Below are 230,845 nucleotides of genomic sequence, written 5' to 3' on the forward strand. Positions count from 1 at the left end.
AACCTAACCCTAACCCTAACCCTAACCCTGACCCTAACCCTGACCCTGACCCTGACCCTAACCCTGACCCTAACCCTAACCCTAACCCTGACCCTGACCCTGACCCTGACCCTGACCCTGACCCTGACCCTGACCCTGACCCTGACCCTGACCCTGACCTCCCCATGACCTTTAACCCCTGACCCTTGACCTTTAACCCCTAACCCTTGACACTAACCCTGGCACTACCCCTAGCAATTCTACACTAACACCATAAACTTACTAACACTTTAACATATTCTAACATATTCTCAGAATTCTACAATATACCAATACCACATTTCTACCACATAACATTTATACAAACTATTTTTCAAATATCTAACATTTCTAATAAATTTCTACTAAAATTAATTTCAAAATATCTTTAAAAATCACTACTACAATTTCTTTAAAATTACCACTAAAATTCTATAAAATTCCCCTAAACCCTCTCTCAAACTCAAATAAAATTAAACCCTCTTTCAAATTCAAATAAACCCTCTCTGAAATTCAAAAAAACCTCTGAAATTCAAATAAAATTAAAATCTCACTTTACCCTAAAATTAGCATATTCGAGAATAGGTTCTGGCCCAGGGTCCTGCATTCCAAAAAAAAATTTTCAAACCCCCTGGGCTGCCTGCAACCCTCAAAAGCAAAAAAACTAAAATAACAAACCAAAATAAAAAAATTAGGAGTCAGGGATACAAGCAGCCCAGGGGGTTTGAAAAATTTTTTTGGAATGCAGAAAAAGTTTTTACAAAATTCAGGGCTCTTAGAAAAAACCCTGGAAAAAATTCAGGGCTCTTAGAAAAAAATTCTACAAAAAATTCAGGGGTTTTAGAAAAAATTCAGGGGTCTTAGAAAAAACCCTGGAAAAAATTCAGTGGTCTTAGAAAAAAATTCTACAAAAAATTCAGGGGTTTTAGAAAAAAATTCAGGGGTCTTAGAAAAAAATTCTACAAAAAATTCAGGGGTTTTAGAAAAAATTCAGGGGTCTTAGAAAAAAACCCTGGAAAAAATTCAGTGGTCTTAGAAAAAAAATTCTACAAAAAATTCAGGGGTCTTAGAAAAAATTCAGTGGTCTTAGAAAAACCCTGGAAAAAATTCAGGGGTCTTAGAAAAAAATTCAAGAGACAAGAAAATCTGGAAAAAATTCAGGAAACTTCAACAAAATCTGAAACTTGGAAAAAATAGATACAAATTGAGATAAAATGCAGACAAAACAGAAAATGCAGAGGAAACTTATAAAATTCAGAACAAACTTGAAGAGGAACACTTGGAGAAAATGCAGAGCAAATTGCAGAAGAAAACTTTGAGAAATAAAAAAACTAAGAAAAGAATGAGCAGAACTTTGAAAAATAGCTGATGAAAACTTGGAGAAAATGCAGAAGAAAACTAGAGATAAACATAGGAAAACAAAGAACAAAATACAATGCAAAACTCAAAGAAAATTGAGAAAAAAGCAGAATGCCAAGAAAATGCAGGAGCAGAGTCAAACTTGAGGAAACCTGAAAAAGAAAATTTGGATAAACTAGACAGCAGAGGAAAAGGAAAACTTGGGGGAAACCTGAAAGAACAGAGGAAAAAACGTGGAGAAACCTGAAAGGGCAGAGGAAAAAAACGTGGAGAAACCTGAAAGGGCAGAGGAAAAAAACGTGGAGAAACCTGAAAGGGCACAGGAAAAAAACATGGAGAAACCTGAAAGGGCACAGGAAAAGGAAAACGTGGAGAAACCTGAAAGGGCACAGGAAAAGGAAAACTTGGGGAAACCTGAAAGGGCACAGGAAAAGGAAAACTTGGGGAAACCTGAAAGGGCACAGGAAAAGGAAAACTTGGGGAAACCTGAAAGGGCACAGGAAAATGTGGAGAGACGAGAAACCTGAAAGAGCAGAGAAAAATGAAAACTTGGGGAAACCTGAAAGGGCACAGGAAAATGTGGATAAACTAGAGAGATGAGAAACTAGAGAACAGAGGAAAACCTGAAAGGGCAGAGGAAAAAACATGGAGAAACCTGAAAGGGAACAGGAAAAGTAAAACTTGGGGAAACCTGAAAGGGAACAGGAAAAGGAAAACTTGGGGAAACCTGAAAGGGCAGAGGAACATGTGGAGAAACCTGAAAGGGCACAGGAACATGTGGAGAAACCTGAAAGGGCACAGGAACATGTGGAGAAACCTGAAAGGGCACAGGAAAATGTGGAGAAACCTGAAAGGGCAGCGGAAAAGGAAAATGTGGAGAAACCTGAAAGAGCAGCGGAAAAGGAAAATGTGGAGAAACCTGAAAGGGCAGAGGAAAAGGAAAATGTGGAGAAACCTGAAAGGGCAGAGGAAAAGGAAAATGTGGAGAAACCTGAAAGGGCAGAGGAAAAACTTGGAGAAACCTGAAAGGGCAGAGGAAAAACTTGAGGGCAGAGGAAAAACTTGGAGAAACCTGAAAGGGCAGAGGAAAAACTTGAGGGCAGAGGAAAAACTTGAAGAAACCTGAAAGGGCAGAGGAAAAACTTGAGGGCAGAGGAAAAACTTGAAGAAACCTGAAAGGGCAGAGGAAAAGGAAAACGTGGAGAAACCTGAAAGGGCAGAGGAAAAACTTGGAGAAACCTGAAAGGGCAGAGGAAAAGGAAAATGTGGAGAAACCTGAAAGGGCAGAGGAAAAGGAAAATGTGGAGAAACCTGAAAGAGCAGAGGAAAAGGAAAATGTGGAGAAACCTGAAAGCGCAGAGGAAAAGGAAAATGTGGAGAAACCTGAAAGCGCAGAGGAAAAGGAAAATGTGGAGAAACCTGAAAGGGCAGAGGAAAAAAACATGGAGAAACCTGAAAGGGCAGAGGAAAAAACATGGAGAAACCTGAAAGGACAGAGGAAAAAACGGAGAAACCTGAAAGGACAGAGGAAAAAACGGAGAAACCTGAAAGGACAGAGGAAAAACGGAGAAACCTGAAAGGGCAGAGGAAAAAAAACTTGGAGAAACCTGAAAAAGAAAACTTGGAGAAACCTGAAAGGGCACAGGAAAAAGAAAACGTGGAGAAACCTGAAAGGGCAGAGGAAAAGGAAAACTTGGGGAAACCTGAAAGGGCAGAGGAAAACTGAGATACTGAGAGGAACATGGAGAAACCTGAAAGGGCACAGGAAAATGTGGAGAAACCTGAAAGGGCAGAGGAAAACGTGGAGAAACTAGAGACGAGAAACCTGAAAGGGCAGAAGAAAAAACGTGGAGAAACCTGAAAGGGCAGAAGAAAAGGAAAACTTGGGGAAACCTGAAAGGACAGAGGAAAACATGGAGAAACTAGAGAACAGAGGAAAACCTAAAAGGGCACAGGAAAAGGAAAATGTGGAGAAACCTGAAAGGGCAGACTAAAAACCTGAAAGGGCACAGGAAATCTTGGAGAAACCTGAAAAAGAAAACTTGGAGAAACTAGAGACGAGAAACTAGAGAACAGAGGAAAACCTAAAAAGGTCAGAGGAAAATGTGGAGAAACCTGAAAGGGCACAGGAAAAACTTGAGGGCAGAGGAAAAACTTTGGGAATCCCAAGGAAAAAATAGAAGAAATTCAAAGAAAATGCAGCAAAAAACACTAAGTAGCAGGAGAAGAAAAACTAGAGGAAAAAAGCAGAGAAAATAGAGAAAAAAAGCAAACTCAAAAAGTAGAGAAAAAAGCAAGTTGAAGGTTGAAGAAAACGGCAAAGCAAAAGTTAGAGAAAAATCCAATACAAAAGTTGAAGGGAGAGAAAATAGAATACAAAAAAGGCAAGTTGAAGATGAAAAAGGGCAAACTTTTAAAGGAAAAGATAAACTACACCTTAAGTTTGTAAACTGCATCATCTCCACAGAAGTAGAGCTCAACACAGTTTACAGGAATAGAAGGAACTCCAACGAAAGTAAAGGACTTAGTAAAGAGAAAGTTTAGAGGGACTTAGTATATTGAATAGGGAGAGGTCAATTATATTTTAGAGTAAAGCCAAGTTTTCAAATGTTTTTGGAAGAGTTGGGAGGCTAAACTCTAAAGCGGGGCAGTAAAGCTGTTCCACAGTTCGGTGATCCTGAAGACGATGGACATCCCTAATTTTCCTTAATGGGATATGCATTTTAAAGAAGGGAAGAATAGTTTGAATGTTTGTGTGGATCTGGTGGTGTTGGGATTTGAGGAGTTCCAGGATAGTGGAAAAAGGGGAGGAATGATGCCGTGTAGAGATTTTAAGGTTAGGCAGGTGCATTTGTAGTGGACCCTAAGAATTACTGGGAGCCAGTGAAGCTTAGACATAAGTGGGGAGACGTGGTCAAATGTGCTTTTTACAAAGGGATTAGTTTAACCGCAGCGTTCTGAATCCTTTGAAGTCTAGGAAGGCTTTTCTTTTGTTAGGCTTAAGTAGATGGAATTACAGTACATCCAGTCTGGAAAGAATGATGGATTGTACAAGGACAGCAAAGTGTTGTTGATAAAAGCAGGATCTCATCACTTTCCTTAACATGTGAAGATTGAAAAAGCATTTTCTTTACTAGGGAGTTAAGGTGGTCGTTGAACAACAGTGTAGAATCGATGATGCCCAGAACTTTGCTCGAGTGCTCAAGCTGCAATGTGGGTAGCTGATCTAATTTTGGGCCGAGCCAAAGTAGTTTTGTTTTGGTCTCATTTGTATAGTGAGCCTAGAATTGGAGGTTCCAAATACATGAAGAGATGTTCTCAGAGAGATTGGTGAGATTAGAGTCAGTCTCGAGGAGCATCATCGGCGTAAGTGTAAAGTGTTTCCAAGGGGGATAATTGGGAGGACATATAAATATTGAAAAGAATCAGGGATAGAGGTCAGAGTAGGAGAGGGAACATAAGAATTTTCAGAACCAATCTAAGACGGTTGAGTTTATGCCAATTTCAGAGAGTTGGATAATTAGTATATCATGATGGACAATGTTGAAACCTGCAGAAAGGTCAAATTGAAGAACAGCAAACTTATTGCAAGAGTGAAGTTGTTGGACCTTTGAGATTAATGAGGCCAGTAGGGATTTGGTGCTGAAGCCATGTTGGTAGGGTAGGAGAATGGAGAATCTCAAGATAGGATGAGAGTTGGGTAGAGATGGACTCCAGCATCTTGGTCAGGAGAGGGATGTTTGCTATTGGGCACTAGCTGGATGGTGTGGAGGGGTCTAGATCAGCTTTTCAGTAGTGGGGATAAGGCGATGTGTCCCATTTCAGCAGAAAATAGGCCTGAAAGTAGGGCAGAATTTATAAGTTTGGTGAGAGATGAGATGGCTTGTGTGGGAATTTTCTCATATAGGTAGGAGGTGAAAGGGTCCAAGGTACAGTTGCAGGATTTCAACTTGAGGCAGAGTTTAGCAACCTGGGAATTGGATATGAGCTCAAAGGCGGTCCAGGATCTGTCTACTATGATATGGTTGGCGATGGTTAGTGTACGGTTAGAGTTGGTGGGCACAGAGTTGTAGGAGGGTGTTGGTGGGAACGATAATCATAAGGTAGTGACTTTTGTTGAAAATTTTGCTAAATTGTCAGCAGGTGGAGGAGGGGACTATGGAGTCATTTTTGGAGGATATGGAGCACCAGATGTTAAAGTATTACTTTGGTTGTTGGATCTGGAGATTGTTACCGTAGTAGTTCTTCCTTGCTTTTTTTAGTTCAGAATTGTTGGACTTGATATTAATCCTCCAGGACTGTCTGTCTGTGGGGGGATTTAGATTTTAAAACTTGAAGGCAAAGAGACAAAATACAAAAGTTGAAGGGAAAGGAAAAATGCAATACAAAAGTTGAAGAGCAAAAGACAAAAAAGTTAAGGAGAGAAAGCTGCAAAAGGTGGAGAAGAAAAAAAAACAGACACGAGGCAAACTTTTATTGGTTATACACTAAAAAAAGGAAAACAGACTTTCTGCTGAGTCTGGTTCTGGTGTATTCTGCATGGATGCTTCCAGAGCTGTAGTCCAGCATCAACCGCTTCAAGACTTCCTCCTCTAATTCTAGCCACTGCACGAAAACCTACAAATGGAGAAGCTCCTTTAACTTTGTTTTCCTGTGTGCACACGATACATTTAATTTTATTCAAATGACATTTACCTGAGAATCTTCAGTAGGTTCCTGCACAGAAAACAATTAAAATTAACAAAGACAATACAAAAGAGTGAAGACAAAGGTCAAAGGAAACTGAAAATGCTTACCCGAAATACTCCCGCATGCTGCTTATCTGCAAGACAAAAAGACAGTGTCAGCGTTATAGAATTTAGAACTACGTTCAATTAAAGAAAGATATAAAAAGTTGAGCAGAGGTAACATGAAAGAGGGATGCTTACCCGCAATACTCCCGCATGCTTATCTGCAAGACAAAAAGATAGTGTCAGCGTTTTAGAATTACATTCAATAAAGTATAAAATGTTAAAATGACTACCTTATGTTATTTAAAAAGGCAATAGATAGAAACAAAGAAATAAGGCATACCTTTTTTATTGGACTCGCTTGCTCTAACTTGCTCAATAAAAAAGGTTCTGCATTATTTCATACATAAATTTATAACAGAATGCAAACCGTCCTCCAAAAAAACCCAACAAATCAGCATTGGGAAGCAAAGGAGACTATGGACTATGAACAATTGCCTTTTAAGTAGTTTCCTAATTTTGCCTCTCTTGTGTCCTAAACCCGCCCCAGCTTTAAATTTTATATTTTTGACTATCTGCAAAACTTCAAGACATAACAAAATATATAAATTATGCAAAGGCTCTATCGCAGACATATTGTATTAGAGAAGTGTGGTGAAAGGCAAACTTTGGAAAACATTTTGTAGTTGCCTTTGCTTCCTATTGCTGATTCTCCAAGGATTTCCCTTCTGTTTTATAAATTTATGTCAACCAGAGAAAACCCTCTTAAATTGTATAGCCAATAGAAACTTAGTCAAAGTACTGCTAGAATTGGCTAAACCCCATTTTAAACCTGAGATGAGTCTGAAAATATAATATTTGCTGAGAAGACACCGGGGTAGAGACCAAAGACATCAGTATGAGCCCGCCATAAATCGTGGAAACCTCTGGCTCGGGTCTAAATGAGAATTGCCTCCTACATCATATAGTCTGATTGTCTCCCGTGAACAAAATAGTTCTATTTCCAAGTGAGAAAATACAGGCTTAACACTCAGGAAGGAGGTAAAGACGTCAAATACCCCTTCAAAGACTAAACCAACACAACTACAATAAGTAATAATAAATAAGGAAACTATGTGAATGGCAATCAGTGATTTACACAAGCGAGATTCTAAATATTAAATTTTAACAATACATACATAGACATTGACATTAATAAATAAATATATATTATCCAATAAAATTAGTGCAAAATATCTAATAAATAATTCACTGAATAAATATGAAATCTTATATAAATATATAAAAGCAATGTATGAAAGAATTGTGTAAATATAAGAAAGGACCCTGAGAACTTAATTACTATAAAGAGATTATATACTCATGAAAAGTGCCTGTGCAAAAGTTCCTGTCTAAGATAGCAGCCAATTCTAATTAAAAACCTTAAACATCCACTAAAAGTAAAGTGCAACTGCTAAAGTGCAAATGCTGAAACACTAAAGTACAAGTAATACCACTCATAACAGGATTGCAACAGCTACTAAAGCACCAACACTGCAAAATATTACTGGGGTCCCAAACCATTACTAACCCCCAAACACATACACACACTACACCACTCAAACCATATACATATCGCCACTCGACAGAGCTCTGTTTCGCGTCTTCATCAGGAGCGGATACAAATAAATTGATGACCCAGTGGAAAGACAACAAATTTCTCAGGAAATCAGTCAAGTCATGAAAAAATGACAATGAACGGTATGTACGAATCAAACAACGCTAGCGTTGTTTGATTCGTACACGCCGTTCATTTTCATTTTTTCATGACTTTTGACTGATTTCCTAAGAAATTTGTTGTCGGTCTTTCCACTGGGTCATCAATTTATTTGTATCCCGCTCCTGATGAAGACATGAAACGGAGTTCTGTCGAGTGGCGATATGTATATGGTTTGAGTGGTGTAGTGTGTGTATGTATGTGTTTGGGGGTTAGTAATGGTTTGGGACCCCGGTAATATTTTGCAGTGTTGGTGCTTTAGTAGCTGTTGCAATCCTGTTATGAGTGGTATTACTTGTACTTTAGTGTTCTTTTTCAGCATTTGCACTTTACTTTTAGTGGATGTTTAAGGTTTTTAATTAGAATTGGCTGCTATCTTAGACAGGAACTTTTGCACAGGCACTTTTCATGAGTATATAATCTCTTTATAGTAATTAAGTTCAGGGTCCTTTCTTATATTTGCACAATTTTCATACATTGCTTTTATATATTTGTATACGATTTCATATTTATTCAGTGAGAATTATTTATTAGATATTTTGCACTAATTTTATTGGATAATATGTATTTATTTATTAATGTCAATGTCTATGTATGTATTGTTAAAATTTAATATTTAGAAACTTGCATGTGTAAATCACTGATTGCCATTCACATACTTTCCTTATTTATTATTACTTATTGTAGTTATTGTGTTGGTTTAGTCTTTGAAGGGGTATTTGACGTCTTTACCTCCTTCCTGAGTGTTAAGCCTGTATTTTCTCACTTGGAAATATTACTATTTTGTTCACGGGAGACGATCATAGACTATGATGTATGAGGCAATTCTCATTTAGACCCGAGCCAGAGGTTTCCATGATTTATGGCGGGCTCATACTGATGAGTTTGATCTCTACCCCGGTGTCTTCTCAGCAAATATTATATTTTCAGACTTTCATCTCAGGTTTAAAGGGGGTTTAGCCAATTCTAGTTATAAATTTATGTAACATTATGTAAACCGTTTAGGTTTTTATTGCTATAGAAATTTAATCTAACAGATAGTTAAACTCAGTCTTTAAATAAATAGATAAGAGGAACTAAGATAACACCTTTTTTACTGAGCGAGTTAGTAAGTTAGTGAACGAGCGAGCCCAATAAAAAAGGTTTTGCCTTATTTCCTTGTTTGTTTATCTACTGCCTATTTAAAGAAGACCGATTTTAAAAATGTCTACAGCGATTAAAACCTAAATAGTTTACATGTTACATACATAAGTTTATAAAACAGATGCAAACCATCTTCAGAAAAAAAGATAATAGCCAAAAGAGGCTTGTAAAAACTAGACGATTGCATTTAAAGTAGATTCCTACCACATTTCTGTAATACGATCGTATTTCAGAGAAAGCCTCGTGCAGATGCAGCCAAAATATATAAAGATTAGCTGCAGTGGATCTGCACAAGGATTCAATACATAAAAAATGTATGTGTTGGGCGAAGGCTCTCATATTATATTACAGAATTGTGGCGATAAAGGCAAAATTTACCCCCTATTTTACAAAATTACAACTGCAGTTTTGTAAAAAGAGTCCTTAGGAACGTACTTAAAATGCAATAAAATATGGCTAGAAGCTAACTTGGCTTCAAATCGAGTCAACGGGTATAATTCCATTAAAGTCAGTCTTCTTCAAACAGACCATATAGAAATAAAGGAAATAAGGCAACCCCTTTTTTACTGGACTCGCTCACTCACTTTACTCACTTACTTGCTCAATAAAAAAGGTCTTGCGTTATTGCATTCATTTCTATCTATTGCCTATTTAAGGAAGACTGACTTTCATGGAAATACCTGTTGACTTGATTTAAAGCCAAGCTAACTTCTAACCGTGTATTTTAGAAATTTCTATAGTGGTGAAAATCTAAACAGTTTAAATTAAACAGAACCAAACGATCCTCTGGAAAATCAGCACTACCCAAAAAAGGTTTGTACAAACAATGATGAACAAGTTCCCGAAACAGCAGAAAAAAAGAAACTAAACAATTGCGTTTAAGTGGACTCCTACCTCATTTCTATAATACGATAGGTAACTAAGAAAGCCTCTACCCGATTTATACATCTCTAATGTACTGAAGCCTCATGCGGATAGATCTCAAATTTTTAAAAAATACCGACTTAAAGCTAGGATGGATCTACATGAGGCTTTGGTACATAATGTATAAATTGGGCAGGGGCTCTTGCTCACGTATCTTATTACAGAAATGTGGTGAAAAGGCAAAATTTAAGCAAATTGAAGAAATGACTTAAAGGCAATTGTTAGCAGTTTTTCATCGCTATGGAAATTTAACACAAGTATATGGCTATAATCTAGCTTGGCTTTAAAATCAACTCAACAGGTATAGTTCCATTACAATCAATCTACTTTAAATAGGCAATAGATGGAAATAAAGGAAATAAGGCAACCCCTTTTTTACTGGACTCGCTCACTCACTTTACTCACTTACTCGCTCAATAAAAAAGGTCTTGCGTTATTTCCTTCATTTCTATCCATCGCCTATTTAAAGAAGACTGATTTTAATGGAACTATACCTCTATCCTATAGCCATATACTTTAATAAAATTTCCATAGTAATGAAAACCTCAACGATTTACATAATACATACATAAATTTATAAAAAACAAAAACAAGCAATAAGACAGTAGCCAAGAGGCTTGTACAAACAATAGTGAAAATCAGGAGTGTCCAACCTTTAAGCTTCCCTGGGCCGCATTGGACGAAAAAAGTTTCTGGGGCCGTGCAAATGCTGCAGCGAGATGGAAGAGTGATGGTAAACACCAGGGGGGGTGGGAGTGGAGGAAAACGCTGCGTTGGCGTCAACCGGGGCCGCAGGTTGGACACCCTGGTCAGTAGTATCATGAAGCGACAATATCTAGAAAAAGGCCAACTATGAACAATTGCGTTTTAAGTAGCTTCCTCAATTTGCCTTTCACCGCATTTCTAAGAGAGCCTCTGCCCGGTTAATACATTTATGTACTGAAGTCTTGTGCGGATCCACCCCAGCTTTAAGTTTATTTATATTTTTGGGCTCTATCTGCACGAGACTTCAGTACATAACAAAAATGTATAAATGAGACAGAGGTTCTCTTGCTGAAATATATTACAGAAATGTGGTGAAGGCGGCAAATTGCGATAACGGTTTCTAGCGTGGGGGAGCTGTGCCGAATGGCCTGCACTGCTCCCGACACTCATACAAACTCAATGAGCGTCGGGAGCGGCTCAGGCTGTTTGGTGCGGCTCCTTGAGCTAAAAACTGCTATCGTGGTTTTGTAACAGGAGACCTTTGGAAACTACTTAAAATGCAATAAAATATAAGACTAGAGGCTAGCTTGGCTCTAAATTGAGTCAACAGGTATATTTCCATTAAAATTAATCTTCTTTAAATAGGCGATAGAAATAAAGGAAATAAGACAACCCCTTTTTTACTGGACTCACTCACTCACTTTACTCACTTACTCACTCAATAAAAAAAGTTTTGCGTTATTTCCTTTATTTCCATCTATTGCCCATTTAAAGACTTTAATAGAAATATACATGTTGACTCGATTTAAAGCCAAGCTAGCTTCTAGCCATATATTTTTAAAATTTCTATACTCATTAAAATATAAACAATTTACATATTATACATCAATTTATAAAAAACAGAACCAAACAAACCTACAATTGATCCTAAAAAAACAAAACCAGCAGTAGGAAAATAAGGCTTGTACAAATTATAAAAAAAATTCCCAAAGGTCAATAGTCAAGAAGCATCAATATCTAGAAAAAGGCAACTATAAACAATTGCATCTTAAGTTGTTTCCTACCCCATTAGTGTAATATGATATGTGAGCAACACAGCTTCTGCCCGATTTTTACTTCTCTTGTATAGTGAAACCTCATGCAGATAGCTCAAAAAGAGCCAAAAAAAACCCAAAAACCTTAAAGCTGGGATGGATCTGCACAAGACATTGGTACATAAGAGACATATCACATATTACAGAAATGTGGGTGAAAAGAAATTGAGGAAACTACTTAAAGGCCTTTTTGACCTTTGAGAATTTTCATCATTCTTTGTACAAGCCGCTTTGGACTAGTGTCTTCCTATTGCTGATTTTCCTGATGATTGTCTATTTACTTCTATTCTGTAAATGTAAGTAACATTATTATGTAAACTGTCTAAATTCTCATCACTATAGAAAGTTTTAAAATATACAGCTAGAAATTAGCATCGCTTTAAATCGAGTCCATGGGTATAGTTCCATTGAAGTCGGTCTGCTTAAAATAAGCAATAGATAGAAAAAAAACCAATAAAGGAAATAAGATAATCACTTATTTTACTGAGCGAATTAGTGAGTAAGTGAGTGAGCAAGTCCAATAAAAAAAGGTATTAACTTTTCCTTTATTTTTTTAATTATATCTATTGCCTGTTTAAAGAACACCGACTTCAATGGAACTATACCTGTTGACGCGATTTAAAGCGAAGCAGACTTCTAGCTGTATATTTAAAATGTTTCTATAGCGATGAAAACCTAAACGGTTTACTTTAATAATGTTACTTACAATTATAAAACAGAAGCAAACAAACAATCCTCAGGAAAATAAGCAAGAGTGAGACAATAGCCTCGTACAAATGATTGTGTAATTCAGCCAAGAGCTGAAGCAAAAAATAAAGTTTCACTTAGCTTTTGGGTTGTCAACAGGAACCGACGTAAGCCGTGTAAGATTTTTCCAGGAATCCAGAAATAAAGGACATCTCATTTCTATACCGTTCAAGTGATAGAGGTGCGCTGTGAAAAAAAAAAAACAGAACCAGTGTCAAACAAATTGGAAAATTTAAATTACATAAATTATATACAGAAGCAAAAAAAAAAAAAAGTACATCCTTAAAGTATCAGTACTAGGAAGATAGCCATAAAATGCTTGTACAATTATGAAAAAATTCCCAAGGCTTAAAAGTAAAAAATCATCAATATCTAGAACAAACAATTGCTTTTAAGTTCTTTCCTACTGCATTTCTGTAATATCATGCGAGCGAGAGCACCTCTGTCCGATTTATAAATTTCTTATGTCCTAAACCCTCATACAAATAGAGCTCAAAAATTTAAAAAATAAAAACTTAAAGCTGGGATGGATCTGCACAAGGCTTTGGTACATAAGATATGTATAAATCACATATTACAGAAAATGTGGTTAAAGGGAAATTGAGGAAACTACTTAAAGGCCTTTGACCTTTGGGAACTTTATCATTCTTTATATAAGCCGCTTTGCGCTATTGTCTTCCTATTGCTGATTTTCTTTGTCTGCTTCCATTTTATAAATGTAACTAATGTTATTATGTATATGGTTTGAGTTTTCATCGCTATAAAAAGTTTTAAAATATACAGCTAGAAGTTAGCGTCGCTTTAAATCGAATCGACGGGTATAGTTCCATTGAAGTCGATCTGCTTAAAATAAGCAATAGATAGAAAAAACCAATAAAGGAAATAAGATAATCACTTATTTTATTGAGCAAATTAGTGAGAAGTGAGTGAGCAAGTCCAATAAAAAAAGGTATTAACTTTTCCTTTATTTTTTTAATTATATCTATTGCCTGTTTAAAGAACACCAACTTCAATGGAACTATACCTGTTGATGCGATTTAAAGTGACGCCGACTGCTAGCTGTATATTTTAGACGTTTCTATAGCGATGAAAACCTAAACGGTTTACTTAATGTTACTTACAATTATAAAACAGAAGCAAATAAACAATCCTCAGGAAAATGAGCGAGACAATAGCCCAAAGTGGCTCGTACAAACGATTGTGTAATTCGGCCAAGAGCCGAAAGAAAAAAAATAAAGTTTCACTTAACTTTTGGGTTGTCGACAGGAACCAATGTAAGCTGTGTTTTGAAGATCTTTTGCCAGGAATCCAGAAGTAAGGACAGCTCATTTCTATACCGTTCAAGTGATAAGAGCTGCGCTGTGAAAAAAAAAAAAACAGAACTGGTGTCAAACTCATTGGAAAATTTAAATTATATAAGTTACATACAGAAGCCAAAAAACTGAATTGATCCTTAAAAAAAATCAGTACTAGGAAGAAAGCCATGAAATGCTTGTACAATTATGAAAAAATTCCCAAGGCTTAGCAGTCAAAAAACATCAATATCTAGAAAAAACTATAACCAATTGCGTTTAAGTTCTTTCCTACTGCATTTCTGTAATATCATGTGAGCGAGAGCACCTCTGTCCGATTCATAAATTTCTTATGTCCTAAACCCTCATACAAATAGAGCTCAAAAATTTAAAAAACAAAAACTTAAAGCTGGGATGGATCTGCACAAGGCTTTGGTACATAAGATATGTATAAATCACATATTACAGAAAATGTGGTTAAAGGGAAATTGAGGAAACTACTTAAAGGCCTTTGACCTTTGGGAACTTTATCATTCTTTATATAAGCCGCTTTGCGCTATTGTCTTCCTATTGCTGATTTTCTTTGTCTGCTTCTATTTTATAAATGTAACTAATGTTATTATGTATACGGTTTGAGTTTTCATCGCTATAAAAAGTTTTAAAATATACAGCTAGAAGTTAGCGTCGCCTTAAATCGAATCGACGGGTATAGTTCCATTGAAGTTGATCTGCTTAAAATAAGCAATAGATAGGAAAAAACCAATAAAGGAAATAAGATAATCACTTATTTTACTGAGCGAATTAGTGAGTAAGTGAGTGAGCAAGTCCAATAAAAAAAGGTATTAACTTTTCCTTTATTTTTTGAATTATATCTATTGCCTGTTTAAAGAACACTGACTTCAATGGAACTATACCTGTTGACGCGATTTAAAGCGAAGCCGACTGCTAGCTGTATATTTTAAACGTTTCTATAGCGATGAAAACCTAAATGGTTTACATAATAATGTTACTTGCATTTAAAAGACAGAATCAAACAATTCTCATAAAAAAATAATAAGTTTCACTTAACTTTTGCATTGTCGACGGGTACGTCACTCAAGTTTCACAGATCTTTTTCCAGGAATCCAAAAAGTGAAGACAGGTCATTTGTATAATATTCAAGTGATAGGTGCACTGTGAAAAAAACCAAATTGGCGTCAAACTCATTGGAAAATTAAAATAAAGAAATTCATAGTAAAGATTCAAAATGAATTAAGGACAGGGGAATACCTATCATATGCAACCTTCACACAATGAAACAGTCATTCCTGCACTGCTCTTTCCTTTTTATAATGGACCAAAAAAGCAGACAGATTTAAAATGAAGAATCAGAAAAGGACTGACAGCCTTGGGAGGCGACACATCATCGAACCTCATATTCCCTTGCTCCATTTCACTACCTAGTGAATATTCCCACCCTAGAGGGCCTAGAATTTGCCACAAGCACAAAGTCATCCTCATCCTACTCTACAGAACCCCCCTGCTCCCGAGCAGAAGCCCTAGAATCCCTACTCAAATTCCATCAGCGAGCTATCCATCTCCCACAAACATGTGACCATCCTAGGACACTTCAACTAAAATTCCAACTGCAAATCAACCCCCATCGCCTCCCTTAAACTCCCCTTCCTTTCTGCACTAGCTTCTCCATTCTTAACCTTTACTTAAGTCACTGTAAAATCTTTTGACTGTCTAAATGTATCCCACTGTGAATGTTTGCTTCTAACTCATTCAGAGCTACTGGGAGGAGGGGATAAACAAATTCAATATTTGCCACTTCCCTCCTTACCTTTACATTTCTGCCAAAGCCAGACATGCATCCTCCTGTCAGAAATCCACAAGGTCAAACAGAAAACACCTCGTCTTCCTGCGTAAGACCTAGGCAGAATACATACATGAAGTTAAAAGAAACCATGGAATCCATACCCTAACAAAAAGAAGAAACACCATATTCCAATATGGCAGTGCAGCCAACCGCAAGTCTTAGACAGGATGTATGCCCAAATTATTTGCTCAAATGTCAACTCTTCTATAACCATTAATTCCAGGCATAATGAGATTACAAATTTAAGGCTACAATTTCATGATCTACAACTCAGGTTGATAAAGTACCGCCTCATTTTGAGAGGGGGAGAGATCAGAATAAGCGGATTGTGGCCTCTAGAACTCCCCTACCTCCTCTTCTACACAATCTGGACGCAGTCCAATTACATTAGTGGGAAGAAATTTTATGATCGCTTGCGACACAGCTGTTTAGGACTTTAGAGTAGACCACCACAATGGGAACACACCCCAAAGCAGTGTACACCAGGGCAGTGTACACCCCCCCCATAGCAGTGTACACCAAGGCGGTGATCAACCCCCCCCCCATAGCAGTGTACACCAAGGCGGTGATCAACCCCCCCCCCCCATAGCAGTGTACACCAAGGCGGTGATCAACCCCCCCCCCCCATAGCAGTGTACACCAGGGCGGTGATCAACCCCCCCATAGCGATGTACACCAGGGCGGTGATCAACCCCCCCATAGCGGTGTACACCAAAGCAGTGTACACCAAGGCAGTGATCAACCCCCCCCATAGCGGTGTACACCAAGGCAGTGTACACCAGGGCGGTGATCAACCCCCCCATAGCGGTGTACACCAAGGCAGTGTACACCAGGGCGGTGATCAACCCCCCCCATAGCGGTGTACACCAAGGCAGTGTACACCAGGGCGGTGATCAACCCCCCCATAGCGGTGTACACCAAGGCAGTGTACACCAGGGCAGTGATCAACCCCCCCATAGCGGTGTACACCAAGGCAGTGTACACTAAGGCGGTGATCAACCCCCCCATAGCGGTATACACTAAGGCAGTGATCAACCCCCCCATAGCGGTGTACACTAAGGCGGTGATCAACCCCCCCATAGCGATGTACACCAGGGCAGTGATCAACCCCCCCATAGCGATGTACACCAGGGCGGTGATCAACCCCCCCATAGCTGTGTACACCAAGGCAGTGTACACCAGGGCGGTGATCAACCCCCCCATAGCTGTGTACACCAAGGCAGTGTACACCAGGGCGGTGATCAACCCCCCCATAGCGGTGTACACCAAGGCAGTGTACACCAGGGCGGTGATCAACCCCCCCATAGCGGTGTACACCAAGGTGGTGATCAACCCCCCCATAGCGGTGTACACCAAGGCAGTGTACACCAGGGCGGTGATCAACCCCCCCATAGCGGTGATCACCAAGGCAGTGTACACCAGGGCGGTGATCAACCCCCCCATAGCGGTGATCACCAAGGCAGTGTACACCAGGGCGGTGATCAACCCCCCCATAGCGGTGATCACCAAGGCAGTGTACACCAGGGCGGTGATCAACCCCCCCATAGCGGTGATCACCAAGGCAGTGTACACCAAGGCGGTGATCAACCCCCCCATAGCGGTGATCACCAAGGCAGTGTACACCAGGGCGGTGATCAACCCCCCATAGCGGTCTACACCAGGGCAGTGTACACCAGGGCAGTGTACACCAGGGCAGTGTTCAACCCCCCCATAGCGGTGTACACCAAGGCAGTGTACACCAGGGTGGTGATCAACCCCCCCATAGCGGTGTACACTAAGGCGGTGATCAACCCCCCTATAGCAATGTACACCAGGGCGGTGATCAACCCCCCCCCCCCCCAAAGCGATGTACACCAGGGCGGTGATCAACCCCCCCCCCCAAAGCGATTTACACCAAGGCAGTGTACACCAAGGCAGTGGTGATCAAACCCCCCCCCAAGGCAGTGGTGATCACCCCCCCCAAAGCAGTATACACCAAGGCAGTGGTGAACACCAAGGTAGACCAACAAGTAGTTAACATCCTAAAGTTGACCACTGCTGTTCTTATGGAAAATCTGCTCAGCCAAAGCCTCCAAATATTCCTGTCTTCAGAAATAAATAATTTTTCAATAAACACTTTTCAAATATTTCAATTCATTTCTATCCATTTAAGAAATGCGTTTCCCCAAAAATAAGACTCATTCATTTTGAGCCCAAAAAAGACACTAGATTTTTCCCATACACAATGATCATCTCTTCCTTCTTCTCCACCCCAATTCTTCCTATTTCCTTTCTATCCCTCCCATCCCTTGTGCAGCAAAACCCTTCCAGCTTTTATCCCTCCCTACCTCATGTAGTATCTTTCTATCCCCCTGGTCCCAATGGCCTCATAATCTATTTAATGTAGCTTGGGCAATGGAGGGATTAAGTGATTTGCCCAGGGTCATCAGGATCAGCGTGGGTTTGATCCCAAAGCCTCTGGATGCTGAAGTTGTAGCTTTAATCACTGCACTACACTTCTAAAAATTTCCTATTTTAAAAATGCAGCATGGTCCCTTTTGAATTGCATGGCTTCCATCTTGTGTATAATTCGATTCTCAACTCCAAAGTTCTCCTTGACCAATCACTGCCAACCAATTTACCATTTGGAGTCAGGAAATTCTTACCCGACATCCTTCCTGTAAAATTTCAGTGATCAGGTAACTCGCATCCTAGGAATCCCTGCAGTACAAAACAAACTAAATATGTAAGTGAGGGAAGGAAGGACGTGTTAGGACTTGAGGGAGCACAAACAGGGTCATGAACTTGGAACACACAATGAAAGGAAAGAGTGAGGGGTGCACAAGCCATAATATGGAAGAATGGAGGGAGTGAGGAAAAGATGATGAAGACAGACAAAGAGAGAATTATTGGTCACGGGGGAGAGGAGTGAGGTAGAGATATGAGCGTGGAGAGAAGGGAGAACATACTGGGCCGAGGAAGCCTCCCGCACTTTAACTACAGAGGGGGAGGGTATTAATGAAGTGCTAGATTAGCTGTGAAGGGGGGGGGGGAGAGCTTATGGGGCCAGAAACAGAGAGAGATGGTGGGCAATAGTCTTAAGGGAAAGAAATTGGACCTGGGATGGTGTGGAGGAAGAGGGAAAGATACTTCAAGGAAAAACTGTTGGGAATAGAAAGGGAGATATGGTGGACCTGGGGAAGGGATGCAGGCAGAGGGAGAGATGGGATGGGGCATTTGGGAAGAGGAAGGAAGAAAAGTTGGATCCGGGGATAGAAGGGAAGGAAGGAGAAATGATGGGATAGGGCATTTGGGAAGAGGAAGAGAAGTTGGATCCGGGGATGGAAGGGAGGGAGGGAGAAATGTTAGGTCTGTGGATGGAAGGCAGAGATACAGCATCAAGGAGGGGGAAGGGAAGAAAAACAGAAGAGCAAAACATTGGACTGTGGGGATAGAGAAGCAGAGAAGAACCCATAGGAGGGCAGGAGGGAATAGCTGGGATAAGAAGATGCTAGGGGATGGAAAGAAAGAGATAGGCAGTTACAGCCTGAGGGGAGAGGGAGGGGGATTCTGAAAGTGGTGACCCATGTAGATAAGGTCAAAAGGGAGATGACAAGAAATGAGCAGCGAGTACAGTGGTATTAGGGTAATGGGGAGTAGAGATCAGGAAAAAGGAGGCTGGGAAAAGAGTGAGATGGGAAATGGAAGAGCTAGGGATGGAGAAAAGATGGAAAACTGAGGTAGCGGAACATTTAAAAAGGGTGAGAAAGGCAAGATTTGAGTGGAAAGAAGCAAAAAAATAAAGTTAAGAAAGCTGAAAGGGAAAAATACATTGGACATAGGCATAAGGAAAAACAATGGAATGAGAGGAGAAGAGAAAATAAATGGACAGCAGACACTAGAAACAGACTTAGTTAAAGATGGGCAAAATGCAAAAAGAAACTAGGACTGAGATGATGGAAAAACAAAACATCCAGACAAGGTAGAAAAAATTGTTTTAATTTGAATTTAACAACTGGAAATTCTTACCTGCCATCCTTCCTGTAAAATTTCAGTCGACTCCTTTCGGTGATCAGGTAACTCACATTCTAGGAATCCCTGCAGTACAAAAAACAAACAAAATATATAAGTAAGTGAGGGAAATAAGGAAGGAGGATGTGTTGAGACTTAAGGGAGGGAGCACATACAGGATGAAGGAAGGAGGGGCATGAACTTGGGACACAGAATGAAGGGAAAGAGGGAGGGGAGCATGAGCCTTAATATGGAAGAATGGAGGGAGTGAGGGAAAGAGATGCGGGAGAGAATAGAAAGGGAAAGATGGTGCACATGAGATGAAGAGAACTGTTAGGCAGAGAGAGAAGGGAGGGAGTAGGAGAGGAGTGAGGTAGAGATGCATGGGCACAGAGAGAAGGAGGGGAGAACATACTGGGCTTTCTTTTTTTTTTTTAAAGTACAGAGGGGGATGGTATTAAAGAAGTGCTAGATTGGGCTGGGGGGAGGTGGGAGAGCTTATGGGGCCAAAATATAGAGATGGTGGGTAATAGTCTGAAGGGAGAGAAGTTGGACCTGGGATAGTGTGGAGGAAGAGAGAAAGGAAGAAATGGTGGACCTGGGGAAGGGAGGCAGGCAGGGGGAGAGATGAGATGGAGCAGTTGGGAAGAGAAAGGGAGAAAAGTTGGATCTGGGGATGGAAGGCAGAGAGATGCTAGAAAGAAAGGAACAGGGAATTATAGCCTGAGGAGAGATGTGACCCATGTGGATGAGGTCAAAAGGGAGATGACAAGATAAGTGAAAGAGCAGCGAGTACAGTGGTATTAATGGGGTAATGGGGAGTAGAAAACAGTAACAAGGAGGCTGTGAAAAGAGTGAGATGGGAAATGGGAGAGCTAGGGACTGAGATAAGATGGAGAATTGTGAAGTAGCTGAACATTTAAAAAGAAGAAGGGTGAGAAAGAAGGCAAGATTTGAGTGGACACAGGCAAAAAATTAAGCTGAAAGGGGAAAAAAATACATTAGAGGCAGGCATAAGAGGGAAATGGAATGTTACAAGAGAAGGAGAAAAAAAATAGACTAAACGCAAAAAGAGAAACTGGGACCAAGATGATAGAAAAACAATACATCCAGACAAGCTAGAAAAAATTGTTTTATTTTGAATTTATTAACTGGAATATGTTAGCTTTGGGATATGCTAATCACAATTATTTTTGTATTCAGCTGATTGGGGGAAGAACTGGAGCCCAAAATTAGTGGATGGGCACCAAAGTTTCTCCCTGCCCTTGTGCAATTTATAAATACTTGAGCTAGTGTGGACTCCCAAGCCCTGCCGACTGAAGACATCTTCCTCCGGTCTAGCAACTCAAAATCTCAAAGCTTTGCAGCCAATGGCAATATCCACAAGCTGCTACTGCTTTCAAGAAAGCCAAGGTGGAGATTTCAGACATAATTTCAATTGTAATCATGTTATTGAAGCCTTAAAAAAATAGAAAAAAAAGAAGATCAATACCCTCATTATTTGCAACATAATATTTTATTGTTAACGCTTCAAACTTTAGTTACTGCAAGAATTCTAATACTGTATTATAATAAATTTCCAATTACATTTCTAAATATTCTTATTGCTTGTCAAGTATCTATTTAAATCACCACAATATAATCTATAGAATTATATTAACAAAATATATAAATTTTGATTTAAACTAATGTCTTTATTACTGATTCATAATCATCTTTGTAAATTGAATCCCCTATGTTATAGGGATCTTTATAATCAAAAGCTAGATCAATCTGGTGCTTCAATTGAAGCACTTAAAAGTATGCTTTTAATTTGTTCTCTTATTCCTTCACTAGTTAACCTCTTATTCACTAATTAGAATAAACAAATTATATTATAGCAATCTTTATAATCAAAAGCTAGATTAGTATGAGTTACGCTTCAACTTTTAATATACTATCAATTACCAGATCAACTATTTATCAATCAATTATAGTCAGCAATAAAAATCATTGTGTTCACAAAATACAAATTATTTGAAATCACATCTGTTTAAAAAGTCTCATTTTCTCTTTGAATTAAAACTGCTAATTTTTAATGTGCATATTACATTTTTTATAACTTTTAAAACCTATGACATTAAAAGTACCACATGGTACACAATACAATAATGAATCTATTGGCAACGTGATTTTAAGACCGTTTCTTAAATTGCTTTTTCATTTAATTGAAATTATTCTACCGCTTCTAAAGTTAAATCATTGTGGTTGTTTTAATTTAATTTAAGCTATACCTTCCGTGAAGCCTGAAAAAACTGTCGGCCTCGGCAGTTATTCAGCTACTTCCCCCGCGGCTCCCCTTCCGCGCTTTTCCGGGAGAATTGCGCCAGAGACAGACACGAAAAGCGCGGAAGGGGAGCCGCGGGGGAAGTAGCTGAATCACTGCCGAGGCCGACAGTTTCTCCGGGCTTCACGGAAGGTAAAAGACCATCGGACAGGAGAGAAGGCTGAAAACATGCTGGATCACGGCACCGGAACCGGGACCAAAGCCTTGGAACCGGGCCCTGAAAAGAGAAGTTCCTGGACCGTGACTCCAAACCCAATAACACCACCCCTCATAGCTTGCACCTGGAAAAACATTATTAAGTCTTTTTTTTACATGGGGGGGGGTGTGTGGGTGTAAAAACAAACAAACAGTGGGCCCCGGGTGTCGTAGACCCTAGGTACGCCACTGAGCGGATCCTAAGCGTGTTAACTCTTAAAATTACCCCTCCAAAAACAAGCATCGTACGGGAAACGCTAAAACAAAGCTTCGGTTTAGGAATACTGAAGGCAACGACTATAGTTAAATTTAAACACAAGTCTTAATCTCCAAGTTCAAAATTTAAACTTTCAAACTCATTCTAACCGCTTACATCTTAAAACAGCATCTAAAAACTTACCCGCTGTAGCGCGGAACCTCTTCCCTCCAAGGTTACAGCATCGCAAAGATTACCGAGCGCAGTCACATCTCCTCACTCCAACGTTGCATTCTCAAAAGTGGCGAATACCGTGAACTTTATATGCTCAGTCATTAGACTCCACGTCATCGCTCACCTGATTGCCATATGATCATTTACGCTAGCTTTGGTCATCACCCCTCATAGGGTGGTAGATGTTACGTAAACTTCGTGCGCTGGTGACGTCACCCGATTAATCGTCCGGTTATAATTCTATCCCGCACAAAGGGAGGACGATTTTATACCTCACAAACGATATTGAACCAAAACAAAATGCTTTAATAAGCGTTTATAAGTAGAATAAGCTTCTTAATGTATGTGGACTATGTTGCAAAATTTAATTCTGTACACCAAGTTAAATGATCTTGGTATCAATTATATATCCCATGATGAACTTTAAATAAATTATATTTTTCCATCAAATGTGAACTGTTTTGTTCTCATTGCCACAACCTCATTTTTAAAAAAAACAACTTAATTTTGCAGGAACTTGGCTGCTGCTTCTTGGGCCATGCACCAAGAGCATAACTTTCCCTTCTATGTCCCATGGCAACCATCCCCTTCTATAAAGCATCTGCCCCCCTCCCCTTTCATTTTCCCCTTCCATCATCTTCCACCTATCTCTTCTCCACACCATCTGCCTAGTCTAAGTTAAGGCACTGGTCTTTCACCTGGGGGCTGTTGCGGGAGCAGACTGCTGGGCAGTTTGGACCCCTGGTCTGACCCAGCAGTGCCAATTTCTATGTTCTTATGTTCTCTTCCATCTCTGCATCCCCTTATATAAAGCATCATCCTCTTCTCTCTTTCCATCCAGTATCTGCCCCCTCCCTCCCCATACCCTTCTATAAAGCATCTGCCCCCCTCGCTCCCTTTCCATCCAGTGTGTTCCTCTCTCTCACCTGACACCCTGCTGCTGAGGTTACAGGTCTGAGGTAGCCTGTTTTGCCAGCAGCAGCAGAAGTCGCCAGGGGTGCTGGGGAGATGCTGCTCTTGCTGATGGGGGTCTTCACAATAGTTGTTAATATTCTCTATCTCTCACTGTTAGTGTTCTCTCTCTCTCATAGTGTTAATGTTCTCTCTTCTAGTGTTAGTATTCTCTCTCTCAGCGTTAGTGTTCTCTCTGTCTCAGTTTCAATGTTCTCTCTCTCTCAGTGTTAGTGTTCTCTCTCTCTCAGTTTTCTTGTGTTCTCTCTCTTAGTGTTCAAGTGTTCTCTGTCTCTTAGTGTTAGTGTTCTGTCTCTCTCAGCATAAGTGTTCTGTTTCTCTCACTGTTAGTGTTCTCTTTCTCTCAATTTTAATGTTCTCTCTCTCTCTCAGTGTTAGTGTTCTGTCAATCTCAGTGTTAGTATTCCGTCTCTTTCAGTGTTAGTGTTGTCTCTCTCTCTCATTGTTAGTGTTCACTCTCTCTCACTGTTAATGTTCTCTCTGTCTCAGTTTCAATGTTCTCTCTCTCTCAGTGTTAGTGTTCTCTCTCTCTCAGCCTTAGTGTTCTGTCTCTCTCAGCGTTAGAGTTCTGTCTCTCTTAGTATTAGTGTTCAGTCTCTTTCAGTATTTATGTGTTGTCTTTCTCTTAGTGTTAGTGCTCTGTCTCTCTCACTGTTAGTGTTCTCTCTCTCTCAGCCTTAGTGTTCTGTCTCTCTCAGCGTTAGAGTTCTGTCTCTCTTAGTATTAGTGTTCAGTCTCTTTCAGTATTTATGTGTTGTCTTTCTCTTAGTGTTAGTGCTCTGTCTCTCTCACTGTTAGTGTTCTCTCTCTCTCAGTTTTCTTGTGTTCTCTCTCTTAGTGTTCAAGTGTTCTCTGTCTCTTAGTGTTAGTGTTCTGTCTCTCTCAGCATAAGTGTTCTGTTTCTCTCACTGTTAGTGTTCTCTTTCTCTCAATTTTAATGTTCTCTCTCTCTCTCAGTGTTAGTGTTCTGTCAATCTCAGTGTTAGTATTCCGTCTCTTTCAGTGTTAGTGTTGTGTCTCTCTCTCATTGTTAGTGTTCACTCTCTCTCACTGTTAATGTTCTCTCTGTCTCAGTTTCAATGTTCTCTCTCTCTCAGTGTTAGTGTTCTCTCTCTCAGCCTTAGTGTTCTGTCTCTCTCAGCGTTAGAGTTCTGTCTCTCTTAGTATTAGTGTTCAGTCTCTTTCAGTATTTATGTGTTGTCTTTCTCTTAGTGTTAGTGCTCTGTCTCTCTCACTGTTAGTGTTCTCTCTCTCTCAGTTTTCTTGTGTTCTCTCTCTTAGTGTTCAAGTGTTCTCTATCTCTTAGTGTTAGTGCTCTGTCTCTCTCACTGTTAGTGTTCTCTCTCAGTTTTCTTGTGTTCTCTCTCTTAGTGTTCAAGTGTTCTCTATCTCTTAGTGTTAGTGCTCTGTCTCTCTCACTGTTAGTGTTCTCTCTCTCTCAGTGTTAGTATTCTCTCTCTCAGTAATAGTGTTCTCTCTCTCAGTGTTAGTGTTCTCTCTCTCTCAGTTTTCTTGTGTTCTCTCTCTTAGTGTTCAAGTGTTCTCTATCTCTTAGTGTTAGTGCTCTGTCTCTCTCACTGTTAGTGTTCTCTCTCTCTCAGTGTTAGTATTCTCTCTCTCAGTAATAGTGTTCTCTCTCTCAGTGTTAGTGTTCTCTCTCTCTCAGTTTTCTTGTGTTCTCTCTCTTAGTGTTCAAGTGTTCTCTATCTCTTAGTGTTAGTGCTCTGTCTCTCTCACTGTTAGTGTTCTCTCTCTCTCAGTGTTAGTATTCTCTCTCTCAGTAATAGTGTTCTCTCTCTCATAGAAACATAGAAACATAGAAAGATGACGGCAGAAAAGGGCTATAGCCCATCAAGTCTGCCCACTCTACTGACCCACCCCATTAAGTCTGAGTACTAATGACCTAGTTCCTTAACTCGACCCTCGTAAGGATCCTACTAGGGCATCCCATTTATTCTTAAAGTCAATAACGCTGGTGGCCTTGATCACCTGCTCTGGAAGCTTGTTCCAGTGATCTACAACCCTTTCTGTGAAGAAATACTTCCTTATGTCACTATCGAATTTCCCTCCTCTGAGTTTGAATGGATGTCCCCTTGTGACCGAGGGTCCCCTGAGAAAGAAGATGTCTTCTTCCACCTCGACACGTCCCGTGATGTATTTAAATGTCTCAATCATGTCTCCCCTCTCCCTGCGCTCCTCTAGAGTGTAGAGCTGCAATTTGTTTAGTCTTTCTTCGTACGAGAGACCCTTGAGCCCCGAGATCATCCTAGTGGCCATCCGCTGAACCGACTCAACTCTAAGCACGTCTTTACGGTAATGTGGCCTCCAGAATTGCACACAGTATTCCAGATGAGGTCTCACCATGGTTCTGTACAGTGGCATTATGACTTCAGATTTGCGGCTAACGAAGCTTCTATTGATACATCCCATAAGTTGCCTTGCTTTGGATGAGGCCTTCTCTACTTGTTTGGCGGCCTTCATGTCTGTACTGATGATTATTCCCAAGTCTCTTTCTTCTGAAGTCCTAGCTAGTGTTTCTCCATTTAAGGTGTAAGGTTTGCATGGATTTCTGCTACCGAGATGCATAACCTTACATTTCTTAGCGTTGAAGCCCAGCTGCCATGTCGAGGACCAGTTTTCCAACGTAAGCAGATCCTGCGTCATACTATCCTGCAGATTGCTTTCACTTACTATATTACATAGTTTGGCGTCATCAGCGAATAGAGTTACTTTACCCTGAAGCCCTTGGGTCAAGTCTCTTATGAATATGTTAAAAAGGAGTGGACCCAGGACCGAGCCCTGTGGCACTCCGCTGGTCACCTCCGATGTCTCAGAGAGGGTGCCGTTGACCATCACCCTCTGACGTCTTCCACTCAGCCAATCTTTGACCCATGCAATTAGTGTCTCGCCTAACCCCATCGATTTCATCTTGTTTAATAGTCTACGGTGTGGGACGCTGTCGAAAGCTTTACTGAAGTCTAAGTACACTATGTCCAGAGACTCTCCCGAGTCCAGCTTTCCTGTTACCCAATCAAAGAAGCTGATAAGATTGGATTGGCATGATCTACCCTTAGTGAATCCATGTTGACTAGGATCCCTTAGATTCCCCTCATCCAAAATCGTGTCTAATTTACATTTAAGTAGTGTTTCCATGAGTTTACACACTATTGATGTGAGACTCACTGGTCTGTAATTTGCAGCCTCCGCTCTGCAACCCTTTTTGTGCAGAGGAACGACGTTAGCTGTTTTCCAGTCCAGGGGGACTCTCCCTGTACTTAGGGAGAGATTGAAGAGCATGGTTAATGGTTCCGCCAGGACATCGCACAGCTCCCTGAGAACTCGTGGGTGCAATTTGTCTGGTCCCATGGCTTTGCTTACCTTGAGTCTTGACAGTTCGCTGTAAACATCAGCTGGTGAGAACCCAAGATTCTGAAATGGGTCTTCCTTGCTTGGCTTTGCTTCCAGCTGTGGCCCGTGTCCAGGTGCCTCGCAGGTAAAGACTGAGCAGAAGTAATCGTTCAGTAGTTTGGCTTTTTCGGAATCTGTTTCCACATAAATCCCATCTGCTGTTCTAAGACGTACTATCCCATTTGTGTTCTTCTGCCTGTCACTAATATACCTGAAGAAGGATTTGTCCCCTTTCTTAATGTTCTTTGCTAGAGTTTCTTCCACTCGAAGTTTGGCCTCCCTGACTGCTGTTTTGACCGCTGCAGACCTTGTCTTGTATTCAATTTTAGCTTCTTTCTCCCCGGTGCATTTGTATGAAAGAAATGCTCTTTTCTTGTCCTTGACTAGGTGTGAGATCTCATCAGTGAACCAACGGGGTTTCTTCTTTCTTTGTTGTTTATTTACCGATTTTATGTAGCGGATAGTTGCTTCGTGTAGTGTCCTTTTCAGTGTTGACCACATAGCTTCCACATCATCCGTTGTTTCCAGAGCCTGTAGCGTCTGATGGACGAACTCGCCCATGCTTGCGAAGTCAGTGCCCCGGAAATTGAGTACCTTCGTTTTTGTTTGTGATCTAGGGAAGCCCTTTCTAAGGTTGAACCATACCATGTTATGGTCACTGGTTGCCAGCGTTTCTCCCACCAAGACTTCCGTGACGCTTTCCCCGTTCGTAAGTATCAGGTCCAGGATGGCCTGGGCCCTAGTGGGCTCTAGTACCATTTGTTTGAGCTGTACTCCCTTCATGGATGTTAATATCCTCTTGCTACTACAAGTTGTTGCTGAGAATGTGTTCCAGTCTACATCAGGCATGTTGAAGTCCCCTAACAGGACAACGTCCCCCCGTAAGGTGATATTCTCAATGTCTTCAATTAATTCATTGTCTTTGTCCTCCGATTGTCTTGGAGGTCTGTATACCACACCGAGGTATAGGCATTTCTCTCCGCCTCTGGCCAGGTTTACCCAGATGGATTCCCCAGTGTACTTGACATCTGTGATCCTAGTTGTCTTGATGTTCTCTTTGATGTAAAGTGCTACCCCACCTCCCAACTTACCCTCTCTATCTTGGCGAAGCAGGTTATATCCTGGTATAGTTATATCCCACCCATGAGAGTCAGTGAACCATGTTTCGGATATTGCTACCACGTCTAGGTCTGCATTTACTATTTCTGTTTCTAGTTCTAGAAATTTATTCCCTAGGCTGTGTGCATTTACATGCATAGCTCTCCACTCTTTGTGTCTAAACCCCTTTAGAGAGTTACCCATCTGAATTAGAGTGTCTCCTAGCGAATCTTTTGCAGCAAGGGTACTTACCTCTGACTTAGAAGTGGAGTTTTGGTTCACCTTATTAGGATTGTTACTTACTGCTCCGGTATATAAATGGGTACCCTCCCCCAACTTACCTAGTTTAAAGCCCTTCGAAGCAGTGTTCTCTCTCTCAGTGTTAGTGTTCTCTCTCTCTCTCTCAGTTTTCTTGTGTTCTCTCTCTTAGTGTTCAAGTGTTCTCTATCTCTTAGTGTTAGTGCTCTGTCTCTCTCACTGTTAGTGTTCTCTCTCTCTCAGTGTTAGTATTCTCTCTCTCAGTAATAGTGTTCTCTCTCTCAGTGTTAGTGTTCTCTCTCTCTCAGTTTTCTTGTGTTCTCTCTCTTAGTGTTCAAGTGTTCTCTATCTCTTAGTGTTAGTGCTCTGTCTCTCTCACTGTTAGTGTTCTCTCTCTCTCAGTGTTAGTATTCTCTCTCTCAGTAATAGTGTTCTCTCTCTCAGTGTTAGTGTTCTCTCTCTCTCAGTTTTCTTGTGTTCTCTCTCTTAGTGTTCAAGTGTTCTCTATCTCTTAGTGTTAGTGCTCTGTCTCTCTCACTGTTAGTGTTCTCTCTCTCTCAGTGTTAGTATTCCTCTCTCAGTAATAGTGTTCTCTCTCTCAGTGTTAGTGTTCTCTCTCTCTCAGTTTTCTTGTGTTCTCTCTCTTAGTGTTCAAGTGTTCTCTGTCTCTTAGTGTTAGTGTTCTGTCTCTCTCAGTTTTCTTGTGTTCTCTCTCTTAGTGTTCAAGTGTTCTCTGTCTCTTAGTGTTAGTGTTCTGTCTCTCTCAGCATAAGTGTTCTGTTTCTCTCACTGTTAGTGTTCTCTTTCTCTCAATTTTAATGTTCTCTCTCTCTCTCAGTGTTAGTGTTCTGTCAATCTCAGTGTTAGTATTCCGTCTCTTTCAGTGTTAGTGTTGTGTCTCTCTCTCATTGTTAGTGTTCACTCTCTCTCACTGTTAATGTTCTCTCTGTCTCAGTTTCAATGTTCTCTCTCTCTCAGTGTTAGAGTTCTGTCTCTCTTAGTATTAGTGTTCAGCAGTGGCGTACCTAGGGTATGTGGCACCCGGGGCCCATCATTTTTTGACACCCCCCACCCCCCATGTAAAAAAATTTTTTTTTTTTTTTTTTTTGCAATAACCATGAAATGGAATAAATGGTCAGAATAGAAACAGGCAGTGAAAATTTTCTTTTATTGAACCTCATATATATAACCATTATTTCAAACATAACATAACATAAATTATGTCTAAATTGTCATGACATTAGAAGTACATATGGAGTAGTTGCAGGTGATGCTTGGGACAGTTCTGATTGTGTTAGTTTGGTTTTATGTGTTTTTTGAATAGAAGGGTTTTTATTTCTTTTTGAAGGTTTTGCAGTCTGTGGTTGATATCAATTGGTTGTAGAGTTGGGGGTCGAGTGTTGCAGCTCGAATGGCTAGGAGGTTGTCGAACAGTTTTTTTCTTTTGACGTTTTTGGTTGGAGGGTGTGTGAATGGTGCACAAGTTCTCCTATGTCTGTTTGAAGTGGATTGAATTATTTAGCTGAAGAAATTAGTTACCCCCCATTCCACACACATTAATTCTCTTCCATTTTTGTTCCCATTATAAAAAACACTGATAAGTTCCCAGAAAAAAAATACATTAAAATAAGAAGTGAAAACAAAGGCCCCTACAGATGAGAACATAACATAAGAATAGCCTAACTGGGTCAGACCAATGGTCCATCATGCCCAGTAGCCCATTCTCATGGTAGCCAATCCAGGACACTAATACCTGGTCAAAACCCAAAGAGTAGCAACATTCCATGCTACCGATTCAGGGCAAGCAGACACTTCCCCCATGTCTTAATAACAGATTATGGACTTTTCCTCCAGGAATTTGTCCAAATCTTTCTTAAAACCAGCTACACTATCTGCTTTTACCATAACTTCTGGCCACTTCATTTTTAAGTTTAGATCTTTCCTTTCAAACAGAGACCTTGCTAGATGTCAAATACAGCACAAGGTAACTTCACATGGACTTAGCTGTGCAGGAAATGTGAATCTCCTCATACACCCACCATATAGTGCAAAAATGTACAAAGGTCTGTTTTTTTCTTTCAATCACTACATAGCCTAATGCCACACAAGCAGCGCTGTTACAAACATATTCTGTAGGTCAATGCTAAGGATAACAAAGTTTCCTTCCTTGGACCAGAAGGAGATAAACCACTGGAAGAGATCCCAAAACAACACCCAAAGACCCACTCAGTGTGTGAATCAGTTGAGTGAAGTGGACTAACTGGGGGGTGGAAATGGGCCCGGAGTTTGCTCAGCAGAATTTCCCAGAACCACCTCTTCCTCTCAACACATTGACACGCTGCCACCATCACCACTAGGAACACCTCACTGGGTAGGCCAGCTATGCTATAAACTTTATAAAACACATTATTATATTTTCTTATAAAGCACATATTTTAACTGACCTCTCTGACATCCTCAGCCTTTCCATTCACAAAAATAGAAGGAAGAAAAGTTCCCATTTCCTGCTGTCTCATGTCCCCGGCCTATACAATATTTTTTTTCTGCAGACCCTTCAAAAGTCTGACCAAATCCTCGTTTCACTTGCATTATAAAGTACTGAGGATGCCATCTCTCCCCAATCCCAGGTCCTAAAGTCTAAGACAGTAGCGCAAACTAATGCTGCCAGATACAGGAAAAAAAAATTTTGATTCGATTCAGCCCTATTGAATTGGTTTTTCAATTCGATTTTCCTGCCCAGTTGGGTGATTTTTTTCAAAACTCCTGGTGGGTTTTATAGCTTTTTCACCCCCTTTGGCTTCTCCTAACCACACTGGCGCTGTGGTGTAAATAAAATAAAGAAACAAAAAGGACTTTTCCTCTTTCTGTTAAATCCTAGCTCACGTTTGCAGTCCAACACCAGCTCTGGCAGGATACACATTTCAAATCTGACATGTTATAATCACAAAACAGAAAATAAAATTAATTTTTCTACCTTTTGTTGTCTGGTTATATTTCAAATCTTGTTGGTCCAAGGCTCTGGTTTTCTTCTGATAACTTGCTTGCCAGGGTCTCCTTCTTTCTGCATGCTAACCATCCATCTGCCAACTCTGTCCTCCCTTTCCATTTCCCTTCCCTGGAAGTCTGGTATCTTTCCTTTTTTTCATCTCCCTCCACAGATCCACCTTTTCTTAAATACCCTTTCATCCGGCATCTCTCCCTCCTTCCCCACCATCCCAGAGTCCACCATCTCTCCGTTTCTTTTCCTAATTACCCTCCTATCCAGTATCTCTATCCCTCCTCCACACCATCCCTTGTGTCCAATTTCTCTCCCTTTCTGTTCCTTCCCTCCCTAAATCCCATGGTCCATCATCTCTCTCCCTCTCCTCTATTTTCAGACCCATTATTTCTTCCCCCCCCAAAGTTTGGCATATGCATGTCTCTTTGAACACCCCCTTCCCTCCGTGTACTTCTAAATCATGGTCCCCCCCAAAGGCCTGTCCCCCCTTAAAGGTCTGCCTGTCCCACCTTGAAGGCCTGCACCCCCCTTGAAGGCCTGTCCCTTCCCCTTGTAGGCCTGTCCCTCCCTTGAAGGCCTGCCTGCCTGTCCCCCCCTTGAAGGTCTGCACCCCCCGAAGGCCTGCACCCCCCCGAAGGCCTGTCCCCCACTTGAAGGCCTGTCCCCCCCCCTTGTAGCTTCTCCCCCCCCCTTGTAGGCCTGTCCCCCCTTGAAGGCCTGCCTGCCTGCCTTTCCCCCCTTGAAGGCCTGTCCCCCCTTGAAGGCCTGTCCCCCACTTGAAGGCTTGTACCACCCCCTTGTAGCTTCTCCCCCCCTTGTAGGCCTGTCCCCCCCTTGAAGGCCTGCCTGCCTGCCTTTCCCCCCTTGAAGGCTTGCACCCCCTTGAAGGACTGCACCCCCCCCCCGAAGGCCTGCACTCCCTTGAAGGTCTGCACCCCCCCGAAGGCCTGTCCCCCCCTTGAAGGCCTGTCCCCCCCTTGTAGGCCTGTCCCCCCTTTAAGGCCTGCCTGCCTTTCCCCCCTTGAAGGCCTGTTCCCCCCCTTGAAGGCCTGCACCCCCTTGAAGGTCTGCACCCCCCCAAAGGCCTACACCCCCCCCGAAGGCCTGCACCCCCCTGAAGGCCTGCCTGCCCCCTTTGAAGGCCTGCACCCCTTGAAGGTCTGCACCCCCCCCCCGAAGGCCTGTCCCCCCTTGAAGGCCTGCCTGCCTGCCTGTCACCCCCTCCCCCTTGAAAGCCTGCTTGCCTGCCCGCCCGCCCCACCCTGAAGGCCTGATGCCCCGACCCACCCCGAAGGACCGCTCGCCCCCCTGGCCTCCCCGCACCACCTATGAACAGCTGCAGCAGGATTGCGAAGTCAGCGTCAGCGATCCCTGCGCTGCTTCCTGCGCCACGGTCCCGCCCCTCCTCTGACGTCAGAGGAGGGGCGGGATCGCGGCGCAGGAAGCAGCACAGGGATGCTGACGCTGACTTCGCGATCCTGCTGCGGGCTGCTTCACAGGTGGTGCAGGAAGGTCAGTGGGGCGAGCGGTCCTTCGGGGGTGGCGGGGGACTGAACGGCAAGGCCGGGAACACCCCCTTAGGGCTGGTACCCGGGGCGGCCCGCCCCCCCCGCCCCCCCCTAGGTACGCCACTGCTAGCAGGTCTGAGTGGGGGGTGGAGTGCTTGTCTAGGATTGTTATATTAAGGTTGTTTTTTACTAGGATGACCAGACCTCCCCCTTGCTTTTTTTCTCGGCAGACTATTTCAAGTTTGTATCCCTTAGGACAGAATTCTGTTATGCTTGGGTCTGAGTCGGAGGAGAGCCAGGTTTTGGCTAGGAATAGGCAGCCTAACTGTTCTTTTACTATCCAGTCTTTTATTAGGTCTGCCTTTGGGCCTATTGATCTTATGTTCATGTACGCACATGGGATAGAGATATGATTTTTGTGGGTGTTGGGAATAAGCTTTGGGTGAAGGAGGTTCCTGGGTGTAGGAGGGAATTTGTGAACTGACTTCTTTGTATTGGGAGGTGATTTTCATCCCCATGTGGGTGGGATGCTTCCATGGGTAGCTGTTGTGCAATCTATCAGATTTCTTATCTGGTGAAGTTTCTTGGGTGAGTGGGTCTGTCTGTATGTTGTGGTCACTATTGGAATAGGTGATAAGTGATAGCCTGCTGTTTTCCAGTTTGTTGAGAGTAGGGAGAGCAGTAAGAGGATGCATAGGAGTTTGGTAGTGAGGGGTGCCATGTTGATTATTGAATAAGGATGATCAGCCTGGGTCGGGGATCTGGAGTGGAAACTTGGTGGACTAAAAAGGCTCCTCTCCCGACTGGCAATGGGGAGGAGGTGGAGCGGGCTCGTCTGACCTGCAGGCAGATCTGATGGTCGCCCTCTCTCTCCGGCGGCGTGGGCTGGAATTCCTCTGAGTCTCACCGAAACTCGGTGATGGCTGCAAAAGTCTCCTCTCCCGACTGGCAATGGGGAGGAGGCAGAGCAGGCTCGCTTAACCTGCAGGCAGGTCCAATGGTCGCCCTCTCTCTCCAGCGGCGTGGGCTGGAATATGCTGTTTGAATGGAATTTTTGTTTAAATGGGTCGTTTTGTTATAAAGTGAAAAGTTAAGTTCTCCCCCAAAGAAGATTTCATGCATGATTGAAATGCTAGAGTGAGAGTATTGGGAGTGGTTAACTTTGTCAGCCCTGAAACTGATGTTAACCTTTCAAAGATAAGTGTTGCCATTTGATACAAACATTTTTTATACTTTTTGATCTTTGATTGTATCACTTTGTTTTAGAAGGTATTGCCACAGTAAAACAACAGAGATATTAGGAATTGAAGCACTTGGGCTAAGACTTAAAATAAGGGTGGTGTATACATGATTAGAACTGAGATCCCAGGATGGGGAGCTGAAATAACATAAAATTATAAGAGATCCCATGATCTGAGTACTATGTGCACCATGATATACTGTAGGGGTGTTTCCTTATTTGCACCTGAAGATTAGGCCTCTCTGACATCATCAAGCCTGAACCATTGTCTGCAAGAAATCTTTCCAGCATGAACCTAGCAAGAAGAGAGAGAAGAACACATCTTTACTGTTTCTGCCTGATGCATTCTGGGTATTCTAGTCAAGGACATCCATCTATGCCTTCATGCTTAGACTGTGTGAATCTTGGGGGAGTTATACTCCTATGCTGTGCTTATCTATGGAAAGGCACCTGTGTCTCCCAGCCTATATGAGACTTTACACAGAAAGGCTATTCATCTAAGTTCTGTTTCTGGATTGGTCCGAGGAAGTCATCTGACGTGAGCCATGTGAAAAGGTGCTAATGATAATTAGTCTGTGTCGGGATGCGAGTGAACTCGCATCTTACCACAGGTATTCTTGACACACTTCTTGTATAACAATAATGAAGACCTGAAGTTACTTCGTGTGACTCTCTGAACGAGAGAGAGTGAATCGGACTTTAAACAGATTTGAATTCTATCATATCAAGGAAACCTTGGCTGTCAACTTAAATTACGACTGTACCAGTGGCTGCAGAACTCTTGTTCCTGTAACAGAAGGATTTCTACATCTGCTAAGCTGAGAAGAATAATTCTGTCTCCCGGGGCTAAGGCCTAATTGTAAGGTGAGGATAAGGAACTTATTATCTTATCAGCTGGGGTTAGATAGAGAATCCTATTTTGGATATAGGATAAGGCTTGTAAAGCTACTCTTGGTGATAACTGTAATATATTGCTGCTAATCAGGAAATTATTATTATAAGGAACTAGCTGATGCCCCGGCGTTGCACGGGTATTTAATTATAGCAATAACACAGTAAATGGATTGAAATAAAGATACTTTATAGTGGTGAATGAAATTATTTTTTTACAGCTTTATAAAAAGTACAATATTCAAATTATAATGTGAAATATTAGACAAAATGAATACAATACAACTAACACAAAACTTGATTATAAACAACATTTTTAGTTTCACCTCCAGGAGCAAGAACATATAAATTCTTGGGTGAACCCACCCTTGATCAAGCAACATAGAGTTGTCCATGGGAAAAACAGGGGGATCTTAAATCCACTCCACAGTATGTAATAGTCTGTCCCTGTGATTTGTTGATTGTGATAGAGAATGCAAGTCTCACTGGAATTTGCAATCTCTTAAACTGAAAAGGAAGATCTGTTGGAATAAGTGGCATCCAAAAGTTTCAGTATTGATTTAAACAACTCAATATGTGGAAACACAGGTTGAAAAGAAACTCCATGCAGTTTTTTCCCGGTTCAGAATGGAACCTGTGTTCCTAGTTCAGCATATGTGAGTACTCATATAATGTAATAACATTATGAACTGGGGTGCATGAAGGAAACAGTTACAAACACAGTTAGAACATACAAACTCTATATGTATGGTGTCCATGGTAGAATAGAAACGATGTCCCTAGTGGTTATAGTGTCATAGAAAGTGTATTATAGTTGGAATTACTATGAGAATGGCAGCTTTTTACATTTTTTCCATTGACATGAATGGGTGAAATCTGATTTTCTGTTTGTAGCTCCGCCCACGTGTGCAGGTGGGCCGCGAGACCCCCAGAACATATCACCCCAGGTAGTGAGGGATCAGCATACCAAGTTTCGTTCAAATCGGTCAAGCCGTTTTTGAATTACTGTGAAAATGGCAGCTTTTTACATTTTTTCCATTGACATGAATGGGTGAAATCTGATTTTCTGTTTGTAGCTCCGCCCACGTGTGCAGGTGGGCCGCGAGACCCCAAGAACATATCACCCCAGGTAGTGAGGGATCAGCATACCAAGTTTCGTTCAAATCGGTCAAGCCGTTTTTGAATTACTGTGAAAATGGCAGCTTTTTACATTTTTTCCATTGACATGAATGGGTGAAATCTGATTTTATGTTTGTAGCTCCGCCCACGTGTGCAGGTGGGCCGCGAGACCCCAAGAACATATCACCCCAGGTAGTGAGGGATCAGCATACCAAGTTTCGTTCAAATCGGTCAAGCCGTTTTTGAATTACTGTGAAAATGGCAGCTTTTTACATTTTTTCCATTGACATGAATGGGTGAAATCTGATTTTATGTTTGTAGCTCCGCCCACGTGTGCAGATGGGCTGCGAGACCCCCAGAACATATCATCCCAGGTAGTGAGGGATCTGTATTCCAAGTTTCGTTCAAATCGGTCAAGCCGTTTTTGCGTGATCGCGGCACATACACACACACATACATACACACATACATACCTCCAATTTTATATATATATATAGATTATTTGGTGTGTGTAAGAATTAGTCCCTACTGAGAACAAGCCAGCATGGATTCTGTAAGGGAAGGTCATGCTTAACGAACCTTCTGTACTTCTTTGAGGGAATAAGCAGTCGGGTGGACAATGGGGAACCTATTGACATCATTTACCTTGATTTTCAAAAGGCTTTCGACAAGGTGCCACATGAAAGGCTGCTTAGGAAGCTGTGGAACCACGGTGTGGGAGGGGATGTGCACAGATGGATCGAGCACTGGTTGTCGGGTAGACTGCAGAGGGTTGGAGTAAAGGGACAATACTCTGACTGGCGGGGAGTCACGAGCGGTGTGCCACAGGGATCGGTGCTGGGGCCGTTACTCTTCAACATATTTATCAATGACCTGGAAAAGGAGGCAAAGTGCGAGGTTATAAAATTTGCAGACGATACCAAACTGTGCGGCAGAGTTAGGTCCAGGGAGGAGTGTGAGGACCTACAAAGGGACCTGGACAAGCTGGAAGACTGGGCAAACAAATGGCAAATGCGATTTAACGTGGAAAAAATGCAAGGTCATGCATATAGGGAAAAAGAACCCGTTGTTCGACTACAAATTGGGGGGGGCATCGTTGGGAGACAGCAGTCTTGAGAGAGACTTGGGTGTGCTGGTGGATGCATCACTGAAGCCATCTGCACAGTGTGCAGCAGCCTCGAAAAAAAGCCAACAGGATGCTGGGCATCATAAAGAGGGGCATAACAACCAGGACGCGGGAAGTCATCATGCCATTGTATCGAGCGATGGTGCGTCCGCATCTGGAATACTGCGTTCAATATTGGTCGCCGTACCTCAAGAAGGACATGGCGGTACTTGAGAGAGTCCAAAGGAGAGCAACGAAACTGGTAAGAGGGCTGGAACACTGCCCATACGCCGAGAGGTTGGATAGGCTGGGGCTCTTCTCTCTGGAAAAGAGGAGGCTCAGGGGAGATATGATAGAGACCTTCAAGATCATGAGGGGCATAGAGAGGGTGGATAGGGACAGATTCTTCAGGCTGAAGGGGTCAACAGGCACGAGGGGGCATTCGGAGAAACTGAAGGGAGATAGGTTCAGAACAAATGCAAGGAAGTTTTTTTTCACCCAAAGGGTCGTGGACACTTGGAATGCGCTACCGGAGGAAGTGATAAGGCAGAGTACGGTACAAGGGTTCAAACAGGGATTGGACGGATTCCTGAGGGATAGGGGGATCGTGGGATACTGAGAGAGGTTCTGGGATGTAACACAGGTATAGAAAGCTAAACAGGAAATAAGTATAGAAATCCAACCAGGTCGTGGATGTGCAAGACCGGAGGGTTAGGACTTCGATGGGAAGATAGGACTCAATGGGAAACCAAGGTGGCAAGGGGGCCCCTTCTGGTGACTCAGACAGGCCGTGACCTGTTCGGGCCGCCGCGGGAGCGGACTGCTGGGCGGGATGGACCTATGGTCTGACCCGGCGGAGGCACTGCTTATGTTCTTATGTTCTTAAGTGTTGTAATCATTATGTACTGAGTTTCATATTTGTAATCGGATAATTTGTGAACAATAATAGTTATTGCTGCTGGCCTGTGAATTATGTTTTTCTATTTTCATAATAAAAGTATTTCTCATTAGCCTGTGTCTGGTGTCGTATAAATAGATGAAGAAATTTGGACCTGGCAGAGTTTAAGTAAGAAGATATTGGTAGTTCTCACAAAATGACCAAAATTGATCTGGGGCACTAATATTTTACATTATTTTCAATTGTGCGTAGATGTTGGAATTTGTCTGTTATATTATGTATGTGAACTTGTAATCTGCCTAGTTGATAGGCGGAGTAGAAATTTTTAAAATAAATAAACCATAAATCTGACATTCTCTTCATGTCCTCTTATAGGGCTTTGATTTTCTATATCTCTGGTTTCCTTCATTTGTACATTTCAGTATAAAGCGATTGAGGACTTCCTTGCTTGTTTAGAAAATACTGCTCTTGTGTTTGCTTTGCTCAGCCACTCACTGCGAAGGATCATTCACAAGATATGGGCTTTCTTGTTTGTTCTAGGATGTCTCTTTTATGTCCTTTTGTGGATCTTGATAAAATCTAGTTCCTTGTTTCTGAAATTTTACTTAGGTGAGATGTGAAATATGCTAGCCTGGCTCTTTTCTCTCTCACACATTCTCTTTCATATTCAGAAAGCATTGTTGGAATGACAATTTGTATAATTTGTCTTTTTCTCTCTCTGTAGTGTGGCTTGGATGTCTTCTGTATTACTATTGTCAGCAAATTATTTTTTAAAAAGCTGTATGGCATGACAATTTGTCTGCGTTGCTTTAGTATTCTTACAGTAAGTCTTTGCATCTTCTCAGACTGTGTCATACAGGATTGAATATCCTTCCCTTATCTCTCTGAGCATCTCTTTTCAGCACTGGAATTGCAAGCAGTGATAGCACTGAACTAGCAGTAATGGTGCTGGTGTGTTGTGAGAGATAAGGGAATGGATTGCTCAGACAAAGGTCATTTTCTCCTAAGATTTCCATTGCCATATAATAGAAATGTCCTTGCCTAGGAGGGGTCAGTGATCCTTCTCTTTCATGCAATGCTGACACTGGTTGATTCTAATAGCCAAATATAGCTCTTATAATGTGGGTCAACAAAGAAATTAAAATAAAAGGTCAGAAATTTGAAAAAAATACAACGTTCACAAGTGGTTCCAGACTTTTGCACACCGTTGTAACTTGAGTGTCAAAACAGATAGTGGTATCTAATTAAAACCCAAGAACTTCAGAGGATGTATCAACATTTAATGTCAGACCATCCACTAATGTTAATTGTTCAAAAAGTATGATTGGGATATTCTGTAGGCATAACAATTTAGCTTTATCTTTATTAACATAGCAACATAGAAAAATGAAATATATCAAAATGAAAGCAGATAAAGACATGAGAACATAAGAATAGCCTTACTGGGTCAGACCAATGGTCCATCAAGCCTGTTCTCAAAGTGGCCAATCCAGGTCACTAGTACCTGGTCAAAACCCAAAGAGTAGCAACATTCCATACCACCGATCCAAGACAAGCAGTGGCTTCCCCTATGTCTGCCTCAATAGCAGACTATGAACTTTTCTTCCAGGAACTTGTCCAAACCTTTTTTTAAAACAGCTACATTAACTACTGTTAGCATGTCTTCTGGTAACATGTTCTAGAGCTTAACTATTCTTAACTTAAACTTAAATATTTCCTCCTGGATGTTGTGGATGGGCAGACTGGATGGGCCATCTGGCCATCATAGTTCCATGTTTCTATGTTTCCTATTGGTTTTAAAAGTATTTCCCCGTAACTTTATTGAGTGTAATTTTTGATGGAGTGAAAAATCAATGCACTTGTCCCCGTTCTACTCCACTTAGGATTTCAATCATATCTCCCCTCAACCGTCTCTTCTTCAAGCTGAAGAGCCCTAACCTTTATAGTCTTTCCTCATATAAGAGGAGCGCCATGCTCTTTATCATCTAGGTCGCTCTTCTTTGACAGCATTGCAGCGTAAGCTTGATGTTATGAGGGGAGGGTTTTCTCCTGTCAGGAAACAAGGCCCACAGTAAGAACCCAGTCAGCAAAAAAAATGGGCCACACAAGTAATCAGAGCAGACAAATGGGTGCCTGTTTTAAATGTGGGAAGGTAGGCCATTACCTGAATGATTGCTATACCAGGGAAAGTTCAGGTCTCTCCTGATTCATAGCACAGTGAGAGGCCATGGAGAAAGGAATGCCTCAAAGGCGTGTATGTGGGTAGTTAGATTGGAGGGTTGGTGGGGCCCAAGAAGACCGTTGTCCCTAACAATTTGGGAGGTGTGACCTCCCAAGCTCTGCTGGATAGTGGGTCTCAAGTCTCTCTGGTGTACCGAAGCTTCTATGATGCAAAAATGTCACACCTTCTCCTACAGCAGTCCATCACAAACTGTGTGCCTTTGCACACTTGTGTGCTTCCTGAGATTTCAGGTGTGATTGTGAGATACTGGGGAGGAGGAGAGGCACTGGCACCAGCTCACTGCCTACAGGATGTGCCTCTCGCATTGAAAGGCACATCCTGTAGGCAATCAGACTGTGCCAGCACTTCTCTTTCTCTCCAGACATCTTCCCTGCTGGCACCCCCCACTGGCGGCTCAGGACCTGTCATGAAGGCCTTTGCGTATGCCCGGACATCGATGATGCACATAACATCACGTCGATGTCTGCGCACTTCCAGATGCCTTAAGCAGTGGCCACTCAACAAAGTTTGCAAGACACTGCCGTACAGTCACTGCAGGGATTAGACTTAGGTATTAATAATCATGGGTGCCCTGAAAAGGGATATATAGTGGTGTCATAGTAACTTAGTAAATGACGGCAGATAAAGACCCAAACGGTCCATCCAGTCTGCCCTGTAACTGCATGCATTACAATTTTATGATTGAATTGTGTTGGGTTTTTTTGTTTTGTTTTTAATTTCTTCTGGGCCACAAACCTTAGAAGTCCACCCACTACTATCCTTAAGTTCCAACTACTGGAGTTGCCATTTAAGCTTACTCCAGCCTATCCTTGGTGGGATTCAGACCATGAAAGTTTGCCCATTCAGATTCTAGTTAGAGATCCTCTGTGTTCATCCCATGCTTGTTTGAATTCCATCACCGTTTTCCTCTCCACTACCTCCCTGTAACTTTGATCCCATTCAGTGGTATTGCGAGGGTGAGTGGCGCCTGGGACAGTAGTGCCCCTCCTCACCCCAACCCTGCTCCTTCTCAACCCCCCCTCTCTGTCATGCGCAGTTCCTGCAGTATTTCATGGGGGAAACTGAGAAATTGGAAGCGTCAATGTTGGTATGACCAGACTCACAGTTTACTTCTAAACTGGGCACAAACTCTCACATGTTTGGCAGGCTTTGGCAGGCCTATCAGAAAAACAGAAGGAATTAGCATTGGTATCCTTCCCTAGAGGCCATGCTGTTACAGGCATACTTTGCTGGGGAGAGGCCTAGGGGTGAGGGGTCAGACCAGGTGGGTGAAATAAGGCAAAGAAGCAAACATCTCCATTGAAATACCCCCTGGGGCATCAGAGATTTAAGTAGACAACTGATTGTTGATGCCACCCTTGCCTGCAAGATGGTAATTATTGATTAGAAGATTGGTTGCCTGCCGGATTATTAGTACAGCCTGGCATTTTCCCACTAGATGGGGAAAGGCCCAAAGGGTATTTGCCCAGGTGAGGAATGAGTCCTTTCATCCTGTTCAAATACTCCCCTGGGGCAAAGATAGCTACAGTGAGCAGAATAGAGGTTATACAGAGTGAAACTGAGACAGGGGCCAGTTCCTGTAGCATGATATATTAATTGTGCTGGAGTTTAAATATGTGTCAGGATATATTTAGTTTTGTTGGAGATAAATTATGTAACTTTGCTGGAATTATTGCCTGACCCAAGATAGGATGTGATTTTAAATTATGTATTTATAGTAAAGTGAATTTCTATTTGAATTTAAGTTAAATGAGTAATTTTGAAAGTGAATTTCTAACTTGGAAGAACTGAGCCATCTGCCTTCAGAAAGTGTTAAGTACATCTATTTAGATAAGACAAAGACATGGCCAGGGTGGATACCAGAGCTAAACAGAACTTTAACAGGATGTAGGCCATCATCTCTTCATACCAAATTCTCTCTGGACTACCCCAATCTGCAAGAACAATAGACTCTAAGCAGACCCTAACTTAAGCCGCTCAAGCACAGATAAGAAGATTCAATCAGATGACCTCATCTGCCTAGAAATAGAGGGAATTGAAAGACTGCTCTATGACTGGATGTGATGCCAGCCTTAGGGACTGCTCTCTAGCCTCAGAGATGGGACATGGGAGGGCTGAGAGGTGCTGGCTCTCCACCAAGATGGCAACCAATGCAGTCCGCTCCCCCCTTCCTATGCTACTGAATCTAGCCCAGTATTCTATTTCCACAATGCCTGGCAAAAACCCAAATAGTAGCAGCATTCCATGCCACCAATTGAGAGCAAACAGTGGCTTTTCCCATGTCTGTCTCAATAGAAGACTATGGACTTTTCCTCCAGGAACTTGTCCAAACCCTTCTTAAAACCAGCTATATTAACCACTCTTACCACATTCCATTCATCTGTGATGTACAACAGTGTTTCTCAATTTGGTCCTGTAGTATCCCCTTGCCAGTCAGGTTTTCAGGATATCCATAATGAATATGCATAAACTTCTTGATTTGCATACCCTGCCTCCATTAAGAGTGCAAGATTTAATTTTTTAATAAAAGGCATAATTTATTCCAAAAGTGCTGATATTTTTATTTATAGCATGCACATTGTGATTTAGTGTGGAACACAATATCTGACAATTTTCTTTATTTCTGTCTATCAAGGTTATCTTAATGGTTCACATTTTCCCTGGTGGGCTTACAATGTATCTAACGTACCTGAGGATTGAGTGACTTGCCCAAGGTCACAAGGAGCATTGTGGGGTTTGAACCCACAACCATAGCTCTAACCACTAGACCACTCCTTTCCCCATGACTCTGCTGGAACACTCTTTTGACTACATTTTCAATTGTAGTTTTGCATAATTGTGGTTCAGGTTCCAAAATGATGTGTCAAATCTCCTCCTTCAGCTGACGAATTGTTGGTTTGTTGGTGTAGACGGGAGACTTTGCAAAATCCCAAAGAAAGAAGTTGAACAGTGTCAGATTGCTGATCTCAGTGGCCAATTCTGGTTGCCATTGCATGAGATGATACAGCCAGGAAATTTCTCTTGCAACAACTCAATTGTCTCACACATAGTGTGACAAGTTGCATTGTTCTGCTGGAACCACATGTCTTCCAGATCCATATCGTCCAATAGAGGCCACAAAAATTCCATTATCATGTTGTGATAATGTATGCAATGCACTGTCAGTGCATTGCCAGATGCATTTTCGAAGAAGTACGGCCCAATCACTCCACCAGCCCAAACTCTGCACCAAACAGTGACTCATGGTGCTTGCGTAGGCTTTTCAAGAATCACTCGAGGATTCTCTGGAAAGATGAGTGAGGTGATTAAATTTGCAGATGACACTAAACCGTTCAAAGTTGGTAAAACGCATGCGGATTGTGAAAAATTGCAGGTGGACCTTAGGAAATTGGAAGACTGGACGTCCAAGTGGCAGATGAAATTTAATCTGAACAAATGCAAAGTGATGCACATTGGGAAGAATAACCTGAATCACAGTTACTGGATGCTAGGGTCCACCTTGGGGATTAGTGCCAAGGAAAATGATCTGGGTATCATCGTAGACAATACAATGAAACCTTCCGCCCAATGTGCGGCGATGGCCAGAAAAGCAAACAGGTTGCTAGGAATTATTTTAAAAGGGATGGTTAACAAGACTAAGAATGTCATAATGCCCCTGTATCGCTCCATGGTGCGACCTCATCTGGAGTATTGTGTTCAATTATGGTTTCCTTATCTCAAGAAAGATATAGTGGTGCTATTAATAGTTTCTTGGTATAATATCAGTCTAAATCAGCTCCACCCTCAAATATTGTGGACTAACATTACATAGAATTGTTTTATTGCCTTGTTAAATAGGGCAAGATATTGTTGCACTGGTGATGAATATATTCTCTTTTTCTTTAATTTGCCTGAACCCCCCTTCTGAAGCATGCCCCCACCCTGACTTCCCCAAGCCCACCATGGGGGGGCGGGGTAGCCTAAGGGATCTAACCAATCAGAATCAGGCCACTCACAGTACATCCGAGAATGCACTGAGAGGCCTAAGATTCCAGTTGGCCTAGGTGCCTAAGGACCCTCCTATGGGAGGGGCTTTAAGTGCCTGTGACAGTCATGGCCTTATGCCCCTCCCTAGTGCATCCTATGATTCATCAGAAAGAGGAAGGCCCACCATTCTTTGGAGGCGGGCCTCCTGGCCGGAGGAAGTAAGCATCCCTCCAGACAGCCAATGAAAAATAGGTACAGGTGGGGTTCGGGTAGGCTTGGGGTTCAGGGTGGGGGCATGCTTTGGGGGTTCCGGCAGGAGGGACTGGGAATCCCTCTTGCCAGTTTTCACAGGGGGGCTCCCAGCAGGTGGGACTAGCCATTCCTCCTGCTGGTGATCTTTGTGGGGATGGGTGGGTTTTCAGCAGGAGGGACTGGGCATCCCTCCTGCTGGGTGATGTCTTGGGGGGGGGTGACAGTAGGAGGAATTCAGCGTTCCTCCTGCCATGAACATTCGGGGGTGGGGGGCTTCAGGGGTTCTGGCAGGAGAGAGTGGGTATCCCTCCTGCTGGTTGACTTAGCAGGGGGGACAGATGGGTTCCCTGCTGCGGCTGCTAAACTGATCATAGCAGGAAGATTCCCTTGCTGCGATTAGTTCAACGGTCATGTCTATTTGAAATGTAAACCAGCATTTTGATGGTCTACAAGTCAGGTGCCTATCGAGGCCCTAGGGAGACGTCAGATGTTGATTGGGGTACCCCTATTGTGGGGTCTTCTACTTGGGAGATCCTGGATTCTGTACAAGGAGAGCTGTTCAAGCAATTGGTAATGGAACCCAAGAAGGATGGGGGGGGGGGGGTCATACTGCACTTAGAAACATAGAAACATAGAACATAGAAATAGACAGCAGATAAGGGCCACGGCCCATCTAGTCTGCCCACCTCAATGACCCTCCCCTACCTATCTCTGTGAATAGATCCCACTGTCTATCCCATTTGGCCTTAAAATCAGGCACGATGCTGGCCTCAATGACCTGAAGTGGAAGACTATTCCAGCTATCAACCACCCTTTCAGTGTAGGAGGTGGTAGGCATCCTACCACTGTATAACTAGTCAATCGGGATGCATGTTTAAAAAAAACACCCCGAGGCAGGCTGCCTACATTGTAGGCATCTTCACAAGCCTAGGAAGGCGCATAAGGCCGCCTAAGCTCGCCTAAGGCCACTTCTGCATGAAACCACACCCATGCCTAGCCTTGGGTGAGCTTAGTAGGCCCTATCTGCCTCCCTAGATTTGTGAAGATGCTTACAATGTAGGCTACCTGCCTCAGGGTATTTCTTTTTTAAACGTGCATTCCGATTGGCTGGCTATACAGTGATATAACCCTACTGCCTTCTACAATTGGGACACCGTTTATAGAATTTGCCCCTAAGTGCAGTATGACCGCCCCATCCCGCTTGGGTTCCATTACCAATTGCTGGAATAGTTCTCCTTGTAGAGAATCCAGGATCTCTCTACTTCTGGAAGACCTTGCAATAGGGGTACCCCAATCAACATTCGGCTTGTTAAAATCACCTATTAGTAAAATTTCTCCTTCTTTAGATATATTCTGAATTTCTACTATTAAATCTCTGTCCATTTCTTCTGTCTGTGAAGGAGGTCTGTATATCACATCAAATATAAATATATTCACCACCCCCTCTTTCCAAATTGATCCACAGTACCTCTTCCTTGCACTGCAGATCCTGTAATTATGTGGCTTTAATATGATCTTTGATTGTCTATTGTTGGTTCATTTTCCATAAAAAAAAAAGGCTCCCAGATGTCTAAATAGCACATTGTCGGCTATTCTCTGTTATTCAGTGGGGATAGCTAGCTGTCTCATGCTGAATATTTTGGTTTCCCCTTATTTAGCCTATCCTCCTAATAACACTTAGAATTAGTTACAAAACAACATACATAGCCAATCAGCATATAGAGTCACCTAAAAGGGTGGTATATCTTTGGACATTGATCCTTAGCTAGCTATCTGGTGAATATTAACTTAACTGGCTATGCCTTGGCTGGCTAAAAATAGACTGACTAACTCCTGCGGTCTGAATATCAATCCCATAGACCCAGTGGCGGGGCAGGGGGGGTAGGGGGAGATCTGCCCCGGGTGCAGCCTTAAGGGGGGTGCACAGCTGACCAGGTCCGGAAAATTCTACAGGGCCAATCAGCCTGCATCTCCCTGACGTCAATTCTGCCATCGGAAAGGAAGTTCGGGCCAGTCAATCACTGCCTAGCTGGACATAGTGTACTTGGATTTCAGTAAAGCTTTTGACAGTGTCCCACACCGTAGACTATTAAACAAGATGAAATCGATGGGGTTAGGTGAGAAACTAACTGCATGGGTCAATGATTGGCTGAGTGGAAGACTTCAGAGGGTGATGGTCAATGGCACCCTCTCTGAGGCATCGGAGGTGACTAGCGGAGTGCCGCAGGGCTCAGTCCTGGGACCATCCCTTTTCAACATATTCATAAGGGACTTGACCCGAGGGCTTCAGGGTAAAGTAGCACTGTTCGCCGACGACACCAAACTGTGAAATACAGTAAGCGAAAGCAATCTCAAGGATAGTATGACGCAGGATCTGATCACGTTGGAAAACTGGTCCTCGACATGGAAGCTGGGCTTCAAAGCTAAGAAGTGCAAGGTCATGCATCTCGGCAGCAGAAATCCATGCAGAACATACACCTTGAATGGAGAAACACTAGCTAGGACTTCAGAAGAACGGGACTTGGGAGTAATCATCAGTTCAGACATGAAGGCTGCCAAACAAGTAGAGAAGGCCTCATCCAAGGCAAGGCAAATGATGGGATGTATCAATAGAAGCTTCGTCAGCCGCAAACCTGAAGTCATAATGCCACTTTACAGAACCATGGTGAGACCTCATCTGGAATACTGTGTGCAATTCTGGAGGCTACATTACCGTAAAGATGTGCTTCGAGCTGAGTTGGTCCAGCGGATGGCCACTAGGATGGTCTCCGGACTCAAGGGTCTCTCATACGAAGAAAGACTGGGCAAATTGCAGCTCTATACTCTAGAGGAGCGCAGGGAAAGGGGTGACATGATTGAGACATTTAAGTACGTCACAGGTCGTGTCGAGGTGGAAAACGACATATTCTTTCCCAAGGGACCCTCGGTCACAAGGGGGCACCCGCTCAAACTCAGAGGAGGGAAATTTAGTGGTGACACCAGGAAGTATTTCTTCACAGAAAGGGTGGTGGATCACTGGAACAAACTTCCGGTGCAGGTGATCAAGGCCACTAGCGTGCTCGACTTTAAGAATAAATGGGACATCCAAGTGGGATCCCTACGAGGGTCGAGTTAAGGAACTAGGTCATTAGCACTCAGAATTAATGAGGTGGGTCAGTGTAGTGGGCAGACTTGATGGGCTGTAGCCCTTTTCTGCCATCATCTTTCTATGTTTCTATTTTTCTAGCTGGGCGGAACTTACTCTCCGACCACAGAATTGACATCGGGGAGAGGAATGCAGGTCGGCCCGACACAGGGAAGGAGAGCTTGGGGCGGCAGCGGCTTTGGGGCATGTTACCCAATGGCGGTGACTTGGGGGGCTGTTCCCCGATGGCAGCGGCAATGGCTTGGGGGAGGGCAGGGAGAAAAAAAGAAAGGGGGCAGGCAGGGAGACAGAAGGAAAGAAGGGAAACAGAGAAAAAGAAAGGGGGCATGAAGAGAGAAAAAAGAAAGGGAGGTAGGGAGAAAGAAAGGGCAGGGAGAGAGGAAGAAAAAGTTGGGGGAGGGAATGAGGTCTGGAGGAGAGGAAGCATACAGGCTGAAAGAAGGGAAGAAAGATTGGATGCACAGTCAGAAGAAGAAAGTGCAACCAAAGACTCATGAAATCACCAGACAACAAGGTAGAAAAAATGATTTTATTTTAAATTTAGTGATCAAAATGTGTCTGAATTTATATCTGCTGTCTATATTTTGCACTATGGCCCCCCTTTTACTAAATCACATTAGCGTTTTTTAGCACAGGGAGCCTATGATCATTGAGAGCAGCCCTGGACATTCAGTGTAGCTCCCTGCGCTAAAAACTGCTATTGTGGTTTAGTAAAAAGGGAGGGGGGTATTTGCCTATTTTTGTATGGTTGTTACTGAGGTGACAGTGCATAGAGTCATCTACCTTGACCTCTTTGAAAAAACCTCAGAATAGGAATGATAATTAATATTTTCTCAGCGTACAGTGTGCTTTGTGTTTTTTTTTATTTTATTGTTGATAGATCATTTTGACATGGTCATTTTAAAAGTAGCTCGCAAGCCCAAAAAGTGTGGACACCCTGAGCTAGAGCGTTGAAGCTGCGTGTTTCTGCCATCTCTGACGCAACCAGAGACGACCTTTGCCATAGGCAACTACAACGCTCCGGCGCTGTAAGATGGCAGTTTAGACATTGCCGGCCACAGGGCAGGGAGGTTTGTCGGACCGGGCCTATTGTCCGGGCCGGGGAGGAAGAAAGTGCCATGGAGGTAAGAGGCAGGGAAGGAGAAAGGGAGAAAAGGTGGGGTGGAGAGGAAAACAGGGTAAAACAGAGGGGGAGAAGGACGCTGAAAGCACATGGGGAAGACAGAGTAGGAAGAAGCTGCTGAATGGAAATGGGGAACAGAGAGTGGGGAGAAGATGCTGAAGGGAAATGAGGAACAGAGAGTGGGGAGAAGATGCTGAAGGGAAATGAGGAACAGAGAGTGGGGAGAAGACGGTGAAGGGAAATGGGGATGAGAGAGTTGGGAGAAGACGCAGGCAGGGAAGAAGACAGAGATGCCAGACTATAGGAGGAGCAGAGGGAAGAATCTGGGTGCCAGACCAATTTGGAAGGAGGGAGAAAGGGAGAGGCACAGTAACAGAGCAAATGGAAGATGCAGAGAGAAGAGAGACAGTGGATGGAAGGGAGTAACAAGAAGATGAGGAAAGCAGAAACCAGAGAAGACCAAGGTAGAACAAAAATTTTCTATTTATTTATTGCTTTAGGAGACATGTGTCACTGTTTCTGTGGTGTTGCATTGTATGCAGAGTCCAGCTTCTTGCTGGTTCAATTTAACCTTTGTCTATGTATTTCTATTTTATCTCCCCTTTTACAAAACTGTGGAGCATATTTTAGCGCCAGCCGTGGTGGTAGCAGCTCTGATGCTCAGAATTCTATGTGTTCGAAAGATATGGTTAGGATTGACTGCAGGATTGATCTGTACTAGTCTGGCTTGTTTAGTTTTACAATGGGTGTATTGATGTTGTACTGCTCACTGCAGTATGTAAGATGCTGCTTTTTCCTAGGTACTCATGTGTGACATGTGGCTTGTTACTAAAAATCATGTTTTTCGTACAGATGGGGGGGATGCCAAAAAATGATGTGCCCCGGGTGTCACATATGCTAGGTACGCCACTGCATAGGCCAAAGGCTGGGCTGTACCTGGCATAAGTTGAGAGAAATGAGTTCAGTTTTCAACTGTGATTCATGCTTTTTCAGCATGTCAGCTGTGTAGGCAGAGGTAAATATCTCGCTGGATGTGTGATATATGGTTTGCATGGTCAGTGAGAAGAAAGAGATACATATATATTTTTATCAATACTTTTAAAGTTTTTTACCCTCCGTTTGTATTTTCCTTGTATGTATACTTATTGTAGTTCTCCCTACTTCCCTTATGTATTGGTACGTCAGGTCCGTTTGTATTGGTTTTAGTTAATAATTAAGACCCTGTTTTAAATTGTAAATTACTTTGAATTAATGATATTGCAATACATCAAAATTTTAATAAAACTTGAAACTTTAGATAATGGTTTTTGATCCAGGCTTTGCCTCTACACCACAGTTCTTCAACCGCCGGTCCGCGGACCGGTGCCGGTCCGCTGAAAATTCCTGCCGGTCCGCGCAGGGCCGGCGAGATGGACGCTGTTAAATTTCCTGCCCTGGTGGTGTTCGGGGAAATCTTCTGTTCCTCCCAGCCTCGGGCAATCAAGACAGGCTGCTGACGTTGGGCCTTCCCTCTGAGTCTTGCCTATGCGGAAACAGGAAGTTGAAACAAAATAGGCGGGACTCAGAGAGGGAAGGTCCCGACGTCAGCAGACTGTCTTGATCGCGGCCCCTGCCGAGTCGCCGAAGAGGGCCGCGGGGAAGTGGCAAGTAGAAGGGAGATGGTCAGCGGGCGCGGTGGGGGGCAGCGTGTGGATTGGGGCCATCAGCAGCGTCTGTGCTGAGAGTCTGCCCACGTGCAGGATGCGGCGGATAGGGGCCTCCGGCTCGTCTTGGGCGGCAGGGCCTGCGATGCAAAGCTGTTTTTGCCGGCTTGGGAGGGGGGGTCGCGAATGTGCAGGGACCCTTCAACAGTGGCTGTCTCCTCTCCTAGCAGTTTTGTACTTACCAGGGCAGTGATTCACTTTGGCAACTTCCCCTTCCTCAGAGGCAGCAACGACCCAAGGCTGCCTAAGGAAATCACTGCTGCAGGCAAGTACTGAGAGCTGCTGGAAGGAGAGGAAGCCACTGTTGGAGGCTGGGAAGCTGATGGATAAAGGGAGAGCTACTACTGGACCTGGAGGGAGGTAGAAGGAGAGATGCTGCTGGGAGGTGAAGAGGGAAAGGGATGGGAAGAGAGCTACTGTTGGATAGGAGGGAAGGGAGAAGGTAAAAAGGAAGGAAACAGCTGGCAGGGAGATTAGAGGAGGGAAAGGGGAGAGACAAGAATGAGAAAGTAGAGAGAGATTGATGCTGGAAAGGGGGTCAGCAGAGAAATGAGAGAGGGATAAATATGCTAGATCTGGTGTAGGAGAGATAAAAATGAAGAAAGCAGTGAAGCTGGAATGAATGATGTAAAAAGGAGAGAGGAGGCACAGGCTGGATGGAAAGGAGAAAGGGGCATCGAAAGAAGTCAGATACATATGGAAGGAGGAGAGGCCAGACAGTGGATGGAACGGGCAGACGCTGGAAGGAAGAGTGGAAAGAAGATGAAAGCAGAGACCACAAAAGGTAGAAAAAAATAATTGTATTTCTATTTTGTCATTACAATATATCAGATTTGAAATATATATCCTGCTAGAGACATAACTGGGGACTGCAAAGCCTAACACTATTCCTATCATGTGTGACTGCAGTATTCTGTTATGATATTTCTGTGTAGCATTCTGTAATAATTGGCTTGTTCAGTTTTCTTGATAGTAGAGGGGATATATGTGAAGGGGAGGGGAGACAGGGGTTTTGTTGGTCCTTGCTCTGAATATTTATATTTATAAAATGACAATTGTACAGAATATTGTTTCTTTTTATACTTTAATAAAATACGTTCAATATAAAATCATAACTGAGGCTTGTGCAGATGGGATCAGATGGTTTGCGGGGACCGAGCTTGCGGAGACGGGGCGAAAATGTGTTTTTTATTTCGGTCTTAGTAGTTTGCCGGTCCACAAAATAATTATTTTATTTCTGCCGGTCCACGGGTGTAAAAAGGTTGAAGAACACTGCTCTACACCTTTTCCTGTTTGCAAGCCTGTAATGGCTGCAACTGGATTGACATTTTCTCAGGATTTCAATCTTGCAAGACAAAAATAATGGCTTCCTGTTTTGGTGTCACAAGAAAATAACAGCACTCTTCTACCAGAGAAGATGGATCATTGAGCATCATATTATATATTGCATGACCAGAGCAGCAAAAAGAGCACAGATCTGAAATGACTGCAGATCCCAGCCAAAAGACAGGCAGGAGGTAATGAGCTGTGAAATTAAGAAACCCTCAGGAACAGATACTAGGGCTGGAAGGGTGTGGAAGTTTAATAGGCCTCCTAGAGAAAGTAGCAAAAGAGGGAAAGGAATGACAGAGAGAATTTAGAAGAGCTCTAGTTCTCCCTTTCACAGATATAACAAGTTACCCAATTCCAGGCTGGAGATTTTAGTACACTCCTGAATTTCATACTCTATTTTAGGACTTGCATCACAAATTTCAATGGCTGAGATTTATTTGGTTTTATATCCCATTCTCCCAATGGTGTACCTAGCATATGTGACTCCCAGGGCCCATCATTTTTTGACCCCCCCCCCCCATCTGTATGAAAATATGATTGCCTAGGAAAACATGAGTACCTAGGAAAAGGCAGCATCTTACATATTGCAATGAGCAGTACAACATCAATACACCCATTGTAAAACTAAACAAGCCAGACTAGTACAGATCAATCCTGCAGTCAATCCTAACAAAAAACCATGTCTTTCGAACACACAGAACACAGAAAACACCTTCGCCTAGTATAGAATATGTAATCACAAACTAACCCCTCCGTCTTTTACAAAACTGTAGTGTGGATTTTAGCTACGGAGGTAACAGCTCTGACGCTCAAAAGTTCAATATCTTCATTCTCACAACAAGTTCGCCGTCCTTCTTCAATTCGACCTATCTGCAGTTTTTGATGTCGTCCATCATGATATTCTAATTTACCAACTCACCAAGATAGGCATAAACTCCACAGTCCTTGACTGGTTCTTGAAGCTCCTACATAGTCAACATGAAGGGCACTTCTTCCTCCCCCTGGAACCCGACCTGTGGAGTCCCGCAAGGTTCACCTCTCTCTCCTATCCAGGGCCGCCATCAGAAATTTTCTGGGCCCCTTACTGAGCAATCCTATTGGGCCCCCCACGCACCCCTTCCCCCCCCGACCCCCCCTTCTTCCATGGGCCGAATACACACATACTTTTCTCTGTCGCCGCACTCTTTGACCAAAAGATTTGTAAGCCTGCAACCACGTCAAGGTAGACTCTTTCAGCAGGGCCCTAACCTAACCTAAACTAAACTAATCTATACCTATCTATTCTAAACTAACATATGTCTAATACTGAACTAATAACAAACTAACAAACATCTGCATAATAAATAACTAATAAATAATAGTGCTAGTAGCTATAATTCACTTTTGAATGTAAAATCTCAGTTAAGGATTTATTTTGACCTTTGTAGGCCAGAAGTAGATCACAATTGCACTGGAGGTCTCTGTTGCAGGATCAGCTGCTCTAATCGGATACCATCGAACAGAAAAAGAATTCCGATCGATATTGATCAAACGGATTAATAAAAATATACAAAATTATTTACAATCGATTATTTAATTGATCAGAACTGATTGATCTGACAAAATAATTAATGTGTCTGCTAGCCCTTACATATCTGACCGAGCACATATCTGAACATACACATCTGAGCGCATATCTGAACATACACATCTGTATGATCCCATCCTCCTCAGCTTGCCTATAGCTGCATCATGCATGTTAAAAATGTACGATATGTTGATATGTGCACCTTCCTTCCTTCCCATCCATCCTCCTCAGCCTGTCCTTACACATCCACAGCTGCATGTTAATGATGATGTATATGTTATGATGATAAATAAGTGCATATGAGCACATCATTAACATGCAGCTATGGATGAATATATAATGATGTTATGAGTGTGCACCTCTTCATTCCCATCCTCCTCAGCATGTCACATACAGCATGTTACATTACACAGACTTTGTGTAATGTAACATGCTGTATGTGACATGCTAAGGAGGATGGGAAGGAAGAGGTGCACACTCATAACATTATTATATATTCATGAATCAATCTGATAATCATCACCACCAGGCTGTGTGTGTGATGAGATGGAGGAAGAAAGGTGCATGGGATGGTAGTATTGCCCTGATGGCGGCCCTGCTCCTATCCTTTTCAACATTTATATGTCCTCCCTTAAACTCCTCCATCTCTCCCCCCTTGAAACACTCTATACTTACGCAGACGACATCTTTGTCCTCCTCGAGAACGACCGGAACCTCACCAACCTCTCGGCGAACATATCCTCATGTATATCAAACCTTCAATCCTGGGCCCACACTGTGCAGATGAAACTGAACGAATCTAAAACAAAACTTCTCTGGCTCGGACCAAAATTGGACCAACTGCCCACCTCAATCTCACTGTCCTCTGGCCCACTCTGCATTTTGAATATTCTAGTAAAGTTCTGGGAGTCATCATTGACTCTAAACTTTTCTTCAACGATCACCTCAACTCCCTAGTAAAAAAATGTTTCTTCAGCCTTCACATGCTGAGAAAAGTGAGATCCTGTTTCCATCAAAAACACTTTGCCGTCCTTATCCAATCCACCATCCTTTCCAGACTGGACTATTGCAATTCTATCTACCTTAGCCTAACAAAGAAAAACCTTCAAAGACTCCAGCGGATTCAGAATACCGCTGCTAAGCTTATCTTCGCAAAAAGCAAATTCGACCACGTCTCACCGCTTTTGTCCAAGCTCCACTGGCTTCCGATAATCTCCAGAGTCCACTTCAAATGTGCCTGCCTCACTTTCAAGATCTTACATGGTATCCTCCCCCCCCCCTTCATTCCTCTTTCTTGGAACTCCTCTAACCCCAATTCCGCCAGATCCACCCAAAAACTGAAACTTTCCTTTCCCTCTCTAAAAGGCATTTCCCTTGTAGGAAAACTAGGTTCTTCCCTCCCTTTCAGAATCACTCAGCTCTGGAACAACATTACATTACATTACTTTACATTACTGGCTTATATTCCGTCTGTACCTTTCAGTTCTAAGCGGATTACATCAGAACGATAACTGGACATTTCCAGGAAGAGAAATACAAATTACATTAAGGCGTAAGGTCTAAAGCAATTTTGATGAGTGGGTTCTAAGAGGGGGAGAGAGGGGGAAAGGAAGGGATTAGGACGTTTGGGTGAATTTCTTGAATAGTAGGGTCTTGATTTCTTTGCGGAAAGCCTTGAGGTCAGTTGATGCTGTCAGTAGGTTGGTGATGGAGGGGTCCAATTTAGCTGCATGTGTTGCAAGTAAGTTGTCATACGTCTTTTTGCGTTTAGTTCCTTTAAAAGGGGGGAAGGAGAAAGGGGATTGGGTTCTCCTCTGTCTGGTTGAGAGGTTCCTGTTTAGATGGTTGTTTAGGTGGGTGGATGCCGTTCCATTTAAGAACATAACATAAGAACATAAGAAGTTGACTCCACTGGGTCAGACCAGAGGTCCATCTCGCCCAGCGGTCCGCTCCCGCGGCGGCCCATCAGGTCTGTGACCTGTGAAGTGGTTTCAGACCTCTTCTATAACCCACCTCAAGTTTTATCTGTACCCTCTATCCCCTTATCCTCCAGAAACCTATCCAAACCCTCCTTGAACCCCTGTACAGAGTTCTGGCCTATCACTTCCTCCGGAAGCGCGTTCCATGTGTCCACCACCCTCTGGGTAAAAAAGAACCTCCTAGCATTTGTTCTAAACCTGTCCCCCTTCAATTTCTCCGAGTGACCCCTAGTGTTTGTGGCTCCCCTCAGTTTGAAGAATCTGTCCTTATTTACTTTCTCTATGCCCTTTAGGATTTTGCAGGTTTCTATCATGTCCCCTCTAAGTCTCCTCTTCTCCAGGGAGAACAGCCCCAGCATTTTTAACCTGTCAGCGTATGAAAAATTTTCCATACCTTTTATTAGTTTAGTCGCCCTCCTCTGGACTCCCTCTAGTACCGCCATGTCCTTCTTGAGGTACGGCGACCAGTATTGGACACAGTACTCCAGGTGCAGGCGCACCATTGCGCGATACAGCGGCATGATGACTTCCTTCGTCCTGGTTGTAATACCTTTTTTGATGATGCCCAGCATTTTGTTTGCTTTCTTTGAGGCTGTTGCACACTGCGCTGATGGTTTCAGTGATGTGTCGACCATCACCCCCAGGTCCCTTTCAAGGCTACTTACCCCTAGCAGTGTTCCCCCCATTTTGTAGCTGAACATCGGGTTCTTTTTTCCTACATGCATGACCTTGCATTTCTCTACGTTAAAACTCATTTGCCACTTTTTTGCCCAGTCTTCCAGTTTCGTTAGGTCCCTTTGCAGGTCTTCACAGTCTTCCGTGTTTCTAACCCTGCTGCAGAGTTTGGTGTCATCAGCAAATTTGATAACCTCACATTTTGTCCCTGCCTCCAGATCGTTAATAAATATATTGAACAGTAGAGGTCCCAGCACTGACCCCTGCGGAACTCCGCTCGTGACCCATTGCCAGTCTGAGTATTGGCCTTTTACTCCAACCCTCTGCTTCCTGCCCGCCAACCAGTGTTTGATCCATCGGTAGATATCCCCTTGCACCCCGTGGTACCAGTGGCGTACCTAGGGTATGTGGCACCCGGGGCCCATCATTTTTTGACACCCCCCCCCCCCCCCTCATGTAAAATTTTTTTTTTTTTTTGCAATAACCATGAAATGGAATAAATGGTCAGAATAGAAACAGGCAGTGAAAATTTTCTTTTTTTTTTTTTTTTTTTTTTCCAAAGTATTTTTATTGAGAATGGCAAAAGGTCCAGACAAGCAACCATGGTCTGTACAGAAACTTATACATTATCAAAAAGAACACAGAATGAGAGTAACAGCAACAACAAGCATGAACAAGCCTCTCCCAAGAGAAAATTGCCAATGAGAGGCATAGCAATACACAACAAAAGGCCAAAACTTGGGGCAAGCAAACAAATCCCACCCCAGAACCCACAAGAATAATAAGCCGGACTAGACCCTCAGCCATATTTTATAATGAAAAAAACCCCCACAAGCAACAACACCCAGACCGCTCACCAGACACACCAATCCGCACAACAAGCACCCAAGAAACACCCAGCCACCACCCAGACAAAACTACCAGACACACCTACCCCACCAAGCCCAGACCCAACCCCCCCTCCCCAGAGAGTGCAAGCGCAAAGTGGACCGTGAAAAGGGCAGCTGCAGAAGTGGAAAGCCCCAGATAAGTAGGTTAGCTAAAGAAAGCCCACAGATAGAAGAAATCAGGATAACAGAAGTTCCAACAAATGCTCCCACAGAAAATTTTCTTTTATTGAACCTCATTTATGTAACCATTATTCCAAACATAACATAACATAAATTATGTCTGAATTGTCATGACATCAGAAGTACATATGGAGTAGTTGCAGGTGATGCTTGGGACAGTTCTGATTATGTTAGTTTGGTTTTATGTGTTTTTTTAATAGAAGGGTTTTTATTTCTTTTTTTAAGGTTTTGTAGTTTGTGGTCGAGGTCAATAGGTTGTAGAGTTGGGGGTCAAGTGTTGCAGCTCGAATGGCTAGGAGGTTGTCGAACAGTTTTTTTCTTTTGACGTTTTTGGTTGGAGGGTGTGTGAATGGTGCGTGAGTTCTCCTATGTCTGTTTGAAGTGGATTGAATTATTTAGCTGAAGAAATTAGTTACCCCCCCCCATTCCACACACATTAATTCTCTTCCATTTTTGTTCCCATTATAAAAAAACACTGATAAGTTCCCAGGAAAAAAATACATTAAAATAAGAAGTGAAAACAAAGGCCCCTACAGATGAGAACATAACATAAGAATAGCCTAACTGGGTCACACCAATGGTCCATCATGCCCAGTAGCCCATTCTCATGGTAGCCAATAGTGCTGCCCGATTCAGAGAAAAATATTTCATTCGATCCGATTCACCCTGTTGAATCGATTTTTCGATTAGATTCACTGTTAATGACACCGCTTTTTAAGTTTAAACAAAGTATAACAATAAATTTCACAACAACAATAAATTTCACAAAGTACTTAAAAAAAAAAAAAATCACATTTTTCCATTAAAGCAGTTCTGGAGACATTTGCTTGAACAGTCTTTTTTCCCAGTCCATAAGCAAGCAATATGAAAAAGATTTCCTTAATTATCTACTCAAACATTTTTGCTATTTACTTTCATTGTACCTATACTATTATTCAGTAGAAAAAATGGACTTAACTGTGCAGGAAATGAATCTCCTCATACACCCACCATATAGTGCAAAAATGTGCAAAGGTCTGTTTTTTTCTTTCGATCACTACATAGCCTAATGCCACACAAGCAGCGCTGTTACAAACATATTCTGAAGGTCAATGCTAAGGTTGACAAAGTTTCCTTCCTTGGACCAGAAGGAGATACTGACAAACCACTGGAAGAGATTCTAAAACAACTACCCAGAAATAACACCCAAAGACCCACTCAGTGTGTGAACCAGTTGAGTGGAGTGGACTAACTGGGGGTGGAAATGGGCCCAGAGTTTGCTCAGCAGAATTTCCCAGACTACCTCTTCCTCTCAACACACTGACATGCTACCACCACCACCAACACTAGGAACACCTCACCGAGTATGCCAGCAATGCTTATAAACTTTATAAAACACATTATTATATTTTCTTATAAAGCATATATTTTAACTGAACTCAGCCTTGCCATTCACAAAAATAGAAAAGTTCCCATTTCAAGCTGTCTCATGTACACTTTTCAAATCTAACATATTGTAATCACAAAACAGAAAATAAAATTATTTTTTCTACCTTTTGTTCTCTGATCAATATTCAAATCTTGTTGGTCCCAGGCTCTTGTTGTCTTGCTTGCCAGGGTCTCCTTTCTCCGTGCTAACCATCCGTCTGCCATCTCTGTTCTCCCCTTCCGTTTCCCTTCCCTCTCCCGGAGATCTGGCATCTTTCCTTTTTTTTGTCTCCATCCACAGATTCACCTTTTCTCAACTCCCCACCACCCCAGGATCCACCATCTCTCCCTTTCTGTTCCCAACTATCCTCCTATCCAGTATCTCTATCCCCCCTCCACACCATCCCCTGTTTCCACGTTCTCTCCCTTTCTGTTCCTTCCCTCCCTAAATCCCATTATGCACCATCTCTCTCCCACTCCTCTGTTTTTAGACCCATTATTTCTAACCCCCAAAGTCTGGCATATGCATGTATCTTTGAACCCCCCCTTCCCTCTCTCCCTCTGTGTACTTTTACACCAGGACCCCCCTCCCCCGAAGGTCTGTCCCCCCTCCGAAGGGCTACACCCCACCCCTGAAGACCTGCACCCCCCGAAGGACTTTACCTCCCACCCGAAGGTCTGTCCCCCTCTGAAGGCCTAAACCCCACCCCTGAAGGACTGCACCCCCCCCCCCGAAGGCCTGCACTCCCTTGAAGGTCTGCACCCCCCCGAAGGCCTGTCCCCCCCTTGAAGGCCTGTCCCACCCCCTTGTAGGCCTGTCCCCCCTTTAAGGCCTGCCTGCCTGCCTTTCCCCCCCTTGAAGGCCTGTCTCCCCCTTGAAGGCCTGCACCCCCCTTGAAGGCCTGCACCCCCCCTTGAAGGCCTGCACCCCCCCTTGAAGGCCTGTCCCCCCCCCTTGTAGGCCTGTCCCCCCCCTTGTAGGCCTGTCCCCCCCCCCCTTGTAGGCCTGTCCCCCCCCCTTGTAGGCCTGTCCCCCCCTTGAAGGCCTGCCTGCCTTTCCCCCCTTGAAGGCCTGCACCCCCCTTGAAGGCCTGCACCCCCCCTTGAAGGCCTGCACCCCCCCTTGAAGGCCTGCCTGCCTTTCCCCCCTTGAAGGCCTGCACCCCCTTGAAGGTCTGCACCCCCCCAAAGGCCTACACCCCCCCCCCGAAGGTCTGCACCCCCCTGAAGGCCTGCCTGCCCCCCTTGAAGGCCTGCACCCCTTGAATGTCTGCACCCCCCCCGAAGGCCTGTCCCCCCTTGAAGGCCTGCCTGCCTGCCTGTCACCCCCTCCCCCTTGAAAGCCTGCTTGCCTGCCCGCCCGCCCCACCCTGAAGGCCTGATGCCCCGACCCACCCCGAAGGACCGCTCGCCCCCCTGGCCTCCCCGCACCACCTATGAACAGCCGCAGCAGGATCGCGAAGTCAGCGTCGGGTACCAGCCCTAAGGGGGTGTTCCCGGCCTTGCCGTTCAGTCCCCCGCCACCCCCGAAGGACCGCTCGCCCCCCTGGCCTCCCCGCACCACCTATGAACAGCTGCAGCAATATCGCGAAGTCAGCGTCAGCGATCCCTGCTGCTTCCTGCGCCACGGTCCCGCCCCTCCTCTGACGTCAGAGGAGGGGCGGGATCGCGTCGTAGGAAGCAGCGCAGGGATGCTGACGCTGACTTCGCGATCCTGCTGCGGCTGTTCATAGGTGGTGCGGGGAGGCCAGGGGGGCGAGCGGTCCTTCGGGGGTGGGGGGGGACTGAACGGCAAGGCCGGGAACACCCCCTTAGGGCTGGTACCCGACGCTGACTTCGCGATCCTGCTGCGGCTGTTCATAGGTGGTGCGGGGAGGCCAGGGGGGCGAGCGGTCCTTCGGGGGTGGCGGGGGACTGAACGGCAAGGCCGGGAACACCCCCTTAGGGCTGGTACCCGGGGCGGCCCGCCCCCCACGCCCCCCCCTAGGTACGCCACTGCGTGGTACCACAGCTTTTTAAGTAGCCGTTCGTGAGGTACCTTGTCGAAGGCTTTTTGGAAGTCAAGGTAAATGATGTCTATGGATTCCCCCTTATCCATCTGGCTGTTTATTCCCTCAAAGAAGTACAGCAAGTTCGTGAGGCATGACCTTCCCTTGCAGAAGCCATGTTGGCTCGCCTTCAGTTGTCCATTGTTTTCTATGTATTCGCATATTGTGTCCTTTACCATTGCTTCCATCATCTTCCCTGGAACCGAGGTCAAGCTCACAGGCCTGTAGTTTCCCGGGTTACCCCTTGATCCCTTCTTAAAGATAGGCATGACATTCGCTATTTTCCAGTCCTCTGGGATCTCCCCTGTTTTTAGGGAGAGGTTACATATTTGGTGAAGTGTCTCTGCTATTTCATTTCTCAGTTCTTTTAGTACCCTTGGGTGGATGCCGTCCGGGCCTGGTGATTTGTCGCTCTTTAGTCTGTCTATCTGCCTGAGGACATCCTCTTTGCTCACCTCTAGTTTTACCAGCCTTTCATCTTGTTCTCCGTTTATAATCTCCTCGGGTTCCGGAATATTGGTTGTGTCCTCTCTGGTGAAGACTGACGAGAAGAATTTGTTTAACCTGTCAGCTATCTCTTTTTCCTCCTTTATCGCTCCTTTCCTATCTCCGTCATCCAGTGGTCCCACTTCCTCTCTGGCTGGTTGTTTCCCTTTCACATACCTGAAGAAGGGTTTGAAGTTTCTTGCTTCTCCTGCCAGTCTTTCCTCATATTCTCTCTTTGCTTTCCTGACCTCTCGATGACATTCTTTCTGGTGTCTTTTGTGCTCTTCCTGGTTTTCCTTTGTTGGTTCCTTTTTCCATTTCTTGAAGGATGATTTCTTGTCGCTTATCGCCTTTTTAACTGCAGATGTTATCCATGCTGGGTTTTTAGTTCGATTTTTTTTGCACCCTTTCCTAAACCTTGGGACGTACAGGTCTTGTGCCTCGAGCACTGTGCATTTAAGCAGTGTCCAGGCTTCCTTTACGGTCTTCACCTTTCCTGAGCTGCTGCTGAGCTTTTTTCCTATCATTGATTCCACATTGTCCTTCAATGACCACCTCCAATCCTTGGTAAAAAAATGCTTTTTCAGCCTTCACATGCTGAGGAAAGTTAGATCATGCTTCCATCAAAAACATTTTACCCTCCTTGTCCAATCCACCATCCTCTCCAGATTGGACTATTGCAACTCTATCTACTTAAGCCTAACTAAGAAAAACCTCCACAGACTCCAACGGATTCAGAATGCCGCAGCCAAGCTCATCTTCGCTAAAAGTAAATTTGACCATGTCTCCCCGCTCCTGGCCAAGCATCATTGGCTTCCGATAATCACCAGGGTCCACTATAAATGCGCCTGTTTAACTTTCAAAATCCTATATGGTATCCTCCCTCCCTTTATCCCTCTTTCTTGGAATTCCTCAAACCCTAATACCACCAGATCCTCCCACAAATTAAAACTATCCTTCCCCTCGCTAAAAGGCATTTCCCACACAGGAAAGCTAGGGACCTCCCTCCACTTCAAAATCACTGAGCTCTGGAACAACCTTACCTCCCCTCTTTGGAACTTGAGCTCTCCAAGTTTTCCGCAAACATCTGAAAACCTGGCTTTTCTCAAAAAATGTAAGTCTCCCTCCAACTTAGGAATCAAGGAAACTCTTATATCTTGGCATCCCAAGTCCTCTAAATTTTCTTCACACTTCTACCTCTAACCCTCTGTTGTAGTTCCTTCCTATTTCTCCTACTGTAAATTACTGTAAACCGCATCGAGCTCTACGAACGTGGAGATGATGCGGTATACAAACCTAAGGATTCGATTAGATTAGATGTCTTTACTCATGTGTGCTGTTATCATCTCAGCTCTCCAGCAAATCTAACAGTCAAAAGTAGGGTTCACCAGCTTTGTACCTTTGGATAAGCATTTAATGAGAAATGTAAATAAACTATGAAACTACGAGTGTGAAATGAAGCAATTGACAAACATTTCATCACAGATTTTCACTGACATCTTTGGGCTTTATTTTTACAAATCTTCACATTACACAAATGCACAGGTTGGAGCACTAACACTGACAGTGCAGGATGAGTTTCACATAGAAGAGACAGGTACACATAGCGACAGAGACATCACGGGACCACAGAACTTCCAAACACTAACACACAACTTAGGAGAAACGGAGAACCTGGAGCTCAGGTGCTACCAGCACATCTCATGATACAGGGCTTTGCACTCCCCTGCTTTTTCCTGGCAATCATTTTGTGACATTGTGTTAACTCAGATTCTTCACATTTTTTCTTATTTATTTATAAAAGCTGAATATACCTCATATCGTAGAATAATGCTGCAATGCAGTTTACAAAAATTAAACAGCATAAGAGGGAAGAAAGAAAAGGAGAAAAGAAAGGGAGAGATAGGAAGAGGAACAGCCTATTAGCCAGGAGTATTAGTGGTGTTAAATCTGCATTGGAAGAGCCTGTTCATCTAACATCACTTACAGGATTTCTTGCCGCCATGTAAACAGAATGTTACATGTTGATCCAATCCTAAGCGCAAAATGTCTAATAATGATGTGGGCTTTCCCGAAACCAAATTGGTTACAGTCCAAGCAGTTAGTTTCTTTTACAAAATCATCCAATTGTGGCAAGACAATCTTCTACAGGACTTTACCAATAAAAGGGTCTATCGAAATTGGTCTAAATTGTTTCCTGCTAAACTGGACTCATTTAGAGCACTGGTCTTTGACCTGGGGGCTGCCGCGTGAGTGGACTACTGGGCACGATGAACCACTGGTCTGACCCAGCTGCGGCAATTCTTATGTTCATATGTTCTACAGTTGATTGTTTACAGTCCTTTTGAAAAACTCCTCTCAGTGATTTATTAACTATTCTTGTTATCTCAGGAGCCACCTTCTCTGCCATCTGTCTCATGACAGACGATGAATATGGATCCTGGATAGCATGCATAGGTGTACAACTACAAATTGCATTACACACCTGCTTCTCAACTACATTATCAAATTCTATCCATCTTCCCGACTGCTTCTATGTAACATTCTGTTTGATATCCTTGGACATATCAGGAGCTTTTGATTCTGTAGATCTTCAGAAATTGTTGCAGAGATTGAAAGATCTTGGGGTGGGTGGTACTGTCTTTAAATAGTTAAATTCATACTTGATAGACCGTACTTTTCAAGTAAGAAATGGGACTAAGATTTCGAGTAATTTTCAGGTGAGGAGTGGAGTCCCGCAAGGTTCAGCGCTTTCAGCGCTATTATTTAATATCTATATGGCCACCATGCGTCAATTGTTTCAATCTTTAGGAGTTGAATACCGCATATGTGTGGATGATATCATTTCTTTCTTCCCAGTGTGTGTATGGGGAGATGGGTTAGAAAAGTTGCTGAGTAATTATATGAGTGAAATTACTGGATGGATGGAGAAGCAGGGTATAAGATTGAATGTAGACAAGACTGAGGTAATACTTGTGGGGAAACCAGACCACGTTAATTGGCTAAAAATATTAAAAGTAATGAATAAGGTACTATTGGTGAGAGAGTCCATGACAGTCCTGGGAGTAAAATTGGACCCAGGGCTTACTATGAATTGTCAAGATGTAAAAAACAGTGCAAATATGTTTTGCACAGATACACTTACTGTACCATGTGAAACCAAAGCTGTCATCATCTGACTTGCGTGCTGTTGTACAAGCAATGGTCTTCTCACGGCTGGATTATTGCAATGTCCTGTACCTGGGAATAACTAAGACCAGGTGTAGGGCATTGCAGGTGGTCCAGAATGCCATGGCCAGATTGATAACTGAAACATCAAGATATGAGCATATTACTCCATATCTTCGACAACTGCACTGGTTGCCAGTTGCGTTTCAAATTCAGTACAAAGCAATCATGTTATGTCCTCAATTTCTATATGGTACAATGCCTGAAATTTTTAAGAATATGATGTCTCGTTATCAACCACAAAGAACCCTGTGTTCTGCAGGTGCTGCATTGCTGAAAACAAAGGCCAGCCCTAAACATGTAGATATGAATGCCATGACTTTTACATGTGCAGGAATCAAGCTATGGAATGACCTTGTTGGCCAGATTCGAAAATGTGAAGATAGGAATTCTTTTAGAAAAATGTTGAAGACTCAACTATTTGTTGATGCATTTTTCTGGGCAATTGATTTTATGCTAGACTGATTATGTCTGTTTTATTTTCTTATTTTGTATAGACTTTTAACATTTTATATATGTAACCCTTTGTAACCGTTTTGGATAAAAACGGTATAGAAATTTTAAAAAATAAATAAATAAAATAAAGGCCTGTAAGTCTCACTTCAGTGGTTGGAAAGATAATGGAAGCTCTGCTGAAGGAAATAATAGTAAACTATCTGGAATCAAATGGATTACAAGATTAAAATGGCTGAGGGGAAATATGATTGAAGTCTACAAAATCCTGAGTGGAGTAGAACGGGTACAAGTGGATCGATTTTTCGCTCTGTCAAAAATGACAAAGACTAGGGGACACTCGATAAAGTTACACGGAAATACTTTTAAAACCAATAGGAGGAAAAAAATTTTCACTCAGAGAATAGTTAAGCTATGGAACACATTGCCAGAAGATGTGGTAAGAGCTTAGAGCTAGTTTTAAGAAAGGTTTGGACAAGTTCCTGGAGGAAAGGTCCATAGTCTGTTATTGAGAAAGACAAGGGGGAAGCCACTGCTTGCCCTGTATTGGTAGCATGGAATATTGCTACACCTTGGGTTTTGGCCAGGTACTAGTGACCTGGATTGGCCACTGTGAGAACGGGCTACTGGGCTTGATGGACCATTGGTCTGATCTAGTAAGGCTATTCTTATGTTCTTATGGTTTCACCAAGGGAAAATCATGCAAAACAAATCATGCCAAACAAATCTGATTTGACTGGGTGACCAGAGAATTAGATAGAGGCTATGTGCTAGATGTAGTCTACTTGGATTTCTGCAAAGCTTTTGACATGGTTCCTCATAGGAGGCTCATCAATAAACTTAATGGACAGAAGTTAGGACCCAAAGTGGTGAACTGGATTAGAAATTGTCTGACTGACAGATGACTTGAGAGTGACAGTAAATGGAATTTGCTCAGAAGAAAGAAAGGTGAGTAATGGCATACTTCAGGGATTGGTATTGGGGCCTGTTCTGTTCAGTATATTTGTGAGTGATATTTCTGAAGGACATGAAGATTTGCAGCAGTGTGGACACCCTATAGGGAACAGAAAACATGAGAAGAAATCTATGAATGTTAGTGAATGATCTAATGTCTGGCAGTTAAAAATTAATGCAAAGAAGAGCAGAGGGAGGCACTTGGGGAGTAACTATTGGGCAGACTGGATGGACTGTTCAGGCCACTTACTATGTTACTGTGTTAGGAGGTGGAGATCCCTTAATCTGGATAGCTGATAAGAGGAGGAAGTGGACAGCTGCTCAGGGCCATCTCCTCTCTCTTATCTCTGTGTTCAAAGAGAAATCAGTCTACACCAGTTGGTCATACCCACCTGTCAGGATTCTTATTTATTTAGATTTTTATCCCGTCCTCCCAGTAGCTCAGAACAGTTTACAAGTAAACATTCACAATGGAGTGAATTGGACATACAAGATTATACAGTAGATTTAAATACTTGGACATATGAGACTGTGTAGCAGTTTAGATATAGGGACTATACAGCAAATTAAGAACAGTAAGTTAATATAAGTAGTTTAGTTTAGATACAAGTTATTTGAGTATAGGCTGAGAGTGGACTATACAGAAATTTAGGCAGAAGAACAGAATGGAGAAAGAAGGATAGAGGTGGGGTTTAAGAGGGTTGGGTGTAGACTGAGGGTGACCTTTAGTTGAAGAAGAGGGTCTTTACCATTTTCCAGAATGTCATTAGTGAGTTCTGTAGTCTGAGTTGAGGGGGGAGTTGGTTCCAGAGTTGGGGAATGAAGTGGCTGTAGGAGCGTTTGCAGGCGGTTTCTGAGAGGAGGGACCTTCCGGGGGGAATGCATAGGCGTATCTCCGTTTCTGAGCGGAGAGTGCGGGTGGGGATGTAGATGGGTAGCTTGGATTTTATGTAGGAGGGGGTGGTGGCATAAATTCTTTTGTGTGCTATTGCCAGGGCCTTGAATGCACAGCGTTGGCTAATTGGGAGTCAGTGTTCAGCGTGGAGTGCTGGGGAGATGGGATCATGGTAGTTGAGGCTGTGTAGGAGGCGGATAGCTGCATTTTGGACCCGTTGGAGGCGCTTGAGATCTTTTTTGATTATTCCATTAAATAGGAAATAATACCCACAATGAAAATGCATTAGATCAATTTATCCTGTTTTATGCAAATGCATCTCATGCATATTCAGAGAGGATATCCAGACAACCACATGGTCTGGGTGTGTCCAAAGGACTAGTTTGAGAATGGTTGGTCTATTCCCTTGGAATATAATTCTTGACTTAGCTGTGAAAGAACTCTTGCTGTCTTGTTATATTGTGAAAGCTCTATTTGTACACAAACACCAAAGACATCTGCCTATATCCTAATTAGTGTTTTAGAACCCTTATTTTAAAACTAGACGAGTCTGCTGGCAGCATTCTAGAGCTCCTGATTCATAAACTGAACATCCATTCACCACATCAAGAGCTGTAAATCTGAAAATGTTTGACAGATACATGTCTATCCATCAATCTCACCCCACACTGACCCACGGCTGCCACTGTTTCCAGCAGAGAAGGGCTTGGCAGTTTTTTTGAGGATCATCTCAGAGCCCCTTTTATCCTGTGCTCCACTCCAACACCTTTCCTTTTGCCTTGAAGAGAAGCGTACTTCATTTTAACATATTTCACTTCCTACCTTTTAGTGGAATTGGGAGAAAATTCTATTTATACCCTCAACATCAATATTAATGGTAGAAATTAGTTCTCTCCCCAGGGACCAAGGGTTAAGACCCCATGCACTGGGAGATTTCTAAGTCCTATTTGGGTTAACAGTATAGACCAAAGCTTCCCAAATGAGCAGGAAGCTCTGCTGCCCGCTTAAATCACTTGACGCTGCCTAAGTAGGGCTAGTCAATGGCTCTCAACTGGAGAGTGCAGCTGAATATCCCCTCAGACTGCCCAAGTAAAAAGTGGGCAGGGCAGAGCAGGGAAGGCACTGGGGGCAGTACAGTCCCAGGTAATACAGGTGTTGGCATATTCGGTGCTTCCAGAGGGAGTGATAGGACAGGGTACGGTATTGGAGTTCAAGAAGGGATTGGACATTTTCTGAAGGAAAAGGGGATAGAAGGGTATAGATAGAGGGCTAGTATACAAGTCCTGGACCTGATGGGCCACTGCGTGAGCGAACTACTGGGCATGATGGACCTCAGGTCTGACCCAGCAGACATCAGGTCTGACGGCTTATGTTCTTATGTTCTTATAACCTGCATAGGGAAATGGCCAGATCTAGAACAGCTCAAAAGCAGTCCTAAATCTGTCTGCTTTGCTATGCATGTGCTGGTACTATCGGCCAGCACCCGCATAACTTTTTTAAAAATACAATTTTAAAAAACCCAAACCCCCTTGAACATGCTCCCTTCTTTCCCCCATGTTATAATCCTCCTGGAAATCCCCTAACCTTCCCATACCCACCCAAGATATGGGTAGGCCCTCCCAGGCCTACCTTTCTTCCTGGGGTCCAGTGGGGGTAGAACCACAGTCTTCCTACTCCTGCCTCTTGTGGTGGCTCTTCAAGATGGCTGCCACAACCTTTGTAGTACTGTATGCTGCTTTGAGAGGTTGTAGCAGTCAGCTTGAAGAGCCGCCACTAGGGGCAGGAGTGAGAGGACTGTGCTTCTGCCCCCAACAGCCCTTGCTGGATCAACAGGGACAAAGGTTTGCCTACCTATACATTGGGTGGGTTTGGGGGGACTTTCCAATGTGGGGTTATTACCTGGGGGGAAATTAGGGGGCATGATTGGTGGGGTTGGAAGGGGAGAGCAAAGGGGGGGGGAGGTCAGTGCTTCTTTTTTTATTTTATGTAAAAAAAAAAAAAAAGCCTGATATTCAGCCAGGGTTGCATAACTCTTATGTGGCCCTGGCTAAACATTGGCCAAGCTGCATAAGCTCCGGGCAGTCAGGCTGTCCAAAATTATACAGGAATATTGAGTGCCAGTGCCTGGACCATGGCCCAGCACTTCATATCATTGGATAATTTAGCTGGCAGCGATCAGCATGTAAAACCACACTGACTGCTACCGGCTGAATATCAGGGAGGGAATGAATATTGCATAAATGAAATTTGCTTACACAGGAGACCATTCCCCTGATAGTCCGATCGAGAGAGATCACCAGCAATCTCCCACGGTCCAGGGCAATACCAGTAGTTCAATGCTGGTGCTGTATCGGATGACCGGCTTTGAATTTCTGGTCTATTAATGGCCAAAGACAGACCTTCCCTTTTAGGCAGCTCTAGCTGGCTGCCAAACTTAGTTGTTGAGCTGCTCAATATTGGCGGTGACTGATTATGTCACTTAACATGAGGGGATATTCAGCTGCACTCTCAGGTAGCCATCTATGTCCTTCTGGATAGCCAACTTTGTGCTATTTAGCCGTCCTGGAGCCATTCCCAGCCGCTAAATAGCAGTATATCAGCCTCAGTGTGTATTCAAATCCATCTCATGAACATTTTCCTTTAATCCCAAATGCCTGACTGAATGGGAGTCCCCAGGACAGGATTGGGAACTACTGGTATAGAGTGCGGAACATTGGCACAGTGACATGGGGTTGCTGAAAACCCCTTGATCTCTGGGTACAATCGAAGTCACGGAAAGACAGCACAGGAAACGGAACCAATGGGACAGATGGAAATTATTTATTACAACAGTTAGGGCTCTTTTTACAAAGCCACGCTAGCGTTTTTAACGCACGCACTGGATTAGCGTGCGCGAGCCAGAAATCTACCGCCTGCTCCAAAGGAGGCGGTAGCGGCCAGTACGTGTGGCAATTTAGCGCACACTATTCCGTGCGTTAAGGCCCTAGCATAGCTTTGTAAAGAGCCCTTAGACTCGACAAAAGTCATGTTTCGGCGCAGGGCCTGCGGCAGGAGTCTACAAAACAAATATAAACAACAAACATATGAAAAGAAAAGATAAAAACAAATACTAAAAGCAAACTAAAATAAAAAATGTATATATTTATTTTTTATTCCAAAAATGGTGTGCATGAAATAAAAAGACAAAAAATTTGCAACCAACAGTATAGACAAATTATAAACTTGCAAATATAATCATACACATAAAAAAACATATATAAGAGAAATGCAGGTAGAATATATTTTAAAAACTATAAAACAGCAGCAATACGGATTTCACAAATGTAGTTAGACTTAAACATGATGGAGCATATATAAGACACAAGGACATAATAAACAATAAAACATATCAATGTCAAAAAATACACCCCTCTCTTTTACTAAGGCGTGCTAACCGATTTAGCGAGTACAAACTGATTTAGGGCACACTGTTAACACGTCAATGGGCACGTTAGCATTTAGTGTGCGCTAATTGTTAGTGCACACTAAATTGATTAGCGTGCCTTAGTAAAAGGACCCTATAGCTAAGAAAGAGCAATGTTACCCCAAAACTGTATGAATTCCCCAAAGTATTCCAAAGTCTTTTGGTTACGAATATCTGCTGGTGTTTTGTAAAAAAATTAAATTAAAAGAAATAAGTAAATACAAAAATAAATGAAAAATAATAATAATGAAGATATGTGTAAGCAACTGAATGCTATAAAGGCAGAGCTAGCTAAAATAAAGGTAGACAAAGCGATGGGGCTGGATCGTGTACATCCAAGAGTGCAGAAGGAACTTAGGGAAGTTCTGGTGGCTCCGCTGACTGACCTTTTCAATGAGTCTCTAGAGTTAGGGAGAAGGGCAGATGTGGTCCCTCTCCACAAAAGTGGAAGTAAGGAAGAAGTAGGGAATTACAGGCCGATAAGTCTGACTTCTGTGGTAAGCAAATTAATGGAAACACTTTTAAAACAGAGAATGGTTAAGTTTCTGGAATCCTGTGGATTACAGGATCAGAGGCAACATGGATTAACTAGAGGTAGGCCTTGTCAGACAAATCTGATCAATTTCTTTGACTGGGTGACTAGAGAACTGGATAAAGGTTGTGCGCTAGATGTGATGTATTTAGATTTTAGCAAAGCCTTTGACAGTGTTCCACATAGACATCTAATAAATAAACTGAGTTCCTTTGGGATGGGTCCCAAAGTGACGGACTGGGTCAAGGACTGGTTGGGTGAAAGGCGACAGAGGGTAGTGATCAGTGGAGATTGCTCTAAGGAAAGGGATGTTACCAGTGCTGTGCCTCAAGGTTCTGTTATTGGGCCAGTTCTTTTTAACTCATCAAAAGGGCCACCAGCTGGATCTGGTCACCTTTTCGACGAAAGAACTGGCTAGGCCTATAATTCAGTTTAAACAGAGTGGATGGAAAGAATGTATTTGGTCAGATCACTGCCTGTGTAATTTTGAATTATGCTGGCAAGAGAGACAGTTTCATTCAAGACCAGCCAAAAATAAGAACGTGAAGTTTATTATCAGCAGAGGAATTATAAATTCAGTAGAATTCTCGGCTCACTATGAGTTAAACCCTAAAGCTGAAGTAGATTCAAATTTTCCAATCAGGTAGAAAAATTTTAGTAACCAAGTCTTAGAACAAGTAGCACCTTTAAAGATACGCAAAAAGAGACAGACACTTTCTAACGAATGGTTTGATGCCGAATTGTTAGCTTTTAAAAAGGAATTAAGAAAAATGGAAAGGACTTGATTAAAATCAAGCAAAGAGGAGGATAAGGTAAATTGGAGACTTAAATTAAAGAATTATAAATATTTGATTAAAGAGAAATGATCAAAATGTTATGCGCAGAAAATTGGTACATCTAAGATTAATAGTAGAGATTTGTTCAAATTTGCTAATACTTTAACCAACACTGAATTGGTTTTGAGATCAAACACTGAATGTCCTCCGTCCTCTGAAACTCTTGTGGAGTTCTTTAACAAAAAACTTTACAGTCTCCTACTTGCAACTATGTTGTTCCACAATTTAGTCATCTGGAAGATGACTCAAGGGTAAAAATGTTCTGGAATCATTTCTAGACTCCGGACTGGCAACAGTTTATAAAACTGTTCAATAAATATGTTAAATCGAATTGCTTATTGTACAATTGTCCTCTGACTATTATGAAAAATGCTCCATTTATTTTTAAAGCCTTCGGGACAGTAAGGGAATTTTTCAAGTACCTTTCTTATTTCTAATCTTAATGTATATTTTCTGTAAACCGCTTAGAACCTAACGGATGTAGCGGTATATAAGAAATAAATTACATTACATTACATTACATTTATTTAAATGGACCACTTTTTCATTAGCTAATGGATTGTTTCCTGACGAATCTTGATTACCCCCATCCTTAAGGATCAGAAGGTATTATAGACCAATTGCAAGTATTCCTCTGTTCACCAAATTGTTGGAAGGATTGGTCAATTTAGAATTAGTAATCTATTTGGAAAAATTTAATATCCTTCATGAATATCAGTCAGGATTCAGAAGAGGCTTCAGTACTGAGACCGTTCTTGCCTCATTGATCGATCATCTCCACTGTGTATTTAGCAAAGGCACAAGCGCCCTAATTCTCCAGCTAGATCTTAGCAGTGCATGTGACCTAGTAGATCATGAGATCCTATTGGGATGTCTGGACACAATGGGGCTTTCAGGAAAGGTTTGAAGTTGGTTTCAAGGTTTTCTGAAAAAAAGATCTTACCAAGTGGTTAATGATGGCAATTATTCTCATTCTTGGAGCAACCCATGTGGTGTGCACCAAGGTTCTCCTCTGTTGCCCACTTTGTTTAACATCTATATCTCTTCACTTGGATATCTATTGCAGAGTTTAAACTTGATATTTTCTATTTATACTGACGATATCACTATTTTGATTCCACTTAATAATTTCGCTACCAAAGTTATAAATCAGATATCGTTCATTATGATTATAGAACAGTAGACTAACAATTAAACTAAACTAAAACTTAACTTTGAATACCGAGTCATCATTCTGAGAAGGCTCGACTTGATTTACAGCAATTAAATAAACAGGGAATGATTTACAAATGATAAATAGAACATAAGAACATAAGCAGTGCCTCTACTGGGTCAGACCCAAGGTCCATCGTGCCCAGCAGTCCGCTCACGCGGCGGCCCAACAGGTCCAGGACCTGTGCAGTAGCCCCCTATCTATACCCCTCTATCCCTTTTTCCAGCAGGAAATTGTCCAATCCTTTCTTGAACTCCAGTACCGTACTCTGTCCTATTACATGTTCTGGAAGCGCATTCCAGGTGTCCACCACACGCTGGGTAAAGAAAAACTTCCTAGTATTCGTTCTGAATCTGTCTCCTTCCAACTTTTCCGAATGCCCTCTTGTTCTTTTATGTTTTGAAAGTTTGAAGAATCTGTCCCTCTCTACTCTCTCTATGCCCTTCATGATCTTGTAGGTCTCTATCATGTCTCCTCTGAGTCTCCGCTTTTCCAGGGAGAAGAGCCCCAGTCTCTCCAATCTTTCAGTGTATGAAAGGTTTTCCATGCCCTTAATCATTCGTGTCGCTCTCCTCTGGACCCTCTCAAGTATTGCCATATCCTTCTTAAGGTACAGTGACCAATACTGAACACAGTACTCCAGATGCGGGCGCACCATTGCCCGATACAACGGCAGGATGACTTCTCTCGTTCTGGTCGTGATACCCTTCTTAATAATACCTAACATTCTGTTTGCCTTCTTCGCGGCTGCTGCGCATTGTGCTGTTGACTTCGTTGTTGTGTCCACCAGTACACCCAAATCTCTTTCAAGGCTACTTCTCTCTAACACTAATCCCCCCATTTGGTAGCTGAACATCAGGTTTTTCCTCCCTAAATGCATGACCTTGCATTTCCCCACATTGAAGTCCATCTGCCATTTATTCGCCCACTCCTCCAGTTTGCTTAGGTCCCTTTGTAGGTCCTCACACTCTTCCGCATTTCTAACCCTTCTACAGAGTTTAGTGTCATCCGCAAATTTGATAACTTCACACTTCGTCCCCGTTTCCAGGTCATTGATAAATACATTGAACAGCAGCGGTCCGAGTACAGACCCCTGCGGAACCCCGCTCGTGACCTTCCTCCAGCTCGAGTAATGACCCTTCACTCCAACCCTCTGCCTTCTGCCTGCCAACCAGTGTTTGACCCATCTGTGCACGTCCCCTTCCACCCCGTGGTTCCACAGCTTCCTAAGTAGCAGCTCATGGGGTACCTTGTCAAAGGCCTTTTTGAAGTCGAGGTAAATGATGTCTATGGGTTCCCCTTTGTCCAACTGACTGTTTACCCCCTCAAAGAAGTGCAGTAAGTTTGTTTGAAACATAGAAACATAGAAAAAAGCAGCAGAAAAGGGCTATAGCCCACCAAGTCTGCCCATTCCAAGTATCCCCTCCCCTGAATTTACTCCCTTAAAGATCCCACGTGAGTATCCCATTTTCTCTTAAAATCCATCACGCTGCTGGCCTTTATCACCTGGAGTGGGAGTCTGTTCCAATGATCCACTACTCTTTCGGTGAAGAAGTACTTCCTGGAGTCGCCATGAAACTTCCCTCCCCTGATTTTCAGCGGATGCCCTCTGGTGGTCGAGGGTCCCATGAGCCAGAAGATATCATCTTCTGACTCGATGTGTCCCGTGATGTACTTATATGTTTCAATCATATCTCCCCGTTCTCTTCTTTCCTCAAGTGAGTACAGCCGCAATTTTTTAAATCTTTCTTCATACGTGAGATCCTTGAGCCCCAAGACCATCCTGGTGGCCGTTCGCTGAACCGACTCGATCCTCAGCACGTCCTTTCGGTAGTGTGGTCTCCAAAACTGAACACAGTACTCCAAATGAGGCCTCACCATGGCTCTGTACAACGGCATCATAACTTCAGGTCTCCTGCTGACGAAACCTCTGCGGATACACCCCATCATTTGTCTTGCCCTGGAGGAAGCCTTCTCCACTTGATTGGCAACCTTCATGTCCTCACTAATGATCACCCCTAGGTCGCATTCCGCCGTGGTCCTAACCAAGGTCTCACCATTTAGTACATAAGTTCTACGCGGGTTTCTCTTACCCAGATGCATTATCTTGCATTTTTTAGCATTGAAGCCTAGCTGCCAAGTAGTTGACCATTGTTCCAGCAACAGTAGGTCGTGTGTCATATTATCAGGTAATAAGCTTTTGCCTACTATGTTGCAAAGTTTGGCATCGTCGGCGAACAGTGATACCCTTCCTCTAAGTCCTTGCGTCATATCTCTTATGAATAAGTTAAATAGAATAGGGCCCAGGACCGAGCCCTGCGGCACTCCACTGATCACGTCCGATGCTTCGGATGGGGTACCGTTCACCACCACCTTCTGAAGTCTACCGCTCAGCCAATCCCCAACCCATGTAGTTAGAGTGTCTCCTAATTCTATCGATTTCAGCTTGTTCAGTTTGGCACGATCTTCCCTTGCAGAAGCCATGTTGGCTTGCTTTCATCAGCCCATTTTTTTCGATGTGCTCACAGATGCTGTCCTTTATCAGTGCTTCTACCATCTTGCCTGCAACCGATGTCAAACTGACTGGCCTATAGTTTCCCGGGTCTCCTCTTGTCCCCTTTTTAAAGATAGGTGTAACATTTGCTATCTTCCAGTCCTCCGGGATCTCTCCAGTTTTTAAGGATAGGTTGCAAACTCGTTGGAGTATTCCCGCTATCTCATTTCTTAGTTCTTTTAGTACCCTAGGGTGGATACCGTCCGGACCTGGTGATTTGTCGCTTTTCAATCTATCTATCTGTTGGAGGACATCCTCATGGCTCACTTCTATTGTTGACAGTTTTTCTTCTTGGTCTCCATGGAAGATCGCGTCGGGTTCTGGTACACTGGATGTGTCCTCGCTTGTGAAGACCGACGAGAAAAATTTGTTTAACCTGTCGGCTACCTCTTTTTCCTCCTTTATCACTCCCTTTCTGTCTCTATCATCCAAAGGTCCTACTTCCTCTCTTGCCGGTTGCTTCCCTTTAACATATCTGAAGAATGATTTGAAGTTTTTTGCCTCCCTGGCCAGCCTCTCTTCGTATTCTCTTTTCGCTCTCCTAACCACTTGATGACACTCTTTTTTACTTTTCCTGTGTTCTTTCCAGTTCTCCCCAGTTTGGTCCTTTTTCCATTTCCGGAATTATTTTTTCTTGTCTCCTATCGCTTTCTTCACCTCATCGTTTATCCATGTGGGATCTTTTGCTCGGTTTTTTTTGCAACCTTTTCTAAATCTGGGGATGTACATATGTTGTGCTTCTTGCACTGTGCCCTTGAATAGAGACCAAGCTTGCTCTACGGTTTCTGTTTTTCTTGAGCTCTTTCTGAGTTTTTTCCTTACCATTGCTGTCATAGCATCATAGTTCCCTTTCTTGAAGTTGAACGTTGTCGCTGTGGTTCTCTTCCCTTTTGCTGTACCTACTTCTAATTTGTACTGGATCATGTTGTGATCGCTGTTTCCCAGTGGTCCTACTATTTCCACTTCCTTTGCTGGTCCCCCTAGTCCGTTGAGGATTAGGTCAAGAGTGGCATTCAAAATAATTAATTTTCAAAATGTTTGGCAAATAGAGTAGTTTTTAAAGATTTACGGAAAAATTGAAACAAACTGGAACTCCTTAAAAAAAGAATGGGAGATCATTCCAGAGTTGAGAGAATTTAAAGACCAAAAATTGACTGAAGGTCTTGACTCCTTTAATCCCTTTTTAGAAGGAAAGGAGAGTTTAAATTGTTGGATACCTGTTGCAAAGGAGAATCGTTAACGTTCCAAAATAAAGGAATAAGAGGATTAAAGATACCATGTGGAATTTTAAAATAAATACAAGCGCATTTGAATTGAATGCTAAAATAAACCAGGAGCCAATGAAGACTCTGAAGCAAAGGGATCACATGGTCAAATTTACATTTTCCAAAGATCAGCTTTGCAGCAGTATTCTGAATTAATTGTAATCTATGAAGACACATTTTTGTAATGCCGAGGTAGATAGCGTTACAGTAATCAAGACGAGAATTGATTGAACTAAGATAGAAAAATGATGGTGATGAAAAAGATGTCTAACCTTCCTCAGCATTTGCAAACTAAAGAAGCATTTCTTGACCAAGGAATTTATTTGGTCCTTAAAGGAAAGAGAGGAATCAAAAAAGACTCCCAATATCTTGGCAGAGAACTCAATTGGTAAGGAGGACCCAGATACCAGAGCTACAGTAGAAGGAAGACAATCCAATCTTGGACCTAACCACAAAAGCTTAGTTTTAGTTGTATTAAGCTTCATCTGGACAGATAAAGCACAGGCTTGAAGTTTGGAAATGCAAAGATTTACTTTGGAAACTAGATTGGTAATATCCGGATCAATCTCAATCACTATAAAGATATCATCCGCATAAGTGAATAACGTTTCCCAAGCTAACATTTAAAGGTGTTCAGTGTGGTCATATAGAGATTGAATAAAATTGGAGAGAGTGTGGAGCCTTGAGGAACCCCACAGAGAGGCTGCCAGGAACTGGAGATATCACCTTCAATATTTACTGAATAGGAACGGTACAGAAGAAATTTAGAAAACCAATCCAAAACAACCTAATGGAAACCTATATCTGAAAGTAGCTAAAGTAAAAATTCAATACTGAAAAGACTAAATTTTTTCTGGCCAGTCCTAATGATAAAATAACAGATATGTTACTTCATCTTAATGGACATGACTACCCGATAACTACTTCCATTAAAATTCTGGGAGTCATGCTGGACTGCCATCTAACTTTGGTCGAACTCACTAATTTAGTGATTTAAAAAATGCTTTTTCATATTGTGGAAATTACGGACCATAAAAATATATTTTGACCCAGTATCATTTAGACTATTGGTACAGTCATTAATTTTATCCATCTTGGATTACTGTAATATCATCTACTTGGGATCTTCTAATAAAATCCTAAGGAGACTGAGGATAATCTAGAATAAAGCTGTCCGATTGATCTTTGGTTTAAAAAAGAATGATCATTACATTACATTACATTACATTACATTACGGATTTCTATTCCGCCTATACCTTGCAGTTCAAGGCGGATTACAAAAGATTTGACTGGACATTTCCAGAGATGATCACATTACAGAGGATTTTACTGGACATTTTCCAGTGAGGATACAAATTATTTTTTTTTTTTTTTTTTTTTTTTTCTTGGGGATCTTATGGGTTGGATAGAAAACTGAACAGTGCCTAGCAGTGTGATATTAGCAAATGGAAATGGAACACAGTTAGAGTAGGCAAGATTACAATCTTTTTATGGTCTGTTTATATGAAGGGTGATTAGGTGTGATATTTGGGGGAGGATTGTCTGGTGGTAGATGAGTTCAGTCGAGGTAGGTGAATTTTCTGGAGGTAGGTGAACTTGGCTGGAGGTAGGTGAAGTGGTTTAAGGTTTTTGGATGAATTTTTTAAAAAGCAGGGTTTTGATTTCTTTACGGAATGTTTTGAAGTCGTCCGATGTTGTCAGCAGGTTGGAGATGGAATGGTTGAGTTTTGCTGCTTGTGTTGCCAGAAGGTTGTCAAACATTTTCTTGCGTTGTGTGCCTTTGAGTGGAGGGAAGGCAAAAGGATTTGGGGTTCTTCTTTGTCTTGTGGTGGAGATCTGGTTTAAGCGATTGTTTAGGTAGGATGGGGAAGAGCCTTGTATTGCTTTGAATAATAGGCAAAGGAATTTGAATTGAATTCGTGCTTGTATGGGTAGCCAGTGGGAGTCTAAGAAGGCGGTTGTTATGTGATCATATTTTCTAAGTGAGTAGATCAGTCTGAGGGCGGTGTTTTGTATGGTCTGGAGTTGCTTTATCATAATGGCTGGACAAGGAAGATATAGGGAGTTGCAATAGTCCAGCAGACCTAAGACTAGGGATTGTACGACTAGTCTGAATTGTGTTTGGTTGAAGAATTTTCTGATTTTGCGTAGGTTTCTCATGGTTAGGAAAGCTTTCTGGGTCGTCTTGTTGATTTGGGACTGCATTGTGCAACATCTGTCTATGGTGACTCCTAGTAGTTTTAGTTCGGGTTGTATTGGGTATTTGGTATTTTTGATTGTCAGTTCTGTGATGGTAGGAGATTTGGCTTTTTCGAGCAGCCCGTAATATCGTTTACTGCATTGGTTACCGTTAGAAGCAAGAGTACTATTCAGATTTGCTTGTATCTGTTTTAAGTTGATATTGGGATTGTCTCCAACTTACCTTTCCCCCCACTTTGAGTTATATAGACCATTGAGGGAAACTAGAGGATTTAATTTATTTGCCTATCCCAAGGCAAATGGTTGTTGATATAAGACTTTCTTAGACAGGATCTTAGCGTTTCAAGCAGGTAAACTGCAATCTTGGTTAGGTGAATGTATCCATCAAGCCACGTCATATTGTTCTTTTCGAAAATTAGTCAAGTCTACTCTGTTTGATAAATTCATTACATTACATTAGTGATTTCTATTCCGCTTGTGCCTTGCGGTTCTAACATTACCTAACTTAGGAGTTTTTAAGATTGTAACTTGTATTTTTATTGAGTGATTGTACTTCTCTGACTGCCCAGTTTCTCATAGTGTAAACAACCCTAGAACTACCAGGGCATTTGAAGACTTCAGGAGTGAGAAACACATCGAGAAGGAAGTCAGGGAACTCGAGGAACTCATTGAGGAAGCATACAGGAGGAGGGTGGAAGAGAATGAACTCCAGATGAGAGATGAAGCAACACCAACATGGAAGGGGGAGCAAGAAGCAGGTGACCTCAAAGAAGACACCCACAGAAGAATACCACACGAGGGGGAAGAATTGGCTAGTCGATGCCCAGAAGAAGAGAGAGCGAAGCACACCGAGGACATTGACCTGAGACCGATAAGAAAATTGAAGAAGGGAAAGTCAGCGATCCTGGTGGGAGACTCGATATTGAGGCATGTGGACAGCCACGTAGCAGGAGGAAGAGAGGATCGACTGGTGACCTGCCTCCCAGGAGCGAGAACCAAGGACATCGTGGACAAAATTGGGAAGGTCCTGGAAGGAGCGGAGACGGAAGAGACCGCAGTAATGATCCACATCGGGACGAATGATGTCAGCAGGAAAGACTGCAGAAGAGGCACGCTGATAGAACAGTTCAAGATTCTGGGAAGGAAACTGAAGATGAGGACCCAGAAGATAGCATTCTCAGAGATCCTACCGGTACCAAGGGCAGATGTGAAAAGGCAGGAAGAACTACAATCAATAAATGCGTGGATGAGGAGATGGTGTGAGGAAGAAGGGTTCCACTTTGTGAGGAACTGGACAACGTTCTGGGGCAAGAGCAAGCTCTACAGGAGAGATGGACTGCACCTGAGCGTGGCGGGAACAAGACTTCTAGCAAACAACGTCAAGAGAGGAATAGAACAGGCTTTAAACTAAGAGGAAGGGGAAAGCCGACAGTCGACCTAGCGTCGACGATTCGGAAGACGGTATCCCATGAAGATACTAAGGGGAAAAAAGGCTGGGAAGAAACAAGGGACAAATTACAGGAGTCAACTAACCCAGAAGTGGAGATTAGAAAGATTGTAGCAAAAGAGAAGACACCAAAGACCGAAGCACAGGGAAAGGAAATGAGGAGGACGAAATGCCAGGATCTAAATAGCATATATGCTAATGCAAGGAGCCTAAGAAACAAAATGGAGGAACTAGAAGCCATGGCCAATGCAGAGGACATAGACATCATTGGAATCTCTGAAACGTGGTGGAATGAGGAAAACAAATGGGATACAGCACTGCCGGGATACAAGCTCTATCGCCAGGACAGGTCAGGACAAAAAGGAGGAGGAATAGCCCTAAACGTAAAAGAAAGCATACAATCGACAAGAATAGACACAGCGGAGACGACCAACAAACTGGAATTGCTATGGGTTAAAATACCGGGTAGGAAAGGGCATGAAATAAAGATGGGCCTATACTATCGTCCACCCGGGCAAACCAGAGATATTGATAAAGAAATGGATGCCGAGATGAAACGAGAATGCAAAAGAGGTTACACGGTTGTTATGGGAGACTTCAACTACCCCGGGATAGACTGGAGTCTTGGAAGCTCAAGATGCGCCAGGGAGACAGAATTCCTGGAGGCTATACAAGATTGCTTCATGGAGCAGCTTGTTAGAGAACCGACGAGAGGAAATGCAACTTTGGATCTAATCCTAAATGGGCTAATGGGACCTGCAAAGGAAGTGGAAGTAGTGGGACCGTTGGGAAACAGCGATCATAATATGATCAAGTTCAAGGTTGAAGTAGGAATACCGAACGGAAAGAGAACCATAGCGACAACTTTCAACTTCAGGAAAGGAAACTATGAAGTAATGAGGGAAATGGTAAGGAAGAAAATTAGGAACACTTCCAAGAAATGGCAAACGGTAGAACATGCCTGGTCTTTTTTCAAGGACACGGTGAGCGAGGCGCAAAATCTGTACATCTACAGATTCAGAAAGGGGTGCAAAAAGAGTCAAACAAAAGACCCGGTATGGATGACTAAAATAGTGAAGGAAGCGATAGCCAATAAGAAAAATTCATTCAGGAAATGGAAGAAGGACAAAACTGAGGAGAACTGGAAAGAGCATAGGAAGTATCAAAAAGAATGTCACAGTGTGGTTCGAAAAGCCAAAAGAGAGTACGAAGAGAGGCTAGCCAGGGAGGCACAATATTTCAAACCGTTCTTCAGATATGTTAAAGGGAAACAGCCAGCTAGGGAGGAGGTGGGACCGCTGGACGAAGGAGACAGGAAGGGAGCGGTGAAGGAGGAGAAAGAAGTCGTGGAAAGACTTAACATGTTCTTTTCGTCTGTATTTACAAACGAAGACACAACCAATATACCGGAACCTGAGCAAATCTTCAATGGAAATCAAGCAGAAAAATTAACATCCATGGAAGTGAGCCTTGATGATGTACACAGGCAGATAGAAAAACTTAAAACTGACAAATCCCCTGGTCCGGATGGAATCCATCCAAGGGTTTTGAAAGAATTAAAGGAGGAGATAGCTGAACTACTGCAGCAAATTTGCAACCTATCCTTGAAAACAGGCATGATCCCGGAGGATTGGAAGATAGCCAACGTCACGCCCATCTTTAAAAAGGGATCAAGAGGTGACCCGGAAAACTACAGACCGGTGAGTATGACCTCGGTTCCGGGGAAAATGGCGGAAGCACTGATAAAAGAAAACATCGATGAACATTTGGATAGAAACGAACTTCTGAAAACAAGCCAACATGGTTTCTGCAGGGGGAGATCGTGCCTAACTAACTTATTGCACTTCTTCGAAGGAATTAACAAAAGGATGGACAGGGAAGACCCCATAGACATCATATACCTTGATTTCCAAAAAGCCTTTGACAAGGTGCCTCACGAATGTCTACTCCGGAAACTGAAGAATCATGGGGTGGATGGAGACGTACATAGATGGATCAGAAACTGGTTGGCAGGTAGGAAACAGAGCGTAGGAGTGAAGGGCCACTACTCGGACTGGATGAGGGTCATGAGTGGTGTTCCGCAGGGCTCGGTGCTCGGGCCACTGCTATTTAATATATTCATAAATGATCTAGAAACAGGGACGAAGTGTGAGATAATAAAATTTGCGGACGATACAAAAATATTTAGTGGAGCTGGAACTAAAGAGGAATGTGAAGAATTGCAAAGGGACTTGAACAAACTGGGGGAATGGGCGGCGAGATGGCAGATGAAGTTCAACGTTGAGAAATGTAAAGTATTGCATGTGGGAAGCAGAAACCCAAGGTACAACTATACGATGGGAGGGATGTTATTGAATGAGAGTACCCAAGAAAGGGACTTGGGGGTAATGGTGGACATAACAATGAAGCCGACGGCACAGTGCACGGCGGCCGCTAAGAAAGCAAATAGAATGCTAGGTATAATCAAGAAGGGTATTACAACCAGGACAAAAGAAGTTATCCTGCCGTTGTATCGGGCGATGGTGCGCCCGCATCTGGAATACTGCATCCAATTTTGGTCGCCGTACCTTAAGAAGGATATGGCGTTACTCGAGAGGGTTCAGAGGAGAGCTGATAAAAGGGATGGAAAACCTTTCATACGCTGAGAGATTGGAGAAACTGGGTCTCTTTTCCCTGGAGAAAAGGAGACTTAGAGGGGATATGATAGAGACTTATAAGATCATGAAGGGCATAGAGAGAGTAGAGAGGGACAGATTCTTCAAACTTTCTAAAAATAAAAGAACAAGAGGGCACTCAGAAAAGTTGAAAGGGGACAGATTCAAAATGAATGCTAGGAAGTTCTTCTTTACCCAACGAGTGATGGACAACTGGAATGCGCTTCCAGAGGGCGTAATAGGGCAGAATACAGTACTGGGGTTTAAGAAAGGATTGGACAATTTCCTGCTGGAAAAGGGGATAGAAGGGTATAAATAGAGGATTACTGCACAGGTCCTGGACCTGTTGGGCCGCCACGTGAGCGGACTTCTGGGCATGATGGACCTCAGGTCTGACCCAGGAGAGGCATTGCTTATGTTCTTATGTTCTTATGTTCTTAATGGCGGTATAAAAGAATAGTTATTATTAAACAATATTGCTGAAGGTTTGTCGAGTAAAATTTGTCTCATTACAGATGATACCAAAATCTGCAATAGAGTAGATACGCCGGATGATGTGAATAACATGAAGAAAGACCTGGCGAAGCTTGAATAATGGTCTAAAATTTGGGCAGCTAAAATTTAATGCTAAGAAATGCAAGGTCATGCATTTGGACTGCAAAAACCCAAGGGAACGGTACAGTTTAGGGGGTGAAGAATTTATGTGCATGACAGAAGAGCGGGACTTGGGTGTGATTGTATGTGATGATCTTAAGGTGGCCAAACACAAACAGGTTGAAAAGGTGACAGTGAAAGCTAGAAGGATGCTAGATTGCATAGAGAGGTATGGCTAGTAGGAAAAAGGAGGTATTGATGTCCCTGTATAAGACTTTGGTGAGACCTCATTTAGAATATTGTGTACAATTCTGGAGGCCACACCTTCAAAAAGATATAAAAATGTCGGTCCAGAGAAAGGCTACTAAAATGGTATGTGGTCTTCATCAAAAGGTGTATGGGGACAGACTTAAAGATCTGAATCTGTATACTTTGGAGGAAAGGTAGGAGAGGGGAGATATGATAGAGACGTTTAAATACCTACGTAATGTAAATGCGCTCGAGTTGAGTCTCTTTCATTTGAAAGGAAACTCTGGAATGAAAAGGCATAAGTTGAAGTTAAGAGGTGATAGGCTCCGGAGTAATCTAAGGAAATACTTTTTCACAGAAAGGGTCGTAGATGCATGGAACAGTCTCCCAGAAGAGGTGGTGGAGACAGAGACTGTGTCTGAATTCAAAAGGGCCTGGGATAGGCACGTGGTATCTCTGAGAGAGAGAAAGAGATAGTGGTTACTGCGGATGGGATGGCTAGATTGGCCATTTGGCCTTTATCTGCCATCATGTGTCTATGTTTTTAAAAAAGGGAAAAAGGAAAGAAGGCAGAAAGATATTTAAAAAAGAAGGAGGAAAAAAGGGGGGAAGGGAGCAGAAAAAACAAAAATAAAGGATAAAAACAAAAAACCCAAGCCAAAAAAATGAAAAGAAAAAAATAGAATGAAAAAGAGGGTGAAAGTGTGGGTAATAAGAAAAGAGAAAGAGAAAAAGGAGAAAAAAAAGAAAAAAGAAAAGAGGAAAAAAGGAATAAAAGGGAAAAAGCACTTAGGGATTAATGAGCAAGGTTTGATACATTTCGTTACTGCAGTAAACATACTGCTTCAAGTTTTTTCCTTTATTTTTATAGTTCAAATCATATAGTTCTGTCGGTAGTTCTTTTGTTACATCACTTGGGGGTCCTTTTACTAAGGCGCGCAAGCTAGCTAATATTCAGTGTGCATTAAAACGGCTAGTGCGCCTTAGTAAAAGGACCCCTTGGTGTCTGAGTACATTTATGATTTTATTGTGTTGGTTTGTTTATATTTAGTTATGTAACCTTTACTTTGGATTTATGCTATTCACACAATTATGTGCACATAATTGTATATATATATATATATATATATATATATATACCTTTTTCATCAAGTTCCATATCTATATACCTTTTTTATCCTCATTTTCCCTTTTTTTTCTATTTTTTTCTATTTATTCTTTTCTCTTTTTCTGTTCTTCTTTCTCTCTTTTTCTTTTTTCCTTCTTTTTTTTAATCTTTTCTTATTACCCACACTTTCACCCTCTTTTTCATTCTTCTTCATTTTTCTTTCATTTTCAAATTTTTGTTCTGCCCCTTTCCTCCTTCTTTTTTCTATTTCTTTCTGACTTCTTTCCTTTTTTCACTTCTTTCTGCCTTTATAGCATTCAGTTGCTTACACATATCTTTATTATTATTGTTTTAATTTTCCATTTTCTTATTTTTCCTTTCTTTTTGTATTTACTTATTTCTTTTTATTATAATTTAGGGTCCTTTTATTAAGGTGGGCTAACCGATTTAGCGCACGTTAAAGATTAGCATGCACTAAATGCTAAGATGCCCATAGGAACAGGGCCACCATCAGGGCAGTACTACCAGTCCTGCATTCAGGGGCCCGGAGCTGACAGTGGGCCCGGGCCAGTAGCGTACCTAGGGGGTGCGGTGCACCCCGGGTGCACGCCCCAAAGGGGTGCACAGGAGAGAGAGCTGATGGGGGACCCGTGGGGTTAAATATAACTCAAGCCGCGAGGCTCGTCTTCTACTCCGACTGCCCTGCCGCTCACACAGCCGATCGGAAGTCTTACCCGACGTCAGCGCTGACGTTGGAGGGAGGGCTTAAGCAAAGCCCGCCCTCCGACGTCAGCTCTGAAGTTGGGGAAGACTTCTGGTTGGCTATGTGTGCGCGGGGGGACAGGCAGGAAATAGAAGACAAGCCTACGCGGCTCGAGCTACATTTTGCTGAGAAAGTTGCTAAGATGGGCTGGGAGGCAAACGGGGAACACAAAAGGGGAAGGGAGTGTGTTTTGGACACAAGGCATGAACTTGGGAGAGAGGAAGGGAGGGAAAGAGATGCTGAGGTGGGGAGGGAATGGGTTTTTGGACACAGAAGGCATGGACTTGGGAGAGAGGAAGGGAGGGAAAGAGATGCTGAGGTGGGGGAGGGAATGGGTTTTTGGACACAGAAGGCATGGACTTGGGAGAGAGAAAGGGAGGGAAAGAGATGCTGAGGTGGGGGAGGGAATGGGTTTTTGGACACAGAAGGCATGGACTTGGGAGAGAGGAAGGGAGGGAAAGAGATGCTGAGGTGGGGGGAGGGAATGTGTTTTTGGACACAGAAGGCATGGACTTGGGAGAGAGGAAGGGAGGGAAAGAGATACTGAGGTGGGGGAGGGAATGGGTTTTTGGGCACAGAAGGCATGGACTTGGGAGAGAGGAAGGGAGGGAAAGAGATGCTGAGGTGGGGGAGGGAATGGGTTTTTGGACACAGAAGGCATGGACTTGGGAGAGAGGAAGGGAGGGAAAGAGATGCTGAGGTGGGGGAGGGAATGGGTTTTTGGACACAGAAGGCATGGACTTGGGAGAGAGGAAGGGAGGGAAAGAGATGCTGAGGTGGGGGAGGGAATGTGTTTTTGGACACAGAAGGCATGGACTTGGGAGAGAGGAAGGGAGGGAAAGAGATGCTGAGGTGGGGGAGGGAATTGGTTTTTGGACACAGAAGGCATGGACTTGGGAAAGAGGAAGGGAGGGAAAGAGATGCTGAGGTGGGGGAGGGAATGTGTTTTTGGACACATAAGGCATGGACTTGGGAGAGAGGAAGGGAGGGAAAGAGATGCTGAGGTGGGGGAGGGAATGTGTTTTTGGACACTAGAAGGCATGGACTTGGGAGAGAGGAAGGGAGGGAAAGAGATGCTGAGGTGGGGGAGGGAATGTGTTTTTGGACACAGAAGGCATGGACTTGGGAGAGAGGAAGGGAGGGAAAGAGATGCTGAGGTGGGGGAGGGAATGCGTTTTTGGACACAGAAGGGATGGACTTGGGAGTTAGGAAGGGAGGGAAAGAGATGCTGAGGTGGGGGAGGGAATGGGTTTTTGGACACAGAAGGCATGGACTTGGGAGAGAGGAAGGGAGGGAAAGAGATGCTGAGGTGGGGGAGGGAATTGGTTTTTGGACACAGAAGGCATGGACTTGGGAAAGAGGAAGGGAGGGAAAGAGATGCTGAGGTGGGGGAGGGAATGTGTTTTTGGACACATAAGGCATGGACTTGGGAGAGAGGAAGGGAGGGAAAGAGATGCTGAGGTGGGGGAGGGAATGGGTTTTTGGACACAGAAGGCATGGACTTGGGAGAGAGGAAGGGAGGGAAAGAGATGCTGAGGTGGGGGAGGGAATGGGTTTTTGGACACAGAAGGCATGGACTTGGGAGAGAGGAAGGGAGGGAAAGAGATGCTGAGGTGGGGGAGGGAATGCGTTTTTGGACACAGAAGGGATGGACTTGGGAGTTAGGAAGGGAGGGAAAGAGATGCTGAGGTGGGGGAGGGAATGGGTTTTTGGACACAGAAGGCATGGACTTGGGAGTTAGGAAGGGAGGGAAAGAGATGCTGAGGTGGGGGAAGGAATGCATTTTTGGACTCAGAAGGCATGGACTTGGGAGAGAGGAAGGGAGGGAAAGAGATGCTGAGGTGGGGGAGGGAATGTGTTTTTGGGAAAATGCTGCCACCGCCACTGAGGAATAGGCTGCCACTGCCGCCATTGGGAACAGGCCGGTGCCAAGTTCTCCCTGCTTTTCCCTGTGGGGCCGACCAACTCTCGCCACCCGTGTCAATTCTGACATCGGAGAGGATGTTCTGGGCCAGCCAATCGCTGCCTGGCTGGCCCAGAACGTCCTCTCCGACGTTAGAATTGACGCCGAGTGGCGAGAGTTGGTCGCCCCTGCAGGGAAGAGAAGCAGGGCGAACTCGGCGCCGGCCTGTTCCCAATAGCGGCAGTGGCAGCCTATTCCTCAGTGGCGGTGGCAGCATTTTCCCAATGGTGGTGGCATAGGGGAGGGCAAGGAGAAAGAAAGAAAGGGGGGGACAGGGAGCCAGAAAAAAAAAAGAAAGAAAGGAGGCTGGGTGAAACAAAGAAAAATGGGGCACGGAGAGAGAGAGAAAGACATACAGAATGAAAGGGGGTATGGAGAGAGAGAAAAAGAAAGGGGGCAGGGTGAAACAAAGAAAAAGTTTGGGGAGGGAATGAGGTCTGGAGGAGAGAAAGCATACAGGAGGCTGAAAAAAGGGAAGAAATATTAGATGCACAGTCAGAAGAATAAAGTACAACCAGAGACTGATGAAATTAGCAAAGGTAGGAAAATGATTTTATTTTCAATTTAGTGATCAAAATGTGTCCGTTTTGAGAATTTATATATGCTGTCTATATTTTGCACTATGACCCCCTTTTACTAAACCGCAATAGCTTTTTTTAGCGCAGGGAGCCTATGAGCTTCAAGAGCAGCGTGGGGCATTCAGCGCAGGTCCCTGCGCTAAAAAACGCTATTGCGGTTTAGTAAAAAGGGAGGGTGAATATTTGTCTATTTTTGTATAGTTGTTACTGAGGTAACATTGTATAAAGTCATCTGCCTTGACCTCTTTGAAAACCCGCGGAATATAAATGATAATTAACATTTTTTCTGCGTACAGCGTGCTTTGTGTTTTTAAAATTTTATTGTTGTAGATCATTTTGACTTGGCCACAAAGGTAAGGGGGAGGGAGGGGAGCTGCTGAAAGAGTCTACCTTGACGTGGTTGCAGGCTTACAAATCTTTTGGTCAAAGAGTGCGGCGACAGAGAAAAGTATGTGTGTATTCGGCCCATGGAAGAAGGGGGGGGTCGGGGGGGGAAGGGGTGCTTGGGGGGCCCAATAGGATTGCTCAGTAAGGGGCCCAGAAATTTCTGATGGCGGCCCTGCATAGGAATATAATGGATGTCTTATCATTTAGCATGCACTAATCTTTAGTGTACCTTAATAAAAGGACCCCTTAATTTTTTTGTGAAATGAGGGCAGATATTCGTAACCAAAAGACTTTGGAATACTTTCTGGAATTCATACAGTTTTTGGGAAGCATTACTCTTTCTTAGCTATATTTTTTGACATTGATATGTTTTATTGTTTATTATGTCCTTGTGTCTTATTGTTTATTATGTCCTTGTGGCTCCATCATGTTTAAGTTTATAAATACATTTGTGAAATCTGTATTGCTGTTGTTTGATATAGGTTTTTTTAAATATATTCTACATGCATTTCTGTCTTATATATGCTTTTTTATGTGTATGATTACATTTGCAATTTTATAATTTGTATATACTGTTTGACGCAAATTTTTGTATTTTTATTTCATGCACACCACTTTTAGAATAAAAAGTAAAAAATAAATATATACATTTTTTAGTTTGCTTTTAGTATTATCTTTTATTTCATATGTTTATTGTTTATATTTATTTTGTAGACTCCTGGCACAGGCCCTGTGCCGAAACACGACTTGTGTCAGGTCTGCTATTGTAATAAAGAATTTCCATCTGTCCCATTGGTTCCGTCTCCTGCACTGTGTTTCTGTGTGTTTGATTTGTGTGGAGGATTTCTTCTTCTGTTTTTGTTTGTTTTAGTCAGAAATCTTCCCCAAGGGCTACAAACAGTGCAGGTTTTCAGGGTATCCTTGCTGAATTCGCATGAGAGTTCTGCATAGACTGGATGTAGAATGCATGCAAACATATCTCTTGACCATTCATGGATGTGAGTAGTTGTAATTTAGGGATATTCTAAATACTTGACCCTTTTGTGGCTCTTGAGGAGCCTCAGTGACTATCAATGTGCTACATACTTGAAACCAATGGACTGTTAATTCCATCATTTGTGCTGGATATTTCATAACAGAGATTAATTCAAGCCCTTGTCACCCTCATTCCAATGTCAGATATCTATTTTTTTGTTATCCAGAAAAGTTTTTGTAACTTGAAAGATTCCCTGCTCGAGATTAGCTTCAGTTAAATCCATTTTTGCCATCACAGGGGCTGATATGAATAGGGTTTTAGGACCCTTTGCTGGATGGTCATTCAGTGAAGTGGACATTTTCAGCTTTACAGAAACAAAGAACACTTAAGAGAGATAAGTTACAGATTTCACAGCATACAACACAGTAATTGCACAGGATCCCATCACAGATGATTCTGACCTTGGTACATGGGATTGGGTAAGGGTTCACTCAGGGATCTCGGTTTCACTGGAATGTAGGAAGAAAGCTGCATAGTCAGAGTGACAGAACCAGAGAGAGAAAAATCCATCAATAACCACACATCATCACTAAGACTAGACCCTACCAACCATGTCTTTAAGCCAGCTGATTTTCCAGCTACTGCATTAGGAAGATTACTTTGATCATGCTTTGTTAAAAAATATATATTTAGGGGCTTTTGTGACCTTGCCATCTTATTATAACATCTAATGGTCAAGTTGCTTGCACTACATAAGGTTCTGATGGGGGTAAAAACCCAAGAATACCAAATTTCTAAAAGGAACTTCTGCCAGTATTTTTTTTCTAGTTTGGGTACTAATATATGGGAACAATCCAGAGCACCTTAAGCATGTCTGTGTCCAGCACTTATAGAAACTTTGCTGATGCACAGAATCATCACCACTTGGAAAAGGCACGGCTGGCAGTACATATCAAAGCCTAACTAGGTTATGGGTAATGGGAAAATCATGGCTGGCAGTGTATATAGCTCAGGGAAAAATACCCAAGGCTCGGTGCTTTAAGAGTTGGCTAGTAAACCTTATGCAAAGAATTAGGAGACACAAACAATTGAAGATTTTGGATGAAAATCAGACAAAGAACAAGTCCATCTATGTAAGAGTTCTGAAAAGGAGCAGCTTTGTAAACATTTCCAGGGCAGAAATTTGGCAATTGTACCTTGAAGATTAGACTCTGTACTCTTCTTCATGGATCACAAGTGGACTATAGAAGCCATGATGAAGTTATACGTACAATGCATTCTGACGTTTTGCTGATCTGTCTTTTGATTATTTATAAAGTTTGCCATGGCTATGGGCTCAAAGGCTATTGGGTCATCCTCGTTGAAGTACCAGGTTAAAGGTAGAACAATGAAGGATGGTAAGGAGATCAATGTGAGATATCTTTGCTTAAAACAACCAGAAAACACAATAAAATCCATGGCCTCTGTCTGGAATCACTTCCTGATACCAGACTATCTGTTGGATGTGCTGAAAATGAGATCCTAGCACTGCACAACATCCTTTCTGTACACAGTGAGCAGAATTGCAAACGTTGACCTTTGTGAAAACATATGGGATGGGTCTTTGGCAGTGCTCAAAATCTGCCTCCATGTGGCATGGGAAGACACAAAAAGGACAGGACCTAGGATCATGTGCCAGAGGGTAGAAATATCAGGTCTGGAAAAAAAGCTGTGTGAAGACCTTCAGCTGTTGGAATGTCATCTGCTCAGTATCCAGAATTTCATCTCTCTGTGTCTGGTTCTGGGAGAACACAAGTGATGCTGAATTGGAGCTGCTCAAGGTCAGTCCTTTGGGTCCTGGCATTGCCAGCAGTGAGACATGTCTTCTAGGTACTTCTCCACTTGAATTGTGGTGGTGACAAACCCAAACTTGTTGTCCATCAGAGCTGTGGCGTCTTTCAACACATCCTCTGCAATGGCATTTTCATCTGGGGGCAAAAAATGAAAACACATTTAGAGTCTGGAGCATAAGAACGCAGCTTTCCAGAGGTGGGCAAAGCAGGAGGCTGTACACACAGTCCACAAATGCTTTGAAGGTTTTTGATAATGGGTATATTTTATTTATAAAAAGAGAAGAGGCAACATACCTGAAAGAAGGAAGAGAGACACAACCAAAGTCAAAAGGAGAAGAAAAGAGTGTAGAAATGAAAGAAAATGGGGGGGGCAAGTGATGCTGAGACACTGAACGGACGTGCCTCTGGGTAGCTCCGGGCCTCGCCAACATCTCTTACTTTTAAAACCTGCCAAAACCCATTGGCAGTGTGCTCCACTTTAAGGACTTGCTAGCCCTCACTTTTCTGCATCTAATCCCCGACTTTCAACCCACATGGAGTGTTTAGATGGAAGCGAAGGCAGCCCGTTCCATGAAGGATCGACGGGATCCTGCGGGTGCAGGACGACAAGATGGCGGAGGCGTAAGAGGCACCTGTTTTTACACTGGAAGCGGCCGTGGTACAAGAACTCACACGTTCGCTCACGCTCGTCATGGAGGATATATTAGCCACTATCCATACCTTTATGGAAATCATCAAGGAGAGCTTGGATTCCCAGGCTGGCAGGCTTCAGAGAGCTGAGGACCGGATAGCCCAGCAAGAGGATACCACGGCCAACTTTGAAGAGTGCCTCTGTACCCTGGAGTCGGCCAATAAAGCTATGGCGGAACGCCTTGAAGATCATGAAAACAGGGGTCAGCGCAATAATTTATGTTTTGTGGGGATACCCAACTCCATCAGCGATGTCAACCTCTGTCAGTGGCTTGAGGAATGGCTGCCTTGGGCCATCGCACTATCTGAGCTTTCGGCACCCTTTTCAATAGAACGTGCACACCGTTTGGGGACTCGCCGTGATGAAGATCAGTGGCCCAGGCCAGTCATTGCCAGATTCCTTAATTATGCACTAAAGGAGCGCATATTGGCCCACTATTGTCGGGGTAATGACCTCAATTTACAAGCAGAGGGATGCAGGGTGCTCATTTTTCAAGATTTCTCCCCCCAGGTCTCCTTGCGGCGTCGAGCCATGGGGCCACACTGCAGTGAACTGTATAAGCACAACATCCGATTCTCCCTATTGTATCCCACTCGGGCCAGAGTGATTTATAACACCACCGCGTTCTACAACATGCTGGCTGAGCTGGAGGGGTTCCTTAAGTCTTTACCTGCCATGGCTCTTGGAGATCGTCGCACAACCTGACTAAGACTTAACTTCGGTTTCGGGTGAACGGCTGGCGTGCACCTTGCTCCTGGGAGAGTTTGCCTATCTATTGCTCCATGGATGACGAACATAGCAGTTGCCCTTTCATGCTGCCTTATAGTTATGTCTCTCTTCCTTCTGCGTGCAACCACATGAGCCTGGGGTTCTTTTTCTATCTACAGAGCTGCTAAGTAGATCATGTCACCATTCCCCTTGTGCTGCGGCATTCCAGTTTGTTTATGGATCTGCTGCTTTTCTACTAGAGCCTCTGCCAGGGGGGCAAAATTTTTGCAGTTGCTGCCTTCCTGTGGCATGCCGGCCTGCTGGTTGTCATGCTTCTCCTCCTACGTCTCGCAGGAGCATGCTGGTTTATAGACCATGTTTATCTTGTGCCACTAGCCTGCTGCTGGGACTTCCCTGAACCGGTCTTTCTTTCCATCTTTAGTAATGCATTACGTGTTTAGAGTCTGTTGTGTTGCAAACTTTGTGTTCTCTCAATCTATTCTGTGGTTGACCTTGCACCATATTGGTTTTCTTAGTGTGGGGCTACACTCTTTATGAGCCTCACATTTTTAGGACGGGTTGCTATCTGTTTTGGTGAGGCTCGGGGCTGCATATTTGTACTATTTTGTTGGGGTTTGGGTTTAGTTGGGTTTTTCCATACTACTACAAGGTTTGGGGTATATGAGGGGGGGAAGGGAAAGAAATGCATATTTGGTATGTGTGGGGGGTTGGGCTTGGGTGTGTATGCTGGCTCCTCTCTGTCAGGGGGATTCACGAGCAATGGGTTCTGTTGTCTTTTTGTCCTCCAAGTGGTTGCTGGATGTGTTCTGGAGGGTGGGATGTGGCTGGGACGTCCCACCCCTATCATTCTTTCTGGTGCATGTCTGGTTACTATACTGTGATACTGCTTATATGTTATGATGCAATTGAATGTAAAATCTTTACTTGTCATTTATGCTTTATTGAATTTCAATTTTTTCTATGATCACAAATCATATTGAAAATAACAGTATTACAAGAAATAATTTCTTAATAAGTTTCAATGAGAAAAATATAAGTTTCTACTGTATATTAATCCACTATTAATAAGGAAGGAGTTACAAATAGTCAGATATTATTATCACTTAGTAATTAATTTTCCAGGAAAAATAAAGAAAACAGTCTGAAATAGTCCCAAAGTTCCAAATATGAGCGTTACACTTGTCTATTGGTAGGGGTACTCGTTATCACCACTGCATTATCAACAATAAATCTAGACAATTGCGTAGACTCAAAGAAAATATACCTAATTCCTTTAAAATTAACCAAACATTTACAAGGAAATCTTAATACAAAAGTTGCTCCCAGTTTTAAAATCTGGGGTCTCAAAAGCAGAAATTGTTTCCTCTTTCTTTGAATTATTCTAGAAACATCTGGATACATTCTGATTTTTTGATTAAGAAATAAGACATCTTTATGTTTAAAAAAACATTTTCAATAACCACTCTCTATCTGATTGTAATGCCAATTGAACAAAGAGTGTTGCTACACTACCGTAATTTGTTCCGATTCTGATGTTTCAAGAATATCTGTCAAATCCAATAGATCTAATAGTGGTTCTTGCTGATCTTCAGGAGTCTTCTTCTTTCCCAAGGAAATATAATAAATTTTTGAAATGGGTGGAAAAGAGTCTTGTGGGACTTTCAAAACCTCCTGAAGATACCTTTTAAACATATCTAATGCTGGAATTGTAGGTAATTTAGGAAAATTGATCAATCTTAAATTCTGTTTTCTTGTTATATATTCCAGTACTTCCATTTTAAAGTTAATGATCCCATTTTCTTTTATTAGGAGCTGATTTTGTGCTCCCAATACTTCATACTTTTTTTCTTGATCCAAGATTTTATTTTCTAATTTATCCACTCTTTGTTGTAACTTTAAAGTCTCAGAAAGTACTCCAGTGCAATTAGTTGTTAATGTTTGCAATTGAGTTCCCAATGATAACTATAAATTAGAAATAGCTTCCCAAATAGAGTTTAGATCAATAACCGGAGGCTTAAGCAGTGGAGTTAAAGAAGATTTAAATTCCAAATCTTTGAGTTTCACAGTACCTATAGGAAATTATTTCAGCAGTGGTTTGTGTACCTCTCCTGCCATATCCATAGAAACATCCTCAACAATGACACCTAGATCCTTTTCCTGGGCAGTGACTCCTAACACAGAACCCAGCATCACATAGCTATAGCTCGGATTCCCCTTTCCCACATGCATCACTTTGCACTTGCTCACATTAAATGTCATCTGCCATTTTAATGCCCAGTCTCCAAGTCTAACAAGGTCCTCTTGCAATTTAACAACTTTGGGTTATCAACAAATTTAATTATCACACTAGTTATTTCCATCTCTAGATCATTGATAAATATATTAAAAAGCAGCGGTCCCAGCACAGACTCCTGGGTAACCCCACTATTTACCTTTCTCCATTTAGAATATTGACCATTTAAACACACTTTTTCTGTCTTGCAACCAGTTCTTAATCCATAATAGGACATTACCTCCTATCCTATGACTTTCTAATTTCCTCAGAAGTCTTTCATGAGATACTTTGGCAATTGCCTTTGAAAATCCAAATACACAATATCAACCAGCTCACCTTCATCCATATGTTCATTCACCCCTTCAAAGAAATGCAGTAGATTGGTGAGGCAAGATTTCCCTTGACTAAATCCATGTTGGCTTTTTCTCATTAATCCATGTTTATGTATATGCTCTGTTATTTTGTTCTTTATAACAGTCTCTACCATTTTGCCTGACACTGATGTCAGACTCACCGATCTATAATTTCCTGGATCACCTCTGGAACCCTTTTTAAAAATCGTCATCACGTTGGCCACCTTCCAGTCTTCTGGTACTATGCTAGTTTTTAAAGAAAAATTACAGATTACTAAAAATAGCTCTGCAAGTTCATTTTTCAATTCTATCAGCATTCTGGGATTATATAATATTTGGTCCAGGCAATTTGCTACTTTTCAATTTGTCAAATTAACATAAGAACATAAGAATTGCCACTGCTGGGTCAGACCAGTGGTCTATCGTGTCCAGCAGTCCGCTCCCACGGTGGCCCTTAGGTCAAAGACTAGTGCCCTAACTGAGACTAGCCTTACCTGCGTATGTTCTGGTTCAGCAGAAACTTGTCTAACTTTGTCTTGAATCCATGGAGGGTGTTTTCCCCTATAACAGCCTCTGGAAGAGCGTTCCAGCTTTCTACCACTCTCTGGGTGAAGAAGAACTTCCTTACGTTTGTACAGAATCTATCCCCTTTTAACTTTAGAGAGTGCCCTCTCATTCTCTCTACCTTGGACAGGGTGAACAACCTGTCTTTATCTACCAAGTCTATTCCCTTCATTATCTTGAATGTTTCAATCATGTCTCCTCAGTCTCCTCTTTTCAAGGGAGAAGAGGCCCAATTTCTCTAATTTCTCACTGTATAGGCAACTCCTCCAGCCCCTTAACCATTTTATTCGCTCTTCTCCGGACCCTTTCGAGTAGGACAATGTCCTTCTTCATGTACGGCGACCAGTGCTGGAGACAGTATTACAGGTGGGGATGTACCATGGCCTGGTACAATGGTATGATAATCTTCTCCGATCTGTTTGTGATTCCCTTCTTAATCATTCCTAGCATTCTGTTCGCCATTTTTGCAGCCACCACGCATTGCGCAGACAGCTTCATTGACTGTCGACCAGTACTCCATGTCTCTTTCCTGGGGTGTCTCTCCGAGTACCACACCAGACATCCTGTATTCGTGTATAAGATTTTTGTTACCGACATGCATCACCTTACACTTATCCACATTAAACCTCATTTGCCATGTCGTGGCCCATTTCTCGAGCGTGTTTATGTCACATTGCAGGTCTTTGCAATCCTTCTGTGTCTTCACTACTATGAATAACTTCGTATCGTCTGCAAATTTAATCACTTTGCTCGTCGTACCAATTTCCAGGTCGTTTATAAATATGTTGAAGAGCAAGGGTCCAAGCACCGAACCCTGTGGCACTCCACTCATTATGCTTTTCCAGTCCGAATATTGTCCATTTACCCCCCACTCTCTGTTTCCTATCCACCAACCAGTTTTTAATCCACATGAGTATTTCATCCTTGATTCCATGGCTCGCAATTTTTCGAAGTAGTCGTTCATGTGGGACCTTGTCGAATACCTTCTGAAAATCCAGATATACAATGTCGACTGGGTCACCCGTGTCGGTCTGCCTGTTTACTCCCTCGAAGAAGTGCAGCAGATTCGTCAAGCAAGATCTTCCCTTGCTGAAGCTGTGCTGGATGGTCCTCATCAGATTGTGTCCATCAAGGTGATCAATGACGCAGTCCTTTATCAGCGCCTCTACCATCTTTCCTGGTACTGAGGTCAGACTCACCGGTCTGTAGTTTTACAGATCTCCCCTCGAACCTTTCTTGAAGATTGGCGTAACATTCGCCACTTTCCAGTCTTCTGGAATCCTTCCCGATTTGATCGACAGATTTGCTATTATTTGAAGCAGTTCAGCTATAGCCCCTTTCAGTTCCTTGATTATCCGCAGATGGATGCCATCCGGTCCCGGAGATTTATTGTTTTTAAGCCTATCAATCTGCCTGCATACCTCTTCTAGTGTGACCTTCAACCCTGTCAGTTTCCCATCTTCGTTTCCTGCATATAATCTGTTGGCTTTCGGTATGTTGTGTTTATCCTCTTCGGTAAATACAGACGCATAAAATGTGTTCAGTTTGTCGGCGATGGCTTTGTCCTCCTTTAGCACTCCTTTTATTCCATGGTCATCCAACGGCCCCACCACTTCCTTTGTGAGCCGTTTCCCCTTAATATATCAAAAAAAACGGCTTGAAGTTTTTTTCCTCCTTAGTTATTTTTTCCTCGTAGTCTCTTTTGGCCCCTCTTACCGCCTTATGTCACCTGCTTTGATGCTGTTTATGCTTTTTCCAGTTTGTTTGTTTTTGACCTTTTCCATTCCTTAAACGAAGTCTTCTTGTCTCTGATCGCTTCCTTCACCGCTATAGTGAGCCACGCCAGTTCCTTGTTCTTTTTCCTCTTGGATCCTTTGTTGATATGCGGTGACTGTGTCCTTAAAAAGGGTTAGGGTTAGCTCTAATGTTTTTACATGATCCAGTGTTACAGAGATTTGTATGTGTTTCTCTGATTCATTAGAATTGAATACCATTTCTGGCACCAGTAACTCCTCCATGTCTTCCTCAGTGAGGACTGAAGCAAAGAATTCATTTAATCTCTTCACTATGGCCTTGTCTTCCCTGAGAGCCCCTTTCATCCCTCGGTCGTCTAGCAGTCCAATCGATTCTTTTCCTGGCTACTTGTTTTTAACATACATTAAAAAAAATTTACTGTGTGATTTTGCTTCAAGCGCAATCTTCTTTTCAAGGTCTCTCTTTGCCTTCGCCTTCCTTATTAGCGTCTTGCATTTGACTTGCCATTTCTTGTGCTTTTACAATTATTTTCAGTCAGATCTTTCTTCCATTGTCTGAAGGATTCTCTTTTAACTCTAATAGCTTCCTTCACCTCACTCATTAACCATGACTGTTGTTTGATCTTCTTTCCTCATTTTTTTTTTAATACATGGAATATATCTAATCTGGGCTTCCAGAATGGCATTTTTAAATAACGTCCACACCCGATGTATAGTTTGTGTTGGACTTGTAAATCTGATGTAGGTACCTTTTACCATATGTTGTTTGGATGTACTGTTGTCAAGACATTCTAGGGTGTAGTTTGGCCACAAGTACAGGATGATTTTGGATTCCATAGATCTGATATATAAAATTGTTGTTTTGCATTCAACTGTTTTGCCTGTAAAGCTAAATTGTTTTGCCTGTAAAGCTAAATTGTTTGGGTTTAGCAATTCAACATGTTCTATCACAATACAAAGATAGCACTGCTTTTGAAATGGCTGCTTTTAGGTGCTGTAGGGTTCAACATTTTAAGAAAGTTTGGGCTCTCTTGGATAAATATTGTAAATTACATGCTGTATGATTTTCTTTTCAATCTTGAACTCTTAATTTGTCAATTGTTTTACTTATGTTGGGAAGGAGGTGAGGGTGACTGCACTGACTTCTGTATTGTTTAAAATCAATAAAGGTATTTCAAAAATGAAAAATATATTTTATATATTTTTTGCACGTTTAAGGTGTCTGGGTGGTGGTGGTGGTGGAGATATTTTGAATTTAGTATATATTTCTTTGTACAGTCCTGGTATTCTAAAATGTCAGAGGTTTGGTATGGCTCCTAAAATGTATCGATTCCTAAATCCACAACTCATCTAAAATAGTGCCATGCAGAAAATGGTTAAAAAGAAGCTAAAAGTATCAGCTGCAAAGGTTAGGACTGTAAACCAGGCGTGGAAGCCCAGACCAGATGTATTCCACATATCAGCAAAGGTGGAAAAAAGAGGAAATGAGAGCCAGCGTGGAAAAAAGGTGAAGTGAATGAAGCTATTAGAGAAAAAAAAAAATCCTTTAAAGAATGGAAAAAGGGTCCGAATGAAGAAAATAAGAGACACAAGCACTGGCAAGTTAGACGCAAAGCATTGATAAAGAAAGCTATGAGAGAATATGAAGAGAAACTTGCAGAAGAGGCAAAAACTCATAATAATTTTTTTAGGTACGTCATAGTAACATAGTAAATAACGGCAGATAAAGACCTAAACGGTCCATCCAGTCTGCTCATAAGTTATACCCATTAGAAAATACATGATTAGATTAACTTGTCTCTCCTTTGATATTTCTGGGCCGTAGACTGTAAAGTCTGGTATTGTCCTATGTTCCAAATGCTGAAGTTGCCATCCAAGCTCATTCCAGCCTATCCAACCATCTCGTTGTTTGCAGGATATCTACCATAAAGTCTGGCCAGTAACAACCTCATGTTCCATATTAGTGGCATTCCCATTGATGCCCACCCCAGCCCATCCTACACGGAATCACCATATATGGAACACAGACCATGCAGGTCTGCCCAATATTGGCCTTAGTTCTTTAATTTACATCCTTTGTTTTCTAATTAGAGATCCTCTATTTTTATCCCATGCTTTTTTGAATTCCATAACTGTTTTCCTCTCCACCACTTCCCTCGGGAGGGCATTCCAGGCATCTACCACCCTCTCTGTGAAGAAGAATTTCCTAACATCGCTCTTAAGTCTTCCTCCCTGTAACCTCAAATTATGCCCTCTAGTTTTACCATTTTTTCTTCTCTGGAAAAGATTTGGTTCTATATTAATGCCTTTCAAGTACTGAAACGTCTATATCATATCTCCCCTGTCCCTCCTCTCCTCCAGAGTGTACATATTTAGGTCTTCCAGTCTCTTCTCATACTTCTTTTTGTTCAAACCTCTTACCATTTTCGTCGCCTTCCACTTCAAGTCTTTTTATATCCTTCACCAGATAAGGCCTCCAAAACTGAACACAATACTCCAAGTGTGGCCTCACCAACGACCTATACAGGGGCATCAACACCTCCATTCTTCTGCTGGTTACTCCTCTTTCTATACAGCCCAGCATCCTTCTGGCTACAGCCACTGCCTTATCACACTGTTTAGATGCCTTTAGATCCTCAGAAACAATCACCCCAAGGTGATTATCAGCCTCTCACCTCCCAGCACAAATGATTCCCTCAGATTTCTAGCCCCCAAATGCATCACTCTGCACTTCTTCTCTTTGAATTTTAGTTGCCAGACACTAGCCCATTCTTCTAACTTTTGCAGATCCATTTTCATGTTTTCTACTCCCTCCGGGGTGTTCACTCTGTTACAAATCTTGGTATCATCTGCAAAAAAGTTAACCTTACCTTCTACCCCTTCAGCAATGTCACTCACAAACATATTGAACAGCATCGGTCCCACCACCAAGCCTTGAGGCACTCCACTACTCACCTGACCCTCCTCTGAACGAATTCCATTTGCCACTATTCTCTGCCGTCTGTCCATCAACCAGCTTTTAATCCAGTTCACCACTTTGGGCCCCAACTTTAGCCTATGTTTAAGTTTGTTTAAGAAACTCCAATGAGAAACTGTGTCAAAGGCTTTGCTGAAATCTAAGTAAATTACATCTAGCGCATATCCTTGGTCCAATTCTCTGGTCACCCAATCAAATAATTCAATCAGATTTGTTTGGCATGATTTACCTTTAGTAAACCCATGTTGCCTCGGATCTTGTAATCCATTAGATTCTAAGAATTTAATTATCCTTTCCTTCAGCAATATTTCAATTATTTTTCCAATAAATGAAGTGAGGCTTACCGGCCTGTAATTTCCCGCTTCATCTCTACAACCATTTTTGTGAAGAGGGACCACATCGCTCTTCTCCAGTCCCACTGAACCTCTCCCGTCTCTAAAGATTTATTGAACAAATCTTTAAGAGAACCTGCCAGAATCTCTCGGAGATCCCTCAATATCCTGGGATGGATCCCGTCCAGTCCCATAGCTTTGATCACCTTCAATTTTTCAAGTTGTTCACAAACACTTTCTTCTGTGAACGGTGCATTATCCATTCCATTCTCAGGTGTAACTTTGCTGACCAATTGCGGTCCTTCTCCATGTTTTTCTTCTGTGAACACTGAACAGAAGTATTTGTTTAGCACATTTGCTTTTTCCTCATCACTCTTCACATAGCGGTTCGTACCTTCTTTCAGTCTTGTAATTCCATTTTTTGTCTTCCTCCTTTCACTAATATACCTGAAAAAAATTTTGTCTCCTTTTCTTATATTTATAGCCATTTGCTCTTCCGACAGACATATCTATCTCTTGACTTCTTTTAGTTTCATCGAATATTCCTTTCTGTACTCCTCTTCTTGAATTTTGGTTTTTTTTTCATGAACGCCAATTCTTTTGCCTTTATTTTTTCCACCACTAGTTTGGAGAACCATATCGGTTTCCTGTTTCTCTTGTTTTTATTTATTTTCTTCAGTAGCTCTATTTATTGCACCTTTCAAGTTGGACCACTGTTTTTCCACTTCACTTGTATCTTCCCATTCAATCAGCTCTTTCTTCAGGTATTCTCCCATGCCACTAAAGTCTGCATGTTTGAAATCCAGGACTTTGAGTTTTGTGTGGCCATCCTCCTCTTTGGTTGTTATAGTGAACCAAACCGTATGATGATCACTACTTCCCAGGTGGGCCCCCACTCGAACATTAGAGACACTTTCACCATTTGTGAGCACCAGATCCAGTATCGCTTTTTCCCTCATGGGTTCCATCACCATTTGTCTGAGCAGAGTTCCTTGAAAGACATCCATGATCTCTCTACTTCTTTCCAATTCCGCAGATGAACTTTCCAGTTGACATCCAGCAGGTTGAAATCACCCAGCAACAGCACCTCTCCTTTTTTTCCCAACTTTTGTATATCTGTAATCAGATCTTTGTCAATTTGTTGCAATTGAGTCTGATGTCTGTAGAAACACCCAAGTGGATAGAACTTTCATCTTCTCATAAGAACATAAGAATATCCTTACTGGGTCAGACCAATCAAGCCCAGTAACCTGTTCTCACGGTGGCCAATCCAGGTCACTAGTACTTAGCCAAAACCCAAGGTGTAGCAATATTCCATGCTACCAATCCAGGGCAAGCAGTGGTTTCCCCCATGCCTTTCTCAATAACAGACTATGGACTATGGACTTTTCCTCCAGGAACTTGTCCAAACCTTTCTCTTTTCAAAACAATCCTTATTGCTTCTTCCTTTCCCCAGGCCCCCCTGTGTTTCAGTCGCTTGGATATCTGTCTTTACAGAGAGAACTACTCCTCTACCTTTTCGACCATCTCTGTCTTTCCTAAAAAGATTATAGCCCAGTATATTGGCGTCCCATCCATGGGAATCAGTGAACATATCTCTGTGATAGCAACGATATCCAAGTCCAAGCAGAAAACCTGTGAGGGAATCCGTGGGACCATTGGATGATCAAGGAGAAAAAGGGGCACTCAGGGAGGATAAGAGAGATGAAATGAATTCTTAGCATAGAAACAATGAATCTACAGTATAGCACAGAGACTAAATGAATCCATAGCAGAGAGACTGAATGAATTCTTTACTTTGCTCTTTACAGAAGAAGATGTAAGAGATCTACCTGAACCGGAAATGATCTTCAAGGATGATGATGCGGAGGAACTGAAAGAAATCTTGGTGAATCTGGAAGATGTACTGAGCCAAATCGACAAGTTAAAAAGTGATAAATCACCTGGATTGGATGGTATACATCCCAGGGTACTAAAGAACTCACACATAAAATTGCTGACCTGCTGTTAGTGATCTGTAACCTGTCGCTAAAATCATCTGTAGTACCTGAAGATTGGAGGGTGGCCAATGTTACACCAATTTTTAAAAAGGGTTCCAGGGGAGATCCAGGAAATTACAGACTGGTAAGCCTGACTTCATTGCTAGGAAAAATGGTTCACTCTACCTTGGAGAGGGTGAACAACCTTTCCTTATCTACTAGGTCTATTCCCTTCATTATCTTGAATGTTTCAATCATGTCCCCTCTCAGTCTCCTCTTTTCCATGGAGAAGAGGCCCAATTTCTATAATCTCTCACTGTATGGCAACTCCTTCATCCCCTTAACCATTTTAGTCGCTCTTCTCCGGACCCTTTCGAGTAGTACTATGTCCTTCTTCATGTACGGCGACCAGTGCTGGACGCAGTATTCCAGGTGGGGGGCGTATCATGGCCTGGTACAGTGGCATGATAACCTTCTCCAATCTGTTTGTGATCCCTCTCTTAATCATTCCTAGCATTCTGTTCACTCTTTTTGCCGCCGCCACACATCATTAACCTGTCTTCCAGTACTCCCAAGTCTCTTTCCTGGGGGTCTCTCCAAGTACTGCACCAGACATCCTGTTACAGGGGAACACTGTTAAAATCAATAGGAGGAGATATTTTTTCATTCAGAGAATAGTTAATATCTAGAACGCAATAACAGAGGTTATGGTAAGGGCAGATAGCGTAGCTGGTTTTAAGAAGGGTTTGGACAATTTCCTGGAGGAAAAGTCCATAGTCTATTATTGAGAAAGACAGGGGGGAAGCCACTGCTTGCCCTGGATCGGTAGCATGGAATATTGCTATACCTTGGATTTTGGCCAGTACTAGGGACCTGGATTGACTACCATGAGAATGGGCTACTGGGCTTGATGGACCATTGGTATGACCCAGTAAGGCTATTCTTATATTCTTAAGTCTGAAATACACCGAGGGACATTCTAATGACACCATCTGGACTGACATGCAGTAGCATAGTAAAGGGTAGGGTGGTGCGGGGAGGCTGGTCTTTCCCAGGCATTGTCTCTGCCTCCTGTTCCTTCCCCTGCCGAGCGTGCGCACCTTTACTTCCCCCCACCGTATCTCTATCTCTTTGCTAACATGAGCAGTAACTCCAACCTGCTGCTAGCACCAGCTCTTCCTCTGATGTCACTTCTGGTCCTGTGCCTAGGAAGTGATGTCAATGCAGGCAGCAAGTTGGAGATGCTGCTTGTGCCAGAGAAGTTAAAAGAGGTACGGGGTAGAGAAGAGGATGCACGCTCACTGTAGTAAGAGGCGGAGAAGCGGACAGGGTGAGGCGCCAGTGCCCCGGGTGCCTCTCACCCTCACTATGCCACTGCTGTCAGGTCACTGTTTGTATGGAGCAACTCACCAATAGCAAGATGGACTGACATGACATTGTGATTGAGTGTCAAAGCCCAGAGCCGGAGACTGTGCGCAGCTATTACTCCTTTCACAGATAACAAGACTTCCTTCACCGATTTAAATTCAATTCCCCTGGGCACACCTGAAAAGAAGCAAAATAATTTGATGTTTGGAAGTACAATTGGTTGAATTTACAGAGTGACATTCTGACCAAACTTGAAGCATTCAGGTGTCTGCTAATTTATGTCCATCATAACCTGCTGTATAGTTTAGTCATGACCTTATCAACATCTTGAAATTATACCATTTAATCCAGTTTAGAAACAGAGAAACATGACGACAGATAAAGGCCAAATGGCCCATCCAGTCTGCCCATCCACAGCATCCACTATCTCCTCCTCTCCCTATAGTCTAAGGCTCTTAACACTTGCAGTTTGAGGTCATAGAGCATTATGGTTATAGAAACAGAGAAACATGATGGCAGATAAAGGCCAAATGGCCCATCCAGTCTGCCCATCCACAGCATCCACTATCTCCTCCTATCCCTATAGTCTAATGCTCTTAATACTTGCATTTTGAGGTCATAGAGCATTATGGTTATAGAAACATGATGGCAGATAAAGGCCAAATGGCCCATCCAGTCTGCCCATCCACAGCATCCACTATCTCCTCCTCTCCCTATAGTCTAAGGCTCTTAACACTTGCAGTTTGAGGTCATAGAGCATTATGGTTATAGAAACAGAGAAACATGACGGCAGATAAAGGCCAAATGGCCCATCCAGTCTGCCCATCCACAGCATCCACTATCTCCTCCTATCCCTATAGTCTAATGCTCTTAATACTTGCATTTTGAGGTCATAGAGCATTATGGTTATAGAAACATGATGGCAGATAAAGGCCAAATGGCCATCTAGTCTGCCCATCCACAGCATCCACTATCTCCTCCTCTCCCTATAGTCTAAGGCTCTTAACACTTGCAGTTTGAGGTCATAGAGCATTATGGTTATAGAAACAGAGAAACATGATGGCAGATAAAGGCCAAATGGCCCATCCAGTCTGCCCATCCACAGCATCTACTATCTCCTCCTATCCCTATAGTCTAATGCTCTTAATACTTGCATTTTGAGGTCATAGAGCATTATGGTTATAGAAACATGATGGCAGATAAAGGCCAAATGGCCATCTAGTCTGCCCATCCACAGCATCCACTATCTCCTCCTCTCCCTATAGTCTAAGGCTCTTAACACTTGCAGTTTGAGGTCATAGAGCATTATGGTTATAGAAACAGAGAAACATGATGGCAGATAAAGGCCAAATGGCCCATCCAGTCTGCCCATCCACAGCATCCACTATCTCCTCCTATCCCTATAGTCTAATGCTCTTAATACTTGCATTTTGAGGTCATAGAGCATTATGGTTATAGAAACATGATGGCAGATAAAGGCCAAATGGCCATCTAGTCTGCCCATCCACAGCATCCACTATCTCCTCCTCTCCCTATAGTCTAAGGCTCTTAACACTTGCAGTTTGAGGTCATAGAGCATTATGGTTATAGAAACAGAGAAACATGATGGCAGATAAAGGCCAAATGGCCCATCCAGTCTGCCCATCCACAGCATCCACTATCTCCTCCTATCCCTATAGTCTAATGCTCTTAATACTTGCATTTTGAGGTCATAGAGCATTATGGTTATAGAAACATGATGGCAGATAAAGGCCAAATGGCCATCTAGTCTGCCCATCCACAGCATCCACTATCTCCTCCTCTCCCTATAGTCTAAGGCTCTTAACACTTGCAGTTTGAAGTCATAGAGCATTATGGTTATAGAAACAGAGAAACATGATGGCAGATAAAGGCCAAATGGCCCATCCAGTCTGCCCATCCACAGCATCCACTATCTCCTCCTATCCCTATAGTCTAATGCTCTTAATACTTGCATTTTGAGGTCATAGAGCATTATGGTTATAGAAACATGATGGCAGATAAAGGCCAAATGGCCATCTAGTCTGCCCATCCACAGCATCCACTATCTCCTCCTCTCCCTATAGTCTAAGGCTCTTAACACTTGCAGTTTGAGGTCATAGAGCATTATGGTTATAGAAACAGAGAAACATGATGGCAGATAAAGGCCAAATGGCCCATCCAGTCTGCCCATCCACAGCATCCACTATCTCCTCCTATCCCTATAGTCTAATGCTCTTAATACTTGCATTTTGAGGTCATAGAGCATTATGGTTATAGAAACATGATGGCAGATAAAGGCCAAATGGCCATCTAGTCTGCCCATCCACAGCATCCACTATCTCCTCCTCTCCCTATAGTCTAAGGCTCTTAACACTTGCAGTTTGAGGTCATAGAGCATTATGGTTATAGAAACAGAGAAACATGATGGCAGATAAAGGCCAAATGGCCCATCCAGTCTGCCCATCCACAGCATCCACTATCTCCTCCTATCCCTATAGTCTAATGCTCTTAATACTTGCATTTTGAGGTCATAGAGCATTATGGTTATAGAAACATGATGGCAGATAAAGGCCAAATGGCCATCTAGTCTGCCCATCCACAGCATCCACTATCTCCTCCTCTCCCTATAGTCTAAGGCAGTGTTTTTCAACCGCTGTTCCGCGGCACACTAGTGTGCCGCGAGATGTTGCCTGGTGTGCCGTACGGTGCAGACACTGATTAGGCCTCAGGCCGGGTCCCGCACGCGCTCCTATGAGACTCCCCCGGTCCCCGCTGCTGTTCAGTTTCGATCTTCTGCTCTGACGCAACCGGAAACAGGAAGTTGCAGCAGAGCAGAAGATTGAACACTGAGCAGCCGCGCGTGCGCGGCTCTTTGGGAAAGCATGCATGTCGCTGAAAAACAAAACCTACAAACTAAGGTGAGGCGAAGGGAGAGAGCTGGCTAAACAGTAGGATCGATTGGGCAGGCGAGTGGTGGCTGCGGGGACCGTGCGATCGCTCGTGTTCCCGGCTCAAATTGGAAGGAGGGAGTGAAAGGGAAAAGGATTCTGGGCCAAGGGGATGAAGACGAAAAGAAAAACCCACAGCAGGAAAGAAAGGGAAGGACAGGCAGGTGAGCCAGATGCTAGAAGCAGGGGGGGGGGGGAAGAAAGAGGGGAAAAAAGCTAGATGGGGTTGAAAAGAAGAGACACACTGGTATGGAAGAGGAAGATAGGGGAAATCTGGACACAGGAAGGTAACAGAAAGAGGGGAAATTATGTGCATGGGGCATAGGGACAGAGACATAAAGGGGACATGCCATGGGGATGGTATATGGACACAGGGGGGGGGCAATGACAGATACATAGGGGAGATATTAGAAATGGAGAAAATAGGAGCACAGAAGTGAGATGGTTTGTGGGGATGGGACAGGGACCGAGCTTGCAGGCTCCAGTGGCTTGCACAAATTACATTGTAACGTGCCATGAAAATAAGAGGAAGGAAGGTAGATAGGCCACGCGAGAGGAGCTGAAGGGTAGTAGAAAGGAACAGATGGTAAAGGAGGGAGGGAAGGGTGGTGGTGGAAAGGAATAGGACAGACATTGAAGGAGGGTGGAGAGGAACAGACCCCGAAGGGAAATGTGGAAGACAGAGTGGGAGGAAGACAGATGCCAGACTATGGGGGAGCGGAGGGAAGAAGATGGGTGCTAGACCAATTGGGGGGGGGGGGTGAAGGGAGAGGCACAGTAACAGCAAATGGAAGACGTAGAGAGAAGACACACAGTGGATGGAAGGAATTGAATGAGAAGATGTGGAAAGCAGAAACCAGACAACAAAGGTAGAAAAAAAAAATTATATTTATTTATTTATTTTTTGCTTTAGGATAAAATAGTATATTAGTTGTGTTGATAAAAATTTATAAACAAAGCCCTGCCAGCTGAACATCTTTCTCTAGTTCAGCAGCAGGAACTTTGATTTATAAGAAAGGAATAAGCTAAATATTACAGTACTAAGGCTTATATGGATGCAGCGGGGACGGTGACGGGGCGGTGAATGGGATGGCAGTGGCAGTGAAGGGGCGGTGAAAGGGATGGCGGTGACGGTGACGGGGCGGTGAAGGGAACGGCTGTTGACGAAGAGCTACGTGTGTGTCTTTCTTCGATTCCAGCCAGAATATCAGCTTTGTGTTCAGCCAAACAGGCCCAGGTTTCGCACTGAATAAAGTATTTTATAATTTTTCTAATTTTTATTTCGTAATAAAGTAATTATAAAATACTTTCTTTGTGTTTATTTGATTCCTATTCAAGAGAATTACTTTATATATAGTCAATATAGGCACAGAGTTAAATTTTTTAACATTTTCTAATGGTGGTGTGCCTCGTGATTTTTTTCATGAAACAAGTGTGCCTTTGCCCAAAAAAGGTTGAAAAACACTGGTCTAAGGCTCTTAACACTTGCATTTTGAAGTCATAGAGCATTATGGTTATAGAAACAGAGAAATCTGATGGCAGATAAAGGCCAAGATAGCTTGTCTGTATATGACCCTGTTTGAAAGGAAATATGTATATAGATCGGCACTGTACAAAGGGGTTTTGTTATGGAAATGTTATATAGACGATGTGATATTTTTTTGGACTGGGTCTCAAGCCAATTTATGGATGAACTGAACAGGTTCGATACTAATATAGAGTTTTCATTTAACATCAGTGATGAGAAGATACCTTTTTTGATTTATTGGTGATGAAGCATATGGGTAAAATTAAAATCACTTTATATAGTAAGATGTTGGATAGGAATTCGTTATTACAATTTCAAAGTTTTCATCCCAAACCCCTCCATCAGGGCATTCCTGTGGGCCAGTTCCTAAGGTTAAAAAGGAATTGTTTAGAAGAGAATGAATTTCAGAAATCTATCCCTGAAAACAGGCGTGATCCCAGAGGATTGGAAGATAGCTAATATTACGCCCATCTTTAAAAAAGGATCGAGAGGTGACCCGGGGAACTACAGACCGGTAAGTTTGACTTCGGTTCCGGGGAAGATGGCAGGAGCGCTGATAAAAGACAGCATCGACGAGCTTCTAGAAAGGAATAAACTGATGAAAACAAGCCAATATGGCTTCTGCAAGGGAAGATCGTGCCTAACGAACTTATTGTACTTCTTTGAAGGAATTAACAAACGGATGGACAAAGGGGACCCCATAGACATCGTATACTTTGATTTCCAAAAAGCCTTTGACAAGGAGAGGCAAGAACGTCTTCGGACATCGACTAGCCCACCTCCTCCGAAGGGCTTTAAACTAGGTAAGTTGGGGGAGGGTACCCACTCATGTACTAGCGCAGTAAGTAATTTTCCAGGAGAGGTGAATCGACACTCCATTTCTGAGACCGAGGTAAGTTCACACAATAAAAACAATCATACAAAAGCCACTCAAACTCAGGCGGGAAATTCTACACAGGGTCTTAGCAAACATAAAGTATGGAGGGCTATGTATGTTAATGCACACAGCTTAGGCAATAAAATTCTAGAATTAGAGACAGAGATAACGAACGTCGACCTCGATGTAATAGCGATATCTGAGACTTGGTTCACAGACTCACATGGGTGGGACATGGCTATACCAGGATACAACTTACTTTGTTGGGACAGAGAGGGAAGGATAGGGGGTGGGATGGCACTATACACTACAGATAACATCAAAGTCACCAGAATCACAGATGTCAACTACACCGGGGAATCACTCTGGGTGAACCTGGCCAGAGGAAACGAAAAATGCTTGTATCTGGGTGTAGTATACAGGCCCCCAAAACAGCAGGAAGACAGGGATATGGAACTAATCAAAGACATTGAGAACATCACTTTAAGCGGGGACATGGTTCTGCTAGGGGACTTCAATATGCCCAATGCTGATTGGAAGACACTTTCCGCTACTACCAGCGGCAGCAGAAGGCTTTTAACCTCCATAAAAGGGGCGCGACTCAAACAAATGGTGCTGGAGCCCACCAGAGATCAGGCGACACTGGACCTGATACTCACCAACGGAGAAAGCATTTCAGAAGTTTCGGTAGGCGATACACTAGCCTCCAGCGACCACAACATGGTATGGTTCAAGATCAAGATAGGCTTCACTAGATCAAACACAGCAACAAAGGTCCTCGACTTTCGGGGCACTGACTTTAAACGCATGGGAGACTTTGTCCATCAGGTGCTACAAAACCAAGCTGAAACCAATAATGTAGAGGCTATGTGGTCAATCCTGAAATGCACCTTGCATGAGGCAACAAACCGCTATATAAAAACAGTAAGCAAACGACGGAGAAAGAACAAGCCCCAGTGGTTCTCTGCAGAGATCTCGGATCTTGTCAAGGAAAAAAAAAAAGCTTTTATTTCCTACAAGCATACAGGAAACAGGGTGACAAAAGAAGACTATCTGACCAGGTCTAAAGCAGTCAAAGCGGCAGTCAGAGAGGCCAAGATTCAAACAGAAGAACAACTAGCGAAAAACATTAAAAAAGGGGATAAATCCTTCTTCAGATACATTATCGACAGGAAACGAAACACAGATGGGATTGTACGTCTCAGGAAAACAGACGGGACCTATGCAGAAACGGATTCTGATAAAGCCAAACTACTAAATGAATACTTTTGCTCAGTCTTTAATTGTGAGGCGCCGGGGACCGGTCCACAACTGCAGGCAAGGCAAACCTCGGAAGACCCATTTTCAAAACTTCAAGTTTACACCCAGCAGCGTCCATGGTGAACTATCAAAACTCAAGGTGAACAAAGCCATGGGACCGGACAATCTACACCCCAAGATTCTTAGGGAGTTGTGTGATGTCCTGGCGGAACCGCTATCCGTGCTGTTCAATCTTTCTCTAAGTACCGGAAAAGTCCCCATAGACTGGAAAACAGCTAACGTCATTCCATTGCACAAAAAAGGTTGCAGAACGGAGGCTGCGAATTACAGACCGGTCAGTCTCACCTCAATAGTGAGCAAACTCATGGAAAGACTTATTAAACAAGAATTAGATACGATCCTGACCAAGGAGAATCTACAGGATCCCCAGCAGCATGGATTCACAAAGGGAAGGTCCTGTCAATCCAATCTGATCAGCTTCTTTGACTAGGTTACAAGGAAACTGGATATGGGGAAGTCTCTAGACGTCGTGTACTTGGACTTCAGCAAAGCTTTTGATAGCGTCCCGCACCGCAGATTGTTGAGCAAGATGACTTCGATGGGATTGAAAGTGATATTGACGACATGGGTCAATGACTGGTTAAGCGGTAGAATCCAGAGGGTGGTGGTTAACGGTACCCCCTCCAATACATCGGAGGTGACCAGTGGAGTGCCACAGGGATCGGTCTTGGGACCGATCCTTTTCAACATATACATAAGAGACCTGACTCAAGGGCTTCAAGGTAAAATAACACTATTCGCCGACGCCACCAAACTATGCAACATAGTAGATAACAGCACCTTACCCGACAGTATGGAGCAGGACCTGCTCTTATTGGAACATTGGTCCTCGACTTGGCAGCTGGGCTTTAATGCCAAAAAATGTAAGGTCATGCACCTTGGCAGCAAAAACCCATGCAGAACTTACACTCTGAATGGTGAGACCTTAGCTAGGACTAGGGCAGAACGTGATTTGGGAGTAATCATTAGTGCAGACATGAAAACTGCCAAGCAGGTGGAGAAAGCTGCATCCAATGCTAGACAAATGGTGGGATGCATCGGTAGAGGTTTCGTCAGCCGGAGGCCCGAAGTCATAATGCCCCTGTACAGATCCATGGTGAGACCTCATCTTGAATATTGTGTTCAATTCTGGAGACCACATTATCAAAAAGATGTGCGGAGAATCGAGTCGGTTCAGCGAATTACCACCAGGATGGTCTCGGGACTCAAGAACCTCCCATATGAGGAAAGACTGAATAAACTGCAACTATACTCGCTCGAGGAACGTAGAGAGAGGGGGGACATGATTGAGACTTTTAAATATATCACGGGCCGCATCGAGGTGGAAGACGATATCTTCTTTCTTAAAGGACCTTCAACCACAAGAGGTCATCCGCTGAAAATCAAAGGTGGGCAATTTCATGGCGACACCAGGAAGTATTTCTTCACCGAAAGGGTAGTCGATCATTGGAATGAACTTCCATTGCAGGTGATTAACGCCAGCAGCGTGCTCGATTTCAAAAAGAAATGGGATATGTATGTGGGATCTCTAGCCGGGTGAAGTCTGGGGGAGGGTCATTAGCGTGGGCAGACTTGATGGGCTACAGCCCTTTTCTGCCGTCATATTCTATGTTTCTATGTTTCTATGTAAGGTAACCCATGAACGCCTACTAAGGAAACTGAAGAACCATGGGGAGGAAGGAGATGTACATAGATGGATCAAAAATTGGTTGGTGGGTAGAAAGCAAGGGTTAGGAGTGAAGAGCCACTACTCGGACTGGAGGAGGGTCACGAGTGGTGTTCCGCAGGGGTCGGTACTCGGACTGCTGCTGTTCAATGTATTTATAAATGATCTAGAAATAGGGACGAAGTGCGAAGTAATAAAATTCGCAGACAACACCAAACTATTTAGTGGAGTTGGGACTAAAGAGGACTGTGAAGATTTACAAAGGGACCTGAACAAACTAGAAGAGTGGGCAACGAGATGGCAGATGAAGTTTAATGTAGAGAAATGTAAAGTCTTGCATGTAGGAAACAGAAACCCGAAGTATAGCTATACGATGGGAGGGCTGGTAATGGTTGAAAGTACCCAAGAAAAGGACTTGGGGTAATAGTGGACAACACAATGAAGCCTTCGGCACAGTGCGCAGCAGCCTCTAAGAAGGCAAATAGAATGCTGGGTACTATCAAGAAAGGTATTACAACCAGAACAAAAGAAGTTATCCTGCCGTTGTATCGGGCGATGGTGCGCCCGCATCTGGAGTACTGCATCCAATATTGGTCACTGTACCTTAAGAAGGATATGGCGATACTCGAGAGGGTTCAGAAAAGAGCAACACGATTGATAAAAGGTATGGAAAACCTTTCATATGCTGAAAGATTAGAGAAACTGGGGCTCTTTTCCCTGGAGAAGCGGAGACTTAGAGGGGACATGATAGAGACTTACAAGATCATGAAGGGCATGGAGAAAGTGGAGAGGGACAGATTTTTCAAACGTTCGAAAACTACAAGAACGAGAGGGCATTCAGAAAAATTAAAAGGGGACATATTCAGAACCAATGCTAGGAAGTTCTTCTTCACCCAAAGGGTGGTGGACACTTGGAACTTCCAGAGGGTGTGATAGGACAGAGTATGGTTCTGGGGTTCAAGAAGGGATTAGATAATTTCCTGAAGGAAAAGGGGATAGAAGGGTATAGATATGGGATTACTATACAGGTCCTGGACCTGATGGGCCGCCGCATGAGCGGACTGCTGGGCGTGATGGACTTCTGGTCTGACCCAGCAGAGGCACTGCTTATGTTCTTATGCTCTCTATCTCTCTTTCATTCTTCCCCTCTTGCTCATTCTTTCAAGCATTCGCGCCCCTTCTCTCTCACTTACCCATTTTCTCATGCTCTCAACCTCCCTCTCTCATTATCTCATTCTTTCTCATTTAACCCCTTCTGTCTTTCTCATTTGCTCACACTTTCACTCCCTCTCCTTCTTTCGCTCTTGCTCTCTCTTGTTCCCATTTTCTCATGTTCTCTCTCTCTTTCGTTCTCTCTCTCTTTCATTCTCTCAACCTCTCACTCCCTCTCTCTTTCTCTGCCTTTCTTGTTCTCACTCTCTCTCTCTTACCTGTTCTCTCACGCTCTCACTCCTTCTCTATCTTTCTCATTCTCTCATGCTCTTATTCCCCATCTGTCTCTCTCTCTCTCACTATCTCATGCTCTAACTTCCTCTCTCCCTTTTTCTTGTTCTCTAATTTTCACTCCCCCCTCACTCCCTCTCTCTCTTGCCTATTCTCTCATGCTCTCACTCCTTCTCTGTCTTTCTCATTCTCCCATTCTCTAACTCCCCATCTCTCTTTTTCTTGTTCTCTCATGTGCACTCCCCCCTCTCTCATTCTCTCACTTCACTCCCCCTCTCTCTTCCTCATTCTTGTTCTCTCTCTTGCTTCTTCTCTCATTCCCTCTCTTGCTCCATTTCTCTCTCTAATGTGTCTTACTTTTTTTCTTCTTTTCTGTGTGTCTGTTTTTTCTTCCCTCTCCTCCAGGAACTTTAAACAACCCTTTCCAAAGTGGCTGTATTAATTAATGTTCCTCTACTTTCGATTTAGTGGAGATACGGAATTGTTTTACACAAAGCTAATGGGCTTTTTAAAATTATTATTATTATTATTATGTTCTTGTATACCGCCATACCCAAGGAGTTCTAGGTGGTTCACATCAATTAATTAAGATCTGATCTGAACACGGATTTACAACATTTTGTCGGAGTTACAAGCAACGAGGAAGGATATGTTGGAACATTTTATCAGAATTTTATCAGAGTTACAAGCAACGACGAAGATTGGATTGGAAGATAAGAGGGAGAGAGAGAGAACCAAAGGAGGGGAGGGGGGGAAGGGGAAGAGTAGAAGGAGGGGGGAGAGGGCGGGAGTTAGTTTATTGCCGGGGAATGAGGGTTAAGGGTCCTGTTCGTGGAATAGGTACGTTTTGAGTAGTTTTCTGAAGTCGAGGTAGGTTGGGGCCTCGAGCATCATTTGGGCTAGCCAAGGGTTCAGCTTAGCTACCTGGAAGGCGAAGGTTTTGTCGAGGAATCTTTTGAGCTGACATAATTTTAGGGAGGGGAAGGCGAACAGCTGAATTCTGCGGGATTTCTTATTGGTGCAATTCATAGTGAAGTGGGGAAAGAGGTATCTTAGTGATAGACCGAATACTGTTTTGTATCAGAAGCAGGCGAATTTGAAAAGGACTCTGGATTCGAAAGGTAGCCAATGTAGTTGGTGGTAGAAAGGAGTGATGTGTTCCCATTTGTTCAGGCCGAAAATGAGGCGGACGGCTGTGTTCTGAATCAATTTTAGTCTTCTGGTGGTTTTCTTCGTGGAGCTCAGGTAAATGATATTGCAGTAATCTGGAGGATTGTACTAGTAGGTGGAATGCGGTGTCATCAAAGTATTTTTTTATGGTGCGAAGTTTCCAGAGCACCGAGAATATAAAATGTTAGGTGTAACATTGGGCAAGAGTGAACAAAAAAGGGACCTGGGGGTACTGATAGACAGGACCCTGAAGCCATCGGCTCAATGTGCAGCGGCGGCAAAGAAAGCAAACAGGATGTTGGGCATGATAAAGAAGGGAATCACGAGTAGATCGGCGGATGTCATAATGCCGCTTTATAGAGCAATGGTCAGACCACACTTGGAATACTGTGTCCAACACTGGTCTCCCTACCTAAAGAAAGATATAACCCTACTAGAGAGGGTGCAGAGACAAGCCACAAAACTAATAAAAGGTATGAAGAATTTGAGTTACGAAGAACGCCTTGAAAAACTGGGATTGTTTACCCTCTAGAAGGCTGCGAGGGGATATGATAGAGACTTTTAAAATACTAAAAGGTTTCGACAAAATGGAGCAAGAATCTTCGTTATTCACATTGTCAACAGTGACTCAAACAAGAGGTCATGGACTAAAACTTAGGGGAGGCAGACTCAGGACTAATATCCGGAAGTTCTGCTTCACACAGCGAGGGGTGGACGTCTGGAATGCTCTCCCGGAGGAGGTTGTGACAAGAGACCACCATTCTGGGATTCAAGGGCAAGTTGGATGCACATCTTCTTGCAAATCACATTGAGGGACAAGGGTGAACAAGGTGTCCATTAGAGAACACCTAGCTTGGCCTCCACGTGTGCGGGTCGCCAGACTAGATGGACCTAGGGTCTGATCCGGTGAAGGCATTTCTTATGTTCTTATGTTCTTGACAGTGAGATCGGTGTGATTTTCTAGGGATAGATGTTTGTCTAGCGTGACTCCCAGTATTTTTAATGTTTGTTCGAGTGGGAAAACCAATCCTTTCACTTGGATTGTGGTGTCTTTGATTTTGTCTTTGGGGGTGGCCAGGAAGAATTTTGTTTTGTCAGGGTTTAGTTTTAGTCTGTAGGAAAGCATCCAGAGTTCTATCTGATTGAGTATGCTTGTGATGTAGGCGAGAAGTTCCTGGGAGAGACTGGTTAGAGGGATGACTATTGTGATGTCATCTGCATAGATGAAAAATTTGAGCTTGAGTTTATGTAGGAGGTTACCCAGGGAGGTGAGGTAGATATTAAACAGGGTGGGGGACAGGGGGGAGCCCTGCGGAACACCGCAGGAGTTATCCCAGCTGTAAGAGAAAGAGTTGTTTTTGAGTACCCTGTAGGATCCGTTTCGTAGGAACCCATGGAACCAATTGAAGACCTGGTCGGAGATGCCAATGTGGGCCAGGCAATCTAGGAGAATGGTGTGGTCGACTAGGTCAAACACACTGCTCAGGTCGAGTTGCAAGATCAGGGCGCTGGAGCCCTGACTAAAGAGTGTGTGCATGTGGTCCAGTAAGGAGGCTATAATGGTTTATGTGCTGTGGTCCGCGCGAAAGCCCGATTGATTGTAGTTTAGGATGTTGAATTTTTCCAGGTATGCGGTGAGTTCAGCTTTTACTACCCTTCAGCTATTTTGGTGAATAGAGGGATGCTAGCTATTGGTCTGTAATTAGAAGAGGCATTAGGAGGTTCCTTCATGTTTTTTATGATTGGGGTTATCATAATATGGCCTTGCTCTGGTGGGAAATTTCCTGAGGATAGTAAGGAGTTAACCCACGTTAGCATGTTGACTTTGAAGTGGATCGGAGCAATTTTCATAACGTTTGGGGGGGGTAGGTATCCAGTTTGCAGAAGGAGTTAGTGTATTTGTTGTAGTATTTGTTGAAGGTTTTCCAGTCGATTGTAGTGAATTGGTTCCAGTTTAGGTCAGATCTAGACCCTAGGTCTGGTTTAGCTATGTCGGTGTCAGGAAGAATGGGAAAGAGCTCAAGGGGATTGGTCAATGTAGGTAATGTTGATCTTAGTTTTTGTATCTTGGAGTTGAAGAAATCATCCTTTTGAACCACCATTTGTTTACTTAGATTTTAATTGTTTCATTATAAGAGGATAATTGTAATACAGTGCTCCGCATTAATGATAAGACCCCTGAGGCAGGGCTTACGGCCTAACACATACATGTCAGGTCTTGAGTGAATAAAAAGATTAAGCACCACAGGTTGCCTCTTTTGTTTTTCTCTTTTCATGTTCCTCCTCATATGAAGCTTTGGTGCAATACAATAAACCTGGACTGTTTTGGGAAGAGCTACTGATAGAACTACAAAAGTGGAACTTACCTTCCATGAGGACCCAGAAGACATCTTTCAGGATGGTCATAGTGGTCCCCAGGACGAAAACCGAAAAGAGGAATGTACAGATGGGGTCTGCAATTTTATATTGTGGCTGTAAAAAAAACAGAATGGTAGAGATTGGTGAGAAAACTGAGGTGCAAATAGTCAACAAAGATAGAACCAGATAGTGATAGGAAAGAATTCGGTACGGGATATGATAGTGAGAGCTGAGATCTCTGGAACTGAACTCTCATAGATTCCTGGAGATCATTTCTCAACCAGCACGTCTAGTCACATCTACTCTTTGTCCCTGGTATATAGGTAGATTAGGTGCATTTTCAGCAGCACTGTGTATCTAGACCAGTGTTTTTCAACCGCTGTTACGCGGCACACTAGTGTGCCGTGAGATGTTGCCTGGTGTGCCGCAGGGCCGCCATCAGGGCAGTACTACCAGTCCTGCATTCAGGGGCCCGGAGCTGACAGGGGGCCCGAGGCAGGGGCGCCAGTAGCTCGCCAAGGCAAAGTGAGTCGATCACCCAGGACTCACTTTGTCTTGGCGATCTAATCTATCGAGCCGATAAGTCTTCTTCTCCCCGACGTCAATTCTGCAGTCGGAGAGGAAGTTCGGGCCAGCCAATCGCTGCCTGGCTGGGCGGAACTTCCTCTCCGATTGCAGAATTGACGTCAGGGAGAGCATGCGTCGGCGTCGGCTTTGGGGCCTGTTATCCATTGGTGGGTCCTGTTCCCCGATGGCAGCGGCAGTGGCAGTGGCTTGGGGAACGGCAGGGAGAAAGAAAGAAAGGGGGCAGGCAGGGAAACAGAAGGAAAGAAGAGAAACAGAAAAAAAGAAAGAAAGGTCAGGGAGAGAGGAAGAAAAAGTTGGGGGAGGGAATGAGGTGTGGAGGAGAGAAAGCATACAGGCTGATAGAAGGGAAGAAAGATTGGATGCACAGTCAGAAGAAGAAAGTGCAACCAGAAATCACCAGACAAGGTAGGAAAAATGATTTTATTTTAAATTTAGCAAAGTGGAGGCAGTATTACCACAGTTTTCAAAGGAATTTGCCCAAATAACTTAATAGTTAACTGGGTAAATTCCCAGAGATGAAAACTTCCCTTCACTTACTATGCACAGTTCTGAATTTATATCTGCTGTCTATATTTTACAATATGGTCACCTTTTACTAAACCGCAATAGTGGTTTTTAGCGCAGGGAGCCAATGAGCGTCAAGAGCAGCGCTGGGCATTCAGCGCAGCTCCCTGCGCTAAAAACTGCTATTGTGGTTTAATAAAAAGGATGGAGGGTATATTTGTCTATTTTTGTATGCTATAAAAACCAAATACAGAGAGAGACTGAGAGCTGTTGACGAAGAGCTACGTGTGTGTCTTTCTTCGATTCCAGCCAGAATATCAGCTTTGTGTTCAGCCAAACAGGCCCAGGTTTCGCACTGAATAAAGTATTTTATAATTTTTCACTATTCTGTTTACTTAATATTTCATAATAAAGTAATTATAAAATACTTTCTTTGTGTTTATTTGATTCCTATTCAAGAGAATTACTTTATATATAATCAATATAGGCACAGAGTTAAATTTTTTAACATTTTCTAATGGTGGTGTGCCTCATGATTTTTTTCATGAAACTAGTGTGCCTTTGCCCAAAAAAGGTTGAAAAACACTGATCTAGACAACAATCCAATATGTGTGTGCTCAATAATGGCATATGGCCTAAGTGGAAAACAAACAAGGAAGACTAAGAGATGTTCAATTTCCTTTAATACATAATCGTGTTGTGGCCCTAATGGGCCTTCCTCAGGAGTCTGTATGCTGCTGATACAACAGTAAACATACAATGTTCAAAGTCTTCAATTGCAGATACTTCAAGGAAATGTTCTAACATCTGATTCTGAAGTCAAAACTGTGTGTCGCCGTCTCTGAGAAACAAAACTTCATAATGCACCGGGAAGGGGTTAGGGTTAGAGGTTAGGGACTCACCATTCGTGAGTCCAGCAGGGGGATGTCCTGATGCTTGGGAGTGGGGGGGGGGGTGTTCCGGCAAGAGGGACTGGGCATCCCTCCTACTGGCGATGTTCAGAGGGGGTGGGTTCTGGTAGGAGGGATTGGGCATACCTGCTGCCCGTAGTCTTCATGGGGAGGGGGGAAGATAGGTTGCCACCAAACTTATCGCAGCAGGGAGCTCAGTGGTAGCCCGATTCTCTAACTGGCACCTGTGAAATGAACGCCGATTAGAGAATAGAATTATTAGGCGGGCTTGGTGTCTGTCCATGCGGACATACGCGATTCTCTATAGGACGCCCTTGTTCGATTCTCAAAAGCCGCTTAGGCAGCTTCTGAGACTGGGTGTCCTATACAGAATCTGACCCCAAGTGTCTGCTAATCCAGAACAATTAAACTAGACACATCCCACTGTACCCTATTGCCTTAGTCTTCTGTTCCTTTGTTAAATAGTTATGTGTCTTGTTTGCTAGCTTCTTGGGGAGGATGGGATATAAATCAAATTAAATTAATAAATAAATTGTACGGGAAGTTTCTGAAAGACTAATTTTTATATTTCACTGCAGATATCCAGTCTGAATCAAATGGTGTGCCCTGAACTCTGTCCCTCCTCTGGTGGTCTAGTGGTAGGCCAGGACAGGGTACAGGGCACGTCTAGAGGTGGGCACGTCTAATGGTAGTCATGCGTAGTGGCAGCCAGCCAGCCCCAAGCCAGCCAGCCTCCCAGCCTCCCCCGTACCTTTTTAAATCATCTCCCTGTACTTTTAATTCATCCCCCCAGTATATCATCCCCCAGTACTTTTAGATCATCCCCTCCAATAGATCATCCCCACAGTACTTTTAGATAATCACCCCCCCAGTAGATCATCCCCCAGTATTTTTAGATCAATCATCCTCCCCAGTACTTTTAAATCTTTCCCCCAGTAGATCTTCCCGCACAGTACTTTTAGATAGCCCCCCCAGTATTTTTAGATCATCCCCCCCCGTACCTGGTGGTCCAGCGTGTATCCCTCTCTCACTAGCGGCGCACAGGTCAGGAGTTTGGATGGCAGGAGCAAGCTTTCCGCACTCCCACTTGGGCCCGCACCGCTTTCTGAATGGCTGGGGGTCAGTTCTCGCAGGACTCGCAAGAACTGATGGGAGCGCAGAAAGCTTGCTGCTGACATCTGTGATCCTGACCTATACGCCGTAGCGAGGGAGGGATACATGCTGGACCACCAGGGACTACGACAATGACGATGATGACAGAGGAGGAGGAGGCAGTAGAGGGCGGGTAGCTGTTTTAAAAGGTGCGGGTATGGTGGCGTCAGCGACAACGGCAGGTTGGTAGATGGTGGGTGTTTAAAAGGTATGGTGGCAGGGTGTTTTAAAATGGTGCGGCTACGGCAGGCGGGTAGTTGTTTTACAAGGTGCGGCAGCGGAGTGTTTAAAATGGTGCGGCGGGGGTTCAAAATTGTATCTTCGCTCCACCCACAAAGTGCGTCTTATGGAGTGAAAAATACAATAAATAGTATTTTGTATTGTATTATGTTATTTAACATCATTTCATTTATTGGTCCTTCGCCTACTCTGTTATCATCTCTTGATATCTGAAGGATTCAGGTAGAACATTTAGTAATTCTGATGTTCTACAGTGAGTTCACTTTTCTTTTCTGTTTATATATTGAACATAAGCAATGCCTCTGCTAGGTCAGACCTGAGGTCCATTGTGCCCAGCAATCTGCTCACGAGGCGGCCCAACAGGTCCAGGACCTGTGCAGTAATCATCTATCTATACCCCCTCTATCCCCTTTTCCAGCAGGAAATTGTCCAATCCTTTCTTTGAACCCCAATACCGTACTCTGCCCTATTACGCTCTCTGGAAGCGCATTCCAGGTGTCCACCACACATTGGATAAAGAAGAACTTCCTAGCATTCGTTTTGAATCTGTCCCCTTTCAACTTTTATGAATGCCCTCTTATTCTTTTATTATTCAAAAGTTTGAAGAATCTGTCCCTCTCTACTCTCTCTCTGCCCTTCATGATCTTGTAAGTCTCTATCATATCCCCTCTAAGTCTCCTCTTCTCCAGGGAAAAGAGACCCAGTTTCTCCAATCTCTCAGCGTATGGAAGGTTTTCCATCCCTTTTATCAGATGCGTTGCTCTCCTCTGAACCCTCTCGAGTAACGCCATGTCCTTCTTAAGGTATGGCGATCAATACTGGACGCAGTACTCCAGTTGCGGAATCACCATCGCCCGATACAATGGCAGGATAACTTCTTTCGTTCTGGTTGTAATACCCTTCTTGATTATGCCTAGCATTCTGTTTGCCTTCTTAGCAGCTGCTGCGCACTGTGCCGTTGGCTTCATTGTCATGTCCACCATTACCCCCAAGTCCCTTTCTTGAGTATTCTCATTTAATAACATCCCTCCCATCGTATAGTTGTACCTCGGATTTCTGTTTCCCACATGTAATACTTTACATTTCTCAACATTGAACTTCATCTGCCATCTCGTCGCCTATTCCCCTAGTTTGTTCAAGTCACTTTGCAATCTTTGCAGTCCTCTTTAGTCCGAGCTCCACTAAATAGTTTGGTGTTGTCCGCAAATTTTATTATCTCACACTTCGTCCCTGTTTCTAGATCATTTATGAATATATTAAATAGCAGCGGCCCGAGCACCGAGCCCTGTGGGACCCCACTCATGACTCTCCTCCAGTCCAAGTAGTGGCCCTTCACTCCTACACTCTGTTTCCTACCCGCCAACCAGTTTCTGATCCATCTATGTATGTTTCCTTCCACCCCATGGTTCTTCAATTTCTGGAGTAGGCGTTCATGGGGCATCTTGTCAAAGGCTTTTTGGAAATCTAGATATATGATGTCTATGGGGTCTCCTTTGTCCATCCGTTTGTTAATTCCTTTGAAGAAGTGCAATCAGTTCGTTAGGCATGATCTTCCCTTGCAGAAACCATGTTGGCTGGTTATCAGAAGTTCGTTTCTTTCAAAATGTTCATCGATGTTTTCTTTTATCAGTGCTTCCACCATTTTCCCCGGAACCGAGATCAGACTCACCGGTCTGTAGTTTCCCGGGTCACCTCTTGATCTCTTTTTAAAGATGGGCGTAACATTGGCTATCTTCCAGTCCCCCAGGATCACGCCTGTTTTCAGGGATAGATTGCAAATTTGCTGGAGTAGTTCCGCTATTTCCTCCTTTAATTCTTTCAGAACCCTTGGATGGATTCCGTCCAGACCCGGGGATTTATTAGTTTTTAGTTTTTCTATCTGCCTGTGTACATCTTCAAGGCTCACTTCCATGCATGTTAATTTTTCTGCTTGATTTCCATTGAAGAATTGCTCAGGTTGGATGTGTTTTCGTTTGTAAATACAGACGAAAAGAACATGTTAAGTCTTTCTGCCACTTCTTTCTCCTCCTTCACCACTCCCTTCCTGTCTCCATCATCCAGCGGTCCCACCTCCTCCCTAGCCGGTTGCTTCCCTTTAACATATCTAAAGAACGGTTTAAATTTCGTGCTTCCCTAGCTAGCCTCTCTTCATACTCTCTTTTAGCTTTTGGAACCACTCGGTGACATTCTTTTTGATACTTCCTGTGCTCTTTCCAATTCCCCTCAGTTTTGTCCTTTTTCCATTTCCTGAATGAATTTTTCTTGGGAAGAATAATCCAAATCACAGTTCTTGGATGCTAGGGTTTACCTTGGGGATTAGCGCTCAAGAAAAGGATCGGGGTATCATCGTAGACAATATGATCAAACTTTCCATCCAATGTGTGGTGGCGGCCAAAAAAATCAAACAAGATGCTAGGAATTATTTTAAAAAGTGATGGTTAACAAGACTGATAATGCTATAATGCCCCTGTATTGGTCCGTTGTGTGACCTAATCTGGAGTATTGCATTCAATTCTGGTCTCCTTATCTCAAGAAAGATATAGTGGCGCTAGGAAAGGTTCAAAGAAGAGCGACCAAGATGATAAAGGGGATGGAGCTCCTCATATGAGGAAAGACTAAAAAGGTTAGAGCTCTTCAGCTTGGAAAAGAGATGACTGAGGAGAGATATGATTGAAGTCTACAAAATCCTGAGTGGAGTAGAACGGCTACATATGGATCGAGTTTTCACTCCGTTAAAAATTACAAAGACAAGGGGACACACGATAAAGTTACAAGGAAATACTTTTAAAACCAATAGGAAGAAATTTTGTTTTACTCAGAGAATAGTCTAGCTCTGGAATGCATTGCCAGAGGTTGTGGTAAGAGCAGATAGCGTAGCTGGTTTTAAGAAAGGTTTGGACAAGTTCTTGGAGGAAAAGTCCATAGTCTGTTATTGAGAAAGACATGGGGGAAGCCACTGCTTGCCCTGGATCGGTAGCATGGAATATTGCTACTCCTTGGGTTTTGGCCAGGTATTAGTGCCCGGGATTGGCCACTGTGAGAACGGGCTACTGGGTTTGATTGGTCTGACCCAGTAAGGCTATTCTTACTTCTGTTTATTTGATGTTATCTTCTTGAGTGATGATAGAAATTATGATATTATGTGTATCTTAATTTATATTTCCTGTTTATGCTTAAAAAGTTTATTTTGTTCACTGCTTTGGGCATTTATGAAAAGCATAGTTTCATAGTTTATTAAAAATTTGATAAAACGCTAATCATAAAATTCTACGCGTTGTATAATAAAATAAAACATAAAATGGGGGCGACGAACACCAAATATCCATGGGACATACAATAGACCTAACAAACTAGTGTAGGGTAGGTATTGCAAAACAGGTGAGGAGGGACAACTACAATAATGAAAGGAAAAAAACAAGGAGGGAGGGGGGAACACAGGTGAGAAAAAAAGCAATCATAGTAATGGAAATGGATAAGTTACTTGTAGGCATCTTTAAAAAGGCAGCATTTTAAACTTTCTTTAAATTTGTCTATATTTTGTTCTGTTCTGATATAGGTTGGAAGTGAGTTCCAGGTCATGGGTGCTGTGACAGAGAAGATGGAAGCTTGACAGGTACCTATTGTTTTTAAAGTAGGGACATGGAGAGTATGTTGAGAGGCAGATCTTAGAGTTCTTGGAGGATCATAAGGTATTAAAAGTCCATCTATGAAGGCGGGCTTGTTGGTTTGTTGTGTTTTAAATGTTAATAAAGCAAGTTGATATGTTATCCGGTGAGGGATAACAGTACAGACAAAAAAGGGAATTTGATTAGACTGGATGTTAGCCATCCCTGATGTGTCCAACATTGAAGGGGTGAGATCTGCATGTCCAACTTGAGACCTTCCAGAGCTGCTGTAAAATCACCATCACTAGCATATTTCATTGGGTGATCACTATCTATCTCCTGAGATTTCCATTTTTTAAAGTATTTCTATGGTGTGTTAGTCATGAACTTAAGTACCTTCACATAAATGATAATGGCAGCCACTAGCACACCAAGACTTTGTAGTAAATCTCCAATCACGTGGATGAATGCCGCTCTCACACTTGTATTCCCAAGAGGACTGAGATGCAATGCCAAGCCACGGTTGCTGCTGGGACTGTCCTCGATCTTTTCATAGCTGGAGTCATGGCTGTGTCCATGGAAAGTGGTGGACTGGTGGAGGATATACGCCATTCTAGAAGGCAAACAAAATTTGCACAGATCAGATCACAGAATTTACTGATTACCTTCTGAAGAGCAGTAAAGACTTTGCTCTTCAACAAAATGGCCACCATCAGACAGTCCCCTCTATATACACTCCTTCCATTAAATGCCTGTTATGCAACCAGTCATGTCATTTATTAATGGTAAAGAATAATAGAAAGTTCACTCTCTTCTGGAGACTGTGAGGAAGGAACTCCTAACATAGAACATTAAAAAACCAAACAGGTGGAGAAAAAGGCCTCAGGACTAGGGAATGCTAATAGTACGTAACAAGTAAGCAAACCCATAACGGTCACTGGCCATAAAAAACTTCACCTGTTATTTTTCAGAAGTATAATAATAGAAGTATCCCCTCATCAATCCCAAGAAAATGCAGTCTATTCTTGGTAGGTTACATGCACACAACCCACGCAAATCCAAAAAATCCAAAACAACTTATTTCAAAGAAATTGCTTTTCAGGTTGAATGCTGCAATGTCCAGACCTCAAATCCCTAAGGGAGAACCCCGTTTCGTTGAACGCATCTTCAGGGGAAGGTAACATAACAGGTGGAGTTTTTTATGGCCAGGTTTGCTTACTTGTTACGTACTATTAGCATTCCCTAGTCCTGTTGGGCTTTAACTGAGGCTTTTTTCTCCACCTGTTTGGTTCTTTAATGCTCTATGTTTGGAGTTCCTTCCTCATAGTCTCCAAAAGAGAGTGGACTTTCTATTATTATATACTAGCAGATTGCCCGGCGTTGCCCGGATATTTATTTATCCTAAAATGTCCCACCCCCCAAGTCCCACATGTCAAACTCCCCCATCTCCCTTATGCCCCCCCCCCCCCCACATGTCCCACAGGAATGTCTCTCTCTATGGGGCTGAACCTGGACTTAAACGGCATGGGGAGTGTCAGTATTCATCTCAGTGAGCCCAAAAACTATGGTTTAGACACTAATATCTGTCGTTTTCAATAATTTTTACATGTCACCCCCTTCCCATCCCACAGTATTTTACCCCCTTCCCACCCCCACAGTATTTTTCCGCAGATAGTAAGTCATATGTATACCAAGTTTGGTTGAAATTTCAGAGTTGTGTTTCAGAGTTATGTAATTGTTCCAGATCTTTACCCCATAATGCTGCCTGATATGAGAAAAGATGTTGATGATGTCTTTTAAATTTACATCCTCTAACCGGTGGAGAAACAAAATTCAGGTGTGAGCTTCTCTTATATATATCAGTTGAGAAAGAGAAAAGGTCAGTTATATATTTAGGGACTAAACCAAATAGTACCTTAAAGCAAAAACATCCAAACGTGCCTCCATCGGCAACCAATGCAGGAGTCGGTAGGAAGGAGTTACATGATCGAACTTCTTCAACACAAAAATCAGCCTGACCGCCGCATTTTGCACCAGTTGTAATCGCTGCATATTCTTCTGGGAAATTGCATTTTGTATTTTGGTGGGGGTGGCCTCCATAATTGTCCTTTACACATATGCCACCCCCATCTTCTAGCTTAAATGCCTACAAACATATTTGTCTAAGAATCCTTGCTGAGAAATTCTGCTATATCTTTTATGAGACATGGCGACCAGAACTGCACACAGTATTCAAGGTGTGTTCTTACATAGAGCAATACAAGGGCATTATAATATTTTAGAAACATAGAAACATAGAAATAGACGGCAGATAAGGGCCAAGGCCCATCTAGTCTGCCCACCCTAATGTCCCTCCCCTACCTTTGCCCTGTGAATAGATCCCATGTGCCGATCCCATTTGGCCTTAAAATCAGGCACGCTGCTGGCCTCAATCACCTGTAGTGGAAGACTATTCCAGCGATCAACCACTCTTTCAGTGAAAAAGAATTTCCTGGTGTCACCTCGTAGTTTCCTGCCCCTGATTTTTCACGGATGCCCTCTTGTTGTCGTGGGACCCTTGAAAAAGAAGATATCTTCCTCCGCCTCGATGCGGCCCGTAAGTTACTTGAATGTCTCGATCATGTCTCCCCTCTCTCTGTGCTCCTCGAGCGAGTATAGCTGTAATTTGTCAAGCCGTTCTTCGTATGGAAGATCCTTGAGTCCCGAGACCATCCGGGTGGCCATTCTCTGCACTGACTCCAGTCTCAGCACATCCTTGCGATAATGCGGCCTCCAGAATTGCGCACAGTATTCCAGGTGGGGCCTCACCATGGATCTATACAATGGCATAATGACTTCCTCCTTTCGACTGACGAAACCCCTTCGTATGCAGCCCATGATTTGTCTTGCCTTGGACGAAGCCTGCTCCACTTGATTGGCAGACTTCATGTCCTCACTGACGATTACCCCCAAGTCTCGTTCTGCTACCGTTTTTGCTAGGATCTCGCCATTAAGGGTATAAGACTTGCATGGATTCTGGCTGCCCAGGTGCATAACTTTGCATTTTTTGGCATTGAAGTTGAGTTGCCATGTCCTAGACCATCGTTCCAGTAGGAGTAGGTCGTGCATTTTCATCTTTGTTTTCCATTCCTTTCCTGATAATTCCTTTTTTTTAGTTCAATCTTTATTAAGTTTTAACATGTTACAGAATAAACAAACATATTATAACATATAATGATACTTATTAGGAAATTATTAACAATAACGCTGAAAATCGCAAGAACTGATGGCAGCCATTCATGGAGTGGCGCAGGACCAGGCAGGAAGCGAAAAGCTCACACTCCTGCCTTATGCGCCACTCTGCAGCGAGAAAGGAGGCAGCTGTCCAGCAGGAGCGCAGAAAGCTCCTGGCGAGACCTCACTGGACCACCGGCATTTACAAAAAGGTACCGGGGGCAGGGAGAGGTGTATTCGCTTCATAAGACGCACCCACTTTGCCACCTACTTTTTTGGGGAAAAAAGTGTGTCTGATGGAGTGAAAAATATGGTATATTTTTGACTTTTGCAGCTGCACCTTTAAGTTTCTTTTATCATTCTCCTCATGTTATCATAGTCCTCTTTTTTAAAGTTAAATGCTGTTGTATTGGTTTTCCTGTGTAAACTTATTCCATGGATTATATCAAATCTGATCATGTTATGATCACTGTTATCAAGTGGCCCCAGCACCGTTACCTCTCTCATCAAAGCTTTGTGCCAACATATATAAACATGGTGTTGCAGGCACGTTTGTGCTTGTGGCCTTTTGTTGAGGGATAGTTCAACTGAAGTTTACTAAGATTTCTGTTCAAGGTAGCCAATAAGGGTTTGAATAGGTCTATGCAGAATTTCCATAGAGGATGTGGAAGATTATACATGATATCTTAAAGTTTATTCTAGCATTGATGGGTAACCAATGTAGCTGTTTGAGGTAAGTAGATACTGGATCGTATTTTTTCAGCCTGAAGATGAGTCATGAATGTAGTGTTTTGTATTAGTTGTAGTTTACGGACCAGTGTTGTGTTGATACCTATATAGAGGGAATTACAATAGTCTAGTTTGGTGCTCGGGCCCGTGCTCTTCAACGTATTTATAAATGACCTAGAAATTGGTACAACGAGCAAGGTGATTAAATTTGCTGATGATACAAAGTTATTCAGAGTAGTGAAGACACAGAAGGATTATGAAGACCTGCAACGTGACATAAACATGATCGAGTAATAGGCCGCGACATGGCAAATGAAGTTTAACGTGGATAAGTGCAAGGTGATGCATGTCAGTAACAAAAACCTTATACACGAATACAGGATGTCCGGTGAGACCTCGGAGAGACACCCCAGGAAAGAGACTTGGGAGTACTTGTAGACAAGTCAATAAAGCCGTCCATGCAATGTGTGGCGGCAGCGAAAAGGGCGAACAGAATGCTAGGAATGATTAAGAAGGGGATCACAAACAGATCGGAAAAGGTTATCATGCCGCTTTACTGGGCCATGGTACACCCCCCCACCTGGAATACTGCGTCCAGCATAGGCGCTGTACATGAAGAAGGATATTGTACTACTCGAAAGGGTCCAGAGGAAAGTGACTAAAATGATTAAGGGGCTGGAGGAGTTGCCATACAGTGAGAGATTAGAGAAACTGGGACTTTTCTTCCTTGAAAAGTGGAGACCAAGAGGGGACATTATCGAAACATTCAAGATAATGAAGGGAATAGATGTGGGGTCTGTTTTACAAAGCCGCACGGCAACAGCCCTAAGCCCTTTAAATCTCTATGGGCTTTGGGGCCGTTACTGCGCTGCAGCCACTAGCGCAGCTTTGTAAAACAGGCCCTTAGTAGATAAAGACAGGTTGTTCACCCTGTCCAAGGTAGAGAGAACGAGAGGGCACTCTCTAAAGTTAAAAGGTGATAGATTCTGTACAAACGTAAGGAAGTTCTTCTTCACCCAGAGAGTGGTAGAAATCTGGAACGCTCTTCCAGAGGCTGTTATAGGGGAAAGCACCCTTCAGGGATTCAAGACAAGTTCCTGCTGAACCGGAACATACGCAGGTAAGGCTAGACTCAATTAGGGCACTGGTCTTTGACCTAAGGGCCACCGCGTCAGTGGACTGCTGGGCACGATGGACCACTGGTCCAACCCAGGAGTGGCAACTCTTATGTTCTTAGTTGCGACAAAACTAGCATCTGTTCTGGTGCTACAAAATGAGTTTGAGAGTTTCTGTGATGGATTATCCATAAAAGGGCATCTGTAGTGATGTTTCAGGAAGTGCTTTTTGAGAATTACGATCATGTGGCAGACTTCAAGGGGTGTTGGTAAACGGTACTCCCTCCGAAATGTCGGAAGTGTTCAGTGGAGTACCGCAGGGCTCGGTCCTGGGTCCAATCCTATTTAATATCTTCGTACGGGATCTGCCTCAGGGACTTCAGGGTAAAATTGCATTATTTGCCAACGATGCTAAATTATGCAATGAAGTGGGCGGAGGTCTGTTTCTGACAGTATGACACAGGACCTTGGCAGCTGAGCTTTAATGCCAAGAAGTGTAGTTATGCACCTTGGTAGCGGAAACCCTTGCAGAACTACACTCTGAACGGTGAGACCTTAACTAGAACTGTTACAGAACGGGACCTGGGAGTAATCATTAGTGAAGATATGAAGGCTGCCGATCAAGTAGAGAGAGCTTCATCCAAGACTAGACAAATGCTGGGTTGCATCCAGAGAAGTTTCATCAGCCAAAAGCCCAAAGTGGGGATGCCGCTTTACAGGTCCTTGGTGAGACCACATCTGGAATACTGTGTTCAATTTTGGAGGCCACATTATCGAAAGGATTTGCTGAGAATAGAGTTGGTTAAGAGATTGGCCACTAGGATGGTCTCAGGACTCAAGGGTCTCCCATATGAAGAACGTCTAGGTAAGTTGCAGCTATACTCTCTCGAGGAACGCAGAGAGAGGGGAGACATGATAGAGACATTCAAATATGTTACTGGCTATATGGAGATGGAAGAAGACATCTTTTTCCTTACAGGACCTACGACGACAATAGGGCATCCGCTAAAAATCAGGGATGGGAGATTTCATGGGGACATTAGGAAGTATTTCTTCACCGAAAGGGTGGTTGAATAATCTTCCACTTCAGGTAGTAAAGGCCAGCAACGTGCTCGATTTCAAGAATAAATGGGATAAACATGTGGGTTCACTTCGAGGAAGTGCTTAGGGGGGTGGGTTATTTGAGTGGGCAGACTTGTTGGGCCATCGGCCCTTTTCTGCCGTCATACTCTATGTTTCTCTGTAGTTTGGGATATAACTGCCTGAAAATTTTAAATAATAAAAAATTATGTACTGATTACATCCTCCTCATTTTATAACAAGACATAACATTAGCATTTGCATCCCGTCACCTGCAACTGAAAGTTAATTACCATCAATCAATAATCACAGAACTCAGTTTTATTGGAATAAATATTTGGCCACAGCTTTATTATCTATCTGAATATTATCTCCATAAGAACATAAGAACTGCCGCTGCTGGGTCATAACAGTGGTCCATCATGCCCAGCAGTCCGCTCACGCTGCGGCCCTCTGGTCAAAGACCAGCACCTTTGACACTAGCCCTACCAGCATACGTCCTTGTTCAGCAGGAACTTGTCTAACTTTGTCTTGAATCCATGGAGGGTATGTTCCCCTATGACAGACTCCAGAAGAGCATTCCAGTTTTCTACCACTCTCTGGGTGAAAAAGAACTTCCTTATGTTTCTACGGAATCTATCCCATTTCAATTTTAGAGAGTGCCCTCTTGTTCTCCCTACCTTGGAGAGGGTGAACAACCTGTCCTTATCTACTAGGTCTATTCCCTTTAGTACCTTGAATGTTTTGATCATGTTCTCTCTCAATCTCCTCTGTTCGAGGGAGAAGAGGCCCAGTTTCTCTAATCTTTCGCTGTACGGCAGCTCCTCCAACCCCTTAACCATCTTCTCTGGATTCTTTCAAGTAGTGCCGTGTCCTTCTTCATGTACGGTGACCAGTGCTGGACGCAGTACTCCAGATGAGGCGCACCATGACCCAGTACAGCGGCATGATAACCTTCTCCGAACTGTTTGTGATTCCCCTTCTTTATTATTCCTAGCATTATTCCTAGCATTCTGTTCGTCCTTTTTGCCGCTGCCGCACATTGCGCGGACAGCTTCACTGACTTGTCGATCAGAACTCCCAAGTCCCTTTCCTGGAAGGTCTCTCCAAGTGCCGCCCCGGACATCCTATATTTGTGCATGATATTTTTGTTACCAACATGCATTACTTTACACTTGTCCACGTTGAAACTCATCTGCCATGTCGCAGCCCATTCCTTGAACCTGATTATGTCACGTTGTAGATCTTCGCAATCCCCCTGCGTCTATACTACTCTGAATAACTTCGTATCGTCCGCAAATTTTATCACCTCGCTCGTCGTACCTATGTCCAGATCGTTTATGAAGATGTTGAAGAGCACGGGTCCAAGCACCGAGCCCTGTGGCACCCCTTTGGTGACGCTCTTCCAGTCCGAGTATTGTCCATTTACCCCCAGTTTCTGTTTCCCTTGTTCCAACCAGTTTTTAATCCAGTCGTTCATGTGGGACCTTGTCAAATGCCTTCTGAAAATCCAGATAAACAATGTCGACTGGTTCGCCCTTGTCTACCTGCCTGTTTACTCCCTCAAAGAAGTGCAGCAAGTTTGTCAAACAAGATCTGCCTTTGCTGACCGTGTTGGCTGGTCCTCATCAGCCCGTGTCCTTCAAGGTGATCAATGATGCGGTCCTTTATCAGCACCTCTACCATCTTTCCCGGTACCGAAGTCAGACTCACCGGCCTGTAGTTTCCCGGGTCTCCCCTCAAACCTTACAATACAATCCGTGTCCAAAACCAACAAACCCCCAATGCATATCTCACACCATCCCAGGGAGCTGTTCAGTGTCAAAACTAGCTCCCGTTAAATCTTTATACTTATAACATTCCCCCAAACATGACCCACGGTGACGCAAGGCCATGCTTCCCCTCGCAGCGGTGTCGCATACGAATGTTACATTTATTTATTTATTAACTACTCATCTCCCAGATCCAACTGGGCCAAACCCCATTTTCTGCCCCAACCAAAGCTGTGACCACCTCCCCCAACCCCATAAGCTCAATCAAACCCACCCAAGTCGACATATAACCTGTTACTCTCCCCCCCCCAACATTGACACAAAACATAACACCAGCACACATGGGAGGGAGGGAGGAATAATTTTTTCCTGAAGAGACTACTCTACTCTTCCCCTTTCCTCACAGAATTCACTCCAGCCTGCCACAGCATCCAACTAATCCTGTGACTGCTCTACCCCATCACCTTAGAAACCTCTCTAATCCTTTTTCTTTCTTACAAGCTCTGTCTATTAACCCTTTCTTACCTCCTCTTATAAACTTGCCAATCGTTATGCTGCAGACCCTTGACAACACCTCATATATTCCCCTCACCCTCTGCCCCACCCCCCATTTTACCCACCCTACCATTCAATAAATATTACCAGCAGGTGACATCAGCTCAACTAATGTTATATCACACCAGCTAAATCTGGTGTTCTTCTTAATAGTTCCAAGTTCCAAGTTTATTAAGTCATAGTCTTCTGGGCGGCTTACAAACTAAAAGCCATATAATTAATTTACAAAGCATCTTCTGCACACTTAAATGTACAAAAAATGCTGCCATCTTCTCAGGTTAGTGTACAAATGGTAGTGGTATGCTTCCGCAACATTCTTTTATAGCGCATAATACGTAAAGAGACATTTACAAAGGAGGAGCATCGCTGAGTTATGGCGGGACCGATATTTACAGAATACTGTGAGTTATGAGTAGAAATGTCACATTCAGAGGCTACCTTTATATAAGCCATTGTCCTTTCAGAAATGTTTGTGCCTAAAATTTGGTGCATTGATCCAGTTTACACTGGAATTCTGCATTTATGTATGAAAGTGTCCAAATGGAGTATGTTCAATACCAGCCCGTGTTATAGAATTCACTCCATAAGTGTCTTTGAATATCAGACCTAAGTTTTGACCTTGGTTTTCAAGAGCTGGCATAAAAGGAGGGATGATGACACATGAATATTGTACAGGGACTATATTTTTCATGGTATTTTAAAGCATTAAAACACATCTGAGACTCACATGAAGTTGACTCCCACAGCACAGCCAGATGTGATGAGCATGACGTGTCCATGGATCTCAAAGTCATTACTGATAATCCTTGCTGTAGCAAGATAAACCAGCACGCCAGTCACAATCCAGATGGAAAACACTGAGGCCAGTGCCCCGAGAATCTCTACAAAGCATTGAGAGAAAGCAAAGAATCAACCACCAGAAAGGAAGGAAAGCCACTGGTTTTTGCCTGAAAGCTATAGCGAGTTGAGAGCCCTGAAAGGTGATCACCCTCAGACAAGACTAGATTTTAAGAGAAGCAAAAAGGAAAATAAAAACACTTTCAGTTTTATTCTTTTATTTATTTATTGAGATTTATTAACCACCTTTATGAAGAGACTCACCCAAGGCAAAGTGCAGCAAGTACAGTTCAACATGAAACTTACAGTAGTAAAAAGACAAAACGAATGATATAAACTTAAAATTAGAGAATGACACGGGGAAAAAAATCTATCCCCATCACTGCCCCATCTCCGGCTCCCTGTCCCCTTCACCGCCCCGTCACCGCCATTCCCTTCACCGCCCCGTCACCGTCACCGCCACCGCCATCCCCTTCACCGCCCATCACCGTCACTGCCATCCCATTCACCGCCCTGTTACCGTCCCCGCAGCATCCATATAAGCCTCAGTACTGCAAAACACCATGAAGACAGAAAAGAGTCCTGCCACTACTACTACTGCACTGAGAATCTGTTTCAGTGCCTCTGCCCTGTAGTAAAAACAGAACATAAAATAAATCAATTCACTTGTCCTCCCTTGCAATGACGTGTCCCCCATGTTCACCTATAGCTCGAATCAGGTCAATTGTGCACACTAAAAATGCCCACCTGAGCATATAATCATGCAGATGCTGCAGTACAATAAGCAACAGGAGGATCTGGAATGTGAGCGCAGGCAGGCAATGATACAAAAACAGCAGACACCCGACCGATTGCAGCGTTCCGCCATCTCCCTCCCTCCACCTCACCTTAGATGTAGAGTATGCTTTCTTTTTCGCCCAGCCGCAAGCATTCAAAAAGCTGCGCATGCGCGGCTGCTCATTTGTTCAATATTCTCCTCTGACGCAACCGGAAACAGGAAGTTGCAGGAGAGGAGAAGATTGATCAACTTGAACAGCCGCGCATGCGGCTGGGTGAAAAAGAAAGCAGTCATAGAAACATAGAAAGATGACGGCAGAAAAGGGCTACAGCCCATCAAGTCTGCCCACTCTATTGACCCACCCCATTAAGTCTGAATGCTAATGACCTATTCCTTAACTCGACCCTCGTAGGGATCCCACGTGGATGTCCCATTTATTCTTAAAGTCGAGCACGCTGGTGGCCTTGATCACCTGCACCGGAAGTCTGTTCCAGTTATCTACCACCCTTTCTGTGAAGAAATACTTCCTGGTGTCACCACTAAATTTCCCTCCTCTGAGTTTGAGCGGGTGCCCCCTTGTGACCGAGGGTCCCTTGGGAAAGAATATATCGTTTTCCACCTCGACACGAACCGTGACGTACTTAAATGTCTCAATCATGTCACCCCTTTCCCTGCGCTCCTCTAGGGTATAAAGCTGCAGTTTGCCCAGTCTTTCTTTGTATGAGAGACCCTTGAGCCCCGCGACCATCCTAGTGGCCATCCGTTGGACCGACTCAGCTCGAAGCACATTTTTCCGGTAATGTGGCCTCCAGAATTGCACACAGTATTCCAGATAAGGTCTCACCATGGTTCTGTAGTGTGGCATTATGACTTCAGGTTTACGGCTGATGAAGCTTCTATTGATACATCCCATCATTTGCCTTGCCTTTGATGAGGCCTTCTCTACTTGTTTGGCAGCCTTCATGTCTGCACTGATGATTACCCCCAAGTCCCGTTCCTCTGAAGTCCTAGCTAGCGTTTCTCCATTCAAGGAGTATGTTCTGCATGGATTTCCGCTGCCGAGATGCATGACCTTACATTTTTTAGCGTTGAAGCCTAGCTGCCATGTCGAGGACCAGTTTTCCAACGTGATCAGATCTTGTGTCATACTATCCTGGAGGTTGCTTTCACTTACTATGTTACACAGTTTGGCATCGTCGGCGAACAGTGCTACTTTGCCCTGAAGCCCCCGGGTCAAGTCCCCTATGAATATGTTGAAAAGGGATGGTCCCAGGACTGAGCCCTGCGGCACTCCGCTAGTCACCTCCGATGTCTCAGAGAGGGTGCCGTTAACCACCACCCTCTGAAGTCTTCCACTCAGCCAATCACTGACTCATGCAGTTAGTTTCTCACCCAAACCCATCGATTTCATCTTGTTTAATAGTCTACGGTGTGGGACACTGTCGAAAGCTTTACTGAAATCCAAGTACACTATGTCCAGAGACTCTCCCAAGTCTAGCTTTCCTGTCACCCAATCGAAGAAGCTTATAAGATTGGATTGGCATGACCTGCCTCTGGTGAATCCATGTTGACAGGGATCCCTTAGATTCCCTTCATCCATTATCGTGTCTAATTTACCTTTAAGTAGAGTTTCCATGAGTTTACACACTATTGATGTGAGACTCACTGGTCTGTAATTTGCAGCCTCTGCTCTGCAACCCTTTTTGTGCAGAGGAACGATGTTAGCTGTTTTCCAGTCCAGGGGTACTCTCCCCGTACTTAGGGAGAGATTGAAGAGCAAGGCTAACGGTTCCGCCAGAACATCGCACAGCTCTCTGAGCACTCTTGGGTGCAAATTGTCCGGTCCCATGGCTTTGTTCACCTTGAGTCTTGAAAGTTCTCTGTAAACATCAGCTGGTGTGAACTCAAAATTCAGAAATGGGTCTTCCTTGCTTTCCTTTGCTTCCAGCCGTGGCCCGTGCCCTGGTGCCTCGCAGGTAAAGACTGAACAGAAGTAATCGTTCAGTAGTTTGGCTTTTTCAGAATCTGTTTCCACATAATTCCCGTCTGGCGTTCTAAGGCGTACTATCCCGTCTGCGTTCTTTTTCCTGTCGCTAATGTACCTGAAGAAGGATTTGTCCCCTTTCTGAATGTTCTTTGCTAGAGTTTCTTCCATTCGAAGTTTGGCCTCCCTGACTTCTGTTTTGACCACTGCAGACTTTGTCCTGTATTCAATGTTTGCTTCTTTTTCCCCCGTGCGTTTGTACAAGAGAAACGCTTTTTTCTTATCCTTGACGAGGTACGAGACCTCATCAGTGAACCATTGGGGTTTCTTTTTTCTTTGTTGTTTAGTTACTGATTTTATGTAGCGGATAGTTGTCTCATGAAGGGTCGATTTCAAGGTTGACCACATAACCTACACATTATCCGTTACTTCTTGAACCTGAAGCGTCTGATGGACGAAGTCTCCCATGCATGTGAAGTCAGTGCCCCGGAAATTGAGTACCCTTGTTTTTGTTTGTGATCTAGGGAAGCCTTTCCTAAGGTTGAACCATACCATGTCACTGGTGGCTAGCGGTTCTCCCACTGAGATCTCTGAGACGCTTTCCCCGTTCGTAAGTACCAGGTCCAGGATGGCCTGGGCCCTAGTGGGCTCTAATACCAATTGTTTGAGCCGTACTCCCTTCATGGACGTTAATATCCTCCTGCTATCACAAGTAGTCGCTGAGAGTGTGTTCCAATCTACATCAGGCATGTTAAAGTCTCCCAACAGAACAACGTCTCCCCGTAAGGTGATATTCTCAATGTCTTCAATTAATTCAATGTCCTTGTGCTCCGATTGTCTTGGAGGTCTGTACAGCACACCAAGATATAGGCATTTTTCTCCGCCTCTGGCCAGGTTTACCCAGATGGATTCCCCAGTATACTTGATATCTATGATTCTGGTTGTCTTGATGTTTTCTTTGATATAAAGTGCTACCCCTCCTCCTAACTTACCCTCTCTGTCTTGTCGAAGCAGGTTGTAATCTGGTATAGTTATATCCCACCCATGAGAGTCTGTGAACCATGTTTCGGATATTGCTACTACGTCTAGGTCTGCATTAACTATTTCTGTTTCCAGTTCTAGAAATTTATTCCCTAGGCTGTGTGCGTTAACATACATAGCTCTCCACTCTTTTTGTTTACTAAGCTCATGCAGAGAGCCACCCATTTGAGTTAGTGTCTCCTAGCAATTCTTTTGCAGTAAGGGTACTTACCTTAGACTTAAAAGCGGAGTTTTGGTTCGCCACATCAGGATTGTTACTTACTGCTCTGGTGTAAAAGTGGGTACCCACCCCCGACTTACCTGGTTTAAAGCCTTTCGAAGTAGGTGGGCTAGTCGGTGTCCGAAGACGTTCTTACCTCTGTTGGTCAAGTGGAGTCCGTCTGGTCCCTGTAGTGTCTCTCCGTGATTCAGGAATCCGAAGTTCATCTCCCGGCACCATCGTTGTAGCCACTCATTCGTCTTCAGGATACGTTCGTCCCTGTCCCTTCCTCTGCCCCTAACAGGAAGAATTGAAGAGAATATTACCTGTGCTCCTGTCTGCTTCAGCCTCTTTCCCAGAGCTCCGAAATCTCTGGCTATGTCCTCCAGGGTGTTCTTGGCAGTGTCATTCGTTCCGACATGGATGAGCAGCATGGGGAAGTGGTCCTGGGGCTTGAGAAGTCTATCAAGACAGGTGGTCACATCTCGTATTCTGGCTCCAGGAAGACAGTAGACTTCCCTCGACTGCATATCCGGTCTGCATATTGGTCCCTCGGTGCCCCTCAACATGGAGTCCCCAATGGCTATGACTCTACGCTTCTTTTGGGTGTGTCGATCCATTGTCCCCAGAGAAGGAGATATGTGTTGATCCTGGTCTTGCTCCACGTCGGTAGTCTCCTCCTGCAAGACCTGGAATCTGTTCTTCAGGTTCAGATGTGGAGTCGATGTGGAGCTGTCCTGGTGAGAGAAAGAGTAAGAAGGTGAAGAGTTTGTAAATGGGGGGCGGGGTCTCCTACGTTTACCTGTAGATGAGGTCACCAACTGCCAGGAGTCAGTGTCTCCATCTATCTCCTGAACTCCAACAGTTGGTTTCTGTGGTGACGGCCCTGGCGTCACCATGGGAGATCCGTCACGGGCTCGTTCTGTGATTTGGGACAGTTCCTGCACTACCCCATCGATATAGGCCTCATCCTCTCTAATGCCTCTCAGACGTTTCACCTCCTCCCTAAGGCTCCTGAGTTCCTGCATGATGTCGTCATCCTGCTGGCTGACCGCCTCTGTCTGTGTGGAAGCCGTAATGTACTGCTGTGGGATGGTCTCGGTCTGCACGGAGACGTCCTTTCCTGGTGCTGTGTTCTCCTCCGTCTGTACGTAGGTTGAGGTCATCTCCCAGATCACCTCAGGCTTCTCCTACCTCCCCTCTGGTCTGCTGAGCCTCTCCTGCAACACGCGGTCAGAGTGCAGGTTGCGCTCGGCTCGACTCCTTTAAGGGGGAGCCCGGGCGCTGACTCTGCCTCTGACGCGGGGGGGTGGGCGGAGCTTCCTCTCGCCGCTACCCCAGCTGAATTCTTGCCTGCCTGCCTCTGCCCGACTCCTTCGGCGGCTTCTCCTACCTCCCCTCTGGTCCGCTGAGCCTCTCCTGCAACACGCGGTCAGAGTGCAGGTCGCACTCGGCTCGACTCCTTTAAGGGGGAGCCCGGGCGCTGACTCTGCCTCTGACACGGGGGGGTGGGCGGAGCTTCCTCTCGCCGCTACCCCAGCTGAATTCTTGCCTGCCTGCCTCTGCCCGACTCCTTCGGCGGCTTCTCCTACCTCCCCTCTGGTCCGCTGAGCCTCTCCTGCAACACGCGGTCAGAGTGCAGGTCGCACTCGGCTCGACTCCTTTAAGGGGGAGCCCGGGCGCTGACTCTGCCTCTGACGCGGGGGGGTGGGCGGAGCTTCCTCTCGCCGCTACCCCAGCTGAATTCTTGCCTGCCTGCCTCTGCCCGACTCCTTCGGCGGCTTCTCCTACCTCCCCTCTGGTCCGCTGAGCCTCTCCTGCAACACGCGGTCAGAGTGCAGGTCGCACTCGGCTCGACTCCTTTAAGGGGGAGCCCGGGCGCTGACTCTGCCTCTGACGCGGGGGGGTGGGCGGAGCTTCCTCTCGCCGCTACCCCAGCTGAATTCTTGCCTGCCTGCCTCTGCCCGACTCCTTCGGCGGCTTCTCCTACCTCCCCTCTGGTCCGCTGAGCCTCTCCTGCAACACGCGGTCAGAGTGCAGGTCGCACTCGGCTCGACTCCTTTAAGGGGGAGCCCGGGCGCTGACTCTGCCTCTGACGCGGGGGGGTGGGCGGAGCTTCCTCTCGCCGCTACCCCAGCTGAATTCTTGCCTGCCTGCCTCTGCCCAACTCCTTCGGCGGCTTCTCCTACCTCCCCTCTGGTCCGCTGAGCCTCTCCTGCAACACGCGGTCAGAGTGCAGGTCGCACTCGGCTCGACTCCTTTAAGGGGGAGCCCGGGCGCTGACTCTGCCTCTGATGCGGGGGGGTGGGCGGAGCTTCCTCTCGCCGCTACCCCAGCTGAATTCTTGCCTGCCTGCCTCTGCCCGACTCCTTCGGCGGCTTCTCCTACCTCCCCTCTGGTCCGCTGAGCCTCTCCTGCAACACGCGGTCAGAGTGCAGGTTGCGCTCGGCTCGACTCCTTTAAGGGGGAGCCCGGGCGCTGACTCTGCCTCTGACACGGGGGGGTGGGCGGAGCTTCCTCTCGCCGCTACCCCAGCTGAATTCTTGCCTGCCTGCCTCTGCCCGACTCCTTCGGCGGCTTCTCCTACCTCCCCTCTGGTCCGCTGAGCCTCTCCTGCAACACGCGGTCAGAGTGCAGGTCGCACTCGGCTCGACTCCTTTAAGGGGGAGCCCGGGCGCTGACTCTGCCTCTGACGCGGGGGGGTGGGCGGAGCTTCCTCTCGCCGCTACCCCAGCTGAATTCTTGCCTGCCTGCCTCTGCCCGACTCCTTCGGCGGCTTCTCCTACCTCCCCTCTGGTCCGCTGAGCCTCTCCTGCAACACGCGGTCAGAGTGCAGGTCGCGCTCGGCTCGACTCTTTTAAGGGGGAGCCCAGGCACTGACTCAACCTTTTTACACCCATGGACCGGCAGATATAAAATAATTATTTTGTGGACTGGCAAACTACTAGGACTCAAATTTAAAAACCCCATTTCTGCCCAACTCCGTGAGCTCGGTCACCTCAGTAACTATAGAAAAATAGACAAATATAGTGCAAAATATAGATAGCAGATATAAATTCTCAAAACTGACATGTTTTGATCACTAAATTGAAAATAAAATCATTTTTCCTACCTTTGCTGTCTGGTGATTGATTTCATGAGTCTCTGGTTGCGTTTCCTTCTGTCAGTGTACCCTTTCTTTCATTTCTTTCTTTCTGCACTCAGGCCCAAGAATTGTCCCTTTCTATTCCCTCCCTCTTTCCTTCCTATGTCCTTGGTGCTCCCGGTGCCTCCTTCCCATATCCTTAGTGCCCCTTCCTGTCTTTAGTGCCCCCAGTGCCTCCTTCCCATGTCTTTAGTGCCTCCTTCCCATATCCTTAGTGCCCCTTCCTGTCTTTAGTGCCCCAGTGCCTCCTTCCCATGTCCTTAGTGCCCCTTCTTGTCTTTAGTGCCCCCAGTGCCTCCTTCCCGTGTCTTTAATGCCCCCAGTGCTTCCTTCCCATATCCTTAATGCCCCTTCCTGTCTTTAGTGCCACCAGTGCCTCCTTCCCATGTCTTTAGTGCCCCCAGTGCCTCCTTCCCATATCCTTAGTGCCCCTTCCTGTCTTTAGTGCCCCAGTGCCTCCTTCCCATGTCCTTAGTGCCCCTTCCTGTCTTTAGTGCCCCCAGTGCCTCCTTCCCATGTCTTTAATGCCCCCAATTCTTCCCTCCCATATCCTTAATGCCCCTTCCTGTCTTTAGTGCCCCCAGTGCATCCTTCCCATGTCTTTAGTGCCCCTAGTGCCTCCTTCCTATGTCCCTCTCACTGCCTTTCACACTTTGTCCCACCCCCACCCCCGAAGCCTGCCTGTCTACCTCTCTCCCTCCCTAGCCATAGCCATCCTGCTTCCTCCCTTCCGTTCAAAAAAAAAAAGCCTCCCTCTTTCCTTTCCCCTGCTCTTACCGCCATGCTGCAGCTGCTAAAGCCGACAGGAAGTTTTTACGATGTCAATTCTGAAGTCGTAGAGAACGTTCTGGGCCAGCCAGGCAGCGATTGGCTGGCCCAGAACGTCCTCTCCGACGTCAGAATTGACGTCGGAAAGACTTCCTGTCGGCTTTAGCAACTGCAGCAGAACGCGGAGTCAATGCGGCAACGCGGCAATGGAGAGCTGGAATGGAGGAGACAGCATGGCCGCCAGAGGAAACAAAGGATCAGGCACGGTAAATCACGGTTTCGCAGGTCACAATAAAGAGGGTAAATTTGCCTGCGGGGACAAATCTTTTCACCGTTGCTGTGGGCAGTGAAAAGTTTTGTTCCCGTGTCTGCGGTGATTCGGCTGGAAAGTCTCCATAGCCCATGGGCAAACCGCAGCAGACCGCGGCTCCCCGCGGGGATCGTTCACCGTGTCATTCTCTACTTAAAATCATCAAATTGAAACTTAATGATAGAACCACCTTGGAACAGTTTCAAAAATATACTTGTTAACAGCACTAATATTCACATAAGAAAGATAATACAATATTAGCATAAAAGTTTCAAGTTTATTTTAAAATTCTAAGTGAGGTACATAAAAATAAAAAATACCAAACAATTAAGAATAAAACAGACTTAACAGATAGTGGACATTTTACAAACAGAAACAAGGTGGAAAGGGGGTAGAATTATAATGTTTATAGGAGAGATAACACTAATGGAAAGGAGAATAGGATTGGGGACAGGACAAAATTAAAAATCTTTTAGAGGGTGTAGTGTAGGGCCAGGAATAGGCATTATTCTGTTTGAACAGGATTAGATTAATGATTTTAACTTTCAAACGTGTCCTTAAATAAGAAAGTTTTCAAGGAACACTTGAATCTGTCTAAAGAAGTTTCTTCTCTGAGGTGGGTTAGAAGCCTTTAGCATCTTCCGCATTCTCATATCCTTCAATAGCACTATATTGATCATTTTTAGCCACCAAAACAGCTTTCATGTCATCTCACATGGCTAGGCCTAGTTGGCCCTCTGAAACCCTGTGACTACAGCTTTCAGTGCCTCCCACAGATTGTACACTGAGACTCCCCTGTTGTATAATGCAGAAAACAGTTTTAAGGGTAAAAACAAAACGGTAGGTGTGGCAGGAGCTCCCCAAAGACACTCACGTCCTTCAATAATTTTCAAAGGCAAAGTAAAGTTTTCCCAGTTTCTTACACTGGCGCTTTTAAGAAAACTGTTCACCCTTTAGCTCCAAGGATTATTCTCAGATCCAAACTCAGCACAACCAGTCCACCTTTCCAAAACTTTTTTTCTGGCCTATCAAGAACAGTGCATTTAAACAAATGTTTTCCTTTTGAAAAGTTCACTCTAGCTCTGGCTGAAGCTCTGTTGGGTAGAGCTGAATCCCCAACAGGCTGTGAGGAGATAGGCCTGTACACCACTGGTGTTGCTGCCCTCCCAAAAGACAGGCTCTGGTTTTAATTCCTCACCCCCAAAGCACAACTTAGAGCAGTGCAGAAGCTGCTCCAAAAATAAAACAAAACCAAAAATGCAGCTACTGCTTTACAGTTCTTTAGGGTGGCTGGACATGCCCCACAATGTCCCCAGTACAAACACTCAGGCAGGTTTGAAAAAAACCATCAAAAATGAAAACCCCAGTGAAAGAGAAAAATAAACTGCTTGGTTTAACAGCCAATTCGCAGTCTATCTGTGACTCTCCATAACATAATCCTAAGGCTGGGCTTATGTGACTGGCTTAGTATAGCTTTCAGCAAGCTTCTATATCTCCCAGTCAGCAGGATCCACAGGGGAACTGCCTTGTGCTGGCTCCGGTTCAGCTGGAAGGACTAGCCTCCTTCCCAGCCTACCTTCAGCTGCTTGTTCCAGCTGTTTCCCTCCCTCTCTGTCTGACAGGAAAGCTCAGGAAATGGAAGCCCTGGCACTTTGCGCAGACGGTTTCAGTGACTTGTCTACAAGTACTCCCAAGTCTCTTTCCTGGGGGTCTCTCCGAGTACTGCGCCATACATCCGATATTCGTGTATAAAATTTTTGTTACCGACCTTGCACTTATCCAAGTTGAACCTCATTTGCCATTTCGCAGTGCATTCTTCGAGCGCGTTTATGTCTCATTGTAGGTCTTCGCAAGCCTTCTGTGTCCTCACTACTCTGAATAACTTTGTATCATCCGCAAATTTAATCACCTTGCTCGTCGTACCAATTTCTGGGTTGTTTATAAATATGTTGAAGAGCACCGAACCCAAGTATGATGCTTTTCCACTCCTAGTATTGTCCATTTATCCCCACTCTGTTTCCTCTTCGCCAACCAGTTTTTAATCCTCGTGAGTATATCACCCTCGATTCCATGGCTAACAATTTTTAAAAGTAGTCGTCATGTGGGACCTTGTCAAACGCCTTCTGAAAATCCAGATATACAATGTCGACCGGGTCACCCTTGCCTATCTGCCTGTTTAATCCCTCTAGGCATTCATAAAGGGGCAGGCTCCTCTCTAAAGCTGTGCACAGGATTTCTAACCACTTCAGGATGTTTGCTAGACCTGAAGGTTTTCAAAGGGGCTTACAGGATCTTCCTCTCTGTTTCTAGTAGTGCTAGCAGGATTCCTGTCACACATATCAAACCTATTACTTTTAGGACCCTTGTGGAAGGCGTGTTCACTGAAACACAGACTGTGTAGGGTCTGGTAGGACAAATATTTGTGGACTATCAACTTGTTTTTATTGTGAAGAGTGATTAATAAATCATCTTTCAGAACATCCTCATCTACAGTTTTTTTGTTTTTAAGCGTTTGGATTGCTCTCACTGTGGAATATTGAGTCTTCTTGTTGTTTTTGCTGGGTTGGAAGCGAGTTCCATAATTGGGGAGCAGTGATTGAGAAAATTTAATTGCATCTAGTGTTAATGATTTTTAATGAGGGAACTGACAATAAATTTTGCTTGTTGAATTTTGAATGATAACATGGCTATTTTATAGGAAATTCAATGGGGTATGGGTAACCAGTGAGAGTTTTTCAGAAGTGGTGTTACATGATCATATTTTTTTAGAATTTGTAATGATTTTTATAGTAGTATTTTGGATTATGGTAATTGCATTCTACTTAATTGGTTCTTGGTCATAATAATAACTTTATTCTTTTATACCACCGTAACCAAAAGTTCTAGGCTAGACAATCAGTGAAATACAATAATACAGTAAAAAAATACAGTAATATAGTTTTGAAATTATGAGGGAATGAATAAGAATATTAAGTGCAGATGGTTCGAGAACTTTTGCCAAGGATCTGATCATACGTAACTTGTAAAAGCAGTTTTTTACTACATGACTTATCTGATCTTAATATTATAGTTTTGGATCTAGGATAACGTCAAGGATTTTTATATTTGGGATCTCTTTTAAGGGAATGTTGTTTAAGTGAATTGGAGAATTTATGAAAGACCCTTTTTCTAGGGAAATAAGATTGTTTGTGATTTATTGATGTTCAGTGATAACATGTTATTTTGAAGTCATTGGTTAATTTTTTCCAGTTTCTTGTTTATATCTGATAATTCATTTGGATTTTCTGTTTTGAGAGGATGAAGAAACTGTATATCATCGGCATAGGTGGTAAATCCGATGGATTGACCCAAGGTGATTAGTGGAGTGAGAAATATGTTGAAGAGGAGCGGAGAAAGAATTGATCCTTGAGGTATTTCAAAATATGTGGTAATAGAGTCGGAAGTGGAATGATTGAAATTAACTCTAGCGGAGCGCTCAGAAAAATGAGATTGGAACCAGTGTAATACCTGTTCGCTGATTCTTATTGATGATAGTCTTTAGAGCAGAGGTGCCCACACTTTTTTGACTCGCGAGCTACTTTTAAAATGACCAAGTCAAAATGATCTACCAACAATAAAATTTAAAAAAAAACACAACGCACACTGTACGCATAGAATTGTTAATTATCATTCCTATTCCGGGGTTTTTTCAAAGAGGTCAAAGCAGATGACTATGCACTGTCACCTCAGTAACAACCATACAAAAATAGACAAATACCCACCCCCCTCCCTTTTTACTAAACCACAATAGCAGTTTTTAGCGCAGGGAGCTGCGCTGAATGCCCAGCGCTGCTCTCAACGCTCATAGGCTCCCTGCGCTAAAAAACACTATTGCGGTTTAGTAAAAAGGGAACCATATTGTAAAATATAGACAGCAGATATAAATTCAGACACATTTTGATCACTAAATTTAAAATAAAATCATTTTTCCTACCTTGTCTGGTGATTTCATGAGTCTCTGGTTGCACTTTCTTCTTCTGACTGTGCATCCAATCTTTCTTTCAGCCTATATTTCTTCAGCCGGATTTCTTCAGGAGCAGCCCTCTGCCATCGGGTGCTGCTCCTCACTTCCCAGCCAGGCAACTTCGGGCAGCTGCCCGTACCCAACTTTCTAACTGGCAACGTGTACATTTAACCTGACCCCCCTGGTCGGCAAATCCCCCGATTAAAAAAAAAAAAAAAATATAAAAATAAATAAAATAAAAAAAATAATAAAAAAAAATATATATATACAAAAAAATAAAATATATACAAAAAAAATAAAAAAAAATAAAAAAAAAAATATATATATATAACCGACCCCTGGATATACTCCTTGTCTTATCTTTAACTGCACTGCCTGTTTCTTTCAACTCTCTCTTCCCCTCCCCCTCCTCCTGGCAAATTCTCTGGCTAACCCCTTCATATTGGCCCACCTGACTCCAACCATGAAGCCTTCACTCTGGCCCCTTATCCTCCTTCTCCTCTCCCTCACAAACACTTCCCACTCTCAAAAACCTCTCCCCCCAAACTCTCCCGATACCACTTTCATCAACAACACCTGTCCTGGCCTCAGAATCCCCACGCTAATACCCACCAGACCCCATCACTTCAAGAAACACCGAGGAGTTAACCTCACCTCCTTGAAACCTGTTCCACCAGCAAACCTACCCAACCTTACCTCAGACTCTCTCACCCCAGTCCCTACCCTCTATTGTAATGCCAGATCCGTCAGAAATAAGACCCAAATAATAAGAGATTTACTCGAGGATCGTGATCCGGGTTTTCTGTGCATCTCCGAATCATGGATCGAAAAAGACGACTTACTCACTCAAAATGAACTCTGTCCCCCAGGCTACCATGGTCTTTTCTCCCCTAGAATAAATCGGAAAGGAGGAGGTCTTGCCCTTCTCTACAAATCATTCTTTAATGTTGAGCTTCTTGAAAAGGGCAGCCATCCCTCCTTAGAATTCATGTTAGCTTCAATAAATGACGAACTTCATCCCCACCCATTAGGCATCCTGTTACTTTACCGCCCTCCTACCCCCTGGAACAAATCCTCCGAAATTGTTCTTGAGACCATAACAAGGGCCTATCTAAAATTCCAAAGACTACTGATCATCGGCGACATAAACCTTCACCTAGAGGACAACACCAACAAGGACACAACTGATTTCAAAGACTTCCTCATTTCTTTAGGCTTCACCGCCCCACCACCCACCCCTACCCACGAAAAGGGGCACTCCATCGACATCATCAGCTTTCTAGACCTGACTGAGCACAAAACCTCCACTGTTGAGACCCGTTGGGAATCTGTTCCCTGGTCTGATCACCTCCTAGGCTATTTTTGCCTCCCTGTCTTCATGTCAGTCCTTGGTACCCCTACCCGAGCCTCAAACTCCATCACCTACCGCAAAAAAATCACTAGTGAACTATTCTGGTCCCAGTTCCTCAACAAATTCCCTCCTCTTCCCACTCTCATGGACCCAGACGCATTCTGGCACAACTGGGTGACTCTTTCGGAAACCACGTACCGTGCTCTTGCCCCTCTAGCCACTAAATCCATCTCCTACTCTCACAAGGCCCCCTGGTATCTCCCATACCACAGGGAATTAAAACAGAAATGCCGAGCCCTAGAGCGAAGATGGAAAAAATCGAAATCCCCTTCAGATAGGCAATCCTGGAGAGAAAACATCAAATCCTACAACTCCATACTAAAAAAAGCTAGGAAGATCTTCTATGGAGATAAAATCTCCAGATCAAAAAAACCAAAACAGTACACTCTTCCACATCTGGCGAAACCTAACTTCTAAAAACGACTCCTCCCCCTCCCCCACCCTCCCATCTCCAAATGACTTAGCCAATTTTTTCAACGAGAAGATCACTACCATAAAGAGTTCGTTCCCCCCAGCTATCTCTTACAACTCTCTTCCTCTGAAAGACTCCGACCCTATCCCTGCTGACAGATCATGGACTACTTTCGAACCTGTATCCGAGCCCCAGATCTCTAAACTCTGCCTGAAACTTAAATCCTGCAAGTGCATCCTAGATCCTTTCCCATCCTACCTCTACGAAAACATCCCAGCGCAGGCCATCTCTTCCCTTACAAACCTTATAAACAAAGCTTTACTATCGGGCCTGTTCTCCTCAGAAATGGGCCACATTGCCTTGTCCCCTCTTCTGAAAAAAGCCGATCTCGACCCTTCCTTACCATCGAACTACCGCCCCATAGCCAACATCCCTCTTTTAACAAAACTTCTGGAGACCATAGTCGCTACCCAGTTCTCCTCTTACCTAGAGAGATTCTCCATCCTCCAACACTACCAATTCGGATTTAGGCCCAACTTCAGCACCGAGTCCCTCCTAGTTTCCCTAATCTCAAAGGTGCAACAACTACACGCCCGAAACAAATTTGCGGTTCTCCTACAGTTCGATCTCTCCGCAGCTTTCGACGTTGTGCACCACGACATACTAATCTACCAACTTTCCGAGATAGGAATAGACTCCTTTGTCCTAAAGTGGTTCTCAAACTTCCTTCGCGCACGTTCCTACACTGTCAACGCAAACGGCTCCAAATCCACTTCGTGGACACCATCCTGCGGGGTCCCACAGGGCTCTCCCCTATCCCCTATCCTCTTCAACATGTATATGACCTCCCTGAAGCTTCTCAAACTATCCCCCCTTGAAACAATTTACACATATGCAGACGATATCCTTATCCTCCTCGAAACAGACCAGAACCTTACAAACCTCCAAGAGAACATCACCTCATGCATAATGAGACTTCATGCCTGGTCCCTCTCTGTTCAGATGAAATTAAATGAATCAAAGACAAAACTACTCTGGCTCGGCCCAAAGTTAGCACACCTGCCCACCCTCTTCACTCTACCCACAGGTCCCGCTCTTCGCCTTGAGTTCTCAAGCAAGGTCCTCGGCATCATTATCGATTCCTCCCTCTCCCTAAACGATCACCTGAACTCCTTGGCAAAATCATGTTTTTTCAGCCTCCACATGCTGAGGAAAGTTAGATCCTATTTCCACCAACAACACTTTACCGTCCTGGTACAATCCATCATCTTATCCAAACTCGATTACTGTAATGCCATTTACCTGTGCCTAACAAAAAAAAGTCTTCACAGACTCCAGCTCATCCAGAATACTGCAGCCAAATTAATTTTTGCTAAACGCAAATTTGATCACGTCTCCCCCTTACTTACCAATCTTCACTGGCTCCCTGTACTTTCCAGAATTCACTTCAAATGCTCCTGTCTAGCTTTCAAGATAATTCATGGCATCCTTCCGCCACTAATCCCCCTATCCTTCCTCGCCCAAACGCCTGCTACAACCAGATCCGCCCACAGACATAAACTATCCTTCCCCTCTCTACGTGGCATCCCCCACGCAGGCAAACTGGGAAGATCCCTCCTCTCCAAAATCACGGGCCTTTGGAACGATCTCACTATCCCGCTGCGGAACCTGGGCTCCCTCCAACTGTTCCGGAAACAACTGAAAACCTGGCTTTTCTCTAATATATAACATCTCCTTCTTACTTCCCCTCTTTTCATATGCCCTTGTAAACTCTCTCTCCCCTCTCTTCTTGTATTTTTAAGCTTTGTAAACCGTGTCGAGCTCCGCTTCCGTGGAGATGATGCGGTATATAAACTTAAGGCTTAGTTTAGTTTAGTTTAGTTTATATGCTTCCTCTCCTCCACACTTCATTCCCTCCCCCAACTTTTTCTTCCTCTCTCCCTGACCTTTCTTTATTTCTCTCTTCATTCCCCTTTCTTTTTTTCTGTTTCTCTTCTTTCCTTCTGTCTCCCTGCCTGCCCCCTTTCTTTCTTTCTCCCTGCCCTTCCCCAAGCCACTGCCGCTGCCATCGGGGAACAGGAGCCAAAACGCCACCAATGGATAACAGGCCCCAAAGCCGACGCCGCCGACGCCCCATGCTCTTCCTGCTTCGGGCTGACCAGCATTCCTCTCCCCGACGTCAATTCTGTCGTCGGAGAGGAAGTTCCGCCCAGCCAAGCAGCGATTGGCTGGCCCAAACTTCCTCTCCGACGGCAGAATTGACGTCGGGGAGAGGAAGACTGATCGGCCCGATAGATCGCCAAGGCAAAGTGAGTCCTGGTTGATCGACTCACTTTGCTTTGGCGAGCTACCGGTCGATCGCGATTGACCTATTGGGCACCCCTGCTTTAGAGGAATAGAGAATGGTCTATAGTGTCAAAAACTGCCAAAAGATCAAGAGATATTAATTTGTGGTGGTCTAGGTAATACAAGATTGATGTTGTAATGCCAATATGTGAATGCTGTGTTGAATAATGTGTTCTGAAGGCTGTTTGGTTTGGATGGAGAATGTGGGTTTTTTCAATTAAATCTGAGATTTCTTTGAATACTACTTTTTCTGTTAATTTGGTGAGGGAAGGAAGGTTAGCAATCGGTCTATAGTTTGGGTCATCAACAGAACATGAATGATCCTTAATAATGGGTCTTATTGTCACTTCCTTCCAGGATTTTGGGAGGGTGCCCGTGGATAAACTGCATGTGATCAGATTATGGATGATAGGGCCAAAGATAGGGAATAGACGGTTTAGTATTGAAGGACGGATTATGTTAGAAGGAGAACCTTTTAGATTCATGTTTGTTAGAAGTCTTTTTAGGTCATTCAGCCTGGGGATGTTAAATTTGGATCATTTTGAGACTGCTACGTTTGGTGTTTTTACCTCACTGGAGGGATCAGATTGGATTTTTACTTGCTTCACAGCACTTGAGCACAACTACTGCTTTTAGAATCATCTTGAAAGCTTCTCTGTTATCCCGCCGCCAACCTGGACCCGCCCCCTAGAAAACGCTGGTACATGCCCTTTAAAAGTCAGCTGATTGCAGTGCACGCTTACCGCACAATTTGCTTCACAGTATCTTGTGCAGTAATTTTTGGAGTTTTTTGGGCTTTATTGGTCTTCTCCATGGAGCTTCCAGGGTGGCAGCGCACTCTGTGCTTTTCTACTGAGCAGGTAACGTCATGTATTACTAGAAACTCTTTGTTTCAGGAAAGTGGTCCCTTGGGGTCACCTGATTATTTAGTGGATAAAAACAATTGGGTAGGTCTTCAAAAATAACTTATTAAATTAGATTTACACAGTGGAATATATGAAGAATCATTTTATTCCTCGAGGTTCTTCAAAAACCTCCAGGAATGTTCACCAATAAAGAAGCATTTTTACACAAGTGGGCGGCTATTTTAAATAAATGCTCACTTGATTTGATTGTTCTAATTGTGGATACCATTCATGAGACCACACAAGAGATTACTGCGCAAGCTGAGGCGCTACATGCTAAGTTGTCCACTGATCCTGTTATGGCCCCGATGTTTATTCAAGGTAAAGCTGAAATGCAGTTAACGTTGGATCAATTTCATAAGGGCAAAAGTCAAGAAATTTCACCGTGATGCTAATGATTATGCATTGGGCAATGTCTATAAATGGATGTGTAAATCTGGCCCCACGAAGGATCCTATGAATAACCCTAACTTTACAGTGGACACTACTGATGATAATTCATCATCAAATGCTTCCAGTGGTAGAAGTGTGCGTTCTGGATCTACTCATTTTTTAGGACATGGCAACAGAGGAGGACCCAGGAGACTGGGGCGCGGATGGCGGGGTCAGTCAGATCGCAATCAGAAGTTGCACTTTGACTAGTACCCAAATTCAAGTGCTAGATAAAGGTTTTTCTTTTGTCCCTACCACTCAGCTTGATCGTTTTATCATGCATAGGGACATTGCTCGTTTCATTAGAAGCCTTCAGATTAAATTGTTTTTTGCCACTAAGGAGTCCCAAAGGGATGACTCTTTGTTTCGTGCTAAATCTCATTGGGTTCCCCCGGGTCCCCTTGATCCTAACATCAAGGTTTTTCGTGACTTGGTACTAAGAGACATTGACAGCTTAGCTAAGTCTGCTTGTTATAGATTTTCCAACATGACACGTGCTCAGCACTTAGCTTTATAATCTTTGCGCAATGACACTAGTCTTATGATCAAACCTGCTGACAAAGGGGGTGCGGTGGTGGTTCAAACTAAAGTGCAATATGCTGCTCAGATTCAAGCCCATATTTCCAACGCTTTGTGATATACTAAATTAGACACTGACTCCGCCCCTGCACTGCAATTGGCTGTTTTACAGATTGTTCAAACGGCCATTACTAACAACGTTATTACTAAAGGGGAGGCTAAATATCTTACTCAAAATCCCAGTCAGACTCCCAGGTTTTACACTTTACCTAAAATACATAAGACCTTAAACAATCCTCCAGGACGTCCTATTGTGTTGCTCCATGGGACCATTTTGGAACCTCTTTCCAAAATGGTGGACTATTTTTTGAAACCCGAAGTAGTAAAGGCTAAGTCATTTGTTCTTGACGCAACCCACTTTTTGAATAAAATCAGGTCGGTGATCTATTAATCACACTGGACTTGGAGGCCTTATATAGTAACATCCCTCAAGAGGAAGCACTTATGTAATGTAATTTATTTCTTATATACCGCTACATCCGTTAGGTTCTAAGCGGTTTACAGAAAATATACATTAAGATTAGAAATAAGAAAGGTACTTGAAAAATTCCCTTACTGTCCCGAAGGCTCACAATCTAACTAAAGTACCTGGAGGGTAATAGAGAAGTGAAAAGTAGAGTTAGAGGAAAAATAAAAATAAAATAAACATTTTAACAAGACAGCATTGATCTAAATACTTTGGAAGGTAGAAGAGAGGAGAGAAAGGAATAGAAGCAGAAGGGATGATAGTGGATGCTACTTTATCCATGCTTCCGAATGATTCCAAGATTTCTAAGTCATTTTTGATGGAACTTGCTGCTTTAGTGTTGCAGAAAAACTTTTTTGAAGTTCAAGGTGACTTTTTTCTCCAAACTCACGGGGTAGCCGTGGGTACAGCCATGGCCCCCAGTGTGGCAAATCTTTATGTGACAGCTTTTGAATAAAAATTTCTATATGTGTCTACATGGATGGCCTCTGTTTCACTGTGGTTGCGTTATATTGATGATATTTTTTAAATTTGGTCTGATTGCAAAAATTTCATGATTTTTAAAATTGGCTCAATTCCTTAGATGTGCATTTGACATTTTCGGCAGTGGTTGATAGCCATAAAGTTATTTATTTGGACATGGTGGTCATGAAGTCTGCTCACAAATTGTCCACTTCGGTCTATAGGAAATCTACTGACTGTAACACTTACCTCCATTATGCCAGTTGTCATCCCTCTAGACTGAAGCAGTTGTTACCTATTAGTCAATTTTTGAGAATTCGGTGGATTTGTTCTACCACCGCCGAATTCAAGATTCAAGCCAAGTTGTTAACGCACCGCTTTAAGGACAGGGGCTACCCTGATTGGGTAATCAAGCGTGCCTACCATAGAGCTCGGTATGCCAACCCTGAGCTATTGCTAGATCCTCATAACACTCTTCCGCTGATCGCCAAGTGTGTGTCATTTCTTTTTCTGATTAAGCCCAAACAGTGGCTAGTATTATTAGGAGACATTGGCATATTCTAGGCATTCATGACAGCTTTAAAGATTTGCCTAGAATTGCTTTTTCTCGCCCTAAAAATTTGGGAAATTTACTGAGTCAGTCGTATGTCAACAATCCTCAAATGCAGAGTAGTCATAAGCCTTGTGGTCATTGTAATGTGTGTTTCAACTCTTTGTTCATTTCTACTTGATGTCTCCTGTTTCCCAGCATGAGTACAAGCTGAGATAACACACGACCTGCTCATCTCAATGAGTGGTATATGTCATCATCTGCCCTCGCAGACTTCTGTATGTGGGACGGACCAGCCGTAAAATCAAAACTAGACTCTCAGAACACAAGAGCCGGCTCAACACCTCTACTATTTCTGCTCCTGTGGTCTCTCATTGTTTGGACAAGGGCCATGGGTTTGCTGATTTGACCTGGTTCATTATTGAACAAATTCCTGTGGACTTTAGAGGTGACAGGTTGGACTGTATTCAGCTATGGGAACAGTTTTGGATTTTTGAACTTGATGCAGTCCATCCCCATGGACTGAATGAATCTTATCAAGTGGAGCACTATTGTATAATTGACTGGCTGTCTGCATCTGGGCCTGATTGGCTGTTTCTTTAGGACGTATGTGCTCTGTTCAGTTTTTAAGTGCTCCTTGCCTGCAGTTCTGTTAGCTCCTCCCCCCTTTGCTGGCTTGTTTGCTGCTGCTGCCACTCATGGCCAAATGACTGCTGTCCTCTCAATGTTACAGGTTCCTGAGGAAGGGACCCAGAGTCTCCAAAACCGGGCTGGTAGAACCTGACTTTGGCAGTGGGTGTCAGCATAGCTATTGCTAGCATTCAGCATTTTCAGTTGGCATAACTAATGTCAGCAAAGGCCTATGGGAAATTATATCAATCTGACTCTGGCATGTGAATGCAGATAGACCCTGAGTGCAGGCAGACGGTTTCAAATAGCCCTGATTAAATCATGATTAGCTAAAAGGTGTTAATGTGTTAATGTCTGATTAAGAGGGTGCTTAGGACAATGGGTCCAGGTGCACAGATAACTAAAGTTAATCAGAAACTATTGTCAGAAACATACTGGAAATCACATATGACTGCAGCCTATTCTTATTCTGTCTAGCACAAGTTTACTAAGGAGGGGGAGGTTTAACTTCTATTGAAGCTCAATAGTTTTCTATATTCAGAATAAGATTCCAAACTATAAAAGCCTCCTCTCTGCAACACATATTTATCTTTTTTTCTCTGACCGATCTCTGGAACCCGCAATTTAGACCATCACCCCATCCCCCTTTCTCTCTCTCTCTCTCTCTGGCTCTCCCTAGAACTTCAGACTTTCTGTCTCTTTGCCTCTGAACTCTGTAAGGCAGGGAAACTGCTTTGCTCTCTCCTTAATTGTAATGCTTCTGAATATTGCTTTTCTATAAGACTATTTCTATAATATATTCTTTATGCAATCATTCTGGCTGTGCTTCTTATTTGAGTCTACTTCCTGGTGAATCTTCAGTGACGGAACTGAACCTGGGACCTGGCGTGTGTAAGGGCGCCTCTCACGTAACCCCTATCACCTAATATTGTGGGGGACAAACTACAATCCTTACAGTGGGTTCTTGTGCCCCGCCACTGTTTTCATCTTCAGACTATGTCTGCAAGCTAAGTCTGCTTTATTTTTTCCTGGGAGTCAGCTGGGGGACTTTCAGAGTATCTTACTCTGTCTTTACTCACTGACTTATTTGGTTTGTGCACATGGGAGGGACCCGATGATGGTGTGCAGGTGGAGGTTATTAGACCTTCACCGGAATATGTGAGCAGTGGAGATTTTTCTCCTTTTGCTTAGCCTTCACACTGAGGATCCCCCCTTCACAGTTTATATGATATTATTGGAAGTTCAGTGTGTTAGACACAGAGAGCTACTTTGAAAGTCTATTAGACTTTTTTTGCTGCTGTTTGCAGTTTTTAACTTAACATATAGCCCAATTCTATAAATGACACCCAAAGTTAAGCCTGCAATTGAACACACATTTAAAGAGCAGAGTCAGTTTTACATGTAATAGGTATGTAATTAGTGATATCTACCAATAATTGGCCTTAAGGGGGGGGTCTTAATTTGTAATTAGGCCCAAAATCCATTGCACAAAACTGCAAAGTGGAATGGACAAGGAAGGCGCAGGGGAGGGTTGGGAAATGACAGGCCGTTACGTGCGTGGGTTATTCAATACTAGGAGTTATGCATATAACTACATACAGTCAGGACACACATTTTCACCAGCTGCTGATCTAACATATGTGTTTCTCCATAAAGAAAGATGTGTAAATGTGGACATATGCTCTGTGCTACAATGGTTATCGCTTGAAAAATTGCACCATTGCTAGCTTAAACTCTCTTATTATTGCATACCAGGCTACCAAAACAACCTCGCTCACTCTAGAAAATATAGAAAACTATAATCGCAGACTGAATGTGAAAATATTGAATTTTCCTAAACCTCCTGGAATTCTACCATATGATATGTTTAAAAAATGTGATGGAAATCCTTGGCTACTCTTCAGAATTTATTCCCCCTTTGAATAAAATATATTATCTTCCATCAACTATTAAAAAATCTCAGGAGGCTATGGAAGAGGAATATGTTCAATCTGTTCAACCTTCACAGGTTGATTTAAAGAAATATCTGCTATACTTGAAGTATCTATCTCCGAGTCAATGTTGAGAGCAACATTACTGATATCTTTTGTTTTTCAACAGGACATGGATGCATTTATGAAATTATATTTTAAATTTTCTAAAAATTTGTTTTATGGTAAAAGAATATGGGCGTACCCAGATGTGACAAAAATCACCCAAGAAAGTTTTTGTCTTTAAGACAAGATGTAATATCTTTGGGCGCATCTTTCCTTCTGGCATACCTTGAAAATGCATTATAAAGTACACCCAAATTAAGTATGTGTTTTTTTCACCAGACCAGTTAAAATCCTTTCTGGAGCTGAAAAAGATAGCTTGATGAAGTGTGCACAGGTGCAATGAATAAGTAGTAGCAATCTGTGAATTAGTGTTAAGCTTTACTTATTGTTTTTTTACGCTAGTTGAATTTATTCTCTCATAGTATTTAGGCTACACTCCCCTGTTAACTGTGGTCTACGGAAGGCTGTAAATTTATTCCACTTCTATATTTTTGGATTTATATTAATATTATTCTACTGTATTTATGTAACAAGAAGTTATTTTTCTTGTAAAAATTTGATGAAATTATAAATAAAGAATTAAAAACAAAAAAACAACCTCGCTCAAGCTTGGCCAAGGTTTGGGTTTATCGGGCCAGGTCACTTGCTGTGTCCAGCTTAGCCGTGTACTCTCACTATATCTAATATAATAAAATGATAGGCCACGCATGCACACTAAAAAAACATGCTCCCTGATCCGTCGCGAAAACACAAGTGCGCATGCGCGGGTTTTACGTCACCACCTGCTCGCTTAATACGTCACAGCCTCCCTGCTCTACACAAACCCGACCGCAGCCAGACGACGATCTCCGTTCCTCCTTTGCCACCCACTCCCTTCTCTTCCCCACAGCCTCCCTGCTCTCCACAAGCCAGACCGCAGCCAGACGACGATCTCCATTCCAACTGCCGCCGCCAATCTCTGTTTCTCCATTGATACCCACCCCCTTATCTTCCTGCGGGCCCGAATGGCGATTCCAGCAGCATGTGCATCAGTATTCACACGCTGCTTCGAGCCCTTCTACTGCCCTGATTTGCTCTGCCGCGTCTCTGATGATGTCATCAGGGACGTGCCAGAGTAAATCAGGGCAGTAGAAGGACGCCCATTCTCCTAGTTTGTTCAAGTCCCTTTGCAATTCCTCACAGTCCTCTTTAGTCCGAGCTTCCCTAAATAGTTTGGTGTCATCTGCAAATTTTATTATCTCACACTTCGTCCCTGTTTCTAGATCATTTATGAATATATTAAATAACAGCGGCCCGAGCACCGAGCCCTGCGGAACACCACTCGTGACCCTCCTCCAGTCAGAGTAGTGTCCCTTCAACCCTACCCTTTGTTTCCTACCTGCCAACCAGTTTCTGATCCATCTATGTACGTCTCCGTCCACCCCATGGTTCTTCAGTTTCCGGAGTAATCGTTCATGGGGCACCTTGTCAAAGGCTTTTTGGAGAGAGGAAGGGAAACACAAAGAAAATAAGAAAGACACAGGGGCAGGTGCACAGGGAACTGGTGTGGGGGGAGGGAAATGGAGGGGGATGGAATGCTGCTTTGGAGAGACAGACAGAGGGAGAAAGAAGAAAGACACAGGGGCAGGGAGATACACAGAAAGACAGACAGACAAAGGGGGCCAGGGACACAGACAGACAGAAAGGACAGCGGGAGCCGCATCAGGAGGGGTGCGGGATGCGGCAGTGGGAACTTTTCCAATGGGTGTAACTGGGCGGCTGTCGGGAACCTCTGATCAGGGACAGAGCAAAGTAAGAGTATCATAGGGATAAGAAGGAGGAGGGGGGATAAAAAAGGAAGGGATGCCTACTGCTGGACAGGGGGAGAAGGAAAGAGATGCTGATGGACAGGGGGGGTGAAGAAAAAGGAACAGAGGACAGCCAAGGAAAAAAAGGCAGAAAGAAAGAAAGCGGCTAAGGAGAGAGAGAGAAATAAATAAAGACAGATACACACACATATGTTCTAGCACCCGTTAATGTAACGGGCTTAAAGACTAGTGTGTATATATATATATATATATATATATATATATATATATATATATATATATATTTATTTATATTTATATATATATATATATATATACACACACATTTGGATCAGTTTATATTCAAGCAGAGTCATCATCGAAGAAATTTAAATCAGTAATACAAACCTAGCTGTCCACCTAAGCTTACAATCTCTCATAGGGTGATATCTCTTATATGGGGAAAGGCTAAAGAGGTTAGGGCTCTTCAGCTTGGAAAAGACACGACTGAGGGGAGATATGATTGAAGTCTACAAAATCCTGAGTGGTGTAGAATGGGTACAAGCTTCCTCTGTATGTACCGAACAGGTCCTTCCGTTCCCAGGATGAAATATGACTTAAAACACCCCTTGGTCATGCCCTTCAACTGCAAACTGCAAAACAGCATTCCTACTCCTACTTCATTCCGAGCCACTGGAATCAGCTTCCCCCACAGATCAGATCCCTTGAAGGACTCAACTTTAGGAATGCAATAAAAACATACCTCGTCATCTAACTCCCCTGTCCATGACTGATAGATTACAAAGAAATGTATATTGATACAAACTAAACTAAATTAAACTAAATCTTAGGTTTATATACCACACCATCTCCGTAGACGCAGAGCTCGGCACGGTTTACAGGATTTAGGATGAGAAAGGAACTCCAGTGGAGGGTTTAAGGATTAGGTGTAAGAGGGTGGGGATGGGTGGGAGAGGCCAAAGAGGGGGAAGTGTTACAGTTTTGAGAATAGCCAGGTTTTTAGGTGTTTGCGGAAGAGTTGGAGGGAGCTTGAGGTTCGGAGCGGGGAGGTAAGGTTATTCCAGAGTTCAGTGATTCTAAAGGGGAGGGATGACCCTAGTTTTCCTGCATGCGAAATACCTTTTGTGGAAGAGAAAGATAGTTTAAGAGTTTGGGAGGATCTGGAGGAGGTAGGAGTTGCGGAGTTCCAGGAAAGAGGAATAACGGCAGGAAGAATGCCATGTAGGATCTTGAAAGCTAGGCATGCACATTTGAAGTGGATCCTGGGGATTATTGGGAGCCAATGGAGCTTAGACAGGAGTGGCGAGACGTGATCAAATTTGCTTTTTGCGAAAATAAGCTTAGCCGCGGCGTTCGGAATCCGCTGAAGTCTATGGAGGCTTATCTTGGTTAGGCTGAGGAAGATAGAATTGCAGTAGTCCAATCTGGAAAGGATGATGGATTGTACTAGGACGGCAAAGTGTTTTTGATGAAAGTAGGGTCTGACTTTCCTTAGCATATGAAGGCTGAAGAAGCATTTTTTTACCAAGGAGTGGAGATGGTCGTTGAAGGATAGAGAGGAGTCCAAGGTGACACCCAGAACTTTGCTTGAGAACTCGAGCTGTAGTGAGGAGCCAGAGGACAATGGGATGGAGGAGGGTAAATGGTCTAATTTTGGGTCGAGCCAAAGGAGTTTTGTTTTGGACTCGTTCAGTTTCATTTGTACTGTGAGTGCCCAGGATTGGAGGTTTGTTATGCATGAGGATATGTTCGTAGAGAGGTTAGTGAGGTTCGAGTCGGTCTCAAGGAGGACGAGGATGTCATCAGCGGTATATAAGAATAAAGAATAATAAAGAATAATAAAGTGTTTCAAGGGGGGATAGTTGGAGGAGTTTCAGGGAGGACATGTAAATGTTAAAAAGGATTGGAGAGAGGGGTGAGCCTTGCGGGACACCACAAGTCGGGATCCAGGGGGAGGATGAGGTGCCGCTCATGTTAACCGTGTAAGAGCGGGAACGTAAGAATTTGGAGAACCAATCTAGAACTGTGGAGCTAATGCCTATCTCGGAGAGTTGGAAAATTAGAATATCGTGGTGGACAATATCAAAAGCTGCAGAGAGGTCGAATTGTAGAAGAACAGCAAACTTGTTACGAGAATGCAGTTGCTGAACCTTAGAGATTAGTGAGGCCAATAGGGATTCAGTGCAGAAGTTGGGTCTGAAGCCATATTGGTAAGGTAGGAGAATGGAGAATCTCTCTAGATAGGAAGAGAGCTGGGTAGATATGAAAGACTCAAGCAACTTGGTTAGGAGAGGGATATTTGCTATTGGACGATAGCTGGATGGTAAGGAGGGGTCTAGGTCTGCTTTTTTCAGTAGTGGGGTCAGAGCGATGTGTCCCATTTCAGTAGAGAATAGGCCCGATAGTAGGGCAGAGTTTATGAGTTTGGTAAGAGATGCGATGGCCTGTGTGGGAATTTTCTCAAATAGGTAGGAGGGGAATGGGTCCAAGGTGCAGTTGCAAGATTTTAATTTGAGGCAGAGTTTAAGGATCTGAGAATCAGATACGAGCTCGAAGGCAGTCCAGGATCTCTCGGCAGGGATGGGGTTGAAGGCAGCTAGGGTATGGTTGGGGTTGGAGGGCACCAGAGAGTTGTAGGAGACTGCGGGCGGGAAGGAGCATCTTAAGGTAGTGACCTTATCATTGATGAATTTTGCTAGAACCTCTACAAGATTCTCAGTATCTTGTACTGTAACTATGACAAATTTAACCTATAAACTGTATATTGGTTTTAGATCCTTAATATGTGTCTAGTTAAGATAAAAACTTGTACTGTAACTATGGCACAAATCAATAAAGCAATACAGAAATCATTCGTAGTTATGAGAAACTTAAGACAAGTTAGAAAAGTCTTCGATAGAACACAATTCCGGCTCTTAGTACAATCCCTAGTCCTAAGCCTTTTAGACTGTTGCAACATTCTCTACCTCCCCTGCCCAGCAACAATGATAAAACAACTACAAACAATCCAAAACACAGCACTGAGACTTATCTTTTCATCAAGGAAACATGACCACATCACAGAGACATACCTCAACTCACACTGGCTCCCAATTCCGGCAAGAATACTATTCAAATTCTACTGTCTACTATTTAAAACCATAAATGGCCACAGCTCAACCTACCTGAACAACCGCCTCATCCAAACTACATCAACTAGATATAGGAAAGCCCACACTCCATTCACGCACCCCCCAATCAAAGAAGTCAAACGGAAAAAACGATATGATGGCCTCCTAGCCACACAAGCAGGATAACTCGACAACCAAATCTCCAATGTACTAATTATAACCCCAGACTACAAAACATTCAGAAAAGAAATAAAAATTCTACTTTTCAAGAAATTCCTGCAAATGACTTAATACCGCTAGCTCCTTTCCACTTCCCAATACCTTCCCGATTCCCCAAAGCAACCTCAGCTACTCTTTATCTCCTCTAGAAATTACCAGATATCTTCTTCATGTAATATGTTTTTTGTAATTCTTTTGTAATCCACCTTGAACCGAAAGGCAATGGCGGAATAGAAATCTCTAATGTAATGTAATTGTAATGGGTTAACTGTATATTATGTATGTTAGCCTGTAACCTGTTCTGAGCTCTTTGGGGAAGATGGGATAGAAATCGAAATAAATAAAAATTAAAAAGACAATGGGACACTCAATGAAGGTGCATGGGAATACCTATAAAACAAACAGGAGATATTTTTTCACTCAATGAATAGTTAAGCTCTGAAACTTGTTGTCAGAGGATGTGATAACAGTGGTTAACATGACTGGGTTTAAAAGAGATTTGGACAAATTCTTGGAGGAAAAGTCCATAGTCTGCTTTTGAGACAGACATTGGGAAGCCACTGCTTGCACTGGGATTAGTAGCATGGAAAGTTGCTACTATTTAGGGTTTTGTCAGATACTTGTGACCTGGATTGGCCACAGTTGGAAACAGGATACTGGGCTAGATGAACCATTGTTCTGACCCAATAAGGCTAACATAAGAACATAAGAATTGCCACTGCAGGGTCAGACTAGTGGTCTATCCTGCCCAGCAGTCCGCTCATGCAGTGGCTCCTAGGTCAAGACCAGTGCTCCAAATGAGTCCAGTCTCACCAGTTTAGCATGAACTTGTCCCACTTGGTCTAGAAACCCTGGAGGAATACAGATAGGAATAGATATGAAAATGGAAAGAGTATAGATAAAAACAAGGGGGCTATAGGGCTAAATCAAGATAACCTGACAGGTCGTGGACCTGATGGGCCGCCGCGGGTGCGGACTGCTTGGCGCGATGGCCCTCTGGTCTGACCCAGTGGAGGCAAATTCTTATGTTCTTATGTGTTCTCCCCTATAACAGACTCCGGAAGAGCATTCCAATTTTCTACCACTGTCTGGGTGAAGAAGAATTTCCTTACGTTTGTACGGAATCTATCCCCTTTCAACTTTAGAGAGTGTCCTCTCGTTCTCCCTACCTTGGAGAGGGTGAACAGTCTGTCTTTCTCTACTAAGTCTATTCCCTTCAGTATTTTGAATGTTTAGATCATGTCCCCTCCCAGTCTCCTCTTTTCAAGGGAGAAGAGGCCCAACTTCTCCAATCTCTCATGGTTTGATTGTTTAATTGTATGTTATGTTCCCTACCCTATTTAATTTTATATTTTTCTTATTTTAAACTTTTATTGTAAACCACTTAGATTTACCCTTGGTTTTTTATTTGCGGTATATTAAATAAATTGAACTTGAACTTATGCTGCTATGACTGGCTATTCTCTACTCCTCCTTTTTAATGGTCCTTTTCTACTGTCCTCTGTCCCTCTAAAATGCTTGGATCTTGGTTGAATTATATTTTCTGTCCTATCAATAAACTATATTTCTTTATCTTGTTTTTTGTTTAAGTGTTCCTTTTAGAATTGTAAACTGCCAAGATCTGCTACTTACACTATGGCGATAGAGCAGTTTTAATAAACTATAAACATAAACTATAAACATGATCAACTTTAAACTTGACATCGGGAAAGAGAAACGTACCAAAACCTTAACCACGACCTTAAAGTTTAAAAAGGGGAGATATGATAGCATAAGAGCAATGGTGAAACAACGGCTCAAGAAAAAGATGGACAAAGTTAAAACGGTAGATCAAGCATGGTCCCTACTTAAAAATACTATCACGGAAGCACAAAATCTCTACATTCCGCGGATTTCCAAAGAAAGGAAAATTAAAGGCAAAGGAGAACCAGAATGGCTTACTAGAGAGGTGAAAGAAGCCATAAAAGAAAAGAAGGACTCCTTTAAAAAATGGAAACGCATGAAAACAACCGAAGCTTGGAACAAACACAAAGATGATCAGCAGGGCCGCCATCAGAAATTTCTGGGCCCCTTACTGAGCAATCCTATTGGGCCCCCCACGCACCCCTTCCCCCCCCCCGACCCCCTCTTCTTGTATGGGCCGAATACACACATATTTTTCTCTGTCGCCGCACTCTTTGACCAAAAGATTTGTAAGCCTGCAACCACGTCAAGGTAGACTCTTTCAGCAGGGCCCTAACCTAACCTAAACTAAACTAATCTATACCTATCTATTCTAAACTAACATATGTCTAATACTGAACTAATAACAAACTAACAACCATCTGCATAATAAATAACTAATAAATAATAGTGCTAGTAGCTATAATTCACTTTTGAATGTAAAATCTCAGTTAAGGATTTATTTTGACCTTTGTAGGCCAGAAGTAGATCACAATTGCACAATATTTTTTGTAACAAGTATTAAATGTGTTTTTATAAATACTGTAAGCTTAATAAATATATCAGAAAAAACTACACATCTGAGCGCATATCTGAACATACACATCTGTATGATCCCATCCTCCTCTGCTTGCCTATAGCTGCATCATGGATGTTAAAAATGTACGATATGTTGATATGTGCACCTTCCTTCCTTCCCATCCATCCTCCTCAGCCTGTCCTTACACATCCACAGCTGCATGTTAATGATGATGTATATGTTATGATGATAAATAAGTGCATATGAGCACATCATTAACATGCAGCTATGGATGAATATAAAAAAGAAACAATATTCTGTACAATTGTCAATTTATAAATCAGCGTCTTCTCCCCATTCTCTCTTCCCCATTTCCCTTCAGCGTCCTCAGCCCACTCTCTCTCCACTTTCCTTCAGCACACGCACATAAAAACAAGCAAGTAATTTATATCATTTTCATTCTATTCATTCATAGAAATTAAAGTCTAAATAATGCCAGTCACATAACAAAACATGATTAAATTTCCTGCACAGTCAAGCCTTCAAGGATTACTAGATGTCTTTCAGCAGTTCCCCTCCCTCCCTCCCCATTACCTTTGTGGCCAAGTCAAAATGATCTACCAACAATAAAAATTTAAAAACACAAAGCACGCTGTACGCAGAGAAAATGTTAATTATCATTTATATTCCGCGGGTTTTTAAAGAGGTCAAGGCAGATGACTTTATGCAATGTCACCTCAGTAACAACTATGCAAAAATAGACAAATATGCCCCCTCCCTTTTTACTAAAACGCGATAGCGGTTTTTAGCGCAGGGAGCTGCGTTGAATGCCCCACGCTGCTCTCAACGCTCATAGGCTCCCTGCGCTAAAAAACGCTATTGCGGTTTAGTAAAAGGGGGCCATAGTGCAAAATATAGACAGCATATATAAATTCTCAAAGCAGACACATTTTGATCACTAAATTGAAAATAAAACCATTTTTCCTACCTTTGGTAATTTCATCAGTCTCTGGTTGCACTTTATTCTTCTGACTGTGCATCCAATATTTCTTCCCTTCTTTCAGCCTCCTGTATGCTTCCTCTCCTCCAGACCTCATTCCCTCCCCAAACTTTTTCTTTGTTTCACCCTGCCCTTCTTTCTTTTTCTCTCTCTCCATACCCCCTTTCTTTCTGTATGTCTGTTTTTCTCTCTCTCACCCTGCCCCCTTCTTTCTCTCTCCACACCCTCTTTCATTCTGTATGTCTGTCTTTCTCTCTCTTTCCGTGCCCCATTTTTCTTTGTTTCACCCTGCCCCCTTTCTTTCTTTCTGGCTTCCTGTCCCCCCTTTCTTTCTTTCTCCCTGCCCTCCCCTATGCCACCACCATTGGGAAAATGCTGCCACCGCCACTGGGGAATAGGCTGCCACTGCCGCCATTGGGAACAGGCCAGCGCTGAGTTCGCCCTGCTTCTCTTCCCCGCGGGGCCGACCAACTCTCGCCACCCGACGTCAATTCTAACGTCGGAGAGGATGTTCTAGGCCAGCCAGGCAGCGATTGGCTGGCCCAGAACGTCCTCTCCGACGTCAAAATTGACGCGAGTGGCGAGAGTTGGCCGGCCCCACAGGGAAAAGCAGGGAGAACTTGGCGCCGGCCTGTTCCCGATGGCGGCGGTGGCACTCAAGTGACTAAAGAGCCGCAGTTTGCCGGCCTAGGGAGAACACTGAAGGGTGGCCAGCTGTGCACCCCCTTGGGACGTAAACCCGGGGCGGGGCGGACCGCCCCCCCCCCACCCTGGTATGCCACTTTCTGTACCTCACTCCCTCCCTATGACCAAAAATTCTCCTTTCTTCTATTCCCCGTGTACACAACCATCTCTTTCCCTCCCTTCCTCTCTCCCAAGTCCATGCCTTCTGTGTCCAAAAACACATTCCCTCCCCCACCTCAGCATCTCTTTCCCTCCCTTCCTCTCTCCCAAGTCCATGCCTTCTGTGTCCAAAAAACCCATTCCCTCCCCACCTCAGCATCTCTTTCCCTCCCTTCCTCTCTCCCAAGTCCATGTCTTCTGTGTCCAAAAACCCATTCCCTCCCCACCTCAGCATCTCTTTCCCTCCCTTCCTCTCTCCCAAGTCCATGCCTTCTGTGTCCAAAAACCCATTCTCTCCCCCACCTCAGCATCTCTTTCCCTCCCTTCCTCTCTCCCAAGTTCATGCCTTATGTCCAAAACGCACTCCCTCCCCCCTTTTGTGTTCCGCGTTTGCCTCCCAGCCCATCTTTGCAACTTTCTCAGCAAAACGAAGCTCAAGCCGCGAGGCTTGTCTTCTGTTTCCTGCCCGGAGCTGACAGGGGGCCCGGGCTCCCCCAGGGTCCTAGGCCACAGTCTAGGGGGAGGGGAGGTCTGCCCCACGTGGACAGGAGAGAGCTGGACGGGGGACCCGCGGAGTTCAATACATCTTGAACCGCGAGGCTCGTCTTCTGTTCCTGCCTGCCCTGCCGCGCACAAATAGCCGACTGGAAGTATTCTCCGACGTCAGCGTTGACGTCGGAGGGCAGGCTTTGCTTAAGCCCTCCCTCCGACGTCAGCGCTGACATCGGGGGAACACTTGCGATCGGCTATATGTGAGCGGCAGGGCAGGCAGGAACAGAAGACGAGCCTCGCGGCTCGAGATGTATTGAACTCCGCGGGTCCCCCGTCCAGCTCTCTCCTGTCCACGTGGGGCGGACCTCCCCTCCCCCTAGACTGTGGCCTAGGACCCTGGGGGAGCCCGGGCCCCCTGTCAGCTCCGGGCCCCTGAATGCAGGACTGGTGGTACTGCCCTGATGGCGGCCCTGATGATCAGAAGAAATGTCACAAAGTGGTGAGGGATGCCAAAAAGGACTATGAGGAGAAAATAGCACAAGAGGCCAAAAATTTCAAGCCCTTCTTTAGATACGTAAAAGGGAAAAAACCTACAAAAGAGGCGGTGGGACTGCTGGACGACCAGGGAAGAAAATGGTACATCAAGGAAGACAAATAAATTGCAGACAGACTCAATTCCTTCTTTGCGTCTGTCTTTACAAAGGAGGATGTTGCAACAATACCAGAAGCAGTGAAAGTGTTCAAAGGAGTAATAGAGGAGAGCCTTACCACAGCAGAAGTGGACTTGGACCAGATATACTACCAGATCGGCAATCTTAAAAGCGACAAATCCCTTGGACCTGATAGAACTGAAGGTTGAAATCGGAGAGCTTTTGCAAAAACTTGCCAACCTGTCAATTAGAACTGGACAGATACCGGATGATTGGAAGATAGCGAACGTCACGCCAATTTTCAAAAAAAGATCAAGAGGAGAACCAGGCAATTACAGACCTGTGAGTCTTACATCTGTCCCTGGAAAGATGGTTGAAGCACTGATTATAGATAGTATATCCAGCACTTGGATACACACGACCTGATGAGAGCCAGTCAACATGGCTTCAGGAAAGGGAAATCATGTTTGACAAATTTACTTCAATTTTTTGAGACCGTGAACAAACAAATTGATAGAGGAGAACCGGTGGACATAATATACTTGGACTTCCAGAAAGCGTTTGACAAGATTCCACATGAAAGACTTCTCAGGAAACTACAAAGCCATGGAATAGAGGGAGATATACTAAGATGGATAGGCAAATGGCTGGAGAACAGAAAGCAGAGAGTGGGCAGACTGGGAGAAAGTGTCTAGCAGTGTACCCCAAGGCTCGGTACTTGGGCCCATCTTATTTAATATTTTCATCAATGACCTAGAAGAAGGAACATCCAGTGAGATCATCAAGTTTGCAAACAACACAAAGCTATGCCGGGCAATCAGATCGCAGAAGGATAGCTAGGAACTCCAGAGTGACTTGTGTCAGTTAGAGAAATGGGCGGAGAAATGATAATGAAGTTTAATGTGGAAAAGTGCAAAGTAATACATTTAGGCAGAAAGAACAAGGAACACGAGTATAGAATGTCTGGTGCAACTCTGGGTAAGAGCGAACAAGAAAAGGACCTGGGTGTACTGATAAATAGGACCCTGAAACCGTCGGCACAATTGGTGGCAGCGGCAAAGAAAGCAAATAGAATGTTAGGCATGATAAAGAAAGGAATCACGAGTAGATTGGAGAAAGTTATAATGCTGCTTTATAGGGCAATGGTCAGACCACATTTGGAATACTGTGTCCAATATTGGTCTCCCAACCTAAAGAAGGATATAAAACTGCTGGAGAGGGTGCAGAGACGAGCAACAAAGCTAATAAAAGGTATGGAGAACTTGGAATACAAGGAACGACTTAAGACTGGGATTGTTCTCCCTTGTGAAAAGGAGATTGCGAGGGGATATGATCGAGACTTTCAAAATACTGAAAGGAATCAACAAAATAGAGCAGGAAAAAAAATTATTTACAATGTCCAATGTGACACGGACAAGAGGATGTGGACTGAAGCTAAGGGAGGACAAGTCCAGGACAAATATCAGGAAGTTCTGCTTCATGCAACGAGTGGTGGAAACGTGGAATGCTCTCCCAGAGGAGGTTATTGCGGAATCCACCGTTCTAGGATTTAAAAGCAAACTAGATGCACATCTCCTTACGAGAGGCATAGAGGGATATGGGTGACTAAAATTACGCCAGGTGTACACTTGGCTGGGCCTCCACATGTGCGGATCGCCGGACTTGATGGACCGAAGGTCTGATCCGGAGATGGCAGTTCTTATGTTCATAAACGATAATATACCCTTCCTCTGTGAGCTTTGACATATGTATGCCACCCACTATGTCCCCTCTTACTACATAATACAGTGTTCAGTGGACAAGCTTCCACATAAGCATGCCATAATCCCGATAATAAAAGCATACCTGCTTTCTACTTTTTAAAACATTGACCCCAAAAAGCACAGAACTTTGGTTTTATACAACAGTAGCACATATAGAAAATGAGAAATAACTTTGTGGAAGTAATGTAAATGTTCTTACCAGATCGGTGCCAACCAAAGTTCATGGTTTTGGTTGGAGCCTGTGAAGCAATCCATAAGGAAAATAGACTGACACACATACTGCCTAGATCAGTCAGCAAGTGAGCTGCATCAGTCATGATGGCCAAGCTATGAGCTAGGTACCCTCCTAGGAAAAGGACGAGATTCAATATTCAGTACTTCAGATCACCAAATGGTATATAGATAAAAGATGCAGATGGGTTGTTGTTGTTTTTTAATGATTATATTGAAACAATGCAGGAAGTTAGGCAGGAGTATAGAACAGGACCGGATTTCTTTTTACTCGGAGAACAGGAAAATTACCAGCCTGCTTGTTTACAAGGGATAGACCACACACACACAACTTCTGAGAATTACAGAACAACTAATGCAAGATCTGATATGCTGTACATCAGGGGTGCCCACACTTTTGGGGCTTGCGAGCTACTTTTAAAATGACCAAGTCAAAATGATCTACCGACAATAAAATTTAAAAAAACACAAAGCACACTGTATGCAGAGAAAATGTTAATTATCATTTATATTTTGGGGGTTTTTCAAAGAGATCAAGGCAGATGACTTTATGCAATGTCACCTCAGTAACTATACAAAAATAGACAAATATACCCCCTCCCTTTTTCTAAACCGCAACAGCAATTTTTAGCGCAAGGAGCTGAGCTGAATGCCCTGCGCTGCTCTCGACGCTCATAGCTCCCTGCGGTAAAAAACACTATTGCGGTTTAGTAATAGGAGGCCATAGTGCAAAATATAGACAGCAGATATAAATTCTCAAAACCAACACATTTTGATCACTAAATTAAAGAAAAAATCATTTTTCCTACCTTTGTTGTCTGGTGATTTCATGAGTCTCTGGTTGCACGTTCTTCTGACTGTGCATCCAATATTTCTTCCCTTCTTTCAGCCTCCTATATGCTTCCTCTCCTCCAGACCTCATTCCCTCCCCCAACTTTATCTTCCTCTCTCCCTGCCCCCCCTTTCTTTCTTTCTCCCTGTCCCCCTTCTTTTTTTCTGTCTGTCTTTCCAAGCCCCAGACTGACAACAGTTTTTAAAGTTGTTCAATAAATATTGAAAATCGAACTGTACAATTTGCTGTACAATTGTCCCCGAAACATAATGAAAAATGTTTCATCTACTTTTAAAGTAGATTTGTTTAAATGGGCTACTTTTTCTTTGATTAAGGGACTGTTTTCTGATGAATTGGGTCAAATTTTGGTTACCCCTATTCTTATAGATCAGAAGATATCAATTGCCACGAAATCCAATTATAGACCCATAGCAAGCATTCCTTTGTTTATCAAATTACTGGAAGGTTTAGTTAATTTAGAATTAGTAAGTTATTTGGATAAATTTAATATCCCCAATATACATCAGTCGGGATTTAGAAGAGGATAAAGTACGGAGACTGTAATGCTTGATTATCTTCATGGTCTATTTATCAAAGGCACTAGTGCCTTAATTCTTCAGATAGATTATAGTATTGCCTTTGATCTAGTAGATCATGAAATATTGTTGAGTTGTTTAGACACAATAGGACTTTCAGGAAGGGTCTGGAACTGGTATCAAGGTTTTTTTGAAGAAAAGATCTTATCAAGTGATTTATCAAATGATTTTTCAAGTGATTTTTCAAGTGATTTATCAAGAATAGTTATCAAGTAACTATTCTCATTCATTCTGGGAGTCACACTAGACCAACATTTAACACTAGCAGAACACACGAACTTAGTGGTAAAAAATGCTTTTTTACATTGTGGAAATTAAGAACCATAAAAAAATATTTTGATCCTTTATCGTTCAGACTATTGATGCAGGCATTAGTTTTATCTATTTTAGACTATTGTAGCATCATCTATTTAGGAACACCCAAAAAATTCTAAGGAAATTAAGAATAATTCAGAATACAGCTGATCGATTGATTTTTGGTTTAAAAAAGAATGACCATATTAGTCCATATTATCGTTTACTTCATTGGCTGCCTTTGGAGGCAAGAGTATTATTCAAATTTTCCTGTATCTGCTTTAAGCTGAAATCGGGATTGGCTTCAGCTTACCTTTTCCTTCATTTTGTGTTGCATAAACCATCAAGAGAAACTAGAAACTTCTACTTATTTGCTTATCCAAAAATTAATGGGTGTAGATATAAGACCTTCTTAGCATTTCAAGCTGGTAGGCAACAATCTTGGTTAGGTAAATGTATTCAGCAAGCTATATTTTCCTATTGCTGTTTTCGGAAATTAATTAAAACCACTTTGTTCGATAAGTTTATTACTCAATGAAAGTTTTATTATTGAAATTCTATTTTACAAATATTTGTATTTTTTACTGTATTATTGTATTTCGCTGATTGTCCACCTCTTTTTAATGTAAACCGCCTAGAACTTTTGGTATAAAAGAATAAACTTATTATCATTATTATTTCTGTCTTTCTTTCTTTCTGTTTCCCTTCTTTCTGTCTCACTGCCGAGTTGTGAGCTCTCCCTGCTTCCCAACGCAGTAAACAGAAGTGCCAGGCCGACCAGCCTTCCATCCAACATCAATTCTGATGTCGGAGAGGAAGTTCCGGGCCAGCCAGGCAACGATTGACGTCGGGGGGGGGGGGGGGGGCGGTGCTTCTGTTTACCGCGTCGGGAAGCAGATAGAATATGAAGGCAACATGAGTCTATCATGGAGCCAGGTATGGGCTCTGTGATCGACTCGCATTGCCTTCGCAATTGACCTTTTGGGCACCCCCTTCTGTGAATAAAACATGTGGATAGAACACTCTTGAAAGGCTCCAAAGAAAATTAAAGAGTCATGGGAGAGGTGGCAAAGTTCAGTTGTGGATTAGGAATTGGTTATCGGATAGAAAACAGAGGGTAGGGTTAAATGGCCATTTTTCTCTATGGAGCAAATAGGGCAAATAGTGGAGTGCCACGGGGATCTGTATGAAGACCGGTGCTATTTAACATACTTATAAATGATCTGGAAATTGGAATGACAACTGAGGTGATTAGATTTGCAGATCACACTAAACTGTTCAAAGTTGTTAAAATGCAAGCTGACTGTGCAAAATTGCAGGAAGACATTAGGAAATTGGAAGACTGGACTTCCAAATAACAGATGGAGATAAAAAATAAAAAACATAAAAGCCATATAACATGATAGCGAACACAATGATGGTGATTTAAACAATGGATAAAAATGAGTAAAAGAGATGGCAAGCTGTAGGTAGATACAGTAAAAAAAGGAAACGGTAGATTGTATAGTAGGAAAAAAATAAATATGGACAGAGACAGAAAAATAAATCGAAGAAAGCTGAATAGAAAAGGAGAAGAAAAGAGAAAAATTAATTGATGGGAAATATTGGCAAGAGAGTTAAGAGGAAAACAAGGAAAGCAGAAACCAGAGACTGGGACCAACACAATTAGAAAAAGTAAATGACCAGACAACAAAAGTAGAAAGAATGAATTTTAATTTTAATTTAGTATAAAATAGTGAGGTAGCTAGAAACATAGAAACTTGATGACAAATAATGGCAAATGGCCCATCCAGTCTGCCCATCCACAGCATCCACTATCTCTTCCTCTTCCTAAGAGATCCCATGTGCCTGTTCCACGCTTTCTTGAATTCAGACAGTCTTTCTCTCCCCCACCTCTACTGGGAAACTGTTCCATATATTTACTACCCTTTCTGTAAAAAAAAAAATAAAAGTATTTCCTTGGATTACTCCTGAGCCTATCACATAAACATTAATAAATAATGAAAATGGAACTAAGGTAATCTTTTTATTGGATTCATTTTAATACATTTTGATTAATTAGACCATACCCTCCTTCCTCATGTCAGAACAGAATATCTTAACTACTGAATACTGTCCTGACTTGAGGAAAGAAGTTTTGGCTTCTAAAAGCTAATTGAAAATGTACTTAGTCCAATAAAGTGATATCATATTACCCAAATTTTGTTTTATTTGTATTTGTTAACCTCCTAAAGGGTCTGAAAAGCCGTCTTAGGCTTGGCATCCTCTGTAAGCAGGATCTTCCAGTACCCTTTAGTCAAATCCAGAGTAGATAAGTACTGGGCAGTCCCCAGGCAATCTAACAAGTCATCTATCCTGGGCATTGAGAAGGCATCAAATGTAGAAATCTCATTGACTAAAAAGTAAATGCAGAAGCGAGGCATTATATCAGCCTTGGGCATTCACAGAGGGGCTACATCAGGGCCTTTTTGATTCCTCTATTACCCCCAAGGTATAACATTTCTTCTACCAAGGCCCATACTAAGCTGGCTGCCCCTCAGTTAGATGATAGGATCACACCCATATGATTTTCCTTGGCGGGAGTTGTATGTCATTTTTTGTTAGGGAGGTATGACCTGGCTGCTCAGATAAGACATCTTCAAACTCCCTTAACAAGCCCCCCCCCCCCCCCAACCTGTTTGGCCTGCTCCTTTTTGTTCATATCTGCAATCTAGAGCCCAAAATCCTTTTCATCTCCTTTTTCTGTATCCATAAGGTCAGCACCTGTCTCTCATTCCATGGCTTAATCAAATTAATGTGGTAGGTTTGAACCCTCCCCCACTTATCCTTCACCTGGTAATCCACATTATTTAATTTAGATACCAGCGTGTATGGCCCTTTCCATTGAGCCAAGAACTTATGGGGATTATCTGGCACTAGCACCTTTTGCCCTAGTTGTAATTCTGTGTTCCCTTTCATAAAAGGGTTTCTGATGCTGCTGACTCCATTCTAGGTTCCATAGTCCTAATTCCTGCTGCTCCTTAAGTCTTTGTTTCAGATTCCCTATATAGGGAGTAATATTGGTCGTATTCTTCTCAGGGGAACCCAGGAGTCACTGAGCACATCCAACAACCCTCGAGCCAATCTCCTAAACAGTAGCAATGCTTGTATCCTCTCTCTCACTGCATATAGCATGATGGGTAAGAACAAATCCCAATCTTTAAGGTGTTTGCTTCTACTTCTCTGCAGAGTCTTCTTGAGGTACTGGTTAAACCTCTCAACTAGTCCATTGGATTGAGGGTAATAAGCGGAGATTTTAATGTGCCTAATGCCAAAGGCCTCCAAGAAAAACTGCATTTCCTGGGACATAAAGTTGCTTCCCCTATCTGTCAGAATTTCACAGGGAAAACCTACCCCATAAAATAGTTTAGTGAGCTTGGGAATAATCACCCTAGTACTAATATGGAGGAAAAATCCATAGTTTGTTATTGAGAAAGTTATGGGGCAAGCCACTGCTTATCCTGAATCAGTAGCATGGAATGTTACTATTCTTTGGGTTTTGGCCATGTATCTGGATTGGCCACTGTGAGAACGGGCTACTGGGCTTGATGGACCATTGGTCTGACCCAGTAAGGTTATTCTTATGTTCTTAATATGCCTCAGGGCAAAGGCCCATGGATACCTGGTGGCAAAGTCCTCCACCACCACCAATATGTACCTAAACCCTCTAGGGGTTATTTCGAATGAACCTACGATATCCATGCTATCCTATCAGAGGTTCCGCTATGGCTGGTATAGGGATTAGAAGTACCCTTTCTGGGTGGTTCAGACACCTTTTGTCATAACATATAATCCAAACTAAATAAAATAATGTTTAATCCTTGAGCTTAAGTAAGCAATCCCATAATTACCACATTTAAGTGTAAAACTTTTTTCATGTTTACGGTATAAACATAACATATTCCATCATATATTATAATCCAATTTAGAAAAATCTTTCCAATTAATTTTTCAAATTACGGCAAACTTGTTCGGTTTCCAAATGGTTAGAACCCAAATCACTTAACATACTGATCCACTCATTGGTCTCTCTAAAATTGACTACTGTAATGCCCTATTTAAGGGTATTGCACAAATGGAAATTAGACGCCTACAACTAATCCAAAACGCCTCTATCAAACTCATTATGAAAGCCACTCCTCAAGAAATCTCATTGGCTACTGGTGTCGCATTGAATAACCTATAAAATATGCTTGTTAACCTTTAAGTCGCTACTTTTCAAAGTCCTAGCCTTCACTGATAGAGTTTTGATCCCTTACACCCCCTCTAGAACACTTAGATCCAATGATCAATATCTGCTGACTGTTCCTTCACTTAAAACCATTAACACATGCAGACAATACATTTTTTCAGTCATAGCTCCTCAATTATGGAATTCTTTACCCATTTACTTAAGGGAAGAATGCCACATAAATAGATTTAAATGCAAGTTAAAATGCTTTCTTTTTAAAGATGCTTTTGACTGCTAGCTCCCTTAAGTTAAGATTACACACTCTATTCAAGTTTCAAGTTTATTCATATTATTTGATTGAACGCTTTTCCAAATTACAAAGCGTTGTACAAAAGATAAAATAAGATTTAAAGAAATCACTTATACATAGTATATTAATCAAACATACAAGGGTAACTACTTTTAAAAACCACTAGAAACAATAGGAAAGTGGGGAAGAAATACAATTTTTTAAAGAAAAAGTACATAAAAGGTAAGTACATTAGGGGGGTATGAGGAAAAGGATTGCTGACAGAAGAAAGATCAAATGAGAGAGCTATTAGTAGTCTTGATTTAAGGGAGGTTGGAAACTATAAGATTTTACCGTGGAAATGAACTTTCAGTTCAAGGCTTCTGATTTCTTTTAACCCTTCCTTTTGTAGTTTCCCTTATATGTCTCATTTTCTATCAATTATTGTATTTCTATCCCTTCTTTCCTTTTGGCTCTGTCTGTCCCGTGAGTCTTGTCTATGGTATTTGCATTGTTCCCCTGTACATTGTTATAAATTATTTTAGCATTCTATATCACCTTGAATTTATGATTAGGTGATCAATCAAATTTTTAAATAAACTTGAAACTTATTAAATTCTTTAATAATTGTGTTTTATAAGAACTTAATGTAGACTTTAAACCTAAACTCAAGCTTCCTTGAATTCATATACAGTCTTCATCTCTACAAGGATGACATTGCATGCATTTATCACCCTTTCTATGATGAAGCATTTCCTCAGGGTACTCCTGAGTCTGCCCCCTTTCACTTTTATTCTATGCCTCCTCGCTCCAGAGCTTCCTTTCAATGGAAAAACTCACTTCCAATGCATGAATGTCACAGAGTTATTAAACATCTCTATCACACCTCCCCTCTTTCACTTTTCTTCCATAGATATATATTTGATAAATACTAATCCCACCCCATCCCATCTATTCTCCATCCCTGGAAGCACCTACATATATATCACATAAATTTAACTTTCAAAGATGCTGCTAACTGGATAAGTGCCCATGAGAAAGATTCAACAGCACTAACCAGAAAGGCCAAGTAGTCAGAGCCAATATCGAACAACCCTATCCAGTTACGAGATGCCACTGCATACTATATCTGTTCTAGTACCAGTCAGGATGATTAGCAGAGCGTAAGTTGCTTTCAATATCAACTCCTTTGTGATTTACGTTTTTGTGTGTCAGTGCCTAGAATTGTTGAGAATATTCATTAACACTGTCAAGTTATTGCTTGCTATCAGATTTTTCAACAGGGAGATGCACTAATATTATAATTTCCTCTGGTTTTTGAGGTTGCCTTAAGGGGGGGGGGTAACATTAGTATGTGATTGTACTGTAATTGGTAGTGTTATTCATGTATACTGTTCTGAACTATTGTGAATGTTTTACTGTTAACCACTTAGGTACAGGCAGTCTAGAAATTTTAGAAATAAATAAAATAAATAAATATTAGGGATAAAATTGTTCATTCACATTTACCACATGATGATATGAAGAATCATCATGCAATGGACCCAATCCTTATCCATAGTGTATTTTTTGCTCCTAGACATCTGCTAGAACTCAGTAGGAGTCTTCATCTAGTAGGGAACAATATGAGGACTGTTCAAAATATATCAGACTTTTATTCATAAAAAAATACTCATATTACAACAATCTTATACTAATCTCCTTCAAAGTAGGCCCCTTGGGCTGCCACACACTTCTTCCAACGGTGTCAGAAGCAACATTGGAATGCCTTTTTTGAGATTGCTCGCAATTGGTCTGTCACATTCTGCATGATGTCTTCTCTTGACTGAAATCTGGTCCCTTTTAGGGGCATTTTCAGCTTGGGGAAAAGCCAGAAGTCACACAGAGCCATGTTGGGAGAGTAGGGAGCCTGAGGAATCACAGGTGTGTTGTGCTTGACCAGGAAACTCTATATCAAATGGGCAGGTGCATTATCGCGATGGAGCTGCCAATTGCCCGCTGCCATATGTACAGCTGTTTGAATCTCATAGCGTTACAAAGGCGATGCAGAACTTCTTGGTAGTACCCCTTGGTGATAGTTGTGCCGTGTGGTGCGTACTCGTGATGAACCACACCACTGGAGTCAAAGAAGACGGTCAGCATTACTTTAACATTGCTGTGGACCTGCCTTACTTTTTTTTTGCCTCAGGGAGGTTGAATGCTTCCATTGTGATGACATCAACTTGGTTTCTGGGTCGTACCCCTAAACCCAGGACTCATCACCAGTGATCACTGTGCTGAGGAAGTTGGGATCACTGTTCACAGTCTCCAGCATGTCCTGTGCAATCTCCAAACAGAGTTGCTTCTGCTCGATCGTTAGCAGCTTTGGCACAAATTTCGCTGAAATTCTCCTGAAGCCCAAATCCTCAGTCAAAATGGAATGAACAGATCCAACGCTGATGCTCGCCTCATCTGCAAGTTCTCTGATCTCGTGATTCACTTGGTCAATGATGATCTCATTTCTTGATGTTGAGGGCCTACCAGAATGTGCTTCACTCTCCACTGATGTACGGCCATCTCTGAAGCGATTGTACCATTCCTTTATCTGTGTGAGGCCCATTGCTTCATCCCCAAAGGTCTGATGAATCTTGCGGATCATTTCCACTTGGGAATTGCCAAGCTTTACACAAAATTTAATGCAATAGCATTGTTCAACTTTTTCTGTCATTTTATAAAAAATGAAAATCCGACGACGCTCACCCATCTGTGGTCTGCCGGGGACTGACAGCTTCTGTAGGTGGTAAAAAATTCAAGCATGTGCATTAGGGTAGCCTACATACGTGCACCAAAGCACACCTCCCTAGCTTTATTTGTTTATGCATGAAAAATTAAGGTCTGGTACAAATCGGGCCTGATATTCAGAACATAGAAACATGATGGCAGATAAAGGCCAAATGGCCCCATCCAGTCTGCCCATCCACAGCATCCACTATCTCCTCCTCTTCCTATTGGCTAATGCTCTTAACATTTGCATCTCCTCTTCCTATAGGCTAAGGCTCTTTACACCTGCATTGAGATGTCAAAGAGCTTTATGGTTATAGAAACATAGAAACATGATGGCAGATAAAGGCCAAATGGCCCATCCATTCTGCTCATCCGCAGCATCCACTATCTCCTCCTCTCCCTATTGGTTAAGGCTCTTAACATTTGCATCTCCTTTTCCTAAAGGCTAAGGCTCTTTACACCTGCATTGAGATGTCAAAGAGCTTTATGGTTATAGAAACATAGAAACATGATGGCAGATAATAATAATAATAACAACTTTATTTTTAAAGTACAGTACAGGGATTCAAACAGGGATTGGACAGATTCCTGAAGGATAAAGGGATCGTGGGATACTGAGGGAGGAGCTGGGATGTAACACAAGTATAGAAAGCTAACCAGGTAATAAGTATAGAAACCCAACCAGGTTGTGCATGTGCAAGACCAGAGGGTTAGGACTTCGATGGGAAGATAGGACTTCAATGAGAAACCAAGGTGGCAAGGGAGCCCCTTCTGGTGATTCAGACAGGTCGTGACCTGTTTGGGCCGCTGCGGGAGCGGACTGCCGGGCAGGATAGACCTATGGTCTGACCCGGCGGAGGCACTACTTATGTTCTTATGTTCTTTATATACCGCCATACCACAAACAGTTCTAAGTGGTTTACAGGGGAAGAGACTGTATACAGACAGCGACATTACAGAGAAAGGCCAAATGGCCCATCCAGTCTGCCCATCCGCAGTAACCATTATCTCTTCCTCCCTCTAAGAGATCCCATGTGCCTATCTCACATTTTCTTGAATTCAGATACAGTCTTTCTCTCAAAACACAGTCATTGGTGGCAGTTGGTGGCAAAACTGGAAATTCATTGCTGGCACCATATTATCTGGTGGCCAGCATTTAATTTCAGTGTTTATTTGGGCTGGCCGAGACATAGCCAACTAAGCTGATATTCATAGACTAACATAGTAACATACATAGTAACATAGTAGATGACAGCAGATAAAGACCCGAATGGTCCATCCAGTCTGCCCAACCTGATTCAATTTAATTTTTTTTATTTTTTCTTCTTAGCTATTTCTGGGCAAGAATCTAAAGCTTTACCCTGTACTGTGCTTGGGTTCCAACTGCCGAAATCTCTGTTAAGACTTACTCCAGCCCATCTAAACCCTCCCAGCCATTGAAGCCCTCCCCAGCCCATCCTCCACCAAATGGCCATATACAGACACAGACCGTGCAAGTCTGCCCAGTACTGGCCTTAGTTCAATATTTAATCTTATTTTCTGATTCTAAATCCTCTGTGTTCATCCCCCGCTTCTTTGAACTCAGTCACAGTTTTACTCTCCACCACCTCTCTAGGGAGCTCATTCCAGGCTCATTCCAGGGAGCTCATTACCCTCTCCGTAAAGTAGAATTTCCTAACATTGCCTTTGAATCTACCACCCCTCAATCTCAAATTATGTCCTCTGATTTTACCATTTTCCTTTCTCTGGAAAAGATTATGTTCTATGTTAATACCCTTCAAGTATTTGAACGCCTGAATCATATCTCCCCTGTCTATCCTTTCCTCTAGGGCAAACATATTCAGGGCTTCCAGTCTCTCCTCATACGTCTTCTGGCGCAAGCCTCCTATCATTTTCGTCGCCCTCCTCTAGACTGCTTCAAGTCTTCTTACGTCCTTCGCCAGATACGGTCTCCAAAACTGAACACAATACTCCAAGTGGGGCCTTACCAATGACCTGTACAGGGGCATCAACACCTTCTTCCTTCTACTGGCTACGCCAACTATGTCCTAGCAGCCAAAGTTAGAGCTGCCTCACTGTCCACTTTGACAAGTTCCTGGAGTAAAAGTCCATAGTTAGTTATTGAGAAAGACATAGGGGAAGCCACTGCTTACCTTGTATCGGTAGCATGGAATATTGCTACTCCTTGGGTTTTGGCCAGGTACTAGTGACCTGATGGACCATTGATCTGACCCAGTAAGGCTATTCTTATGTTCTTATGCTCTTTAGGTGCATCTATCTAACCACTGAATATTGGCAGTGACCACCTAAGTCGTGCAACAACGAAAACACCAAAAACTTCTAGAGGAAAATAAAAAAGAATAATATTAGGACTGAATAAAGACTAAACCAAGTGATGTAAGGAGTTGGGGATGGCTATGATCTTGTAACATTTAGGTCCATGAGTGGATCGATCTGTTGAGTCTCCACTTTCTATCAATTAGGATTTCTTAAGAGATAATTCCCTAGTAAATTAATAATACTTTAGAAGTTTAAATCCACTTTTTGTGGTAGATTGTACAGTTGCCAAAGTTCTCAGGCAAGTGGTTTTTGCCTTTGAATTTGGGAGCATTCAGGTCTGGCTAAGCTGCACATCACAAATTAAAATATTCATGTGTTACCTACAACCTCTCCAATCATGAAGATGAAGCACACCATACAGGTGAAGCACAGCTTTCTTTGTGCCTGATTTTTTTCATAGTTTTCTGTGGTTGGTGATGGGCCGCCATGACAGTGCTGAGTCACCTGACACTCCAGCTCAATGGAAGTTGCACCATTGCCATTCTCAAGGGGGAACGTATGGAAGGCTTCCTTTGTCTTCATTAATACACTGAGGAAGATAAAGGAGAGAGGCAATCAGCTTAGAGAGCAAAATTTGAGAAAAGCCAGTGTAATAAATAATTATTATGATGATGATTATTGTAGGTACACCGTCAAAAGTGCGCCACCCAGTATACTTAAAACTCGTGCTCTCCAAATGTATGTATGTTTTAAGTGTACTGGGGGGGTTCCCCCAGGCCCCCCCTCAACAGAAGCATGAGGAGTTCTAAGTGAAGTGGGCGGGTTCCCCAACACACACACCCTCAGAGTGCAAACGGGTAGGCCTGATAGGCAGCGCGCATTTCTCCTATACACAAATGTCAGGGCGTGATTGTCGGCGTGCCAATGTCCAGTGCACTTTTGATGGGTCACCTTATTGTGGGCTGTGAGGAAAATATGAGCCAGTCTGATTCCTTTATTAATATGTGGGCATCCTAATTCCTATTAGCAAATCATGCATAGACATTATTGACATCATCCATGCCTCTATAGGGCCCTGGCTCACTGGTTGAGCTGCTGCCTCTTCACCCAGAGGTTGTGAGATTAAATCCCAGTGCTGCTCCTTGTGACCCTGAGCAAGTCACTTAGGCCCAAATTCTGTAACCAGCGCCTAAAGTTAGCACCTATATCGGAGGCACCCAACTAGACAGGCGCCTATCTACATTGAATAACAAACTCAGTTAAGCTCAATTAAGTCAAAATATGTAACAAGCTTCCTTTTTTCATTAGATCTATGTTATCATATTCTGTTTTGAAAACCTCTTAAAACACATTTTTTTTTTAATCATATGTGCCCTGATAGAATGCCTTATGTGATGTATTTGATCATATTTATAGCTGAGTCACTGTATTTCTTAACAGACATAGTAACATAGTAACATAGTAGATGACGGCAGATAAAGACCCGAATGGTCCATCCAGTCTGCCCAACCTGATTCAATTTAAATTTTTTTTTTTTTTTTTTCTTCTCAGCTATTTCTGGGCAAGAATCCAAAGCTTTACCCGGTACTATGCTTGGGTTCCAACTGCTGAAATCTCTGTTAAGACTTACTCCAGCCCATCTACACCCTCCCAGCCATTGAAGCCCTCCCCTGCCCATCCTCCACCAAACGGCCATACCCAGACACAGACCGTGCAAGTCTGCCCAGTAACTGGCCTAGTTCAATATTTAATATTATTTTCTGATTCTAAATCTTCTGTGTTCATCCCACGCTTCTTTGAACTCAGTCACAGTTTTACTCTCCACCACCTCTCTCGGGAGCGCATTCTAGGCATCCACCACCCTCTCCGTAAAGTAGAATTTCCTAACATTGCCCCTGAATCTACCACCCCTCAACCTCAAATTATGTCCTCTGGTTTTACCATTTTCCTTTCTCTGGAAAAGATTTTGTTCTACGTTAATACCCTTTAAGTATTTGAATGTCTGAATCATATCTCCCCTGTCTCTCCTTTCCTCTAGGGTATAAATATTCAGGGCTTCCAGTCTCTCCTCATACGTCTTCTGGCGCAAGCCTCCTATCATTTTCGTCGCCCTCCTCTGGACCGCCTCAAGTCTTCTTACGTCTTTCGCCAGATACGGTCTCCAAAACTGAACACAATACTCCAAGTGGGGCCTCACTAATGACCTGTACAGGGGCATCAACACCTTCTTCCTTCTACTGACTACGCCTCTCTTTATACAGCCCAGAATCCTTCTGGCAGCAGCCACTGCCTTGTCACACTGTTTTTTCGCCTTTAGATCTTCGGACACTATCACCCCAAGGTCCCTCTCCCCGTCCGTGCATATCAGCTTCTCTCCTCCCAGCATATATGGTTCCTTCCTATTATTAATCCCCAAATGCATTACTCTGCATTTCTTTGCATTGAATTTTAGTTGCCAGGCATTAGACCATTCCTCTAACTTTTGCAGATCCTTTTTCATATTCTCCACTCCCTCTTCAGTGTCTACTCTGTTACAAATCTTGGTATCATCTGCAAAAAGGCACACTTTTCCTTCTAACCCTTCAGCAATGTCACTTACATACATATTGAACAGGATTGGCCCCAGCACCGAACCCTGAGGGACTCCACTAGTCACCTTTCCTTCTTTCGAGCGACTTCCATTAACCATCACCCTCTGGCGTCTGTCCGACAGCCAGTTTCTGACCCAGTTCACCACTTTGGGTCCTAACTTCAGCCCCTCAACTTTGTTCAACAGCCTCCTATGAGGAACTGTATCAAAGGCTTTGCTGAAATCCAAGTAAATTACATCTAGCATATGTCCTCGATCCAGCTCTCTGGTCACCCAATCAAAAAATTCAATCAGGTTCGTTTGGCACGATTTACCTTTTGTAAAGCCATGTTGCCTCGGATCCTGTAACCCATTAGATTCAAGGAAGTACACTATCCTTTCTTTCAGCAACACTTCCATTATTTTTCCAACAACTGAAGTGAGGCTCACTGGCCTGTAGTTTCCTGCTTCATCCCTGTGACCACTTTTATGAATAGGGACCACATCCGCTCTCCTCCAATCCCCAGGAATCACTCCCGTCTCCAGAGATTTGTTGAACAAGTCTTTAATAGGACTCGCCAGAACCTCTCTGAGCTCCCTTAGTATCCTGGGATGGATCCCGTCTGGTCCCATCGCTTTGTCCACCTTCAGTTTTTCAAGTTGCTCATAAACACCCTCCTCCGTGAACGGGGCAGAATCTACTCCATTTTCTCGTGTAACTTTGCCAGACAATCTCGGTCCTTCTCCAGGATTTTCTTCTGTGAACACAGAACAGAAGTATTTGTTTAGCACATTTGCTTTCTCCTCATCACTCTCCACATATTTGTTCCCAGCATCTTTTAGCCTAGCAATTCCATTTTTTATCTTCCTCCTTTCACTAATATATCTGAAAAAATCTTTATCTCCCTTTTTTACATTTTTAGCCATTTGTTCTTCCGCCTGTGCCTTCGCCAAACGTATCTCTTTCTTGGCTTCTTTCAGTTTCACCCTGTAGTCCTTTCTGCTTTCCTCTTCTTGGGTTTTTTTATATTTCATGAACACCAATTCTTTCGCCTTTATTTTCTCAGCCACTAGGTTGGAGAACCATATCGGCTTCCTTTTTCTCTTGTTTTTATTGATTTTCTTCACATAAAGGTCCGTAGCCATTTTTATCGCTCCTTTCAGCTTTGACCACTGTCTTTCCACTTCTCTTATGTCCTCCCATCCTAACAGCTCTTTCTTCAGGTACTTTCCCATTGCATTAAAGTCCTTACGTTTGAAATCTAGGACTTTAAGTATCGTGCGGCCGCTCTCCACTTTAGCCGTTATATCAAACCAAACCGTTTGATGATCGCTACTACCCAGGTGAGCACCCACTCGAACATTAGAGATACTCTCTCCATTTGTGAGGACCAGATCCAATATCGCTTTTTCCCTTGTGGGTTCCGTCACCATTTGTCTGAGCAGAGCCTCTTGAAAGGCATCCACAATCTCCCTACTTCTTTCCGATTCCGCAGACGGAACATTCCAGTCCGCATCCAGCAGGTTGAAATCTCCCAACAGCAGAACCTCCTCTTTCCTTCCAAACTTTTGGATATCCACAATCAGATCCTTATCAATTTGCTACGATTGAGTCGGAGGTCTGTAGACTACACCCACGTAGATAGAAGTTCCATCTTCTCTTTTCAGAGCAATCCATATCGCTTCTTCCTCTCCCCAGGTCTCTTGCATTTCGGTCGCTTGGATATTGATTTTTACATAGAGAGCTACTCCTCCACCTTTATGACCATCTCTGTCCTTCCTAAAAAGATTATATCCCGGTATGTTTGCATCCCATCCATGTGATTCACTGAACCATGTCTCTGTGATAGCAACAATATCTAGATGTGCCTCTAATATCAGGGCTTGCAGATCATGAACTTTGTTGCTTAGACTGCGAGCATTTGTGGTCATTGCTTTCCAGCAATTTTTCAGCGATAATCTCCTTTTTCGTATGGATTTTTGTGTTGTTTCACTTTCCGTTGCAATACTAAGAAATGAGTTGCTGATATTGTTTACGTTGAAATCTTTACTACCATCACATCTTTTCTTTTGCCGGGGGTGGTCTCTATAATTGTCCTTCGTACATACACCACCCCCACCTTCTAGTTTAAATGCCTAGAAAAATATTGTCTAAATTTCTCTGCAAGGTTTCTTTTTCCTGCTGTAGTAATATGTAGCCCATCTGTGCAATATAGCTTCTTGTCCTTCCATGTATTTCCCCATCCTCCTATGTACCTGAAGCCTTCTTGATGACACCAGGCTCTGAGCCATCTATTAAAGTCCTCTGTGTTTTTCATTTTTTGCTCTCCTTTTCCATATGCAGGCAGTATTTCAGAAAAAGCTAAAGTCTTTACAAAAGGTTTCACGCCCTCACCAAGCTCCCGAAAAGCTTTCTGTGCTGCAAGTGTGGAGTTGTTGGCCAGGTCATTTGTTCCCAGATGGATAACAACATCAGAGTTAAAATCCTTAGTTTCTTCCTTAATTATAGTCAGTATTTGCCTGGAACTCCTGGTAGCTGAGGATCCTGGAAGACATTTCACTATTTTGGTCTCCTCGCCCTGTGTTCCAAGGTTAATGCCTCTGATGATGGAATCCCCCAACAGTAATAGTTTTCTGTTTTTGGCTTTTTTATTTGTACTTAGGGTGCGCTTGTTCTCTTGAGTTACCTTCATTGGTTCCAGTCCCACCTCCCTTCTGTTTTCCTTAGTATCTCAGTGCACTAGTGGAGCAAAGGAATTCTGTAGAGGTAATATTAGTGAAGGTGGATGTTTCTGTGTTACATGTCTCAGTCTTCCTGAGCCTACTGTGACCCATTTATTCCTGGGCTGTTTTATTCTTTGAGGTAGAGGTGGTAAGTTGGTATGATTTTGTGGAGTGATGGAAGCTGCTTTAATTGTATTCAATTCCTGTTTAAGTTTGCAGAGCTCCTCCTTAATACTGGCAAGTTGAAGACAGATGGGGCAAGCCTTAAGCCTCCAAATTAAAGAACCACAGTGATTGCATAGAATAAAGGTCATCTTGATTGGTTGTGAAGTCCTGATTATATGGGTCTCTATATATGAATAGTGGTCCCTGGGGTTGGTGGGACTATAAGTAAGACTACTAGTAAGGCAGAAATATAGGCTCTATACCACCTAAAACACAGTATTTTAAACAAAACTGCAGGTTCTATCAGTGCTACCCTAAAACACAGGATTTATAACAGGATTTTCCCTATTTTAGTCACCCTGAGCCACAGGCACCAGAAATATAGGCTCTATACCACCTAAAACACAGTATTTTAAAAAAAACTGCAGGTTCTATCAGTGCTACCCTAAAACACAGGATTTATAACAGGATTTTCCCTACTTTAGTCACCCTGAGCCACAGGCACCAGAAATATAGGCTCTATACCACCTAAAACACAGTATTTTAAACAAAACTGCAGGTTCTATCAGACATGTGCTAAATTCTCAACTTCTGATATGCCTTGAATTGTGGATGAAATAAGATGGAATATAAATATGGGATTGGATGATGACTGAGCAAAAGGTAACAGAATCATACCAGTTTTCTTCAGATTGTAAAGTCTTTGCAAATACCTAAAGGTGCTGATACTAAGTTGGTCCATTATCACTTGAAGATAGCCAGATGATTTATTTACTTTTTTTTTTGAACACTGGTTCCCAAACCTGATCCTGGAGGCACCACTCCAGCTAGCCAGGTTTTCAGGATCTCCACAATGAATATTCATGAGAGAGATTTGCATGTCCCCTCTATCTTGAACGCTTTTTCTCCTTCCTTCCTTTATTCACTTCTGAAACTATTCCCCTAATCGCCACCCTACATCTCTAAAGGTTTTCTTTTTCCTACTCATCCCTGCCTGCCACCTCTAAAGGCTTTTTCACCTCCCTACCCTAGTATTCCCCTTACCTCCTCCCTAAGTCTCTAAAGTACTGTTGAGGATTTAGAACTGGGAAGGTTAAATTGACAAGTCTCTCAATGGAAGAAAGTAAAAGGTGGAGTGTCACAAGGATCTATACTGGAGTCTGTACTTTTTATCATATTTATAAATGAACTGGAAATGGGATTGACAAGTGAGATGATCAAATTTGCAGATGACAAAATTATACATGTTAAATTGCCTGCAGACAGGAAGACCCTATTCAGGGACACCCTGCAAGAAGCACAAAAAATGTACGTCCCCAATTTCAGGAAAGGCTGCAAGAACAAGCGGTCAAAGGACCCGATTTGGATCTCAGCAGAAGTAAAGAGGGCAATAAATGACAAAAAAGTATCCTTCCGGAGATGGAAAAAGGAACCAACGGAGGAAAACCACCAGGCGCACAGGAAATGCCAAAAAGAATGCCACCGAGAGGTTAGAAAAGCAAAAGGGAAATACGAAGAGGGGCTGGCCAGGGAGGCGAAAAACTTCAAGGCATTCTTCAGTTACATAAAGGGGAAACGACCAGCGAGGGAGGAGGTGGGGCCGTTGGACGATGGGGATAGGAAGGGAGTGATTAAGGAGGATAAAGAGGTAGCTGAGAGGTTGAACACGTTCTTCTCGTCGGTTTTCACGAGAGAGGACACATCTAATATACCGGACTCAGAGGAGCTCATGAGTGGGGAACAGGCTGAAAAATTGGAACACATAGAGGTAAGTAAGGAGGATGTCCTCAAACAGATAGACAGGTTAAAATGCGGCAAATCACCGGGTCCGGACGGGATCCACCCAAGGGTTCTGAAGGAACTAAGACAGGAAATAGCGGGCACAATCCAGCATGTTTGTAACCTATCCTTGAAAACTGGAGAGGTACCAAAGGACTGGAAATTGGCAAATGTCACACCTATCTTCAAGAAGGGATCGAGGGGTGACCCTGGGAACTACAGGCCGGTGAGCCTGACTTCAATTGTAGGGAAGATGGTGGAAGCTATGATCAAGGACGGCATTTGCGAGCACATTGAAAGAAATGGTCTACTGAGAACAAGCCAGCACGGATTCTGTAAGGGAAGGTCGTGCTTAACGAACCTTCTGTACTTCTTTGAGGGAATAAGCAGTCGGGTGGACAATGGGGAACCCATCGACATCATTTACCTCGATTTTCAAAAGGCTTTCGACAAGGTGCCACATGAAAGACTGCTTAGGAAGCTGTGGAACCACGGGGTGGGAGGAGATGTGCACAGATGGATCGAGCACTGGTTGTCGGGTAGACTGCAGAGGGTTGGAGTAAAGGGCCAATATTCTGACTGGCGGGGAGTCACAAGCGGTGTGCCACAGGGATCGGTGCTGGGGCCGTTACTCTTCAACATATTTATCAATGACCTGGAAAAAGAGGCAAAGTGCGAGGTCATAAAATTTGCAGATGATACCAAACTGTGCGGCAGAGTTAGGTCCAGGGAAGAGTGTGAGGACCTGCAAAGGGACCTGGAGAAGCTGGAGGACTGGGCAGACAAATGGCAAATGCGCTTCAATGTGGAAAAATGCAAGGTCATGCATATAGGGAAAAAGAACCCGTTGTTCAACTACAAAATGGGGGGGGCATTGTTGGGAGACAGCAGACTTGAGAGAGACTTGGGTGTGCTGGTGGATGCGTCACTGAAGCCATCTGCACAGTGCGCAGCAGCCTCGAAAAAAGCCAACAGGATGCTGGGCATCATAAAGAGGGGCATCACAACCAGGACGCGGGAAGTCATCATGCCATTGTATCGAGCGATGGTGCGTCCGCATCTGGAATACTGCGTGCAGTATTGGTCGCCATACCTCAAGAAGGACATGGCGGTGCTTGAGAGAGTCCAAAGGAGAGCGACGAAACTGGTAAGAGGGCTGGAACACTGCCCATACGCCGAGAGGTTGGATAAGCTGGGGCTCTTCTCCCTGGAAAAAAGGAGGCTCAGGGGAGATATGATAGAGACCTTCAAGATCATGAGGGGCATAGAGAGGGTGGATAGGGACAGATTCTTCAGACTGAAGGGGACAACAGGTACGAGGGGGCACTCGGAGAAACTGAAGGGAGATAGGTTCAAAACAAATGCAAGGAAGTTTTTTTTCACCCAGAGGGTCGTGGACACTTGGAATGCGCTGCCGGAGGAGGTGGTCGGGCAGAGTACGGTACAGGGATTCAAACAGGGATTGGACGGATTCCTGAGGGATAAAGGGATCGTGGGATACTGAGAGAAGTATCCAGGAAATAAGTATAGAAACCCGACCAGGTCGTGCATGTGCAAAACCGGAGGGTTAGGACTTCGATGGGAAGATAGGACTTCAATGGGAAACCAGGGTGGCAAGGGGGCCCCTTCTGGTGATTCAGACAGGTGACCTGTTTGGGCCGCCGCGGGAGCGGACTGCTGGGCATGATGGACCTATGGTCTGACCCGGCGGAGGCACTGCTTATGTTCTTATGTTCTTATGTTCTTAAGAGACTGAAAGACCCGGCATCCAAATGGTACATTGAAATCTTCCGCCCAATGTATGGGCGGTGGCCAAAAAAGCAAACAGAATGCTAGGAATTATTAGGAAAAGGATGGTAAATAAGACCGAGAATATTATAATGCTTCTGTATTGCTGCATGATGATAACTCACCTTAAGTATTATGTTCAATGTTGGTAGCCATATCTCAAAAAAGATATAGTGGAATTAGACGAGGTTCAAAAAAGAGCGACCAAGATGATAAAGGGGATGGAACTCCTCTCATATGAGGAAAGACTAAAGAGGTTAGGGATCACGAATTGATCAGAGAGGGTTATCATACCGCTGTACTGGGCCATGGTACACCCCCACCTGGAATACTGCGTCCAGCACTGGTCGCCGTACATGAAGAAAGGGTCCAGAGAAGAGCGACTAAAATGATTAAGGGGCTGGAGGAGTTGCATACAGTGAGAGGTTAGAGAAACTGGGCCTCTTCTCTCTTGAAAAGAGGAGACTGAGAGGGGACATGATCGAAACATTCAAGATAATGAAGGGGACTTAGTAGATAAAGACAGGTTGTTCACCCTCTGCAAGGTAGGGAGAACGAGAGGGCACTCTCTAAAATTAAAAGGGGATAGATTCTGTACAAACATAAGGAAGTTCTGCTTCACCCAGTGGTGGAAAACTGGAATGCTCTTCCGGAGGCTGTTATAGGGGAAAACACCCTCCAGGAATTCAAGAGACAAGGGGAATTGCAAGCTATTAACGCCTGGATGAGACGATGGTGCGAAGAAGAAGGCTTTGACTTCGTGCGCAACTGGACGGCGTTCTGGGGAAAAAGCAAGTATTACAGAAAGGATGAACTACACCTCAACAAGGAAGGAGCGAGAGTATTGGCAGGCAACATGAAGAAGGCCATCGAGAAGGCTTTAAACTAAGAAATAGGGGAAAGCCGACAGTCGACCACCAGTCGATGGCACGGACGACAGGATGCCCTGATGAAGGAACCATGGGCTACTACTCATACACAGGAGGGGACGACCTCACAGCAAATAGGGAAGACAAGGTAGGAAGGAACTACTCAGATACAGGAGGGGATGACCGCACAGCAAAGATTACCATACTAGAGTCAGTGTACAAGCCCCAAACATCTCTGAACAAATCCCCCCTTCCTTCTCTTCCCACCTACTTGCCCAGGACTTTAACTCTGAACCCTTTCCAAACGTATATAAAAGTGTTCAATTGCATTGTAAAGCAGTAATACTATCCGAAACATAAATCTGTATTAATAACCAAGTTTGCAACTCCTCTCAACTGCTTCACTCTATGCAGGGCAGGATTAATTCTTCGAGGGCCCCTAGGCACACAAGTACACTGGACCCCCTGGCCCCGCCCCTACCCCACCCACGTCCCGCCTCCATTTATCTGTTTTCTTCTTTACTTCTTTATTTCCACTTGTATTTCTTTTTTTTAAATTCAAAACAAAGATTAGTATACCAGTGCACAGTTTTTCTTCTATGCAACCCCCAAACATCCCTGAACAAATCCCCCTTCCTTCCCTTCCCATCTACTAACCCAGGACTTTAACTCTGAACCCTTTCCATGCATATATGAAAGTGTTCAAATATTTGTAAAGCAGTAATACTATCCAAAATATAAGTCTATATTAATAACCAAGTTTACAACGCCTCTCAACTGCCTCATTCTACATCAACCAACTGTAACCCATATGTATATATAAACAACCAAATCTGTAACTCCTCTAGTACGTTCCACTCCATGTATGTTAACTTGTAACGAAACAACAAGGCAAGCAGTCCACCAAAGATTCCAACATGAAACAAAAGAAGATTGGCAGAAAATAAGGAGATTCTAATCAGGTTAATTCAAGGTGCTCCCAAGAACCATGCCTGATGCATTTCGCCAAACAAGGCTAGTCAACGTTAACAAAAACCCATGTCTTTCATACAAACAGAACACAGAAAACACCTTTGCCTAGTATGAAATATGTAATCACAAACTAACCTCTCTCCCTTTTACAAAACTGTAGTATGGTTTTAGCGCTAAAATAATGCTCTACAGTTTTGTAAAAGGGGGGATAAAATAGAAATATGTAAACAAAGGTTAAATAAAACCACCAAGACGGTGGACTCTGCATACAATGCAACACCACAGAAACAGCAATGCATGTCCCTAAAGCAAAAAAATAAATAAATAAATAGAAAATTTTTTTCTACCTTTATCTTGTCTGGTTTCAGCTCTCCTCATCTTCTTGTCATGCTCTAACTTTCATCTTCTGTCCTTCTGTGCCACTTCCAGAAACTGTATGCATCCCCCTTCCATCTTTCCCTTCACTCCCATTGGTCTGGAATCCATATTCTTCCATTCCCTCCTCCAATATGCTGGCATCTTTCTCCTCTCCTCTTCTTCCCTTCCCTCTCCCTCTCCCACACCCACACCCACACCCCCATGGTCTAGAATTTCACTCTCTCCTCTCCCTTCCCCCCTTCCATCAGCATCAGCCCCCTTTCTTTCCCTCCAACTCAATTCCATCCAGTATCCTTCCCCCTTTCCCTGCACACCAATTCCATCAGCATCTGCCCTCTTTCTTTCCCTTCAACCCAATTCCATCCAGTATCCTTCCCCTTATATCTCTCCCCTTCCCCTAATTCCACTAATTCCATCAACATCTGACCTTTCTCTTCTTCCACCACCCTGCCCCCTTTCTTTCCCTCCACCACCCTTCTAGGTCAGAGGGGGCCTGCTGAAGAAACAGAGGATCCGGTGTTTTGTTTTGTTTTTTCTTTGGCAACGCGGGCCCCCCAGGAAAGATTGGCAGTGCTGGGCCCCCCCTGGAAAGATCGGCAGTGCTGCCCCCCCCCCCCCCCCCGGGAGATCAACAACACCGCCCTCTCCCGGCATCGCCATCAACCAACATGAATAAGTGACGTCGGAGGGAGTGGACTGGCAGATGCAAAGAGTTGCTGCAAGGTCCCGCAATGACTGCGTCTGCTGGTCCAACCCCTCCGACGTCACTTACCTCTTCCCTGAGCAGAGCCGGCAGATGCAGTCATCATGGGACCTTGCAGCAACTCTTTCCATCTACCGGTCCACCCCCTCCGATGTCACTTATTCAGGTTGGTTGATGGTGATGCCGGGGCAGGGCAGTGTTGTCGATCTCCTGGGGGGGGGGGCCCAGCACTGCTGATCTTTCCCAGGGGGCCCACATTGCCAAGGGAAAAAACCCAAAACGAGTCCTCTGTTTCATCGGGCCCCCCTGACAACTTCGGGCCCTAGGCACATGCCTAGTTGGCCTATTGGTTAATCCTGCCCTGACTCTATGGTATCCAACTGTAACCATATGTATGTATAAACAACCAAATCTGTAACTCCTCTAGTATGTTCCACTCCATGTATGTTAATTTGCAACAAACAACAAGGCAAGCGGTTAAAACCCTTAGAGATCTTGAGCTGCTTTACCACAGGGAAGGGCGGTGCGCTGGAGCCGACACGAGGTAGAAACAGGAAAAAGGAAAGGGTGAAGCCATACACACCTAAGATGTGGATTGCAAAACTCCTAGCCCATTGAGGGACAGCTGATCCGCGAAGTTTGCGATCCCCTCTCAGGGAAAACGTGGCACCAGCAAGCACAAGCAGGAGCGCTCTGATTCAAAGTAAACATCGGTGTGATCACTGCACTAAAGAGTGAGCAAAGAGAAGAACAGAGAGCTCAGGGTCCAAACACCAAATAGTAAATCTAGAGGGCATAATTTGAGGTTATATGGAGGAAGACTTAGGAGCATTGTTAGGAAGAAAAAAAAAAAAAAAAAAAGTAGTACATCTGGCTTTAAATTCACTAATACAGAGAGCAACTAACCACTAGGGGAAGAGGAAGGGGAAGGAGATGGGACATGATATACTTCCATCCCCTTCCCCTAACTACTAAGCACAAACATTTCCCCAAAACCTCATCAACCAACAAAGTATATTGAGGGACGAAGAAGGGAAAACACCTCAAATTTTGAAGATACCGCAGCCAACTCTTTTAACAGCTAGAATAGTAAACAATTCAAAATCACCCCTTCCTAGACACAGTGAAGGAGTTTGCTCAATACATGATGTATTCCAGTCTCCAATCAGGCAGTGGAACACTCAAATGGCAGTGGCCAGAGTTCAAATCCAACTTTACACACTCATTTTCTTTGCAACAATGGTTCAAGTCCATACATTTTCCAAAGACTAAGAACCAACCAGATTGTGAGTCAATTTGGGCAAGAAAATAACTCCTATACTTGAAAAGGCAAGTCATATCTAAAAATCCACATGTAAACCGGCACCTGTGTCAAGGTGGTCCACTGCTGGTCTCTGACAGAGAAACCACCGCTTCAGCCTCCCTCCCCTCTCCACATTACCTCACCTTATCTAACTCTGAGGAGACCACAATTAAGGGGAAGGGGGAAATTCTAGACCCCGTTCAGCACACGCTGCCGTCTGTTATTTTACAAATGGGATGCCAAAAGCCTAAGTCAGTACAAGTCAGGAAGGGAGATATACGGGCTCTGGCGAAAAAAGCAGCTGCTCCCAGGAAATCTCTACAGCAACCGGGCACAGTTTGACTCAAACAAGACCCGCCCATCTCCAATCCGAGCTGCTAGCACGTCCAGTATCATAAGAACATAAGAATTGCTGTTGCTGGTCTATCATGCCCAGCAGTCTGCTTCCACAGCAGCCCTTAGATCAAAGACCAGTGCCTTAACTGAGTCTAGCCTTACCTGCGTACATTCTGGATTATCAAGAACTTGTCTAACTTTGTCTTGAATTGCTGGAGGGTGTATCCAGGAAGGTTCTACAATGACTGCGTCTACAGGCTCTGCTCCAGACGAAGTAAGTGACGGAGGGGGATGGATTCACAGACGCAGTCATCGCGGGACCTTCCTGAAGCAGAGCCGGCCACGTTGATGCTAGGGGGGGCATGTTGTGTTGCCATTGATGCCAGAGGGGGGCCCGCTGGGGAGGAGGCCCATCGCCGTTGCCATTTGGGAAAAACAAATTGGCAAGGTGAGTCGACGATTTGCCCTCCTTCAGCGGGCCCCCCTGTCAATTGTGGGCCCTAGGCACGTGCCTACTGGGCCTACCCATTTATCCGGCCCTGTTCCCCCCCCCCCCATCACAAGCCATTCATTTATATGAAAATTACTGAAGCTTACAAACAAACATATGAGTATGAGAATAAAAATAAATCTTAGAACCAATAAAAGATCCAAAAGCCAATCAAAGATCCAAAAGCTTCTTGTACACAGAAATGAGAGAATCTTGGTGAAGGTACAGAGACCTCCAAGTGTCCTGTACACAGGAACACGGGTGAACACAAATGAGAGCATCATCGTATAGCGCAGAGACCCCCATGGGTCCCGTACGCAGGAACACCTGTGAACATAAATGAGAGCATCATCGTATAGCGCAGAGACCCCCATGGGTCCCGTACGCAGGAACACGTGTGAACACAAATGAGAGCATCATCGTATACCACAGAGACCCCCAGAGACCCCCATGGTTCCCGTACACAAGAACACATGTGAACATAAACGAGAGAATCTTAGTACAGAAATAGAGACCCCCATGGGTCCCGTACGCAGGAACACGTGTGAACACAAATGAGAGCATCATCATATAGCGCAGAGACCCCCATGGGTTCCGTACGCAGGAACATGTGTGAACACAAATGAGAGCATCATCGTATAGCGCAGAGACCCCCATGGGTTCCATACACAGGAACACGTGTGAACACAAATGAGAGCATCATCGTATAGCGCAGAGACCACCATGGGTCCCGTACGCAGGAATACGTGTGAACACAAATGAGAGCATCATCATATAGCGTAGAGACCCCCATGGGTCCCATACGCAGGAACATATGTGAACCAAATAAGAGAATCAAATTACAGACACAGAGACCCCCATGGTTCCCATACACAGGAACACGTGTGAACACAAATGAGAGAATCATAGTACAGACACAGAGACCCCCAAGGGTCCCATATGCAGGAACACGTGTGAACACAAATGAGAGCATCATCGTATAGCGCAGAGACCCCCATGGGTTCCGTACGCAGGAACACATGTGAACACAAATGAGAGCATCATCGTATAGCGCAGAGACCCCATGGGTCCCGTACACAGGAACACATGTGAACACAAATGAGAGAATCTTAGTACAGACACAGAGACCCCATGGGTCCCGTACGCAGGAATACGTGTGAACACAAATTAGAGCACCATCATATAGCGCAGAGACCCCCATGAGTCCCGTACGCAGGAACACATGTGAACACAAATGAGAGAATCATAGTACAGACACAGAGACCCCCATGTGTCCCATACACAGGAACACGTGTGAACACAAATGAGAGCATCATCATATAGCGCAGAGACCCCCATGGGTCCCGTACGCTGGAACATGTGTGAACACAAATGAGAGCATCATCGTATAGCGCAGAGACCACCATGGGTCCCGTACGCAGGAATACGTGTGAACACAAATGAGAGCATCATCATATAGCGCAGAGACCCCCATGGGTCCCATACGCAGGAACATATGTGAACCAAATAAGAGAATCAAGGTACAGACACAGAGACCCCCATGGTTCCCATACACAGGAACACGTGTGAACACAAATGAGAGAATCATAGTACAGACACAGAGACCCCCAAGGGTCCCATATGCAGGAACATGTATGAACACAAATGAGAGCATCATCGTATAGCACAGAGACACCATGGGTCCCGTACACAGGAACACATGTGAACACAAATGAGAGAATCTTAGTACAGACACGGAGACCCCATGGGTCCCGTACGCAGGAATACGTGTGAACACAAATGAGAGCATCATCATATAGCGCAGAGACCCCTATGAGTCCCGTACGCAGGAACACATGTGAACACAAATGAGAGAATCATAGTACAGACACAGAGACCCCCATGGGTCCCATACACAGGAACACGTGTGAACACAAATGAGAGCATCATCATATAGCGCAGAGACCCCCATGGGTCCCGTACGCTGGAACATGTGTGAACACAAATAAGAGCATCATCGTGTAGCGCAGAGACCCCCATGGGTCCCATACGCAGGAACATATGTGAACCAAATAAGAGAATCAAATTACAGACACAGAGACCCCCATGGTTCCCATACACAGGAACACGTGTGAACACAAATGAGAGAATCATAGTACAGACACAGAGACCCCCAAGGGTCCCATATGCAGGAACACGTGTGAACACAAATGAGAGCATCATCGTATAGCGCAGAGACCCCCATGGGTCCCGTACGCAGGAACACCTGTGAACACAAATGAGAGAATCTTAGTACAGACACAGATACCCCCATGGCTCCCATACGTAGGAACACGTGTGAACACAAATGAGAGAATCATAGTACAGACACAGAGACCCCCATGGATCCCGTACATAGGAACACATGTGAACACAAATGAGAGCATCATTGTATAGCGCAGAGACCCCCATGGGACCTGTACGCAGGAACACGTATGAACACAAATGAGAGAATCATAGTACAGACACAGAGACCCCCATGGGTCCCGTACACAGGAACACGTGTGAACACAAATGATAGCATCATCGTATAGCACAGAGACACCATGGGTCCCGTACACAGGAACACATGTGAACACAAATGAGAGAATCTTAGTACAGACACGGAGACCCCATGGGTCCCGTACGCAGGAATACGTGTGAACACAAATGAGAGCATCATCATATAGCGCAGAGACCCCTATGAGTCCCGTACGCAGGAACACATGTGAACACAAATGAGAGAATCATAGTACAGACACAGAGACCCCCATGGGTCCCATACACAGGAACACGTGTGAACACAAATGAGAGCATCATCATATAGCGCAGAGACCCCCATGGGTCCCGTACGCTGGAACATGTGTGAACACAAATAAGAGCATCATCGTGTAGCGCAGAGACCTCCATGAGTCCCATACACAGGAACACATGTGAACACAAATGAGAGCAACAACATATAGCGCAGAGACCCCCATGGGTCCCGTACACAGGAATATGTGTGAACACAAATGAGAGCATCATCGTATAGCGCAGAGACCACCATGGGTCCCGTACGCAGGAATACGTGTGAACACAAATGAGAGCATCATCATATAGCGCAGAGACCCCCATGGGTCCCATACGCAGGAACATATGTGAACCAAATAAGAGAATCAAGGTACAGACACAGAGACACCCATGGTTCCCATACACAGGAACACGTGTGAACACAAATGAGAGAATCATAGTACAGACACAGAGACCCCCAAGGGTCCCATATGCAGGAACATGTATGAACACAAATGAGAGCATCATCGTATAGCACAGAGACACCATGGGTCCCGTACACAGGAACACATGTGAACACAAATGAGAGAATCTTAGTACAGACACAGAGACCCCATGGGTCCCGTACGCAGGAATACGTGTGAACACAAATGAGAGCATCATCATATAGCGCAGAGACCCCTATGAGTCCCGTACGCAGGAACACATGTGAACACAAATGAGAGAATCATAGTACAGACACAGAGACCCCCATGGGTCCCATACACAGGAACACATGTGAACACAAATGAGAGCATCATCATACAGCGCAGAGACCCCCATGGGTCCCGTACGCAGGAATACGTGTGAACACAAATGAGAGCATCATCATATAGCGCAGAGACCCCCATGGGTCCCATACGCAGGAACATATGTGAACCAAATAAGAGAATCAAATTACAGACACAGAGACCCCCATGGTTCCCATACACAGGAACACGTGTGAACACAAATGAGAGAATCATAGTACAGACACAGAGACCCCCAAGGGTCCCATATGCAGGAACACGTGTGAACACAAATGAGAGCATCATCGTATAGCGCAGAGACCCCCATGGGTCCCGTACGCAGGAACACCTGTGAACACAAATGAGAGAATCTTAGTACAGACACAGATACCCCCATGGCTCCCATACGTAGGAACACGTGTGAACACAAATGAGAGAATCATAGTACAGACACAGAGACCCCCATGGATCCCGTACATAGGAACACATGTGAACACAAATGAGAGCATCATTGTATAGCGCAGAGACCCCCATGGGACCTGTACGCAGGAACACGTATGAACACAAATGAGAGAATCATAGTACAGACACAGAGACCCCCATGGGTCCCGTACACAGGAACACGTGTGAACACAAATGATAGCATCATCGTATAGCACAGAGACCCCCATGGGACCTGTACGCAGGAACACGTGTGAACACAAATGAGAGAATCTTAGTACAGACACAGGTACCCCCATGGGTCCCATACGCAGGAACACGTGTGAACACAAATGAGAGCATCATCGTGTAGCGCAGAGACCCCCATGGGGCTCCCATACGCAGGAACATGTGTGAACACAAATGAGAGAATCTGAGTACAGACACAGAGACCCCCATAGGTCCTGTACACAGGAACATGTGTGAACACAAATGAGAGCATCATCGTATAGCGCAGAGACCCCCATGGGATCTGTACGCAGGAACACGTGTGAACACAAATGAGAGAATCTTAGTACAGACACAGAGATCCCCATAGGTCCTGTACACAGGAACATGTGTGAATACAAATGAGAGAATCATAGTACAAACTGAGACTCCCATGGGTCCTGTACACAGGAACACATGTGAACACAAATGAGAGCATCATCGTATAGCGCAGAGACTCCCATGCGATCTGTACGCAGGAACACGTGTGAACACAAATGAGAGAATCTTAGTACAGACACAGGTACCCCCATGGGTCCCATACGCAGGAACACGTGTGAACACAAATGAGAGCATCATCGTGTAGCGCAGAGACCCCCATGGGGCTCCCGTACGCAGGAACATGTGTGAACACAAATGAGAGAATCTGAGTACAGACACAGAGACCCCCATAGGTCCTGTACACAGGAACACGTGTGAACACAAATGAGAGAATCATAGTAAAGACTGAGACCCCCATGGGTCCCGTACACAGGAACACGTGTGAACACAAATGAGAGCATCATCGTATAGCGCAGAGACCCCCATGGGATCTGTACGCAGGAACACGCGTGAACACAAATGAGAGAATCTTAGTACAGACACAGAGATCCCCTTGGGTCCATATGCAGGAACACGTGTGAACACAAATGAGAGCATCATCATATAGCGCAGAGACTCCCATGGGATCTGTACGCAGGAACACATGTGAACACAAATGAGAGAATCGTAGTACAGACACAGAGACCCCCATGGGTCCAGTACACAGGAACACGTGTGAACATAAATGAAAGAATTTTAGTACAGACACAGAGACCCCCATGGATCTCGTATGCAGGAACACATGTGAATACAAATGAGAGAATCTTAGTGCAGACACAGAGACCCCCATTGGTCCCGTACGCAGGAACACGTGTGAACACAAATGAGAGCATCATCGTATAGCACAGAGACCCCCATGGTTCCCGTATGCAGGAATATGTGTGAACACAAATGAGAGCATCATCGTATAGCGCAGAGAGCCCCAATGGTCCCGTACGCAGGAACACGTGTTAACACAAATGAGAGCAATATCGTATAGACACAGGGACCCATAAGGTTTCTATACAGAGAAACTTGTGCACAAGAATGCATTTGGAGAGAGTGATGAATTCTAAATGTATTCTGCGATGACTGGAGGATTCTTTGTATTAATTTGTCATATTTATTTACTGCCTTTTTGAAGTAATTAATTTACCCCCTATTACAAAACTTTAACACAGTTTTTAGCACCAGCCGTGGTGGTAACAGGGCCAAAGCTCATAGAATTGAGCACCAGAGGTGTTACCACCATGGCCAGTGCTAAAAACTGCACTATGGTCTTATAAAAGGGGGGATTGCAGACAGTGGCGTACCAAGAGGGGGAAGGGGGCGGTCTGCCCCGGGTGCATGCCCCAAGGAGGTGCACAACTGGCCATCCACTGGGGAATAGGTTGCCGCTGGGGAATAGGCTGCCACTGCCGCCATCAGGAACAAGCCGACGCCGAGTTCTTCCTGCTTTTCTTCCCCGCGGGGCCGACCAACTCTCGCCACTCAACGTCAAGTCTGATGTCGGAGAGGACGTTCTGGGCCAGCCAATTGCTGCCTGACTGGTCCAGAACGTCCTCTCCGACGTTAGAATTTACGTCGGGTGGCGAGAATTGGTTGGCCCCATGGGGAAGAAAAGTAGGGAGGGAGAATTTGGCGCCGCCCTGTTCCCCACGGCGGCAGTGGCAGCCTTTCCCCTGCGGTGGTGGCAGCAGCATGTTTCCCAATGGCGGTGGCATGGGGAGGGCAGGGAGAAAGAAACAAAGAAAGAAAAAACTGGGGCACAGAGAGAAAGACAGACATAGAGAAAGAAAGGGGGCATGGAGAGAGAAAGAAAGAAGGGGGCAGGGTGAAAGAAAGAAATGGGGCATGGAGAGAGAGAAAGACCGACAGAGAAAGAAAGGGGGCATGGAGATAGAAAGAAAGAAGGGGCAGGGTGAAAGAAAGAAAGAAATGGGGCATGGAGAGAGAGAAAGACAGACATAGAGAAAGAAAGGGGGCATGGAGAGAGAAAGAAAGGAGGGGCAGGGTGAAAGAAAGAAATGGGGCATGAAGAGAGAGAAAGACAGACATACAGAAAGAAAGGGGGAAAGGAGAGAGAAAGAAAGAAGGGGGCAGGGTGAAAGAAATAAATGGGGCACAGAGAGAGAGAAAGACAGAGAAAGAAAAGGGGCATGGAGAGAGAAAGAAAGAAGAGGCAGTGTGAAAAAGAAATAAATGGGGCACAGAGAGAGAGGAAGACAGACATAGAGAAAGAAAGGGGGCATGGAGAGAGAAAGAAAGAAGGGGCAGGGTGAAAGAAAGAAATGGGGCATGGAGAGAGAGAAAGACAGACATAGAGAAAGAAAGGGGGCATGGAGAGAGAAAGAAGGGGGCAGGGTGAAAAAGAAATAAATGGGGCACAGAGAGAGAGGAAGACAGGCAGAGAAAGAAAGGGGCATGGAGAGAGAAAGAAAGAAGGGGCAGGGTGAAAGAAAGAAATGGGGCACAGAGAGAGAGGAAGACAGACATAGAGAAAGAAAGGGGGCATGGAGAGAGAAAGAAAGAAGGGGGCAAGGTGGAAGAAAGAAATGGGGCACAGAGAGAGAGGAAGACAGACATAGAGAAAGAAAGGGGGCATGGAGAGAGAAAGAAAGAAGGGGGCAGGGTGAAAGAAAGAAATGGGGCACGGAGAGAGAAAGACAGACATACAGAAAGAAAGGGGGCATGGAGAGAGAAAGAAAGAAGGGGCAGGGTGAAAGAAAGAAATGGGGCACGGAGAGAGAGAAAGACAGACATAGAGAAAGAAAGGGGGCATGGAGAGAGAAAGAAAGAAGGGGGCAGGGTGAAAGAAAGAAAGAAAGAAATGGGGCACGGAGAGAAAAAAAGACAGACAGAGAGAAAGAAAGGGTGCATGGAGAGAGAAAGAAAGAAAGAAGGGGGCAGGGTGAAAAAAGAAAGAAATGGGGGCACAGAGAGAGAGCAAGACAGACATAAAGAAAGAAAAGGGGCAGGGTGAAAGAAAAAAGAAAGAAATGCGGCATGGAGAGAGAGAGATAGAAAGGGGGCATGGAGAGAGAAAGAAGGAAGGGGCAGGGTGAAAGAAAGAAAGAAAGAAATGGGGTACGGAGAAAGACAGACATACAGAAAGAAAGGAGGCATGGAGAGGGAAAAAAGAAGGGAAAAGGATGAAACAAAGAAAAAGTTGGGGGAGGGAATGAGGTCTGGAGGAGAGGAAGTATACAGGAGGCTGAAAGAAGGGAAGAAATATTGGATAAACAGTACATAAGAACATAAGCAGTGCCTCCGCTGGGTCAGACCACAGGTCCATCTTGCCCAGCAGTCCGCTTCCGCGGCGGCCCGAACAGGTCACGGCCTGTCTGAGTCACCAGAAGGGGCCCCCTTGCCACCTTGGTTTCCCATTAAGTCTTATCTTCCCATCGAAGTCCTAACCCTCCGGTCTTGCACATGCACGACCTGGTTGGATTTCTATACTTATTACTTGGTTTGCTTTCTATACCTGTGTTACATTCTATACCTGTGTTACATCCCAGCACCTCTCTCAGTATCCCACGATCCCCCTATCCCTCAGGAATCCGTCCAATCCCTGTTTGAATCCCTGTACCGTACTCTGCCTGATCACTTCCTCCAGTAGCGCATTCCAAGTGTCCACGACCCTTTGGGTGAAGAAAAACTTCCTTGCATTTGTTCTGAACCTATCTCCCTTCAGTTTCTCCGAATGCCCCCTCGTACCTGTTGTCCCCTTCAGCCTGAAGAATCTGTCCCTATCCACCCTCTTTATGCCCCTCATGATCTTGAAGGTCTCTATCATATCTCCCCTGAGCCTCCTTTTTTTCAGAGAGAAGAGCCCCAGCCTATCCAACCTCTCGGCGTAGGAAGAATAAAGTGCAACCAGAGACTGATGAAATTACCAAACAAAAGGTAGGAAAAATGATTTTATTTTCAATTTAGTGATCAAAATATGTCCATTTTGAGAATTTATATATGCTGTCTATATTTTGCACTATGGCCCCCTTTTACTAAACCGCAATAGCAGTTTTTAGCGCAGGGAGCCTATGAGCGTCAAGAGTAGCCTGGGGCATTCAGTGCAGCTCCCTGCACTAAAAATCGCTCTCGCGGTTTAGTAAAAAGGGAGGGGGAATATTTGTCTATTCTTGTATAGTTGTTACTGAGGTGACATTGAATAAAGTCATCTGCCTTGACCTCTTTGAAAACCCGTGGAATATAAATGATAATTAACATTTTCTCTGCGTATAGTACGTCTTAGGAAATCAGACGGAGACTATGTAGAAGCGGACTCGGAAAAAGCCCAACTGTTAAATGAATACTTCTGTTCAGTCTTCACCCGCGAGGCGCCAGGACTCGGCCCTCAGATACAGACAAGGGTTGACGCAGATGACCTGTTTAGTAATTTTGAGTTTACACCCAGCGGTGTCTACTGAGAGCTGTCAAAGCTTAAGGTTAACAAGGCAATGGGGCCTGACAACCTACACCCCAGGGTGCTCAGGGAGTTGTGTGATGTCTTGGCGGAACCGCTATCTGCGCTCTTCAATCTCTCCCTTAGTACGGGTAACGTCCCGTTGGACTGGAAGATGGCTAACGTCATTCCACTCCACAAGAAAGGCTCCAAGATGGAGACAGCAAACTACAGACCGGTGAGTCTCACATCAATAGTGTGCAAACTAATGGAAACTCTAATCAAACGCCAATTGGATACGATCCTGAACGAGGAGAATCTATGGGATCCCCGTCAACATGGATTTACTAAGGGGAGATCCTGCCAATCCAACCTGATCAGCTTCTTTGACTGGGTGATGAGGAAGCTGGATGTTGGGGAGTCCCTGGACATCGTATACCTGGACTTCAGCAAAGCATTCGATAGCGTACCACACCGCAGGTTGCTGAGCAAGATGAGTTCTATAGGATTGGGCGACACATTGACGAAATGGGTTGGGAACTGGCTTGGAGGTAGGCTTCAGAGGGTAGTGGTGAACGGCACCCCCTCCGAAAAGACGGAGGTAATCAATGGAGTGTCGCAGGGCTCGGTCCTGGGCCCGATCCTATTCAACATCTTTATAAGAGACTTGACAGAAGGGCTGCGAGGTAAAATAACATTATTCGCCGATGACGCCAAACTAAGCAATGTAGTGGGCAAAAGCACAACAGACATAAATTCAATGTCCAACAACATGATGCATGACCTACTCCTACTGAAGCGCTGGTTTAGGTCCTGGCAACTCAGCTTCAATGCCAAAAAATGCAAAGTCATGCACCTGGGCAGCCAAAATCCATGCAAGACTTACACCCTTAATGGCGAGATCCTAACAAGAACTGAAGCAGAACAAGACTTAAGGGTGATTGTCAGTGAGAACATGAAGACTGCCAATCAAGTGGAGCAAGCTTCATCCAAGGCAAGGCAAATCATAGGTTGCATATGCAGGAGTTTCGTCAGCCGTAAGCCTGAAGTCATTATGCCATTGTATAGATCCATGGTGAGGCCCCACCTGGAATATTGTGTGCAATTCTGGAGGCCGCATTACCGTAAGGATGTGCTGAGACTGGAGTCGGTCCAGAGAATGGCCACCCGGATGGTCTCGGGACTCAAGGATCTCCCATATGAGGAACGGCTGGATAAGTTGCAGCTGTACTCACTCGAGGAATGCAGAGAGAGGGGTGACATGATCGAGACATTCAAGTATCTCACGGGCCGCATCGAGGTGGAAGGAGATATCTTCTTTTTCAAGGGTCCCGCGACAACAAGGGGGCATCCGTGGAAAATCAGGAGCGGGAAACTGCACGGGGACACCAGGAAATTCTTTTTCACTGAAAGGGTGGTTGATCGCTGGAATAGTCTTCCACTTCAGGTTATTGAGGCCAGCAGCGTGCCTGATTTTAAGGCCAAATGGGATAGACACATGGGAACTATTCACAGAGAAAGGTAGGGGAGGGTCATTGGGGTGGGCAGATTAGATGGGCCGTGGCCCTTATCTGCCATCTATTTCTTTGTTTCTATAGTATGCTTTGTGTTTTTAAAATTTTATTGTTGGTAGATCATTTTGACTTGGCCACAAAGATCAGAGGGAGTGAGGGGAGCTGCTGAAAGACATCTAGTAATCTTTGCAGGCTTGACTGTGCAGGGAATTATTTTTGTAAAATCACGTTTTGTTATGTGACTGGCATTATTTAGACTTTAATTTCTATGAATGAATAGAATTAAAATGATATAAAATTACTTGCTTGTTTTTATGTGCGTGCGCTGAAGGAAAGTGGAGAGAGAGTGGGCTGAGGACGCTGAAGGGAAATGGGGAAGAGAGAGTGGGGAGAAGAAGCTGATTTATAAATTGACAATTGTACAGAATATTCTTTCTTTTTATACTTTAATATAATAAGTTCAATATAAAACAATTCAAGGCTTGTGTGGATGGAATCAGGTGGTTTGCGGGGATGGGGATCGAGCTTACGGGGATTAGTCCAATAAAATGGTATTTTCTTATTTCTCATTATTTGTTTTATTTTTATTTGTTAATTTGTAAAGTGGTGATTGTTATGTATCAGTTTTTTCAAATTTACATCTATTGTCTTTATATTTTGCACAGTATTAGAGGACATATGTTACTGTTTTTGTGGTGTTGTGGTGTTGCATTGTATGCAGTCTGGTTTCTTGGCAGATCAGTTTAACTTTTGTCTACATATTTCTATTTTTAGTTTGTGATTATCCCATATTGGGTGAGGGTGTATCTCTGTTCTGTGTGTATGAAAAGAACATAGTTTTCAGCTGGCATTGACTGCAGGATCAATTGACTGTGCGAGATCTGGCTTGTTTAGTTTTACAAAGTACTAGTCTTATAGCCCGTTATATTAACGGGTGCTAGAATATATGTGTGTATGTCTGTCTTTAATTCTTTCTCTCTCTCTGTCTGTCCTTTGCGCTTTCTATCTTTCTTTTTCCTTGGCTGTCCACCACCACCCCTTGCCTGCTCCCCCTGTCCATTCTCCCTTCCTTTTACCTACCCTGTCCTGCAGTAGGATGTCTGTCTGTCTGTCTAGGTCTGGTGTTCTAGTGCTTACTGCAGTGCTTAAGATGCTGCCTTTTCCTAGGTACACTCTTGTTGTGCGATATGTGGATTGTTACTAAAAATCATATTTTTCATATAGATGGGGGGGTGTCAAAAAATGATGGGCCCCGGGTGTCACATATGCTAGATATGCCACTGGTTAAAGCAGTGTACAACAAGAATAAGTCAAACATAAGCAATAGACAATCACAGCATTGAAAATATTCAAATATGAGGAAAGACTAAAACGGTTAGGGCTCCTCAGCTTGGAAAAGAGACGGCTGAGGGGAGATATGATTGAAGTCTACAAAATTCTGAGTGGAGTAGAATGGGTACAAATGGATTGATTTTTCACTCCGTCAAAAATGACAAAAACTAGGGGACACTTGATGAAGTTACAGGGAAATACTCTTAAAACCAATAGGGGGAAATTATTTTTCCACTCAGAGAATAGTTAAGTTCTGGAACACGTTGCCAGAGGATGTGGTAAGAGCGGATAGCGTAGCTGGTTTTAAGAAAAGTTTGGACAAGTTCCTGGAGGAAAAGTCCATAGTCTGTTAATGAGAGAGACATGGGGGAAGCCACTGCTTGCTCTGTATCAGTAGCATGGAATATTGCTACTCCTTGGGTTTTGGCCAGATACTAGTGACCTGGATTGGCCACTATGAGAACGGGCTACTGGGCTTGATGGACCATTGGTCTGACCCAGTAAGGCAATTCTTAAGTTCTTATATGTTCTACATTAACAAGTTATCACAATACACAATAAACCATTTAAATAGACTGCAGAGGTCTTGAAAGCAAAGATGGAGCATATAATAGGCAAGACAGAATAACAGGAGTATGAAAGTAAGGTGTCTAAACGCTAGGGTAGAAGGGGAGCAACAAGTCCCATTATAATATCTGCAGCCTGCACCACTCCTTGTGTGGCCATGTGACTAGCAAGTTAGTTACGTCTTCCATTAAAGGCCTGGTTGAAGAGCCAAACTTTCATCTCTTCTTGGAATGGAGACAGTCTCGTGTTAAGCACTCCAGAGTGTGAGGGCTACTCCAGGGAAGGCTCATATCGTGTGAGGTCCTATACTTGCTTTGAAAAGCAGTCTGTCTGCCTTTTTGTATAGAAATAGAGCTGCAAAGGTAGATCATTACCATAATGCCAGCATCTCCCTGCTCAGTGACGATGGTTTTGCAGATAAATATCTTTGGGCATATTACTAACTTGCAAGATTCTAACCAGATCTTTTCTATTCCACTTAACCAATCAGCTCAAGGTAGATTATAATTAGTCCAAATACAGAATGTCCTTTCATAGAACAACATAAAGTAGATAATACAGTGAGACTGAATGAATAATAAATCTAATGAAAAAAAGATAGTGTTTAACTGCATTTCTAAAAGTCATTTAATGTTCCTGATTTCAGATGGTAACTAGTTCCAAAGCTGCAGACTGAGACCACCTAAGAACCGCTGACGTGCAGGTTAAATCTGAAGGAATTGTCAGTCTAGTTTTCCTTGATGATCTTAAGTTTCTAGAGACTATGGAGCTCATAATCAAAACAGAAAAACGTCTAAAAACCAGCCTAAATCGGCACTTGGACGATCTAAAAGACAAGTTGTCCAAGTGCCGATAATCGAACCGGGTTTTAGACATATTTAAAAATGACATAGGCCTTCACAGTGCTGCTGAACGACCAGAGCTAAAAGGGGCATGTCAGGAAGAGTCTCGAGGGCGGGATTTGGGCGGGACATGGGCAGTCCTAGACGTCGTCATACTGCATGTATAACCTAAAGTTTAACAATACTGCCAAGACGGAACTTGGACATTTTGATTTAGGCCATCTAAAACCAAGTCTAAGTCCACAAAATGTATCCAAAGTGACCAGATAAGCACTGCACTGCCCCAGTCATCACTGCCTCCCCCCACCCCCACAAAAATTGTAATACCAACTTTACATATCTGCCTCCAGAACATCAGCACCTGGCAGCCTGGAATAGGAAAGCCTAGCAGAACTACATAGAGGTGGCATAAGTGGTCTTGGGGGTGGATTAGTGAACCATAGAGAGGAGGACCCAGGCCCATGAGTCACTCTAAGAAGGACATGGTGAAAAATGTGCACACCCCCCCAAAAAAAACCCCAAACCCTTTTGTACTGCCATATAAGTGGCTCCTGCAGCCATAAGGGCTATTGGGGTGGTAGATAGGTGGGTCTAGTAGATTCTGGAGGTGTTTGGGGGGCTCACCAAGACCTATAAGGGATCTGTAGTAAGTTGAAAATGGGGTATAAAGATGGACAACTTAGCGGTCTGGGCAATCAGACAGCTGGATGTACAGTTGTACAATTTTCGGGAAAAAAAAATGCTGGACGTATTTTTCAAAAATGGACCTTTTTCCGTGTCCGACTTTGGGCAACTTACAACTTAGGTGCCAAACGGACTTAGACATTTCTTTTGATTATGCCCATCCACATATGAACTAATCATATGTTGACTACAGTCAGGAACTAAACCAAATAATATTTAAGAAATAAACATCTTTGCCTTAACTGGTAGCCAGTGAAGTTCTACCAGCGAAGGATGCCCTATCGCAACAACTGCCTTCTGAATTATTTGAATCCTGTTTTAGGGCTTGTAATCTCAGCAGGACAATGTTATAATTTGGCTTAGTATCGTGGCTTGCATGGCTGCGCACCTTGTAGCAGGAGGTCATGCAGCTGTTCAGCCCCACTGCTCAGCTGGTGGGGTCATGACCAATACCTTCTCCTTCAGTTACCACTCTCCCACCTTCCCAAAGCAGCAGCTGGTTGCAGGAAATTTTAAGACAATCCAGGAACTCAAGACCTTTGAGATGAAAATGATAAAACCAACCAGACAGGACTTAACACGGCTTTCTTTCCCATTATAAAACATAACTTTGACTGCTCTGACACCGTCATATCATCCTTCCTTATCTCCCTGTCTCTGACCCTCTTCCTGTAAGGCTGACATTTGAATACTTTGATGTTTTATTCTTATATACAGTACTGATAACTGCCTTTAGTTTCTTCAAGTTTCAAGTTTCAAGTTTCAAGTTTATTTGGATTTGATTAATCGCTTTATCTTAATTCAAAGCGATGTACAACTCTGAAGGAATTATGCTCTAGTTAGTCCAATAAAAAAGGTAACACTTGGATTCTTTTTGTTTAATTTCTTTTAATTTCCTTCGAACACGGCTGCCACACCATTTCTAATTTATATTTGTAATTCTTAATCTGTTATGTACAGTGTGTATAATACCATCAGGGTAATGTAACCTTACATTTTTGCTCACATCAATATAATCCTGTGCTCATGAAAAAAAATTTTCTCACTGAACTCAGTCGTTAGAGGGAACATTGCTTGCAATCCTGTTCTAAATTCAGATAAATCTAACAGAGGCTCGATCTATCGAAGGAGTTTCAATTTGAAGAAGAAAAAAGACTTCTTCACTATTTCATTAATATAAGTTTCCATTTCTAGCACAGAATCAACGGAAACACCTCCCCCCCCCCCCTAATTTTTTCTTGAGAAAACTCAACCTGCTTACTCGCAACCCAGATGTTTGTTTTGCTAGGTTTAATTTTTAATCTATTCAATAGGATCCAACTAGTGATCTTATCAAAAGCTAGTTTCATTTCCTCAAGTTTCCTGAAAATAATGGTTTTATCATCCGCATAAGAAAAATAATGTACATTTCAAGATCCCAGAACATGCTATAGTTCACTCATATAAACAATGAAAAGAATTGGAGAGATCGGGAAACCTTGATTCCAGCAGTTCAAGAAACTGGAAAACCATTTTAATAGTGTATCATAAACCCAAACCTTTCTAATCTACTCAATAATCAATCATGGTTGACCAAGTCGAATCAGGGCCAATAAAACTGTTTCTGTACTAAGATTTGAACGAAATCCAAATTACAATGTTGGAATAAATATTCCTGTACTTGTAAACCTATCACAGCCTCCATCATTTTAGACTGAAAGGGAAGATTTGCCACAGGCCTGTAATTTGAACCCCAGAGCCCTTGAACAAAGGAAGAAGAACATGGAAGCTTTGCTGAAGCTTCTGTATGAAGGACCAGAAATCCGGAGAAATCGCAAAATTCTCGGTTTTGATTTATTTAATTCCATTTATGAAGCCTCTTCCCTCCAGCTGAATAAACATAATTAATTAGGTCAGTAATAAAATAAAGACAACCAAGGAGCCTCCAATTTTCTTCTCCAGCTGGTATTTTTTTCTTTTTAAGTTTGCAGATGATAATCAATCATCAAGTGCGTTCAAAAGTCCAGCCCCCCAATAACAATAGAAAGTAATCGTGCCTTTTCTCCGATGGAACGTGACTGGTGCATTCTAGAACGTTATTCCTGCATCGACATTTCACGGGGGTCGTTGTTGCTGCAGTCAGGATTTTTCGTCCAGGGCTTATCATTTGAAGCCATTAAAGAACAATTTGACGAGAGCAACGACTTCCATATCGTTTTCCGCATTTGTGATCATTTTAATTCCGTTCTGTGCTACGAAAACGAATCAAAGAAGGGCTGAAGAAACGAAATCGAGAGAAAATGGTGTAGAAAGGCCGAGGCTCGAGATTCTTTGGTGATCAGACCCTGCAAGTTCCCCCTAATTCCCGCAGAGGAAACTGCACCGGTGACGCCTCTGCAGCACAAACTTATTCGCTCTTTTTAGGACAGGGACGAATAGCGGCGGCAGCCCGGGCCAGGCGCTTTCTACGCAAACGAAAGTAATTTTCCATCGACAAAAATAACTCTGCATGAAAGTTTTCTGTACACGATTTACCTTGAACATAAGCAAAACAAAAATGCTCAAATGGATAATTGCTGAAGTGCTAAAAAGGCCAAGAATTTCGTATCTGATGCGGATTATTTATACTTCGCCCGGGCAGAAAATGAAATCCCGAATGAGTAAATAATTGTAAAAGAGTATACAAAAGGCTATTTGACCAAGGCTTCATGGTTCAGGAAAAATAAACGCATCGACCTAAAACAATGTCATTTAGGTTTAAGCGGAATAAAAATGCGAAAACTAAATCAATAAAAAGAGCAGCTAGAAACGAAGCCATAAAATGTGAACGAAAAAAGGAAACCCTTTCTTCCAAGTTTTAGGACATTTCTGCCAGGTCCAGTGCAAACGAGAGATGAATCGCCCAAAAATGCATTTGCTCCTTCGAATAAAACGCGTTATTTTCCGCTCTGAGCTTTCTGGCATCCGGCCAAACAGATTCTGCAGAAGGGAAGAGGCATTTCTGGCTCGAGTCCTTAAACCAGGTTCTGGATCGTTAACGTTTATCTCCTACTTCCAAGAGGGGTATTTTTTTTTTTTCAATTATGAATAACCATTTGCACCCTGTGCTGATGCTAGTGATAGTGGGTCTCTCAAATAAATATGCAAATCCATGAAATAATTTATACTGCCACTAGTGCTGTACAAAGCTGATAAATGGACCTGGCCAGTGGCTGGCCCGAAGTTGCAGGAGGGATTAGGAATTGTGCTTTCCATGTTTGTAAGCGTAGTCATTCCTAGCAGAAAAAGTGAAATAGCTTTAAATTCGCTCCTCACCCCCCACCCTTCACATTGTGACACAGCTCCAACAAAGGAAACAGCTGGACTCAAGCCTTCTTCATTTGCAGCCTGACTGCTTTTGAGCAAAAACAAGAAGAAAAAACCCAACTTATTAAACAAAGGGCTGGAAGGGGGGCAAAATGCACTGCAAGAATAACAAGCTGGGGGCTGTCCCCCCATTTCTTACCTTTTCAGGTGGAGGGAGCAGCTGGTGGCACTGCGCTGACTGACCAGGCGGGCAGTCTCTGAGCTCCCTGACTCCATCACCTCTTGTGCCTTCCTCTGCTCGGGGATGCTGTGCTTGGGGTCTTCCTTTCCCTGGCTCAGTATGGTTCTGTACTCTGGGCAGTACCTTCAGTTCTGGCCGGGATGATGCAGGGAGTTGTGGCCGCAGGAGCAGATGCTGGGAGGTGCCAGGAAGAGTGAGCATGGCAGTTAGGAGAGTGGACTCCAAGCTATGGGCACAGGTGATAGGAAGCTATTTATACCACCCTGGCAAAGGGAGAGGCATACACTGAGCACCCCCTCCCACCTCCTCCTTCTCTCCCCATACCTGCAGAGGGGACAGAATCATTCCCTCTTCCTCCCAATCAGCATTCAGTCCCTCCTATTGCAGGGGCAACCCCTCCACTCTACACTAGTGCTCTAGCCATTTTCCAGCCCCTCAGACCCCCCCCCCCCCCCCCAAAAAAAAAAAATAAACCACCAAAAAAACGCCACAACAATTCTACAATCAGTACAGCAACCAATGACTTCTCAAGTCTAATCCTCCCACTGAATGCACTTCATTTTCTATACCATCCCTTTCCGGGCAGAGCCTGGCTTAAACCCCTGACAAAGAGGAACCTCCAAAACACATTTCCTTATTAATTTACTAATAGCACCCTTCATTTAAAAAAAAACCAAAAACCCACTTGGCTTTAGTTACCCCCAGTCCTTTCTGATAGGTCTGTGTTCAGCCACTTGTATTTCAGTAAGGAATAAAACAATTTATTTTATTTATTAATTTTTTTAACTCGTTATTGTGTAATTTATTACTTTTTTTAGTGGGATTTATTAACTGCCTTTATGATGAGACTCACCCAAGTACAGCAAGTACAGTTGAACATAAAACTTAAAATTTTGTTTAAGCCTAACAAAAGTAAAATCACCTCATATAAACATAATTACACACATGAGATAAATGCAAAATCGGCAAATTGAAATTTAATGATGACAAGTAACAATCAATAATAAGCCAACAAAACTGCACAGCTGGGATGTCTCTAAGGTTTATTTATTAGTTTGGTTTTCTAGGTGTACAGAACTAATGAAGTCTCACATATTGAGCCCCACCTGGTGGCAGAGAAAGTGTGTTGAACACAGAGCTACTGACAGCATCCTCTCTTTCCACACGCCAGGGACGTGCAAGCGTGTCCTGTAACACAGAGCTACTGACAGCATCCTCTCTCTCTCTCAACACCAGGGATGTTCAAGCGTGTCCTGAAAGACAGAGCTACTGACAGAATCCTCTCTCTCCACACGCCAGGGATGTGCAGGCGTGTCCTGAACACAGAGCTACTGACAACATCCTCGCTCTCCACACGCCAGGGACGTGCAGGCGTGTCCTGAAACACAGAGCTACTGACAGCATCCTCTCTCTCTCAACACCAGGGATGTGCAGGCATGTCCTGAAACAAAGAGATACTGACAGCATCCTCTCTCTCTGCACGCCAGGGATGTGCAGGTGTGTCCTGAACACAGAGATACTGACAGCATCCTCTCTCTCCGCACACCAGGGATGTGCAGGCGTGTACTGAAAGACAGAACTACTGACAGCATCCTCTCTCTCTGCATGCCAGGGATGTGCAGGCGTGTCCTGAACACAGAGATACTGACAGCATCCTCTCTCTCTGCACGACAGGGATGTGTAGGCGTGTCTTGAAACACAGAGATACTGAAAGAATCCTCTCTCTCCATATGCCAGGGAGGTGCACAGTGGCATACCTAGGGTATGTGGCACCCGGGGCCCATCATTTTTTGACACCCCCCCAATGTAAAAAAATATTTTTTGTAATAACCATGAAAAATAAATGGTCATAATAGAAACAGGCACTGAAAATTTTCTTTTATTGAACCTCATATATGTAACCATTATTCCAAACATAACATAAATTATGTCTGAATTGTCATGACATCAGAAGTACATATGGAGTAGTTGCAGATGATGCTTGCGACAGTTCTGATTGTGTTAGTTCGGTTTTATGTGTTTTTTGAATAGAAGGGTTTTTATTTCTTTTTTGAAGGTTTTGTAGTTTATGGTCGAGGTCAATAGGTTGTAGAGTTGGGGGTCGAGTGTTAGGAGGTTGTCGAACAGTTTTTTTTCTTTTGACAATTTTGTTTGGAGGGTGTGTGAATGGTGCGTGAGTTCTCCTATGTCTGGTTGAGGTGGATTTAATTATTTAGCTGAAGAAATTAGTAACCCCCCTCCCCCCATTCCACACACATTAATTCTCTTCCATTTTTGTTCCCATTCTAAAAAATACTGATAAGTTCCCAGAAAAAAAAAATACATTAAAATAAGAAGTGAAAACAAAGGCCCCTACAGATGAGAACATAACATAAGAAAGGCCTAACTGGGTCAGACCAATGGTCCATCATGCCCAGTAGCCCATTCTCATGGTAGCCAATCCAGGACACTAATACCTGGTCAAAACCCAAAGAGTAGCAACATTCCATGCTACCGATCCAGGGCAAGCAGACTCTTCCCCCATGTATTAATAACAGACTATGGACTTTTCCTCCAGGAATTTGTCCAAACCTTTCTTAAAATCAGCAACACTATCTGCTTTTACCATAACTTCTGGCCACTTCATTTTTAAGCTTAGATCTTTCCTTCCAAAGAGAGACCTTGCTAGATGTCAAATACAGAAAGAACAAGGTAACTTCACAAGGACTTAGCTGTGCAGGAAATGTGAATCTCCTCATACACCCACCATATAGTGCAAAAATGTGTAAAGGTCTGGTTTTTTCTTTCGATCACTACATAGCCTAATGCCACACAAGCAGCGCTGTTACAAACATATTCTGAAGGTCAATGCTAAGGTTAACAAAGTTTCCTTCCTTGGACCAGAAGGAGATACTGACAAACCCTGGAAGAGATCCCAAAACAACTACCCAGGAACAACACCCAAAGACCCACTCAGTGTGTGAACCAGTTGAGTGGAGTGGACTAACTGGGGGGTGGAAATGGGCCCGGAGTTTGCTCAGCAGAATTTCCCAGACCACCTCTTCCTCTCAACATATTGACACGCTGCCACCACCACCACCATTAGGAACACCTCACCGGGTAGGCCAGCACATTATTATATTTTCTTATAAAGCACATATTTTAACTGAACTCTCTGACATCCTCAGCCTTTCCATTCACAAAAATAGAAGAAAGAAAAGTTCCCGTTTCCTGCTGTCTCATGTCCCCAGCCTATACAATATTTTTCTTCTGCAGACCCTTCAAAAGTCTGACCAAATCCTCGTTTCACTTGCATTATAAAGTACTGAGGATGCCATTTCTCCCAAATCCCAGGTCCTAAAGTCTAAGACAGTAGCGCAAACTAGTGCTGCCCGATTCAAGAAAAAAAAATAAATTTTCGATTCAATTCAGCCTATTGAATTGGTTTTTCAATTCAACTTTCCTGCCCAATTGGATGTTTGTTTGTTTTTTTTTTTCAAACATCCTGGTGGGTTTATTTTATAGCTTTTTCACCCCCCTTTGGCTTCTAACCACACTGGCGCTGTGGTGTAAGTAAAATAAAGAAACAAAAAGGACTTTTCCTCTCTCTGTTAAATCCTAGTTCACGTTTGCAGTCTAACACAAGCTCTGGCAGGATACACATTTCAAATCTGACATATTGTAATCACAAAACAGAAAATAAAATTAGTTTTTCTACCTTTTGTTGTCTGGTTATTTTTCAAATCTTGTTGGTCCAAGGCTCTGGTTGTCTTCTGATAACTTGCTTGCCAGGGTCTCCTTCTTCCTTCTTTCTGCATGCTAACCATCCATCTGCCATCTAACATAGTAACATAGTAACATAGTAGATGACAGCAGATAAAGACCCGAATGGTCATCCAGTCTGCCCAACCTGATTCAATTTAAATTTTTTATTTTTTCTTCTTAGCTATTTCTGGGCAAGAATCCAAAGCTTTACCCTGTACTGTGCTTGGGTTCCAACTGCCGAAATCTCTGTTAAGACTTACTCTAGCCCATCTACACCCTCCCAGCCATTGAAGCCCTCCCCAGCCCATCCTCCACCAAACGGCCATATACAGATACAGACCGTGCAAGTCTGCCCAGTACTGGCCTTAGTTCAATATTTAATCTTATTTTCTGATTCTAGATCCTTTGTGTTCATCCCACACTTCTTTGAACTCAGTCACAGTTTTACTCTCCACTACCTCTCTCGGGAGCGCATTCCAAGCATCCACCACCCTCTCCGTAAAGTAGAATTTCCTAACATTGCCTTTGAATCTCTGTCCTCCCCGTTTCCCTTCCCTCCCCAGGAGGTCTGGCATCTATCCTTTTTTCGTCTCCCTCCACAGATCTATCTTTTCTTAACTACCCTTTCATCCAGCATCTCTCCCTCCTTCCCCACCACCTCAGGGTCCACCATCTCTCCCTTTCTTTTCCCAACTACCCTCCTATCCAGTATCTCTATCCCCCCCCTCAACACCATTCCTTGTGTCCAACTTCTCTCCCTTTCTGTTTCTTCCCTCTCTAAAAACTATGGTCCCTCTTCTCTATTTTCAGACCCATTATTTCTTCCCACCCAAAGTCCGGCATATGCGCGTCTCTTTGAACCCCCTCATTCCCTCCATGTATTTCTACACCAGGGCCCCCCTCCCTAAAGGCCTGTCCGCCCCCTTAAAGGTCTGTATCCCACCTCTGAAGGCCTGCACTCCCCCCCGAAGGCCTGCACCCCCCCTCCGAAGGCCTGCACCCCCCTCGAAGGCCTGCCTGCCTGCCTGTCCCCCCCCTGAAGGCCTGCCTTCCTGATCACCTTGAAGGCCTGTCCCCCCCTTGAAGACCTGCATGTCCCCCCCCTTGAAGGCCTGTCCCTCCCTTGAAAGCCTGCCTGCCTGTCCCCCCCCCTTGAAGGCCTGTCCCTCCCTTGAAAGCCTGCCTGCCTGACCCCCCCTTGAAGGCCTGTCCCCCCTTTGAAGGCCTGCCTGCCTGTCACCCCTCCCTCCCCCTTGAAGGCCTGCCTGCCAGCCTGCCTGCTCGCCCCACCCCGAAGGACCGCTCGCCCCCTGGCCTCCCTGCACCACCTGAATCAGCCCACAGTGGGATCGCGATGTCAGCGATCCCTTCGCTGCTTCGGAGCTGCTTGCTCCGCCGCAGTCCCGCCCCTTCTCTGACGTCAGAGGAGGGGAGGGGCGGGACCGCGGTGCAGGAAGCAGCGCCGAAGCAGCTCAGGGATCGCCGACATCGTGGTCCCGCTGCGGGCTGCTTCATAGGTGGTGCAGGGAGGCCAGGGAGGCGAGCGGTCCTTCGGGGGTGGGGGGGATTGAACGGCAAGGCTGGGAGCACCCCCCTCAGGGCTAGCACCCGGGGCAGACCGCCCCCCCCCCCCCTTAGTACGCTACTGTTGCTAGGCTAAAAGATGCTGGGAGCCAATATGTGGAAAGTGATGAGGAGAAAGCAAATGTGCTAAACAAATACTTCTGTTCTGTGTTCACAGAAGAAAATCCTGGAGAAGAAAGATTATTACACTAAACTTATATCAACCACCCGCAACTCTTCCACTCTCTTTAACCTTGCTCAATCTCTCTCAAAATACTAAAAAAAAAAACTACCCATAATCACCACTCCTTCAGCTAATGAACTAATTCTTTTTTTTGAAAAAAAAATTAAAGACATTAGAACTCATCTCGGACCCACCCCTTCTTATATCTACATACAAAATGATCCCTCTTCTCTCCCATTCAGCTCTTGTTCAACTTTTAAAATGCCATCGTTAGCAAACCTACTTCCCATTCTGCAATCTTTAAATACCACTAACACTCCTTTGGAGAGTATTCCTCCTTCTTTCCTTAAAAAATTTTTCTCTCACTTTGGCCCTTATATCTGGGAAATGATATCTAAATCTCTTTCTGACTGTACCGTTCCTTTGGGTTGGAAAACTGCTCTAGTTTTTCCAAAAATTAAACAATATAATTCTGATCCCTCTCTTCCAGCAAGTTACCGTCCAATTGCTAATCTTCCGTTATTATCGAAACTAACGGAAAAAATCATCCACACTCAACTGTCTGAATTTATTGAAAAAACTCACGCCTTACATCCCTGTCAAACTGGTTTTCGCTCATCACACTCAACGGAACTGTCACTACTAGGCCTCATCTCAACTATACATTATTATCATGAACACCAAAAATCCGTCCTTCTTATTTCTCTCGACCTCTCAGCTGCCTTCGATACCATCGACCATTCTCTCCTTTTAAATAGACTCAAAGATTGTGGTATCACCGGATCTGCTCTTTCATGGTTTACGTCTTACTTCTCAGAACGCAGTTTTAAAGTTCATGCAATGAATGAAACTTCGATTTCTTTGGCTCAAATCTATGGTGTTCCACAAGGTTCTATTTTATCACCTCTACTATTTAATATCTTTCTATCTCCTCTTCTAACTCTAGCTCAATCTATCGGATTTACGATCTTCGCCTATGCAGATGACATTCAGCTCCTTCATCCAATCAACACTTCCAACATTTCTGACATAAAAGATATCAACAATAAACTGGATTCCATAAACGACTGGCTCTACTCAAACAAACTTTCCCTTAATATCAACAAATCCCGTGGCCTCTTATTTTCAACCAAGAATACTGAATCTTTACTGGGAAAAATAACTATTAAATCTGTTCCAATTCAAATGGAAACAAAAATAAAACTTTTAGGGGTCATTATTGATAAAGATTTATCAATTCATGATCACATCAGTTCTATAATAAAAACATGTTTCTACAAACTCCGTATCATTCGTTCATTAACTTCAATCTTGCAGATCGAATCAATTACAATTCTGGTTCATTCTCTGATCATTTCTCACCTAGACTATTGTAATTCCCTTCTTAACGGTCTTCCCCAAAAAGAAATCCGACGTCTCCAATTGATTCAAAACACAGCTATAAAACTCATTTATAAACTAGGTAAATTTAATCACGTCACTCCAGTTCTGAAAGATGCCCACTGGCTTCCTGTGGCCTACCGAATCACATATAAAATTATTCTCTTGACCTTTAAAATAAAATCCTCTCATCTGCCTTCATTTCTATATAAACTCCTCATTCCCCAATGTTCATCTCGTACTCTGAGATCCACAAATCAAAATCTCCTTCTGATCCCCTCTATTAAACATTTTTACTACACACGGAAAATAAATTTCGCTGTCTCTGCTCCAATGCTATGGAACTCTTTACCACAACCTCTTCGCAACGAACAACAACTGGATAAATTTAAGATAGGCCTAAAGACTTTTCTATTCCACGACGCATTCATATCAGTTTAGTATCTACTTTCTCTGTTATTCTCAATTATTTAACCTTCAAAAATTATTTCTAAAAGATTTTTTCCCTACCCAAATGTTTTTTTTCCCATTCCCTCTTTCTCCCTTTTCTCTTAACAATGTAACTTTACCCTCCCACAAACCTCTTCCCTCACAATCAAGTTTGTCTTGTCTATGTTTTATGTTTTAATATACACTGAATGTACTTCTAAATATTGATTATATTTATTCTTCTTTCTTATCTATATTTTTTATTGTAATGTAAACCGGCCAGATATTTATTTGATGGTCGGTATATTAAAACCTAATAAACTTGGAAACTTGGAAGGACCGAGATTGCCTAGCAAAGTTACACGAGAAAATGGAGTAGATTCTGCGCCATTCACGGAGGAGGGTGTTTAAGAGCAATTTGAAAAACTGAAGGTGGACAAAGCGATGGGACCGGACGGGATCCATCCCAGGATACTAAGGGAGCTCAGAGAGGTTCTGGCGAGTCCTATTAAAGACTTGTTCAACAAATCTCTGGAGACGGGAGTGATTCTTGGGGATTGGAAGAAAGCAGATGTGGTCCCTATTCATATAAGTGGTCACAGGGATGAAGCAGGAAACTACAGGCCGGTGAGCCTCACTTCAGTTGTTGGTAAAATAATGGAAGTTTTGCTGAAAGAAAGGATAGTGTACTTCCTTGAATCTAATGGGCTACAGGATCCGAGGCAACATGGCTTTACAAAAGGTAAATCATGCCAGACGAACCTGATTGAATTTTTTGATTGGGTGACCAGAGAGCTGGATCGAGGACATATGCTAGATGTAATTTACTTGGATTTCAGCAAAGTCTTTGATACAGTTCCTCATAGGAGGCTGTTGAACAAACTTGAAGGGCTGAAGTTAGGACCCAAAGTGGTGAACTGGGTCAGAAACTGGCTGTCGGACAGACGCCAGAGGGTGGTGGTTAATGGAAGTCACTCGAAGGAAGGAAAGGTGAGTAGTGGAGTCCCTCAGGGATCGGTGCTGGGGCCAATCCTGTTCAATATGTTTGCGAGTGACATTGCTGAAGGGTTAGAAGGAAAAGTGTGCCTTTTTGCAGATGATACCAAGATTTGTAACAGAGTAGACACCGAAGAGGGAGTGGAAAATATGAAAAAGGATCTGCAAAAGTTAGAGGAATGGTCTAATGCCTGGCAACTAAAATTCAATGCAAAGAAAAGCAGAGTAATGCATTTGGGGATTAATAATAGGAAGGAACTGTATGTGCTGGGAGGAGAGAAGCTGATATGCACGGACAGGGAGAGGGACCTTGCGGTTATAGTGGCCGAAGATCTAAAGGCGAAAAAACAGTGTGACAAGGCAGTGACTGCTGCCAGAAGGATGCTGGGCTGTATAAAGAGAGGCGTAGTCAGTAGAAGGAAGAAGGTGTTGATGCCCCTGTACAGGTCATTGGTAAGGCCCCACTTGGAGTATTGTGTTCAGTTTTGGAGACCCTATCTGGCGAAAGAAGTAAGAAGACTTGAGGCGGTCCAGAGGAGGGCGATGAAAATGATAGGAGGCTTGTGCCAGAAGACATAGAAACATAGAAACATAGAAAATGACGGCAGATAAGGGCCGTGGCCCATCTAGTCTGCCCACCCCAATGACCCTCCCCTATCTAACTCTGCGTAGAGATCCCACGTGACGATCCCATTTCTTCTTAAAATCAAGCACGCTGCTTGCTTCGATCACCTGAAATGGAAGTTTATTCCAGCTATCAACTACTCTTTCGGTGAAAAAGTATTTCCTGGTGTCGCCGTGCAATTTACTGCCCCTGATTCTCCATGGATGTCCTCTTGTCGCCATTGGACCTTTGAAAAAGAAGATATCCTCTTCTACCTCGATACGGCCCGTGAGGTATTTGAACGTCTCGATCATGTCTCCCCTCTCTCTGCGTTCCTCGAGTGAGTACAGGAGTAATTTATCTAACCATTCCTCGTACGGGAGATCCTTGAGTCCCAAGACCATCCGGGTGGCCATCCGCTGGACTGACTCCAGTCTCAGTACGTCCTTGCGGTAATGAGGCCTCCAGAATTGCACACAGTACTCCAGATGGGGCCTCACCATGGATCTGTACAACGGCATAATGACTTCAGGCTTACGGCTGACGAAGCTCCTACGTATACATCCTATGATCTGCCTAGCCTTAGATGAAGCCCGCTCCACTTGATTGGCAGTCTTCATGTCTTCACTGATGATTACCCCTAAATCCCGTTCTGTAACAGTCCTTGCTAGGATCTCACCATTTAGGGTGTAAGTCTTGCATGGATTTTGATTGCCAAGATGCATGACTTTGCATTTTTTGGCATTGAAATTTAGTTGCCAGGTCTTAGACCATTGCTCCAATAGGAGTAGGTCGTTTATCATATTGTCCGTTGTGCTCTTACCTATTATATTACATAGTTTGGCGTCATCGGCGAATAACGTTATTTTACCCCGAAGCCCCTCAGCCAAGTCCCTTATAAAGATATTGAAAAGGATCGGGCCCAAGACCGAGCCCTGCGGCACTCCGCTGATCACTGCAGTCGTTACGGAGGGGGTGCCGTTCACCACCACCCTCTGAAGTCTACCACCAAGCCAGTCTCCAACCCATTTTGTCAAAGTGTCACCTAACTCTATAGAACTCATTTTGCACAACAATCTGCGGTGTGGGACGCTATCAAATGCTTTGCTGAAGTCCAAGTATACAATGTCCAAGGACTCTCCAACATCGAGCTTCCCCGTCACCCAGTCAAAGAAGCTGATCAAGTTGGATTGGCAGGATTTCCCCTTGGTAAATCCATGTTGACGGGGATCCCGTAGATTCTCCACGTCCAGGATCTTATCTAATTGGTATTTGATTAAAGTTTCCATTAGTTTGCTCACTATTGATGTGAGACTCACTGGTCTGTAGTTCTCAGTCTCCGTCCTGCAACCTTTTTTGTGGAGTGGAATGACGTTAGCCGTTTTCCAGTCCAATGGGACTCTACCTGTGCTAAGGGAGAGATTAAAGAGCGCGGATAGTGGTTCCGCCAGGACATCCCTTAACTCCTTGAGCACCCTGGGGTGTAGGTTGACTGGCCCCATTGCTTTGTTGACCTTGAGTTTTGACAGCTCACAGTAGACACTGCTTGTTGTAAACTTGAAATCACCAAACGGGTCTACCGAGCCACTCTTTTTCTGTAGCTGAGGGCTGGAACCCGGCGCTTCGCGTGTGAAGACTGAACTGAAGTATTCGTTTAACAATTCAGCTTTTTCTGAGTCAGCTTCTACATAGTTCCCGTCTGGTTTCCTAAGGCGTACTATACCGCTTGTGTTTCGGCTTCTGTCGCTAATATACCTGAAGAAGGATTTATCGCCCTTCTTGATGTTCTTTGCTAAAGTTTCCTCCATTCGGAATTTGGCCTCTCTAACTGCTGTTTTGACAGCTCTAGTCTTAGTCAAATAGAGTTCTCTAGAGTCCTGAGATCCTGTATGTTTGTAAGACATGAACGCTTTTTTCTTTTCTTTTATGAGGTTCGAGATCTCCGCAGAGAACCATTGTGGCTTAGTGTTCCTGCGCCATTTACTCACTGATTTTATATAGCGGTTGGTTGCCTCCTGAATGGTAGCTTTCAGAGTTGACCACAGTTCTTCTACGTTATCTGTTCCTGCTCGGTTTTGTATCACTTGATGTATGAAATCCCCCATACCCTCAAAGTTGACGTTCTTGAAGCTAAGGACCTTGGTCAATGTGCTAGTTTTGGCGAAGCCCTTCCTGAGATTGAACCATACCATGTTGTGTTCACTGGAGGCCAACTTGTCGCCCACTGAGACCCCAGTGACACTTTCACCATTGGTAAGCAATAGGTCTAGTATTGCTTGTTCTCTCGTTGGCTCTGATACCAGTTGCTTCAGTTTAGCTCCCTTCATAGATTTCAGTAGTCTCCTGCTGCTGCTGGATGCAGAGGAAAGTGTGTTCCAATCCACATCAGGCATATTGAAGTCTCCTAATAACACTGTATCCCCACGTAAGGTGATATTCTCTATGTCACCAATTAATTCCGTATCCAGGTCATCCTGTTGCCTTGGGGGTCTGTATATTATGCCAAGATACAGGCATTTGTCATTCCCCCTGGCCAAATTTACCCAAAGGGATTCCCCTGTGTACCTGATATCTGTGATTCTGGTGACTTTAATATCATCCTTAGTGTATATTGCTACACCTCCTCCCATTCTGCCCTCCCTGTCTTGGTGAAGTAGGTTGTATCCTGGTATGACCATGTCCCATCCGTGGGAGTCTGTGAGCCAGGTCTCCGATATCGCCACCACATCCAGGTCAGCGTTCCTCATTTCAGTCTCTAGTTCCAGGATTTTGTTGCCCATGTATGAGGAGAGACTGGAAGCCCTGAATATGTATACCCTAGAGGAAAGGAGAAACAGGGGAGATATGATTCAGACGTTCAAATACTTGAAGGGTATTAACGTAGAACAAAATCTTTTCCAGAGAAAGGAAAATGGTAAAACCAGAGGACATAATTTGAGGTTGAGGGGTGGTAGATTCAGGGGCAATGTTAGGAAATTCTACTTTACAGAGAGGGTAGTGGATGCCTGGAATGCGCTCCCGAGAGAGGTGGTGGAGAGTAAAACTGTGACTGAGTTCAAAAAAGCATGGGATGAACACAGAGGATTTAGAATCAGAAAATAATATTAAATATTGAACTAAGGCCAGTACTGGGCAGACTTGCACGGTCTGTGTCTGTATATGGCCGTTTGGTGGAGGATGGGCTGGGGAGGGCTTCAATGGCTGGGAGGGTGTAGATGGGCTGGAGTAAGTCTTAACAGAGATTTCGGCAGTTGGAACCCAAGCACAGTACAGGGTAAAGCTTTGGATTCTTGCCCAGAAATAGCTAAGAAGAAAAAATTAAAAAATTTAAATTGAATCAGGTTGGGCAGACTGGATGGACCATTCGGGTCTTTATATGACGTCATCTACTATGTTACTATGTTACTATGCATCGCTGTTTCTGTGATGTTGCATTGTATGCAGAGTCCAGCTTCTTGGTGATTCAATTTAACCTTTATCTACGTATTTTTATTCTATCTCTTCATTTACAAAACTAGAGCGTTTTTTAGCATTGGCATCTGAGCTGTTACCACCATGGCTAAAAACCACAGTTTTGTAAAAGGGGGAAGGGTTGGTTTGTGATTACATACTAGGCAAATGTGTTTTCTGTGTTCTGTGTGTTCAAAAAGACATGGTTTTCTGTTAGGATTGACTGTGTAGGATTGATCTGTACTAGTCTGGCTTGTTTAGTTTTACAATGGGTTTATTGATGTACTGCTCATTGCAGTATGTAAGATGCTGCCTTTTCCTAGGTATTCATGTGTGACGTGTGGATTGTTACTAAAAATCATGTTTTTCATACAGATGGGGGGGCGGTATCAAAAAATGATGGGCCCCGGGTGTCACATATGCTAGGTACGCCACTGTGGTCCAGAGGAACACTAGTAAAATGGTGCATGTTTTTTGTCATAAGGCGTATAGGGACAGATTTAAAGATCTCAATCTGTGTACTTTAGAGGAAAGGCAGGAGAGGGGAGATATTTATTTATTTATTTAATAAATTTCTATACCGTTGAATTCCTAGGCGGTTTACAAAATATAGAAACATAGAAAGATGACGGCAGAAAAGGGCTACAGCCCACCAAGTCTGCCCACTCTACTGACCCACCCCCTTACTAGGCCTCTGTAGGGATCCCACGTAGATGTCCCATTTATTCTTAAAGTCAAGCACGCTAGTGGCCTTGGTCACCTGCTCCGGAAGCTTGTTCCAGCGACCCACCACTCTTTCCGTGAAGAAGTACTTCCTGGCATCACCCTTAAATTTCCCTCCTCTGAGTTTGAGCGGATGCCCTCTAGTGGCCGAGGGTCCCCTGAGTAGGAAGATATCATCTTCCACCTCGACACGACCTGTGATGTACTTAAACGTCTCTATCATGTCCCCTCTCTCCCTGCGTTCCTCCAGAGTGTAGAGCTGCAATTTGTTCAGTCTCTCTTCGTACGAGAGACCCTTGAGCCCCGAGATATTTCTAGTGGCCATCCGCTGAACCGACTCGACTCTAAGCACATCTTTGCGGTAATGTGGCCTCCAGAACTGCCCACAGTACTCCAGATGAGGTCTCACCATGGTTCTGTACAGTGGCATTATGACCTCAGGTTTCCTGTTGACGAAGCTTCTACTGATACATCCCATCATTTGTCTTGCCTTGGATGACGCTTTTTCTACCTGATTTGCAGCCTTCATGTCTGCACTGATGATCACTCCCAAGTCTCGTTCTATTGTCGTCCTAGCTAATGTTTCTCCATTTAAGGTGTAAGTTTTGCACGGATTCCTGCTATCAAGGTGCATGACCTTACATTTCTTAGCGTTGAAGCCCAACTGCCATGTCGAGGACCAGCTCTCCAACGCAAGTAGGTCCTGCATCATATAATCCTGCACATTACTTTCCCTTACTGTTTTACATATTTTGGCGTCATCGGCGAATAATGTTACTTTACCCTGAAGCCCTCGTGTCAAGTCCCTTATGAATATGTTAAAAAGCAGTGGACCCAGGACTGAGCCCTGCGGCACTCCGCTGGTCACTTCCGATGTTTCAGAGAAGGTGCCGTTGACTACCACCCTCTGAAGTCTACCACTCAGCCAATCATTGACCCATTTAGTTAGTGTCTCACCTAACCCCATTGATTTCATCTTGTTTAGAAGCCTACGGTGTGGGACACTGTCAAAAGCCTTACTAAAATCCAAGTACACTACGTCCAGAGACTCCCCGGAGTCCAACTTCCTTGTTACCCAATCAAAGAAATCGATGAGATTGGATTGGCATGACGTGCCCCTAGTGAATCCATGTTGATTGGGATCCCTCAGATTCCCCTCCTCCAAGATCATGTCCAGCTTGCGTTTAAGTAGTGTTTCCATGAGTTTACACACTATCGATGTGAGACTTACCGGTCTGTAATTCGCAGCCTCTGTTCTGCTACCCTTTTTGTGCAGAGGAACGATGTTGGCTGTTTTCCAGTCTAGGGGGACTCTCCCCGTACGTAGGGAGAGATTGAAGAGCATGGCTAGTGGTTCTGCCAGGACACCGCACAGCTCTCTGAGCACTCTTGGGTGTAATTTGTCTGGTCCCATGGCTTTGCTCACCTTGAGTCTTGCCAGTTCGCTGTAAACGTCAGCTGGTGTGAACTCGAAATTCTGAAATGGGTCTTCCGCGGTTGGGTTTGCTTCCAGCTGAGGTCTGTGTCCAGGTGCCTCACAGGTAAAGACTGAGCAGAAATATTCATTCAGTAGTTTGGCTTTGTCGGAGTCTGCTTCTACATAATTCCCATCTGGTGTTCTAAGGCGTACTATTCCGCTGGTGTTCTTTTTCCTATCACTAATATATCTGAAGAAGGATTTGTCCTCTTTCTTGATGTTCTTTGCTAGATTTTCTTCCACTCGGAGTTTGGCCTCCCTAACTGCTGTTTTGACCGCTGCAGACCTGGTCCTGTATTTAATGTCAGCTTCTCCTTCCCCCGTGCATTTGTGTGAAAGAAATGCTCTTTTTTTCTCCTTGATGAGGTACGAGATTTCATCCGTGAACCATTGAGGTTTCTTGTTTCTCTGTTGTTTATTAACTGATTTTATGTAACGGGTAGTTGCCTCCTGTAGGGTCAGTTTCAGGGTTGACCACATAGCTTCCGCATTATCAGTTTCCTCCTGATCTTGTAGCGTCTGTTGGACAAAATCTCCCATGCGTGCGAAGTCTGTGCCTCGGAAATTGAGTACCCTCGTCTTTGTTTGTGATCTAGGGAAGCTCTTCCTAAGGTTGAACCATACCATGTTATGGTCACTGGAGGCTAGCGTTTCTCCCACCGAGACCTCCGAGACACTTTCCCCGTTAGTAAGCACCAGATCTAGGATGGCCTGGGCCCTAGTGGGCTCATGTACCATTTGCTTAAGCCGTACTCCCTTCATGGATGCTAATATCCTCCTGCTCCCACAAGTTGATGCTGAGAGTGTATTCCAGTCAACATCAGGCATGTTAAAGTCCCCTACCAGAACAGCGTCCCCCCGTAAAGTGATATTCTCAGTGTCCTCAATTAATTCTGCGTCCTTGTCCTCCGATTGTCTTGGAGGTCTGTATACCACACCAAGGTACATCCATAATAGCTAAAACAGCACAAGAGAGGAACAAGTCATCTAAAATCTGAATACACAGTAATTCCATAAACAGGACAAACCAGACCCTATAAAAAACCGTTAACAAACAATTGTGTTTTGAGGAGCTTCCTAAAAGTTTCTCTATCAGCACATTTAAGTACCTACGTGATGTAAATTTGCATGAGCCGAATCTCTTTCATATGAAAGGAAACTCTGCAATAAGAGGGCAAAAGATGAAGTTAAGAGGTGATAGGCTCAGGAGTAATCTAAGGAAATACTTTTTTACAGAAAGGGTGGTAGATGTATGGGACAGTCTTTCAGAAGAGGTGGTGGTGACAGAGACTGTCTGAATTCAAGAAAGCCTGGGATAGGCAGGTGGGATCTCTTAGAGAGAGGAAGAGATAATAGTTACTGCGGATGGGCAGACTGGATGGGCCATTTGTCCTTTATCTGCCATCATGTTTCTATGTTTCTATGAACACAGAGGATCTAATCAGAAAATGAAGGGTATAAATTGAAGAACTAAGGCTAGTACTGGGCAGGCTTGCACAATCTAACCCAGGGATCTCAAAGTCCCTCCTTGAGAGCCGCAATCCAGTCAGATTTTCAGGATTTCCCCAATGAATATGCATTGAAAGCAGTGCATGCGCATAGATCTCATGCAGATTCACTGGGGATATCTTGAAAACCTGACTGGATTACGGCCCTCAAGGAGGGACTTTGAGACCCCTGATCTAACACATTTATGGCAATTCAATTTAGGATGGACTGCGGAGGGCTTCAATGGGAACTCTAGTAATTTGGACTTGAGGATAGTGCTGGGCAGACTTTTATGGGCTGCATCCCTCAAATTTGGATAGACTGGAGTAAGCTTCGATGGTAACTCCAGTAGTTGGAACCTAAGGACAGTACCAGATAGTCTTTATGATCTATGGCCCAGAAATATCAAAGAAAAAAGGCAATTTAACTATGTTACTATCGTCCCATTATAAAGTGATATGAAATAACATAGGATGTTAGTGACAATCCTACCTCATTTCAAAGGACTTCTCATCTATGTTTACCCTTAAATAGAGTTGGTGATTTATTAAGACAGCAATTCCACAGATAAAATGCCCTGTTTACCCTTGGAACGAACTTTGAAAATTACTGAAAAATGACCTGGTAGAAGTGACCAGCACATGACATGGAGGAGCCAATGAGCACATGAATTCCACCCCACCCAGTTGTGACATCAAAGAATTAATGTGGATTCCACTTCTTGTTACACCGCCATTTAGCAGCATTAGTAACTTCTGATTCATTCCACAACTGACCTGAGTTGACAAAGACATTAAAAGCATGGATTTCCTGTGCTGGGAGTCGAGTCTGCCTCTTCTCATCTCTGCTATCATCTTATCGATTCTATTGCAGAACATCTGGGATGGAACATCTGTAAGCAGTGAAATGGTGAGAGCAGAGGGAGACTGAGTAAGGTTTAGCTTCTCAGGTCTAAGGGGCAGAGAGTATATTTATTGTGGTAAGTCTCACCGAGTTCCTTTATGTAGTGACAACTGCAAATTAAATATGCCATAATTGTGGGAGGCTCGCTTTGCCAAGAGGAATCGCTACTTTTTGTGCTGAGATCAAACAAGAGAAAACAAAAATCTCCACAATGACTATAACGAGAAACACAAAGAGTGGGGTTCTTTTGACCACCACAGTTAAAGCAGTATTGAGACGCCACTCTTTTTCCGCTGCCACCTACTGCAGAAGAGAATTCCAGGCATTCATAATCTCCTCCATGGTGAATGTATGTTCTCATGTTGCCAAGGGCATAGTAAGGGCAGCCAGGCGGGATGGTCCTCCCTGAGCACCGTCTTGCTAAGGATGCAGCACCCCCCTCCACTCCTTTCCTTGCCATACTCAAGTGCCCCTTGCCTTCCCCCTTACCTTTTTTACTTCCCGGCATGAGGTAGCTGCCAGTGTTGGCATCGGCACTCTCTCTGACCTAATTTCCAGGACCCATGCCTAGGAAGTGACATCAAAGGGCGAGGCAATACTGACATGGATATGCTGCTCTCGACATAGAAGTTAAAAAGGTATGTGGGAAGGGAAGAGGCACATGCATGGCAGAGGGGCGGGGTGGGGTGCCGCTCTTCCTTATTATGCCACTGCATGTTGCTTTTGAGTTTTGCTTCTTGCAGCTTCATCTCATGGTACACTGACAGCAGAGTGCAGGACAATTGCGTGGATGAAGGGAGCGAAATTGTCAGGGTGTAATTGCTGAAAGAGAAGGCATGGGAGCGGGGCGCATTGAGTGGCAAATAGAAGCCCCCCCCCCCCTCAGTACACAGAAGGCATGGGAGCGGGATGAATGTTTTAAGGGGGCATATGGAAGCATGTACAGAAGCTTAAAGGGGCGCGCATTTGTCATGCGTGCAAATGTCGGACGGAGTTGTCAGCATGCAATTGTCCCCATCTCGTCTATGCTATGCATATTCATTCCTTCTGGCACAAACCCCACACCATTTTGGTCACTTTTCTCTGAAGCATTCCAAGTCTTTTTATGTCCTTAGCAAGACAGCCTCCAAAACTGAATGCAATATTCCAAGAGAAGACTTACCAAGACTTCTACAGAGGCAATATCACCTCATTCTCTTTATGCAGCCAATCATTCTTTTAGCTTTGGTCATTTCCTATTTCACATTTTTTGCCACCTTCAGATCCTCAGAATCACCCCAAGGTCTCTCTCCTGGTCCATGCATCTCACCTATCATGTACAACTATTTTGGATTTCTGCTCTCCAAATGCATCACTTTATATTTCTTAATAATAATACTTAACTGCAAAGCATTAAGTGACCATGTAAATTTTGTAGATCACTTCCTATGCTTTCCATTTCTTCTGAGGCATCAGCCTGGAAGCTCGATCACATTGCAGCATGGTTAACATCACACAAAGCTAACTATGAATGGCACAAAGGCTCTAGTCTTTAGCACTACTCCACACTCCATACCTTTACTCGTTACTATGGATGGGATTCAGATTAATACCATCCCACATGAAAATTCTGGATATACTTAATGATGCCAATTAGAATCCCAGTCACACACTTACCTATTGGTCAAAATGGTTCTTTAAACTGAAGAAGATTCACTCTGCTCATTCTTTGATCGAGAAATCTTGAGAAAGATACTTCCCTTTCTAATACTGGGACACTTGAATTACTATTACATACTTTGTATGGGTTTCCTACTGAAAGACATGAAACAATTACCCTAAATATATATACCCTAGAGGAAAGGAGGGACAGGGAGATATGATTCAGATGTTTAAGTACTTGAAAGGTATTAACGTGGAGTGCCACAGGACTCAGGGTGCTTGGACCCATGCTCTTCAACATCTTTATAAATGATCTGAACATAGGTACGACGAGCGAGGTGATTAAATTTGCAGATGATACGAAGTTATTCAGAGTAGAGAAGACACAGAGGGACTGCGAAGATCTGCAACGTGACATAATCAGGCTCGAGGAATGGGCATTGACATGACAGATGAGGTTCAACGTGGACAAGTGTAAAGTGATGCATGTCGGTAACAAAAATTTCATGTACGAATACAGGATGTCAGGAGCGGTACTTGTAGAGACCTCTCAGGAAAGGGACTTGGGAGTTCTGATCGACAAATCGATGAAGCCATCCATGCAATGTGCGGCGGCGACAAAAAGG

The 230,845-nt window shown here is 43.7% G+C and overlaps 1 protein-coding gene and 2 long non-coding RNA genes across 3 annotated transcripts; all 3 read right to left on the reverse strand.

Moving 5' to 3' along the window:
* Positions 1–5,722: 5,722 nt before the first annotated feature.
* On the reverse strand, positions 5,723–6,964 carry LOC117353977. The gene is made up of 3 exons (XR_004538085.1): positions 6,306–6,964; positions 6,073–6,199; positions 5,723–5,994 (listed from the first exon to the last, which is right to left on the reverse strand). It is a non-coding gene; the product is annotated as an uncharacterized LOC117353977 (long non-coding RNA).
* Positions 6,965–18,274: 11,310 nt separating this feature from the next.
* On the reverse strand, positions 18,275–22,627 carry LOC117354797. Its single transcript, XR_004538256.1, has 4 exons — positions 22,541–22,627; positions 20,904–21,078; positions 19,638–19,706; positions 18,275–18,329 (listed from the first exon to the last, which is right to left on the reverse strand). It is a non-coding gene; the product is annotated as an uncharacterized LOC117354797 (long non-coding RNA).
* Positions 22,628–91,193: 68,566 nt separating this feature from the next.
* LOC117355870 (zinc transporter 2-like) lies at positions 91,194–211,672 on the reverse strand. The gene is made up of 8 exons (XM_033934954.1): positions 211,596–211,672; positions 180,516–180,724; positions 168,840–168,986; positions 133,728–133,881; positions 124,933–125,149; positions 117,545–117,650; positions 104,269–104,403; positions 91,194–91,339 (listed from the first exon to the last, which is right to left on the reverse strand). Exons 1-8 carry the CDS (start codon positions 211,670–211,672, stop codon positions 91,194–91,196), a joined length of 1,191 nt encoding a protein of 396 aa, XP_033790845.1.
* Positions 211,673–230,845: the final 19,173 nt, after the last annotated feature.

Source organism: Geotrypetes seraphini, chromosome 2 (assembly GCF_902459505.1).
Source record: "Geotrypetes seraphini chromosome 2, aGeoSer1.1, whole genome shotgun sequence".
Lineage (NCBI taxonomy): Eukaryota > Metazoa > Chordata > Amphibia > Gymnophiona > Dermophiidae > Geotrypetes > Geotrypetes seraphini.

Coding starts and splice junctions, on each gene's coding strand:
- LOC117355870 (XM_033934954.1), bottom strand. CDS start 211,672: ATGGAGTCAGGGAGCTCAGAGACTGCCCGCCTGGTCAGTCAGCGCAGT. Junction 168,987..180,515: donor CATGATTGGAGAGGTTGTAG/GTAACACATGAA, acceptor TCCTTTTCCTAG/GAGGGTACCTAGCTCATAGC. Junction 117,651..124,932: donor CCATTATCATTTATGTGAAG/GTACTTAAGTTC, acceptor TTTTTTTTACAG/CCACAATATAAAATTGCAGA.